We start from the raw sequence: 288,358 nt of genomic DNA, 5'->3' as shown, positions 1-288,358 counted from the left end.
AAATCTTCAATGATTAGAGGAATGACCGATAATGCACGTCATCAAGAAAATGGTCAACTCTTCAAAGAAAGCAAGGAATCTCAGATTCTCTTTTAAGTACCTGATCACAAGAAGAAACTGGTGTCCATCTCAGAAATGGAAGTCAAAGGTTTCAGGGTGGAACTCATCGATGGAAAGGTACGTGTTTGAAAATAGATTTTTCAAATATGTTTTTGAGTTCAGGGTTGTATCATGTCCACTGGGGACCATGTCCATTGACTCAACACCGGAGGTCTGTGAGTTAGATGGTGACCAGGATGCTTGAATTCAAAAAGAGCATGAAGGTACATGTCTGAGATGTACCGAAGGAAAAAATTACAAGGGGATCATTCCCCTCATGTAGCAGGGCCACAGATTTGAAAAACCCATGGAGTTTGAGATTCATGATCAGGAATCTCATGTATGCAAGTGGTAGAAAGCCCTTTGTGGCTTGAAGCAAAACACCCCGGGCATAGTATGAGAGAATCAACAGTTGTTTGATGAAGCTAAGATTCACTAGGTGTAAAATCGATCCAAACCATCTGAAGGTTGTGAATGATAGACCTCTCATATCGGCACCTATGTCTGACAGGTGCAGACCCTCTCATTTGTAGAAGACAGAGGGAGTTGAATTCCAAATGTGGAAAGATAAACTGCAAGCTTGTGACTACCTCAAGGATCTTAACTTTCATGAAGTTATATGGTAGTGATGTTGGACCAGATTTGGGAAATGCCTCTAAGTTTCATAAATTCATTTGCGTTGATGTTCTTGGAGAACCTCCGTTCGGACATATGTGTTGCAGTTAGCATGGTGAGATCATATTTGGTTGAGCCTCACTGGATTGGAGCCAAGAATCTTTTGAGATATCGTTGGGGCACAATCTCTCATGGATTGAGATACACTGCTAGAAATTTGAAAACTGCATGATTATTCAAATGAAAACTGGTCAGTGAGTACACATGGTGAATACCACTGTGATTCTTTGTGACAACCAGAGGTGGGATTCGATTATTGAGGAATCCCGTATTTGACGATTGCTCCAGCAGATAGACATCAGATATTGCCTTATCTGGGATATGGTAAGTCGATGAGCAAGGAAGATCCATCGCATTAAGATGATGTACAGGTCGATACACTTTGTCAGAGCCTTGGGGAAAGATCAAATTTGTGATTTTCCTGAATGACCTGGAGTCGTCGAGAGACCCTTGTACAAGGGTCCTGCATGTTGCATACATTGAGCTTTGGGAGCTCTGGGGGCTTGTGGTTCTTACTGGAGCAACATACGACCACAGGGCGACTCACCCTCCCCTAGTGGCGCGCATTGGGACAAGACGATTCACTCTCTTGTGGGACAGGATGATTCACTCTCCTGTGGACAGGATGATTCACTCTCCTGTGGACATGATGATTCACTCTCCTATGAAACAAGATGACTCGCTCTCTTGTGGGACAAGATGATTCGCTCTCTTGTGGATAAGATGATTCACTTTTTTATAATCTGAACTCGGATAATCCACAGTTTTCATTTTTATTTGTCGACGTTTCGAGTCTAGACCAAGACTCATCATCAGGACTTGATTTACAAAGGAGAGAGAGAAATGTGTAAAGTGAAGATCTGACTCTTTCCTTTGTAATTTAACCCTCATCTTTTCGAGATTACGTATCTAAGTTCAGATTATAAAAAACCGAACCACAAAAATCTGCAATCCATTATGATTCACTTTCCTGTGTAGTAGGATGATTAGTTCTCCTATGAGGCCTGTATGATATGTTCTCCATGACGATTATGTAGCAGGATGATTAGTTCTTCTGTGAGGTTTGGATGACGTGTTCTCCATGATGATTATGTAGCAGGATGATTAGCTCTCCTATGAGGCCTGGATGATGTGTTCTCCATGGAGATTGTGTAGCAAGATGATTAGTTCTCCTGTGAGGATAGGATTGATTAAGTTCTCCTATCGAGGCATCCTACCCATGCAGTTTGGGACTCATGGGAAGTACCTCATCTAATAAATGAGAAGGGAAATGAGGATAGGGACCATAGTAGTTTCGATGGACGCATCGATGTATCTACCATACTCCCTATGCTAGGATGACCTTCATTGATCTGGGATCAATGATATTGGTTTGGGCCCAGTTGTAGGAGTTGTACTACTATGATGCTGACTTCGGGTCGGTTTGGACTGGTCTGGGACCAGTGGTACATACTCTGAGACTGACTTCGGGTTAGTGCAGGACTGGTCTAGGACCAATGAGAGTGGTACATACTATGATGCTGACTCCGGGTCGGTTGAGACTGGTCTGGGACTAGTGGTACATACTATGAGACTAGCCTTGGGTCAGTGCAGGACTGGTTTGGGACTAGTGAGAGTGGTACATACTATGACGCTGACTCCGGGTTGGTTGAGACTGGTCTGGGACCAGTACTACACTCTTTGAGACAGATGATACTAGTCTGGGACCAGTGGTAGGAGTGGCACCTACTATGACGGTGACTTTGGGTCGGTTGAGACTGGTCTAGGACCAGTGGTACACACTCTGAGACTAACTTCGGGTCAATGGAGAATGGTATGAGACATTCTCGATCAATTCTTCTTCTTCATAGTTCACTAGAGCTAAGCTGAGCATAACCAACAAAGACAACTAAGCTGAGTAGAGCTAGTAGAGCTGAGCAGAGCCAGCAGAGCCAATAGAGCTGAGTAGAGCCATAGAGCCAACAGAGTTGAGCAGAGCAAAACAGAGTCAATAGAGCAGAGTAGAGCCAGCAGAGTTGAGCAGAGCCAACAGAGCTGAGAAGAGCTAGGCTGAGCAGTGCAGGGAACTGATGGAAGAGATAGTATAGTTGGTCATATGGATTAGCGGATGGAGTTCTCCCTATTTGAGAGGGAGTGTTAAAATTGACAACTAGGGCCAAACTCCATGTGGGTCAGCTTATTTATGGCAACTGATATTTTTATTGGATCCCTCTCATCGAGAGGTGTAGGATTGATCTAAAGATCATCCGATTCCGATAAGTATTTATGGAGATATGAATTTATTTTGATTATGGAATTATTATCAAGTTGACCAACACTTATATAGGCTTAAGAAGCCCAAACGTCATGTCTATTCAACCTATACATTTTTGGTATAAATAGAAGAGGATTTGATGTCATTTGCAACACACATTCTTGAGGTGGTATCCTCCTCTCCACGTCTTTGGTTTTTGGAGAAGGAGTGAGACACCGAGAGTAATATGCTGGCTTAAAGGTGATGCCCTAGCCACAAGTCGATCTACGCAACAAATAGAGACACCTATATGTTGTCTAAAGAGATTCATACGCTGTCCAAAGTTGCAGTCTAGGAGGGTTCCTTATGTAGCTAAAGGAGGCTCTTACATGCAGTAAAGGGGAGGCCTTTTCCATAGTCCTAAGTGCCCTAACTATAGGCTTGACCTGCTGCTCTTGAAGATCCCTCATCTGCAGTCCAACAAGGAGTATTCTAGCCACAGTCAAGCCATGCCCTAGCTGCAGTCAAGGGAGATCCTATACTCTGTCAACGTGGTTAAGGAGAGGCCAAATACACGTTGTCAAGAAACCTTATGAACTGGCCCTAATACGCTGTTCAAGAATCCTTATGAATAGGCCCTAACATGCTATACAGAAGTCTTATGGACAAGCCCTAACACACTGTATAGAAGCCTTATACACTACGCTATCCAGAAGTAAAACACAATCAAAGGAGACATGTAGCACTTGGCCTCCAAGTATAGTAGCCCCAGTCAAGAAGTGAATTGAACTCAGGTACAGGGACCAACATTCAAGGGTGATAGAGAACAACAAGGTCAAATAGACAATCTTAGCATAGAGATGTCTCTTAGGTACAGTCGTAACTAGGAGGCATAAATGATGAACAACAGTGATAGAATGGAATACCTGTAGCAACCCTATCACAATGAACAGCAGTGATAGAATGCCATCTGTTAGGACAACAACATGATGATGATGTACATTAGTATGGGCAACATGATGATGGATAAGAACATGGACATGGGCAACATGAAGTTGAATGAGATCATGGACATGAAGGGCAGCATGATGATGGATAAGATCATGGACATGGGCAGCATGATGATAATCATGATTAGTGCAGCATGGTGCAGTATGCAGTGGTACAACAAGAGAACCAGATGCATCATGATGATAGGTGAAGGAGTCACCTTGGAGAATTAGTTGAAGCATAATGTCTTCAACTGATCTCATCGTTATATGAAATGATCTATGCTAGATCTAGATAAGTCAAAGTGTTGACTTCTATTGTAAATGTACTCTCTTTCTCTCTCTCTTTCTCTGCTGAACTTTGAAGAAAATAAAAGAAGAATTGATTAAGAGTTTCCCCACATTGTGGGCTTTTTCCCTAGCTAGCGCCACATCTTGTGTCCTCTTGTCTTGGCTTGTCTTCCGAGATTTATATTTATGTTCTATCTGCAATTTATCTTAATGCTAATGTGATTTCTAACTGTCAAAATTTAAATAATTGCTCTAGCATAGAACATACCTAAACTTAACAATGCCCTACCATATCCTCAATGAGTATCAGAATTAATCTGCTTACCTAATCCTTCATTCTTTTTTCATAACATGAAGACAAGAATGATGTGTCCATCTCACGACTTTCACTAAGACTTACAACTGTTAGTCATGGTCTAGTGCACGAAACATGAAGTAGAGAACCATATATGTAACTCTCTCTCAACGAAGGAGGATCTAATCATTCTTATACAAGGAATATACCCAAGCTCCCTCTTACCTAGGGACTTGTTACCAACAATAGCTATATGCTCTTCAGTGGAGATCATGGTACTATCAACTACTTGTAAGGCTCCTCCTTTTGGCATCATGTCATGAAATTCAACTTCTTCATCATGGAGCCTTCTTCTCACAAAAATTATTTGTAGGACATTGACCATATTTTCTGTCACTTCCCTTCAACGAAACATAATGTTGAACCAATAGTCATGTCATCATTTCCTTCATCGGATCCTATATTACCTATGGTTTTGTGCATGGATTTCGCACATGGTTTTGGGCACGATGGTTTTCGGTCCATGGTATTATGTAGATGGGTAAAGGGAACTACGATTATGTTCTAATCCAGGGTTAATGGATTAGGGTTTGTGGATGCTTCAACATGTATATATATGTATTGTAACATTGAAAGGAACATAATGATAAATCAATCCGGTAGTCATGGTTTTGGGATCCAGGGAAAATCTCTGTGTATATTTGTTTTATACGTTATGCTCTCGCCTTTGTTTATTTTCTGTTTATTAAAATTTGTATGCAGGTAATTTCTGTACGGGGTTAAAACCTACATTTGTTATCAGAGCCGTTTTAGCTTCAAGGGACCACCTTTGATGCTAAGGGGTTTCGCTCGGGCCTGTGGTAGACCCTATTCAGTGGGAGCTCTATGGGATCGATTCTTATGGTGAAAGAATATGGTGAGTAGTGGAAATATAGAGATCGAGAAATTTAACGGTCAGAGTTTTGAGTTGTGGAAACTCAAGATGGAGGATCTGCTAGTGGATAAAGATCAGTGGATCACCGTAGATCCAAGTAATAAACCAATGGGAGTGTCCGATGAAGAATGGAAGAGTTTGGATCAGAAGGAAAAGAGCACAATACGATTGTGTGTCTCAAATTCATTATTATTGAATGTATTAGGGGAAGCTACAGGAAGGCTTTGTGAGACAAGTTAGGGACTTTGTACCAATCTAAGTCTATGGTGAATAAATTGTTCCTACATAAGATGTTGTATAACCTGAGGATGAAAGATGGAGACTCGATGACAGAGCATCTAAATGCATTTAATACCATGGTAAGATAATTATTGTCTGTTGATATTAAAATTTTAGATGAAGATAAGTGCATTAGTTTGTTGTGTTCTCTACCAGATTCGTGGGATAGTCTGGTTGTTGTAATAGGTAGCAATGCAACTACCTTTTAGTTTGATGAAATAGTCTCATCCTTGCTGACGGAGGAGATGAGATGGAAAAATATGGAGAGCCAAGAATGGTGATGCTTTGTCTGTACGGGGACGGTCCTATAACATAAACAAAAATAAGTTATCGAGTGGGAGATCTAAATCTAGAGGAAGATCTAAATCTATAGGAAAATTTGTAAAGGTGTGTTGGAAATGTGAAAAGGAAGGGCACTACAAAAGGGACTGTAAATCTAAATCTCCTGATAAAGGAAATGGATTTGATGATTCTCCTTCTGTAGAGGAAAAAACCACATCGAATGAAGGTGGTGATGTGTACTTGGCTTCTTCTTCAAGTACACATGTAGATCATGAGGCATGGTTGATTGACTTAGGTGCATCTTTTCACTTCACTCCCCATAGAGAGTGGTTCTGTGAGTATGAGAAATATGATGGTGGTGATTTCTTCTTGGGGGATGATAGGAAGGCTAGAATCATTGGTCACAGAAAAGTTAAGTTGAAGTTGCAAGGTGGAAGGATTAGAATACTTCCGGGTGTTCTGCATATTTCTGCATTAGCCAGAAATCTGATTTCTGTAAGCAAGCTAGATGATGTAGGCGTAAAAACAATGTTTGAGAAAGATACCTGCAAGATGGTTCGGGGAGCACTAGTATTGATGCAGGGAGTTCAGATTGGAACTCTATACAAGCTGCAACGTAGCACTGTTATTGATGGGTGCAACAGTTTTGTGATTCCTGAAAGTGGAGCAGAAAATCTAGTGGTCTCCAGAGAAAAGACCATGCCTTGGCATAAAAGGCTTTGACATACTGGAGAGAAGGGCCTTCGAATGCTTCATGGTAAAGGTATGGTAGAAGGTATGACTAATAGCTCTGTAGATTTTTATTTCTGTGAAAATTGTGTATATGGGAAGCAAAATCGGGTGATTTTCCTCTCTGGTGGTAAGAGGGCGAAATAGATGTTAGAGCTTGTGCACAATGATGTGTTTGGACCTATGAAGGTTCCATCACTGGGTAAGTTTGTTTTCTATGTATCATTTATAGATGACTTCTCAAGGAATACATGGATATATTTCCTCAAGGCGAAATCTGAAGTCTTTGACAAGTTTAAAGAATTTAAGGCCCCGGTGGAAAACCAGACAAAGAAGAAGATAAAGGTGTTGATGATAGATAATGGTGGAGAGTTTTGCAAGAAGGGATTTGAAGAATTCTATAAGAAGTGTGGTATAGCACGACAAAATACTACTCCATACACACCTCAGCAAAATGGAGTTGCAGAAAGAATGAACAAGGCGTTGATGGAAAGGGAAAGAAGCATGCTCAGTGGTGCCGGGTTAGGATAGGAATTATGGGCAGAGGCGGTGGCGACTGCATGTTACTTGGTCAACAAATCACCTTCATCAATATTGGAGGATAAGAATCCACAAGTGGTATGGACTGGTAAGAAGCCTTCTCTTTCACATATGAGGGTATTTGGATGTGATGCATATGTATATGTTCCAAAGGAGAAAATAACAAAGTTGGATAGTAAATTTGAAAAGTGCATCTTTATTGGGTATAAGGATGGTTTAAAGGATTATAATATTTGGAACCCAGTAACAAAGAAGGTTGTGTACAACCAAGATGTGGTGTTCAGAGAGGTTAAAGATGTTATTAAATATGAATTCCAACCAAAGGAACCTGAGACAATAGAGTTTGAGCTTAAGGAGGAAGGATCAGACTCTATAGAAAAAGATGAATCAGAAGATGAAGATCCACAAATTTCGGTTGTGAGAAGATCAGTTCGTGAAAGAAGGCAACCAGAAAGGTATAATCCATCTGATTTCTATTCAAATTTTGCTTTATCTATTACTGATGATGATCCCAGAACTATGAAGGAAGAAGTAGATTCAGAGGATGGAAAACTTTGGAAAGAGGCCATGGTTGATGAAATGGAATATTTGCACAAAAATGAGGCTTGGGATTTGGTGGAGTTGCCAAATGGAAGGAAACCCGTTGGAAGCAAATGGGTATTCAAGAAGAAGATGAATGCAGAAGGAAAGGCGGAGAAATACAAAGCTCGGTTGGTAGCAAAAGGTTATTCCCAGGTGTCAGGAATTGATTTTAGTGATATTTTTTCTCCTGTTGCCAAGGTAGCTTCTTCTATTAGATTAATTTTATCTGTTGCTACTGCTTTTGATTTTGAGGTAGAATAGATGGATGTGAAGACATCATTTCTTCATGGGGGTTTGGAAGAGGAGATCTACATGAAGTAACCTGAAGGCTTTGTGGTGAAGAGTAATAAAGAACTGATATGCAAGTTAAAAAAGTCTTTGTATGGGTTAAAACAGTCACCAAGGATGTGGTATCAGAAATTTGATACATTTATACGGGGACTTGGCTTCACTAGAAGCAAAGCAGATCACTATGTGTATTTTAAATTAATTGGTGACCGTGTTATTTATCTGGTCTTGTATGTGGATGATATGTTGTTGGTTGGAAATGATAAAGAAATTATCCAAGATTTGAAGACCCAATTGTCCTCCAAATCCAACATGAAAGATCTTGGTGCTACAAACTATATTTTGGGCATAGAAATTAAAAGAGATCAGGCAAAGAGGAAGCTCTAGTTAAACAAGAGTAAGTATGTCGAGACAATACTACAGAGGTTTAATATGCAAGATAGTAAATCGGTAAAGGTTCCTATTCATGTAGGTGTAAAGTTATCTGTTGAACATTGTCTCAAGACACAAGAAGAGGAAGAGGACATGTCCCGTGTTCCATATGCAAGTGCAGTCGGTAGTATGATGTATGTGATGGTCTGCACTAGACAAGACATTGCACAAGTAGTGGGAGTATTGAGTAGGTTTATGTCAAAACCAGGGAAGGAGCATTGGATAACAATGAAGCGAGTTTTCAGGTATTTGCGTGGTACTAGTGATTATGGTTTGTGCTACGAAGGAAGACCAATATTGGATAGAGTTTTGGATGTCTATGAATTTGTTGATGTAGACTGGGCCAAAGATCTGGATAAGATAAGATCTACAAGTGGGTATGTGTTTAACCTATTTGGAGGTGCAGTCAGTTGGATGAGTAAGAAACAATCTGTAGTGGCACTATCAACTACAGAGGCAGAATACATGGAAGCCACTCATGCAAGAAAGGAAGAAATTTGGTTGCAAAGATTGTGTTCAAGTATGTGGTTAGTACAAGGATCTATAAGGATAGATTGTGACAACCAAAGTGCAATTTTCTTGGCAAAGAACCCTGCTTAGCATTCAAAGACACAACACATTGATGTTCAATATCACTTTGTGAGGGATATGACATAAGACAAAAATGTGTTGCTGGTAAAGGTGGACACTTTGAAGAATACTGCAGATGCATTGACAAAATCTGTGAGCTCTAAGAAGTTCTCTTGGTGTAGAGAAACAATGGGTGTTGCAGGGCTGGATAAATAACTAAGCTCTCATGTGGAAAGGAAAAACAAGTGGGATAATGTTGGGTTATGTTATATTCTTTCCACAACTAGTGGGGGGGTCACAGGAGGGGCGGAAGCTCCCTTGTCAGGGGGTATGCAGGGGTCTCCCCTGCACGGGGTCCAAGGGGCAACGGCTTGGGATTTTTTTTTTCTTTTTATTTATTTTTTATTTTTTTCCCGACCCTATATTATCTAGGGTTTTGTGAATGGATTTCACACATGGTTTTAGGCATGATGGTTTTTGGTTCATGGTATTATGTAGATCCGGTCAAGGGAACTAGGGTTATGTTCTAATTTAGGGTTAATGGATTAGGGTTTATGGATGCTTCAGAATGTATATATATTTATTGTAACATTGAAAGGAACATAATGAAAAATCAATCTGGTAGTCCTAGTTTTAGGATCCAGGGGAAAATATATGTGTATATTTGTTTTATGTGTTATGCTCTCGCCTTTGTTTATTTTTTGTTTCTTAGAATTCGTATGCAGGTAATTTCTGCACGGGGTTAAAACCTACACATCCAACACCTTAGATCCATTTACATTACCTTTTCTGGTTACCTTTCTTATGTCCATACCGCCACCATCCATTTACCATGCTGGACCCAACCAGTCCAATCAACTGTCATAGTTTTACCTTCCATTGTGCTTACTCATGCACCGAGCTTCATCTGGGTCTTACATCATCTGTTGGGTACCACACATATCTCCTAGAGCTCCATTAACTTCCGCCTTTCACAACCAATTCCAAAGATTCAAAACATAAAAGGAAATATCAAGAAACAAACAAGAAGCAAAACCATGAAAACCAATAACAACACAACACTGCAAGAAAGTAGCATAGCTATGCATCAAACATACAGAAAATCACACATCAAGCGCAACAATCGCAAAAGAACAAAAGCACAATACTAACAACAGACACCATGACTCAATCCCCATGCTTCCAAAGGAAATATCAACCTGATCCTTCTTCAAGGTTTCATGGCAACCTCTCTTGCCATGCAACTCCCTGCATCATGTTGTCATTAACAAATAACTGTTAGTAAATAAACTTAGCAATACACTGGTTACCTTACCTTGTTGTGCCAAGTATGTTGCCTTGCAATTGAACACATCCACACCATATCTCAAGGGACTCCAATTCCCTTGACAGATCCACCTGTAACTAGAGACTAGTTAATACACATGTCAAGTACATGTTCATGAATCTAGCACATATCCACATAATGTCAGAAAAAATCAAGGTTAAGAAGACTTCCTATATGCAAAGAACTCATTCACTTAGAGTTAGAGTTTCCAAACATAGCCAAAGGAATTATTGTCCAATTCCTTTCCTTTACCATTTATCTTGCTGAAATTAAGTCTTATTACATGATATCACATCATCCAACTGTTAGTTATATAACCACATCAACTATTATCTTGTCATGTTATTACCAAGCATGTTACCCTGAAATTGCTCACACATGTCAACCACATGTTACAAATATCAAGACAATGATATCTATCAATTTGAAATTAATTTTTACAAACAATTATGTCATAATCCACAGTCAACTCATAGTCATTAGACATAATGCTACAACTGCCAACTACATTCAAGTACATATCAACTGTCTCAACACATATGTGTTAGTACAATCATCTTAAAACAAGATCATTGGAGCACATACTCATATTATGAAATCCATTAAACATTCAACCAACTTGCAAACATATCGTGTTAAATAAATCAACTAGACACCAAACACTCAAACACCAATAGATGTTATAATCAAATAGTCAAGCACAAGGTAGATGACATAAACAAGTTCATACCTTAATGTCTCTCAGGGGAGGCAATCTTGTCTGCACAACCAATCTAGTTAGCATGATATAACTTAATGAGATATTAACTCAAACATAAATAATATCATGATATTAGATATCATTTTTGGGATTCAACTGCGTTACGTAAGTCATTCAAACGTATGACCATTTCCATGAGAGGTAGTCGTAACTGACTAATTTCTCATGATTTTTGAATAGTTCACTTAGCACTCATTGCATCGGGTGATGCTCACAGGGGTGAAGAAGTGGGATTGAAACTAGTGAAATGTGGAGAACGAATCACATAGCATCAATCATCACTTCCGGGGCTTGCACCCGGTAACCAGGACTTCCCAGGAGGTCACCCATCCCAGAACTCCTCTGGCTCAAGCGCGCTTAACTGTGGAGTTTTTCCCCACAATCAAGCCCACTTAGCTTGCTACCCCATTTGCAAAACCTTAGCAAGTATTGTGCCTCATGAACCATTCAAGTAGAGATCCCTTGACTCTTTTTGAATTTAAGTATGGGGGATTTACGCAGTGCATTATATTAGATATCATTTTTGGGATTCAACTGCGTTAAGTAAGTCATTCAAACGTATGACCATTTCCATGAGAGGTAGTCGTAACTGACTAATTTCTCATGATTTTTGAATAGTTCACTTAGCACTCATTGCATCGGGTGATGCTCAGAGGGGTGAAGAAGTGGGATTGAAACTAGTGAAATGTGGAGAACGAATCACATAGCATCAATCATCACTTCCGGGGCTTGCACCCGGTAACCAGGACTTCCCAGGAGGTCACCCATCCCAGAACTCCTCTGGCTCAAGCGCGCTTAACTGTGGAGTTTTTCCCCACAATCAAGCCCACTTAGCTTGCTACCCCATTTGCAAAACCTTAGCAAGTATTGTGCCTCATGAACCATTCAAGTAGAGATCCCTTGACTCTTTTTGAATTTAAGTATGGGGGATTTACGCAGTGCATTATATTAGATATCATTTTTGGGATTCAACTGCGTTAAGTAAGTCATTCAAACGTATGACCATTTCCATGAGAGGTAGTCGTAACTGACTAATTTCTCATGATTTTTGAATAGTTCACTTAGCACTCATTGCATCGGGTGATGCTCACAGGGGTGAAGAAGTGGGATTGAAACTAGTGAAATGTGGAGAACGAATCACATAGCATCAATCATCACTTCCGGGGCTTGCACCCGGTAACCAGGACTTCCCAGGAGGTCACCCATCCCAGAACTCCTCTGGCTCAAGCGCGCTTAACTGTGGAGTTTTTCCCCACAATCAAGCCCACTTAGCTTGCTACCCCATTTGCAAAACCTTAGCAAGTATTGTGCCTCATGAACCATTCAAGTAGAGATCCCTTGACTCTTTTTGAATTTAAGTATGGGGGATTTACGCAGTGCATTATATTAGATATCATTTTTGGGATTCAACTGCGTTAAGTAAGTCATTCAAACGTATGACCATTTCCATGAGAGGTAGTCGTAACTGACTAATTTCTCATGATTTTTGAATAGTTCACCAAATGGGGTAGCAAGCTAAGTGGGCTTGATTGTGGGGAAAAACTCCACAGTTAAGCGCGCTTGAGCCAGAGGAGTTCTGGGATGGGTGACCTCCTGGGAAGTCCTGGTTACCGGGTGCAAGCCCCGGAAGTGATGATTGATGCTATGTGATTCGTTCTCCACATTTCACTAGTTTCAATCCCACTTCTTCACCCCTGTGAGCATCACCCGATGCAATGAGTGCTAAGTGAACTATTCAAAAATCATGAGAAATTAGTCAGTTACGACTACCTCTCATGGAAATGGTCATACGTTTGAATGACTTACTTAACGCAGTTGAATCCCAAAAATGATATCTAATATAATGCACTGCGTAAATCCCCCATACTTAAATTCAAAAAGAGTCAAGGGATCTCTACTTGAATGGTTCATGGTGAACTATTCAAAAATCATGAGAAATTAGTCAGTTACGACTACCTCTCATGGAAATGGTCATACGTTTGAATGACTTACTTAACGCAGTTGAATCCCAAAAATGATATCTAATATAATGCACTGCGTAAATCCCCCATACTTAAATTCAAAAAGAGTCAAGGGATCTCTACTTGAATGGTTCATGAGGCACAATACTTGCTAAGGTTTTGCAAATGGGGTAGCAAGCTAAGTGGGCTTGATTGTGGGGAAAAACTCCACAGTTAAGCGCGCTTGAGCCAGAGGAGTTCTGGGATGGGTGACCTCCTGGGAAGTCCTGGTTACCGGGTGCAAGCCCCGGAAGTGATGATTGATGCTATGTGATTCGTTCTCCACATTTCACTAGTTTCAATCCCACTTCTTCACCCCTCTGAGCATCACCCGATGCAATGAGTGCTAAGTGAACTATTCAAAAATCATGAGAAATTAGTCAGTTACGACTACCTCTCATGGAAATGGTCATACGTTTGAATGACTTACTTAACGCAGTTGAATCCCAAAAATGATATCTAATATAATGCACTGCGTAAATCCCCCATACTTAAATTCAAAAAGAGTCAAGGGATCTCTACTTGAATGGTTCATGAGGCACAATACTTGCTAAGGTTTTGCAAATGGGGTAGCAAGCTAAGTGGGCTTGATTGTGGGGAAAAACTCCACAGTTAAGCGCGCTTGAGCCAGAGGAGTTCTGGGATGGGTGACCTCCTAGGAAGTCCTGGTTACCGGGTGCAAGCCCCGGAAGTGATGATTGATGCTATGTGATTCGTTCTCCACATTTCACTAGTTTCAATCCCACTTCTTCACCCCTCTGAGCATCACCCGATGCAATGAGTGCTAAGTGAACTATTCAAAAATCATGAGAAATTAGTCAGTTACGACTACCTCTCATGGAAATGGTCATACGTTTGAATGACTTACTTAACGCAGTTGAATCCCAAAAATGATATCTAATATAATGCACTGCGTAAATCCCCCATACTTAAATATCATGATACCCAAAATAATCACTAGCTAACATGTTTACATCATAACTCATACACAATTATCATTTATGCATAGCAAAGTCAATCTAGATTAGTACAACACCATATCACAAATATTTCAGTTCATACCTAAATATCGTAACCATAACCATCTGTATAGTCCAATCCAATTTAGCATGATACATATAACATCAAGATATTAATGTTATAACCCTAATCATCAAATTAACTAACATATAGCAACTATAATTTAACATATAACATGCTCATCAACAACATATGACCTAATCATCAAGCTAACTATCATATAAAAACAAGAAGTTAACCTATAGCATACTCATCAACAACATATAACATGGCCATCAAGTTATCTAACATAAAACAAAAATATCAATGCATACAACCACATGTTATTATCATTCATGACTATCCGACACATGTGCATGTGACTATACTAATCAACTATCATCTATCATGTATGTAACCATAACATCAAAAACATGTACATAAACCTAATGTATATAAACCTAATGCATATGACAATCCTTAACTTACATACCTGCATGCCAAACATACAATACCTATATGACAATCTGCTCTTGCCTCGAGGTCCAATGCTGCAACTTCACTTTAATGATCTGCATCTCCTGTTCTATCTCAGCCAACACATTAGCATCATAACAACCAATAGCACCATGATGACCTAAATTTTCATACAATGACTTCACAAGGCATTTTTGACCTACTATTCATGCATAACTATAACCAAGACTATACATGCATAACAACTACATATAGACATATAACACATGAGTGAAAAACCATATACACACCATTCTAGCTAAAGTCCAATCATCAGTGCATGACCATATCAACTTCAAAAACCATGACCTCATGATGAAAACAATGATTACTTCATTGTGCACATTGCCACATGCAACCATCAACATGCATAAGAGCCTAATCAACTACACATATTCATGAACACATGTAGTCAAGTAGAAGCGATCAATTCATGTAACTAACCTACAAGACTGATACATGTAATCAAACATACAAGAATGAAACCTAATCATACAAGGATGTAATCAAGTGACATATAACAACATGTAAGCGAAATATAACAATATGTAACCAATCATATACTCATGATGATGCATTCCACAAAATCAACATCAAGTTCCTCATGACAACCTTACTTCAACCATGATCAACATCATGCAATGCAATAAGCACATGAAATGCAAGTGTAAGAGACACACATGCAACTGAAATCCATGCATGACCAACACACACAGCCCCTCTAGTCTGAGGGGTGAACCATGCTCTGATACCAATCTGTAAAACCCTCTCTTCCCAGGTCCACCCAAGCAACAAGCCAGCTGGGGTAAAATGCGACGAGAGAGGCTACTATAGGGATTCAACTTCCTTGGTGACCTTAAGGAAATGGAACAAACAAAACACCTTAAACAAATCTATCCACATAAACCACAACACCCTCATGAGACATGCCAGCTACTCAGACATCCTTTCCTTGAGTCCCATTGATATTTTAAGCCTTTTAACCCCTAGTCGCTCTCATTCTATAGGCAAGACAACGTCTAGAATCCAAAGTAGCTCTCACAAGCCTATGTTCCAGTGTCCCTGGACTCTTTTCAACAGACATGTGTTAGCATCCCCGAGATTTGAGCCACTTTTATAGCCCAGAATCCCAGCCTCTGAAATCTATCAAAGACACGATGACAATATAAACAAATCAAAAATCAACCTCAAGACTAGGCCTGAGCATCCCCAACTGGGACTGGCATTCTGTCAAACACTTGCACCGATGCAACATATAGGTTTAGGATACAAGTAGGGGCATAAATAACTGAAAGAACTTATGAAACATAACGAGAAGGATCATCGCCTTCCCCATTGAACTGTTATATCATTAATTAAGTCTTGCATCCATATATTTAACAATTACAAGTAAATACATTAAATAACCATGACATGAACGAGTCATATAACCATGCTTATAACCATCATAAAACCATATAAATATCAGAGATATGAAAACTATCAAATTCATATAGAAACAAGTGCAAAAGTAAGAAAACTTAACTTTTATTAATCATAGGCAAATTCGATTAGGTTTGAGACTTCCACGTACCCATTAGGGGAATTTTGAGGTCTAGAATGGGGCTCCTAAGAAAAATGCACAACCAAAATAAAATTTATAAGAACCAATAGGATTCAAGATGATTATATCAACCATGGGGGATGATTCACCATTTTTGGAGTAAAAAAGTAAAAATATTAAAAAATAATAAAATAATAAAACTACTTTTTCAACTTATCTCCCTAAGGCTTTACTCAAATTTCGAGCCGGAGTAGTAGTTAGATGAAAAATTTAATTCCTTATCCAAGGAGTACCCATGTTGCATACTTTTGATGGACATTGCTACATGAAAAATGAGAAATACATGAAAAAATGTGATTGCAATCACGTTTTTCATGTACTTCTCATTTTTTGTGTAGTAGGGTCCATCAAAAGTATTCAAAATGGGTACTCCTTGGATGGGGAATCAAATTTTGCATCCAACGAGTGTTGCCACTCGAAATTTGAGTGAACTCGTAGGGAGATAAGTTGAAAATACAAGTTGAAAAAATATTTTTTTATTTTTCCCTCTAAAATTTGATGATATAATGTAATCTTATTTTATTATTTCGAATGTTATTTTATAATTTCCTTAGGAGGTCTGTTTTAGACTTCAAAATTCCCCTAATGCACCTGACCATAGACATGGCTAAACAAAATCTCTCTTTCAGCAAGTCACCCCCTTGCCATATTCCAAGCATGAATGTGGGATCTCATTGAACAACCAATACATGAACAACCAAGGGAATCTAGAGGTTAAACCACCTCCACCCTCATCAAACTGTGATCACACCAAAATTGATGCTCCAATCACAAACGAACCAAACTTGGAATGCCATCCATAATCCATCACTATCCTTGAGGAATTTTCCGTCTCCTTGTCTCTACCACAACCCACAACCCACAACCCACCCACCAAATTTTGTAAGAGAACAAAATCTCTCTTACAACATTATCTTGACGCTTGCGTCAGCTTTCTGTAATCTAGTTGTTGTGAGTATTGAGGGAAATATTATTGGAACATGTATCAATAGACTACGAAATGCATGAGAATCAACTCGATTTGTTTAAAATTGTGTGCGTGTTCTTGTTATTTCCACCAATTCGTTCCTTCGTGTTTCACTTCATGCTACATGCTACTTGAGATAATTAAAATGTAGTTGAAATTTTCAGGGCATTTATGAACAGAGCAGTGTGGTGAGCAGTGTGGTCAACAATATGAGTAGAGCAGTGTGGACAGCAGTGAGAGCATTGAGAGAAGCGAGCAGTGAACATCGAGTAGTGTGAGAGCAGGGAGTTTTTATGTAGAAAAAGTATCGAGCAGCGAGCAAGTAGCAACAAATGCATTCAAACATGAAAAAGGAACCATAAATTTTAGAACATGTGGAGACAAATGATTTAGGACAAGTGAAAATTTCCTCATTTGCCAAAGCTGGGAAGTGGGTTTGGGTCAATGCAAAACAATATCGAGGAATTTTAAAATGAAGAATAGCCCATCTAAAATGGGAGAAAACAAGGAATAAATAATCTAGAAAGAAAAGTAATTGAGCCCTTTGCAAAAAGCACTCAAACAAGTCTCCTCCACAAGCACGTGGCAACAAGAAGTCCAAAGGAAAATTCATTGATGATTCTGCCTTATATAGTCCCACATCCACACCTCTCACCTAGTCATCTGATCTTTATGTGAAAGAATTGTTAAATGAAAAACAAAGGTTGGAGGTTTTAGAAGCTAAAGGGTAGGAAAGAGATCATAAAATTCATATAATAACAACTGAGAACAAGGTGTTAGCAGAGAGAAATAAAATTTTAAAAGAACAAGTGGCATTTCTACAGGAATCTCTCTTGACAGGGAAGACAGAATGGAAACGCATGAAAGCAGATGTGAAAAACATAAAGAAATATGTAGTGGAAAGTACAAAGGTGGTGAATGTGAAATCATCACAGGATAAAGGGAAAATTATTGCCCAAATAAACAACAATGAAGAGAACGCAAGAGAAGAAACACAAGAAGATTCCACCAAAGTTTCAAAAACTTGGGCTCAAGTTATTAGCAATTCTGCTAATAAGGAAGGAGAAACAAATATTCAGGTTGACAACATGCAAGATAATAATGCAAGCAAAGAGAAAATAAGGCAACAAACATAATTATTAAAGAGGTGAAATATTATGGGAAAAATGAATGTACTCTTGACCTTGCAAGAGACTTCTTGAAAGACAAGTTGCTATGAAAAGGACAAATATGCCAAGCATGGAGGGTGGGTAAGTTTAATTTGGAGAGCTAGGCCCATAAAAGTAATTATTCCTAGATTGCATGATAAATATATTATTCTAAGCAAGAAAAATCTCTTAAGGGGTTCTCGTTTTTTCCTAGAAGAAGATTTAACTGTAAAACAATAGGAGGAAAGAAGGGAGGACATTTTAAAGGTTAGGGCAGCAAGAGATGAAGGAAAGAGAGAATGGATTTATAAAGGCAAAGTTGTGATAGTGCAATTTGGATCTCCTTCCAAAATAGAGCAGCAATATGATAATAAAGAAGAGGAAACAAACTCTTCAACAAGAAATCAGAAAGCAATGTCGGTATGGGAAAATAGGGACAAAGACTCAAATGCGAGTCTTGCATGTCAAAATAAATAGCAATCAAGTCATACCCAGGTTTCCTTAAGATTATTTTGTTGGAACTGCGGAGGTTACCCATGGAGATGAGGACCTGGGTAAGGGTCTATTGCTGAAAATAGAGATATAATTTGTCTCATAGAAACACATGAGCATGAAGGGTGCAAGTCACCTTTGTTTGAAGGATACTGGAAGATGGCAGTGTGGAACAAGGCAACAAGGAATGGCAAAGGGCACGGGGGTATCATGGTTTTAGTAAGGGAGAAAGAAGGTCATCTCATTCAGTTAGAAAAAGAAGACTCAAATAAGCAATTCATTTGGTTTAAAATATCAGAAAATGGAAACCACATCAGAATTGCAGCATGCTATTTTGTGCCATAGGTTTCAAAAATCTACAAAGGTAGAGGGCTTGACCACAAATATCCATTTGCAGCTTTAAAAGTGGATATTGAAACATATTCGCAGCTAGGTGAAGACCTTATAGTGGGTGATTTCAATGCTAGGACTGCAAGTGAGCAAGCGAGAATTTTTTGTTGTAAAGATGATTTTGATCCTATTTGGCTTATAGAAGAAAGTAATCATCAGTGGGAAAGAATTTCGGAGGACAAGCACTGCAATCTCTTTGGTGAAAAATTGCTTACTTTATGTGGGGCCTTTGATTTAGTCATTTGTAATGGCTTGACTTGATGGGCAAAGTACGGTAATTTCACTTGCAATACTTACAATGGAGCAAGTGTGGTAGATTATGTAATTTTCTCGCATGGCTTGTGTGAGAAAATGGAAGAATTTTTGGTTGGAGATCAGCTGTGGGATTTGAAATCAGATCACAAGCCAATTTATTTATGTTTCTCTTGGATTGGAAAGAAACAATTGGAGTAAAAAATTCAGCATGTCCAACAATATCTCCCACGGGGAATAATTCTTTTGACCCCAGAAAATTGTAATACCTTCAAAATTATGCTAGAGAGGCTCTTTAAGAAGGAAGAAATTACAATTCATAGCCTTCATAGTCATGAATTAACACATTTAATTCAATGCACACTTGCAAAGTGCAAAAGAAAAAAAATTAAGAAGTCTGAAACAAATTGCTTTCTAGTTAATGCTTGGTTTGACGAGGAATGCAAAAAGGCAAGGAGAATGTGGAAAGAGTCAAACAAGGATAACATAAAGTTCAAATCTTACAAGAAGTTGAAGAGAGATTCCATACAGGCTTGAAGAGTATTTAATTAATGGAAAAACCTGTGAGCAATTTTGAAACCAACGTTTCGGACTAGCTAGGTGAGTCCATCATCAGGGTAATGAGATCTGCATTTTGAGAAAGAGAGAGTCAAGAAAATGAGAACCTATTAATAGAAGGATGAGGTTTTCATCTCTGCATTGCTTTAGAAATATGAGATTGGATAGGATTCTGGCTCTTGACATTCTCATTTTCTCAAAATTAAGAGCATTGTTCTGCATGTCCCTTCCATGGTGGGACTTAATGGTGTTGAAGAGAGATTCCATACAGGCTTGAAGAGTATTTAATTAATGGAAAAACCTGTGAGCAATTTTGAAACCAACGTTTCGGACTAGCTAGGTGAGTCCATCATCAGGGTACTCACCTAGCTAGTCCGAAACGTTGGTTTCAAAATTGCTCACAGGTTTTTCCATTAATTAAATACTCTTCAAGCCTGTATGGAATCTCTCTTCAACACCATTAAGTCCCACCATGGAAGGGACATGCAGAACAATGCTCTTAATTTTGAGAAAATGAGAATGTCAAGAGCCAGAATCCTATCCAATCTCATATTTCTAAAGCAATGCAGAGATGAAAACCTCATCCTTCTATTAATAGGTTCTCATTTTCTTGACTCTCTCTTTCTCAAAATGCAGATCTCATTACCCTGATGATGGACTCACCTAGCTAGTCCGAAACGTTGGTTTCAAAATTGCTCACAGGTTTTTCCATTAATTAAATACTCTTCCAGCCTGTATGGAATCTCTCTTCAACACCATTAAGTCCCACCATGGAAGGGACATGCAGAACAATGCTCTTAATTTTGAGAAAATGAGAATGTCAAGAGCCAGAATCCTATCCAATCTCATATTTCTAAAGCAATGCAGAGATGAAAACCTCATCCTTCTATTAATAGGTTCTCATTTTCTTGACTCTCTCTTTCTCAAAATGCAGATCTCATTACCCTGATGATGGACTCACCTAGCTAGTCCGAAACGTTGGTTTCAAAATTGCTCACAGGTTTTTCCATTAATTAAATACTTACAAGAAGTTATTAAGCAAGAAAAAGGTTGATTTCATGGTTTCGAGGAGGGAAGAATTAATATTCCTTGGGAAAAATAATCCCAAATTATTTTGGAAGGAGCTCTAACCGAAAAAGATACAAATTGGAAATAATATTACAGCTTCTAAATGGTTTGATTATGCAAGACAACTCTATGAGCAGGTTCCCAAGGTTGACCCTCCCCCATTGGTCAACAATGATACTAAACTCTTCACGGTACAAGAGGTAGAGATGGGTATCAAGAAGTTGGGTATCTTCACGGTAAAGTGCGGCTCAAATATTCTTGCACCTCACATTACAAAAATCTTCAACAACATCATACAACAAGGGCTCCCCATAGATTGGACAACTAGTCTGGAAATACCTCTTTTCAAGAGCGGTGACGTCAATAATCCCTCCAATTATAGAACCATCATGATAAACCCTTTGTTTGCAAAGCTATTTGGAAGCATGCTAGAAAAAAAATTAGCAAGTGGGCAGAAGAAAGAGATAAGCATGCTAAAGGGAAAGCAGGTTTTAGACCTAAGCATTCCACAGTTGATCATTGCATAACTTTAAGGCACATCATTGAAAAATTTTGGGAGAAAAAGGAAGAAGTCTTTTGTTGCTTTGTTGATTTTAGAAAAGCGTTTGACTCGGTTCCTAGGGATAAACTTTGGCAGAGAATGGAGGAACTTGGGGTTCCTAAACATTTGAGAGCAGCTGTGCATAGGCTGTATGAAGAGGTGAAACTCAAAATGAGAACTTCAATGGGCATTTCTGAAAGTTTTAGAAGTGATATCGGGGTCAAGCAAGGTTGCCCACTGTCTCCTACCCTTTTTGGTTTATATATCGACAAGATTGAGGATTGGTTAAATTCGCAAGGGGGTGATAGTATCTATTTGTGCAAGTTTGTTATAAGGCTTATTTTGTATGCAGATGACCTTATTCTGATTACTAAATTGGCTCTTGGTTTGCAAGTGCACTTACTATCCCTTGAGAATTTTTGTAGAAGTGTGGGGATGCAAGTCAATATCAGCATAATGAAAGTAGTGGTCTTCTCTAAGAAAAGAAAACATAACCAGCATAAGTTCTACTTTGAAGGAAACATTCAGGAAGAAGTTGCGAATTACAAATACCTCGGAAATCACTTCAACAAAAATCCAAGTTGGAATGGTTGTAGAAAGAAAAGAACTTTGGGGGGCTTGGACATAATTTCATGCTTTTCAAAATAGATGTAGAGAGTCAGAGTTATGGGACTGGAAGACCACTCAAAGTCTTTTTGGGTTTCTAGTGATTCTGGTGATTGTCTATAGTTGTGAACTATGGGCTAGTAGTACCTCCGACATGCAATGGAGAAAAATTGAGAAAATCCAGAAGCATTTGATTACAAACAAATTTAAGATTAAAAGTGCAGTTCCTTATGATATCTTGTTAAGTGAAACAGGGACTGCTCCTATTGAAGCAATTGCTATGGTGCGAGTCATAAGGGATTTAAAAAAAATTGAGCAAATGGAAGAGGGTAGACGGCCTAAGGTTGTCTTTAATGATAGATTGTGCAAGAGAAAAAAAAAACTTGGATGCAACGAAATAAAAAATGGTTTAGTAAATGGAGTATTTGCTTGAACGCGTGTCCCATAAACAACAAAGAGATAAAAACTTTTGTTATGGAAAAGTTCCACAAATGTACTTGGGATAAGAAGCTAGGAAGAAAGAAGAATTACTATATTGAAGTGTTTAATCCCACTCATAATCATCAACCAAAAGCATACATAGAGGCCAATATCTCTTAGAGAGCCAAAATTCATATTGCTCAGTTAAGGACTAATTCTTATCAACTTTGTTGTGAAACAGGGTGTTGGAAAAGGCCAAAGGAAGTGTGGGGGAAAGGGTATGCATTTTTTGTTCTTATGAAAAAGTGGAAATAGAAAAACATTTCATTTTATAATGTGAGGCCTTCAAAGACAACAGGGAAAGTTATGTAGATATGCTGGAAGATAGCTCTTGGGATAGTTTATTTAGCGAGGGGTTTGTCGAGAAGCTGGGAGCATTTATTGTGAAGCTTCATAGAAAAAGGGTCGAATACATCACACAGATGAAGAAGAAATCTGTCCCATAGGCTATCTTTAGCCTCGTGGATGTTAAAATAATTTCTTTCTTTCTTTCTAAGGCTTTATCGCAATCCAATCTCGGATCACTAGGCCCTAAACTAAGACCAGACTCTCAGGCTTTATCGCAATCCAAACCCGAATCACTAGGCCCTAAACCGAGACTTCTCCCTTAGGCTTTACCATGTATCCCACCAAAACCAGTCAAGGGATTCCTAGGCCTTTGGGAATGAACCGTGAGACCACTTCTGCCTTAGATTCTGAAATTCATCCCGTAAACCAAAGGTCAAAACTGAGATAAACATCCCAATATACTATGACATCTAGAAAAAAGCACGGCTAGGATGAAAACCACTGTCATAAACCGACAAAACCATGCCACCGAAAATAAGAGAACCAACATTAACATGCAAAGCCATGCATGTCCAAACCAGCTAGGAAATCACACATGCAAAAGGTTACCCACAAGTATTCCTGTTGAAGTTGCTTGAACCTTGTTTTCCTTCCTTGACCCTTACTTTTGTTACTTTCCCTTTTCTTTCTTTTCCTTCCTCGATCTAGAGCTAGAGTGCTCCAAGAAAACTCTAAGTGACCAAGAGTGAGAGAGAGATAGAGAATAATTAGAGAGCTCCAAACTTCAATTGACCAAGAGCCTTATTGGAAATACTGAGAGGTGGGTGAATCAATATTCCTTAGCAATTAGCACTTTTAAATCTTTTTAGAGAATTAGTTAAACTTCAATTATTATTAATGTTTATGCAGTGATAACAGTAAATAAAAGAACACAATAGGCACAAAAATTTTAGGTGGAAAACCCCCTCCGGGTCAAAAACCACTGAACACTTTTCTAATAAATTCCTTAATCTTCAGCCCCAATTGAAATGAAAGAAACAACTCTATAGAATTCTACAAAATCATTATTATCCAGCTCCCACTAGAAGGATGCCCCAACGCCCTGGTTTCTTCAGTGACCAATTGAATGGATGCCCCAACACCCTAGTGAGCCTCAACTTGCCCTAGCACCACCTTACCACCCTGAAGTGTTTACAGGCTCCAACCTGTAGATGACTTCATTCACCTACCTAACAACACCCTACCAACCTGTAAAGACAAAAATTAAATACAAAAGTGTGGACTCCTGTACCAGGGGCAATGTTCCATGATAAAATATGATTTACAATTATTTTGACCAAACACCCAATCACACTATGACCTGCAACCCAACCATGACATAATACCAACAGAGACTCCTATGCCTCCCAATAATTCCTTTTCGACTCTAGGAATAATGATTCTTTTACAATAATGACTCTTCCAATGATGACACTTTTACAACTTTACAATGATGACTCTTGGCCTTGACACTTCTTCACAATATACAAATGGCTATCACGTCTTCAAAGTATGTACCGCTGCAATGCTTCCTTTGATTTGATACTTTTTCTCTTGAATTCTTTCTTGAAGTTTTACTTGAATCTTCTTCTACCTGCATGCAAAATTTGCTTGTCAAAACCAATCCCAAAACAAAACAAAATACCCTTCAACTTACCTCTGCTCGCAAAACACATGTAAGTGCACAATAATGAATAAATACAAATTAAAATTACAATGCATACCAGAAGTGTTTTTGTCACTTTTGTTGTTGACTTGTTGCAACACTAGACAAAGACTCCCATTCTTGATATAAGCCTGGAATCTATGCAAGACTATATCCAAAACTGACCTAAAGATATATACAATAGAAACTGATGACAAACCCTAGACTTGCGATGAACCAAGTTCTAAGTACAACAATAGAGACCATTCTATCAACTATGAAAAGACAAGTAACATGAAATTGCAACATCATATATATTTAGCAGACTTGGTGTAGCATCAAATGTGTAGTATCAAGAATAGAACATCTGAAATGTGGTATCAAAACTAACTATGACATATAGAGACATAGAGATATAACCAAGACCCTATATATACTTATGTTGTCCTGCAAAAACATATGTCAGAGATGATACTCAAAATTAAAATGTAAACACTAATCATACATACCTTGCTGTAGGAGACTTACCCTTGACTGTTGATGTGTGGTCCTTACTGCAGTGATCCTTGAATGCATGCTTTTTCTTGCCTTCTAGGAGCTCAATATTGAATATTTTGTATCTATGTAATTTTGGATCTCTAGGGTATGAAATTTTGTCCTGTGGTAGCCCTATGAGTCCTCTTTCCAACCCCATATGTCTGATCAATATTGCATTCTTCAAGAAAGATTTCTGCCCAATCTCCCACAACGACTAGATTATAGACTAGTTTTGTAGAGTGAACTTGTATGAAGTGTCATGTGTCACCATTACGACCTTCGACCGTGAAAATGCCACTCAAAAAAAAAAATTCCATCCTCATTCTGTGACCATTTACGAAATTTAAATCCAATGCTCAGAGATAAAGTTATGATGATTTTCCCAATGTCACCTGTTTTCCATGGAATTTGGGACCTTGCAAAAACCCTAACTTCCCCATATCATATCTCTGAAAATATAACGAAACAAGATCTGAAATTCGGTCACAAGGTTCATCAAGATTTTGACTCAAATCGGTTTTAATTCAGCTTCCGAAGCGTCTCAGAAAACAAGTTATTGCGAAAATTTCATGATGACCTGTTTGAAGCCACAAAATCCCTACTAGAGGAGGATATGAGGGTCATTATTTATATGAATGTCTTGTTTTGAGAGGGTCCTCAACAAGTGAACATTGGAGATATTTTAGGAGGTTTTATTATTATTACTAATTATTTACTATTCAATGACCACAACCAATTATGAGTGCCATGCCACAACTCCATAGGGTTTTAGCCCACTAACCGGGGTTACTAACTTCAAACATGAATATCTCTCAACTGTGAAGAATTACTTGGCATGCCATTTATCAACGGAAACATATTGACGAGTACAATCCATATAAAATATCCTTGACTTGTAACATATTAAGTTGTCAAGTCAAAATTCCCATGCAAGATTGGGGTAGCCCCTGGTTCTGCTTGGGTTGACATCAATGACAACCACTGATCAACAGAACCTAACTCTAACTAAGCTTGAGCCAAGAGATTAACACTGACTAAGAGCTTGCCAACTGATCCTCAAAATCTTTTTATGAAAGAGGTCTATGTTTTCTTCATTTTTCATTATTCTCTTTCAATTTCCTCCTCACATGGAACATGTGACCTTTCACCTTCCTTTTCTCCTATTTCATTTATTTTCATAAATAAATGTGCCAAAATTTCCTTTTTGTCTTTTAATGCCTTTGCCTTAGCAAAAACACACATCCAGTGATGCCCACTAAGATATCTTTTCCCAACATTCAACTTGGAATACACATCCCTTACTCGTGGTCTTATTTTGCCTTTATTAACTTTTATTAAATGAACTTTTCACCAGGGCTGTTACATATACATAGTTCCTTCATCATAGGAACCATGAATTCCAACCACCTTATATTCTCCATGAGTTCATATTACGTGAATATGCAGAAGATTTCAAGGCATATTGTCTACATGCTTTCGTGTATCTTTTTAAAGGAAGACTTTCTTCTTATTTTATCTTGCTTATGAGATAGAGAATTCCACCCATTTTATCTGCAACCATATGATGACACGACTTTACCTATCTATCAAATATATACATACCTCTTCCTTCATGTGGCCATCTAGGGTTCCTTCGGGTAGCTTCCTTTCCTTGCTTGAAGATGAAAGTACTTCAACCAACTTGTCATGTTGCACACCTTGTCATCATACCATCATATTTTTAACCTGTACATCCCACATAAGGTCGAATGTAGACCATCCGCGAGACACTTTCTTCTCCTTAAGTAGAGGTGAATCTTCTAAAAAATATTCCAATGGAGGATCTTAATGATCCTTATTCTGTAATTGCTCCTTTCTAATGATGATGATGTATGATGATCTCTTTATATTATATTTTGCTAGATGAATTTGTCCAACCATGTATATGCTATTTTGGTTATCCTTGTATGATTTCAAAGAAAATTCCATGAGCTACTTTCTCTTCATCACGATGTCAATTTCAATTATATGAACTTCTACTTCAGCTATCCTTCCATGTCTTTATGATGATGTCATATCTATATTATCTATAATGCATCCTATCATACTTGTGATACATTCCACCATGACAAATACCTTTTTATAAACTTGAAAAGAACTAAATGTAGGGGGTTATCTCAGTCATAGTAGAGATCTTTCACTTCCTCCTTCTTTGATTTTTTTTTTTTATTCTTCCACTTCTTCAGTAACATGGGATTGATTTATTTCCTTTCTCTTCTTGTTGTCCTTCTTAAGTTTGGGGCAATTCCTTTTAAATTTCCCATATTCATTACACTCATAGCATTGCATCTTTGACATATCAAACTTCTTTTTTTTCGAGGATCAATCTTTCCTTTTCTTCGAGCCATAGCAGCATATGGTTGAACTTGTTCATTTGATCCAACATTGCTCTTTGCCTTCAACCCGGTTTCTTCAATCTTATATAATGACAAAATTTCACTGAATGGAGTGGCTTCCTTCTTTCTATAAATACTTGATACACAATTGCCCCATTCATAAGGTAGTGCATTGAGCACAATGGTGGTCATCCCTTTATCGTACATTATTTTTCCTAATTCTTGTAGTTGATCTCTTATTTGTGATACTATCAAAAGGTATGAGGTTACCCCTTATTCCTTTGATACCTTCATCTTATATAGTTCGGTTCTCAGTGATATAACTTCTCTTGTAGTGCTTACATAAAGTAATTCTACCAAATTATTATAGATTTCTTTTGATTTCTCCAACTTTTCTACAAAATGGATGAGGGAGTCCTTGATTGATTCTATGAGGATTATTTGAGTACTTATTTCCCCTTTCATATACTTTTATAGTGCTTGAAATTTATATTGTGATGGTTTGGATAGTGAACCCTTAACATATTCAATAAGTTCATTCTCTATGAGTATCAAATCTATCTTCTTCTTCCATGCAAGGAAATTTGATGACAAAACCAGTTTGTTGCTTTCCTTGCAGAATGAAGTCACATTGATAGTAGATTCAAACATAAATATAAAGATACTTACTTTACAAGTGAAGATGCTTCCTTGTAGAATGAAGTCACATTGATAGTAGATTCAAACATAAATATAAAGATACTTACTTGACAAGTGAAGATGCTCCTAGATGATGATATATTCAACTTGATGCCTTCCTCATGATGTTGCTTCCTTGATAATATTCTTAAAGGATGTTTGAAATGTGATCTATGCTTCAATGTGAGGGAGATCACCTTGATTTATTTGAAGATGATGGAAATGCTTCTTTTTCCTTCCTTGGATGATAATGTATAATGTGGGGGCTTCCCAAGGGCCATGATAATGTAAAATGTAGAGTCCTTATTTCAATGGAGGTAAGGTCCTTGAGGTCTTATTCTCCTTGTGATGATGTGATCCTTGAGATGATTACTCCTCCTTGGTGCTTCTGTTGATCAGTGGTTGTCATTGATGACAACCCAAGTAGCACCAAGGGCTACCCTGATATTGCATGGGTAATTTGACTTGACAAATTACTCTATTTTAAGTCAAGTATCCTCTAGATCGATTCTACTCATCGAGATGTTTCCATTGATATATGGCACGCCAAGTAATTCTTCACGGTTTGAGAGATATTAATGTTTGAAGTTAGTAACCCTAGTTAGTGGGATAAACCCTATGGGGTTGTGGCATGACACTCATAATTGGTTGTGGTCATTGAATAGTCAATAATTAATAACAATTTTTTTTTTTCCTAAAATCACTCCAACATTCATTTGTTGAGGGCCCTCTTAAATCAATACATTCATATACATAATGACCCTCATATCCTCTAGTAGGGATTTTGTGGCTTCAAACACGTCATCGTGGAATTTTAGCTATAACATTATTTTATTTTATTTATTTATTTATTATTATTATTATTATTATTATTTTGTGCGAAGCTTTAGAATTTTAAATTAAAACCCATTTGATCCAAAATCTTGATGAACCTTGTGAATGCGTTTTAGATCTTGGTTCACTATATTTTCAGAGATATGATCTGAGGACAATAGGGTTTTTGCAGGCTCCTGAATTCCATGTCAAACAGGTGACATTGGGAAAATTGTCATAACTTTCTCTCTGAGCATTGGATTCCAACTTTTTAAATAGTCAAAGAAATAGGACATAATGTGGTTTGTTGAGTAGCATTTTCAGGGTCGAAGGTCGTAACAATGACATGTGGCACTTCGTACAAGTTTTCTCTACTGAACCGTTCTATAATCAGGTCATCATGGGAGATTGGGAATAACTATTTATTGAAGAATCCAATCTTGATTAGACCTACGGGGTTGGAAACAGGACTCGAAGGGCTATCACGGGATGAAATTTTAGACCATGGAGATCCGAATTTCATAGATAACATATTTAATATCGAGCTCCTATAAGGAAAGAAAAAGCATGCATTCAAGGATCACTGCAGTAAGGACCACACATCAACAGTCAATAGTATCCTACAACAAGATATGTATGATTAGTGTTTACATTTGAAATATGAGTATCATCTCTGACATATGTTTTTGTAGGACAACGTAAGTACATACAAGGTCTCGGTTATATCTCTGTCTCTATATGTCACAGTTAGTTTTGATACCACATTTCAGATGTCCTATTCTTGATACTACACATTTGATGCTACACAAAGTATGCTAAATCTATATGATGTTGTAAGTTCATGTTACTTTTCTTGTCATAGTTGATAGAATGGTCTTTGTTGTTGTACTTAGAACTTGGTCCATCACAAGTCTAGGGTACATCATCAGTTTTTATTGTATATATCTTTAGGTTAGTTTTGGATATAGTCTTGCATAGATTCCAGGCCTATACCAAGAGTGGGAATCTTTGTATACTACCGCAACAAGTCAACAACAAAAGTGACAAGCACACTTCAGGTACACATTGTAATTTTAATTTGTATTTATTCATTATTATGCACTTACATGTGTTTTGTAGGCAGAGGTAAGCTGAAGGGTGTTTTGTTTTTTTTGGGATTGGTTTCTTCGAAAAATTTTGCATGCTAGTAGAAGAAGATTCAAGTACAACTTCAAGAAAGAATTCAAGAGCATAAGTATCGAATCAAATGAAGCATGGCAACGAGAAATTCTTTAAATACATGACAACCATCCGCATATTATGAAGAAGTGTCAAGGCCAAGAGTCATCTGTAAAGTTGCAAAAGAGTCATTTGTAAAAGTGTCATCATTGGAAGAGTCATTATCGTAAAAGAGTCAATCTTCCTAGAGTTGAAAAGGCATTATTGGGAGGTATAAGAGTCTCTATTTGGATGATTTCATGGTTTGGTTGCAGGTCATAGTGTGATTGGGTGTTCGGTCAAAATCATTGTAAATCATACTTTATTGTTGATCATTGTCCCTGGTACAAGAATCCACACTCTTGTCTCATTTCAGTCATTATAGGGTGGCAAGGAGGTGCTAGGCTGGTGCATGAAGTCGTCTACAAGTTGGAGCCTGTGAACAATTCAGGGTGGTAGGTTGGTCTAGGATGTTGGGGCATCCATTCAGTTGACTACTGAAGGAACCAGGGCATTGGGGCATCCTTCCAGTGGAAGCTGGAGAAGAATTCTTTTTCTAGAATTTGAGGAACTTGTTGCTTTAATTTTAGTTGGGGCTGAAGATTAAAGAATTTATTAAAAAAGTATTTGATGGTTTTTGACTCAGAGGGGGTTTTCCACCTAAAATTATTGTGTCTAATGTGTTCTTGTATTTACTATTATTATTGCATAAACATTAATAATAATTGAAGATTAACTAATGCTCTAAAAATATTTAAAAGTGGTAATTGCTAAGGAACACTGATTCAACCCCCCTCTTAGTGTTTCCAAGAATTGGTATCAGAGTTTGGTTCCTTCAGTAATAGCTTAATAGTTTGGAATACTAATTTCAAAGGAAGGTACATGTACAACACAATTTGAAGAAAGTGAGTATTGTGTATCAACCCCTGATTTTGATGCAAATAATTACTGGATATGGGAATCCAGGATGGAAGTACATTCGCAGGCACGTGGAGTATGGGAATCAATTGTTTGTGGAGGCACATCTACCGACGAAGCTAAAAGGTACAATTCAAAGGTCATGAATGTTATTTTGAATGTATTGCCGAATTCCGTGAAAACAAAAGTTGGTCAATGTTCAAGAGTTAAATCTCTTTGGGAAAAACTTCATAATCTCTATTCAACAAAGCAATGAAGTCAAGATGTTATTGAAAATTCGGATCCTTCTGATTATGATGAAGAAATGGGAGAAATGAGTAAAACAGATTTTCAAAATCAAGTGATCAAGGTGATAAAGGAACTCAAAAGTCAAAAGTAAAAGACAAGACTATTGGAAGCAGAATTGAAGACAACAAAATAACTCATCAAAGAAAATGAAGATTCAGAGAAGATGATTAGCAAGATTAGAACTCAATTGGAATAAATCAAGAATACAACAACACGAGACATCAAGAGAGAATTCCAACAGAAGCAACAAGAAATCGACATAATGTTTGCAGAGATTAGCAGGATGACACAACAGATGCAGGAATCATAAATTGAAAGGAAGGAATTTGATCAAAGATACATATCCGTTGTTGACCAAAAGCAAAAGGAATTAGAAACATCTTTAGTAGAAATAAGCAGGCTCAGGATTGGAAATGAGAAACAGAAGGAACATATACAGGTTCTCAACGGAGAAGTAGAGAAGACCACTCTTCTCAAGCTACAAGTTGAGGAGGCAGGAAAAATAAGGAAGATCTTGAAAAAATGGTTTCAAGAAGATCTTGCTCAAAAGCAAGAAGAACTTGACGCAACTCATGATGAGATCAACAAACTCAAGGGATCGCAAAAATAACACTTACAAGATAAGACAAATGAAGAAGCAAAAATAAAGGCAATTAAAGATGGTAAAGCTCTAATTGATGAAGGTACAAGCTCCACATCTTCGCAAGATGATTCTAAGAAGGAAGTTGATCAAAGTGAAAAGCGAAAGAAGGATGTTGCAACTCCAAAGAACAAGACCAAAGCAATCGAGAACAAAGGACCACAACAAACTACAACACTGCCTCCAAAGAAGAATGAAAAATCTTCTAGATATATTCATTTATTTAATGGTTATTTTTTTTCATGTGCTAACTATGGACATATGGACAAGGATTGTAAATTTATTGACAGGTACAACTATCAAGGACTATCGCATTCGAATGAACCATTCAAGTATGCACATTTATTTGATATTTATTTCTTTTTATGTGCTAACTATGGACATATGGCTAGGGATTGTGAAATTTTTGACAGGTACAATCATTATCCACAAAACCCTAGAATCAAGTTTGCAAGATCACGAGACAGGTTCCACGATGATTTTGTCAAAGGAGAATAAGTGCTAGATGGGCCGAACATTGAATGTTTCAAATACCATAATTATGGCCATAGCGCTCGCGGTTGCAAATATAAGATGGAATCACCTATGGAAAACATTGAATGCTTCAAGTGTCATTACTATGGGCACATGGCTTGAGATAGCAAGAATAAGAAGGTCTAGAAAAGGAAATAGGTACAGGAAGACAAAGCAGATAACGAGGTTTCAGCAGTTATGCTTTCAGTATTTGTAAAAGCAAAAGGTCACGAGGAATTAACAGTTGCTTCAGAAAACAACTCAAGTCAAGATGGCCTGTTAGGTGACTTACTATTTTGCACAATCTGGCTTGTTGAATCCTTAATGTTTGTAGAGGAGGAGTCTATGTAGCAGTATATGGAACAAGTCTATGATTGACAGGAAGGTAGTTTGAACAAGATGACAATTTCATTACAGGTTCATGGTGAGCAAAACAGTGGAAGGATTACAGGTTACGAGGAACAAGGCAAGATTAGTTTGCAAAGGATATGCACAGGTTGAAGGAATCGATTTTGAAGAAACATTTGCTCCCGTTGCCAGAATGGAAGCTATCAAGATGTTTCTTGCTTATGCTCTCTCGAGAAAAATCAAGGTTTACCAAATGGATGTTAAGTTAGCTTTTGTAAATGGTGAACTAGAGGAAGAAGTTTACATTGAACAACCCGAAGGTTTTCTGCTCTTTGACAAACAAGACTACATATACAATTAAAGAAGGCTCTATATGGTCTCAAGCAAGCTCCTAGGGCTTGGTATGCTCGTCTTGATGAATATCTACATCAACAAGGATTCAAGAAAGGAAGTGCTGACAACAATATTTATGTGAAAGTGGATCGAGATAACCTAACAATTATCAAAGTATATGTGGATGATATAATCTTTGGAAGCAGTGATGACAAATTAAGAAAAGACTTTGCCACAAAAATGCAAAGTGAGTTTGACATGTCTATGATTGGCGAACTGACATACTTTTTAGGGCTTTAGATTTCTCAACAGGATAAAGGAATATTCATATATCAAACCAAGTACATCAAAGAAATGTTCAAGAAATTCTAGATGGAAGATTGCAATCCAATCCTTACCCGCATGGTAACATGTTGCAAATTAAGCTTCGAAAATTTGTCAAAGGATGTGGACCAAAGGTTGTATAGATCCATGATTGGTAGTCTCTTATATGTGATAACCTCCTAGCCTGATGTGATGTAGGCAGTTGGACAAGTAGCAAGATTCCAAGAAACACCAAAAGAATCTCATATTATTGCCGTTAAAAGAATTCTTTGGTATCTTAAGTGCACAACAGAATATGGTCTATGGTATCCCAAAGGAAATGATTTGGTCATCCAAGCTTATACAAATGCAGATTGGGCAGGAAGTGTTGATGATCATAAGAGTACTAATGGAGCAACATTCTATCTAGGTGGTTGTCTTATTTCATGGTTAAGTAAAAAGCAGTCTTCAATCTCGTTATCCAAAAAAAAAAGAATAGTGTCACCGCATCAACTTGTACTCAAGTTATTTGGATGAAGAAAACTTTTCAAGGTCTTCAAGTCAAGTTCGATGAGACTATTCCCATATTTTTCAATAACACCAGCGCCATCAGTATCTCCAAGAATCCTGTGATGCATTCCAAAATGAAGCACATTCCGATTAAATATCATTTCATTAGAGAGCAGGTCACTGAAAAGAATCTCAAGCTTGAATATGTTGGCACAAAGGAACAAATTGTTGACATATTTACCAAACCATTACCTCATGAAGCATTTGAGTATCTTCGCCAAAAGATTGGGATTCTCCCAATTTTTCATTAGACTCTGTCTCTTATCTACTCGAGTAGAAACGGGGAGTGGAGGTGTGTACAGGTTTGCAGGATGGCTATTTATCAGGGGGCGTTACTCTTTTCCATTGATGACAAAGGGGGAGATAAGGAAGTAGGAGGAGGTGTCATGATCACAAGGGGAGTACTTGTGTTGCCATTAATGCCAAAGGAGGAGATTGTTGATCAATGGTTATCATTGATGTCAACCCAAGTAGCACCAGGGGCTACCTTGATCTTGCATGGGTATTTTGAATTAGAAACTTACACTATTCTGAGGCAATGATCTTCTATATCGATTCTAACCATCTAAATGTTTCCATTGATATATGGCACGCCAAGTAATTCTTCACGGTTTGAGAGATATTCATGTTTGAAGTTAGTAACCCCAGTTAGTGGGCTAAACCCTATGGGTCGTGGCATGAAACTCATAATTGGTAGTGGTCATTGAATAGTAAATAATAAATAAAATAAAAATTTATCCTAAATCCCTCCAACATTCACTTGTTGAGGACCCTCTCAACTCAAGACATTTATATAAATAATGACCCTCATATCCTCCTCTAGTAGAGATTTTGTGGCTTCAAACAGGTCATCGTGGAATTTTTGTTATAAAATTTGTTCTGTGAAGCTTTAGAAGCTGAAATTAAAACCCATTTGAGCCAAAATATTTATGAACCTCATGACCGAATTTAAGATCTTGGTTCACTATATTTTCAGAGATATGATCTGAGGAAGTTAGAGTTTTTGCAGGCTCCCAAATTCCATGTCAAAAAGTTAACGTTGGGAAAATAGTCATAACTTTATCTCTGAGCATTGGCTTCAAATTTAGTAAATATTCATAGAAATATGACGGACAGTAGTTTGTAGAGTAGCATTTTCAGGGCCGAAGGTCGCAATAGTGACATGTGGCACTTCATACAATTTCGATCTAATGAACCAGTCTATAATCAGGTCATCGTGGGAGATTGGTCATAACTCTTTCTTAAAGAATCAAATCTTGATCATACCTGTGGGGTTGGAAAGAGGACTTAGAGGGCTAGCACATGAAAAAACTTAAGACCTCAGAGATCCGAAATTACATAGATACAACAGATTCAATATCGAGCTCCTAGAAGGCAAGAAAAAGCATGCATTCAAGGATCATTGCAGTAAGGACCACACATCAACAGTAAAGGGTAAGTCTCCTACAAAAAGGTATGTATGATTAGTGTTTACATTTGAAATATGAGTATCATCTCTGACATATGTTTTTTCAAGACAACATAAGTACATACAGGGTCTTAGTTATATCTCTATGTCTCTATATGTCACAATTAGTTTTAATACCACATTTCGGATTTCCTATTCTTGATACTACACATTTGATGCTACATATTCTTGATGCTACACCAAGTCTGCTAAATCTATATGATGTTGTAAGTTCATGTTGCTTCTCTTGTCATAGTTGATAGAATGGTCTTTGTTTTTGTACTTAGAACTTGGTCCATCACAAGTCTAGGGTCTGTCATCAGTTTTTATTGTATATATCTTTAGGTTAGTTTTGGATATAGTATTGCAGAGTCCAGGCCTATATCAAGAGTGGGAGTCTTTGTCTACTGCTGCAAAAAGTCAAAAACAAAAGTGACAAGCACACTTCAGGTACACATTGCAATTTTAATTTGCATTTATTCATTATTATGCACTTACATGTGTTTTGCAGGCAGAAGTAAGTTGAAGGGTATTTTGTTTTGTTTTGGGATTGGTTTTGCCAGGCAAATTTTGCATGTAAGTAGAATAAGATTCAAGTACAACTTCAAGCAAGAATTCAAGATCAGAAGTATCGAATCAAAGGAAACATTGCAGTGGAACATCCTTTGAAGACATGACAACTATTTGTATATTATGAAGAAGTGTCAAGGCCAAGAGTCATCATTATAAAGTTGTAAAAGAGTCATTTGTAAAGTGTCATCATTGGAAGAGTCATTATTGTAAAAGAGTCAATTTGCCTAGAGTCGAAAAGGAATTATTGGGAGGTATACAAGTCTCTGTTGGGATGATGTCCTGGTTGGGTTGCAGGTCATAGTGTGATTGGGTGTTCTGTCAAAATCATTGTAAATCATATTGTATCATGGATCATTGTGCCTGGTATGTGAATCCACACTCTTGTCTCATTTCAGTCATTATAGGGTGGCAGGGAGGTGCTAGGATGGTGAATGAAGTCGCTTAAAGGTTGAAGCATGTGAACACTTCAGGGTGGTAGGTTGCTCTAGGATGTTGGGGCATCCATTCAGTTGACTACTGAAGAAACTAGGTCATTGGGGCGTCCTTCCAGTGGGAGCTGACGAAGAATGCTTTTGTAGAATTCTAGGATGTTGTTGCTTTCATTTCGGTTGGGGATGAAGATTAAAGAATTTATTAGAAAAGCGTTTGGTGGTCTTTGACCCGGAGGGGGTTTTCCACCTAAAATTCTTGTGTCTACTGTGTTCTTTAATTTAGTGTTATTACTTCATAAACATTAATAATAATTGCATATTAACTAATACTCTGAAGAGATTTAAGAGTGCTAATTGCTAAGGAATACTGATTCACCCCCCTTCTCAGTATTTCCAACAACTTCTTAGTAATCCTTAATGATTTCTTTGTGCTTGACCCTTATGTCCTTCTTCAATGATGTGATCTTCAAGCCACCTCTTCTTCTTGTTGTAGTTACCTTAGCTTTGACATCATGTTGAGAAATCAAGGGGTAGCTAGATTAGGTTATTTCTCTTACTTTGATAATTGCTTGTGATGTATTTTTACTTAACTTGATTAACTTCTTCTTTCACTTGATTATTATTATGTGCTTATTATCAAACATCTACCAAACTATGAAGATAAAATAAACAAGAGGACACAAAATGTAGGCTACAAGTTAGGGCCAAAACCTCTCCTCTTGAGAGGAAAACCCACAAGAATTCTTCTTCTTCTTATAGAATGTTTAGATGACAAATTCTAAGATCTAAGACCCTTGTTAAAGACCCCTCCAAGACAGGTTAAAATTCTTTTTCTTGATGATATTTTCTAGTTACTTTTGACCTAGCACCTTCCAAAAATTTCGATCCAACAACTTCGACCCAACAAATTCCAACAACTTCGACCCAACAACTTTCAAAAACTTCAACCCAAAAACTTCTAACAACTTCGACCTAGCAACTTCCAACAAATTTTGCCTAACAACTTCTAATAACTTCGACCCAAAAAATTCCAACAACTTCGACCCAACAACTTTGAACAACTTCGACCTAGCAACTTAGACCCAAAAACTTCCAACAAATTTGACCTTCCAATAATTTTGACCTAGCAACAACTTTGAATTTATAGCAACTTTCGACTTCCCCATAAACTTCTTTTGCAAATTCAACTTTCCCAACAGTCTCTTTTGTAACTTCGAGTTCCCCAACAACTTCTGCAATTTCAGTCTAAGAGCTACTTTGGAAACCCTAACATGAGAGAGATAGGTCCTAAACTTATATCTTGTTTCTCTTTCTTCTTTTCCATGAATTTTGTCCTTTTCTAGCTTCTTTCTTAAGGATATCAAACTTTCTTTCTTTCTTGAATAAATGTATCTAAATGAGGTCGAGGTTCCCTTATATATAACCTTCTTATGAAGTCAAATTGTAGAAATTCCTTGTAGATTCGAACTGCTAATTGTAATTTACTAAAACAATAGACTTGAATCTACTCTACTCATCAGTGGAAACAATTAAACAATTGCGAAATCATGAAGCATACAAGAGGAATAATTCAATCAACACATTACACAATAATTTTCTGGGAAAGCCACAGCTAAAAACCCTTGCTATCTGTGTATTTCATTAATAAGAAAATATGAGAATATTACAATGCTTTTCTCAAGCCCGATCAACCTTTGCACTATCTCTATCTGTCTCACACAATTTCCTAAACAAGCCTAGGCCAATACTTCACCAATTTTTTGCTTTCCCAAGTCGCTATTTCCTTGCGATGTTTCCTTGGGAATTAGCCTGGTATTAATTAGGGAAATTCCTCAAAGGAATTGCATAATCCAACATAGGTCATCCTTTGACTGCATGCACAACATGTACAATTCATATGACTATACAATTGATAGTACATTGTCCATGAACTCCAATATCAACTGGGTAACTCTCATATTTGACATGCATGAGTTATTTACGAGTGAATCGTTAGTTAATTGGTTGATCACTGCAGGCATCACCACACTACTAGACACCCCACTAGTTCCTCCAATAGTTGGAACTAGTTTAACTAACTTTAACTCAGTTAAACTAAATTAATTAATTAAAAATCAAAATAAACTCAAGTAGGGCTCCTATAATGTAGGAGACACTCTACATGACTCAAATTAGACCCTGAAATTGAATTAACTGAGCCAAATAAGTCAAACTAACTTAGTTAACTAATACAAGTTTTCATGAGATGTGGAATTACAATTTTATTCCCAATTTAATTCAAGGACATAATTAAATTAGGATTTTCTAATTGTATTTTCAACACGAATGGCTACCCATGAGGCTGACTTGATCCTTGTTGTAGGCCAAATTGTTTGAAAAGGTCTTGGAGGGTATTTATGACACTTTTGACTTTACAAGATACAACATTCCCAAAGGGGTCTTACATGTATGACAATGACTCTTTTGACTTCATAACTTTATGAAAAACCTGGAAGCACTCAATGGATTCTTTGACCTATAAATAAATTTATCTTGAGCATGAAACCCATGCATCAAGAATGACAATAATAAATTTCTTCTCTTTAATATCAAATATCTAAAATCATGATTACAATAGACATTATGAAGACCGAACCTAGTTACACATTTGAACACATCCTACATCACCTTGCTTACAAATCAAAGGAAAACTACATGTCAATGCCAATCCATTCTACATGGTGTCACCTAAGATAGCTTTTGTAAATACAATTTGACCTTTTTCTTCCCCTGGTTAATAATCTAAGAAACAATGTCTATAGTTATTGAGATTTATCTTTCTAAAGTATCAACTCTTGAAGATAAAGAAATATATGTGAATAATCTCATCAAGGCCCAATAATTTGTGTGGGCTTTGTTGTTGGTGATGCAGACCGATTACATGGGTGTTGCATTGGGCCATTTCATGGGTGGAGCTATGGAGGCCAATTTTGGAAGCTTGAATACTTCTAACACTTTCTAGAATAAATAAAATATTATTATTTTTGCAACAAGTTGAGGTAGAGGTTCTATTTAAAGGGAAGCTCCCTCGGTGTTATGTATAGTTGAATTTGGAAGTACTTCCTCTCTTGGAGCTTAATCGAAAAAACCTTGGATGTGCTTGGAGAACCAACAACCTCATGTGGGCGAGGATGTTTGTATATCTTTTATTATTGTTCCTTTTGTTGTTGATATGGTTGGAAATCTATTTCAGGTTTTGGAGTTGATATATGAATGAAATCTTCAATTATCTTGTTATTATTAGAACTTGGTTGATAATTATGTTTATTCTTTACTAATGGATTGAAACTTATCATATGGTTCTTAATAGTTGTAATACCTTCAACTATTGGATGTTTTCTACATATGCAATACTCTTGGTTCTATTTATGCAATACATAACACTAATAAAGGTAAACTTTCAACTTGTACTTTTAAGATATATTGTCCCTTTACCAACATCCTCCTATTTAAACCTTGTTATCACTGATTTCTGTTACTCCCATCGACTTATTTTTGCAAATTTTTCAAACTTGTTTTGTTGGAAAGTACCCTTCACATCACCTTGCACTTCATAGCTTTAATTTCCAACAACCCTAATTAGGGAACCCTCCCTTAAGCTAGAGAGGAGTTGGCTTGAAAGGTAGAGGAGGGTTAGCAGTGTCACAATAGCCAACCTCCTAGTTACCCAAATCTATCATCTCATTACTTTGGGCTTCCACACATTTAGGATGAAAAATTGCGCAATAAGTAGTGTTAGCCTAGTTGGAGTAACTTGGAAGGCTAGGAATCCTATGCTCTTTAACTCCTATTGCAAAACTTTTCCTCTTGCTTTCATGTTTTGCTAGCAACATTCCAATAAGAGTTTCGTAAGTTTTGTTTCAATAACCACAACTTCAACCTTTATTTAGTGTTTTACATTGCCTTCAACCATTAATTGTTCGATGTTTTATTATAGATCAACTTTAGATCATATACCAAATGGGTGTTTTATTATCAAGTGAACTCAATTATCATTTTTGATAGTCTTTTAGATCATTGCTAGCGAAAATGGTGTTCGCGTTTGTGACCCGCCTTTCTTGAAAAATAATGTAAACAAATGGTGATTACATTTGTGACCCACCCTTTTTTGAGAAGCAATGTAAATTCCATTTAGGGTAAACTCAAACATCAAGCCATCATACTATGCAATTATTGTTCTTAGAGCCCAAGCATTGAATAACCACTTTAAGCAAGTTGCACATTCTATCAAAACAATATTCACCCATTGAATATAATGATATTTGGAAACATTAATTAATCATAAATAAAACTTATAGCATAAACCATCTTTTAGATATCTATAACATCTATGTAACCTCAATGCTACAACCATTTGGCTATTGCATAGCCCATTAGCTTATAGGTTATCTCTCCAACAACTCATATCTATGGATACATATAACAAATCTCATGTGATAATCCATATTATGTATTGAGATTCAAATAAACAAAACATGCATTTACACTATGCATCACCTCTATTAGAGATTCATAAGGTAATTTTGACCTAGTATCCACATAACAAAATCTTACATTTTAATTTGCATGTTTAAAATGAAAAACATAGTTGTTACCACAATAAACATAAAATTGTAAAAATCATATGCCACGAGCACACGTCCAAATGTCCACATAACATTAGTCTTATAAATATCACTAAGTCTAACAAATATTAAACAAGTTAAATATTAAGATGAGCCATAATATATTTCTAGCCATCTAAACAGAGAATGTGAAATGTTACATTATAAGAGGTGCATGATCTAATAACGATTATAGATGAGAAGGTATAAACAATATAGAAATTATAATGATAAAGTACTTAGTAGAAGGGCTCCATAAGACTCATTTTTAATAGGTAGTTACTATCTATTTTGATAAATAATATGCCAATTAGAGCGAGGTAAAAAATAAGCCTCAAAACAAAAATGCATAGCCAAAATAAACTTTATAAGAACCAATAGTATTCAAGATGATGATGCCAACCATGGAGGATGATTCACCATTTTTGGAGTAAAAAGGTAAAAAGACTAAAGAATAAATAAATAAATAAACCATTTTTTCAGCTTGTATTTTCAATTGATCTCCCTATGGTTTTACTCAAATTTCGAGCAAGAGCACTCGTTGGATGTGGAATTTAATTCTTCATCCAAGGGGTACCCCTGTTGCATACTTTCTATGGACCCTGCTACATGAAAAATGAGCAATACATGAAAAACATGACTGCAATAACGTTTTTTCCATTTTTTTTTGTGTAGTAGGGTCTATAAAAAGTATGCAACATGGGTACTCCTTGTTGAGAAATCTAGGGGCAAATAGATTAGTTGATTTATTTTCTTTGATAACTGCTCATGATGTAATTTTACTTAACTTGATTAACTTTTCCTTTCATTTCATTATAATTAGTGTTCTTATCATCAAACAACTACTAAACAATAAAGAACAATGAGACATGAGGACACATGATATTAGCTATCAGGTAAGACCAAAACCTCTCCTCTTGAGAGGAAAATCCACAAGAGCTATTTTGTTCTTATATAACTTCAAATGACGAATTCCAAGACCTTGACCCTTGACCAAGACTCCTCGAAGACCAAGTCAAAATGGTTCTTGATGAACCTTCTTCAATCTAAGTCAAACTTGCCTCACAATCAATATAATTTCTCTTGTGACCAGTATTTCAGACCTATAACTTCTTGACTGCAATTCAGCCTTGCTACAAAAACCCTAGGCCACTCGTGTGAGTAAGAATATGTTGAATTCTTCCTCGTTTTACCTTGCTGAGATAAGTTCTATTTCCTTGGAAATTCGACTTGTATATTAGACTGATGTGACATCAAAATTTAGCTTCTTTTAGAGACTACAATTCGACATGCCTGCAATAGATTGATGACCTTAACCTTTTTGCACGTGTGAAAGGAATTAAATTTAGGAACAATCCTAGACAATTCAGTTTCTTTCTCTTTTCCTTCTTAAATGCTCAGTTTCTATATTAGGTCCTCTTGGTACCTTAATACGAATTCTTGTGACAACACAAAGGATGCCCTAATTTCAGTGAGCACGTGTGAGAGAGTAGCCGAGAAAACAATTCCAAAACTTCAATTTTTTCTCCTTGGATCTTCTCCTTCTTCTTTTGATGTTCTTCGTGCTTTTATTGAACTTCTTGACACTACTTCGATTGTCTCAAATGTGGTCAACATCCCCTTATATATAGGTTTCTAAGATGCCCTTAATAGACCAACATGTCAACTTAAGGAGGTTGACTTGATGCTTGCACGTTGACAAGGTCTTGGAGGGTCTTTGACTCTAAATTTGACTCAAACAAATTTTCTTTACAATATGTAACATGCCCAAAAGGGTCTTTTGTACATGAAAATGATTCTTATGACTTGTTGACTCAGACAAGCCATAGAAGCACTCAATGGGTGCTTGACCTATAAATCAAATAACCTTGAGCATGAAACCCATGCCTTAAGAATAACGATAATAATTTTATTTTTCTCTTTACATCATATACATATAATCATGATTACATATGTCATTATGAAGACCAGACCTAGTTATATATTTCAACATTCCCTCTTAACTAGGGAGGTATTCATAATCCATACATGGTACTTGGACATTCTCAAACTGAAGAATTCTCATAAGAAGAGTCAGATTGGTAAGCCATCTCATAAGCTATCTTATTAGCTTATCCCAAGCATCTCATCATACCAACCAACATTGTCACATAACAAGGCCTTGAATAACCACTCTATCTCTCCACAATATTAGAGCACAACGCTGGCGAGACCAATGATTGGTAGACACCATCATCATTGTCTCTCAAGGCACATACCCCACCCTAGTGTTCATAGGGCATGTCCTTTTAGTACAATTCCTCTCTTGGAATAACACATCCTCAAGGAATTTCCTCTTCGACTAATATTGCTTATTGGATGCCCTACCACATCCTCAAAGAGTATCAGAATCAATCTCATATGCTTACCCAGTCCTCCATTATTTCTTCCTAACATGAAGACAAGAATGATGTGTCTATCTCTCCCTCTCAACTACGGAGGATATAGTTGTTGTTGGTAACAACAACAACTATCTACTCTTTGGTGGAGATCATGATACTATCAACTTCTTGTAGGGATCCTCCTTTTGGTGTCATGAACTTCATTTTCTTCATTATGGAGCCTTCATCTTCTAGATTTTTCTTTGTAAGGCATCGACCATTCATCACTTTCCTTCAACGAACCATAGGGTTGAACCACCAGTCATGTCATCCTTCTCTTCAACAGAAAGTGATCTTCTACTCCACATCTGCCTTTTCTTCATATATCTACCTCTTCCAAGTCACGTTTCTTTTAGGATCTTCCATCCATGCCCATGAGTATGAGTTGTAGGTGAAATTTTCCACTCGCTTTTGGTAGCCTCGTTTCAACCCAACCAGATGTTCAAAAATCAAAATGAAAATCAAATCAAAATTACCTTCTATGATGGCCCTTCATCATGACATTTTCTTCTTGCAACATCAACATCCTACACATTCATAAACACATCTCCAAGACATTCAATGTCAAGGGTGTCCTTCCTTTACAAACTTTATCAAAGGTTATCATACCTCTCCATGGAGATGTCATAGCTAATTCTCCTAGTTATCGGATTTTGATCACTTATCTTATCTTATGTGACTATAGTTGCATCTTTTACGAACTCTTCTTCCTTTCTTCACATATTGTTCCCCAGGAAAAGTTCTATACATAGTTCCTTCATATTTTCAACCACCTCATATCCCATATGAGGTCATATTATGTTGATTTCATCTTATCAATATGTGAACTAGTTCAAGGTATATGCCCTCATGCACCTTTCTAAGGAAGAGATCCTTCTTTGATCATGCTCATAAGATAGAGCATTCAACCATGCTATCAACAACTTTATGATGACATGACTTAAGATATCAAATGTATACATACCTCTTTTATTATTTTGGTCATCTAGACTTCCTTCGGAAATAACTTCAACCATCTTGTCGTGTTTGACTCCTTCGTTGTCATAATGTATTTATGGATTCCACACAAGGTGGACCGTGTAGACTATCAGCGAGACATTTTCTTTTTCCAGGTAGAGGTGAATGTTCTAATGAAGATTCCAATGGAGGATCTTGATTATCCTCATCCTGCAAACGATCCTTCCTAATGATGATTTCTTCATCTTCTATCAAGCTAGATGACTTTCTTTCAACCATACATACTACTGCTATGGTTATCCTTGAATGCTTCTAATGGAGATTCCATGACTTATTTTATTTTTATGATGACATCTACTACCATGTAGACTTTCTACTTCAATTATACTTCCATGCTTTTATCATCTCTATTTCAACTCTAATGCATCCTATCATTCTCATGGTGCTTCATATCATGATAGTTATCTTTTAAAAAACTAAAAAGAACCAAGTGAAGGAAATTATCTCAATCATAGTAGAGATCTTTCACTTCCTCCTTTGATTTCTTCTTTTCAAGTTCTTCCACTTCTTTGGTAATATGGGCCTCATTCCTTTTCTTGACGTCCTTCTTAAATTTAGGACAATATCTCTTGAAATGCCCATATTCTTGACATCCATAACATTGGATTTTTGACATATAGATCTTCTTCTTTTTATGACGACCAAACTTTATTTTTCTCTTAGCCATGGTAGCAAATGCTTGCACTTGTTTGTTTGATCCAACATTGCTCTTTGACTTCAATCTAGTTTCTTTAATCTCACATAATGACCAAAGTTTGCTAAATGGAGCGGCTTCCTTCTTTCCATAGATACTTGATACAAAGTTTCCCAATTCATCAGGTAGTGCATTGAGCACAACGATGGCCATTTCTTTGTTGGACGTTATTTCCCCGAACTCTTTTAGTTGGTCTCTTATTTGTGACACCCTCATAAGATATGAGGCTACCCTTCTTCATTTGATACTTTCATCTTATATAACTTGGTTCTCAAAGATAGAACTTCTCCTGCAATGCTTACGAAGAATAATTCTATCAACTTATCATAGATTTCCTTTGAATTTTCCAACTTTGCTACATAATGATGAGGGAATCCTTGATTGATTCTATAATGATTCTTTGAGCCCTTCTTTCATATATTTTAATATAACTTGAGCTTATTCTTTAGGTGGTTTGATAGTTGAAACATTAACGTTTCCAATAACTTCATTTTCTATGAGGATCAAATCTATCCTCTTCTTCCATGAAAGGGAATTTCATGACCCAACTAGTCTGTTGCTCTCCTTGCAAAATGAAGTCATGTTAATTGTAGATTCAAACATAGATATAAAGGTACTTACTTGTCAAGTGAAGATTCTTCTTTTATGATGATATCTTCAACTTGATGCCTTCTTGATTTTGATGATGATTGATGACTTCAATATGATTCTAATGTAAAGTCCTTATTTGGAGATAGGGTCCTTCTGGAAGGTAGAGCCTTTGTGGCCTTCTTCTTGATGTTGCTTCTAGATGGTATGATCCTTGTGATGAGATGGGTAGTCTTCCTTGATGTTGCTTCGATCCTTTCTTCAAGATGATGTGAAGACTAGTCCTTCTTAATGGTTCGGTGTCCTCTTTGATGTTTTAACTTTCTTGATATTCCTTTTGATGGTCCGTATTCAAGCCAAATTTCCTTGTCTTGCCACCTTAGCTCTAATACCATGTTGAGAAATCTAGGGGCAACTAGATTAGGCGATTTCTCTTCTTTGATAACTGCTTGTGATGTAGTTTTACTTAACTTGATTAACTATTTCATTCATTTGATTATAATTAGTGTTCTTATCATCAAGCAACTACCAAAAAATAAAGAACAATGAGACAAGAGGACACAAGATATAAGTTATCATCCAGGGCAAAAGCCTCTCATCTTGAGAGGAAAACCCACAAGAACTCTTCTCTTCTTATAAAACTTCAAATGACAAATTCCAAGACCTTGACCCTTGACCAAGACTCCTCCAAGACAAAGTCAAACTACTTGATGAACTTTCTTCAATCCAAGTCAAACTTGCTCATAGTCAATATAATTTCCCTTTTGACCAATATTTCAAACCTGCAACTTCTTGACTGCAATTCAACCTTGTTGTAGAAACCCTATGCCACACATGTGAGTAAGAATATGGTGAGTTCTTCCTCCTTTTAGCTTCATTGACATAAGTTCTCTTTCCTTGGAAATTCGACTTGTATACTAGATTGACGTGACATCAAAATTTAGCTTCTTGTAGAGACTGCAATTCCTCTTGCATGCAACAAATTGATGCCCTTAACCTTTTTGCACGTGTGAAAGGAATTAACCTCAGAAACAATCCTAGACAATTTCATTTCTTTCTATTTTCTTTCTTGAATGCTCAGTTTCTATATTAGGTCATCTTGGCACCTTAATTCGGCTTCTTGTGACAACAAAGAGGATGCCCTAATTTCAGTTAGCACATGTGAGAGATTAGCCCATAAAACAGTTCCAAAACTTTGATATTTTCTCCTTGGATCTTCTCCTTCTTTTGATCTTCTTCTTGTTTTTATCGAACTTCTTGAGAGCTACTTCGATTGTCTCAAATGTGGTCAACATCCCCTTATATATAGGATTCTAAGATGTCCTTAATAGGTCAACATGTCAACTTAAGGAGGCCGACTTGATGCTTGCACGTTGACAAGGTCTTGGAGGGTCTTTGACTCTAATTTTGACTCCAATAAATTTTCTTTACAATATGTAACATGCCCAAAAGGGTCTTCTATACATGTCAATGACTCTTATGACTTGTTGACTCAAAGACAAGGCTTAGAAGCACTCTATGGGTGCTTTACCTATAAATCAAATAACCTTGAGCATGAAACCCATGCCTCATGAATAACAATAATAATTTTATTTTTCTTCTTACATCAAATACATAAAATCATGATTAGATATGTCATTATGAAGACCAAACCTAGCTACATATTTCAACACTCCTTAACTAGGGAGGTATTCATAATCCATACATGGTACTTGGACATTCTCAAGCTGAAGAATTCTCATAAGAAGAGTCAGATTGGTAAGCCATCTCATAAGCTATCTTATCAGCTTATACCAGAGCATCTCATCATTCCAACCATCATTATCACATAACAAGGCCTTGTCTAACAACTCTATCTCTCCATAATATTAGAGTGTTGATTTTGGGTAGCATTGGATGTGCTCTAGCTCCAAAATTTTGTGTGGGGACTATAATACATGAGATATCCAAAACCCAGAAATAATTTGGAGAAATTCCATCCAGATGAGGAGTTATTAAAATAATAAATATTTTTAATGGGTGTCTAATTTTGAACTTAGGAAAATAAAACCATTAATGGGTATTAATAAAGATAAGGGTGAAAATCTTCTAAGAGACGAGGATTAAGTCTATTTTAATCTTAGTCGTTGATTAGAGACTTAATCTCGACCATTGATTCATCAACAGGAAAAGTATAAGAGAAGACTTAAATATCATTTGGAGTCACACCAACAGATACTTAGTATCTCAAGGAAAATCAATTCTCAAAGAGAAGGAGATCGATTTTAAAGAAAGAGTTGCAGGTTGGTGGAAGAGGAGGGCATCAACAATCGTCAGTGACTAAAGAGGATGTAAAGCAGGGGTATTAAGAGACAACACAGAGGGAATAAGTAGTCCAAGAGACGCAACCCTCACACACGCTGACATATGACAAGAATTCGAGAATGTTTTTCAGATTATCAAGAAGAAAGGATGAATTTTCAGATCACCATGGGAAATAAGGAAAAGTGTACCCCCGTAGGAAGACCACATGTAGTCTTTCAAACTGAAGCAGGAGAGCAGCTTCGACCAACCAATGTGTTGCATGCCAAGATTGGGGATGAACTTACTCTCCGTATCTCAACTTCAAAACAAGGGCTATGACGTTTTCTTCTTTAAGGAGAAAGTATATGTCAAACATCCAAGTTGGAAAAGAAAGGCCCAGATTGGAATCAAAAGTAACAGGTTGTATAGATTACAGCTAGAATCTCCAATGGCACTGATAGGCAACAATGGAGATAAATATTTGAATGAACTATGGCACAGGAGGATGGGACACTTACACCATGGGGCTCTGAGAATATCGGGAAAACAGTGTCAAGAGTTCTAGAATTAAGTACTGAATGAGATGATGTATGAAGAGGGTGCGCTCTAGGCAAGTATGCCAAATCAACGTTTTCCAGAAGTAACAATAGGGCTCGGAGTGTTCTAGGATTGATACACTTAGACATATACGGACCTATGTCCACAAAAGCTCTTAGTGGTGTCGAATACTTCGTCACCTTCATCGATGACCATTCTAGGAAGACTTGGATCTACTTTTTGAAAACCAAAAATGAGGCTTTTGGTCGATTCAAAGAGTTCAAGTCTCTAATAGAGAATCTGACAGGAAAGAAGATAAAACTGTTGCGCTCAGACAATGGTGGAGAGTACGTTGACAAGGACTTCACCGATTTTTGCGCTAGGGAAGGCATCAGAAGAGAGTGGAAAACTCCCTATAATCTGGAGCAGAATGGAGTAGTAGAAAGGAAAAACAGGACTATTGTGGAAGTAGCTAGGGTGATGCTGTATGATCAGGATATGCCCAAATTCTTGTGGGCAGAAGCATGAAACACGACAGTTTATGTCCAGAACAAGAATCCTCACAGGGAATTGGGCAAGATCACTTCGGAAAGTGTCTTCACCCAGAAGACACCTGAATTCAGTCATTTCAGGATATTTGGGAGTTTGGCGTATTGTCGTATTCCCGAAGAAAAGAGAAGGAAACTTGATCAAAAAATTGAGAAAGGATATCTTGTGGGATATAACGAGAATGCTAAGGAATATAGAGTCTATCTTCTAGGGAGTAGGAAGGTAGTAGTTCAACGAGATGTAAAGTTCATGAAGGACAGAGCTTTCAGGAAATCCCGAGAAGTGCCTTCCGAGGAGCAGCCAAAAGACGATCTGTTGGTCCAACCACTTCGACCAACAAAAACTAGTACCAACAATTCTCCTAAAGGCAAAGATTAAGAACATGAGGAAACTCAGGAAGAGGAAGAGCTAATAGATGTACTCACTACCCATGGAAGAACGAGCTAGGAACACCGACAGATTCTACGAGATACAAAGGACTTCATTGGTGCACCTAGGAATGATAAAAGGGAGCGAAGACAACTAGACAGATACCAAGCCCTAGTAGTTCAAGTTGGGGAACCCTATAGTTTTCAGGAGGCCGTTTAGCATCAAGTATGGGTACAAGCTATGGTGGAGGAATACAATTCTATAATGGTCAATGATGTCTGGGAAGTGGTACCTAGACATCAGGACATGTCAGTGGTAGGTTCAAGATGGATCTACAAAGTCAAATATGCTGCAGAAAATAGTATAGAGAAATACAAAGCCAAGTTTGTGGCTAAGGGGTATGCTTAGAAGGAAGGGATAAACTACGAAGAAACCTTCACCCCAGTAGCCAGGTATACTTCTATTAGAACCCTGATATCCCTTGTAGCACACATGGGGTGGGAGATCCCCCAGATGGATGCTAAGACAACGTTCTTGAATGGGGTGATAGAAGAAGAAGTATACATTGAACAACTAGAGGGTTTTAAGACACATGAGAAGAGATCTCATGTATGCAGGTTAAAGAAAGCCTTGTATAGGCTTAAACAAACACCTAGAGCATGGTACGATCGAATTGATGGCTACTTACAGAAGCTGGGGTTCGTCAAGAGTGACGCAGATCCTAATCTCTACTATCTTGTCGTAGAGAATGAGCCTCTAATCCTGGTGTTGTATGTGGATGATATTTTCCTGACAGGATCATCCAGGCTCATCAAAGACTGCAAGAAGAACCTAGCCACAAAATTCGACATGAAGGATTTGGGACAAATGCACTGTTTCCTGGGGTTGGAAGTTTGGCAATAGAAGGGTGAGATCTTCCTTGGACAAGGGAGATATGCTACAAAGATCTTGAAGAGATTCATGATGCAAGACTGTAGACCCATGGCTACTCCAATGATCACCAACTAGAAGAAGATTAATGTATCAGAAGATAAAGATGTTGATCCCACCTTGTACAGGCAACTTACAAGGTCCCTGATGTATCTGGTCAATACCAGGCCAGACATTTGTTACGCTGTCAACAACCTCAATCATTTCATGGTGGAACCCAAGAGGGTGCATTAGGCAACAACCAAACATGTTCTCAGGTATATACAAGGAATAGTCGAGCATGGACTATTGTACACCCAAGGCAATGACATCTAGGTGAATGGGTTCACTGATGCAGATTGGGTTGGAAGTTTAGTAGATCAGAAAAGTACAACTGGGTACTGTTTCAACATTGGATCAGGAATGACCCCCTGATGTAGTAGAAAACAAAAATTCGTGGCTCTGAGCTCAACTAAAGTAGAATATATGGCAGCTACACAACTTTGTGCGAAGCCATATGGCTTAGGAAAATGCTTGTGAATCTATTCAGAAAAGGATGGAAGTGACCAGGATTTTGTGTGATAATTAGAGTTGCATCAAGCTCTCTGAGAATCCAGTGTTTCATGATCAGTCGAAACACATTGATATCAGGTATCACTTTGTCAGAGACTATGTCCAACGAGGGGCAATATAGTTGAGGTACACTCTTATAAGAGAACATGTGGGAGACATCCTCACCAATGCTATAGGAAGAACAAAGTTTGTTTATTTCAAGGAGAAGATGGGGATGGTGAAGAATCCCACCAACGCTATAGGAAGAACAAAGTTTGTTTATTTCAAGGAGAAGATGGGGATGGTGACGAATCCATTTCAATAACAGAAATGGATAAGTATCGGGAGTTGCAATGCAATAGTTAGCAATGGCAGTGCTATGGGCAACATGATGTAGCAGGATGCAACATATTCAGAGAGAGTTGCAGTACATATGTAGCAGTGACAGTGGCAGTGTCACGGACAATAGTACAGGTTGCAGCAGCGTAGTAGATGAGAGGCAAAATACTGATGCCATGGATAAGTGTGGTGCTTATATTGGGAAACAATGCTAAAGCACATTCCTCACTAAGAGGGAGTATTGATTTTGGGTAGCATCGGATGTGTTCTAAATCCAAAATTTTGTGGAGGGGCTAGAACACATGAGATCTCCAAAACCTAGAAATTATTTGGAGAAATTCCACCCGGCTGAGGAGTTATTAAAATAATTAATATTTTTAATGGGTTCCTAAGTCTAAACTTACGAAAATAAAAATATTAATGGATATTAATAAAGATAAGGGTGAGAAGCTTCTAAGAGGCGAGGATCAAGTCTGTTTTAATCTTAGTCGTTGATTAGAGACTTAATCTCGACCGTTGATTCATCAATAGGAAAAGTATAAGAGAAGACTTGAGGATCATTTGGAGTCACACCAACAGATACTCAGTATCTCAAGGAAAATCAATTCTCAAATAAAAGGAGATCGATTTTAGAGGGATAGTTGCAAGGTGGAGGAAGAGGAAGGCATCAACAACCGCTAATGATTAAGGAGGAGGTGACGCAGGGGATGGAGACATCACAAAGGGAAGACACAATCCTCACGCAGGTTGATGCAGAGGGACACAAAACCACACAAAGTAATGCAGAAGTGACACAAAAGTGGGAGAAGGGTCTCCAGGGTGTCAAAAAGTTTTCAGGAAAGGGATGAGCCTTGTCTCAGGTGTTTTCTCTCAGTAGTGTCTCAGCTTCTATGTAAAATCATTCCTTGTAAAGCGATGATTGTTGAAGGTTAATAAAACCCTCATCTGCTGCACCAATTTTCGCACAATGGGTTTTTCCGAGGACAATTGTCCAAAAACAGCTGTGTTGATGTGATTGACTCTTGTGCTTGTTATTTTCTCTATGTAATTATGTGATAACTGCAGTAGAATTTATTTTAATGTTTGTTGAAGGAATTTCGTAAATAACTTATTATGAGAAATAAGTAGATGAAATAAATCAGTTACTGCAGTAGAATTTTGGGTTAGAAATTTTCACATAGAGCACAATGCTGGTGAGACCAATGGCTAACATACATCATCGTCACTGTCTCTCAAGGCACATACCCCACCCAGGTGTTCATAGGGTATGTCCATTTAGGACAATTCCTCTCTTGGAATAACATATCCTCAAGTTATTTCCTCCTTGACTACTCTTGCCTATTGGATGCCCTACCACATCCTCAAAGAGTATCAAAATCAATCTTAGATGCTTACCCAATCCTCCATTGTTTTTTCGTAACATGAAAACAAGAATAATGTGTCTTTCTCTCCCCCTTAGCTAGGGAGGATAAACTCATTCCTATAAAAGGAATATACCCAAGCTCCCTCTTAACTAGGGACTTGTTACCAACAACAACTATCTGCTCTGGTGGAGATCATGGTACTATCGGCTGCTTGTAGGCTCCTCCTTTCGATGTCATGAACTTCATCTTCTTCATTATGGAGCCTTCATCTTCTAGATTTTTCTTTGTAGGGCATTGACCATCCATTACTATCGTTCAACGAACCATAGAGTTGAACCACTAGTCATGTCATCCTTCTCTTCCTCAAAAAGTGATCTTCTAGTCCACATCTGACTTTTCTTCATATAACTACCCTTCCAAGTCATGTTTCTTTAAGGATCTTCCATCCATTCCCATGAGTATGAGTTGTAGGTGACATTTACCTCTCTTTCGATAACCCCGTTTCAACCCAACTAGATGTTGAAAAATCAAAATGACCTCTGCTTCTTGCAACATCAACATCCTGCAGATTCATAAACACATCTCCAAGACATTCAATGTCAAGTGTCTCCTTCCTTTACAAACTTTATCAAGGTTATCATACCTTCTCCATGGAGATTTCATGGCTAATTCTTCTCGTTATCAAATGCTAATCACTTATCTTATCTTATGTGACTATAGTTGCATCTTACACAAACTCTTCTTCCTTTCTTCACATATTGTTCCACAAGAACTTCTATGCATATTTTCTTCATCTTGTCACCCACCTCATATTCCATATGAGGTCATATTATGTTGATTTCATCTTATCAATATGTGAACTAGTTCAAGATATATGCCTTCATGCACCTTTCTAAGGAAGAGATCTTTCTTCTTTGATCATGCCCATGAGATAAAGCATTCAACCATGCTATCAACAATTATATGATGACATGACTTTAACTATCAAATGTATGTACCTCTTTTCTTTTTTTGGTCATCTAGACTTCCTTTGCCAACTCCCTTTCCTTGCTTGAAAGAAATTCAACCATCTTGACATGCTGCACTCCTTCATCATCAAACCTTACTTGTGTATTCCACACAAGGTGCACTGTAGACTATTGGTGAGACGTTTGCTTTTCCCAAGTAGAGGTGAACCTTCTAATGAAGATTTCGATGGAGGATCTTGATTATCCTCATCTTGCAAATGCTCCTTCCTAATGATGGTGTATGATGATTTTTTCATCTTCTATTATGCTAGATGACTTTCTTTTAACCATGCAAACTGCTGCTATAGTTATCCTTGTATGCTTCTAATGGAGATGCCATGAATTATTTTCTTTCTATGAAACCATTAAATTTTATTATTGCAGCTAAGATAAGGTAGAAATCACATGTGCGACATATATTAATAAACAAGGTTAGATGCAAGGGTTATGAGCAAGACAACTCATAGGGTGATTGTAAATGCCAATCTAAGTTAGATTTGAGGATTAGATACTTCTCAATTGTGGCATCCCATCCGTAACCCTCAATTAAAAAAAGAAACAAAAAGAAGAAAACAAGCATCATACCAACTAGACCGTCCAAAAATAAGAAACACACAACATACCTTCTAGACCATCCAAAAGAAGAAAACAAACAACACACCCTCTAGACCATCCAATTAGATTTCATGACATCCGATTCTTCCCAAAAAAAAATAAATCAATTCTAAATGGACCTTCTTACCTTCCCAAAAAAAATTCACATATACTCAACAACATACATGCATGTCACATACTATAGTGAATGTAAACCAAGTTTATAATTTTGAGACTAAGTTGTACATATACATATAGGGGAACGGCCATGGCAAATTTTTGGAAATTCAATTTGCAGTGAGTGCTAATTTTTTTTTTGACAACAAATAGTTATTTAGCTCAATGGATTACCTTAAATTAGTTCAAATGTGTTTCAAAGTGGAGTTCATTGTGAGCTCCCTAGTTCTAGTCCCAACAAATCTTGTTGGATTATGAGTTATGATTGTTTTTAGCGATTGAGTCACCCTAAGGAAGAATGAAAAGGAAAAGAAGAAAATAAACATCATCCTCACTGGACTATTCAAAGAAAAAAACAAACCAACCTCCTTTAGACCATCCAATTAAATTTTGACACCACTATTCGGACCTTATAAAAAAACAAAATCACATGGATGCTTATTTTCAATGAAACGTTTAAGATATCTACTCAATAACATAAATGCATGTCCCATATTACAAAGAATGTAGACCAAGTTTATGCTTTTAAGGTTAAGTTGCTCAAATAGAAATATAACAAATTTCTAAATATAGAGTGAAATTATTTCTTCTGAAAAACAATTATTTAACATAGTGAATTATTTTAATTGGTTCAAATTGCTTTAAAGTGAAATTGACTCTCTCATTCTAGTATAACCAAATCTTCATGGGAATATAAAATATTATTATTTCTTCTTGCTTACCATTAAACCACCCTTTGATGCTTGCCATTGAACCACCCTCCATCCAAATAGTCCATATAAGAAGGCAATAAGAAGCACGAAGACTTTCAAATAAAAATAAAAATTATTCAAATGAAAATTTCATCGAGAAACTCCACCTTCGTTGCATTTCAGTACAAAAATCAATGTAAAATTATTTACAATGATTATAACACCTAATCTCCTACGTAAATTGCATGAGATATAATAGAAGAACTAGACCCGACAATGATGCTCAAACCACTCAACTACTCGAATAAAGCAACTAAATTATACATTTAGTTATCTAATTGGTAAGTACTGTACATAAATTTCAAATTTGAATAATACTAAAGTTATAATTAAAACAGACCCAAGCCCCTAATCTAAAACTTGATTGTTATGAAATTAGTCAACTGACATTTTTACAATAAGAAAAATCAAAGTTTTTTTCTCGTTTTAGTAAATGAAACGACCAATCCATCAGCCAAAATGGCTAACATGAAAACAGAAATGGCCCATACAGCGCTTCAAAATTTTGAAATGCCATAAAATGTTCAATGGTGTTTCCTACAATGAAACGTTTCAAAAACGCTAAAACACATTTCGGTCACTTCCGTGTGGAGTTTTCACTAATATAGCTGATATGTGCACATCACGTGTGTTACCAATTGCAGCGACGAGTGTCCTGTCTCATTCTACAGGCTACATGAAGCTGCATATATAATAAACTAACGAGCTGCCAACCTCAAAGATACGGCATTGACAAATAGAGGGCATTTGAGATCGAAATCCTAATATATTGCATCAAGCATGTGACACTTGAATATCACAGCAAAAGTGTCACATAGTGAAAGGCAAACCAAGATAAGGACAATATTGATAAGGGCAATAGCTTCAGTGTTTATTTGTATGTAGTAAACATCAAAGTACAGCTACCTGGTCATCATATAGATAACATATGAAACGAGTAAAACATATGAATGTAGTAATGAATCTCTCCATATTCTAGGCAACATGATTTATCTCTTACTATAGTAATAGGCAATAATCAAATGTTAAACCCGATCATATTGTTCCGACAGTATAACAAAGGTTTTGCATTTGCAACAAGGTTTTGTCAAAGTGCCAGTTCATTCTAACATAAAAGTATTGAATAAATGAACAGATCAATGGCAAGCATCTATATCATTATTAAGAAAGACTAACCAAGTCTATATGGAGACAATACCAGCTACCTGTTAAATAACATCATGTGCAAGTTCTTGCACATGATAAGATGGTAGACATCAGGTTCAAAAAACTAAAACCAGCATGCTACTAATAAAATATGCAGGCATCAGAAGCCAGCAATCCCAGAACAATTTAATATGGAGACCACAGAAGCCAGTAGTTTGAACTTTCAAGATGGAAAGCTAGTCACTTGTACAATACTCCCATGGACCAAATTGTGCATTGAAGCTATCCCCTCCCCTCTCATATACATATTGAGCAACTACATTGCGAGCACATTTATCCCAAGTTCTCGCTAGAGTCTCCAATGTCATCGGCTCTGGCAGATTACGAACAGATACATCAAACATAGCTTTTGCTTTAGAAGAAAGGCCTTCGTACTCCTTGCTGTCAGCATTCACATTATTGCATAATTAGATCTCTATATTTCCCTGTATATAAGCAAACCTGTAAAAATTGAAACGAATTTCTAGCGAGATACTACTTACATTGTTTCAACTGGAGGTCTGTCTAGAACTACAGGAGAACACTTTGGGTAGCTCAAAGGAATCAACAGCCACAATGGTGAAATTGGTGACTGCAAGACAGGACAATGTATCACGAGAGTTAACAATAAGCCTTTCTTTCGGTGCCATACAATAAGAATGATACATAATATGAAATCCAAATCAAAATTATGTTTAATCCATTTTCTTTCTTTCCATAATAATTATAGACTTGATATCCGTGAACGATAGTTATCTTTGTTAACAATTTTAAACGAGGGTGACGTAATTCCGATGTGTCACTGCCTAGTTGCGAACCGTCAAGGAAATAAGAATCATATTATTGTTTCTAAATATATTGTCGTTTGAGGCGTCATAATTTGGCATCTTATTTTACTTAAGAGGCTTTAAACTCAAAAATTTACAAAATTACAAGCAATCTAGATATTCTATAAACCATTATTTCATACCAGTAATAGCAGTAATAGCCCTAATAACACTGCCTGTTTGTTAAGTTCAACTTTTTGGTTGAATGACATTTAATTGCCAACCTTATCTCTGTTATTGAGTGTTCGAACAACGTCGATCATCTCAACGGTTCTCCACCAATTGTGCAAATAATAACTGTATCAGAACTCGTCCGTTACATGCTTCCCTAAAAGGGAAAATAAATTTTCCATTAAAGACGAAAGGTTAAACTCCGCAGCTCGTATCATAATGGGGATGACGAGGAGTAAGTGGATGAGTGTCACTGCTAAGAACCATAATAACCATTCCAATAGTGAGAGTAATCATCCCAAACACTCAATTCAATATTATGCGTGGGATGCACATGAGGGTACAGGGGACAAGGAAGTGGCTTGCCCTGAAGCTGCACCATCCTGGGAGGTGTGTTTGATGAGCACAACAAGCAGAGGCTCTGAAATCGTTTGTAACTCAACAAATATTTCGACTCCAAGATCCAAGCAAACGGAATCGGAACAATCACGGAACAATATAGGCTAAGCATGGACAGGCTCGCGTAGGACTCAATAAGTGCAGGACATGTTGACTAACTTGTTCCCACTGTTGATGGTGTGCATCACTAGATTCTATAAGCGGGGAAGTCAATACAAAGGAATGCAATATGGAACCTTACAGAACCAATGTCTAAAGAAACAATGAGATTTAAGCAATGGAACCGGTGTTTAATGCACATAGATACCAAATCAATACTCAACTACGATAACATAAACACTAAATCAATACTCAAGTACAATAAATAAATAATCAACACATACACAGTAATGCACAGTGCACACTAAACTACAAAGAAGGTAAACCATTACACGAACTCAAGATGTCTGAAACGCAACTCATAAGATTAATATAGATATAGTGTTGGTTTTTTGATGGCCAGAATAATCTGTTATTGTCTCACCCTACTGTCCTAAACAATACAATTACAACCTATTTATAAAGTTCCATCAAGTTAGCTTACACTATATGGGTGCACAGGTGGACTCAGATCAATGAACATTACATACAATCTACTAAATAAATCCATTTGAAGGGGTGCTAAGGGATTTCAGGCCGAACGCCAATCCAGGTTCAATATATGGCTATGAGATTTAGGTAAATGGATCGTGCGATTCCTTGTAATTATGGATTAAAGATTCCTTTATCTTGATCAGAGATGATAAATTTATTAATGTGAAATGAATTACCATAAAAGTAAGTCAGTCGATGAGAATAAAAAAATATAAGTACATAAACAACTCCCATTACTACGTTCACAGATATTGGAAAATATCTTAGAAAAAGAGGTAACTCAATGAGAATCAGAAAAAGGTACAACCAATGTAACACAAAGCGGAGGTACATTAACAACTCTGCCTATATATTATACAGACTCATTTTAATGAGTTGTTAGAATACGGTTTAAATGTTCACAGTTCTGTGAAATGTACGGCAAGGGTCTGGGTCTGCTACTCATGTTCATGCTCATGGGACATTCATATACTTTTGGTACAACCATGACCAATGTTACTTGGGAGCAGAAGCGAAAACGGGAGTGGGAGCGACATTTTCAGAAGCTCCTAGTTTGGGAGCAAAACCCGGAGCAATTTTTTAAATATATATCTATATATATATATATATATATATATATATATTTTGATACATATATGTCAACAAAAACATGTAGAATGATGAATTAGATATAAAAAACATAAAAAAAACATAGATTGATCATTGAACCATATCACATCAATCATCTAGAAGTTATAATCTTCATCAACCACGTCCACAAGTTAGTAAGATACATATTACAACATATTGAGTCTCGTGAATCATGATTCATCAAATTCAATCTTAAAGTTTCAACTTCAAGCTTTCAAAATTGAAAATTCAATATATAACATTTATCATCATTGATCACCAAAGTTGTACTTGTAAGCTAAGTTTAACCATTACAAGAAATAATATCTACGTTTCTAACTGTTAACATGAAATGAAATGTTATAAAATGAATTATGAAATGAAATAAACATCTTTAGTCTTTCACGAAGCGTCATATTCATAATTTCGAATCATTACTAATGAGTTATAATTTCCAACTTCAAACTTCAAACTTTCATTGTCACAGTCATATATTGCTTACAAAAAATATCATTATGATATGAAAGAGTCAAGAGTCAAGGACTCAAGACTCAACAGTTATGAAACTAATAGAAACTAGAAAAGACAAGTAAATTGTAAATCTATTATCTACTACTGCATGAGGCCCTTGCCACGAGAGTCTACTGTATGAGCAGGTCATGGTGGTCTTCTAGGAGTCTCCTGCATAGACCGACGACCAAAACTAGAAGGCACATGCCCTCCACGTGAGGGTGTAGATGGAGGTGGCGATAGCAAAGGAACAAGACTCGGAACTCGAGCATTGCTACTGGATGGTGGAGGGGGCCTGGCTGCTGCTTCATCTTCCTCCTTTATAAGTTCCTCTTCCAGTTCTTCAAGATGTATAGTACCATCCTCCAAATTGTCATCCTCTGGGTGGTTGTCCCAAATTTTATACGTTGGATCCTCATAAGCCCGATCACAGTAATGACTCAACAACCTCAAGTTGTAGTGCACATAAGCCAAGCTTTCTACCCGGTTTTCATTGAGTTTGTTTCTTTTCACATTATGTATAAAGTTGTAGGTGTTCCAACACCTCTTTGCAGAAGAAGTATTTACAACCTGTGATAGAACTTTTTCTGCCAATTTTGGCAGAAGTCCATGGCCGCCATATGCTTCCCACCATGTGAGAGCATCAAATCTGTCTTTTTCTTCCACTACATGGAAGGTACCAAACAAACCAGTGCCACTAAAGTATCTGCCTATTTCAAGGCGCACACTAGCACATTCCTCCTGGTCAGGTGTCAACTTTTCTAATGCATCCAATACGCCGCATCCTCATCAAAGGTAACATCCCAGCTGATCTCAACCTGTCATTGTCTTGGAACCTTTGATGTCTCAGTGTATCCAACAAATGTTCCCTTCTTCCCATAAGGATTCAAATTCATCCTCTTCTCCTTAGATACATGAATGTAGACAAGACCAACAAAAATCCTCAAATGCTCAACCTTCGGTTTCGCATCTGTTAAAGCCTCTTCAAGAGTCTTATTCCCCAAGTTTGGTGAGGACTTCTATTTTGAACATAAAATGTTGTTTTGGATGCCTCTCTCCATCAAAACTTGGGTAGATCTTGATCATGAATCATTGTTTTAGTAGCCTCCATAATGGACCTGTTCTTCCTTTCGCCAACCCCATTTTTCCAATGGTTGTATGGAACTATTAGCTCCCTCTTAATCCTTGCTTCCTTGCAGAAGGAAATGAGGTCCTTGGAAGTATTCTCTCCATTATTTGACCTCAAAAACTTTGATCTTCTTCCTTGTCAAGTTCTCTACCTAAGCCTTCAACTCCTGGACCCTGATGAAGACCTCATCCTTGGTCTTCATTAAGTAGATCCATGTTTTTTGGGAGAAACCACCCAAAGATGATACTATCATTAGTCTGCATACATCTGAATGTATTAGATCCAAGATCCCCTTGGACATATTATGACTGCTCAAAAAAGATACCTTGTCATTCTTGCCAAGCGCACAACCCTTGCAAATTTCTTCATGCTCTATGCAGAGCTTTGGAAGACCTGTAACCATCTTTCTCAATGTTGACAAAGCCTTGTAGTGTATGTGAGCAAATCTTTGATGCCATAACTCACATAGATTGGTGTTATCATGTACCAATGCTTGAGCTAATTGTCCCAGGATTTTGTACAAGCCACCCTCTCGAACACCAATTACCTTTGCAGAATCTATGCTTGAACCCTTATTCCATACAAGAACTTGTCAATCAACAAATGCAACTCTATACCCTTTGTTTTCCAAGGATGAAGTAGAGATTAGGTTCTTTTTCAAACCTGGTACATATAACACATCATTTATAAGAATATTTTCTCTTGACTCCACCTGGAAAGATGTTGACCCAACACCTTTGACTACATATTTGGTATTGTCACCAAGTTCCACTTTCCTCTACCAATTTTGTGGGACGATCATAGTTACTTGTCATATGTTTGGAGGCACCATTGTCCACTAACCAAATATCATTGTGATTTGCAACAGTGCTTGTAAGAGCAGAAAAGAAAAAATAATTTGTATCATCTGTACTATCATTCCTAGATCTCTTATGATGTGGATGCTCATCATCATCAATATTTTCTCTTGAAGCATGTTGCTTGCCCTTCCTCTTCCTATCATTCTTCCCTTCAAGACACTTCTTTTTATAGTGACCAAACTTGTGACAACCAAAACACTGAATCTTTGACATATCCTTCTTCTGATCCTGAACGGGAGCATGTCTTCTACGTATATTGCTTTTATGAAATTTTCAAAAACTTCTTCCTTTACCATTATTCATATGAGCTGCAAATGCTTGGGACTCACCATCTTGAGGTCTCTGAATCTTCCCCTTTCATACTAGCCTAGACTCCTCTTGGGTACATGAATCCCATAGCTGATCAAATTTTGAAACTTATGTTTTGCCACAAACGCTTGATACAAATGAATCCCATGAATCTGGAAACCCATTAAGGGTCACAATCACAAGTTCTGATTCATCAATATTTTCTCCAATGACCTTGAGTTGATCTCTCAATTGAGAGAATCTCATCAAGTAGGAAGCCACAATATCTGCTCTAGACATCTGAACTTCACGAAGTTGATTCCTCAAAGCCATCTTCTAACCAATGTTGTTGACTGTATACAACCCTACTAGTGCATCATATATTTGCTTTGAAGTCTTTAACATAGCAACAAATGGAATCAAATAGTCTTTGATGTATTCAACATGAATCCTCTTGCCCTTAGTTTCCATCTTCTTTTGATTGGCCTTTCCCTCATTATCTTGAGGTTCAACAATATTGCCTTCCACATATTCCATGACATCATTCTCTTAAAGAATGAGATCCATTTTGGTCCTCCAAGCCCTAAAATTTGTTGCACCTTCCAACCTATCTTTAGGCTTGATAGAGGGAGCCATTTGGTCAAGGATTTGGTCACAGATCAGATTGCAAAATAGTTGTCTTGAAGGGGTGATATCAGTGGCCTTTCTTCACCAAAGCTCTAATTCCAAGTTGATTTTCTAGTGCTAATTAGATAAGCACAATTTTTTGCATTTGATAATTACTTCCAATGAGATATGATATTATTATAGCACACCCTAGAATATCATTAAGCAATTACACTTAGAAAATTAAACTATAAATGCAACAAAAATAGTAGAAATCATAGTAGAATAGCCATGCATAGTAAACACCAATGCCTCGAGAAACCTAAACTTGGGAGAAAACCCAACAATCCTTTCTAGGAGAAATTGTTCCATTCGACAAAAGTACAAACTAATATTCACAAGTCAAACATGGTCAACCCAAACCAAAATCACAACACTATTCAAACTGCCCAGAAATGCTTAGTCAAACAGTCTAACAATGTGGCCCACACATGCAAGATCAAACTCAATCAAGCACAGGTCAAATGGATCACAGAGAAGCTTGGTCAATGCAAGTCAAACATACCTTAGAAAAATCGATCAAAACCGGTCAAAACAAATCTTAGAATGTCTTAGTCAACACTAGTCAAATGCTTGTCAAACTTCATAAATTCGGCTCCGTAGAACAAATGATTTCTTCGTGATTTCCTTTATTAAGTTAAAATTTATTTAGATCATAGAACAAAATGCACACCTTAGTATCTTTAACTAGCAACATACAATTTCAGTGTAAGCAAATAAAAGCAATTTCCACAACACATCAAAATTATTTTAGCCCTTCAAATCACCTTCTCATCAAATAACATCAAAGCTTACAAAGGCTCCCTTGTTATGAAAATGGCCCACAAAAAAAACACAAGTTACGAAAAATCCCTGAAATTATTTGGGCACATGTACAACTTATACGAGCCTTCAAAAATTTTGAATCACCCAGTCAACCTACTGCTGGCTCTCGACATACTGTACAAACCTGTGCAACTACTGTATGATTGTATGACCACATGACTATTGTATGGTCGCACTATATGACTGTTGTAGAGTTGTGCAACTTGCAAATTGTTGATGACAGTAGCTCAAGCTGGTACTTTTGTACAATTTTAAGTATCTAAACGTGTAGAAGTCAACCCTTAGCCTTAGTAATTACTTCAGTGATTAAAGTAATTGACTTTTATAACATAAATTCAGTTAATCTAATGAAATGCAAAGGTTATTTGTATCAGTGAATTAGATGAATCTCAACTATTGATCTCAAGTGATGTTCAAATCTAATCTCAATTGTTAATCACTTTGGAGATTAGGATTGTAGATTCGGTCAATAAATCAAGCTCATAAAAGGAAGGCTATGATAAGGGAGAAGGGACATCTAACGAGCACCATATATAGTGAGAGTGAGATCTCAGTGATTGGGTGAGAGAGTTTCATATAAGTGTGCAGGGGTCGAGGAAGAATGCAAGTGATGACAAGGGAGAAGGATCCTAATCAAAGAAGCAATATCTACAAGGGATTTCATCAACTAGATAATTTTGAGGTGTTTGTTGTATTTTTGTTTTTCCTCAAAGGGCCATTATCCTAGGAAGAGAGCCCTTGTATGTATGAAATGTTCTTAAATGCGCCTACTGAAGTTTATTCTTCTAATTGATTAGCATTTTATTTGTTTGTGGAAAATAACGAATAAATCATTGATGCATTCTTCACAATAAAAATACGTTGTGGAATATAAAATCAAGAACTGAGAAATAGATCCACACACATAAAAAAAAATAGATGCCAATGTTTTTGGACTAAAAGTCCCAAGAAAAACCTCAAAGGGAAAATTGGCACAGTAGATGAGGGTTTATTTTATTACACAACAATTTGGAAATAATTACAATCTGGATGCCCAACTAGCAATCCTCCAGCAATATACTGTCAAAATAGTTTGGATATCCCAGATCTCCTCTGCTAATAAACTCGGCCTCCTATGGCCTACTCGAACCCCACACTAGCTACTCACACTGCAACCTAGAACTCGCATTGTTGGCTCTAGATAATTCGCATTGCTTGGAAACTGGATCTAATTGAGCCGACCTACTTCCCTTTGCCTCTGAAAGTGACTCACTTTGCCCCCTGGAAGTTGATTTCGCCTTTGGCAACTAAATCAACCCTCTTCCAACAACTCACACTAGGGTTTCTGGTAATATGCATTGCTTGTACAACTTCCCTACAGATGAATTTCGGCTTCCCCTTTCTTGCCACTCCAGCATTGGAAAATCACTAAGAATTTCTCCAGAATCTTGTTCCCAAATTTTCTGCTTCTCCCTCTCTCTAATGCTCTCCCTTTGGCTCGAACTGCATCCTCATTGAATTTGCGAACTAGGTAGCTCGATCTGCCACAATGATCAACTAATGCTCAATGCATCACTCTCCATCCCTTCAATCTGCTCTTATAATTTCTTGTTGAATCTTCAACGACCATGATTAAATCTCCATCAATGACTAAGATCAATTAGACTTCATCAATAGGAGTCTATAGAGCAATCTCGAACATCCTTAATTAGTTAACATTAATTTACCACTTTTCCTAAGTTAGACTTAGGAAATGGTTTAATTATGGCAAATTAATTTAATTAAGGTGTTTCCCAAGCTTATATCGCAGAACTCTTTATGGGTTTTGGAGATCCTGTGTTCCTTAGCCTCTCAGCATCATTTGAGACTTGAACACCTGTCCAATGCTACCATAAACTAACACTCCCTTTTAGAGAGGAAGGTGTTCGCCACTATACACATATGTTCTCTAAATACATGAACTTAGCCCTCCCTAGAGCTTTCGTGAGTATATCTGCGACCTTCTACTTTGTGGGAACATGTTTTATATAGACTGCTCCACACCATTGATGTCTGAATTTTGTTGTACCTCCTTTCTTCACATCTCAACTGATTGACTCCCTGTCATTGGAAATCATCGTGAAGAAGTCAACTGGCAAACACTGTCCCTTGAGTCCTTTGACTGCAACTAGCTCTACATTGTCTACTCAACACTTGACTGTGCCCAATTGGCTTTGTTATTATCGCTCACGCATCTGACTGCAACTAGCTCTACAACTGCCCCTCGAGATTTGAGTATGCCTTGTTGACATCTCAACCCTCCTGCTACTTTGTATTGTGAGCTCTAGTAGCAAAGGAATAGATCCATGTGAACAACAACTAGATCTGATCTAGAGTTCTTGTTGCTCACCTATAGACCTTGCCCATACTGGTTGCTAAAGCATCATGCTCCTCCTCCATCTGGAGGTATTGCTACTATTAATGCGAATTCCTCCAATATAGAGGCCAACTCGTTGATCTTTGTCGAAATTGTTGTATGTTGTTGCCCCCTCTTGTCCTTCTTTCTCTTGGGACATTGGGTGATGTAGTGATCAAATTCACCACATGTGAAGCACTTGAACTTCGACATATCCTTCTTCTTCTCTCCTCCTTTTGAGCTTGTCCCTGTCCTCTTCCTTTTCCACCTTCAGTCCCATGATATTACTGTTGATGGTACCTTCTACGAGGCTGATCCTTAGCACCTCCTGGGTGAAGTCACTCCATAAGCACTGCCATCCTGGAAGTGTATCTTGCCTAGAAATGACTTGGACGAACGTGCAACACTCCTTGGAGAACCCACAGAGGGTTGTTTGCACTAGCTTGTTGTCTGCTGGTTTCTCTCCTACAGCTGCAAGTTCGTCTTTGATTCCTTGAATCCTAGTGAGGTAGGATGTGACATCCTCTCCCTTCTACATTTTAATGTTCCTCAATTTCACCTTGAGAATAATTTTTCGATTCTTCGATGGATCCTGATACAACTTCACGATGGCATCCCACATGTCCTTTGTCGTATTCTTGTCTGCAATATATAGGACAAGGACCACCCTCTTAGTCTTGGCCATCTCTTTCTTGAAGGTTTCTAGCTATTGTGGATCTGCTAGTTCTGCCATGACATTTGTCACAAACTACTTGAAGCCATGCTCATCCCTTAAGAATTGCATTATGGCTTTCCAGATGCCAAAATTAGAGGCTCCGTCAAGTCTGTCATGATCTCTAAGTCTTGTTGTGGCCATCTCTGTGAAACTCAAATAAAATGGAGAATTGTTTGCTGGAAATCCCTTTCTCTTTCCAGCAACTCAACCTTCTCTCTGCTACTCGCACTCCCTTTGGAAATGCGCAAATATGCTCTTGTATTTGCCTTCGATGTCCTTCCTAGAACTCGCATTGCCTGCTGCTCCTGTTGGGTAACTCACTCTACCTCTCGAAAGTCCTCTAGAATCCAACACACGCATTGTTAACCCTGAAACTCATACTAGCTCGACTGACAAGTCTACTGCGACCTTCTGCTGTTGGAAATCACGACCTCCTTTCTTGCATTGCAAAATTGGAAACCCTCTAAGAATTTCTGAAAAATCCCACTTAGTATGCTTTTTCTTCTTGCCCTGTGCAAATCTTCAACTGCAAACCCTTGCTTGCAAATTTTTGTGCCCAAATCCACTCTGCAAATCAACTAATTTTCTCACCAGAACCCTCTTTCGACAAATCCACTGCATGTTGCTATTGCTTCTAGACAAATCCAACTTTTTCTTCTCTCTAGTACTAGAAATCAATTTTTTTGAAACTGCACAACCTCTCTTCCTTTCATCTTTGAGCCTTTGATCTAATCAACAATGCTCTGATCCCATGTGAAATTTCCTTAAATGAACCAACTAGAGTTTATTCTTCTAACGGATTAACAATTTATTTGTTTACAACAAAATAATGAATAAATAGTTGATGGTTCATTCTTCACAATAAAAAATACATTGCAAAATATACGATCAAGAACTGAGAAATAGATGCACACATAGAAAAATTGACACCAATATTTTTGGACTAAAAGTTCCTGGAAAAACATTGAAGGGAAAACCCATGCAGCAGATGAGGGTTTATTTTATTATGCAGCAATTTGGAAATAATTACAATCTGGATGCCCAATTGGACAAATACTCTGTAGATCCAAGATCTCCTCTGCTAATAAATTGTACCTCCTTTGGCCTGCGTGAACCCTACACTAGCTACTTGCACTGCAGCTTGGGACTCACATTGCTAGGTCTGGATAACTCAAACTGCCTGGAAACTAGCTCTAACTAAGATGTCTTGCCTCCCTTTGCCTTTAGAAGTGACTTGCTTTGCCTCTTGGAAACCGATCTCGCCTTCAACAACTGAATCAACACTCTTCCGAGAACTCGCACAGGAGGTTTTGGCAGTTCACACTGCTTGTACAACCTCCTTGGAGATGAATTTCAGCCTCCTTTTTCCTGCCACTCTGGCACTGGAAAATCACTAGGAAATTCTCTGTAATCCTCTTCCCAAATTTTTTACTGCTACCTCTCTCTGATGCTCTCCCTCTGGCTCAAATTGCGCCCCAACTACATCTGCGAACTAAGTAGCTCAATTTGCCACAATCAAGTGATACTCGATGTGTCTCTCTCCATCCCTTAGATCTTCTCTTGTAATCTCTCGTTGAGTCTTCAATGACCATGATTAAATCTCCATCAATGACTAAGATCAATTAGACTTCATCAATAGAAGTCTCTAGAGCAATCTCGAACATCCTTAATTAATTAACTTTAATTTACCACTTTTCCTAAGTTAGACTTGGGAAATAATTTAATTATGGAAAATTAATTTAATTAAGGTGTTTCCCAAGCTTATCTCACGGAACCTTTTCTGGGTTTTGGAGATCTTGTGTTCCTTAGTTTCTCAACATCATCTGAGACTAGAACATTTATCTGATGCTACCATAAGCTAACAGTACGTTGTAGAGTATTGTTAATGAAACAATATATTTTGAAGGACAAAAATTGTGTGTATGTGTTTGAGATTGGTTAATTTTTTCTTCCTTTGTTATCTATTTTATTTGTGTGAAAAATTGTCATGCATTTTATTAAGTAGATCTACATAATAATTAAATTTACAACAAGAAATATGTTATGAAATAATTGGCCAGGTTGTTGGGGTTAAAAATTAACACAAATTTGCTCCTTGCAAAGTCGTTGCTCTATACGACCTGCCTATGGGTTGGTCTCTCCATTGCAAATTTTGTTTATTGTCTTCTTCAGACCTGATAACTAGATGAAAGTCCTTTATCACCCTTCGTTGAGATTACTCAATATATATCTCTTGTGTCTTTCTACTTCACTTAGTCTTTCTTTTATACTCGAGTTATTGAATGAATCAATTAACCAATGATGACTAATTCTCCGTAACCATAATCTCTCAGTGAGATTGATAGTTGAGATTAAGTTTCGATCAATAATAAAGATTCATCTCACTAGTCTGAAAAAACCTTTACATTTCACTAGATTAAACTCACTTCTATGAAAAAAACTTCCCTATAATAATTCTTTTAATTAAAGTGAATTTTCTCTTAGACGAATTCCACACATCTTGACACTTAGATCTGTGTAGAACTACCTATCTGAGCTACAAGCACCAACATGATGTCCTCCAAGGAGTAACCACACTAATAAGGCATACTAGTATGATCCTAGAGGGATCCCAAGTGTTAGAGCCACTTAGTCTCTTAACATTTCACATTAAGGAAAATAAGGTCTTGATGGATAGTTGGCTACTCTAAATGGGGGGTGCCTAGCTCTCTAATGTCAATAATTGCCCTGTTACTAAGGCTTTTTGGAGCCAATCTATCTACTACTGGGTGATCTAGGGAAAACATGTAATCTGTGAAACACTGAGTGACAACTCAAGGATCTTGAGGATATCGGTGTACTAGGAGAGGGAAGTTGACCCTTGAGCAAAAGCCTCATTAATGAATACCTTGACAGGTCATCTGGAGGATGTTGGGTTGTAATATTCTTAAGAAGAAATTAACAATGAAAAACAAGCAAAAACATCACATGCAACACAAAAATTTACACATGCAATTAGACACCCATAAATTCACCAAAACTGCACCAAGCTAAGCCATTTTATTATAAATCAAGGAGAGTACAATATAAGCATGGAGTAGGTGCACTTGGGCTTGCAAAAGCAAGCTAGACAAGTTCCAGGTGAGAAAACAAGCACCTCAAATACTACCAAGTACTTCTTCTTCAACCCCTGCACTGGCCCTGGAATTTTGTCATTGTTGGCTGGGAAGGGATACGTGTTTTACCCCTCTAGAGTGCCCAAAAAATTCTATAAAATTAATCGTGCGCTCTCCTCACCAAACCCATAAAGACCCATTAAGGAATAGGCCTTGTTCCAACCTCCCCAAATTGCCCCCAAATAGTGTGAGTTCCTCCTCTAGCTAGGTATTTGCACCACATGTGTCGCTGCTGCCAAATGAGCCCCCAAATGCTGAGAATTTACCCCAAAATTTCCCTTATGCCTCTTAGAGAATCTCAGCCCCAAATCCCCAGTCAATCCTCCCACAACAAGATCACCCCACAAGGAACTACACAGACCCAATGAAGCTACCTCTGCACATGCCCTGGAGGAAGAATTTTGGCCTAAGGAATGGCCACCAAGTTAGTCCTCCAAACTCCTGCAAAATGCCAATGTAGTGTGCCCCCAAAGGTCTAGAGCCAACACTGCTTTGAAGCTCCCTCTCCTCAAGAGTGTGTATTCCCATCTGTGCCCCTAGGGTGGCACTCGTGGTCCACTGAAGATGGAGGTGAGATCTCTCCTTGAAAATCTCTTGTGCTGAACAACACTATGTAGACTTGGCTCAACAGCTTAAGCGTACAAGAGAGTTCTAATGTCAAATGATCAAAAAGCCCCAAATGAAAGTTCTCTCTTTATACTTATACTTGTTGGCCCCACCTTCCTTCTCTCTCCTCCAATTCGCTTTGCCTCCCTTTTCTTCTCCTTCCACAAGTGTGTACTAGCTTAAGGGGTATGAATTCCCCCTCTTTGGGTGGTCCCCACTTCCCACTAGCACTTTAATCTTTCCCTTTTTCTAATATTTAACTATGCTTCTCCGACAAAATGAAATTATTCTCCCTTTACCACCCCCACTTATGCTAGGTTAGGCCAAAATTATTATAACATACACAAAATTGCAAAATTGGTGTAGTTGCTAGGTGAATTTAGGTAGAGGGGACATCACTGTCCTCCCCTCCCAAATGTTGTTTGTCCCCAAACAATTGTAACGCGGGGTGTCGTAGAATATGCTCATCCTTCCATGTGGCATCCTCATCTAGCAAGTTCCTCCATCGCACCAAATACTCCTTGATAGTCCTGCTCCTCAATCTCCTCTCCCTGGTCTCCAAAATAGCTTCAGGCTCAAGACCAAATGCCCCTCTTCATCCAACAATGGTAGCTCAGTAGTTTCTGTCACATGTTGTCCCAATACCTTCTTGAGGCATGAGACATGAAAGACATTGTGTACCTTGCTTCCAGGTGGAAGCTCCAGCTCATATGCCACCTCACCAATCCTCCTGATCACCCTGTAAGGCCCATAGAAACGTGGTTGTAGCTTCTCGACCCCCTTCTGCTTCAGCGTAGACTATTTGTATGGTTGGAGACGTAAGAAAACCAAGTCTCCCACCTCAAAATGCCTCTCAACTTGATGCCTGTTTGCATACATTCTTTGCTGATTTTGGTGGTCTGTAGATTGTTTTTGAGAGCCTTAAGGATGTCTTGGCTCTCCTGTATCCATTCTTTAGTCCTTGGGGCCTTGCTGTCTCCAAAAACAAGGTTAGAAAAAGATAAAGCATCATAACCATATAAAGCACGGAAAGGTGACATACCAATAGACATATGGTAGGTAGTATTGTAGCAAGACTCCCGCAGGTGCAACCATGTCAACCAAGCTTACAGCCACCCTTTCACATTGTTCTGCAAGTATCCCCCCAACCACTTATTAACTATCATGGTTCACCCATCTGTCTTAGGGTGGTAGCTGGTACTAGGAGTAAGATTTCTGCCCACCAACCTGAAGAGCTCCTGCCAAAATTCCCCCATGAAGCCACTGTCCCTATCACTGACTATGGTCTTGGGGAGACCCACACAAACTTAAAATCTCTCTGAAGAATAGCTCTGCAACTTATGAAGCAGTGTACCTAGTGGGGATAACAAAGAAGTGGGCATTCTTCGTCAATTGGTCCATCATTATATATATACAATCACGACCCTACACCATAGGAAGTCTCGTGATGAAGTCTATTGAAATACTCTCCCACTTCCCCTCAGGAATCAGAAGCGGCTAAAGTAACCTAGTGGGATGAGTCAACTCCCCTTTGTTCCTCTGGCAGACCTCACACTCCTGCACATGCCTCAATACATCCCACATGAGGCCCCTCCAAGTGAAGCACTCCCTAATTTGCCCTGTAAGTCTTCAAGAACCCCTGATATCCTAATAGTGGCGAATCATGTGCTACATGGAGAATCTTCCTCCCCTCCCCCCCCCCAATTGTGAACTAGGTACTAGATATATGTGCACCTTGTAGTAAATGACATCATCTATCACCCAATAATGCTCATCCCCATGAGTACCATCTAAGATCTCACACACCTATCGATCCTTGGAGTACTCCACCAAAAGCTGCACCTTCTAGTCATGGCAGATGCTCATGAGTGAAAGTGTCATGAGCTTCCTAGATAGGGCATCTGCCACTATGTTTTGCTTGCCCTTGACATACTCTATATCAAAATCGTAGGCCTGAATCCTACTGACCCACTTCTACTGCCTCTCATTGAGGCCCTTCTACTCCAAAAAGTGGCAAAGATTGTTATGATCAATCTTCACTCTGAACCTATTGCCCACCAAGTACTGTCAGAATTTGGCCAATGCATGCATAATGGCCAACATCTCCTTGCCATAGGTACAACCTCTCATGACTAAGGAGCTTCCGAAACTCAAAATCTATTGGGTGGCCTCCCTGTGACAATACTGCACCAATGCCCTCACCTAATGCATCACACTCTAAGGTGAATGGTTGTGTAAAATTTGGCAAAGCCAACACTGGACTACTGGTCATCACCTTCTTGAGGTGCTCAAATGTTGCATGTGCCCTATCCGTCCATGCAAATGCTCCCTTCTTAGTCAAATCTGTGAAGGGTGCCGCTAGTTGTGAGAAGGCCTTTACAAAGTTCCTGTAATATGTGCAAAAGCCGACAAATCCCCTCAGCTCGTTCACATTCCAAGGAACTGGCCAATCCCAGATGGCCCTAATCTTCTCCTCATGCGCCCGCACTCCATCCTTTCCAATAATGTGCCCTAGGTAGAGCATCTTAATCAACCCAAACTCACACTTGGACAACTTTGCATAAAACTATTGACCCTCCAAAATACGAGCACCTCCTCTATATGTTGTAGGTGCTCCTCCCATGTCCTGCTATAAATCAATATGTCATCAAAGAACACTAGCACGAACTTGTGCAACTGCTTGCGGAACACGTGGTTCATGCAAGACTGGAAAGTAGTAGGTGTGTTGGTCAACCTAAAGGGCATAACCAAAAACTCAAAGTGGTTGTAGTGACACTTGAAAGTTGTCTTAGGGATATCTCGATCCCTCACCTGAATCTGATGGTACCCTGAACGTAAGCCTATCTTAGATAAGTACTTGGCTCCTCTAAGCTCATCCATAAGCTCATCAATGCAAGGAATGGGGTATCGATTCTTCAAAGTCTTCTTATTTAAGAGCTCTATAGTCAATGCACATCTGTAACATACCATTCTCCTTCTTCACCAAAACACATGATGAAGCGAAGGGACTAGAGTTGGGCCAAATGTGCCCCAATGCCAGCAACTCCTAAATAGCTCGCTTAATTTCATTCCGATAGACCTTGGGATGTTTGTATGGGGTTTTGATGTCTGTCTGTACCCCTGGATCTAACTCAATAGTGTGCTCAAACCCCTTGTCAAGTGGTTGCCCTCGTGGGATGTCCCTAAATACTGCAAAGTACCTGTCTAGAATGCTTGAACGTCGGGGTGTGGTGGTTTGGGCCCACCCCCTGCATCAGATATCCTAAGCTCCACAAGTCACTCTATATCCCCATGTCTCAAGTTTTCCTCCATCTTGTGTGCTAACACTATCTGTGGGGGATATGAGTGCATGCCTCTCAACAAGACCAACTTCCCATCTGGCCCTGCGAACTCCACCCAATTTATGCCAATTAGTGGTGACACGCCCAAGAGAATAGAGCCACTAAACACCAAGCACCACATTGTTGTCTAGAAAATCAACCACAAAGAAATGGTCTTCCATTGAATAGTTCCCTATCACCATTGTCATCGTGGGAGCATATCTAGTACACTGCATGGTACAGTCTCCTGGCACCAAGACGGAGAAGCCCTCAAAAGACTCTGTTTGTATGCCTCTCCTCTCCACCCTTTGGGCATCTACGAAATTGTGGGTTTCCCCAAAGTCCACTAGCGCCAAAACATGTTATACCTGCACCATGCCCTTGATCCTCATAGTAAGATACTTCAACACTCCCTGAAGTGAAGCGATAACTCTTGCTGTAGGCAAGAAAGGAGCTCCTCCTAGTGGGGGTGGTGGGCCTCCTCCTCCTCTTGTTAGTTGTGGCTCATCATCACCAACACCTATTTCCTACTCTGCATCATCCTCTGTCTCACTATCAGAAAACTCCTCTATAAAGTGTGCCTTGCCCTTGATACACTTGTGCCCTAGTGCTTATGGCTCCTAAGAAGTGAAGCACAACTTCCTCCTATGGAGGTATCTTCGGGTCTCATCATCCAACTGCCCATGCCCTGGGGCCTAGTATCTTTGCCCCTTTGCTAGAATATGGGTCTGGTGGGTACTTGCGCTCTGGCCCTAGGAAGCACATCCTACAAATCTCGGGCTCTGCCTACTGCATCTTGCAAAGTGGTGGGCTTGTTGGCTCCACAAACAAAAAATCTCTCCCGGCCTACGATAAATATGGCACCATCATTGATAACCTCAAAAACTCAGAGATATATGTCTCAACACTACCCGTCTGCTTGAGCCGTGTCAGCTCTCCGAAGTGCTCCTCAGGGTCTCTCCTCTCAAAGCGCCCCAACAAACTCCACGTGAACTCCTCGTAGGCAGTAATACCTGCATGCCCCAAAAGTAGCCAGTCTGTGGAAGCACCAATCATGAGCCTCTCCATCCAAGTGCAAAGTGGCAATCTTGATTGCCTCCATCTCTGTCATTTGGTTAAGCTGAAAATAGACATCCAGCTTCTCAACCCAAACCTTGGATGAGCTCTTAGGAGAGCCATCAAAAGTTGGAAGGAACAACCTCTTACCCTTGTTGCCCTCCAGCACCAGATGTTAGAAACATAGGTATAGTCGACCTCGATAGTGCGCTATAGACGTGAGACGTGTTGTGCGGGTTTGTGGCCTGGTGGTGTGAGGTCCCTGAATCCTCTCCCAAATGGATGTCTCCTTGGCTACTCTTACCCTTGTTAATATTGTTGCTCTGCTATCTCAATTTATCAATACCTTTGGATAAATTGTTGATAGCCTTCAAGAGGCTTTGAGCAAATTCCTCCTCTCTCTTCTCTTTGTCATTATGATTCCCCCATGTCTAATTTCTCAACCTCTTGCTCAAGGGTTTTTGGGTCAAAGGTAATCTATAGCTCTCTTTCCTTGCTTTTGTACCTCTATCTCTTGTATGTGATATTCTGCTTGTCTTCTAGTGTCATAGAATGAAGAGTTTCCCATAGGTTGAGCCAAGATTATTGCTTTGATACCACTATAATATTCTTAAGAGGAAATTAACAGTGATAAATAAGTAAAAAGCATCACATGCAACACAAAAATTTACACATGCAATTAGACACCTAGAAATTCACCAAAACTGCGCCAAGCTTAGCCATTTTATTATAAATCAAGGAGAGTACAATATAAGCATGGAGCAGGCGCACCTGGGCTTGCAAAAGGAAGCTAGACAAGTCCCAGGTGAGAAAAGATGATGCCCAAATGCTATCAAGTATCTCTTCTTCAACCCCTGTGCTGGCCCTGGAATTCTACTATTGTTGGTTGGGAAGGGACTAGTGTTACACCCCTCTAGAGTGCTCAAAATTCTATAAAATTAACTGTGGGCTCTCCTCACCAAACCCACAAAGACCCATAAAGGAATAGGCCTTGTTCCAACCTCCCGAAATTGCCCCCAAATAGAGTGAGCTCCTCCTCTAGTTAGGTATTCACACCACCTGTGTCTTTGTTGCCAAATGAGCCCCCAAATGTTTAGAGATTTCCACAAAATTTCCCTTATGCCTACTGGAGAATCTTAGGTCAATCCTCCCTCAACAAGATCACTCCACAAGGAACTACAAAACCCAATGAAGCTACCTTTGCACATGCCCGGGAGGAAGAATTTCGGCCTGAGGAATGGACACAAGTCAACCCTCCAAACTCCTGCAAAATCGCTGCAAAATGCCAATGTAGTGTGCCCCCAAAGGCCCAGAGCCAATACTGGTTTGAAGCTCCCTCTCCTCAGGAGTGCATATTCCCTTTTGTGCCCAGTCTGCTCCAAGAACTCGAAATCACCTGAAGAATTCTCCTAGATCAGCTCCCAAGTGTAGCAATAGCTACCCTAGGGTGGCACTCGTGGTCCACCGAAGATGGAGGTGAGATCTCCCCTTATAAATCTCTTGTGTTGACCAACACTGTGTAGACTTGGCTCAACAGCTCAACTGTACAAGAGAGTTTTAATGTCAAATGATCAAAAAGCCCCAAATGAAGGTTCTCTCCTCATACTTATACTTGTTGGCCCCACCCTCCTTCTCTCTCCTCCAATTTGCTTTGCCTGCCTTTTCTTCTCCATCCACCAGTGCATATTAGCTTAAGGGGTATGAATTCCTCCTTTTTGGGTGGTCCCTACTTCCCACTAGCACTTTAATCTTTCCCTTTTTCTAATGTTTAGCTATGCTTCTCAAGTTCTCCCACAAAATGAAGTGATTCTCCCTTTATCACCCACTTATGCTAGGTTGAGCCAAAATTATTATAACTTAGACAAAATTGCAAAATTGTTATAGCTGCTAGGTGAATTTAGGTAGAGGGGACATCACATGGATATTCTCCCTACTGCTTGTGGCCCTATTCCATTGGGAAAAATAGGAAGGATGAGCTAATCTACTCAAAAGCCTTTCCTCTGGGAATGGCGTATACAATGTTATGCTCTAAAACCTCCCTCGCGAAGACAACAAGGCATCACTAGTTGATTCACTAGAAGAATGTGGACATGGACCTCCCAGAGTCCCAAAAAAGACAATAAAATCTCCCTTTGAATTGCAGTAGAAAGGGAATGCAAGTCTTGGGCATTTGTAATTGACATCGCTGACATGGTCTATCTAGCCAAAGAACGCAAATGTTTTAATTCAGAGTTTGTTTGAGAACACAGAACCATCTAAGAGGGGATCCTAGGGGTGCCCTGCCAATGCAAGAGAGATGGCCACACATTTAAGTAACCCAAAGGCCTTTGTAAACCAAGAACAAGCCTACCCATAAGAACCTACAAAGGCAACAATCGAGGAGAAGCAGAGCAATTGGTGGGATGTTGAGCCCTCCCCCAAGGAATATTCAGCAAGTTCAAACTCTTTGAAAGAACAATACAAGTTTGAATATGGCCTCAAGTTAGAGGGAATATGCTTTGAACTCCACCTAGATGATGGAATGAGGGATCACTTGTGGTTCATACTTTCTTCACCAAAGCAAAGGAAGCCTCCAAATCTCAAAACAATAAAGGACCATGGGTTTGATGATGTGTTCAAGAGGGGTATCTTGGATGTGATGTCTTGGAAGTGACTTTGGAAACATTCTCTCCAAAAGGGCAACAAAGCAAAATGTCATACAAAAACATATGTGCCAAGAGGATGGTTCCACAAGTCATGATCGTAGTAGAGTTCAAGGCTTGAACTCTACTTCAACCATACTCCATATGGTAGTTATGCTTCACATATTACGTTGGATCATAGATATATCAAGATTATGTGACATATGTAGACATGTCCTTATCGTTTTCTTAGTCTTCCTAGATATTAGCCATCTACTTCAACCATACTCCCTATGGTAGGTATGTTTCAAATATTACATTGGATCAAAGACATATCAAGATTATGTGACACATGCAGACATATCCTTATCTTTTTCTTAGTCTCCTAGATATTAGCCATTTAAGGGTTTGAATAGAATTAGTGTGCCAAAGAAATGACTCTACTTAGCACCTTGAATTTGGACATTGGAAATCCCCTACCTACCACATTTCCTTATCAACATTCCCACACTACGAAGATTAGAGATGTTTTTTCCTTTTCATCTAAGAGATAACCAAGTAATGGAAAAGATTCCTTAGCAATATCTACTCACAAATCTCATAGCTAGTTCAACACAAGCTTTTTATAATCCACGAGAGACTCCAATAAGAAACACTTTGATAAACAAATGCACTATAATCAATTAGTCTGCCTATCTACCCCACCAAAATTGTTTCCACTGCCAAAATGTTTCCAAATGCCCCAAAAAAAAGCCAAAAACATTTTGGATGGCCTTTCAGGATATGGAAATGACGCTTAAATTATAGGCCCATATTTTGGCCCCATGTCACATGATTCGATTTTGAGTTTGAGTTTGACAACTATGAAGTTTGATTCCAATTTGAATTTGGCAATGAGGTTTGAATGAGGTGCACCACTTGGTTCGTTTATATACATATTTCAAATTCTCAATATATATATAAAATATATAATTAATAAATTTATAATTTTATTATAAATATAAGTTATATTAATTTATAATATATAATATAAGTGAAATTTTAGACCCATAACCCAGATTTGTAACTAGTGTGTGATTTTAGACCTGTAACTTGTAACGGTGACCTAGAAAGGGTATGTTCAGACCCACAATTTCACTTAAATAGTTCACCAAGAACTCCAAAAAACACCCACACAAAAAGGAGAAAATAAATTCTGAGAATTTTAATTAATTTCCAATCTTAAATATCAACACTAATTAAACCCATTAGGCCACACACGAAAAAAATAAAAATTGGGGTGCTTTTTCAAATTTTATCACACCCAACAAATCTTTCAACATTTTACTATATATTCGAAACAAGACCTCGAATCCCTTCCTCTTACACCCCTTGAGCTGGGAATTGGATGATTCAAAGACTAAAACCTTGAAGCGAGCAGGGTACTCAATGGTCTGACCTATTTGAAATCCATATGTTTCCAAACGGCGCCAATTAATCCAATTAATGCCAGTCATGGACACTATTTCAAGGGAAGCAGCAATAAAGCTGATCTCTAAGTGCATGTTATTTTTGATGTAGTCAAAAGCTAAGTGTTTTTTTCTTTTGAAATGCTGCATATGCTCAGTGAAGATGAAAAACATTCAATCTATCATTTATGAAAACCCGTTTACAAGTAGAATTTTACAATGAAAATGTTTAGCTTAACACTACAATTCAATGCATCATTATTTTCAGTGGATGTCTTTCCCTTGAACCACTCCATTCCAGTTAACACATTTTGATAGAATAAGAGGGATACAGCAGGAAATATTAAGTTCTACCGAAAGACTTAGCATCATATAGTTGAAAATTATGAGGATATATTGCCCAAACACCCCATTTCTAGGTTAGAGAATACCTTATCGGCGTGTTTGTCTCTACCAAATGACATTGGATTATAAGAAAATTTGACAACAATTCCATCTCTCCCTTCACAAGAAGCTGCATCAATATCATTGTCACTTACATCCACCACAGTTTCAAACAATTGTTCATTCACATTCTGAATTTCAGGCTGTAAAACACGATCAAGCTGCAGAACATGTACATAAAGTTATAAACTTACCAAGAAAGTAAAATGCAAGAAAACAATAAATAGGATACATGTATTCATCATCCTTTCATCCAATGTCTATAGTTACCAATGTTTCTAAGCATCCAACTTTCTAACAAATTCCTTTATCCACCTTACCGTTTACAGTCTGTTAAATGTCCATAGTTCCCATCAGATGATTATTTATCCAAGACATGAGTGGAAAGACAAGAAGTAAAATTTAAATACAATTCTAAACAGTTTCATTGACGTACTGTCCTAAATTGTTTTAATTCTAAGCTCACAAAACATGAAAGCTTGATAAGACTTGCATAATCAGTGAATATAATTGTCTGTTATGAATACAATATATATAAAATAATACAAATAATGTAATCAATAATAATAATAATAAATAATGATTGACACATGATTGATTGCTCTGAACCTGCCGAGGAGTTCTGGTCTGCGGTGCAGGTCGCGGCCGTCTTCGCCTTGGCTGGGCCTTCCCAAGGTCGCCCACCTTCATGGAGGTGCTGGGTTCTCCTCAGGGGCCACCCATCTCTCCTCCTCCACCTTCTTCCTTTGAAGCATTCAGATCTCTGTTGGCTTCCTTGCCTAAGAAGAAGAAAGTCGAAGCTGCAAAGTTTGTGAAGACGTTGGATGACATTCCCGAGATTTCTCTCCCGCCAGAAGGGCCGATCCAAGTGGCTCTGTCTCTAGCAGATCAAGCCTTCGTTGGCCAGTTCATAGGGCTCTGGCCTTCCCCAAAATCCACAGAGAACTGGGTTGCCAAGCACTGGGCACCCTTGATAAAAGACAAAGTAACCTCATACTTTCTCGGGAGAGGCTACTTTCTGTTTGAGTTCACTGCAAAAGAGGACAAGGATCTGATTTTCCAAAATGGACCTTACTTCATGGGCCCTCAAGGATTGTATTTGAATAAATGGATGCCAGATTTCGATCTGGCAGTGGATGTGCCCACAGTGGTCCCGGTGTGGGTGAGACTCCCCAACCTACCAATGCACTGTTGGAATTGGGATTCTCTAAAGCACATAGGCAACACCCTAGGCAAATTTATAGACCGAGCTAACAACAAAAACCAGTATGACTATGCCAGAATCTGCGTGGAGGTAGATCTAGAGGTCGGGCTACCGGAAGCCATCAAAATTATCGTAGGTCCCTAGACTCATGTGCAAAAACTCGACTATGAGCAACTGCCCTTAAAATGTCGAAAATGCCACATCTATGGTCACTTTGCCAGAGGATGTCTGTCCAATGGGGCGGAAGAAAAAGGGAAAGAAGAAGGCTGGAACCAGGTCAAGCGCACCCAGACAACTGCAAATGCAAATGTTAAAGCCTCGCAGATGGGTCTTGCTCAGAAACCAACCATGGAAGGACAAGGGAACAAATTCGAGCTCCTAAGATCTGAAATCATGACCTCCCAAGAGGTCGAGATTCGAAAGGAAACTTCTCCCGCCAAAGCTTCCCCCTCCGTCTCGATCAAAGGTGTTAGTGCAGCAGAGAGATCCAAAGGGAAGCTCTCAGAAGAGGAGGAAAAAGTCCAAGAATCTGAGGAATCGGAAGAAGAAGGAGAAATAGGAGACCCTCAATCCTCTCCCAAAAGATCCACAAGAGGACGCAAGTCTGCAAGGGAAAAAAGAGAACAAGAAACCTACAAGGACAAGCTTCAGGGCAGCCAGCCAACACTAGAGAAGTTACTGGCAAAAACCCCAAAGATGATGAGGAATCAACCCCAGGGCTCCAAGGGAGCCCATCACAACAAAAATAAATGATGAAGATAGTCTCCTGGAATTGTAGGGGTGTGGGCACCAGAGCCAAGGAAGAAGCAATGAAAAGTTTAACAAGATTGGAAGCCCCAGATATCCTCCTCATCCAGGAGACCAAAATGGAGGACACAGCGTTTCTCCAAGCGAGTAAACAATTTTGGAATAAAAGCGGGGTGCAAGCTGTCTCTGCTCATGGAGCCCTGGGAGGGCTTGGATCGCTCTGGAACCCTAACAAGTTCTCAATAATATCTGAGACTCTGAATACTCATTGGATTTTCTTAAAAATGCAGCATCTAGTAACCAAGGAGACCATTTGTCTATTCAATGTGTATGTTCCTAATAATGTAGGTGAGAAAAAGAGTTGTTGGGATTCCATAAAAACTCTGGCAGATCTGGAGAATCTGGAAAATATCATCATAGTTGGAGACCTCAATCTCATCCTTCTCTCGTCAGAAAAAAGAGGAGGCAGCATTGTAAGGGATCCAGCAAGGGAATGGGCAAAGGATCTCATGCAGGATTGGGACCTGCTAGACATCAAGCCTGTTACTAGTAAGTTTACTTTGGTCAAATAAGAGAGTTGGTCCTGGTCATATAGCTGCAAGACTAGACAGATTTTTTGTTCAAAGCTCCTTCCTTCTTCTCGGTCTAGAGGCTATAATGCACATCCTTCATAGCAGTGTTTTGGATCACAAGCCCGTAAGACTTGAGCTACTGGCTCCCAAGGACATGGGCCCTATCCCTTTCAAATTCAGTTCTCTATGGACCAAAGAGGCAAATTTCATGCAAAAGGTTAGAGACTGTTGGAAAGACCTAGTCAAGGGTTCCCCTTTTTTTGTTTGGGAAGAAAAACTTAGAAGAGTAAAAGCAATTCTAAAAAGCTGGGCCAAGACCTTTCCCAATCTTGCAACTGAAAGGAAAAAACTTCAAAGCTCCTTAGAAATGCACCATCTTCACCAAGAAGCAATTGAAATCACAAAAGAAGATCTGGACAAGGAGACGCAGCTTCAGCAGAAACTACACAAGGCTTGCTTGGCCGAGGAAGAATTTTGGAGGCTCAAATCTAGGAGCCTTTGGCTCAACGCAGGAGATAGAAACTCCTTTTTTCATAAGCAAGCTCAAGCCAGGGAAAGCTGTAACTCCATCTCTGAAATCAAAGAAGAAAACTGCACATTAAATGACTTTACCAGCATCAAAAAGGAAGCTTCCGAACATTTTAAGAAGTTGTATAGTGAGGAAATGGAGGTAGGCCAAAGCTCTAAACTCCTGGATGCAGTTCCCCTCCTTATCACTGCTAGAATGAATCAACTGTTAGAAGCCAAAATCAACAAAAATGAAGTCAGGGACGCCCTCTTTGATATGGACCCCGACAAAGCTCCGGGACCAAATGGTTTCACAACCAGATTTCTCCAGACTTGTTGGCAGATTGTGGAGAAGGAGTTCTTTAAAATGATTCAAAAATCCCAAGATTGCCAGAAAATTGGAGGTTGCACAAATTCAACATTCCTCGCCCTTATCCCCAAGGAAAAAGGAGCAACCTCCTTCAATAGATTCCGCTCGATCTTCTTATGTAACATTGGATACAAAGTGATAACCAAGGTTGTAGCAAACAGGCTAAGAAATATTCTCCCCAAAATCATCCCGGAGAATCAAGGAGGATTCATTCATGGCAGACAGCTAGTGGACAACTTCATTTTGGTCCAAGAGGCAATCCATTCCAGCCTACATTGAAAAGAAAAAGGTATGGTCATCAAACTCGATCTAGCAAATGCATTTGACCGAGTTAGGCATAGTTTTTTGATAGATGTTCTGCACAAGATGGGGTTTGGACAAAATATTATAAACTGGATTCAGGCTTGTATCTCGGAGCCCTAGATTGCTCCCCTGGTAAATGGTAGGGCTACAGATTTCTTCAAAGCCACTAGAGGGCTGAGACAGGGGTGTCCCCTCTCACCCCTCCTTTTTGTGCTGCAGGCTTTTGTCCTCGGCCTTTATCTAGATAAGAAACAACAAGATCAAGAAATAGCTGACCTTAGCATAGCAAGAGGGGTAAAAAACATCAACCACACCCTCTTCACTCACAACACCTTGCTGCTGGGGGCTGCAACTTCACTTTCAGCTGCTAGATTTAAAGAAGTGTTGGACGATTTCTGTGAAGTCTCGGGCAGCAAATTAAATAATGGCAAACACCATATTTACTGCTGGAATATCTCTCCCTCGTCCGCAAACCCCATTGCCAAATGTCTAGTCTTTGCAGCCTCTTCAAATTGGACCTCTTTCAAATATCTTGGCCTTCCCATCTTCCTTAAGAGGGCCTTGAGAAAAGATTGGAACCCTCAGCTTGAGAAATTCAAATAAAAAATGCAGGCCTGGGGATCCTCCTAGCTCAAAATCGTTGTCAAAACAGTTCTCATCAAAGCAATTCTCAGTAGCCTTCCTCTATTCCAATTTTCTGTCCTCTTAGCACCTATGGGTATTCTTAAGGAGATGGAGGATCTAATTAAAAAAAAAATCTGGAAGGGAGGAAAGCAAAACGAAAAGAAAATCCCTCTTGTCAACTGGGAAATTGTTACCAAGCCACTTCAGGAGGGAGACTGAATTTCGAAAATCTATGTGCTCAAAACTTATCCATGGGAGCAAAGCTGATTTGGAGAATTATAGCTCCCAATCCATGTTGAGCGCATTTAGCATTATGGAAAAAATATTTCAGAGGACGGCGACTCCGCTGCCTGGATAAGCCCAAATCCCATCTCAGATCCCCTGTCAGCATGCTTAACAACAAAGCAGCTCCTCTGGTGAATGCGCAAGCCTTCTGGATACCTGGGAATGGCCAATATATCAACCTGTGGGAAGATTACATCATGAACAGGCTCCCGTTGGCTGAAACGAACCCCTTGCACGTGCTGAGGAAGTGGATGACAGACGCCCATATCATCTCGTTGTGGGATATATTGTGCTGGAGCGGTGATTGCTAGTCAAGCTGGAAGCAGCTCCTGTCCCTCCTGCTCTCCAAAACGATTGTGCAACTCTCCTTAACCTCCTGCATGGGTTGGCTCCCATCCACGCTCGAAGGAAAGATGTCTGAGGTTGGGGTCTGCATCGTGAAGGTTACACGGTGGCACTAGGGTACTCTAAGTGCGTGGAAAGGCCTTACGTCCAGCCAGACCCAGCTCCTTGGATTGGGATATGGAAATTCCCCACCATCCCGAAAATTGACCACTTCTGTTGGCTGCTTTGTCATAAAAAAATTCTTACAGATGACAGGTTGCAGAAGAGGGGTTTTCTTGGTCCTTCAAGATGCATGTTATGCAAAGAAAAGCCTGAAACTGCCCTTCATATCATGCTGGAGTGCAAATTCGCAACCCTTATTTGGCAAGAGCTCCTTGGAGCTTGGAATCTTAACTTCATCTTCCCCTATTCCATCCTGGATCTGTTTGCTGGATGGCTGGCTAGATACCCAGGTCCAAACCCAAAAAATAAACTAATCATAGCAGCTTAGACTGCTATTCCCAAATTCATCAACTAGAAAATTTGGTTAGAGAGGAATAGAAGGATATTCAGAAATAAAGAGCAGGATTTCAAACTTGTTGCAAACACAGTGAAATGTCAGCTAAATGAATGTCTGAGAGACAAAATGGATGATACAAATCTATGCCAGCAAGATATTGAGTTGGGTGCTGCACTCAATCTCCAATTCCAAAAATCGATCATCATCCCCATTTCTCCCAAAGAATGGCAAATCAGAAAAAATGAAGAGGAATTTCAGTCCTAGATTTCCAAGCAAACAATTCCTTCTCTCTTCTTTGACGGGGCAACCAAGGGAAATCCAGGAATTGCTGGCGCAGGAGGGCTCATAATAAACACCGAAGAAACTCCTACTCACAGATATGCATGGGAACTGGGTCACTCCTCTAGCATGCAAGCTGAAGCGCTAGCCCTTCTTCAAGGGATCAAACTACTTAAAGAGTTGGGACTCAAGGAAACAAATGTTTTTGGCGATTCGCAAGTCATCATCAAAATAATGGTGACAAACTCTAACCCAACAGATTTGTGTCTTGTAAGGATGATCACAAGAATCAAAGATATGGCAAAGCCCTTGAAATTGAAATTCTTCCATGTGCTAAGAATAAACAACAAAGAAGTAGACATTAAGGCAAATAAGGCAATCCAGTTATCTGCTGGGACTATTCTCAGAGACAAAGAAACTTCATGGGATCCAATTCCTCAATCTTCCATGTTTTACTACATTTTATTGAAGCAATTTGTATGCATTCATAAGCTCGGGAAAATAACAGAAATAGATCTCATTGTAAAATGTAAGAAGAGGCGATTCATAAGCGTATGCGCTTTGATCCTCTTGTTGGAGAGGTGCTCAAAAACTAGCTCCATTATCTATAATCTGAATTGTGGCTTTATGCCAAAAATCTAATGAAATCCCATAACCGTTTCTATAAAAAAATAATAATAATAAGTAATGATTAATTAACTAGTAACTAGCTAATGAAGAGGTATGTCCCTAAGGACATGACCATTGGTAAAGAGGTATCTACCTATATAAGCAGGGCCTCACCCTCATCGTAATCATCCTCATCAATTCTTTTATATAATATTCAATATACAATTACTTGTCCTACAATGGATGTTCTTGTCTTCGAAGTATTCTGAAGATTATTTCGTATACGGACTTTGTTCGTTACATTGGTATAAAAGTTGTTCAATCCTTTGGCTGCTCAACCACTGCACAGAGCCAGTCTAATCCGGCCTTTGGCCATCAATCCTTTGTCAACCTTGTCGTTGCAACTGAAGCGTTTCGCTACACAAATTAGAATTTCTCCATTTTCACCAATTAGCCCTTGGCCATAAAAGAAAAAAATAATAAAAAAATGGAAAATATATATATATATATATATATATATATATATATATATATATATATATAAAGAGCAAAAAAAGAGTTATATAAAAATATATATAATTCAAAAAAAAAATACATATATAAGGAAGAAAAAAAAAAACTATTTAAAAAAAAAAATTATATAGAAAAAATCATTGTCCCTATCACTGGCTATAGTCTTAGGGAGTCCGTGTAGACGAAAGACCTCCCTTAAGAACAACTCTGCCACCTATGAGGTTGAATATCATGTCGTATAGCAAAGAAGTGTGCAAACTTGGTCAGTCGATCGACCACCACAAAAATACAATCCTTCCCTTGCACCGAGGGAAGTCCAGTGATGAAATCCATAGAGATGCTCTCCCATTTCCCCTTTAGGATGGGAAGAGGCGGCAACAATCATGTTGGATGGGTCAACTCTGCTTTGTTCCTCTGGCAAGCTTCGCACTCCTACACATGCCTCAACACATCTCCCTTGAGGCCCTTCCAAGTGAAGTGCTCTCTTGATGCCATATAAGTCTTCTTAAACCCTTGGTGCCCAAACAAAGGAGAATCATGAGCTGCTCGAAGGACGCACTCTCTCAATAATGGTCACGAAACGAAAAATATACGCCCCTTATAATAAATAACCTCATCCATCACCCTATACCGCTCATCTGCATAGCTGCCCTCCAAGATCTCGCACGCCCAACGAACCTTGGAGTACTCTACCAATAACTGAGCCTTCTAGTCATGACAAATGCTATGAGTGAAAGCCTGGTTGGTCTCCTGGACAGTGCATTTGCCACTACGTTGTGCTTCCCTCACACATAATATCAAAATCGTAGGCCTACACTTTCTTGACCCATATCTGTTGTCTGTCACTGAGGCCTTGCTGCCCCATGAAATGGCGAAGATTGTTGTCATCCATCTTAACCTGAAATCAATTCCCCACCAAGTACAGTCTAAATTTGGTCAATGCATGCATTATGGCCAACATCTCCTTGTCATAAATGGAATACGACATCTCATGAGAATGAAACTTCTGGCTCTTGAAAGCAATGGGGTGCCTTCCTTGGGACAAGACTGCCCCAATCCCTACACCTGATACATCGCACTCCAATATGAAAGGCTGAGTAAAATCTGGGAGTGTCGATATCGAGCAACAACTCATCACCTCCTTGAGGCGATCAAATGTTGCCCGAGCTCCCTCTATCCATGCAAACGCCCCCTTCTTAGTCAGATCAGTGAGGGGTGCTGCCAAATGTGAAGAGCCTTCACGAACTTCTGATAACAGGTACAGATGCAAAAAAAATCCTCTCAACGTTGTCACATATCAGGATTCTGGCCAATCCCAAATGGCTCGAATTTTCTCCTTGTGCACCTTGACCCCATCTGCACCTATGATGTGTCCCAAGTACAGCATCTCTGTCAACCCAAACTCGCACTTGGACATCTTAGTGTAGAACTCTTGCTCCTCCAATATACGCAAGACTGTCTCTAAGTGTTGTAGGTGCTCCTCCCATGTCCTATTGTATACCAATATATCATTAAGAATACTAGTACAAACCTCCTCAACTGACCTCGGAACACATGGTTCATGCATGACTGAAAAGTAGCCGGTGCATTGGTCAACCCAAAAGGAATAACCCGGAACTTGAAATGCCCATAGTGACACCGAAAAGTTGTCTTCGAGATGTCCTGCTCTCACCCAGAGCTGATGATACCCGGACCGCAAATCTATCTTAGAGAAGTACTTGGCTCCTCTAAGCTCATCCATCAACTCATCAATGCACAAAATGGGGTACCAGTTCTTTAGCGTCTTCTTGTTAAGCGCCTTGTAGTCAATACACATGTAGAGAGTCTCGTCCTTCTTATTCACCAACAAAACTGAAGAAGCAAATGGACTGGAACTCGATCTGATGTGTCCCAATGCCAATAACTCCCTAATTGCCCTCTCGATCTTTTCCTTATAGGCCTTGGGATGCCTATAGGGTGTAGTGATGACTGTTTGCACACCAGGCTCCAACTCTATAGTATGCTCGAATCCCTAGTAAGGAGGTTGTCCCGGCGGTATATCTCCAAAGACTACCGAATATCTATCCAACACTACCTATATGTCTGGATGTGGTGGCACGGTCTTTCCCCCAGCCTCTGAAACCATCAGCTCTATAGTGAGGGGCAAGGATAGGTTTGGTTGGAGACTTCTCCTGATTCGAGAATACTTAGCAAAGCAAGCAGAGAGAGATCCGGGAGAGGCAACGCAGAGCCAGAATAGGCTGATCCAGAGCCACACACGACCACGCAGGGGCAGTGCAGAAGACTTGAGGAGATCCAAAATTTGCTAAGGGGATCGATTTTTGTAGCTGAAAGCCGGGGTGTGAGACAGGGAGAGCAAAAGCCAGAATCTCAGAGGCAAAGCGATCAGTTGGGAGGGGTGACACAAACCCTAGACAGTGTGATGTTCGGCTAACGCAGAGGCAATATATTCAATGGCTAGATCACCCAGGATTTCTAGTGATAGTGTGAGGTAATCTTACTCATCTCTCTATCAGTGATATTCTCTGTATTGAATAACCAACAAGGCATCCAAAGATTGTATTCAGAAAAACTATTTTATAATAATAAAACCCTCAGTTGATGCACTAGTTTTCCCAAATTAGGTTTTTCCGAGGACATTTGTCCAAAAAAAACTGTGTAGATGTGTTGTGTATTTCTTTCTTGTTCAGTTTCTTATTTCCACATTTTATTTAAATGTTGAAGGCTGTTTTGTATTTCTTTATTGTTTAGTTTCTTGTTTCCACATTTTATTTAAATGGTGAACACTGCAGTGTATTAGTTTTGGTGTTGACTTTAGGAAACAATAAATAATTTTGTTCAGTAATTAACAAATAGAAGAAATGTAATCAGTTGCTGCAGTAGAAATTTGGGTATCCAAATTTTCACATGGTATCAGAGCCAGGTTAAACAAGAGAGCAGTGTCGGAAGAGCCCAGTGCTGAAAGAAGAAGGGAGTTCGAAATTCTTGCAAAGGAAGCAATTCGAATCCCAAGAAGGATTGCGCAGTTCAGCCCAGGAGGGCAAGATTTTCGTGGTAAATATTTCTCCGAGTGAGTCGATAGAGAGATAGGATTTCTAGATCGAGATTTGTCAGCGGTAGAGGGAGCAACGCAGCTTCAGCGAAGGGGGGTTTCTAGTGCGATGCAAATTTCTGCAAGAAATTGCTATTGAATTTTCTAAGTCTATCCGTTAGAAAATTAATCTATATTCTGCTGGTTTATTTCTTCTACTTGTTTAAAAATTGAACAAGTTATTTAATACATTAAATACTGAAATAAACACAATACAGTCAACATCTACAGGTCATCAACTGAAAGAAAACAAGCACACAAGTGACACCGATATTTTTGGACCAATGTCCCCAGAAAAACCCAATGCGAGAAAACCGATGCAACTATTTAGAGGGTTATATTATTATGTAGTCTATCTGAGTACAACTGGGTGCCTAATCCGGCTCACCTGACAGAGAAAAATACACGACAACAACACCTATATATCCGGAAAAAAGTATTAAGAAAACCTGTCCCACGAAACCCTCTCCAGCACAACTAAATCTCAGCATTGGCCCTTTTGGCCCCTACACCAACCCTCTAAGGAACTGTGCAGCCTCTGGGAGCCTCTGCATCACTACCTTTGCCCTCTGCGTGGATGACGTAGTCTCTCTGGGCTCTGCGGTGCCTCTGCTAGGCTCTGCATAGCCTGGATTAATTGTTGCTCTCGCTCTCTCTACTTCTGTGCTAGTCTCACAGTATTGTCCTTACCGCTCTGCCTCATACTCACTGCCCCTCACTGTTGATCACTGATTCAACTTTGCTTAGCAACCCCACTCTAGCAAAATGAATGATTAATCACTCTGGTGTGTTCTCCAACTGACCCTCAAGCCTCTTCTTATAATTTTCTCGTTGGTCCATCAATGGCCGAGATTAAATCTCTAATCAACGGCTAAGATTAGATTTGGCTTGATCCATGACCTTTGGACCCTTTTAACCTAGTTTTATATTAATACCCATTAATATTTTATTTTTCCTAAGTTTAGACTTAGGAACTCCATTAAAAATAATAATTATTTTAATCTCTCCCAGACCAAGTACAATATGTCCAAACCATTTATGGGTCTTGGAGATCTCATGTGCTTGAGCCTCTCCACCAATTTCCATGGCTAGAGCACATCCAATGCTACCCCAAACCAACACTCCCTCTTAGCGAGGATTGTGCTCTTGTAATACTCATCACAGAGCATTACCCTCATCATCCAGCATCGGTCCCTATGTTGATGCTAGGCCTCCCCGCCCAACATCCTCTGCACTGTTGCATCCTATACTGCTGCCCATGGCCCTGCCACTGCCACTGCTACATCTTTACAGTAGCTCCTTCTGCATCTATGTTGTAGCTTGTCCATTCTCCCAGCACTGCATCCCCCTCTCATCATTCTGCATCGTGCTACTGCACTGCAACTCAGTTATTGAGAAGTAAGTAACTGATCCACCCAACTCTAACATCCTTATCAGGCTAGAAACACTCCCGATGTTGAAGCTCCCTCCACCGCTAACAAGTGCTCCCTCTACTGACCTCTGCGTTGCTGCAACAACTCCCTGCATCTCGCACCGTTGCACATCTCTTTGTACCATCCTGCATTGTTGCAACACTCTCGTTCCTCTCGCACTATTGCAGCCTGCTAGCCTTGCATTGCCTCGAGACTCCTGCACTGTAGCACTCTCTGTCACTTCATCTGCATCCGTTTCAACCAATATCCTCCAATCCTGCTACTCCTCTTCGGGGCTCCCGTAACAAGGTATAATCCAAGAGGTTGGGTACCTCAAGGATCCCGACCCTTCATCGCCTATAGTCCTCCTAACTACAGCTCGATGTCTACCCACTTCTTCTCAAGTGACACATGAGCACTCATGGCACAATCATTATCCTCCTCGACTTCTTTCTCCGCCCTCACTGGCGCTGCCTTGGACTCAGAGGCCTCTCCCTTGTCCTTTTTCCTCAGACACTGGTTCGCAAAATGACCCAATTCCCCACAATGGAAGCACTTTACCTTGGAGAGGTCCTTCTTCTTCCTCTTCTCTTGCTTTCCCGCAAATGCTAGAGTTGTATCATTTTTCCTCCTTCTTGATCCTGACCCCTTTGCCGCTACTCCCCACCTTGGTCAGTCGTCTGATCTCTTCTTAACAAAGAACCGCCCATAGTTCTTCCCAATCCGAAAGCTTCGTCCTGCCTAGTATGCTCTGAACAAATTCCTCCCAATCCTTGAAGACTGTGTTAAGCGCGGTCCTCACCATCAATTCCTCATCCAGAGTGGCCCCTATGGAAGTTAGCTCGTCACGGATCTCCTTCAACCGACCGAGGAAGACATCTATCTACTCTACCTTTTGCATCTGGTATGCCCTTAGCTAATTCTCCAGGAGCATCTTCTGTAAAATTTTCTGTTTCCCACCCCGGTTTTCAGTTTCACCTTATTTCTCCCATATAGTTAAATGCCCATTCCCATAGCCATACATTTAACAGACTGAAAAAATAAATATTGCTGAAAACACAAATTCTGGAAATTTTTCAGAGTGCTGGAAATTGCAGAAATAAAAAATCAGCAATTAAAACAGCCATAAAAACACATTTAAACTCAGTGATTTTTGGTCAACTTGACCCTGGAAAAACCCCCTACAACTCTTGGGGAAAACCAGTTTGAGAGCTCTTCTTTATTTCTGGAAAATGCCTTTTACAGAGAAAATATTTTTCAGCAAAAATCAGCAAAAACAGAAATTTTCCAGCAAGCAAACTTATCTGTTTTTTCAGCTAACAGACAGTCTGAAAATGGCTGTACGGACTGTACGGACGTACGGACCGTACGGACTGTACGGACTGTACGGACGGCCGTACGGACTTGTACGGACAGACCTCGAAATTCGTGCAGAAAATCGCCTCCTCGATATTCGTGCTGAAAATCAATTTTTTCACTGTTTTGCTCACTAAATCTGCCTTTTTCTGCTTGTTCTTTATGCTGTTCAGATTTGCTGAAATGCTGCCTTGGTGTGTGTGCCAAACTGCTGCCTCTTTCTCCTCCTTGTCCAGAAATCTCCCTTGCTCTCTTGCTCTCCTTCTCCCAATCTGCTCATGAAAGAATGAATGATCTTTTTCCCCCTTTTCCTCCCTTAACCCAACCCTAAATGACTTTTGGGTGATCCCTAAATCCAATGGCTGAAATAGATTTAGATCAATGGCTGAGATTAAATGCTCATTTAAATCTCACTTTCTATTTTTTAATTCACCCCACTTTAATAAAGACCCACTTAGTCATTTATTTCCAAAGTCACTTTTCCTTTCTAATTTTTCATTGACTTTATAAAGTCACTTTAAAATTAGACTTAGTAACTTTATCACTTAAAGTCACTTTCAAATTAGATTTAACTTTATAAAAATTATAAAGTTACTTTAGGAGAAAAATTAAATTCTTTTGGACACTTTTCCCTAGGCCAAAGATCAAAGCCTAAGGGAACCACCTGTCCTCCGGTACCAAATTTCAACACTCCCTCTTACCGAGGAAGGTGTTCCTCACCACACCCATCTTGTCTCTGAAGTAGACATGCTTGCCCCGTGGTAAGGCTTTGGTAAGAATATCTGCAACCTGCTCATCAGTGGAAATATACTCAAGCTTCACAGCTCCCTTCTGAACATGGTCTCTGATGAAATGATATCTGATCCCGATATGCTTTGACCTGTTATGAAATACTGGATTCTCCGTGAGTTTAATGCAACTCTGATTATCACAGTAAATCACTGAAGGTCTCAACGGCTGACCAAATAAGCCAAACAACATCTTGCGAAGCCAGATGGCCTCACAACTAGCTAGACTGGCTGCCATATACTCTGCTTCCGCTGAACTCAGTGCTACTGACTGCTGCTTCCGGCTGAACCATGACACTACTGCTGAACCCAACCCAAAACAACACCCTGAAGTGCTCTTCCTATCAGAAGCACAACCTGCCCAATCAGAATCAGTGTATCCTGCCAATCTCACTCCATCTCCCTGCCTGTAGTCCAGACCATAATCCACTGTCCCCTGCAAGTACCGCAAAATGTGTTTTGTAGCCACCCAGTGAACCTTCCTAGGCTCACACATAAACTGACTCATCGTGTTGACTGCAAAACAGATATCTGGTCTGGTGTTGACCAAATACATCAAGGAACCAATCAGCTGCCTGTACAATGTGGGATCCACCAACTCGGAATCCGAAGCATGAAGCTTCTTCCAGTTGGTGATCATCGGTGTCGACATGGGTCTACAATCCTCCATGTGGAATCTGCTAAGGATGTCCACAATATACTTCCCCTGCCCCAGGAAGAAATGCCCCTCCTCCTGCCACACCTCCAAACCCAAAAAGTAATGCATCAAGCCGATGTCCTTCATCTCAAACTCCGCTGCAAGATCTCTCTTGCAGTGCTCTATGAGTCTCTCTGCACCTGTAATGATCAAGTCATCCACATACAGCACCAGAATGAGAGGCTCCTCACCAATCACAATAAAGTAAAGGTTCGGATCTGCCTCACTCTTTGTGAAACCCATCCCCTGCAAGTATGCATCTATCCTGGAGTACCAAGCTCTGGGAGCTTGCTTCAGGCCATAAAGGGCCTTCTTCAATCTGCACACATGGGACTCCTTCCCATGCACCTCAAAGCCCTGTGGCTGCTCAATGTACACCTCCTCCTGTATGAAGCCATTGAGAAATGCGGTCTTCACATCCATCTGGTGGATCTTCCAACCCATCTCTGCTGCTATCGATATAATGGAGCGGATCGAAGTATATCGAGCCACGGGAGCGAAGGTCTCCTCATAATCAACTCCCTCTACCTGTGAGAACCCTCTAGCCACAAACCTTGCTTTGAATTTCTCAATGCTGCCATCTGCAGCATGCTTTACCTTGTAAAGCCATCTGGAAGTAACCACGGATTTGCCCTCAGGCCTCGGCACCACCTCCCAAACATCATTCTTCATGATAGAAGAATACTCCTCCTGCATGGCCTCTCTCCAGACCTGCTGGCTAGCTGCCTCCTCATAGCTAGAAGGCTCAGAGTCAAGGATGCTGGTAACCATCGCCATATAGCTACAAAATCTCTCAGGTGGTCTACTCTCTCTGACCGGCCTCTTCGGCTCAGCAACAGATGTGGCATCTCTCAAGGTGTCCTGAAGCCACTTGGGCTTCCTCTTCCCTGAGCATGCTTCTCCCATAGGAGAATGAAACTCCTCCTCCTCATCCCCATCAGTAGCCTGAACTCCTGACTGTCTGTCTGCTGTCCTCCTGCCTGCACCTGAACCTGTAGAAGCTGAGGTACCGTGTGAACTGTCCATCAGTGGACTCCCTAGTGAACTGCTCTGCATGCTGCCCGGAGCACCACCCCTCTGGCTCGGCGAGCCACTGCTCACTGATGGACCTGACATCCTCATAGATGTACCTCCGGATCCTCCTGATCCCTGCCCACTGGATCCCTGCGACTGACTCAACTGCTGCTGAGGGTCTGGCTGATCCAGATACTCTAACTCCCGTGACCTCCTAAAGGCCCTGTCCTCCTCGAACTTCACATCCCGTCTGACAACAACTTTCCTCTGTGCAGGAATGTAAATCCGAAAGGCCTTTGAGGTCTCACTGTAGCCCACAAAGATACCCTTCTCTGCGGTGGGCTCTAGTTTGGTCCTCTCCTCCTTGGGTATATAGGAGTATGTAATGCATCCAAGGATATGAAGATGACCAAGATCAGGCTTCTTCCCAAAGAAGGCCTCCTCCGGAGTCATGTGCCCCAAGGCACGATGCGGACTCCTGTTCTGCAAGTAAACAGCTGTGTTGCAGGCCTCTGCCCACAAGAACAATGGCAACCCCTGATCATGTAACATGGCTTTGGCAGCCCCTATGATGGATCTGTTCTTCCTCTCCGCAACCCCGTTCTGCTGGGGGTTGTAAGGAACAGTGAACTCCCTCCTAATGCCTGCCTCTGCACAATAGTCAACAAACTCTCCAAGGGTGTACTCTCCTCCATTGTCCGACCTCAGGGACTTGATCTTTCGACCTGTCTGAGTCTCCACAAGAGCTCTGAACTCCTGAAACCGCTTGAAGACCTCACTCTTGGTCTTCAAGAAATAAATCCAGGTACTCTTGGAGTGATCATCAATGAATAAGACATAGTACTCATATCCACTCAAGGAAACATGAGACATCCGACCGCTCACATCGGAATGAATCAAATCAAGTATCCCCGTCGCTCTGCTGTCACTGCTGGGAAAAGGGGATTTGGCAAACTTGCCCATCGCACAACCTCTGCAAGTATCATGGTGATCAGTACTGAAATCTGGCACACCTGTAGTGATCTCCCGCAATGTCCTCAAGGCTCCATGAGACATGTGCCCCATCCTGCGGTGCCAAATCTCACATAGCTCAGAACTGCTAGCTCTGCTGTCGGTACTACAGCTCAATGCCAAAGGGGGCTGGAATGCAAACTTGTACACCTTTGCATGGCGTACACCTATCACTCTAGCTGAATCAGCTGGAGAGCCCCTGGGATACATCAACACCTGTCCTTCCCTGAACAGTACCTCATATCCTCTGTCCTCCAACGCTGAGACGGATATGAGGTTCTTCCTCATCCCTGGCACATAAAGAACCTCTGACACCTTCAAGGGAGGTTTGGACTCCCTCTGAAATGTCACTGTCCCCACCCCGACTGCTCTAACAACTCTGTCATCACCGAGTACTACCTCAATATCAGTGCCACTCTCTGAAAGCTCAGAGAAGTACTCCCGGACTCCTGTCATGTGACGTGAAGCCCCACTGTCCACATACCAGATACCTGTAGATGCTCCGCTAATCGAGGGAAAAGCATGCTCCCTCTGAACCTGTGTGGCAGGTGATCCTGCACTAGAGGACTCACATGTAGTGAACGCAAACTCCCGGTCAAAACGGCCTGCAAAGTCCTCAATCTCAGCTGACGCTGCCACATCCTGGGTCTTCCCCTTCTTCTTCTTCTTCTCCGGACACACAACTGCATAGTGTCCCATCTTCTGACAATTCCAACACTTCACTTTGGAATAGTCCTTTTGTGAGTTACCCTGTTTACCTTTACCTTTGCCTTTGCCTCCACCACCGCTTGTGGAAGCCTGCTTCTTCCCTTTGCCTTTCTTGCCTCCTGCCATCAGTGCTACGTCCTCATCCTGCTCAACTGGCTTGGCTGCCCCAAGCTGTCCTTTCCTGATCTCTGTCTGTATACAATCATCCCAAAACCTCTCCCATGTGGGAAGGGTCTCACGTGCACAAACCCCATCAGCAAAGTTCAACCATGAACGGGGGAGGCCATTCACTGCAATACGCACCAACTCAGTGGATGGAATGGCCTCTCCAATCACTGCCAATTCATCTCTCACATTGGTAATCTTTGTGAGATATCCAGCTGCACTATCATTCCCCATCTTAATGTTCTTCAGCTTCTCCTTCAGGACCATCTTCCGGTTCTCATTGGTACTCTGGTAGAGATTGGACAATGCTGTCCACATCTCATGGGCATTGCTCTTTCCTCTCACATGAGGAATGCAATGGTCTTTGATTCCGTCTAGAATCAGCCTCTTACCCTTGTTGTTCTTTCTATTATAAGCTGCCAACTGAGTAGCATCAGTAGGCACAACAACAGGGTGCTGTGCTGTATGCACCATGATATCCCAGACTTCTGCCTCCTCAAAGATACTCTGCATTCTCTCCTTCCAAACGCTGTAATTTGTATGCCCATCCAACCTATCCTCCACCCTCAATCCCAATGACATCTTGCTGTCCTAAAACTGAAAAATAGCACTGCTGTGGTAAAGATAAAACTGCTGTTTATGAAAAATCAGCTTGCTGGAATTTTCTGAGTGAAAAAATCAGCAGCTGTATTTTTTTTCTTTTGCTGTCCCAAACTGCCCTTCAGCGCTCAAGCTCTGATACCATGTAAAATTTTCTGTTTCCCACCCCGGTTTTCAGTTTCACCTTATTTCTCCCATATAGTTAAATGCCCATTCCCATAGCCATACATTTAACAGACTGAAAAAATAAATATTGCTGAAAACACAAATTCTGGAAATTTTTCAGAGTGCTGGAAATTGCAGAAATAAAAAATCAGCAATTAAAACAGCCATAAAAACACATTTAAACTCAGTGATTTTTGGTCAACTTGACCCTGGAAAAACCCCCTACAACTCTTGGGGAAAACCAGTTTGAGAGCTCTTCTTTATTTCTGGAAAATGCCTTTTACAGAGAAAATATTTTTCAGCAAAAATCAGCAAAAACAGAAATTTTCCAGCAAGCAAACTTATCTGTTTTTTCAGCTAACAGACAGTCTGAAAATGGCTGTACGGACTGTACGGACGTACGGACCGTACGGACTGTACGGACGGCCGTACGGACTTGTACGGACAGACCTCGAAATTCGTGCAGAAAATCGCCTCCTCGATATTCGTGCTGAAAATCAATTTTTTCACTGTTTTGCTCACTAAATCTGCCTTTTTCTGCTTGTTCTTTATGCTGTTCAGATTTGCTGAAATGCTGCCTTGGTGTGTGTGCCAAACTGCTGCCTCTTTCTCCTCCTTGTCCAGAAATCTCCCTTGCTCTCTTGCTCTCCTTCTCCCAATCTGCTCATGAAAGAATGAATGATCTTTTTCCCCCTTTTCCTCCCTTAACCCAACCCTAAATGACTTTTGGGTGATCCCTAAATCCAATGGCTGAAATAGATTTAGATCAATGGCTGAGATTAAATGCTCATTTAAATCTCACTTTCTATTTTTTAATTCACCCCACTTTAATAAAGACCCACTTAGTCATTTATTTCCAAAGTCACTTTTCCTTTCTAATTTTTCATTGACTTTATAAAGTCACTTTAAAATTAGACTTAGTAACTTTATCACTTAAAGTCACTTTCAAATTAGATTTAACTTTATAAAAATTATAAAGTTACTTTAGGAGAAAAATTAAATTCTTTTGGACACTTTTCCCTAGGCCAAAGATCAAAGCCTAAGGGAACCACCTGTCCTCCGGTACCAAATTTCAACATCTTCCTCTGCACAGAATTATGTTGGTACAATGTCTTCAAAGTATCCCACATCTCCTTTGTCATTTCCTTCTCGGCAATATGTGGTACCACATGATCCTTGACCCCATCAAGGATGATGCACGTTGCCTTAGCCATTGCCTCCTCGTACCTATCACTAGCTACCGGGTCAACTGGGATAGCCATCATTCTCAAGGCGAAGCCCTTGATGCAATGTCTGTCTAGAATGGACAAGATCCTAGCCTTCCAGACCACAAAGTTGGACGCTCTGTTCAGCCTGTCCTGATCTTTCAGCCCATTCACGGCCATCTCACTGCTCTTCTGTCGAATCCTCCGAGTCCCTCTACTTCCCTCCTAGAAGTCCTTTGTTCAACTCCTGCTGAGTCTCTCTACTTTCCATCTAGAAGTTCTCGGTTCGAATCCTGCTAAGTCTATCTACTTCCCATCTAGAAGTTCTCAGTTCAACTCCTGCTAAGTCTCTCTACTTCTCGTCTAGAAGTTCTCTTTTGGACTCCCTCTGAGTCCTGATTTCCCTCCTGGAAATCCTTTTGCGAACGTCGAGTTGCCCCACTCCGATCGTATGTGAAACTGCACCACTGATCCAGATTCCTTCGCTAGAAATCCGCTTGGGCAGCAACTCCCTCCACCTTGGTCTTGCCCTGTTAGTTACCATTCTGACCACAATACCCCACCAACTTTGCTCCCAAATTTACCCATAGCCTCCTATGCCCCCCATCAATTGAAGGATTGAACAACTTGGCTCTGCGCAATCCCGACACTGGCAAATTAGCTCCCTCAGCCAATTGTGTCAGACCTCCTGGCCTCTGCGTGAGCCTGATTTTGCCTCCCTTAGCGTCTGTGTTGGCCTCTCTCTGGCCCAAACTAATGATGCAGTCCCTCTGCATCACTCATTCTTCTGTCGCCTTCTGCAAGGATCAACTTTGTCACTCGGGATTTGTTGAATCTGCTGCAAATGCTCTGATCAGCTGATGCCTTCAGTTTTCCTGTGATCTGCAACCACGCTCTGATACCATGTTGAATTTTCTAAGCCTATCCATTAGAAAATTAATCTATATTCTGTTGGTTTATTTCTTCTACTTGTTTAAAAATCAAACAAGTTATTTAATTCATTAGATACCGAAATAAATACAATACAGTCACAATATCTATAGATCATCAACTAAAAGAAACCAAGCACACAAGTGACACCGTTATTTTTGGACCAATGTCCCCAGAAAAACCCAATGCGAGAAAACCGATGGAGATATTCAGAGGGTTATATTATTATGCAATCTATATGAGTACAACTGGGTGTCTAATCCATCTCACCCGACAGAGAAAAATACATGGCAGCAATACCTCTATATCCGAAAATAGGGATTCAGAAATCCTGTCCCACAAAACCCTCTCCAACACAATTGAAGCTCAGTGTTGGCCCATCTGGCCTCTGCGTCAGCCTCCTGCTGACTTGCGCAGCCCCAGGAAACTCTGCATCAGCCCTCTGAAGCACTGTGCAGCCTCTGGGAGCCTCTGCGTCACTTCCTCTGCCCTCTACGTGGATGTCGCAGTCTCTCTAGACTCTACGTTGCCTCTACTGGGCTCTACATAGCCTGGATTGACTGTTGCTCTCACTCTCTCTGCTTTTGTGTTGGTCTCCCAGTATTGTCCTTGCCTCTTTGCCTTGCACTCACTGCCCCTCGTTGTTGATCACTGATTCAATTTTGCTTAGCAACCCCGCTCTAGCAAAATGAATGACTGATCACTCTGGTGTGTTCTCCAACTAACCCTCAAGCCTCTTCTTATACTTTTCTCGTTGGTCCATCAACAGCCGAAATTAAATCTCTAATCAACGACTAAGATTAAATTTGGCTTGATCCATGACTTTTGGAACCTTCTAACCCAATTTTACATTGATACCCATTAATATTTTAATTTTCCTAAGTTTAGACTTAGGAACTCCATTAAAAATATTAATTATTTTAATATCTCCCTAACCAGATACAATCTGTCCAAACCATTTCTGGGTCTTGGAAATCTCATGTGCTTTAGCCTCTCGACCAATTTTCATGGCTAGAGCACATCCGATGCTACCCCAAATCAACCGTTGCTGGGCAAAAAGACGTCAGAAGAAAGAAGAGACACTTGAGGGAATTTCTTCCTTAGAGAATTCCTAGCTAGAGAATTCGAATTCTCATTTGTTGAGCAACAACAAGAGAGAAGAGGTCATTCGACATTTTCGATTGGCAGAGATGGAAGCGAGTGGGTTGAGAGATCAAGATCAGTTGGATGGTGCATCCAACTATGTGATCTGGAAGGCAAGGATGTCATGCCTTCTAGGTGAACATTTTCTCAAGACCTATGTCGACAATGTGGTAGTTGTGTTTGAGGATCCAGATCTTCTCAAAAAGTACAAGGAAGAGACGGCAAAGACAAAGAGAATGATCCTCGATGGAGTGAAGGATCATGTGGTCAGTCACATCGATGGCAGAGGGATAGCCAAGAAGATGTATCAAGGATCTTTCGAGCAGCGAAAGATGTACTTAGAGCAAAAGATGAGGTCCACGCAGATGCAGAAGGGGGAACGCATTGACCCATTCCTTGCAAAGCTTCAAGAGACCCGAGATGAGCTAGCAACTGTGGGGTCTACACCTCAGTCTTCTGGGATGGTAAGATTGACCCTAAATTTGGTTTCAGAAGAGTGGTGGGTATTTGTCCAGAGCATCCTAGGCAGGGAGAACTTGTCGGACTGGGAAGGAATGTGGGCAGCTCTTAAGCAAGAGGAGCTAAGGAGAGACCTTGACAGAAGCAACAACAGTGGGTCGAAGCCCAAGGAGGAGGAAGAGAATGCATCCCTCGCATCCAAGGGGCAACAAGAAACGCGGAGGCAGAAGAAAGATGTCTCAAAGATTAAATGCTTCATGCCGATTTTGAGTAACATCAGATGTGCTCTAGCTCAAAAATTTTGTGGAGGGGCTAGAATACATGAGATCTCCAAGACCCAAAAATCGTTTGGAGAAATTTCACCTGGATAAGGAGTTATTAAAATAATTAATATTTTTGATGGGTTCCTAAGTCTAAACTTAGGAAAATAAAAATATCAATGAGTATTAAGAAAGATAAGGTTGAGAAGCTTCTGAGAGATGAGGATCAAGTCTGTTTTGATCTTACCCATTGGTTAGAGACTTAATCTCCGTCGTTGATTCATCAACACAAAAAGTATAAGAGAAAACTTGAGGATCATTTGGAGATACACCCAGTAGATACTCAGTATCCCAAGGAAAATTGATTGTCAAAGAGAAGGAGATCGATTTCAGAGGGAGAGTTGCAGGGTGGAGGAAGAGGAGGGCATCAATAGCAGTCAGTGACTGAGGAGGTGACGCAAGGGTATTGAGAGACAATGCAGAGGGAAGATGCAGTCTAGGAGACACAATCCTCAAGCAAACTGACGCAGAAGGACACAGAACCACGCAGAGTCACACAAAGGTGACACAAAAATGGGAGAAGGGTCTCCAGGGTGTCAGAAAGTTTCCAAGAAAGGGATGAACCTTGTTTCAGGTGTTTTCTCTTAGTAGTGTCTCAGTTTATCTGTAGAATCATTCCTTGTAAAGTGATTATCACTGAAGCTTAATAAAACCCTCATCATAAAACCTTCATCTGATGTACCAATTTTCCCACATTGGCTTTTTCCAAGGACAATTGTCCAAAAACAACTGTGTTGATGTGATTGGTTCTTGTGCTTGTTATTTCTCTATGTAATTATGTGATAACTGTAGTAGAATTTATTTTAATGTTTGCTAAAGAGATTTCGTAATTAACTTATTGTGAGAAATAAGTAAGTGAAATAAATCAGTTACTGCAGTAGAATTTCAGGTTAGATCGATTTCAGAGGGAGAGTTGCAGGGTGGAGGAAGAGGAGGGCATCAATAGCAGTCAGTGACTGAGGAGGTGACGCAAGGGCATTGAGAGACAATGCAGAGGGAAGATGCAGTCCAGGAGACACAATCCTCAAGCAAACTGACGCAGAAGGACACAGAACCACGTAGAGTCACACAAAGGTGACACAAAAATGGGAGAAGGGTCTCCAGGGTGTCAGAAAGTTTCCAAGAAAGGGATGAACCTTGTTTTAGGTGTTTTCTCTTAGTAGTGTCTCAGTTTCTCTGTAGAATCATTCATTGTAAAGCGATTATCACTGAAGCTTAATAAAACCCTCATCATAAAACCTTCATCTGATGTACCAATTTTCCCACATTGGCTTTTTCCAAGGACAATTGTCCAAAAACAACTATGTTGATGTGATTGGTTCTTGTGCTTGTTATTTCTCTATGTAATTATGTGATAACTGTAGTAGAATTTATTTTAATGTTTGCTAAAGAGATTTCGTAATTAACTCATTGTGAGAAATAAGTAAGTGAAATAAATCAGTTACTGCAGTAGAATTTCATGTTAGAATTTTTCACACTTTAGGTGTGATGAATTTGGTCACTACGCAACATAATGTCCTCTTAGAAAGAAGGACAAATATAAGAAGCATGATCTGAAGGTTACACCCACGAAGATCAAGGAGGAGTTTTCCATGACAACCCAGAGACCTCCAGGAGGGAGGTGGGGTGATCTAGAGTTGTAGTTCGAAAGGACTACAGACGGGCAAGATCCTTGAGGAGCGCACATCTCGAATCAATTCCTTGCTACGGGAGACGAGATCAGAATTAGCAAGATGGACCAGTGTCAATTGATGCAGAGGAGTGCTAGGAGAGACACTTGCAGTGGCTAAAAGCGCCAGAGACTGAGCAACGTAGAGGAGAGTTGGCAGCAGTGCAGTTGGCACAGAGTAGAGGTCAGCAGCAACGCAAAGGCTTGAGAGGGTCAACGTAGAGAATAGCAACAGTCATACTCCAGCAACGAGATGCATCATACTGAACACTTGTTTAGTAATTTGGGATGCTTTTCCATTGCTGATGCAATCGCAGCAGCAGTTGGAGAAGGGTGGAGTGCAGATGCAGTAGCAACAGCAGTTGGAGAAGGGTGGACTGCAGATGCAATAGCAACAGCAGTTGGAGAAGGGTGGAGTGCAGATGCAGTGTTGGCAGTGGCAGTACCACCAACAGCACAAGTGCAAAATTTGAGAGGGAGTTGCAATACAAATGCAGTGTTGGCAGTGGCAGGGCCAACAGCAGTACAGATGCAACATTTGTGCAGTAGTTGGTGGGCAGTGAGGTTAGACATCAGCAACGCAGAAGGAGATGTTACTGTTAAATTTGGACAACTAGGTCCAAACTCCATGTTCTGATGCTCAGATTAAGAGGCTAATATTTTTGTTGGATTCCTCTTTCTGAGAGGTGTAAAATCCATATAAAAATAGTCTTAATCCGATGAGCAGAACTTATATTTTGAATTTATTATTCTTAATAAATTATATGTGCAAAGGTCAGCCAGTTTTGTAAGGTAGGCTCACATGCCCAACAGATGTGTCACACACCCTCATTGATGGATATATATATACAGGAAAAGTTGGAGAGAATTTGATCACAACACAACTCACATCTTCCTCTCTCATCCTAAAAAGTACGAGCTACCTGGAGGACGAATTTCAGCCACACGTGGGAAGGACGAAGAGGATTTTTCTGCTGCTAGGGTTTCTGCTGCTAGGGTTTCGCAGAAGTTTGACCAGCGTTGACTTTGGTCAACGCTTGGTCCAAACAAGCTGAAAACTTGTGGGAGGTTCGATTTTTGAAGGCCATACTACCTGGCACAAAAATCGAGGTCAAAGGGTTGACCGTTTTGCTGCTGCGTTGACTTTTAGCTTGCTGCCCCTGCGTTGACTTTTGTAGAACTGACTTGGGTTGACTCATCTACTGGTTGGAGGGTTGTTGTGACACATGCTGGGCTGGCTGACCAAAGGAGACTTTGCTGGTTGAAGCATCCTGTTGACCGCCGAAACAAACACATACATTTTTCTTGTTTCTGATTTGTCTTCTGTAAGATCTGCTTATATGTTCTATCTGCATTTTGCTTATCTACTTGTATGATTGCTGTGAGAAAAGTGAAATTGCTCTTAGCATAGAACATCTACAAAACTTTACATGGTATCAGAGCTGAGGTGAAGACAAACTCTATCTATAGCAATCATCATCGAAGGAAATGGATTCCTCTAAGCTTGAATTCAGGGAGAATGACAAGCTGACTGGAAGTGATGACTTCCATGACTGGAAGATGTTATTAGATCTCAAATTAGAAGATCATGATCTCCTAGATCATGTGACAGGGAAGATTCAAGAACCTCCATCAAATGCCTCTGCGGCTGTTAAACACAAGTATAAGAAGGGAGAAATCAGAGCAAAACTGCTGATCAGGGAATCCATAAATAAGAGTCTGGTTGCCTACATATCTGAACTAGGCACATCCAAGGAGATGTATGACAAACTGATACTTATGTTCCAAGTAAACAATGTGAACCAAGTGCTATTCCTCAAGAACAAGTTGAAGAATATGAAGAAGGGTCGAGACGAGTCTATTCAAACTTTCTTTATGAAGTTGACCGAAACCAGGAACAATCTGCTAGCTATTGGGGAGACAATAGCTGATCGTGAGATGGTTCTCACCGCACTTGGAGGACTTCCATATGAATGGCAAGTATTCACAACTACCATTCTCAACAATAATACCATCCCTAACTTTGATGAGCTTCTGTCTAGATGTATGCAAGAAGAAACAAGGATGAAGGAATTTGATAATGAAAGAAATGCTGCCTATGTTGCTCATTCCCGAAAGAAGAACTCTGGTGGTTCCAAGGACAAAGGAAGGACTAAGACTCAAAAGAAGAAGGGTAAATGTTTCACCTGCCATAGGACTGGACACTATGCTAGAGAATGCCCCTTCCAGAAGAATTCTCCCGATAGTGACGACAACAACAACAACCGAAGGAATGGGAATCAAAGAAATGACAAATCCAAAGGAAAGAGGAAGGCTCACTTTGAAGGAAACCATCCACCTTCTAAAAGGACCAGAAATACCAGGTATGAGGAGTCTAATGTTGTTGATAAAAGAAATGAGTATATTCTAATATCTGCTCTCTCAGCTGCATCTCCGCCCGACACTATGGATGTCTGGCTAATCGATAGTGGTGCCTCAAGACACATCACCGGATTCAAGGAAGCACTTTCTGACATGGTTGAAAGGGATACTAATCTAGAAATTATCCTTGGGGATAATGCCACTTATCTTGTGAAAGGGACCGGGACTGTGACCCTCCACTTGTCTCAAGGACAAGTCCTCCATCTACAAGATGTACTCTATGTACCCAAATTGAAGAAGAACCTTGTGTCTGTATCTGCCATGGAAGACAAAGGATTCAATGTAACTTTCTCTGATGTAAAGGTACTCATGTGGAAGAAGAGCTTCAAGGAATTCCTCGCTAAGAGGGAGTGTTCATTTCTGATATCATCGAATGTGCTTAGCAGGTTGCATTGCTAGAGCACATTCCTCGCTAAGAGGGAGTGTTCATTTCTGATATCATCGAATGTGCTTAGACACATGCATTCTCCAATGCCCAACAATCGTTTCGGGAAATTCCACCCGAAGGCAGTTTTATTAAAATAATTAATTATTTTTAATGGGTGCCTAAGTCTAAACTTAGGAAATTAAAATAATTAAAGGGTATTAATCTAACTGTGGGTGAAACTTTTAAAAGAAGACGAAGATTGAGTCCAAATGATCTGAGCCATTGATTAGAATCTAATCTGGGTCGTTGGTTCTCCACTGGAGGGTTATAAGAAGGACATCGATGGGCACTTGGAGAACACATCGAGTGAAGATCAAAAGATCAATTTTCTGAAGAAGAGCAGCTACCGAAAAGAATTTCAAAGTGATCTTTTGCAATGAGGGACAGGGATAGTTCCAGTTAGAGATTTCTCCTAATCCGGGAATACTCAGTAGAGGAGGCAGAGAGAGATTTGCGAGAGGCAGCGCAGAGCTAGAAGACGTTGACGCAGGGTCACGCAGAAGCAGCCTAGGTTGACGCAGAGGCCACGGAAAAGCCTTGAGGAGATCTGAAATTTGTTGAGGAGATTGATTTCTGTAGCTGGAAGCCGGGGTGTGAGACCGGGAGAGCAGAAGTCAGAATCTCAGAGGCCAATGATCAACCAAGAGGAGTGACACACACCCCAAACAGTGTGACATTGGGCTAACACAGTGACTGCGCAGAGACAACACTGAGGTAGCCAGGGGCAGTCCATTCAGTGGTTGGATCAACCAAGATTTCCAACGATAGTGTGAGGTAATCTCACTAATCTTTTTGTCAGTGATATTCTCTGTATTGAATAGCCAGCAGGGCATGCAAAGATTGTATTTAGAAAAACCACTGCATAATAATAAAACCCTCAATTGTTGCATCGGTTTTCCCAAATTGGGTTTTTCAGGGGACATTTGTCCAAAAATAATTGTGTAGATGTGTTGTGTATTTCTTTCTTGTTTCCACATTTTATCTAAATGGTGAAGATTGTAGTGTATTAGTGTTGGTGTTGACTGTAGGAAACAGTAAATAATTTTGTTCAGTAATTAACAAATAGAAGAAATTTAATCAGTTGTTGCATTAGAAATTTGGGTATCCAAATTTTCACATGGTATCAGAGACAGGTTAAACAAGAGAGCAGTGTTGGAAGAGCCCAGTGCTGAAGGAAGAAGGGAGTTCGAAATTCCTACAGAGGCAACAATTCGAATCCCCAAAGGGATTGTGCAATTCAAGCCAAGAAGGCAAGATTTTCGTGGTAAATCTCTCTCTAAGAGAGTTGATAGAGGTAGGATTTCTCGATCGAGATAGCCAGCAGGGCATTTAGAGATTGTATTCAGAAAAAACTACTGCATAAAACCCTCGACTGCTGCACCGGTTTTCCCAAATTGGGTTTTTCCAGGGACATTTGTCCAAAAATAGTTGTGTAGATGTGTTTTGCATTTCTTTCTTATTCAATTTCTTGTTTTCGCATTTTATTTAAATGGTGAAGGCTGCAGTGTATTAGTTTCGGTGTTTACTATAGGAAACAGTAAATAATTTTGTTCAGTAATTAACAAATAGAAGAAATGTAATCAGCTGCTGCAGTAGAAATTTGGATATCCAAATTTTCACACCCTGAAGTCTCTCCAACTACAAACTCAAGGTGAGTGCTCCGCTCCTGGTTCTGCATTTTGATCTCATCTAGCATTTCCTTCTGCCCTTTTGCCAAATTGCTCAAAGCCTTCAAGAGACTGTTGAAGGCCATCTCCTCCCTACTCTTTGGCTCACCCATATCTTTTGCTGCGACAATCTTCCCACAATCCTGTTGAATTTTCTAAGTCTATCCGTTATAAAATTAATCCGTATTCTGCTGGCTTATTTCTTCTACTCGTAAATTTTGAACAAGTTATTTAGAACATTTAAATACCGAAATAAACACAATACAGTCACAACATCTACAGATCAACAGCTGAAAGAAAACAAACACACAAGTGACACCGTTATTTTTGGACAAATGTCCCCAAAAAAACCCAATTCGGGAAAATCGGTGCAGCTATTCTAAGGGTATATTATTATGCAGTATTTCCTTGAGTACAACTGGGTGCCTAACTGGCTCACCCGACAAAGAAAAATACATGACAACAATACCTCTATATTCGGAAACAGGTATTCAGAAAACCTATCCCACGAAACCCTCTCTTGCAACTTTGAAGCTCAGCATTGGTCCTTCTGGCCTCTGTGTCAACCCCAAGACCCTCTGCGTCAACCCTCTAAGGCACTGTACAGCCTTTGGGACCCTCTGCGTCACTCATACAATCTTCTTATAAAGAAACACTTCTTATAGAATCTCTTTGGCTAAGTTGTTGCATTATGAAGGGCATATCTATGCCCTCAAAGTCAACTAGGACTTGCACCTGGAATTATCTACACCCCTTGGTAGGTTTTGAACCCAAGTCTTTGCATTAATACAACCTCAGTCACCTTGTTGCTTATGGCTAGTCCACGTGTGTTATCAAAGAAAATAATTAATAATTAATAGTTAAACAATGATTAGTGTACCGAGGAGGCATGTCTCAAAAGACATGATTGTTCATGAAAGGGCACCTACCTAATTATATAAGCGGACCCTCATTTGTAACAATCATATCTCATATCTCTTATATTCAAACATGTCTATATAAATACTACTTGTCTTATAATGGATACTTTTATATTTCGAATATTGAAAATATTATGCTGCATATATGAACTTTCTTCGTAACAATTTGGTATCAGAGTTGTTCGATCCTTTGGTTGCTTACCCGCTGCACAGAGCCAGTCTAATTCGGCCTCTGGCCAGCAACCCTTCATCAACTTTGTTCTCATCACAATTGAAACGTTTCACTACACAAAATTTGGAGCTTCTCCATGTTGCAAGTTTCATCGTCAAGCCTTTGGCCATTATGTTGAAAAAACAAAAGAATATATAATATTAAGGGGACAAAAAAGGAAAAAAATAAATAATATAGATATATATATATAAGCCCCAAAGGTTAGCTCAACTGGTCAAGTCCCTATTGTTAAGTACCTCGCCGATTGCGAGGTCACAGGGTAAATTCTCCTTTACGCCCTTGGGGTTAGGCCCTGCTAGTCTAGTTGATGGGCTTTAAAAGATTCCCTTCAGGGTCGATCTGCCCAGATTTTCTATGGATGTAGCGGCCACCCATGAACCACCTCTAAAATATATATATATATATATATATATATAACACAATTAAAGAAATAAAAAAAAAATCAAATATATATTTATATATAAAAAGAGTATTAAAATTTAAAAAATTGACCCCTCTTATTATTTTTTTCGTTGCGCTGCACTGCGCATCCCATGACCTAGACAGCGCCGCCACATAGACCTCTTCACAGGTTTGCAGCTCCAATGGAGGCCGACGGGGGTGTCAATCCCTCCCCTCCCTTGCCTGAACTCCTCGCATTCAAGAAGCTCATTGCCGGATCTCTCAAGAGACCATTGTCCGAGACTCAACAGAAATTCGTCAAAAAGTTGGACTGCATCCCAATCATGGAATTGCCAATTGCAAAAACATGCAAATCAGCAATCAATCTTGCAGACAGAGGGCTCATAGGACAGTTTACCGGGCTTTGGCCTTCTCCCAAATCCATTGAAGCTTGGGTGCAGAGGAATTGGACACCGCTCATATCAGAAGGAATCAAGAGCCACTTTGTAGGAAAAGGATTCTATGTATTCGTGTTCGAAAGCTCTGAGGATAAAAATCTGATCTTCAGAAACGGCCCATACTTCATGGGGCCTAAGGGTTTATACCTGAACAAATGGACCCCTAATTTCGACCCAGCCCAGGATGTGCCGTCTGTCGTTCCAGTTTGGGTCCACCTACCTCATCTTCCTTTACATTGTTGGAATCAAAAATCACTACAAGCTATCGGGAACTCGCTTGGAAGGTATATTGATCAAGCAGTGCAAAAGGATCAGTACTCATGCGCACAAATCTGCAGGAGGTTGATCTGGAAGTAGGGCTGCCAAAGGCAATTAAACTTACTACAGCAGACTGGACGCACGTCCAGGAGCTAGACTACGAGCAATTACCCTTAAAATGCTGGCACTGTCACGGCTACAGCCATTTCGCAAGACATTGCAAAAAAAAGGAAGCAGAAGAGAGAGCGAAATCAGAACAATGGACCACAGTGCAAAAAGCAGGGACAACAAAACCTAGAAGCAAAGGAATAACAAAGGAAAAACACCTTGGGCCAACGGGGCAGGAACAAAAAGATGGGAACTCCAACCCCATGTCGAAATCAGGATATCAAAATGCAAAGCCCAGTAAGGCCGCAGAAGAGTTGGAAGTAAATAAGGACTGCAGTGAACAACCCAAATCCCCTCCTAACGGGAAAGGAACAGAGGAGCAAGGGCAAAATGCGAGAACCCCTGAAGTAGTCCCCTCCCCCTCTTATGCCGACATAGCAAGAAAGAAAGTACATGAATCACCAAGCTCATCGGAGGATGAGATCTTAGAAAGGCCTGCCAAAAGAGCAGGAAGAAAGTCCCGCAGAGAAGCAAGGGAGGAAGAAGCTAAAAGGCAAAAGACTCAAGGAAGTCAACCCACTATAGAAATGTCAATCGGTAGAAGTACAAGGGCAAGGCCGCCAAAAGGAGGAGGCCCAACCACCCCTGGGCCCTAATAGTAAGTAATGAAAATAATCTCTTGGAACTGCAGAGGGCTAGGGAACCTGATGAAAATTGAAGCGGTCAAAGATCTATTGAAAGTGGAACCAGAAAACATCTTAATGCTCCAAGAGACAAAGATAGAAGGGGAGGTCCTTCTAGAGATCAGCAAAAAGAAATGGCAAAAGAACGGAGGAAGAGCAATAGGCGCAAGAGGCTCTTCTGGTGGAATAGCAACCCTGTGGAAGGGAGACCAATTCAAGCTTGTCAACTCCCACAACACACAACACTGGAGCTTCACAGAGTTGAAGCACATAGCAAGTAAGTTAACCATTGCATTATTCAATTTATATGTACCGGTATTGTATTCTGAAAAGAAAGACTGTTGGAAAACATTAAATGAGTTTTTGGAACTGAATACCCCAAACAACATAATCATAGCTAGAGATCTAAATCTAGTGATGAATGAAAAAGAAAAGAGAGGGGGCAGGACCAGCAAGGATCAGATGATCTATGTAGTAGAAGACATGATACAACAATGGGACCTACTGGATTTTAAACCAAGAAAAGGGCTCTACACCTGGACCAATAACAGGACAAGGGAAGACCACATATCCGCCAGATTGGACAGGTTCTTGGTTCAAAGCACAATGTTGATGGAAAGGAGGCTAATCTCATCAGCCATTCTTCCCAAGCTTACCTCGGATCACAAACCCATCTGGCTAATGTTAGAGGAGGAAGAAAATCTGGGCCCAATCCCTTTTAGATTTAGCCCATTGTGGAATGGAAAGAGTGGCTTTGTAGAAACGGTCCGACTAGCATGGTCCACCTCAATCAATGGCTCCCCCAATTATGTATGGGAACAAAAATTAAAAATAACAAAAAAGGCCCTCAAGGAATGGAGTAAACTCCCATCAAATACTCCCAAAGATCAAAGAATGGAGTCAATGCAGCACCTAGAAAAGCTACAAAGTGAAGTGGATACAATAGATATAACTAAAACAGAGCTAGAAAAGGAGCAAGAAGCCCAATGCAAAACATTTTGCTCCTTCAGAAATGAAGAAGAATATTGGAGATTAAAGTCCCAGAGCCTTTGGCTAGAAGCCGGAGATAGAAACACAACATATTTCCATCGACAATGTAGAGCCCGTCTCTCCAGGAATCACATTACAGAGATCACCACCTCCGATGGGAGGTCATGCAAAGGAATAGATCAAATAAAATCTGTTGCTACATTACATTTCCACCATCTTTACAGTAAATGGAATGATGACTGTGAAGAAGACAACACATAATTCCTAAAGAACATTCCAGCGCTAGTCACTAAAGAGGAAAATGTAGCATTGTTGAAGCAAACCAATGAAGAAGAAATCAGAAAAATTATCTGGTCCATGAATCCAGATAAAGCACCTAGGCCAGATGGGTTCACCATTCACTTCTACAGGACATGTTGGGACATAATCAAAACAGACCTTATTCGAATGATAAAAGGATTCCTTCAGAAAGCAACACTTGGTGGCAGCACCAACTCAACATTCCTTGCTTTAATACCGAAAGAGTCAAACCCTGCTTCCTTTAACAGGTTTAGGCCAATCTCTTTATGCAATGCTTCATACAAAATAATTGCAAAACTCCTTGCAAACAAAATAAAGCCACTGCTAAACAAACTCATATCAGATTCGCAAGGAGGCTTCGTCAATGGGAGACACATTCTGGATAAGGTAATTCAAGTTAAGGAAGCCATGCACTCCAGCAACCTTAGAAATGAGAAAGGCATGCTAATCAAGTTAGACATGGCCAATGGATTCAATAGAGTAAAGTTGTCCTTCCTTTATCAAGTTCTACTTTCCTTCAAATTCGACCAAGAATTTGTCAAACTGATCCAATCTTGTACCATAAGTCCTTGGATTGCGCCTTTGGTAAATGGGAGGCTAGTTGATTTCTTCCAAGCCATGAGGGGGCTGAGGCAAGGATGCCCTCTTTCTCCATTTCTTTACATTTTAATGGCGGATACATTGAGCAGAAAGTTGGAGCAAGACATGATAGCAGGAGCTGCGCCCCAAGTTTGAAAATAACTAAGGATCTCAAAGCAATAAATCACGCCCAGTTCGTGGATGATTCCCTCATGCTGGTTGGAGCTTCAAACAAAATAGCCTCTGCATTCAAAAATACTCTCCAAGCCTACTACAAAGCAACTGGAGCACTAATCAGTGAAAGAAAAAGTGCAGTCTATAGTTGGAATGCAGAAGAGGAAGAAACTCAAAACATAGCTCGCAATTTGGGGTTCAACGGATACTCAAAATGGGACAAAATCAATTATCTTGGACTGCCATTAACACTGGGCACAAACAGAGTCAATCTGTGGGAAGGAGTAATAACAAAAATCAAAGGAAAAATCGTTGCATGGGGAGGTCAATGGCTAACTCATGGTGGCAAATTAACTCTAATAAAATCTGTTCTTTCATCTTTGCCAATATATCAAGTGTCCTACCTCATGGCACCAAAGTCGATTTCAAGGCAAATTAATAAAATCAAGAGAGATTTTTTGTGGCATGGAGGCAAAGGAAATCAGAACAAATTCCATTTGGTTAAATGGGAGACAACAAAGAGAACCATGAGAGAAGACGACTTTCAAATTCGTGATCTGGACCTCGCCAATACAGCGTTGGGATGCAAGATACTATGGAATCTCCACAACGACCCCAATCACCCTGTCAGCAAAACATTAAGGCATAAATATATACCAAATGCAAAACTCAGAAACCTGCAAAACGCAAATAGCAAAAGGAGCACGTTGCTATGGAAACTGTGTAACAAAGGATTGCGATTCTTCTCCCAAAATTTGTATCGTATCCCTAGGAATGGTAAGCACGTCAAGTTGAGAACAGATCACATAATGGGGCAGTCGCCCTTAGCATCAAATGATAGCTTGCAAGAAATTTGCGAGCTTCTTGAAAGCAGAGGAGATAAGACAATATATGATATCTCAAAATGGGACGAATCCGGGCTCTGGATTGATTGGAACTTTAGTAACATACCAAATCACTTATCACAACAAACAGAAACGCTAAAAGAAGAACTTCGTGAAGCAGCTCCGGTGCATAAGACAGAAAAAGATAAATAGGGTTGGGGACCTATAAGAGTATACTCCTCAACTAAAGGTTACGAGTTGTTGCAATCACACAGAGATAGATTTCTCCCTACAAGGTTTTGGATGGAGGTATGGGATCCATTAGCACTGCCCAAGGTTAACTTCTTATGGATATTAATGCACAAAAAGATTTTGACTGGTGAAAACTTATTGAAAAGGAAAATAGCAGGTCCGCATAGATGCTCACTATGCAAAGAGGCCATGGAAACCATGGATCACCTGTTTGTAGACTACTCATTTGCAAACATAGTTTGGACACTCATACTCCAGGGACTCAAGGCGAAAATCCCCACTAAAATTTCAGTAGTGGACTTATTTTTATCATGGAAAGATCGTTATCCTTTGTCCTCCCTCAACTCCTCATGGGCCAGAATCTGGATCACCATTCCCAAATTTGTGTGTTGGAAGCTATGGTTAGCTAGAAATGAGCAGATATTCAACAATGTAGCCTAGACACCCAACATGGTAGCAGCAAAAGCAAAAGGCCTTCTCCTAGAAACTTTGAACTCCCAAAAACTCAAAGATGACTCTTCGGTGCAGCAGGAGGAAAAGAGTTGGCTTGGAACCCTTGCATTAACCCAACGGATCCACAGTATTGGAAAACCCCAACTCAATCCTGAGTGGAGGCTAAGAGATAAGGACGAAATATTTCAGAGTTGGTGGAGGCAGCAAGGAATAACTACAGTCTTCTTTGATGGTGCCTCAAAAGGGAACCCTGGGATAGCGGGAGCTGGAGGACTCATATACTCTTCTGACGGAAGCACCAAAGAAACCTTTTGTTGGGGACTAGGACAACGATCCAACAACCAAGCAGAAATCCTGAGCTTGAAAAAAGCATGTAAAATAGCTAAAGAAAGAGGACACTGAGAGTTGCAAGCATTTGGTGATTCAGAAATCCTGATCAAAATGATACATTCGAAAGGTCAATTTAATGATGTCAGCTTAAATAAGAATCTGCAAAGGCTGAGATATATCCTACAAGACTTCACTTCCTTTAAATGCTACCATATTCTCAGAGAATCAAATAAAGAAGCGAACTATTATGCCAATAAAGTATGTCTTTTGAGCCAAGGAGACCTCAGCATAAACGAGAGAGAACCAGAAAAAATTTGCATCCCATGAAAAAGACATCAACTTGTAACAGGAAAATTTAAAAGTCCTACACTGAAGATTGTAAGGCTTCGACCATTTGGAGCTCTTTATTAATAAAAATCCATATTCATTTCAGTTAAAAAAAAAAGAGTATTTAAAATTATTATTAAAAAAAATAAAAATAAAAATAAAACTCCAGCTGCCATTTCTTTCTGGCATATGCCCCTACTCTGCGCGAGTCTATCACTCTATCGATTGTTTCCATACCACCATAGTTGTACATCTGCCATCATATAGTAATGAATTTCTACCACCATCTCACTGCACAACCATTGTCCAAGCCTTAATTTGCTACCATCTCCACACCAATGTATGCAACCAACAACACTTGCTCCATACTCCATAACCATTAGGCTTACTAAAAGGGTTGTGGAATAATCTTAGGAACGCATCACTGAGGGGTCAAATTGGGTGAAATTTCTATTACTTTCGAAATTTAGGAATTGTCTCCAGTTAGTACCACTGCATTTAATTCATTCTCAGCCATTAACAACGATTACGCTATGCATACATAAATTGGGTATCTACGTAAAGTATTAGCAAAGTGAAAGTCGCGACAGTTGACATCATGTGTGATTCCATTTCTATCTTTAGTGGTGTGATTTATTTATCTTATTGAATGGTTGCAACATTTCAAAATAATTAAAAAATAAAATAAAATTTTTGAATTACCAATTTTAAGTCAAAAGGAAATAAAATATTATACCCCTAAGGTTCATAAAAGAGGGTGTTTTTGGAGTAAGAAACACACGCACACACACACACACACACACACATATATATATATATATATATTTGATAGCTTCAACAGATATATAAAAGGTTACTCATTTAAAGAATTATCAAGGAATATTTGAGGAGTTGAACAACCAACATCATTCCTACAAGACAATGTAATCCAGTGTAGCGAGAAATTGTAGTTGGAAGATCAAGAGATTTCACATATTAAAAATTTACAAGACAAAATAGGCAAATTTCCATCTGCGCAGTCCTTCCAAGTGTCTGCGTGGCCCCATTTCTGCGTGGTCCTTTGGCCCCCTTGGCTCCCCTTTAAGTCACAACATTGTGCTACTAGGAAGTGACTTTTATTCTAAAAGTGAGTTATGTCCCCTTTTCCTCACCTTTTTATTTACAAACAACTATAGAAGGCAAAATTGAGCAAAATCGAATATTCTAATTATCCATGGCTAATTAAGAATATTACAATTCCTCGGAGAGATCTTTCCAACGGGCTATCATGCATGTCAAACGGAGATAATATGATCAAGTCTCGACCCCGAGAAATTGGTTGTCCAACTCACCCCAACGAGGCCCATAAACTCTTGGTGTTACATCTCCTCGAGTTAGGGTTTTGGTTGTTTAGGGTTTGCTCTTATTGTTCAATAATAAAAAGGCCCTTGAGCCTCATTGTAAGACAGTTCAGAGGCATGTAGCTACCACATCTCTTCTCAGAGATAAGCTACCATCGCCCTAGCTGGTTTATTTCCATTCCTATTTGTAAGCATATTTCAGTATTTTACATTAATGAAATGAAGTATTATTTCCGCTGCATCTTTGTGTTTACGGTTATCTCTATAATTTGTTGTGTCCCTGTTTAAATCCGGATCATCTGCCCCACGAAAATCTTCTAGCATTGCCTCTTGGCCCTGCGACAGCTCTGTTATCCCCTGCACATTTACTGAAGCCTTTGCATCAGCCCCTTGGCTCTCTACGTCAGCCCTCAGACTCTCTGCCTCACCCACGCTGGCCCCTTCAGCCTCTACGTAGCTCCCAGCTACCTCTACGTCAACCTCTTCAAGCTTTGCACTATCTCTATGGCACTATCTCTACCTCTCTACTATGTATTCTCGGCCTCGTGCCGAACTGCCCCTCGCTGTAACAGATCACTTGTTCGATTCTCTCAGCAAACCCCGCTCCAAAAAATCGAACTGGCTTATCAATTTGGTGTGTTTCCAACTGACCCTCAAGCCTCCTCTTACACTTTTCCTGTTGAGTCTTCAATGGCCGAGATTAAGTCCCTAATCAACGACTAAGATTAGATTTAGCTTGATCCATGTCATTTAGAACATTTTCACCCAATTTTATATTAATACCCATTAATATTTTAATTTTCCTATGTTCTGACTTAGGAACCCCATTAAAAATATTAATTATTTTAATATCTCTCCAACCGGGTGGAATTTCCCCAAACCATTTCTGGCTCTTGGAGACCTTATGTGCCTTAACCTCTCCACCAATTTTCATGGCTAGAGCACATCTGATGCTACCACAAATAAACAAAAGGGACGCAGAGCCTCCTTCCAGCGAGATCAGGGTCAGATTCTTCCAATGGCAAGGTGAGATCATCTCACTATTTGTTTTGTCCAGTTTCTCTTTGTATTGGATAGTCAATTGCACTTCCAACGAATTGTACTCAAAATTTACTACTGCATAATAATAAAACCCTCAAAGCTGTTGCACCGGTTTTCTCACATTGGGTTTTTCCGGGGACATTTGTCCAAAAATAACTGTGTCATCGTGTTGTATCTTCTTTCTGTTCAGTTTCTTGTTTCTGCATATTATTTTTTAATAGAGAATGTTGCAGTTGTATTTACTTCAATATTTACCGTAGAACACAGTAAATAACTTGTATGGATTAACAAGTAGAAGTAACATCAATTCACTGCAGTAGGGATTCCGGGTTTAGGAATTTTCACAGTACCGAGGAGGCATGTCTCAAACGACATGACCATTCATGAAAGGGCACCTGCCTAGGTATATAAGCAGACCCTCATTTGTAACAATAATATCTCATATCTCTTGTATTCAAATATTTATATATAAATACTACTTGTCCTATAATGGATATTTCTATATTTCAGATATTATTAATATTCTGCTGCTTATACAAACTTTGTTTGTAACAACACTCATGTGAGTACTTATTAAAATAATTAGATATACTACATTACACATTATATAACCTTATATTCATTACAGACGAAAATAAATATCAGAAGTTCACACCCAATCCAATCTCTTGTTCATTTTTAAAATTAACTTTAAATTTAATTCATCAATGCCACTAAAACTGACATTTTGACAGACATATTATTTTGGTACATACGTGAAAATTGCATTTTTGCATATGGATAAACATGAATGCATCCCAGCAATTAATGTACTTGTCATACCTCAAGCCTAGGCCTTTTAGCAGTCGCTGTTCCTGTTGAAAGCATTTTTGAAGACTCGAAATCTGTAATACAATGAGGACTATAATCCAAACTTCCATCTGAAGATGCAACAATGACAGGCAATGAATTCATGCAACGCTTCACTTTCTTTGCAGCAGGACCGCTATCCAGCGACATGAGATTATTTTCCTGCAAATGAAACCTTGTCATATCAACAAGGTCCTCCCCAAGAGTGGACTTGGACCTTCCAGCCAGTGCAGAATCCGCCATGCTGTCTGACAAATTGACTATTGCACCAAAATCACTCGCTGCAGTTTTAAAGTTCTCCGGGGACATCAAATGAATCTGTAAAAAATTCGAAGTTAGAAAATATATCCATGACTCTAGCGTCTATACTTCACATTATTTTTTGAAACAGAACCATAAATCTAGAACATATTTGTGTAACATTTAGTAACAGGAAACCTGAAGCACAAAACCAAAGTAAAGATCTGCTGGTATTGATCTGGGCTCACTATTTAAGATGAATAAACTTAAAGCAGTGCATAACTTTTGTTTCGTGGGGCAACAGAGTTAAAGACTGCCAGTTTTCTTGTACACAGAACCTATCCCTACTACAAACTCTGTGAAGATCATATTCCATTATGAAACTTCATAACCAGCATATGATCATGGTCTGACCAACAGCAAAGCGAGTACACATGCTGTATACAAGCCCGACAATTTGCACCCACGAATAGGTATTCTCCTACAAGTATTGGACTCTAACCAGGTAATTGCTTACATAAACATGTAGAAGTGTTGGACTATAACCAGGTATTTGCTTACATAAATAGGTGTCTTCTTCAACGTAGATGTATCAAAGCCTAAGCATTAGTAGGTCACATGCACAAGCAGGTAGTTTCTCAACTGTAATGAGGTGTAATGCTACACAACAAACCATAGTCAAATCGTCATAAGTTGATTGAAACTATAGTGGCAATGCTACAGATCACTGGTACAATTTGATCAGTATGACTTTGGATATCTATTACTGAGGACGTATTAGCTCAAATGGAAACACTAGCTAGCTCTTGTGAACCGATTGTAGCCACTTGTCAAGAGAAAGTCCTCTTATTTGGCAACAGAAAATAGTAGAAGCCACTATGTTGGATACCACATTGGCAAGGAGGGATTAAACAGGGGGCACATGACAAAGAGCTTATAATGGCCACTGCATGTTGATCATGGACCACCTAAATGCTCTTCCTTTTCCTTCATTTCATATCCATTCATTAAATGTGCATTTTGAGCAATCATTGCACCTTACAGAGGAATTTCTCCCATGCAAGAACCATGAAAGCAGATGTTTCATCCTCGTTTTCTTCATTCTTACTGCATTATGAGGCTATGAACTCACCCAGGCAACCATCCAATCTTAAGCATCTCATTTCATATTCCATACAACAGTCTAAAGGGGACCTGTCTATCCATAATTTACGTTGCGTCTGCAGGTAATGAAAATACCAGTCATTATTTATGGCATATGATTGATGGCATTTTTCCATCCACAATAACTGTTCCTGTAATCTCACCGTCACTGGTTTATGTAGTTTTTCTGTCTATAACACATGCACCTAAAAACTTCATCTCATGGACACAATATGCTTCATGACATTATTCCACTGCTTTATGGCATCTTACAGTGTGTGCAGGATGAACTTGTGTGTTGTTTCAGCAAACTTCTACACACAAGTGTAGGCAACATCTGTTAACCTGGTGCTTCTCATGGTTGTGGTCAATATCTGTTCATCTAACATTTCTAAGGAGCATGGAACACATTTATTCATCTAACATATTAGCTACAACCTACAAATCCCTCTCAGTGTGTTGCCTGTCACGGTCAAAGATTTCATGTTGCATTATCATCTCTTACAATCAGGATTTCTTTCCCTCAACAGTCAGGACCACACAAACAAAGATCTCTCACATACAAACTCATCTACCAATACAAAGTCTAGATATCAATGATCTGATACAAAATCAGTTTTTTAATGATGCATGCAGCTACAAAAGGAACATGTAAAACAATGTTATAGCTGTCAATGTCAAAATGTGTATCTTGGATATCTATAGGATTAAAAAATTTGTTCTCCTCCAATATGGTAAACCTCTCCGTTGTTCATAACTCTCAAATTTAACTTATATGCCTTTCCATTATTTCACAGCATAACAGTTTTTAAAAGAATTTGCCTGAAATACCAGTTGAAACATCTTATAATTCTTGACAATTTGCATTAGCAAACTAGTCTAAATTTTGTACCAACGAATGTACAAAGCGAATCAATGTCTATTAGATGCAGAAATTCCTGTAGTAATCTCATTCTTTTCTATCATATCCAAAGGCTATAAATTTTTCTCCTAAAAAAATCTGCAAGTGTGATCTGAGTCATTTCCCTAGCATAAAATGCCCACGATCATCTGAACTCAAATTTTCTTAGAGTTGAAAAAGACGAGATAAGAAAGGACATAATTTTATTGATGTCCAGCAAATGCCCAAAAAGTAGAGAAATGGAAGTGAAGTACAACCAAGATGAAACCAAGGCAGTGTGCTAAGTTATTCCAGATGCAAAAAAAAAATTAAAAAAAAAAAATAGATACCAGGTAGAATCTGTGAAAAAGGTCCTAGACTAAAGAATGGATAGACACACAGAATTTAAGAAGCTCTAGACACCGTAAATAGGTCAAGTTGAAACAGAGAGTTAGTAGGAATACGCCACTGTCACTGCCACTGAAAAGCCACCAATATATTGCCTTATGAAGTTGTTGATAGAAATTCTAGAAAAAATCACAGATTTTGTAGTAACTTCATCAGTAAGGAAACCAATTGAATAGTAAGAAAGTTGTGATAAATCTTGCTAAGTAACCTGTTACCAAAAAACCTAGCAGGCCTTGGAGAGGCAAAACCCTACAAGAAAAAAAGCTAGACTAAGGGCTAACAATGGGGCAATGGCCCACTGTCACCACAGCCAAGGCCCCCTGCTCTTTACAGGCTTTTACCGATGGGAGGAGTCCCAATAGGAGGGAGATCACCTAAAATAGATATGCAAGATACAAGGCATGACGTGATCAAGCAAGAGTTCATTCAAGAGAGAGTTCAACAATGGTTCAAGGCTTCAGAAAAGAAAAATGCTCCTGAACAAAAGCCCTATAAAACAATGCTCAAGACCTAGGGTTTTGAGATTTTCGATGAAAACAAGTGTTCACAAGGTCAAGACCAAAGAGAGTGTTTCTTGTAATGATAATCATCTAAGTAACCAGATTCATTATAAAGGGGCCACGTGTTAGAATCCTGCGAATCGGACACGATTTGCTGGGGATTCGAATCCCCTAAATTGAAACCCGTGCGCATAAGAAAGGCGTTGTTCCTTATGTTTTTTACCATATTTCTCTTTCAGTTTTGCATACTTTGAGCAGTTAGCCATGAGGCTTCTCTCTCAGGTGACTTCATCCTCTTGTTGCGAGAGGAATTGGAGCACATATGGGAATTTGTATAGTGTGAAGAAGAGCAAGCTTGAGCAGTCCAGGGTAGAGATAATGGTGTATGTGCACACCAACCTTCATCTTATTTACAGGCAGAGGAAAGAGTGGTTGAGGGGAAAGACAAAGATAAGGGATGTCTTTTCTGATGATATGGGTCTAGACAACAGTGTTGAGTTGGCATTGGCCAACATGGATCTCAATGATCCAGTGCTAGAGCCTGTTAGATTTGATGACGGTGATATTTTAGAGGGGTCGTCCTCCACACCAACAGATGCAGAGGCAATTATGGATACAGGGGAGGAGGAGGTTGCACAGGAGAGCAGTGGTGACCATTATGATTAGGACATTGATGTTGATTCTGCTGATGACTATGAGGATTAATGACTCATGAGTCATGGGCTACCTATTGCCTTGAGGCTTGTATACCTGTAGTTGTTTTATATTTTCTATTTCTATTTGCCATTAGCATTGCACCAACACTACCTATGTAACACATTTTGATTTTATGACTTAATGATAAAACTACAGTAGTCAGAGTCTTTACCTTACTATCTTGTAGTTGTAAGTTGTCTTTCATTTATAAATCATGATTTATGTGACCACTGACATGTATTTGAATTTTGTATGTACTATGCATGCTATAGATGAAGATCTATGTTTGAAATCAATGAATTTGTATCATTAATTAGAATGTGTAAGAAATATCTAATTTTTAATATATATATATATAACAAATCCTACGTGTCCTGTTCCAGGGGGTCAACGTGTCCGAATCCGACACTCAAATCCCCGTATCCTACGAATCCCGAATCCCCGTGTCAAGTGACTTAGATAATCATCTATTCCAAGGCTCATGAAACCCTCAAGAAAGTCCTCAAGTGGAGGGAAAAGAAACTAGGGTTTCCCTCTTATGGCTATACATAGGGAAAGAGATTTTATGGATGAAATTTGAGTGGATGCCCACCAAATTGCTATGTTAGGTAACCTAGACCTATATCTTGTTGTTTACACTCTCAAATCACCAAAAAGCCTCCTCCCTAAAATTTCGCTCCAAGCACTAGTTTTCCTCCCTAGCCTTAAAAGGATAGCATTTGAGAAGAGAAATTTATGGAGAAAATCTAGGGTTGATCACCAAGTGATAGGACAAGTGCCTTGTCCTATAAGGATATGCAATCTAGGATGTTTATAATAAGTCAAATTCCTTCTAAGGCGGTTGCAATTTGATGCCGTAGCTATCAAAATTTCAACAATTATCCACTTAATGAAATAACGGATATTGATGGAAAATAACAAGTACTCCATTAGGAATATTCATTACATGTTAAAATGAGTAATTCATACAACATTCATCTAGATATTTGTCAATAAATTGATCTTCAGCAATTTAGGGCACATCATTTCAACCTAGAATCAATAGTTCCATGAATTAGACATTAAAGAAAAAGATATTCAACAAAGGATTCCACTTACTAGATAACATGCAATATGTCCTTCCATTAGACCAAGAAATATCTCCAAAGAATGTTAAAATTAGCTTCCATATATCAAAATGCATCCAAGTATCTCCAAAATCACCCACAAGAAGCAAGTGTGAATTCTCTAAGAGGTCCAAAATTCACAAGTTTGATGATGATTGATCACAAAAAGTGATCTCTTATTTATACATGTCCTACTAACTCGAATTAGAGCAAGAAGCCCCTCCTAAGTCATAAAGTAATGTGAAAAATCACTCTAGGTCACATGCCGACCTAGTAGCCAATGTGTAAACATAAGAATTAACCCACAAAGGGGCTGAAATGTTGATGTCATGCATGCATAGGCCCTTCTATGGAAAGCATTGACCTCCTCCAATGCCAAAGTGAGTGAAGAAGGCTCCAAAAATAAAGATCTAGGGGTTGGCTCCTAAATCTCCATGTAAATCTTCCTGTGGACTCCAATCTTGTGTTTGGGGCACAAAATAGGTCTCATGGGTCTCCTGGTGAAAGAATAGCTTGATTCTGCTCCAATATTGAGAGCTTTGAGGATGGTGCTAGCGCTCCCATGTCTCAGGGGGGAGACAAACTTCATTTAGGCCTTGGAACAGCGACAAAACCACATGTACACTGCTAAGTCAATTGCAGCATGCTAGTCCAAATGCATCATCTCATGAATAATGTGGGGCAAAGTGCAGGCTGTTGGGGGTGTTGTAGGTGCCCATGGAATGGAACGATGCTCTACAAGTGAAAGGAGTCCCACAACTCTCAACGCTTCACCAAAAGTGGGCTTGGGCTCCAATTAGTTGCCTATCCCATGATGAAAATCATCTGTCAATCACACACAATGTCTAGTGCTACATCTTCACCATTAGGTACAATTATTATTAATGCATCTAAGTGGACCAAACATGTTAGTCAAGGGAAAATTGACACTTCATACTGGGATTCTCTTCAAAATTTGGGGCTTTGATCACGCAATTGTGTTACCTTCCTAGGTAGGAGTGGTTAACGGGCAGTCCTATTAGTTATTCCCAACCCCTAAGGAGAAAGACAAGTCCTTGTAGGTCCCTAGTACATCCTTCAATTAATAGGTGCCATGTGAATAATGATGCAACAAATGGGACAAGGGGTCTTATCGTCATATGCCATGGTTAAAGGGGTAGAAATGATGAGGAAATCTACGTTTCGGGCATACAAATGTGAGCAATGAGCAATCATGGATGCATGAGTTACCTCGGCCTTTGTTTTTCCAACCCTCTTATTTGCATTTTTCCTTTTCTCGATATTTTTCTTTGTATTACTACTCGAAGATCTAAGAAATGACAACATGCTATGAATGATGTGTAGCAATGCATTACCCCATTAAAGGTGGGGCAGTTCATTGCCCACTAGGGGTTGAGACATGCAAGGGTTCCTTTTATGATGTGGCAAGGCAACATTGGCCCTAGGAACTGGGTGATGGCCATAATCATAAGGGGTAGAGCTCATGCATGGTTTTTTCCTTCTTGCTAATGTTAATGTCTCAACCATCTTTTGCATTTTATAATCTTCTTTTTCTTTCGTTTCGCGCTTGTGGCCACGATATGCTTTTTACTTTTCTTGTAGTTGTGTCAACCTCTCAAGGTAGTATAGGGCTCATAATGCACAAAGGGAAGTGATAAGTAGAAAATGGGACCACACTATCTCAATCAGGGTTTCCCAAGTAGTGCCCTTCCTAAAGCCATGAGACATTAGGTGAGGTCCCACTTGACTGGGATTGAAGATTAACCCCCCATTTAACTTGAGGGAACAAAACCACGATCACAACCCTTCCCTTTTCTAAGTCACCCAATAATCCATGTCAAATGCCCAAGTGAAAAACAAGCATAAGCACCTAATTGCATAATGAATAACATACCTTTTGGATCGAGTTGCCCACCTTCTAACATGCTCTCTTGACAAATGGGTGAGGAAACATATGGATGATGCAGGTGGCAGAGATAAAATGGCACGTCACATCGGCTAAAAGGTGTATATCAAGGGTTGTTGGTTACCGACTGGACGAAGATGATTAGGAGAAACATTCTCCTAGGGGTACCCACTTTTGGTGGGTTACATAACCAACAGTAATATGGAATTTACATCTCACATCCAATCCTTGATGGCTACAGTGAATTAAATGCCAATCATGTAATAAATATCACTTTCTAACAATCATAAATAGCAATTATAATGGTTAGTCAATTCTTAAAATTTCAAATCAATAGATTTTTTCTTTCAAACTTCCCCAATAGAGATTATGATTTTATAATCTCCATGACATTTACGTCATAAATATTGAATGCATGCAATCAGGTGGCCCTGCAATGGTAGTTACAAAATAAAGTTCATGCAACATGAATTTGTGACCTTATAACGACATCTCATAAGCTTCATAATGGATACTGATATCTTTGCATATCCGCCACAAGCTATTGTGGTCTTGCAATCATTCATGCTCATTTTGCAACACAAATACCCATCAAAATTGTCATAGTACATTTAAATTACTTGCAACCCTCTAACTGCAGCTTATTTCAATCTCTGCATCTTACAATAGTCAAAGAACGAAACAAGAAAATGCCTTACATGCGAAAAAAGTGTGAAATTGGAAAAGAAGGACAATTATTGGGAAAGACAAAATCGAGTTTTTGGGCTATCTCTCTCTCACATGTGTGATTTACTGGGCTACTCCTAGAGTCAAAATTATGGATTTTGTTGTTGGGTCAAAGTTTTGTTGCTAGAGGGGTCGAAACTATGTTGCTACAAGATCGAAGTGTTAGGTCGAAGTTGTTGTGGAAGGTCATCATCCACAGAACTAAGGAAGGGTTGACTTGGTGATTAGGAGAAGTTTGTGTCTAGGTCAAGGAGTCTTCGATCATCTCATGAAACTAATAAAGGAAGAGTTGTTGATTAGGTTTTCACCTAGATAAGGGGTTTTCCCTAGCTATCCGCCTACTTCTGGTGTCTTTGATCTTCGTGTTATGGTTTTGGTAATTACTCGATGAACTAAGTTAAAAGAAGAACATAAGAAAGTTAATAAGAACATAAGAATATCACAAGTAATTATCAACATAAATAAAAATCTTTCTGCCTTTCTGATTTTCCAACACTTCATATGCCTCTTCCAAATAGTATTCTATCCAGAGTTGTCCTTGTTACCTACCAAAAGTGGGTGACCCCATAGGGAAATTTTTTCCGCTAAATATCTCTTCAACTGGAAGCCAGTAGCCCTTGGCAACCACCGATGTAGCCGATATGTTGTGCCATTTGATCTCCGCCCCCTGCATCAAACGTTGTCCCCTCACCAATCTATCAAGAGCATATGTTAGAAGGTGGGCAATCCAACCCAAAAGGTATGTTTTTCATTGTGAAATCGGATGTTTGTGCTTGTTTTTCTTGGGCATCTTGGGCATGGATTATTGGGTGACTTGGAAAAGGGAAGGGTTTTGAACGTGGTTTTGTTCCCTCACCTTAAATTGGGGGTTAATCCTCGATCCTAGTCCCGTGCGATCTCCACTACTAACCTATGGTTTCAGGAAAGTCAAGAAAAGCATTATTTGGGAAACCCCAATTTTGGTAGCTTGGTCCCATTTTCCCATTCCACATTTTTCACTCCCCCCCGCACATTACAAGCCCTATTTCATCATTTTCCTTTTTTGTTTTCCATCTCTAGGTCCACAAGGCACTAGCACTCCCCCTTCCCTTGTCCATATATCGAGGTCAGGCCTAGAAATGTTGCCCCAAAGGTTGATGCAACTAAAAGAAAGATAAAAGCATATCATGGCCACAAGCAAGAAACAAAAGAAAAAGAATATCATAAAATGCAAAAGATGGTCAAGACATTTACTATAGCACGTGGGCAGAAGCCAAACATAAACTCTACCCCTTATCCTAGCCATCACCCCAGTTCCTTGGGCCCCATGAGTGCCCCCACATCATTAAGGAACCCATGCACGTCTGAAGCCCTGGTGGGCAACGAACTACCCCACCTTAAGAGGGTAATAACTGCTTTATATCATACAACCACGCTTTAATTTATATGCACCCCGAGCAATAATACGAAGAAAAATCAAGAAAACGCAAAAGGAAAATAAAGAGGGGTGGAAAAACAAAGGTCGGAGTAACTCATGTATCCATGATTACCCCCTCCTACATTTATACACCCAATAAGTGGACATCCCTCATTATTTCTATCCTTGTACCTAGGGAGTTAACACTATTATGAGATTAACGCCCCAATTTGGAAGGGAAGCCCAACATGAAGTCTCAATGTGCCCTTAGTTAACAAGCTTGGTTCACCTACATGCACTAATGAATTATTGTACCTAATGGTGAGGATGCAGCACTGGACATTATATGTAATTGGTAGGTGGTTTCATCATGGGTTGGAACTTGGGCAACTTAATTGGGGCCCAATTCCACCAGAGGATCATTTTGACACCCCCAGGTGAAGTGTAGAGAGCCATGGGACTCGTATCATGTGCAGAGCATCATTTCATGCAATGGGCACCTTCAACGCCTTCAATAATATGCTCATTGTGTTGATTTCTGGTAGCATCAAATGTGCTCTAAGCCTCAAAATTTTGAGGGAGGCTAGGATACATGCATTCCAGAATGCCCAGAAAACATTTTGGGAAATTCCACCTAAAGAAGGTTTTATTAAAATAATTAATTATTTTTAATGGAGGCCAAAGTCTAAACTTAGGAAATGAAAATAATTAAAGGGTAATTAAACTAGGGGTGTAACTTCTAGAACAAGACGAGGATCAAGCCAAAATAATCTGACCCATTGATTTGAATCTAATCTTGGTCGTTGGTTACTCAACAAGAAGATTATAAGAAGAGGTTTGATGGGCATTTGGAAAAAACATCGAGTGAGAGATCAAGAGATCAATTTCTAAAGAGAGCAACACAACAATTGTCGGAGAAGTGATCGAGATGATTTCTTGCAGTGAGGGGGAGAGATAATTTTCGGAGGAAGTTTTCTTGATCCGGAGTGTGCAAGGCAGAGAGGACAGAAAAATGTCCAGAGAGGTTGACGCAGGGCGATGCAGAGCTATACTCTGGCAATGCAAAGCTTCAAAGGGAGTCTAAAATTCTGTTGAGAAACAGTGGGGATCAAGTGTCACAGCTGGGGTGTGAGACCGTGAGGATAGAGGGCCGAAGTTTCCAACCAGCAAAGGATCAGAGGAGGTGCATCACAGTCCTAGCAGCAATGACTGCGTGCGTGTGACGCAGTACTACACAGAGGCTGACCTCCAACACAGATCAGGGTCAGGGTTTCTAGTGTCATGGTGAGATCATTTCACTATCTTTTTGTCCAGTTAGATCTCTATATAGGATTGCCATTTTGGGCATCCGAAGAATTGCACTCAAAAATTAGTGCTTAAAAATACAAACCCTCAGTTGTCGCACGGATTTTCCCACATTGGGTTTTTCCAGGGACATTGGTCCAAAAATAATGGTGTCACTTGTGTGTGCTATTTCTTTCTTGCTCAGATTCTTGTTTCCACATATTATTTAAAGTTGTGAAGGCAACAGTTGTATTTACTTCGATATTTACAGTAGAACACAGTTTGTTGCAATAGTGATTTGGGTGCGTTGACCACTCTGTGACCCCATAGCAGTACACCCCCTTTTTTGCAAAAGGGATATCACCTGATCGATGTGTCTGTGTCGTCCAGCTATCATCATCAGCCTAATCATCATGTTATAATGTAAATCCATTCTACATGTATATGATATAAATAATCTCCGTAAAATCGTATCATGTATGTAACAACTTAGGTAAATCTACCTTTATAATGACAATCTCCATTCTGGGAGGTTTTTTATCTCACCAATCCATTCTCGGATGGTCGACAGAGTTTTTCCCTCCAGTCTTACCCCAAAGCTAGAATGGATTTTGTCGCTAGGATCTTAGGCAAGTCCTAGTGTTCTAGATTGAGTCTATGTAACTATGTTGCAAGAAACGTGGGGTAGGAGGGCGTTTCCATATGGAAACGAGTATGAAACGCTGAAACGCATTTGGTACGGCCCTGAAACGCGTTTCAGGCCGTACTGCCACGTTTCACGGAACTGAAACGTGGCCAGTACGGCCTGAAACGCATTTCAGGGCCGTACGACCCACGTTTCAGCGTTTACTTGTGTTTTTTTTAATTTTTTTTATTATTATTTGTTTTCTAATCTATTCTTACGTTAGCCTAGTGACTTCTAGTTGCTTCCAAATGCCTGTCTAAAGTTATAAAAGTGAACTTTTGCCCTAGTGTTGATATGCAGTTCATGGTAATGTTAAATTCTTAAAGTAAAAGTGATATTCTCCTTTATTTTTCATTTTCATCCTTTTACTTAAATTTTTAACATTACCATGAAATGACTCAGGATGTTTGAGAGTGGTTTCGCCCTCATTGGATTTCATATGGAGAAAGTAGAATTTTAGATCTCACTCAAAATCCAGCAGACTTATCTGTTTTTCAGGATTTCAGGATTGGGGGGATTGCAATGTTTCCATTGGATTTTATCATGTACTAGGGTATGGAACTTGTATTTAATCGAGAGAACAAAGCCCTCTATGCAAGGGAGACTCCCAATAATCAAGAGAATGTAGGGTACTAGGGTATGAAACTTATATTTAATCAAGAGCACTAAGGTCATTTGACTATGTAGGAGGAGACTCCCAATCAAGCACGAGACAAAAAATTAGACATTTCTCGTGGCTGATTTTGTATATTTCTATTTTCATTATGTGATTATTCATGAGTAAATGTGATGTAAATTTAGATACTTATAGTTTATGCATTGACAATTGACAATTTTATCATAATCTAATAAATTAGAATGTATCATATATGCTTTATGATTGCACATATTTCTTAAATTCCTAATATATATATATATATATATATATATATATATATATATATATATATTCGCGTTTCCCCGTTTCCAAAATTTGGGGAGGTCACGTTTCGTATCGCTTCCCGTTTCGGAAACTCGTACCCGTTTCCCCGTTTCATGCAACCTTGTGTAAAAGTAATTTGGGAATAATCCTAACTATTTGGTTAAGTTATTTTATTACAAATTGCACGGTCTGCTGGATTATATTTGTGTTGTAGAAGTGGGTAGTCTATGAGAGTCTACTACAAATGGGTTTTCCCCCTTATGATGTAAAAAATATGAAAATAATGATGCAAAGTGTTTTGAAGGTTGGAAAAATAATTTATCCCCTCATAGGTTAATTAATTAAATTTTCTAGCCCAAAATTAATTAAAATTCTAAGCCAAAAATTTAATTAATTCTAGGTCCTAGTTAAATTTAAATTCTCTAAAGGCAAAATTTGTCGGTCCAAAAAAAATTAAATTTTAAGAGGTCCAGGGACTAAGGTAAATTAATTATTTTGATAAATTTTAAACCTTTGATCCCTGGGGTTAAGTCAAAGTCAATTTTTTGGGGAAATTAACTCAAAAAAATAATTTTTGAGTTAATTAAAATGCATTTAAATGAAAATTTCGAATTTCCTCAAAAATTAAATATTTCGACGGATGAGATTAAAAGAAATTTTGATCTTCATCAACGGTCGAGATTACTTTGACGAGGATCACTCAAACTAACCGTTGGAGGATTTATCTTTAAATAGGAGGTCATTTGTCAGCCAATTCATCCGATCTTTGAGTCGTGTGCTAAGCAAGAAGCTCTAATGTAATCTTTTTTCTGGATAATAAAGAAAGACTTTGGGTTAAATTTTGTTGGTGTTACTCTTCATGGGAATACTGTAAGATGTTTTATTTTATGCATAATTTTTTCTAAAGCCATTGATGATAGCTTCTGAAGAGTGATTTGAGTACAGGTATCTTGCTCAGTCGTTGGAGTTTGAATAATAATTTAAATTTTGAACGTAATAGCAGGTATCTCTATTTGTCTAAGTTTTATTATTATTTTCTCGCTCTATTTTTAATGGTTGGATCGAGTTTTGCAGGGAAATCTTGATTTAGATCATCGGGCGTTAGGGGAAGTTTTCAGTTGGACCAGCCAACTCCCGATCTGTGTTTCCTGAAGAACCCAACTAAATTAGCTCCGGGCTTATCATAATATTTTTGTTTTGTGATGCATGAAGGTTTCGAGTTAGCACCTCCTTTTAAAATTTAAAAAAGAAAATTTAATTTATGTGCGGCATAATGATAGATCTAGCTACTTAGAGCCTTCAGCTTGTAATTATTATATTTCTCTAACGTGGGTTTTTTGGGTTTTTCAATTTTATTTGTATATCTAGTTTTTGGGTGTTTTGTTTTGGTCATTGCAGGTACAGATATAAACGGTAAATTTTATTTGAAGCCAAATCCAAGCCATGGAGGGTAAGATCTGACCTCAATATCATTTTGCAAGAACACTTTTTTCAGAAAATTTTACAGTCCGAGGGTTTTAAAATTTAAATCTGGAGATTTAATAAGTGTTTCAAGGACAAATCTGAAGCAAAAGATTATCACTTTAATTAAAAATTTCTCAAATTTTTTTAAAGGGTTTGAGCTACCAACTTTTTGCTGTGTTTCTCTTTGGAAAATTTCAAAATTTATTTTGTTGCCTAGGGTTTTCAATCTGCTGAAAGTTTCGACTTTTTTTGCCTAAACCCCTGTCTGCAGCTCCCTATCTTTGTTGTCGAAACTTCTACCTCGTTGCCCTTTCTTCATCTTGTTGCCTGTGTTTTTCTTTACCCTGCAGCTTTTCCTTCCCTCACTGCTCCACGAATCTGCCAAACAGAGTCGCTTCTTGCTCGATGTCCATCCACAACTCCCTTTTCTCTTCTACCCCCATCTCCTTAGCTTTGGTCCACACTCCTCATCCCCTCACAGAATCCTTCAATCGTCTCACTGCTCCTTCGCGTAGGCTTCATCCCTCCTCTCAACCTACGTTGTGGCCATTGCCCAAGCTCAAAGCTTTTGTCGTTGCCACACCTGCACACACTCAAACAATTCGATTTCTTTTTCTTTGTTTTTTTTATTTTGTGTATGCATGAGGGTTAGTGCATTTTCATTTTCTTTTTATTTGATTTTTTACCTTTGTTAGTTTGGTTAGATTCATTTTAAATGCGATTTTTTGTTTTGGTTGTGGCTTCTCGATTTCCTTTTTATTTTTGTTTTGATTTTGTTTTTTGTTTTAATTTTTCAATTATAATTCATGACTTTGATTTTTACATTTTGATTTCTTTTTTTTATTTTGATTTTGTTTTAAAAATTAAAAAACTAAACGAAAACAAACAAACAAACAAAATTAGTGACTTCGAAATTTCAAATGAATTAAATCAAAAGATCTTACGCTTTCACATTAAAAAAAAATAGATTTTTATGTAGCCTATGGCCCATTAAAAATTTTAATTTATTAAAGCCCTCTGATTTTTATTATTTTTGTCACATTAAAATTTTATTTTATTAAACATTTGCCACATTAAGTTTCTCATAAAACTTAGCACATAAAAACAAATTGCCTAAGGAAAGCATTAAAAATTTTAATCTAAAGTTCATGCTTGGGTTTCTATTCATGCTAAGGGTTTTTGACTTTGAATATTGAAAAGGGGAAAATTTTATGATCAAACACACTTAAATCATATTTAAAGATTGACTATAGGAAAATTAACAAATTTCCTAGATCTGTGTCATTAAAAAAAAATCATTTTAATTCTAGGATTGTGAATTGCTTAGCATTTGAATTTCATGGTTCTTCATGGTATTTAATTTTTTTCGAAATTTAATTGCTAGAATATTTTTGCATGCTAAGGTTTTGATCTAATTGTTCATGATCGTCACTTCTATTACATTTACAAATTTATCTAAATAACTTGTTTTCATTTGGTTTATGATTAACTGAATATTAAGGCACTGGACTAAAATCATTTCTATCTTGTGGTTGTGTCTTATTTGTCTTAATTGTTTGATCTATCCATCGTTGTTAACCAGGACTTGTTTTACATTCTTCAAGTTATTCATCTTTAAGCTTCCTAGAGCTCGTGTTCCATAGGCTACCCTCATTTATTCACCCTAGGGACTACCTCCCTTGACTTGTCTAGGAGAGAGTCTAAACAGAGTGAGTAAAGATTAGAGTGACAGCCCTTACTCTGAGCGTTTTCGCGGTGCCTAGACACTTTGTGCGACAACAGAATGGATTTTCGAATTTTCACATGGTATCAAAGCATAGGTGAAGCAAGAGAGCAAACTAGAAGAGTCCAACATTGAAGAGAATGAGGGAGATCAAAGTGTTGCATAGGCAGTAGATCGAATCCCCAGAGGGATTGCGCAGTCCAAGCCAGGAGGGCAAGATTCTCGAGGAAAATATCTCTATGAGTGAGTTGACAGAGAGGTATGATTTCCAGATCAAGATTTGTCAGCAACAGAGGGAGCAATGCAACAGAAGCTTCAGCGTAGAGCAGTCTTCAGGTGAAAGCTTTTTGCATCAATCGCTAGGGCAGAAAAACATCAGAGGAAGGAAGGAGACACTTTTCGAGGGAATTTCTTCCTCAGAGAATTCCTGGACAGGGAATTTGATTTCTCAATTGCTGAGAGCAGTAGAGAGGAGCAGATCTACCAACTCCAGTAGGGAGTGCGTAGGATAGCCTAGCAACAATGCAGAGGAGAGAGGAGGCAGTTCGACATTTTGTTGGCAGAGATGGCAACTAACGGGCTGAGAGATCAAGATCGGTTGGATGGAGCATCCAACTATGTGATCTGGAAGGCTAGGATCTCAAGCCTTCTGGATGAGCATGATCTCCAGATGTATGTCGATAGTGTGGTAGTTGTACTCGGTGATGTAGATCCACTCAAAAAGTACAAGGTTGATATGGTGAAGGCCAAGCAGTTGATCCTCAATGGAGTGAGGGATCACATTGTATGTCACATCGCTGGCAAACGGACAGCCAAAGAGATGTGGGATGCCTTGGCTACACTATATCAAGGATCTTCCAAGCAGCGGAAGATGCACTTGGAGGAGAAGCTAAGATCAGCAAGGATGGAGAAAGCAGAACACATTGATCCGTTGCTATCAAAGCTTCAGGAAGTCCGAAATCAGTTGGCAGCTATAGGATTAATCATTATTGTGATTGTTATTGATAAAGATATTGTCTTACGGATTAATGACATCTTTGAATTTTCATAGACCAAAATTCAATGATGTGATTAATCAGTAAGACAATTTCTTTATCAATATGGATCTCAAAAGTCTTAGATCTAATATCATTGTTATTATTATTATTTATATTATTTTATATAAATTATGTTCATAACAGTTTGATGTTGATTTTGATATTGATGCCATGCAATAAAGAGGGGGTTGATCCCAATGCAAATCTAGTAGTGTTAGTGGAACCAGAACCAGTACCTAAATCAAGCAAATGAAAACAACCAATGGAAGGTACTAGTCATGCAACTTGACCAACTCGTGCTTCAATTAGGTCTAGCTTTGTTATTATTACTACTACTAAGGTTGCAGAGGAGTCTGAAAAGTCCTCGCACTCTGAGACAAATGATGTTTATTGAGCTCTTGTTGATGATCACATGTCCAGTAGTGGTGATGAATTTGATCACGACGAGGAGTGATCATGTTGATCATTGATATGTAGACTTGTAGGCCAGTGGCCCCATAGCTTGTAGCATTGTTTTTGGACCCTAGAGGCCATTTAGAGTCTCATTTATTATGTATTTTGTTGTTGATGTGTATTGCATTGTGTTAAAATTGGCAACTAGGGCCAAACTCCATGTGGGTCATCTTATTAATGGCAGCTGATATTTTTCTTGGATCCCTCTCATCGAGAGGTGTAGGATTGATCTAAAGATCATCCGATTCCGATAAGTATTCATGGGGATATGAATTTATTTGTGTTATGGCACAACTCGACAAGGTTGGCCAACAACCAAATAAACCCCACTCGTGCTCAACGTTTTAGTATAAATAGAGGTGGCCTTCAAGTCATTTCTACACAGACCCTTGGGATCTCTTCCTCTCTACTTGTCTTTGGGTTTTAGTAGGAGGAGAGATCCTAAGGAATAATGTTGCCCTATGCAGAAGCCTTAACACTATCCTAAGGGTGGTATGGATATACCCTAGCCACAGCAAGCCTAGAAGAGAACAATGAGGAGTTAGGAGGCTATTCCAGGAGGCTGAGGAGCTGTTGAAGAGGGCTGCAGCCCATATCTTGAGGTTGAGAGGCAGGGGGAATGTTTTGGGGTGGTTAGGTGAAGGAATATCCCTTAGAAGGGTTGCCACAGCTAAGGGACAGCTTGCTGTAGCAAGCCACAGTAGATAAGAGGAGGCCAAAGGGTGGAATAGGGGTTAGAACAGCTGAGCATTGCAACCAAGGCTTTCCTCCGCTCATAGAAAGGCAGCCGCAATTGTGGAAGGCTATTCTGGCCACATTTTGAACGTTGTTAGCACTGTTGTTAGAATGCCCTAACTAACTAGTCTAGCAATGCAGCAAACAGAAAAGCCCCAAACAGTGGTGATGATGATACATTGAAGCAGCATGATGATGAATGTTGCAGCATGATGGGTATAGTGACAAAGTGTATCATAGCATAATGAGGGGCAGCACAATGGTGAGGTGCAGCAGTATGATATAGCAAGTTCATGGTGCTGCGAGTATAGCACATTGGTACAGCAGCATGCAAGGGACAACAAACTAACATTGGGACAACTGTACGGTACTTAACAGCAAGTACCAAGCATGTAATGGTACAACAGTATGCAAGGGACAACAAACTAACATTGGGACAGTTGTATGGTACTTAGCAGCAAGTACATCAACCATGCAATGGTAAAGCAAGCAAGCAATGGGACAACAAACATGGACAACATGGTTCAACCTTGACACATGGGACAACAGTACAGCATTAGGTGCAGCAGTCATGAGGTCCAGCATTGTGATGATAGGTGCAACATGATGATGAGATGCAACACAATGATAGGTGAAGGAGTCACCTTGGAGAATCAGTTGAAACAGCATGTCTTCAACTGATCTCATGTATCACCTTCTTAGAGATGATCTATGCTCTCATCTAGATAAGTCAAAGTGTTGACTTCAGTTGTAAATGCACTCTCTCTCTCTCTACTGAAATATTGTAGAACATATAAGAAGAATTGATTAAGGGTTTCCCTACATTGGGGTTTGTCCCTGGCTAGCGCCACATCTTGTGTCCTCTTGTCTTGGCTTGTCTTTTGCGATTTATATTTATGTTCTATCTACAGTTTACTTTAACGCTGATGTGATTGCTAATCTAGAAAAGATATTGAGCTAACTGTGAAAATTGAAATAAATTCCTCTAGCATAGAACATACTTGAAATTAACATGGTATCGGAGCTGAGGTGAAGACAAAGCCCAAGCAAGAGTGAAAGAGCAATCACCGAAGACAGTTGGGAAAGGACAAAAGGATCAATGGATTCCTCATCCCTCTTCTAATTCACCAACGGTGAAGTCAAAGCAGAGAATATTATCAGAATGGTGCAGCGGAAGTTTCTAATGGCCTACCTGAACATCACTTCTATGGGAAGTCCGGATCTAAAGGTGGAAAGAAAGGCAGATGCTTTGGTTGAAATAAGTTCGGCCATTATGCGAAGGATTGTCCGACTAGCAAGGACACATCACTTGATGATGATAACAATCATTCCAGGGACATCTTCAATGATCAATGGAATGAAAGGTGATGCAGGTCATCAAGGAAACAACCAACTCTTCAAAGAAAGCAAGGAACCCCAGGTATGAAGAATCAAATGTTGTTTCTGATAAAATAAGGAAGTGTTATCTTGTATTGGCCCTCTCCTTCAGATTCTTTGGGAATCTGGCTTATTGACTGAAATACTTCAAGGCACTCCATCGGATAGAAGGGTTCTCTCTCTCTAATTTGGTAGAGATGGAAACATTCATGGGATTATACTTGGAGCCAATGCCACCTATCCTGAAAAGGGTGTTACCCCTCAATTGAATGAGGGTAACTTGATTCATTTACAAAATCTCTTTTATGTACCTAAACGCAAGAAGAACCTGGTGTCCATTTCGGCAATGGAAGTCAAAGGTTTCAAGGTGGCATTCATCGATGGAAAGGTACGTGTTTGAAAATAGAATTTGCAAAGATGCTTTTACTCATGGGTTCAGGGTTGGCAATTTATATCAAATTGTAGAAAGTCTATTGGGGACCATGTCAGTTGACACATAACACCGGAGGTCTGTGAGTCAGATGATGACAGGGATGCCTGAATTCAAAAGGAGCATGAAGGTACATGTCTGAGATGTACTGAAGGAAAATCTCACAAGGGGACCATTCCCCTCATGTAGCAAGTCCACAGGTTTGGAACAACCCAAGGAGGTTTGAGATTCATGATCAGGAATCTCATGTGTGCAAGTGGAAGAAAGTCCTCTATGGCTTGAAGCAAATCACCTCGGGTTTGATATGAAAGGATTGATAGCTATCAGATGAAGCTGCGATTCACTAAGAGTGAAGCTAATCCAAACCATTGTTTGAAGGTTGTGGATGATAGACCTCTCATACCAGCACCTTCTGAGAACGACCTATTTTTGATAGGTGCAGACCCTCTCACTTGAAGAAGTAAGAGGGAGTTAGATTCCGCATATGGAATGGTAAACTGCAAGACCGTGACTACCTCGAGGATCTTAACTTTCAGAAGTTATATGGTGGTGATGCCGGACCAGATTTTGGAAATACCTCTGAGTTTCATAAACTCATTTGCATTGATGTTCTTGGTGAACTTCCGTCCGAATATATGTTTTGCAGTTAGCATGGTGAGCTCATATTTGGTTGAGCCTCACTGGATTGGTGCCAAGAATCTTCTGAGATATCTTCGGGGCACAATCTCTCATGGATTGAGATACACTGCCGGAAATATGAAGTTGCATGATTATTTGAATGCTGACTGGGCAAGCAGTGTGGAGGATCACTAGAGCACTTCTCAGTGCTGGTTCTTTTTGGGTTTTGCTTCGATATCATGGATGAGAAAGAAGCAGAAGTCAGTTGCTATAAGCACCACCGAGACTGAATACATAGCCACGAGTATGATCTCGTATGAAGCTGCCTGGTTGTGGAAGCTCTTTAGTGAGTTGTTTATACACATGATGAATACCACCATGATCCTCTGTGATAACCCGAGGGGAATTCGATTGTTGAAGAATCTCGTATTCGATGATTGCTCCAGCAGATAGACATCAGATACTACCTTATCTAGGATATTGTAAGTCGATAAGCGAGGAGGCTCCATCACATTGAGACTAATGTACAGGTCGCAGACATTTTGTCAACGTTGCGGGGAAAGATCAAATCTGCGACTTTCCCGAACAACTTGGAATCATTGAGAGACCTTCTTATAAGGGTCCAGCATGTTGTATGCATTGAGCTCTGGGAGCTGTGGGGGGCTTGGGGTACTTACTAGAGCAACACACAACCCTAGGGCAACTCATCCTCCCCTAATGGTGTGTTGTGTACAGGGTGAATGGCTCAACCTTCCCCTGTGATACCCCATGGCGACTTTGGGACAGCATGATTAGTTCTCTTGTGGGACAGGATGATTAGTTCTCTTATCGAGGCATCCTACCCATGCAGTTTGAGACTCATGGGAAGTACCTCTCATCTGACCAATGAGTAAGGAAATGGGGTTAGGAACCATTAGTAGTACTGTCGATGGACGCATCGTTGTATCTACGGTACTCCCTATGCTAGGATGACCTCCATTAATCTGGGATCAATATGAGTGGTCTGAGACACTCTCTTGTGATATTGATCTAAGATCAATGAAACTGACTTCGGGTCAGTAAGAGTGGTATGACACACACTCTTCATATGAAATTGACTTCGGGTCAGTAGAGAATGGTATGAGACATTCTCGATCAATTCTTCTTCTTCATGGTTCAGCAGAGCAAAGTAGAGCAGTGCAAGGCATTAATGGCAGAGATAGTACAGTCGGACATATGGATTAGCGGATGGAGTTATCCTTTGTTGAGAGGGAGTGTTAAAATTGGAAACTAGGGCCAAACTCCATGTGGGTCATCTTCTTAATGGCAGCTGATATTTTTCTTGGATCCCTCTCATCGAGAGGTGTAGGATCGATCTAAAGATCATCCGATTCCGATAAGTATTCATGGAGATATGAATTTATTTGTGTTATGGAACAATTCGTCAAGGTCGGCTAGCAACCAAATAAACTCCACTTGCGCTCAACGTTTTAGTATAAATAGTGGTGGCCTTCAAGTCATTTCTACACACACACTTGGGATCTCTTCCTCTCTACTTGTCTTTGGGTTTTAGTAGGAGGAGAGATCCCAAGGAATAACGCTGCCCTATGGAGAAGCCCTAACGCTACCCTATTGAGAAGCCCTAACGTAGCCTATGAAGAATCCTATATGTTATCCTAAAGGTGGTATGGATATACCTTAGCTACAGCAAGCCTAAAAGAGAACAGCAACGACTTAGGATGCTATTCCAAGAGGTTGAGGAGCTGTTGAAGAGGACCGCAACCCACATCTTGAGGTTGAGAGGTAGGGGGATTGTTTTGGGGTGGTTAGGTGAAGGAATATCCCTTAGAAGGGCTGCCGCAGCGAAGGGGCAGCTTGTTGTAGCAAGCCACAGTAGATAAGAGGAGGTCGAAGGGTAGAATAGGGGTTGGAACAGCAGAGCATTGCAGCCAAGGCTTTCCTCCCTCTTAGAAAGGCATCCACAGTTGTGGAGGGCTATTCTGGCCACATTTTGAAGCTTGTTAGGACTACTTTGAGAATGCCCTAACCAGTCCAGCAATGCAACAAACAGAAAAGCGCCAAAACAGTGATGATGATACATTGAAGAAGCATGATGTTGATATATTGTAGAAGCATGATGATGAATGTTGCAGCATGATGGGTATAGTGACGAAGTGTATCATAGCATAATGAGGGGCAGCACAATGGTGAGGTGCAGCCGTATGATATAGCAAGTTCATGGTCCTGCAAGTATAGCACATTGGTACAGCAACATGCAAGGGACAGCAAACTAATATTGGGACAGCTGTATGGTACTTAGCAGCAAGTACACCAAGCATGCAATGGTACAGCAGCATGCAAGGGAGAGGAAACTAACATTGAGACAACTGTATTGTACTTAGCAGCAAGTACATCAAGCATGCAGTGGTACAGCAAGCAAACAATGGGACAGAAAACATGGACAACATGGTTCAACCATGACACATGGGACAGCAGTACAGCATTAGGTGCAGCAGTCATGTGGTCCAGCGTTGTGATGATGGGTGTAGCATGGTGCAGCACGGTGAGGTGCAGCATGATGACAAGATGCAGCACGATGATAGGTGAAGGAGTCATTTGGAGAATCAGTTGAAGCAGCATGCCTTCAACAAATCTCATGTATCATCTTCTTAGAGATGATCTATGCTCTCATCTAGATAAGTCAAAGTGTTGACTTCAGTGGTAAATGTACTCCCTCTCTCTCTCTCTCTCTGCTGAACTATTGAAGAATATATAAGAAGAATTGATCAAGGGTCCCCCACATTGGGGTTTGTCCCTGGCTAGCGCCGCATCTTGTGTCCTCTTGTCTTGGCTTGTCTTTTGCGATTTATATTTATGTTATATCTGTAGTTTACTTTAATGTTGATGCGATTGCTAATCTGGAAAAGATATTGAGCTAACTGTGAAAATTGAAATAAATTGCTCTAGCATAGAACATACCTAAAATTAACACACTGCCATTTCGATATATTCACCCTCACATGGTATACAGATGAGCGAACTTTTGCATATTTTGTCTCCAATGGTTTGGAATCATGGTTTCAAAATTTCCAATCTTAAAAATATTTTTTTCATAAAAAACTAATTATTTCCTGTATTTTTTTAAAGACCAGATCATTGAGATATGAACAGGCCAGCTTTTCCCGTTCCAGTTCAAAAACGCATTTAATAGATGGACCAGGTCGGTCATATCTATTCATGAGTAGGCAAACTCTGCACTGTTATCCCAGACAGTAAACATGATATTCTTCTAGTCCTTTAGAGTTTATAGTAATGCCTACTAGGGAATCTCCAACCAACACTAAAAAACTACAATATACATTGTGGTTTTTTTGGAAACAGAAATTCGGGCCAGCCTTGATCCTTGAGTAGATGAAGAAAATTCAAATATATCATATAAGGATGTTCTGCACATGCATATGTATTGTGCAATTTTCAAAGCTTAAATATTTGAACTATTCATCAATAAGGCATATGCATTTTGCTTTCTCCTTTTGATTCCTTGCTTTCTGTCAATGTTCAGCAACCCTTTTGCAGTTTGCACAGTGTTACCTTTCATCCAATTTCTACTGGAACAAGATTGGTAGAACCAAACCAAAGAAGCATAGTATAGCAGCAAGAGCGAGGTGATTGGTTTCTATAAGCAGTGACCCAGATTCAAAACCCCAAAGTGGGAGTAGATGAGCCCAGGTTTGCAAGCGTTGAGTGATTTTGACAGCAGCATCCCCCCACACCCCCCATATAGAGGAAAAAGCTAAGAGGAAAGAACAGGGTCCCCACACAGTAAACCTGTTACATACCATGTGCATTCATGGGATATTAAAGAGAACCTCTGATTTCACTAGATATTGATAAATACCTCTCAAAATCCTTTTGTTGAACTCCCCTCCCAATGCATTTTTCCAACAAACAAAATCATATTTTTACTAAACATCCCTTATTTTTAACAGAAATCCTTTTTTAAACCACCTAATACCTATAAAACCTCACTACCCTGCATCACCATCACCCCCCAGATACCTACAATATATTGACTCTATTTTTCATGTGATAAGATATTGACCAACAAGGTATAGTTCCTGCAAGGAAAAGCATCTGAACTACTGGATCATAAATAATAAAATATGCATGTAAATGATTAAAAAACACTTTTAAATGTTGCTTGAATCGACACTATTTTTCATGTGATAAGATATTGACCAACAAGGTATAGTCCCTGCAAGGAAAAGCATCTGAACTACTGGATCATAAATAATAAAATGTGCATGAAGATGATTAAAAAACACTTTTCAATGTTGTTTGAGAATAAATCAAAGGAATAAATAGAGGAAATCTAGGGAAGGCTGCTTTTCAATGGAAAGCAAACACTAAAATCCTATGACAAAAATGTATCATAAGTGCATGTGAAAATTGCATGATCATTATTTAAACTAGATGTGAATAATTGAAAATTCTCAGGCCCGTAGTCAATAAAACAGCGAGGTTCAGGAAATAAGTACCATTTTAACTAGACGGTCGATAGGACGCTCTGTAGGTTTTTTCTCGCCCATAATGAGCCCACGAGACATAGTTTGAGATCCATCCTGACTAACAGGATTTTGTGCAATGTTGGGAGAGGATGTGCCCAAAAGAGGAGAAGCAGAAATTCCTGGCGTGCCAATAGTTAGAGACTGGGTATCGGTTGATGTAGTAACAGTTAGAGACTGGGTATTGGCGGATGTAGTAACAGACTGCTGAAGACCCTGACCACTTCGAGTAGCTGAGACAGAACAAACAACAGAAGCAGACTTCGCATCAATATTCTCCAGTAGGGTCGAAGGTGTTGGAAGAGTTGAATGTGAGGACGCCACACAAGAGGAAGTGGCAGGCTGTATGGGATTTTCAATTTTGAGAAACTGTGGTGGTGATGTTTTTAGACTCTGTTTATCTATCTGGGGAGTGGAATGCTGAGAAATTTCAGGAGAAGAGACCTCAAGAAGATGAGACGAAGAGGCTGACAATGGTGATGATTGATAAAATTGCTGACGCTGCTGTTCTTGTGGCTGTTGGTGATAATTTGAGAGTTGACCCAGCTGCCGCTGTTGAACATAAGATGGTTTGAATGCACTAGTCAGTTCAGCTTTAACTTGACTACTTATATCACTCCTCGGTTGAACACGTGCAGTTTGCTGTTTGTTAATTTGTGCTCGCTGAGCAACTTGATGCTTTTTCTGTTGGTGTTGCATCGTTTGTTGCTGCTGCTGCTGCAACGAGGGATGTTGTACCTGTTCCTGCTGCTGAAATCGGGAATCTTGCATCTGTTGCTGCTGCGGCTGCAGCGAGGGATGTTGCACCTGTTGCGGCAGCTGAAATGAGGAATGTTGCATCTGTTGCTGCTGCGGCCGCAGCGAGGGATGTTGCACCTGTTGCGGCTGCTGAAATGAGTCATGTTGCATCTGCTGCTGCTGCGGCCGCAGCGAGGGATGTTGCACCTGTTGCGGCTGCTGAAATGAGTCATGTTGCATCTGCTGCTGCTGCGGCTGCAGCGAGGGATGTTGCACCTGTTGCCGCTGCTGAAATGAGTCATGTTGCATCTGCTGCTGCGGCCGCAGCGAGGGATGTTGCACCTGTTGCGGCTGCTGAAATGAGTCATGTTGCATCTGCTGCTGCTGCGGCCGCAGCGAGGGATGTTGCACCTGTTGTGGCTGCTGAAATGAGTCATGTTGCATCTGCTGCTGCTGCGGCTGCAGCGAGGGATGTTGCACCTGTTGCCGCTGCTGAAATGAGTCATGTTGCATCTGCTGCTGCTGCGGCTGCAGCGAGGGATGTTGCACCTGTTGCGGCTGCTGAAATGAGGAATGTTGCATCTTTTGCTGCTGCTGCTGAAATAAGGGATGTTGCTGTTGGCCCGGTTGTAATTCTTTTAGTTGTTTTGCTTGGACGATATGCTGAGGGTGATTTTGCATTTGCACTAGGGTCCGCTTTTGTTGTTGGAATGCACTGCTATTTGGTGGTAGTGAATTTATCCTGTTTTGCTGCAATGTTATTGATCCTGATTGCGGTAATATAGGTGCAGACTGATGCTGTATTGGCAACAAAGAAGCCTGTGATATGACCTGTTGTTGTTGAATAACATTCTTGTCTAATTGCTGAAACTGAGACGATGCTTGTTGCACAGATTGCGCTCTATTGCTACTTTGTAATTGAAGTTGCCGTTGTTCTTCATGTTGCTGTGCAGCAGGCTTTCGTGTCCTCAAACCATTTAAAGATATTATTATATGCTTCTCAAGCTGACGTATTTTGTCTTCATCGAAACCTTGTGGAAGACCCCCCTTTGTTGCATGAAGACATGCCTCGAGTTGTTGTAGTTTTTTCAAAAACTGATTGAACTTTTCCAACTGCTCAGGGGGCAAAGGCTGGGAAAACATAACCATATAAGCATTCCAAAAAATTACATTGCAAGTATTTTTATTCTTACGTGAACCATGTAGGTGTTAAACAAATGCAAACAAAACATGTCTATATCGAAAGGGCAATATTACATCTTAAACCCTTCGAGCAAGAAAACTAAATCGCATGTTGAATTCGATTATTGAAATGGTAAAAATCATGCCTCTATATCACATTATTGTTAGACGATCCAAAAATAATATTATCACAGGTTATTAAGTTAAAATAAAATAATTATTAATTCAAAATGTTAAATATTCATTATTAATCTAAAATATTTAATTATTTAATGGGGATATTTAGAATTAGTATATTGTTGTAAAAGAGAATTGTGTGGTATCTTAAGCTCTATTTTAGGAGAATTGTTAGTAAGATTATTTGAATAGTTTTTATTGTAAGTGGACACTTGTTATTGCATAATTAGAGGTAGTTAGGACATTGAACTTATAAATAGTTCATTGTAAACTCTTACAAAATTCCAGATGTAATTGTTTTTTTCTGATTAATAAAATTACATGCCTGAAGACACTTCTGCCATTACTGTGGTACCAGAGCTCCAGTAATGTTGCAATGGATGTGAGAGGGATATTCCAACTCAACGAAGTCCTGGAAAACTCCATTCAATTGACCAGCAAATGATTGTTATGAAAATTGTCCAGTTTTTTGTTCAAAATAAAAGAAATCTTATTCTTGTATTGATTTTGGATTGTTAAATCTAAAAATCAATTTTTGTATTATTATCAAAAATTGTTGTCGCTTGAATTTCTATTATTTGCCCCGCTTCAACGATTTCTCTTTGAATTCTTCCATCCGAACCCTTGACCAAAAAATAGAAGTTGGGCATTCGTATCTCACAATTAAATTAACCCCAAAATAAAATAAAAAAATGCATCGACTGTACTTTCTTAAATGCGTCGAGCCTTCATGTGAGCAAAACCGGCTCTGCAATCCATACAGTAAAACGCATGCAAAAATCGCAGGGCAGATACTAAAACGAGGCCGGTCTGTAAAAACCATTCTGCAGCTCTGTCGAGCATTCCAATATTCTCAAACAATACAATCAAATCCCTATCTCAGCTGTGCCAGAGCAAGATTCCATGCAATCTTCCCATTCGCTTCAAACCCACAAATCTGGCATTAAAATTATTTACAGTACTTGAATCAATCGCAGTTTCATGGTAGTCTTTGGGGTAGTTTAATTGATTATGGCTATAAAAATGATATGATTCAAGATTCAAATTTCTATGGCTATAAAAGTTTAAAGTTCAAATGATTGATTCAATATGACAAACTGTTGGGTCCCTATAATACTAGTGATTACCCCATTACTATTGTAGTTATACCCCTTATTTATATTGTTATGCCCCTATTACCCCCATGTTGTTATTTCTGTGCCCCATGGAATCCCTCTATTGTTATTTTTGTGGCTTTATATTATTATTGTTAGGTCGGTTGGATTATATTGTGACTCCTTAGACTCCTATATATAGAAAGGAGGTTTTGTCATTTAAATCATCCAAGAATTGTTCATTTATGTAATGTAAAGGAGGTTGCACCCTCGAAGAGGCTGAATTCTAAGGCGTTGATCTATCTTTTCTACCTTTTCTTGAGCTGGTTTCATAACATTTGGTATCAGAGCTTTGGATTCTAGGGTTTCGCTGCTCCAAACAGGTCATCGTGGCATTTTCGCTATAACTTTTTTCTATGACGTTTCAGAAGTCGCACAAAAAACCCATTTGAGAAGAAATCACGATGAACCTTGGGTCCGAATTTCAGAGCTTTTCGCGCGATATTTGCAGAGATATGATCTGAGGAAGTTGGTCTTTTTGCAGACTCCTGAATTACATTCAAAACATGTGACCTGGGGAAAATCGTCATAACTTTCTCTCTGGGGATCGGATTGAAATTTCGTAAGAAGGTGCAGAAAGAGGACGGACTATAGTTTCTTGTATGCATGTTTCAGATCCAAAGGTTGAAACAGTGACTCGTGGCACGTCGTACAAGTTCGCTCTACTGAACTAGTCTAGAAGCAAGTCACTGTGGGAGATTTCACATAACTCTTCCTTGGAGAATCCAATTTGGGTCAGACTTATGGCATTGGAAAGAGGACGCAGAAGGCTACTATAGGTCGCAATTTCAGAACTGGATGATCCGAAATTACAGAGATACATCAGACTCAATATCAGGCTTATACAAAGTGAAAAAAGGTGTGTAGTTTTTTTTAAATTTTTGCGTAAGCTTGGTTTAACGGAATTCAAAGGGCATAGTAAAGCATTATTATCGGTAATTGATGCCCCGAGGAAAGAAAATGCAAACACCTAGTAAGGAACCTGAAAGTTCTAGCATGACTTATGAAGGAGAGGAAGAAATGCTACATGATATATCAAAATTACAAGAACAAGTACAACAAATGTCACACTCACAAAAGCTAACAGAAGCTAAGATAAATGGCGTGGAATCTAACATAAATGGTGTGGAATCTAAGATAAAGGGCATGGAAGCTAAGATGGATGATTCGAAGGCAGATTTGAAGAGAGACATGGCAAATTTGAAGACAGACATGGCAGATTTGAAGACAGATTTGAAGAGAGACATGGCAAATTTGAAGACAGACATGGCAGATTTGAAGACAGATTTGACAAATTTTCTACAAGAAATACTTACTAATGGTGAAAAGGTTGTAAAGGAAACTCATGATGTGAACAAAAGTAATGTTAATCATAATTCCATAAACTCTAACGTTGGATCGAAGACCCACCATATTCCAAAAATCGATATGAGGAAGTTTGATGGCAAGGATCCCGCCACATGGATATTACAAATGGAGCAATTCTTCGATCCCAATAATGTGCAAAACACACAAAAGGTACGTATGGCAACTGTATATTTGGAACCAAATCAGTTTGTATGGTATCAATGGCTTTGCTCTCGTAAAAAATTTATCACTTGGGCAATTTTTAGGGAAGAATTGATAGCACATTATGAAGATACAAAAAGCAACACTTTTTTTAGCCAATTGATAAATCTCAAACAAAAGGGTTCAGTAATGGAGCACATTGAAGAGTTCCAAAAATTGAACATAAGGGTAAAAGATATTCCAGAGGAGCATAGGATTGATGTGTTCATAGGGTCTTTAAAGGATAATATCCAACATGATGTTTGTCTTTGGGAACCTGATTCATTAGAGAAGGCATTCAAGTTAGCAAGAAAAATGGAAAGCAAAATTATGGCAACCAGGAAGCATACCACTCACAACTATAAAGACGGAAGTGTTGTTGCCCCTAGTCTTCCAAAACCTATAAGGTTGACACCACAACAATTGGAAGAAAAAGAGCAAAAGGGCTTTGTTACAGTTGTGATAACAAATACACTAAAGGTCATAAGTGTGCTGAGAAGAAATTATTCTACATAGATTGTGAAGAGGAAGAAGAAAAGGAGCAAGAAAGGTCAAAAGAAGAAGATATACTCCATGAACAAAGCCTAGATGAAGAACAAATAAATTCGACCATATCTTGTAATGCATTGGCGGGAATTACCACTCCTCAAACCATCAAGATAGAAGGACAAATCAAGAAGAAAAAGGTAATAGTGTTGATTGATTCAGGAAGCACCCACAATTTTATTCATTGTAAGGTAGCAAAAGAATTGAATTGCTTCCTATATCCAGCACCAGAGTGTCAAGTGATGATTGCAAATGGGAGGAACAATAAATTGCTCTGGAAGGTGCCATAATATCAAACTATCCATGGGAGAATATGTATTGACTAGCCCAATGCTTTCCATTTCAATGGGAGGTGCTGATGTTGTACTAGGAGTCCAATGGTTACAATCCTTGGGTACAATAGCTTTTAATTTTCAAAAACTTTTCATCAAATTTTCTACGGAAGGAAAAGAAGTTTAATTAAGGGGTATTGCAGGGAAACCAGGAAAGATAATCAGCTCTAATGGTATGACAAAGCTTCTAAAAAAGGAGCAAAGAGGTGTAATTGCACAATTATGTTCGCTAGATGTTTCCACATCGGAATCATCTATTTCTCCAGATCCCCAAGAAGTCCTGGACAATCATTCCAAGGTATTTGAGACTCCCAAAGGTCTCCCACCTATGCGTGATCATGATCATGCTATCCATCTGATTCCAGGAAGTATTCCTCCAAACATCAGGCCGTACAGATATCCCTATGTCCAAAAAAGTGAAATTGAACGTATGGTTGCAGAAATGCTAGAGGCTAGTATAATTCAACCAAGTCAAAGTTCTTTTTCTGCTCCAGTAGTATTGGTGCACATGGATCATGGCGCATGTGTCCGGATTATAGGGAGCTCAACAAGCTCACTATTAAAGATAAGTTCCCCATTCCCGTAATGAAGAACAAATAAATCCGACCATATCTTGTAATGCATTGGCGGGAATTACCACTCCTCAAACCATCAAGATAGAAGGACAAATCAAGAAGAAAAAGGTAATAGTGTCGATTGATTCAGGAAGCACCCACAATTTTATTCATTGTAGGGTAGCAAAAGAATTGAATTGCTTCCTATATCTAGCACCAGAGTGTCAAGTGATGATTGCAAATGGGAGGAACAATAAATTGCTCTGGAAGGTGCCATAATATCAAACTATCCATGGGAGAATATGTATTGACTAGCCCAATGCTTTCCATTTCAATGGGAGGCGTTGATGTTGTACTAGGAGTCCAATGACTACAATCCTTGGGTACAATAGCTTTTAATTTTCAAAAACTTTTCATCAAATTTTCTACAGAAGGAAAAGAAGTTGAATTAAGGGGTATTGCAGGGAAACCAGAAAAGATAATCAGCTCTAATGGTATGACAAAGCTTCTAAAAAAGGAGCAAAGAGGTGTAATTGCAAAATTATGTTCGCTAGATGTTTCCACATTGGAATCATCTATTTCTCCAGATCTCCAAAAAGTCATGGACAATCATTCCAAGGTATTTGAGACTCCCAAAGGTCTCCCACCTATGCGTGATCATGATCATGCTATCCATCTGATTCCAGGAAGTGTTCCTCCAAACATCAGGCCGTACAGATATCCCTATGTCCAAAAAAGTGAAATTGAACGTATGGTTGCAGAAATGCTAGAGGCTAGTATAATTCAACCAAGTCAAAGTTCTTTTTCAGCTCAGTAGTATTGGTGCACAAGAAGGATGGATCATGACGCATGTGTCCAGATTATAGGGAGCTCAACAAGCTCACTATTAAAGATAAGTTCCCCATTCCCGTCATTGATGAATTACTGGATGAATTGCATGGATCAATTTACTTCACCAAGTTGGATCTTCGTTCGGGATATCATCAAATCAGAATGAAGATTGAAGACATTCTGAAAACGACATTTAGAACTCATGAGGGTCATTATGAATTTTTGGTCATGCCTTTTGGTCTTACCAATGCACCTTCAACATTTCAAGGTTTGATGAATTCAATTTTCAAACCATTCCTTAGAAAATTTGTGTTAGTAAATTTTGATGATATACTAATCTACAGCAAGTCTTGGAAGGATCATGTTGAACATGTTGACAAGGTGTTAGAAGAAGGGTTATTTGGAACACAATCAGCAAAGTATGATAGGAGCAGAAGTGATCTAGCAGTATGGTGGGAATTTTATGGTTCAGGGGCACCAGAATTGCAAAATTTTGCAATTCGTATCTTAAGCCAGGGATCAAGTGCATCAGCATGTGAAAGGAATTGGAGTTCCTTTGACCACATTCATTCCAAGAAAAGAAATAGATTGTTATCTGGAAGATTAGAAGATCTTGTTTATGTTCGTAGTAACTTGCAGTTGGCATTGAAGAATGTGGCTAAAGAGTCATCCAATTCCTCTACTCCGTGGATCGATCATGTTCCAAACACATCAATGGATGAAGCTGATTTGTACATTGACAGGGAATTAACTGATGAAACTAATGCTGAAGCATCTAGCGGATTCATAGCTCCCACTGCTCTTGATGATATAGAACTTTTTGATATAACAAGTGGGCCACAGGAACATCAAGAATAAAACTTTTTGCATGAACAATTTTTTAAATTTGCCAAGCTACTTTAAACTTTCGAGTTTATATATTTTGAATGCTTTTTTATCAGATTGTTTTTCAATATATGCAATCTGATATGGCTCATGGTTTTGTTGAATTTGATATGTGTGCCAAATTGCCAATGTCTATGATGAATTTCTCACCTTGTTTACTATATATGGAAGTTGGAACTTGGTTCTTTATTGGAATTTGGCACTCGCTTTCATGGTTTATAAAATTATGTCGAAATGATTTAAATCTTTGAGCAGTAATCTTATGTCTTTGCAATGTGCATTATGGACTTTGAATTTGACTTTAAATTGATTTTTTTTATATATATACATTCTTTTTTGAATTTCTATATGTCGAATTTTATGTCTAACTTTATCGGCAAAATTTTAGTTGCTGAACTTTATTCGAATTTCAAGATCGCCGAACTCGAACTCGAACACGAACCTGGTGACTTAGGCTGCAACAAGCTCCATTTTATTATGAGGTCCTTTGTTCCATTGAAAAGTGGCTAATTGAAGGTGACCTAGATAAAATGGAAATTAATAATCAGGTTGATGCTCACACGGTTAATCCACCAGTCACAGAAGACCAAGTTATAACTCATGACACCTATGAGACTGATCCATCATTCTTGACAGAGCAGATACAAAATGAAGAGAGACATGTCATGCATATCTTACATACTTCATCTAAAAGTTTTGAAACAGAATGTTCCACATAGTCAGTGATACAACCTGCCACAAAGAAAAAGTGCAAGAGAAAAAGAATGAGAAAGCGATTTGATGCATCAAATGGTTGCAAGCAGCTTGATTTTCGAATAGGAAAAAGTCCTACCGTATGCAAGATTGGACATGGCACATCCGAGAAACAACCGATAGATTTGCCTGAAAGCAGGCAAATGCTCAGTATGCACTATACTGAACACGTCGAATGCCATGGGGCATCTTTGTATTGTATTTCTAACCTTATGCCCTGTTATTTCAGTATTTCATTTTGTAGTTAGATTTGTGTTTTTCATGTTATTAGACTAGTTAATAAATGAAGAGCTTATATATTTCCTCTGCTTAATGTTACATGATGTTTTTTGGATGGACGCTACTTATGTTATGCTGTGTGTTGCGTGGATGCAGATTCTAGATTCTCACATTCCTCTGTTGTAGCAACGTGTCCCCAAGTAGAGCCAAATGTTGACCAATATGTGTCAACGACCCATAGAAGTACACCCCCTTTTTCGCAAAAGGGATAGCGTCTGATCGATGTGTTCCTGCCATCCAGCTATCATCATCAAGTTGATCATCATCTTATAATGTAAACCCAGTCTGCATATGTATAATGTAAATAATCTCAGCAGATCCGTGTCGTGTATGTAATCACCTAGGTAAACCTACTTTTCTGGTGACGATGTACATTCCGAGAGGTTTTTGTCTCACCGATCCATTCTCGGATGGTCGGCAAAGTTTCCCTTCAGCGTTAGCCCAAAGCCAGAATGGATTTTCTCACTGGGGTCTTAGAGGAGTCCTAGTGTTCTAGATCGAGTCTTTGTAAAAGTGATTTGGGAATAATCCTAACTATTTGGTTAGATTATTTTATTACAAATTACTTGATCTGCTAGATTATATTTGTGTCGCAGAACTGGATAGTCTGGGAAGGTCTTTTGCAAATGGGTTTTTCCTCTTGAGATGTAAAAAATGTAAAAATCATAATGTAAAGTGTCTTGAGGGTTAGAAAAATAATTTATCCCCTCATAGGTTAATTAATTAAATTTTCTGGCCAAAATTAATTAAAATCCTAAGCCAAAAATTTGATTAATTCTAAGTCCTAAGTGAATTTAAATGTTCCAAAGGCAAAATGCGTGGGTCCTTTAAAAGATTAAATTTTAAGAGGTCCAGGGACTAAGGTTAATTGATTATTCTGCTAAATTTTATCCTTTGGTCCCTTGGGTTGAGTCAAAGTCAAAATTTTGAGGAAATTAATTCAAAAATTTAATTTTTGAATTAATTAATTTTCATTTAATTGAAAATTTCGAATTTCCTCAATAAATTAAAATTTCGACGGATGAGATTAAAATAAATTTTAATCCTCATCAACGGTCAATATTGCTTTGACAAGGATTACTCGAACTAGTTGTTGGAGGATTTATCTTTAATTTTGTCCGTCAGAATCATCCGATGTCTGGATCGTGAACTAAGCGAAAAGCTCTCTTGTAATCTTTTTATGAGCAATAAAGAAATACTTTGGAGTTAATTTCTGTTGGTGTTACTCTTCGTGGAAACACTGTAAGATGTGTCATTTTCATGTATAGATTTCTTTTTAGCCATTGATGTAGCTTTCTGAAGAGTGATTTGAGTACAGGTATCTTGCTCAGTCGATGGGGTTTGAATGATAATTTAAGTTTTGAATATAATAGCAGGTATCTTTATTTATCTGAATTTCAGTATCGTTTTCTCGCTCTATGTTGATGGTTAAATTGATTTTTGCAGGAAATCCTTGATTATTAGATCATCGGGCGTTCAGAGAAGTTCTCGGCTGAACCAGCCAACTCCTGATCCATGTTTTCTGAAGAGCCCAGTTTAAATTTGATCCCGGGCTTATCATAATATATTTTTTATGGGTAATGCATGAAAGGTTTTGAGCTCAGTACCTCTTCTAAAATTAAAAAAAAAAAAAAAAATTCCTATGCTAAATCGATAGATCTCGTTGTTAAGAGCCTCAGATTATCAGATTTTGGAGCGGAGTTGGACTCACACTCCCTAGATCTGATAGATCTTCCACTTGGGTTTTATGGGTTTTAGTTTTTTTTTATTGAGTCATTGTATATACTGTTTGGGTGGTTCTTGTCATGTAGTTGCAGATCTGAAGCTGAAAACTGTGTAGAGTCCAGATCTAGGCCCTGGAGGGTAAGATCTGGATCTCTAGATGTCCATCAGCATCATTTTTGGCAGGGTTTCTATCCAAAGATTTTGCAATCCAAGAGTTTTTTTTTTTTAATTTGGAAATTTTATAAGGGTTTCATTGATAAATTTTAAGCTGAATCATAAGAACTTAATCTGGAAATTTCTCTTCGGTTATTGGGCTACAGTTTCTCTGCTGCTTGGGGTTTCCTAAGAACAAGATTTCGAATTTGTTTTCACTTTTGTTTTCTGGAAAATTTCGAAATTATCTTTTGAGTTTGGGCTTTGAAATTTATTTTTTTAAAAGATCTAGAGAAATTTGAGTACCTGCCTGAGTTCTCTCTTCTGTCTATCCTACTCGCAGTCCCTCCATACCCTCTAGATTCGTGCCATACATCATCGCTGCTCCATTTGCTTGCGTCCCTCACCGCTGCCTTCTCCAAAACCTCGAAACCCCTGCCATCATTGTCCCTCACGCAACCTTTCTTCCTCAACCCGCAGCTTCTCCTCCATACGATGTTTGCTTTGCCCTCAATAGAGCCCTCATAACCCTGCTCATCTCTCCCTTGCGTCCTTCTCCCTCACGCAGTTGCCCATACCTGCTCCAACCAGCAAAAAACCTTCTCCTTCACTGTTATGCTCTTAACCTGCAAAGCTATACCCAAACATAAAATTTGCGAAGAAAAGATACCGAGAACGCAGAATATGCAAAAAAATATACCCAGAGCACAAAATAGCAATGATTTTATTATTCAGAGAGAAATGTTCACAGGCCTCTTCGAGGGGGCAACCTCCAATAGAGCAGAGCTTGATTACAAAACAAGACACAATGCTCCTCGCAGGGAGTCTCTATCCTTTATATATGACTCATACATGCAATACCACGAGCCAATATCGTGGGTTTTATTAATACCATCTATCTAATACTACCGCCCATTTACCATCTAACTAATACTACCGCCCATTTGCAACTAACTGTGGTCCCGTAATTAATTGCGGGTTAACCACTTACAAATATTAATATGGGCTTTATTGACTCTTGACTATGACGTGATCCCATGACATAAATAAGGGGGTTAGGGTGGGACCCTAACATTCACATCTCTTCCATCCCCATGCAACACACAACAAACGTCCTTCTGCCTGCACGTTGCCATACCTTGCCCTCTGCGTCTTCATCGCAAGTCCAACCTATAGACATACACTGAAACCTGCACAAGCTTGCTTCTCAAACACTGCCTCTTCTTTCGACCTCCTACCCGACTCCTTTCCGCTGCATCTTCAGCTCATTTGCACCCTCCAAACCCTCATTGCTCCGAAACCCCTCATCGCTGCTGGCCCGCGTGTCCATCGTCCCTGCTCCTTGCTCACTTCCATCTCCTCCATTCGTCGAGCTTCAAACCTACGGACACACAACAACAAGAACATTCGATTTTGTTTTAATCTACTATGTATGCGTTATGTTAGACTAGGTATTTCTTTTTTCTTTTTTTCTTATTTAGTTAGTTCTTTTTATTGTTAGGGTTTAGGTTAGTGCCTTCTTATTATTAATATTTCATTTAAATCAAATTTTAGTTAGATTCATTAGAAGTTAAAAATAAAAAATAAAAAATTTGATTTTTTATTACGATTTCAATTTTTTTATTTATTTATGATTTCAATTTTACATTAAAAGTCTAAAAACATTTAAAAAGGTTAAAAAAAAATTTAAAAACATCTGAAAATATCTAAAAATAAATAAAACTTAAAAAATTCTAAAATATTTAAAATCCTAAAAATTTCAAAAAAAAAAGTCTAAAAATTTTAAATTTTGGTGTCGAATTTAAGAACGAAATAAATTAAAGGATTTGTGCTTAGACATCAAAATTTTTAATGTGACTCATGGCCCATTAAAAATTTTGATATGTTAACCCTTTGATTTGTTTTTCAAGTTCCTAAGGAATAATTAAAAAAAATTAACCTAAATTTCCTTAGTGTTATTTGGTCATTAAATGCATTTTTCATGATTTTCCTATGGTCAAGGTGCAATAAATCATAGTGATTTTTGGAAAGGGTTAATTAAGTTCTAGATCTAGGTCATTAGTGAAAATCATTTTAAATCTAGAATATCTTGTGTGATGCGGTTTTGGGCATTTATATTAATCATACTTGATTATCATTATTCGTCACATATTGAAAATCATTCTGGACAACTTCTTTTATTTACTTGATGGTTAATTCAAATATTAAAGGCACTGGTCTATAATCGTTTCTATCTTGTGGTCGTGTCTTATTTACATTGGCGGTTAATCTATTCTTTTGATATAATTGAGATTCATCAAGTTGTCTGTCATTAAAATCTCCTAGAGTCTGTTTTTTTCACAAGCTATCCTCATCCATTTACTTCAGGGACTACCCCCCTTGACTTGCCTAGGAGAGAGTCTAAACTGAGTGAGTAAGGATCAAGAGTGACTGCCCTTACTCTGAGCGTTTTCGCGGTGGCTAGACACTTTGTGCGACAACAGAACATACATCGGATGGACGTCAAGACTGCCTTCTTGCATGGTTCAATCAAAGAGGAAGTCTATGTGGAACAACCTGAGAGGTTTGAAGTTCATGATCGGGAATCTCATGTATGCAAGTTGAAGAAATCTCTCTATGGATTGAAGCAAGCACCCTGGGCTTGGTATGAGAGCATCGATAGCTATTTGATGAAGCTGGGATTCACTAGAAGTGAAGCCGATCCAAACCTTTACTTTGAGGTTGAAAATGATAAACCTCTCATTATGTTACTTTATGTGGACGACCTCTTTCTGACAGGTGCATACCCTCTCATTCACAAATGTAAGAGGGAGTTGGCTTTTGAATTTGAGATGAAGGACCTAGGACCGATGCACTATTTCTGGGGGTTGGAGGTCTGCAAAAGCCAGGGGAAATTTTCCTCTCTCAAGGAAAATATGTTGTGAACACTGAAGATATTGGAAAGATTTCGGATGATGGACTGCAAAACTATGACTACTCCGATGGAACTTTACTTTAAGAAGTTATGTGGTAGTGTTGTTGGAACTAAATTGGGAAATGCTTTTGAGTATCGTCAACTCATAGGAGCATTGATGTTCTTGGTGAACTCATGTCCGGACATATGTTTTGCAGTTAACACATTGAGCCAATACACGATTGAGCCTCATCATATACATTGGATTGCCTCCAAGAATATTCTAGATATCTTCGGGGCACAATCACTCATGGACTGAGATACATTGTCGGAAATGTGAGGTTGCATGGTTATTCTGATGTTGATTGGGCTAGCAGTGTGGTGGATCGTAAGAGCACTTCTGGATGTTGTTTTTCTTTGGATTCTGGTTCGATATACTGGATGAGCAGGAAGCAGAAATCGGTTGCCTTGAGCACCGCTAAGGCCGAATTCATAGCTGCTAGTATGGCCTCCTGTGAAGTTGTCTGGTTGAGGAATTTCTTCAGTGAGTTGTTTGGACATGTCTTGGATACCACCATGATCTTCTGCGACAACCAGAGTGGGATCCAATTATCAGAGAATTTCGTGTTTCATGATCGCTCCAAGCATATAGATATCAGGTACCACTTTATCCAAGATATGGTACAACGAGGAGCAATAAGGCTCCATCACATTGGGTCTGATGAGCAGGTCGCCGATATTCTGACAAAGCCCCTGGGGAAGGTCAAATTCTTGGCATTCCAAGAACGACTTGGAGTCGTGGAGAAACTCTCTTATGAGATGGGCATTAAGCTCTTGGAGCTCCGAGGAGCTTGGGGTACTTCTTGGAGCGGCGAGCAACCATAGAGTGAGTGGTTAAGCCTTCCCCTAGTGGTTTGTTGTGTACAGGGTGAGTGATTCATCCTTCCCCTGTGATACCCCTTGGCGACATGTGACCAAGACGAGTCGTTCCTCCTTCTCCTGCCGAGACATCCTACCCATGCAGTCTGGGACTCATGGGAAGTACCTCTCATCTGGCCAATGAGTAGGGAAATGAGGATAGGGACCATAGTACTACCGATGGATGCATCATGTACTATTGTACTCCTTATGCTAGGATGTCTGATATTGATCTCGGCTCAATGGGAACTGACCTCGAGTCATTAAGAGTGGTATGAGACACTCACTTTTGATTGGGATTGACTTCAGATTAGTAGATAATGGTATGATACATTCTCGATCACTTCTTCTTTTTCATAGTTCAACAAAGCAATGCATGAATGGAAAAGGTGGTACAAATTGGCAGATGGATTAGCGGTGGAGTTCTGCCTAATTGAGAGGGAGTGTTAAAATTGGCAACTAGGGCCAAACTCCACTTTTGGGTCATCTTATTTATGACATTTGATATTTTTACTAGATTCCTCTCTCGGAGAGGTGTAGGATTGATCTAAAGATAATCCAATTCTGACATGTACAAATGAAGATATGAATTTATTTATATTATGGACAAATTGTCAAGGTCGGCCAACAAACTCATGCAGGCTCAGAAGCCCAATAGTCATGTCTATTCATCCTCAACGCTTTCCTATAAATACATGATGCCTCATCCTCATTTGGACACACTTCACTCACTCATCTTCTCTCTCCTACTTTGATTGGGTACGAAAATATGAATCTGCTCCCCACACATGCGAAGGGAAGGAAGGGTTTTTTTGTTTCAGCGTTGACCAAATTTGACCAAAAATTTTAGAGGTTGTTTGACTGCATTGACCAAGCGTTCCCTATTTTTGGTGCGATTTTGGGTGGAGGAATTCTGTCCTAGCAGGGCGCAGATCTGGGCACAAGAACTGAGGCAATCTGACCTCTTGTTTGACCAGCGTTGACTGTATTAGGACTAGCTGTAGGGTTAACTTTTGTTGACCAATTTTCACTGGACTTTTTCAAACTATTTTGGGTTGATTAGACTTGTTGGAGGTCAAAGTTGACTAGCTTTGACCGAGCTGAATTGAGGAAGAAATCTACCCTGTTGACCAACGTTGACTTTTCTGGTTAGGGCTCTTTTGCTCCTGTTATAAATTATCAGAATTTGTAGATTGTACTATCTCTCTCTACTAAACTATTGAAGACTAAAAGAAGATCTGATCAAGGGTTTCCCCACATTGGGGTTTGTCCCTGGCATCCTCTTGTCTTGGCTTGTCTTCTATTGTTTATGTTTATGTTCTATCAGCGTTTTACTTACATGTTTATGCAATTGCTAAACTGAAATTGATATTGGGCTCTTAAAGAAATTGAAGTAAAATTGCACTAAAGCATAGAACATACCATTGTTGCCTAAAATTAACATGAATAGTTCCTTGTAACCCTATTTACTAAACCGCTTCTTTAAAATTTAATATTATGAGATTACCATGAGGATTTGTATGGACGTGACTAAGTGTTTTCACTTAGTCGTTTGAGTTGATGCGATTATGGCAAACCTTCCAGCAACGGCACAATGTAGACAATACTACAAGTGAAATTAATTTTAAGCTATTGCAAAAATCAAGTACCGATCAGTGTCAGAATGATCTTTAGCAATGTGCAATAGACCGCTATCATTGAATGAATCAGTGGAGGACAAGCAGACGACATGGGTATGTCAAAGATTACAATGGCAATGGACAAGGACCCCTGGCAAGGTGGAATAGATGAGAACGTTTGGTGGCGGTCTGTCTGGGTTGCATCAGCTCAGGTGGTTGAGGCTGTGACTTGCGATTTGTTGCAAAGCTTAGTGTCAGCGGTTGTGTGGAGTTACGGCGACGGCGTAGGACGAGCTCTAGCGGCAGCTGGGACAGCGTCAGAGAGAATCGAGGGGGGTTGGTGGCAGTGTCGGAGATCGCGATGGTTGCTATGGTTGGACAAGGGAATGGGCACAACTCTGATAGGAACGCACAAGGGACATGGTTGCCACAACATGTTTGGGAATTTGGTCAGTGGAAATTGGTTCGGCGACTATGTTTTTGGGTGTGCCGACATGTTGCAGCAGCTGCGTGCAACCTTTTTCCTTGTTATATATATGTATATAGATATATGTATGTATATATATATATATATATGAGGAATTAAAAAGAATAATTAAAAAAGGGGTAAAAAACCAAAGAGTGTGTGTATATATATATATATCCTTTTTTTTCAATTCTTTTCTTTTTGTTTTCTTTTATAATTTTTTTTTAATAATTTTTTCCTTTTTTTAGTTCTCTTCTTCTTTTCAATTTTTTTTTTTAATTATATGGCCAACGGCCTAATGGCGAAATGGAGAAGCTTCAAACTCTTGTGTAGTGAAACGCTTCAATTGCACGACAACAAAGTTGACGTACAGTTGATGCCCAAAGGTTAGATCAGACTGGTTTTATGTAGTGATTGAGCAGCCAAAGGATCGAACAACTCTAGTACCAATGTTACAAACAAAGTCGGTAAACACTCTAATACAAATGTTACAAACAAAGTTCGTAAACGCTCTGATACTAATGCTATGAACAAAGTTCGTATATGCAGCATAATTCTCAGAAGATCTGGAATATAAAAGTATCCATCATAGGATAATAAATAAATATATGAATGTTTAAATACAGAAGAGATGTGAGACAATGATTGTTACAAATGAGGGCCCTCTTATATAGCCAAGAAGGTGCCTTTTCATGAACTGTCATGTCCCTAGAGACATGCTTCTTCAATAAATAATTACTATTTAATTAACAATTATTATCATTTTTAATTTATATTATTTATATACATTTTATTCATAACACACCTTGCCATTGGGAGGTCACAGGTTCAATTCTCCTCGACACCCTCGGTGTTAGGCCCAAATTAGTTTGGTTCAGGGGTGTGGTCCCTTCGAGTGGACCTACCTAGATTTTCGGTGCAAAGAAAAAAAGAAAATAGATCAAAAAAAAGGTCGATCCGACGACTAGAAGGCCCATGCCCTCCCTTTGCAACATGACACGGCCTTTCCTACAATTCACATTGTTATTCCTACAATCTACTATGAATTCCTGCTCTTGGCCTTTTCTTGCAATTGCACTGATTTCCTGCAATTCACTCTGCAACTGGAAATCTCAAGACGCTAAATTGGCAACTCATACAACCTCTCCTGGAAATATCGTACAACCTCTCTTAGCAATCTCAACCTCTCTTGTCTACAAAATAACTCTTGGAGAATTCCTCCAGATCTCGAAAATTGGAAGAATATTAATGAAAGAAAACTCCAAAAGTATTTACTACTGCAACTATTGTTGAAACCCTCATTGGTGTCAAAACCCACGCTATCACTGCGCCCTGTTCACTGCAATGAATTGATCTCCAAGACAGCCCATCGATTTCCTTTATAATCTCTCTCATTGAGAAATCAACAGCGAAGATCTAGATCTGAAATCATCTAATCGATGGCTAAATTCACTTAGACACTGTACTAGAAGTCTCTAGAGGAAAATCGACCATGTCTCAACTATTATTAATTAATTAATCTATTTCCCTAAGTTACACCTAGGAAAATAATTAAAATTGATTAATCAATTTAATTACGACATTTTCACTTTATAAAATAAACTGAGGATGGAACCTAAATATCTAGAGCATGCTTTCAGTCTAGCAAGGAAAGTTAAAGTAAAAATATGACCACTAGAAAAATGGTCACTAATAACTATAAAGAAAATCATGCTCCCTTTCCTAAACTAACAAGGTTGACTCCTTAGCAAATTGATGAAAGAAGAGAAAAGGGACTATGTTTCAACTGTGACAACAAGTAAAGGGCATAAATGTAGTGAGAATAAATTATTCTATATAGACTATGAAGATGAAGAAGATCCATGTCAGTTAATTTATTCATTAATACACAAGTTATAACTTATAACCAATCATGACTAAATAGAAAATGTACAACATGTTCATAATGTTATGAAGTTATATTATAACAACTTCTAAGACACTCTTGAAGCTCTCAAACAAGCCATCCTCAGTTCTAATTCGGTGTTGACACCCTTCCGTATCTTCTGCACCATGGCTCTCCACTCATTAGGGACTCCCATTTCCATTAGCATGTAGCATAACTCTTCTCCAGGATATGTGTCAAGAGCCTTTTTGAAGTCTACAAAGCATCACCATAATTCCTCACCTTTGTTGCTCCACTTTTTTGCTATCATACAACATCAGGACATGAATTCTTTAACAAACACATTGCAACAATACCCGTCCAAATGGTCATGGAAAGTTTCAGTCTAAAGCCAACTTGACCTTTGGCCTTGTTATCTCTCCTCTACAACCTACTCAGTTGTTGATTTTTCTCCATGTTATCCCACCAATGAATTGGATGAATATTAATTGATGATAATGGATTTGTAGTTCTCCACATGGTTGCAATGCCCCAGGTGAACAAAACAAGTAGCTTACACATTTCAACACCATACAATGGCCTCGACTGTCAAATTCATATGAAATGTTTATGGAGAATATCTTTATGAGTGCAATAACAGATTAAATTTATATATCTCTGTTTACCTTTATTTTTCTAGTGGATCTGTACAAAGAGAATAGCAGTGTGTGCATGTCTATTATAAATAGATCGACAGATTCTAGAGTTATCTCTTTTTGAAAAGCTTCTCCTAAAAAGGAATGAAATCTCAGAAATTTTCTAGTGCTGCTACGTATTTTATCCTGCTTTTCTTGGATGTGTCTTTCACATTTCACCATTAGTTTGTGTACATTCCTAAGAGAAGCTATAGTTAATTGTGATAGCCTTCCAAAAGCATGTTTGGGTGCACGATAAATAATGGTACAGTTTCAGTAGAAATCTGTAGACTTTATCATTCTTGGATAAACTGCAAGTGGTTGAATCAATACAGTTCTGCTTTCAATATGTTAAGAAATAACGTTTTTCTATTTGTTTGTTAACAGAAGCTGAATTCATTGATTGTCTGCATATTGAAACTTGCAGCAATTTGGCAGTTCGAAATCTGAATTTTATATGTTTCCAAGCAACCTAGACTAACGTCAAATAAATACAAAGACATCAACATTAGACTATGTACTATTGTTAATATCCATGTCACTTCTCTGTTAGATTCACAGATATGGGAGTCAAAATCACTGAATAATTACAGTTGGTCATTTAAGCAAAGAATTAAATATCAGCAATATGTTTATGAATAAGGTTACAACTTTTGATTTCAAAACCATATCTTCGCAGAAGAGTTGCTAAAATAACAGCAGACGAAAAGTAAAAAGGTATAATTTTATTACTGGTCTAGCACAAACTGTGTTCCAGAAAAAACACGGGGTAAATATCAATGACTAAATGAATCAAAATTTCAAAACTATATGATGTAGCAGGAACAAGGGAACCACACCTTTTGAGAATTCTCTATAAGAAAGTTCTTTGCTTCTTTTAGTTTAGGTAGATATGTCTCCTTTAAGCTTTGTAGCTGCAAAAAACCTCCCATTCCATCAGAGACATGCCTCGGACTTAATTTATCTCACACACACACAGCCACCCACATACAGAAACATGCGCGTCAACAAAAGAAAATGTGGAACAATACTTTCAGATTTAAAAAAAGCTTATGAGAAAGACATTAGGGAACATCATCAACAGAGCATACTTCCTATAGTGTCCCACAAATACGTAAACAAGAATACCCATAAAAAGACATGTTGACCTAGAAGTAACTCTTGGCTATATATTGTGGCCATTCCCCGCAGTCTGTCATCTAATACTATGTTCTCAAGTTATACAGAATGCCCCCAAATTTCATAAGCTTTACAGAAGATAGAATGGTCTCTATACAGGCATGCCTAGGAAATAGATGGCTTCATCACAACTATTTAAACAATGGAACAGCTTCATATTTAACATGAATACAGATCTAAAACATCAAAACCTTTAACTGTGGTCAGCTAGGAAATGTTTGATCGGATAAAAACCTCATTGTTGTAGTGATCAGTTGCATTGCATCACTCTTCTGATTTCATTTTAACATCTCGCTGGAAACAACTTATGTTTGAGTTCAGTAACAAAAAATATAAAAAACACCATCTATTGTTTATAATTCAATACATGTTCACAAGTCCAGATTGTTGATGTACTTACGTTAATTTTAGGCAACAATGGTATGTTCTATGCAATGTTCCACCAAGTTTTTGGGACGAGGAGGCGAGGGAGCGGATAACATCTCACTGGAAACAACTTATGTTTGAGTTCAATAACAAAAAATATAAAAAACACCATCTATTGTTTATAATTCAATACATGTTCACAAGTCCAGATTGTTGAAGTACTTATGTTAATTTTAGGCAACAATGGTATGTTCTATGCAATGTTCCACCAATTTTCTGGGACAAGGAGGCGAGGGAGTGGATATACACAGGAGCAGCCTATGCAAAAGCTTCCAACCAATTTTTAGGAAACGTGGGGGGGCATTGGGGCCTTAAAAACTAATAAATATAAAATATAAATCGATAAATCATATAACTGAAACAAATTTAAAACGAAAAGCATGATCATTGATATCATTATCATATAAATTATAATCATACATCATACATGCAAGTTTGTAACTGTGCAGTGTAACTACTAGTCTAGTAACTTACTAACAATGCACAATGAAAATAAATTATAAGATTTTAAATGTTTAAACTTTAAACCATATTGGTGTTCCCAACTATGAACATTGAATACTGAATATTGAAATAAAATTATAAGTTTGATACATCAAGAGTCAAAAATTTTAATTTTATAGAGTCAAAATAACATAAGAACATATCAAAAGATAAATGAGCATAATCGCTCAAGGTTATCCATTCAACGAAGGAGTAGACAGAAGGCTCCTTTGCGATGGCGACATCATTCCGTTCAATAAAGGAGCAGATAGAAGGTTGCTTGGCGATGGCGGCAGTGTTTAGTTCAACGAAGGAGCAAACAAAAAATGAAACGTGAAATGAACATAATGTAAACCCTTCCTAGTCGGTCAACAAATATTAAAAATTACGATTTTTTTGTTTCATAAAAAAAAATTGCGAATTTTCTAGGTACTCAAGACCCCTTTTGCCTAGGAAATGACCCCTTTCAAGTTTCCTTGTGTACTGTGTTTTTTGGGAGCGTGGGGAAACGACCCCCTCTCGTCCCCAAGTCCCCGGAGCATGAGGGAGCTAGGAAACTAGACCCCAAGGTGGGGGGACGAGACCCCGTGGAACACTAGTTCTATGCTTTGGAGCAATTTTACTTCAATTTCTTTATGAGCCCAACATTAGTTTCAGTTTATAAACATGTAAGTAAAATGCTGATAGAACATAAACATAAACAGTACAAGAAAAGCCAAGACAAGAGGACACAAGATGTGGCACCAGCCAGGGACCAAACCCCAATGTGGGGAAACCCTTGATCAAATCCTCTTTTAGTCTTCAATAGTTCAGTAGAGAGATAGTACAATTTACAAATTCTGATAATTTATAATAGCAACAAAAGAGCACTAATCAGAAAAGTCAACGCTGGTCAACAGGGTAGAGCACTAAACAGTTGAATTCTGCCCAGTTAAGGTTTGGTCAAACAGTCAACCTGCGCTCAGCCCTAACCACAGTCAACATTAATCAAAGCTCTTTGATCTTCGTGCCCAGAGTTGTGGCTTGCTTAGAGAGAGATTCCTCACCCAAACCGAAGTCAAAACAAGTCAATGCATCAAGCCAACGCAGTCAAACAGCCTACCAGCAACTCGGTCAATGCAGAAAACAGAAACCCTAGTTCACACGTGTGGAGAGAGAGAAGACAGCCTCGGATAGTGTGCCCAATCACAAGAGGAGAGAGAGATATGTGTGATGAGGTCCCCTTTTTATATGCAACTTTGAGGATGAATTGGGGACTTGTGTCCCTGTTTTGCTTGTTGGCTGACCTTGACAATTTGTCTATAATATAAATAAATTCAATTCTTCATTTGTACATGTCAGAATCGGATGATCTTTAGACCAATCCTACACCTCTCCGAGAGAGTAATCTAATAAAAAAATCAGTTCTCATATATAAGATAACCCATGTGGAGTTTGGCCCTAGTTGCCAATTTTAACAATCCCTCTCAACTAGGGAGAACTACACCTGCTAATCCATCTGCCAATATGTACCATCTCTGCCATCCATGCATTGCTTTACACTGCTCTGCTGAACTATGAAGAAGAAGAAGTGATTGACAATGTATCATACCATTCTCTACTAACCCAAAGTCAGTCCCAATCAAAAAAGTGTCTCATACCACTCTTATTGACCTGAAGTTAGTCCCAATCAAAAGAGAGTGTCTCATACCACTCTTAATGACCCGAGGTCAGTTCCCATTGATCCCAGATCAATATCAGACATCCTAGCATAGGGAGTATGATAGTACACGATGCATCCATCGGTAGTATTATGGTCCCTATCCTCATTTCCCTACTCATTGGCCAGATGAGAGGTACTTCTCATGAGTCCTAGACTGCATGGGTAGGATGTCTCGGAAGGAGAAGGATGAACGACTCGTCTTGGTCAAATGTTGTCAAGGGATATCACAGGGGAAGGATGAACCACTCACCTTGTACACAACAAACCACTAGGGGAAGGTTGAACCACTAACCCTATGGTTGCTCACCGCTCCAAGAAATACCCCAAGCCCCCTGGAGCTCCCAGATCTCAATGTCCATCTCATACAAGACCCTCATAAGAGGGTCTCTCCACGAGTCCAAGTCATTCTCGGAAAGCCAAAAATTTGACCTTCCCCAGGGGCTTTGTCAGAATATTGACAACCTGTTCATCAATCCAATGTGATGGAGCCTTATTGCTCCTCGTTGTACCATATCCCGGATAAAGTGGTACGTGATATCTATATGCTTCGAGAGAACATGAAACACAGGATTCTCTGATAATCGGACCAAATCATAGTGGTATCCAGCACATGTCCAAACAACTCACTGAAGAGCTTCCTCAACCAGACAGCTTCACAAGAGGCCATACTAACAACTATGTATTCGGCCTCGGTGATGCTCAAGGCAACCGATTTCTGCTTCCTCCTCACCTAGGATATCGAAGCAGAACCCAAAGAAAAACAACACCCAGAAATGCTCTTGCGATCCACCACACTGCCAGCCCAATTAGCATTAGAATTGTGAAAACTCTATCACTGTAGCAACTGATTTACTTTTCCTACTTATTCCACAATAAGTTATTTATGAAATTACTTCAATAAACATTAAAATAAATATTGCTGCAGATATCACACCGTAATACATAAACAAACATATGCACAAGAATCAACACATTGACACAGATATTTTGGACAACGGTCCCCGGAAAAACCCAATGTGGGAAAACCGGTGCAACAAGGGAGGATTTTATTATTCAGCAATTCTTCTGTACAAGAGGGTGCCAAACTGGCTTACACACACAGAGAAAAATTCTCCAACACTTCTCCCAATCTCAGCATCAGCCTAGTTGACCTCTGCGTGGCTCTCGGACCCTCTGCGTCAGCCTCTGCTTGCTTGTGTTAGCGCTGGGCCTCTCTGTGTTAGCCCTGGGCCTCTTTGCGTCACCCACGCAGGCCCAGTTAGTGACTGCGCAGTCTCCCGTTGCCTCTGCGTCTGCCTGAAATGCCCTGCGTCTGCCTCTCCTGCCTCGGCGCTGATCTCCAGTGGCTAATCCTGTCTCTTTGTTCCGTACTTGCTGCTCCTGATTGCTCACCAGACCACTGGTTCAATTTCTCAGCTAACCCCGCTCCAGAAATTGCACTGACTGGTCTCCCTCAGTGTATTCTCCAAGTGACCCTCAAGCCTCCTCTTATACTTTTCTCGTTGACAAATCAACGGCCGAGATTAAGTCCCTAATCAACAACTAAGATTAGATCTGGCTTGATCCATGACTTTTGGACCATTCTAACACAGTTTTATATTAATTCACATTAATATTTTATTTTCCCTAAGTTTAGACTTAGGGGCTCCATTAAAAATATTAATTATTTTAATATCTCCCAAACTGTTTAGAATCTACCCAAACCCTTTCTAGGTATTGGAGATCTCATGTGCCTTAGCCTCTCCACCAATTTTCGTAGCTAGAGCACATCCGATGCTACTCCAAATAAACAAGAATAACCATGTAGCCTTGTTGACCACTACTGGTCAACTACCCATGCAGTACACCCCCCTTTTCTTTGCAAGAAAGGAGCAGCACCTGATCGATGTGTCCGTGCCATCCTGCCATCATCAGCAACTTGATCATTTTTTGATTGTAAACCCAGTCTGCATGTATGAATTGTAAATAATCTAAGCAGATCAGAGTCATGTATGTAAAATTGCCTAGGTGGATCTAACTTTCTATGATAATCTATGTCCCGGAAGGTTTTTCGTCTCACCGATCCATGGATCGGCAGAGTTTTCCTTCAAACCTGACCCCAAAGCCGGGATGCATTTTGTCATTAGAACTTTAGGAGAATCCTAGTGTGTTAATCTGCTAGATTATAGTTGTGTCGCAGAACTGGGTGATTGATGAGGGTCTGTGTTAAGCGGGCTTGTCCCCTTAAGATGTAAATTGTAAAAAAGTCATCATGAAATGTGTCTTGAGGGTTGAAAATGTTTTAAATCCCCTCGCGAGTCCTAAGTCCTAGGTCCTAGGTGATGTTTCCAAAGGCTTAGTTCGATGATCCATTAAAAAAAAACGAAATAAAATAAATAAAAACTAAGAAATTTAAAAATTTAAAAAAATAAAATAAAATAATAAAAAATTTAAAAATTTAAAAATTTAAAAAATAAAATAAAATAATAAATAATAAAAAAATTTAAAAATTTAAAAAAAAAATAATGAAAAATTTAAAAAATTTAAAAATTTAAAAAATAATAATAAAATAATAAATAATAAAAAAATTTAAAAATTTAAAAAAAAATGAAATAAATAAAAAATAATTAAAAAAAAATTTAAAAATTTAAAAAATAATAAAAAAAATTTAAAAATGAAATAAATAAAAAATAATAAAAAAAAAAATTTAAAAATTTAAAAAATAATAATAAAATAATAAATAATAAGAAATTTTAAAAATTTTAAAAATAATAATAATAAATTAGTTGAATAAATCGACGGATGAGATCAAGAGATGTCTTGATCTTCATCAACGGTCGAGATCATTTCTACATGGATCATTCGAACTAGCCGTTGGGATCATTTCCTTTATATAGGGTCTTAGCTGGTCATTTCAGATTCATTCGATCTGTGAGTCAGATACTGAAGAAGCTCTCTTGTAAATCTGTTTCTGGTTAATAAAGGAAGACTTTGGGGTCCATATCTTGCTGGTGTTACTCTCTTGGAATGCTATGAGATCATTTCATTTTCTGCATATGTTATTTTCAGCCATTAATAATAGCTTTTCGTAGAGTTTTATGAGCACAGGTATCTTGTTCACTTGCTGGGGTTTGGGTGCTGTTAGGGTTTCTGAAGTAATGGCAGGTATCTCCATTATTGTTTGAGATCTAGCAGCATTTTTGCCCTCTTTGTTGACGGTTGTTTTGAGCTGTGCAGAAAACATTTTCTGAAGGAAATTTGTGGGCGTTCGGGGAAGTTCTCGGCTGAACCAGCCAACTCCCGCAAGCATTTTTTTTGCTGAGCCCAATTGAACTTGATCCTGGGTCTATCATTTGGTTTATTTTTCTAAGTTTGCATGAGAGATTTTTTGAAGTTCTTCACAGTGACGATCTGAAATTTCTGTTCTTTAAAATGTTTTCCGTGCTTATTGCTGAATCTGGCTGTTAAGGGGCCAAATCTGTAAATTAATTAGCTGATCTAGGGTTTTAATTTTTTCTTTATGCAGTTTTTTATTAGGGTTTAGGGTTTTTTTTTTTGGGTTTCATTTTAGCACATTCATCTTTTCGAAGTTTTTTTTTAATCGCTGGATATCGTTTTGGTCGTGATTTAGCTGATGATAGATGGTTGCTGTCCATGGTCCATGTTCCTATATCATTTAACAAGTAATCATTTCTACATCAATCTCTTAAGGCACTGGTCTGCTCAATTAATTAAATCTTTTTAGTGCTTATCTTAATCGTGTCTCGTGTCTCCCAACCAACTGGTCGACAGTTGGCCTCATCATCTCACAGGGACTACCCCCTTAGCCGCGGGAGACAGGCTTAAACGGAGGGATCGGGGATCAGAGTGACAGCCCCCGGTCTGAGCGTTGTCGTGTCAATCCGCGCGACAACAAGCCTCACATTTCCAGCAGTGTATCTCAATCCATGAGTGATTGTGCCAGGAAGATATCTCAGAAGATTCTTGGCACCAATCCAATGTATATGATGAGGCTCAACCATGTATTGGCTCAATGTGTTAACTGCAAAACATATGTCCGGAAGGGAGTTCACGAAGAACATCAATGCTCCTATGAGTTGACAATACTCAGAAGCATTTCCCAATTCAGGTCCAACAACATTACCACATAACCTCTTAAAGTTAAGTTCCATCGGAATAGTCACAGGCTTGTAGTCCACCATCCCAAATCTTTCCAATATCTTCACAACATATTTTCCTTGAGAGAGGAAAATTTCACCTGGCTTTTGCCAAACCTCCAACCCTAGGAAATAGTGCATCGGTCCTAGGTCCTTCATCTCAAATTCAGAAGCCAACTCCCTCTTACATTTGTGAATGAGAGGGTATACACCTGTCAGAAAGAGGTCGTCCACATAAAGTACCAGAATGAGAAGTTTATCATTTTTAGCCTTAAAGTAAAGGTTTGGATCGACTTCACTTCTAGTGAATCCCAGCTTCATCAGATAGTTATCGATCCTCTCATACCAAGCCCAGGGTGCTTGCTTCAATCCATAGAGAGCTTTCTTGAACCTACATACATGAGATTCCCGATCATGAACTTCAAACCCCTCGGGTTGTTCCACATAGACTTCCTCTTTGATTTAACCATGCAAGAAGGCAGTCTTGACATCCTTCTGATGTAGGTTCCATCCTTGCGAGGTAGCAAGGGCTATGATCGAGCGGATGGTGGTGTATCGAGAAACAACTGCAAATATCTCACCGTAATCTACACCTTCCTTTTGAGAGAAGCCTCGAGCAACAAAGGGAGCCTTGAAATTTTCTGCATTTCCATGAGCTCCATGCTTGATTTTGTAGAGCCACTTAGAAGTGCAACCGATTTGTCCTGGGGTCTAGGGACCACATCCCAGACATCATTCTTCATAATTGACTCATATTCTTCATTCATAGCACCCTTCCATACTTGTTGCTTCACGGCTTCTTCGAATGATGAAGGCTCAATTTGAATGATAGTGCTCATGGCGGTCAAATATCCTTGGTACTTGTATGGCTTCTTGCTTTCACGGAAATTACCCCTTGGTGCAATATCCCTCTCAGCATCTTCGAGAGTCTCCCTGAGCCATGAAGGTCTCCTCTTGGAGGAGGAAGGCTCATGAGGGAGTGGATCAATAGGATCCATAGGTTCATCAACATCAGGCATCATTCGTCATCTTCTTCACCCTAATTTCCTGTGTCAGCTTCTTTGTCCTTCCCTAGGATAGGAAGGTTGTTGAACTTCCTGAGGGCCATATCTTCATCGAAGGTGACATCATGACTTATCTCAATTTCCTTTTGACTAGCCACATAAATTCTATATCCCTTAGAATTTTCATTATAGCCCACAAAGATTCCTTTCTTCCCAAATGCACCCAATTTGCTTCTTTTCTCTTTCGACACATGAAAATATAGGGAGCTTCCAAAAATTCGAAAATGAGAGACATCGGGTTTCTTACCAATGAACATTTCTTTGAGAGTCTTGGAGTCCAATGCTTGATGAGGGCATCGGTTTTGAACATACACGGTGATATTTGCAGCTTCACCCCATAGAAACTTCAGAAGGCCTTGATCATGAAGCATGGCATGGACAGCTTCTACAATAGAGTGACTCTTCCTTTCAACCACACCATTCTGCATGCGAGTGTTGGCGTTGTAGTCTCCCTCTTAATGTCACCTTCTCTGCAATAATCTTGGAATTCATTGGATTCATACTCGGTCCCATTATCAATCCTCAATATCTTGATTTACTTCTCAGATTGGTTTTCGATCAAGGCTTTGAAATGTCGGAACTAGGTGAACATTTCATCCTTCTTCAAGAAGTAGATCCAGGTCTTTTGAAAATAATCATCCACAAAGGTGAGATTATATAAGTATCCTCCCAAGGAGTTTACTAGCATCATACCAGATATGTCAGAGTGGATCATATGTCGGAGTGGATCAATTGCAATATGTCTGTGGTCTTGCTATTACCATAGGGGAATGCGTCCCCTTGTAAGTTTTCCTTCGGCACATCCCGGACATACACTTTCATTTTCTACTTTGAACTCAGGCATACCTGTCACTATCCTTGGGGTTTTTCTCATCAAGACCAGCAGTCTCGGGCTCAGATCATCGTGTAGGAAACTCAATGGCTTGGGCACGGTAAAGACGAGTGCACAGGCATCCAAGAACAAACATGAAAAGAGATCACAAAATAGAAATGGCACCCACTACGTGGACAATGATTGCAACAATGATGATACATGTTGTTGGATGGATCGAAGATCCTTTAACAACATCGATGAGAGGTCTATAGTGTGCATAAAATGAAACTCGGCGGAAGAAAGGCTAAAAGCTCTGCAAATTCGCTTATGGGAAAAGAGAAGGGTTGCAGACAATGGTTTTTCTTCCTTTGGGACAATCTACGAATATGCACCATGGACATGCAGTGGTTAGGAGTTGCATGCAAAGCAAAAGGACAGATCCAGCAACAAAGGGCACAATGCAATGGAACGAGAAAAGGCCGAGACGAGCACGTTCCCATACAACTTGGGGCTTCGAAACCAATCATCAAATGCAAAGCAAACCAACACGAGTTTAAACACGGGACAAAAGTCCAGAGGCGACAACAAAGGGGCAGACCCAAATCCAGAGGATTTGTATCAGATTTTTATCAAAACTATCTCTGGGAAATCAATAATGTTATGGGTCCGAAGTATGGATCAAGTGACAGATCTGAAGCAAAATGCCCAAAATATCACAAGTATTTCTGCTTCATTACAAAGTTTGATTTTTTCCAGGAAAGTGTTGCAGGAAGAGATCCCTTTGAAAGACTATGGTATTCAAAGGAACTCTACCATTATCCAGAATCTACGGCTAAAAGGAGGTGCCCCAGGAGCAAGCACATATGCTAGATCAGCACCGACAGACAAGGGTATTTGACAATTCCAGGTCCATACAAAGTAGAAAAGATGGAACAAGCTCCAGATTTGTCCATAGAATTACTAGAAGTGCGTGCTCTCTTCAATACTTTACAAGAAAAAGCTATCATTTGTCAATTTAATTGTTTCTGGCCCAAATCTGAAGAACTAAGTGAGTGGATCTATCTCAACTGGACCAGAGACTATGATATTTATCTGTGTGAAAAAGGATTTTTTGTGGTTGAGTTTGATACTCAAAAAGATTACAATCATGTCATAAATGACGAAACATGGTTCTAGGGAAGGGCGGGGCTCTTCGTAACCCCATGGTTCCCTGGTTTTGATGCAAACTCAATGGTGGTCTCAAAAATGCCAGTTTGGGTAAGGCTATATAACCTCCACCTACCTTTTTGGCACCATCTGGTCCTAGAAGGGATTGGAAATTCTTTGGGAAGGTTCCTAAAGTTGGATCGAGAAAGAATGGACAAAGGGATATTAACTTTTGCCCATATTTGTGTGGAGATAGACTTTAGCAAAGGCCTTCCGGAATGTATCCATTTGACACAAAGATTTCAAGTGGACACAGTGGTTAAATTTTGAAAACACTGCCTTTAGATGCAGGGTTTGCCACCAAACAGGGAGTTGAGCGATCTCATGTATCTAAAAGTTCTGATTCAGATAAAGAAGTTCCAAACATCTCCAGAAATAATGAACTGGCAATTGTCTCTACTACTCCATCACTTGGGGTCTGGCAAAAAGTTCAAAAGAAAAAAGGTAAAAAAGAAAAGTCCAATTTATCTGGCAATCTAGAATTTTTTTTTTGGTAGCTCTGCTACTATGTGTGTGTCCTGTATACACACGGGTCCCTCAGGACAAATTCTGAATGCTTTATGCATATACTCAATGTAACTTTTCATTTTTCTTTAATAGAAAGTTACTAATTTTTCTTTGGAAAAAAACACAATTTGGTAACAAGCCCACCAAGATAGCTCCATAATACAACAATAAGCCTCTCAAGAGGGAAAAATAATAGATACAATAGGTCAAAGGGTCGTTGAGAAGGCCTAGTGGAGTCTAATATGTGCCAAGATGAATGATGAGCTCCAAACATGGTGATAAAGGGGTTGGCCCCTTGATATCCAAGCAAATTCCCTCTGGTGCCCCCAAGTGAAGTGGCTATGGGGGCACAAAGCATCCTCATGGGTCTCCAATTGGATCGAAGAAGCATGTATCCCATCTGTAAAGGCTAAAAGAATGATGCAAGCCCTCCCATTGTCTCCTATGCCAAGACATATTCTCATCTGGGCCCTAGATCAACTGCCAATTGTGTGGTGCAAGAGTGGAGTTGGTTGGGCAAGGTGGTTCAGGTGCATTATCATCGTCTAATAGGTGGAAAACGTGCAAGCAATAAGTGGAACTCAAGGATCCCATGAAATGGCAATCTGCTCTCTGCTATGGTGGAGACCCGTGGCTCTCAACACTCACCCTACAAATGCCAATATGACCCTCTAGAGGGCTTGGACCCCGTATAGGGAGGCTGAACCCAACATGAAGACCCACTTGCAATCTTGTATAAGATCCAATGCATCCTCTCACCTTCCAGTACAACCAAACATTAGTGTAGTTGAGTAAATGAGCTTACAAATCATGGATCCACATAGACACTTCCTAGCAGCATGCCCTTCCATAATAGGTTTCGACATGTACAAGTGTCTCCAAGTTCAAGAAGGTTAAACAAGGACCCTATTAGGTGGTTTCAGCCTCTAAGGGGTTGACATGTCCATGGTAAATCCCAGTGTTGTTAAAATCGCGATAAAATCGCGATTTTATCGGAAAATCGCGATTTTTTCGCAAAACCGATTTTATCGCGATTTTTATCGATAAAAATCGGCACTTTTTTTTATACGCGATTTTTTCGAAAAAATCGCGAGTTTTTCAAAAAATCGCGATTTTTTCGAAAAAATCGCGATTTTTAAGGAAAAAATCGCAGGGCACGGGGGCAGCGGCCTTTTTATATGGAAAATCGATTTTTTTTTTATTTCATTGAGCAGTCCGCGCGGAGGAGGAGGAGAAGAAGTGAGGGAGAGGAGCTGAAGGGTTGCCGTCGGATTTGGGAGCGAATCCAAGCGTTTTTAGGAGGAATCCAAGCCAAGATCACCAATTTGTCCATAAACCAGGTATGTAGATTAATTTTTTTTTGTTTTGCTTCTATAAAAACTTTGTTTTTCATTGTTTTTAAAGAATTTTTGGAAATTTTTCATTGATTTGGGATGGGTTATTTGTTATGACTATGAGAACCAATTTTTTATTTTTATTTTCACATTTTTTTTAAACATTGTTTATTTTTTTTGAATTTTCATTGTTTTTTGGCATTTGCCATTGGCATTTGGTTGGGTAACTTGGGTTTGGAAATTGGGATTTTGGAAATAATTAACTTGTAATTTTGTAAATGCTAAATTGTAATTTGTATTATGTAATCCTAAATTCTTATTTCCTAATCCTTATTTTTCCATAGGTTTGCAAATTCAAAATTCAAAAACAAACATGCCAAGGAAATTGGATCCTTTCTGGGAATATGGTGACCCTAAAACTCTGAATGATAGACAAAACTTGTATTGCAAGTTGTGTGGAAAGGAGATATTCGGGGGGGTGTACAGGTTGAAGTTCCACCTTGCACAAATCCCTGGACGTGCTGTGGTGCCCTGTCCTAATACAAATGCTGAAATTATCCGAAAAGCCATGAGAGCATTGGGAGAATTAGAGCACTCTAAAGAGGCCAAAGAAGAACTCAAAAGGCAACTAAAAAGGTCAGCTGAAGGAAGTGGGCCAAGTGGCACTGGTTCTACTGCAGCGTCAGTCAATCCGGTAGTTGCATCATCCTTTTTTGTTCCTCGAACCACACCTGGTGCACAACCAACTATCGGTTCAATGATGAAAAGAACTGAAAAAGAACAAGCTGACAAGTTGATGACAAAATTTCTCCTCTGGAGTGATATTCCTTTCAGCATTGTAAGGAATAATCCATTTTTCCAACCTACTGTTGATGCTATTTCCAGTGTTGGCTCGGGGTACAAAATCCCTTCTCTTCATGATTTCAGAGGCCGGCTTCTTCAAGATGAAAAGCGTGACTGCACCCAAAGATTGGAGGATTTTAGGGAATCCTGGGCACAAACAGGATGCACTGTTATGTCAGATGGTTGGACTGACCAAAAGGGGAGAACCCTTATAAACTTCTTGGTTAGTTGTCCCAGGGGGACTATGTTTATCAAATCTATTGATGCAACTCATCAAATCAAAGATGCAAAAAATTTATGTGATTTGCTGGATGTGTTTATTTTGGAGGTGGGTGCAGAAAATGTTGTCCAAGTCATAACGGACAACGCTGCAAATTATGTTGCTGCTGGTAGAATGCTTATGGACAGGCATCCCACTTTATTTTGGACACCTTGTGCTGCCCATTGTATTGATTTGATGTTAGAGGACATAGGGAAAATTCCCTTTGTCAAAGAGACTGTTGACTCATCAAAAAGCATCACAAAATTTATTTACAATCACACATCTGTGCTTAGCTTGATGAGAAAATGCACCAACAACAAAGAGTTGGTGTGCCCCGCCATTACACGGTTTGCGACGAGTTTCATATCTCTTCAATCCCTCTTGAAATCTATGTGGGATTTGAAGAGAATGTTTGTTTCAGAGGAGTGGCGTTCTTCGCCAATGAGCCGCAAACCAGAAGGAGAGGCCGTCTGCAGACTTGTTTCATACCAAGAAGACTTCTAGGCGGGAGTGCAGGAGGTGTGCGCTGTCACTGAACCTTTGGTAAAGGTTCTTCGGTTGGTAGATGGTGAGAAGCCCGCAATGGGCTATTTGTATGAAGCCATGGACAGGGCCAAAGAAGCCATTCGGTCCTACTATGATGACAAGGGAGATGATGGGTTCCAGAGACAACTCCTTCTATGGAACGTCATTGATGAGCGATGGAACAACACACTCCATCGTCCCATTCATGCTGCTGGGTTTTTCCTGAACCCTACATTTTCTTATGCATGTGGGTTTGATTTTGATGCTGAGATCATGGATGGATTATTAACCTGTGTCCAGAAGATGGTGAGAACTCCAGAACAACGTATGGAGATCTCTAAACAAATTGAGACGTATAAGATGTCAGGTGGCACATTTGGCTTTGATATGGCTATCTTTGATAGGACGGCCAAAATGCCAGGGATTTTTTAGTTTGTAACTTTGTTTCAAATTTCATTGTCTCTTCAAATTCCATTTTTTTCTTATGTTTATTTGTAATTTTGTTGTAGCCGCATGGTGGAAGATGTATGGTGGCAGAGTACCCCTTTTGCAAAAGCTTGCCATACGCATCCTCAGCCAAACATGCAGCTCCTCGGGATGTGAGCGCAATTGGAGTGTATTTGAAAAAATACACAACAAGAAGCGCAATAGGTTAACAACTTAACACTTAAACATTTAAAATATTGCAAATTTCCAAATAAATTTTTGAATTCATTAAACAATATTTTTTTTTATAATATTAATTATTAATTATTATTTCATGAACTTTGTACAGGTTGGAGTCCCGTAGACTTAATGACATGGTCTATGTCTACTACAATCTTCGATTGTGGGTGAGGCAACTAGACAAGACACCTGATATGGAAGCCATCTCATTGGATGAGATTGACACCACTGCTGAATGGAGGGTTGAGACCGAGAGGCCTCTCATGGATCCCACTGAGGATTGGTTAGTGCAGGATGAGGGGGAGGAGGAGGAGGAGGAGGAGGAGGAGGAGGAGCAGGAGCAGGAGCAGGAGGAGGAGGAGTTGGAGGAGCAGGAGGAGGAGGTGACACCGCCTACCCGGGCTACCACTAGAGGACGTGGTCTCTGTCTACCTACAGTAGCTGCTACTTCTACAACTACTTCTTCAGCTTCTAGAGCACGTCAGACTCCACTGCCATTTCCACCACCACAGGCACCAGCATCTTCATCTAGGGGGAAAGGGAAAGCAGTGACATTTTCTCGCAAGAGGGGCAGAGGAAATCAATAGGATTAGAGTCTTAGACTTTCATTTTATTGTATATGACATTATGACATGATGAGATACATTATCATATTTTTTGTTGATATTTTGAGGCTGAGTTGGGACTCAGGACTTACTATTCAGGACATGATTCAATGTTATGTGTGATTTTAGCGCTAGAAATGATATTAAACATCTTATATATTAGTTTTTTTATCATATTTATGTGTCAATGTATTTATTTTATGTTGTAGATGGTTTAGATATTAAAAAAATTGAAAAAAAATGAATATTTTTGTGCCAAACGATTTTTTCCCGATTTTTTCCGATTTTTTCCCGATTTTAACGATTTTTTCCGCTTTTTTCCCGGCGCCGATTAAATCCCGATCGCGCTTTTAACAACATTGGTAAATCCATCAAATAGCAGGTGGCATGTGAAATAATGATGGAACGGATTGGGGCACAAGGGGAAGGCTCCAAGCCACATGCCACAACACAAGGGTAGCTAAATAAGGGAAGCCCATATTTGGGTATATGAATGTAGGAGGGAGCAATCGTGGCACATGAGTTACCCCAACCATTATTTTTCACCCTTCTTCATATGCCTTTTTCCTTTTATAGTTTTTTCTTTTGTAATTGCTTGGGGCTCCAAGGGATGAGAGCATGATATGTAAGATATTGCATTGAATACTCTCTTAAGGTGGGGCAGTTAATCGCCCACCAGGGGTAGGGACAATCATGGGTTCCTTAATGATGAAAGGGATCGACATGAGGGGCCCTAGGAACCAAGGTGATGGCCATAATGATAAGGGTAAAGTTCATGTTGGATTTTGCCCACGTGCTAAATTTGTATGTCCCAACTATCTTTTGCATGTTATGGTACATTTGAGTGACCAAATTATGCTTTTTCTTTTCTCTTTAGCTACATCAACCTCCGGGGCATCATTCCAGGCCCGACCCAAGGTGTGGACAAGGGGAGGGGGAGGTTAACTCCTTGTGGACTCGAATGGGAAATATGGTGAATTGGGTTATAATGAGCGGAGGGGAGTGATGTACATGGTTTCAGGAAGTGGGACCACACAACCAAAATTGGGGTTTCCCATGTAGTGCCATCCCTAAAGCTAGTAGCCAATAAAGGAGATGCCATGGGACTAGGATACAAGGTTAACCATCAAATTGGACAAATGAGACAAGAGTACAAACCAAGCCCACTTTTTCCACCGAATCCCCCCACTAATCTAGGCCCAAAAGTGTCCATGATAAGTAAACAAAAATACCCAACTACACAATGAAAAGCCATACCTTTAGGATTGGAAGGCCCACCTTCAAACATATGATCATAATAGATGGGAGAGCGAGCATATGGCTAGCTGAAGTCGGGAAGATAGTGGCACATCAAACTATCTGGTGGCTACAAGGGGCTGCTAGCTACCAATTGACGACCATTTAGGAGAAAAAAATTCTCCTATGCATAGTACCCACAGTGGTTGGTAACAGATTCTACTACAAGTTGTCCTTCACTATTCAATGTAGGAAGTGTTGGTTGTGGTGTTTGATGTTTTCCCGACATCTTTTTTAAACAGGAAACATGGAAAACATTATGGACGTAACTTGTTTCCAATATTTTCAAACCGTAAGCTACTTGACTGATTTTCTTGATTATTTGATATGACCCATAGAACTTAGGAGCTAGATCGTTTTATCCTTCTTGTTTACTGCTAGTTGTTTGTAAGCTGTGAGTTTGACATGAACCCAATCTCCTTTACTAAACCCTCTTTCTGATCTATGTTGGTCAACTTGTTTCATATGATTCCTTGCAATATTGAGATTATCTTTTAGCATTTGAACGATTTTTTGGTTCTCCTCTAGTTGATCTTTTACTGCTGAATTTTTTATAACATTTATGGCTAATTCCTTCCATTTTGGAGGCTCATAACGATAGAGAGTTTGAAATGGCATCATTTTTGCTAAAATGTGATAAGTGGAGTTGTACAACAGTTCTGCCAGATGTAACTAGTTAGACTATTTGTTTTGCTTGCCTATTACAAAACAACGAAGGTATGCTTCCAAACATTTATTAACAATTTCAGTTTTCCCATTTGTCTGGGGTGGTACATTGAGTTCATGTTAAGGGATGTCCCAAGTTGCATTTAGATTTCCTTCCAAAAGTTTCTCTTAAACTTGCCTTCTCAATCACTAACAATGATTTTTGAAAACCCATGCAATTTGTAATATTTTTGCAAAATATTTCGGCAATTGGTTTTGTTGAATCCCAACTTCTTACGCCCATGAAGTTTGCATATTTAGTGAGTCAGTCTGTAACCACAAGGATTTTATCCTTCCCATTTGACATGGTTTGCCCATCGAGGAAGTCCATTGTTATTTCTTCCCACTTATGGTTTTGGATTTGCAGGAGATGGAGCAATCTCGGTGTCAAACTCTTTTCTTTTTTGTTTCTTTGGCATTTATCGCATTCTGCCACATACTTTTGAATTTCCTTGTACATCCCCTTCCAAAATAATTATTGGCATATATTATGGTAGGTTTTGAACAATCCCATGTGCCCAGAGGTTGGTGAATCATGGCATTCCTTCAGAACTTTTGTTTTAAAGTTGAAAGTGGGACTTAAATAAATTCGTCCCTTACACCAAAGGATGTCATTCTTCCATTTGAGTTTTGAGTTTTGAATAGGATTATTGCTTAAGTTACATGTACTTGGATTCTTCGTGTATTCACTTCGAATTTTACCTAACCATTTTGGGACTATAGTTGAAATTTCAAGTAATGATGGTCCTTTTGTTGTTCTGCCAAACGTGTTTTTTGTTGTAAAAGGTATTGTGGGCTTGTTGTAGCGGCTACAAGCACCCTCCAAAATTTTGCCTATGCTTCATTTTGGAGCCTCCCTTCTAAACCACAGCAGCTCATCTTGCATTGATCTTGTGCTTTGATTGAGCCTCATCCTTTGCATCTTGGCTTGTGTTTTCTTACTTGGTTTACTTTCTAACCCACAATCTGGTCTCTTGACTTAGTCTTTCACAGTTTCAAGCTTGCCTTAGAGAACTGCACAATTCTTAAGGGCAACTGGCCTTTCTCTTGGGAATTGCGCAGTCCTGACTGCCACCGGGCCTTGAGCTGAGGAATTACGCAGCACTGGATGGCAGTTAGCCTTGAGCTAGGAAATTGCGCAGACATGAGAGGCAACCTAGAGCCACTCCACCTAGAAATTGCGAAGAACCCACTGTGCTCAGAAACTACTCAGTGCATGAAACGTAGAGTTGCCCCGTCCTTCCCAGAACTGCACAATCTTTCCGAGCAATGCATTGCAGCTTTTCCCGAAAAGCAAAAAAAGCAAAAAAAAAACATCCCTAAAAATAGGGATCTATTTTTAGTAGTCTGAAGGAGGCACTTGAGTTATTTTGGAAACTACTGCCAAGTGTCAATTTTTCCTTGAATTTTGGCATTCGTGTCATAAATCCTAACTTGACCAAATCTATTTAATCGATGTTGCTAGAGCTCATTTGCACATTCGATCTTGGAGATCTGGCATTCCTGAGGAGATTAAGGAACCTTTGGTGCGATTGTCGTCGCTTTTCCAGGTGAGTTTTGCTTTTCTAGTCTTTTGCTGCTTTTTCTGTCACTTTTTGTTGTTTAGCTTGTGAGAGTGTTGTTTCACTTGTTTCTTTGAACAATTGTTGGTGTTTTAACTTGTTTTAGCTTGTAGAAGTGTTGTTTCAAGTTTTAGATTGCCTTTCCCAAGTGTCTCATGTGTTTTCTTGTTTTTGCACCAATAGTCACAGTTGCAGTGACTCTCTTCACATGCTTCGTTTTCCTTTAGTTTAATTGATTCATGCACTTGTTTCACATGCATGCATCAACACTTAGTCAAATCTGCACTCAACATCACACCATCTTTCAGATCTTCTTGTTTGTACACTCCCCATGGGAAGATCTGGGCTCCCCTTGCCAGGATCTCACATGTCACTGAATGCACTGCACAATCTGGGAACACAAGGCCTCTGCCTTGGCTTCTGGAATTGTGCAGAGTCTGTCCTGGCCTAGTTCCAACTGTGCACTGCATAGTTCCAGGACCCAGCCTCCCAACTTGGCCACTGAGACTGCGTAATGTGCAGCCTCTCCGGGCCTTTGCCCAGACTAAATTGCGCATTCCGCAGTTCCAGTCAGCAAGCTTCCCGACTAACTGTTGGGACTGCGCAAAACGCAATTCCCACAGTCAGCCAGTGACCTCTGCTAACCATAATTACGTAATCCTTCCCATCATGAGCCTTGCTTGTTGCTTGATATTGTCTTGAAATTGCTTTGGTTTTTAAGCTGACATCTGCTTGCCATGAGTGTCATTTTTGTCCCACAGGTACAGTAGTTGTTGAGCACCTCTCAAGCAGTTACAGTTAATATGGCATCCAAGAGAGTTGCATCAAAGGAAACTGTCAAGAGCAGTACTAGGAAAGCAATTAAGGAGATATCAGTTGATCTACCAGTTTATGCAAATACTCAGTTGTTCATCGAGAAGGGTACAAAGTTAACATGGCAACAAATCAAAGACAGTTTTGCAAAGGACTTCAAGGAAGACTTAGAGGACTGGCAGGTGTATATCAATATCTAGCGGTCAGGCTTATACAAGATTGCAAGCAGGTACCCCGCCTTCCCATGTGCGGCCATTATCAGCTAGATTGTCTCATACACAAATGAACAGATCATGACATTGAGTAGTGCCAATAGGATAGAGCTTGCCACCTTCCAGGTGAAGAACTTTCAGCAGATGTATCATTTACCCCAGCCAGTGAAGAGCATCGACTCATTTTTCTATGCCACCCATAGCTTTGCGAACACTAGAGATATCGTCAAGTGCTCGGTGAAATAGCCGTCAAAGTTTAGACACACCCAATCATGTTTACAAGACAAAGTCTCTCAGGAAGGCTTATCAATTCTTGATCATCTTGTCTGTCAAATATGCGGTCAAGAGAACGCAAAAACCTTTCTTGAAGGTTGGGTAGTTGTACTAGACCAATTGGCGAGTGATGGGAAGCCATTCAACTGGTCAGATTTGTTGGCTCATCAGTTGAAGATCCTTGTGACTAGCTCTCAGAATCTGACCAAGAATGAGAAATCAAGGTTTTACATGTCCGCATACTTACTGCATGCAGTCTGTGCCCAGCTACAGTTTCTTGGCATGAGTTGGACATGGACACTATTGAAATTTCTAAGTCTGACACGTCAGAAATCCCTACTGCATTATCTGGTTTATTTTCTCCTACTTGTTCTTTTCATTAACAAGTTATTTATAAATATAAATACTGAAAATAAACACAAATGCAGCCTTAACACATATACAGATCAACAACTGAAATAACTGAGACAAACACACAAGGGACACTGTTATTTTTGGACAATCGTCCCCGGAAAAACCCAATGCGGGAAAATTAGTGCAGCAGATATGAGGGTTTTATTATTATGCAGTTTCTGAATACAACTAGGGTGCTAGAAATGGCTCACCCAACAGAGAATGCCTTCGACAGAAGTACCTCTCCTCGGAAACAAATACTCCGGCTGATCAGTCATCGGATGATTAGCCCCACAACAATTACGGCAGCTCCTTAGCTGAACAACGAAAGTTGCTCCATGCTTCTCCACTGCTCTGGAGTCTGCATCACCCTTCCTAGCTCACCAACGCTCAGTCTGTCCCATGAAAATCACCCAGCACTACCTCTTGGCCTTGCATTAGCTCTGCTAGCCTCTGCGCAGCTACTGATGACTTTGTGGCAGCCTCTTGTCTCTCTGCGTCAGACCTCTGGCTCTCTAAGTCACCCACGCTGTCCTCCTCAACCTCTGCATAGCTCCCTGATGCCTCTGCATCAGCCTTTTCAAGCTCTGCACTGTCTCTTTGGCACTATCTCTGCCTCTTTGTTATCTATTCTGGGCCTCGTGCCGAACTGCCCATTACTGCAACAGATCACTCCTTCGATTCTCTCAACAAACCCCACCCCAGAAAATCAAACTCACTGATCAATATGGTGTATCTCCAACTGACCCTCAAGCCTCCTCTTATACTTTTCCTGCTGACGATTCAATGGCCGAGATTAAGTCCCTAATCTGCAGCTAAGAATAGATTTGGCTTGATCCATGTCATTTAGAATATTCTCACCCAGTTTTATATTAATACCCATTAATATTTTAATTTTCCTAAGTTTAGACTTAGGAACCCCATTAAAAATATTAATTATTTTAATATCTCTCCAACCAGATGGAATTTCCCCAAACCATTTTTGGGTCTTGGAGATCTTATGTGCCTTAGCCTCTCCACCAATTTTCATGAATAAAGCACATCCGATGCTACCACAAATCAACACTCCCTCTTAGTAAGCAATGTGCTCTAGTAATGCTTCACCATGGAGACATCACACTGATCCTTTGCACCAGTACCTGTGATGATGCTTGGCCTGCTGCCTCACATCATCTGCACTGTTGCTTCCTGTACTACTGCCCATGACACTGCCACTACCACTGCTACATCTGTACTGCGGCTCCCTCTTAATATGTTGCCCATGTTGCCCCTAACACTGCCACTGCTAACTGGTGCACTGCAACTCGGTTACCGAGAAGTAGGTAACTGACTTCTCCCAAACACTGAAATCCCAGTCAGTCTGGATGCTTCGTGAAACTAAAGTTGCCTCTGCTGCCATATTGTGCTCCCTCTGCTGTCATTACGCTGCTGCATACACCTTCATGCCTCTCGCACTGCTGCAACCTCCACTGCACTACCTCAGATTTCTGCACCCAAGCACTGCCTTGCTGCTCCACTACACTTTGCTCCATCCAAACTCTGTCATCCTGCTACTGTCGTTAAGGGCTCCTGTAGCCGGATATGATCCAAGAGTTTGGGCACCTCAAAGATCCAGACCCTACTGTGTAGTCCTCCTAACTACAGCTCGATGTCTCCCCACCTCTTCTCTAGAGTTGCATGAGCACTCATGGCACAGTCGTCATCAGTCTTGACCTCTTTCTCCATCTTAGCTGAAGATGCCTTTGAATCGGAAGCCTCTCCTTTCTTTTTCTTCTTGGGACACTGGGATGCATAATGTCCCAGCTCCCCGCAATGAAAACACTTCACCTTGGAGACGTCCTTCTTCTCCCTCTTCCCTTGTTGTTCCATAGATGCTACAGCCGCATCCTCCTCCTCCTCTTTCTTAATTTGACCTCCCTTCCCACTACTCCCCGCCTTGGTCATCCACCTGATCTCTTCTTGGCGAAGAGTTGCCCACATCTCCTCCCATCCTGGAAGAGTGGCTCTACCCAAAATACTTTGGGCAAATGTCTCCCACTCCTTGGAGACTGCATTCAGGGCAGTCCTAACCATAAATTATGGATCCGGTGTAGACCCCACGGAAGTGAGTTGGTCGCGAATATCCTGCAACCTGAAAAGGAATGGAACTATCTGCTCTCCCTTCTGCATCTAATACGACCACAATTGATTCTCCAATAGCATCTCCCATTATACAAAAGTGCCCTGACACAAGGTCTTCAAAGTATCCCACATCTCCTTTGTTGTGTTCTTTTCAACAATACGTGGTACGACATGATCTTTGACCCCGTCTAGGATCACGCACTTCGCCCTCACCATTGCATCCTCATACTTCTCATTCTCAGCTGGGTCGATCAGGTTAGCCATGGTTCTAAAGGCAAAGTCCTTGATGCGATGTCGATCCAAGATTGCCAGGATCTTGGCCTTCCAGATGACAAAGTTGGAAGCCCCGTCCAACCTGTCCTGATCCCTCAGTCCGTTCACTGCCATTTCAGCTCCTCTTCTGGACTCCCTCTGAGTTTCAACTTCCCTCCTAGAAATATCCCTCTAAGTCCTGATTTCCCTCCTAGAAATCCTCTGTCCAACTGTCGAACCACTCCTCTCCAATCCTCCTTGCAACTGCAACTTGGATCTGGATTTCTTGGCTAGAAATCCATCAAGGTAGCAACTCCCTCTACCTTGGTTCTGTCCCCTTAGGTATTGTTCTGCACCGACAAAAACAACACCCCACCAGCTTCTCAATCACAATCTATCCATAGCTCCCCAAGCCCCGGCAACTGAATAAACTGAACCTTTTAGGCTCTACGCAATCCTAGCAATGGCAGAATTTGCTCCTCCTGGCTACAACATCGATCCTTCCTGGCTGTGAAAGATGATCGAACACTACGTAGGTTTGATCTGCCCCTCTTTGCTTTTGCTCTAACCCTCCTCCTGGCTCGAAATGATGACGCAGGCCCTCTGCATCACTTCTTCTCTGTTACTTCTGCTCTAGAATAGCATTGTCTCTTGGGACAACTGCTACTACTACAAATTCTTCAGATTACGGTCTTCAATTCTACTGTGATCTACAATGCTCTGATACCATGTTGAAATTTCTAGGTCTGACACGTCAGAAATCCCTACTGCATTATCTGGTTTATTTTCTCCAACATGTTCTTTTCATTAACAAGTTATTTATAAATATAGATACCGAAAATAAACACAAACGCAGCCTTAACACATATACAGTTAAGCAACTGAAATAATTGAGACAAACACACAAGGGACACTGTTATTTTTGGACAATCGTCCCCGGAAAAACCCAATGCAGGAAAACCAGTGCAACAAATATGAGGGTTTTATTATTATGCAGTTTCTGAATACAACTAGGGTGCCAGAAATGGCTCACCCAACAGAGAATGCCCTCAGCAGAAGTACCTCTCCTCGGAGACAGATACCCTGGTTGATCAGTCACTGGATGATCAGCCCCACAGCAACTACGACAGCTCCTTAGTTGGACAGGGAAAGTTGCTCCATGCTTCTCTACTGCTCTGCGTCACTCTACAGGGACTGTATCACCCTTCCCAGCTCACCAGCACTCAGTCTGCCCCGCGAAAATCACCCAGCGCCACCTCTTGGCCATGCGTCAGCTATGCTAGCCTTTGTGCAGCTATTGATGCCTCTGCATCAACCTCTTGGCTCTCTGCGTCAACCCTCTAGCCCTCTACGTCACCCACACTGGCCTCCTCAGCCTCTGTGTAGCTCCCAGTTGCCTTTGCGTCAACCTGCCCAAGCTCTGTGCTGTCTCTCTAGCACTATCTCTGCCTCTCTGCTATGTATTCTTGGCCTCGTGCCGAACTGCCCCTCACTGCAACAGATCACTGGTTTGATTCTCTTAGCAAACCCCACTCTAGAAAATCGAACTGACAGATCAATTTGGTGCATCTCCAACTAACCCTCAAGCCTCCTCTTATACTTTTCTTGTTCACGTTTCAACGACCGAGGTTAAGTCCCTAATCAACGGCTAAGATTAGATTTGGCTTAATCCATGTCATTTAGAACATTCTCACCCAGTTTTATATTAATACCCATTAATATTTTAATTTTCCCAAGTTTAGACTTAGTAACCCCATTAAAAATATTAATTATTTTAATGTCTCTCCAACCGGGATGAATTTCCCCAAACCATTGCTGGGTCATGGAGATCTTATGTGCCTTAGCCTCTCCACCAATTTTCATGGCTAGAGCACATCTGATGCTACCACAAATCAACAGACACCAAAAGAGATTGTCGTCAACATCTATTGCAAGTTGTTTTCCGACTGCAGCTATTGAGGAGTGATGGCAAGGCTAACTGACCATTTTATCATCCCGTTATACAAGCTTATCTTTGAGCAGGATCCACCTTGCATGTCCCGAGAAGCAATGGAGGTAATAGTAAATATTGCAGATTGGTATGCCTCACCAGGTGGCACCTTCATCAGAGTGTTTGGCGGAGAGAAGCCTCTGCATGTTCTACCAAGGTATGTCACTAACAAGTTGATCATGCAAGAGGTTTCATATCACCTCTCCACAAGGTTGTCAGCAGGACTGCATAGGAAGAAGAAAGTGCCATGGCCCGCTCTTCCTTTGCAGATCAGATTATACGAGATTAAGAGCTTGAAAGATGCAGATGCCAAAGCTAAGGAGATAGTGAGATTCGAATTCAACACCAAATACTTTAATCTGTATGATCCCCACGGTATTTGCAAGGACCATTGTGCGAAGGTGTATTATCCATGGATCCACGGGACATTTCACTGGCACGAGGAGGACCCTTGGAGGTACTATTACAATGCCTCCAAGCTCCACGAGTCGGTCAGTATAGCAACAGCTTGGAAAGTTGCTCTACAAACAGCAGCAACACAAGAAGCAACAACAACAACAGCGATAAGCAGCAATCCAGTGCAGGACAAGGGAAATAGGAACACTGTTGAGAACCCAAAGGTAGAACAAAGCTGCAAGATGAAAGCAGATCCTCTCTTGGAGAAAGCGGCTTTGGCAACAAAAGCAAAGAGGAAGCAAAGGTATGGATGTTAATCCAGAACTATGCGCTGCTCACCCCATTCATCCGTAGCATATAGGCCTCATATGCACGATTGTACAACAGTTTGGATGTCATGGTGAAAATGCACAGGATCCCATCAATCAGTTCCCTCACCGAGGTGAAACCCAAGAACCAAGTCCAACTAGAGATCGCTGAGTACATGAAGCAGCTAAGACGAGAGGCCACCAGGGAAGACTTGGAACTAAGCACACATAACATGCAGAAGTACATTTGTGGTCTTGTCATTGTCAACACTATGCTACACACACTTCAAAACGCGTTGGATATAGGTTCCAAGACCATATACCGGGATGCCATGGAGGAAAGAGTCTGCTTTGAGAAAGTCAACATCAAACAGTTTGGGGACACCATCATGCAGTACCAAGCTTAGCATCAATATGTGACCGAGAAGCACCAAGTGGAGGTTGCCGAGTTGGTCTTTCCCCAAACTTCAGAGTCATAGCGTTTTGCCTTGTCAGGCTATCTCTAGCCTTTTTTGTCTCACATTGGTACATGTGGAAAGTATAATATTATTTGTAGATATGTTGTAAGTGAAATTCCAAGTGTCATTAGTGGAATGTGAAACGTCATCATGTTATGTAATGAGTTACTTGTAAAGGAGTTAAAGAGCCATGAGGAAATCAAAGAGTCACAAAGGGCAATGTCAAGGGTCACCCCACCCTTTGTTATAAATAGAACCTCATAACTGATAAAACAGGCTTTTGGGAGTCAAGCATTTGGCTAGGCTTAGACTTAGAAAAGGCTTGGGAGTATTGTGATGAGCCTTGGCTTCTCCAAAGTGTAGAGCAAGTATACTTGTTTGGGGGAGCAGGTGTTCTTGACAGTAATGTTCCGCTATTGGGACTAGTGGTCATCAATGGTGTATGTATGGATGGAACTTTCACTTATAATAATAATATCAGAGCCAGCACATTTTCATGCATATGTTGTTATTGTAGTTGGACTATTTTGGTTGCTTTAACAATGTATGTTGTTTAACTTATGCATTTTCTTATGAACTACTTTGTATGCAATTGTACGAATATTGTTGAATGTGTGTTGTTGGATTAACTCATCACTTTAATTTGTGGACTATTCCACATTTTAGCTTGTGATGTCATTCCGCTCATGTGTTCCTTTCAAGCTGCGTACTATTACAGGCTTCTAAGGGGCACACTTCCTTTTCCCCTTTGTGTGTTAGAACCTTCATGCATCGCACTTGACTCTCCGCAGGGTCACACACTTGCTCTCACCCAAAGTTATCATACTTACCTTTGTGCGCTACCACGGTCAAGGCATTACATTACCACCCACTGCTGGGACTCCTACTCCAAACAGTTTGAGGTCTAGTTGGCACTTCATATCCGGGAGATCCCCTTAACGTTGGCAAATCTAGCAACGCCAACAGGGCTATTGTTATCCATACATATCAAACATTTGCAACCTAGAAGATATTGTCGCCATTTGATTAGGGTATGCATGATAGCAAGCATGTCTTTATCATATGTTGATTTCAAATTCTCCCTCTTATTTAAATTTCTTCTTTCAAAAGTTATAGGGTGGTCATCTTGCATTAATACAGCTCCTAATCCAAACCTAGAAGCATTGCATTCAATTATAAAAGGTTTTGAAAAATCAAGAGTTGATAACATCAGTGTTGAAGACATGACTTCCTTTAATATTTCAAAACATTGTTCTGCTTGATCATCCCATATGAACGATTTTTTCTTTAAAAGATTCGTCAAAGGAGCGGTTATGTTGGCATAATTTCGAATAAATCGTCAATAGTATCCAATCAATCCTAAAAATCCTCTTAATTTGGAGATGTTAATAGGTTTAGGCCATTCTTTAATTGCCTTGATCTTGTTAGGGTCTACCTTTACTCCTTTGGATATTATGTGTCCAAGGTACTCTACTTCTTTTCCAAAAGTGCATTTGGACATCTTTGCATAAAACTAATTCTCTTCTAGTATAGTGAGAACTTGTTCTAGGTGTTGTAGATGCTTCTTCCATGTTTTACTATAGACTAGAATATCATCAAAGAAAACTAGTACAAACTTCCTTAAGTATGGTCGAAATACCTCATTCATGGTGGCCTGGAAGGTTGTTGGAGCATTAGTTAACCCAAAAGGCATTACCTTAAACTCGTAATGACCTTCATGAGTTCAAAAGACAGTCTTCATGATGTCTTCTAATCTTATTCTAATTTGGTAGCATCCAGATCTCAAGTCCAATTTTGAAAAATATTTGGCTCCATGAAGTTCATCCAAAATTTCATCTATGAAGGGAATAGGGAACTTGTTCTTAATCGTTATTTTGTTCAATCCTCTATAATCTATGCACAGTCTAAATGATCCATCCTTCTTTTTGACTAGAATCACTAGAGCAGTGTAAGGGCTTCTACTTTTTGTGATGATACCACATTTTAAGAGATCCTGGACTATTCTTTCGATTTCAGTCTTTTGATGATGTGGATATCTATATGGCTTGATGTTGACAGGGTTTGATCCTAACTTAACTTCGATTATGTGCTCAATTTCTCTTTTAGGAGGCATCTACAGCAGAAGATCTTGGAATACCTTCTGGTGTTTTTGAATTAACGCCTAAATCTCAGGGTGTTCTTCTTCAGTTAATTTTGAAGCCATCATTTCCATCTATTGACATTGTACCATATATGTTGGAGCTCCTTTTTGGATCATTTTCACCATTTGATGGGATGACACAATCTGATTTTTGGGTGGTTGAAAACCATATAGCTTATACTTTTGTCCTTCCCATCTAAACTTTATAAATTGTTTTTAATGGTTGGCAGAGTAAGTGCCTAGGGTTTGTAGCCATTGGACACCTAGAACCACATCCACTCCTCCAAACGGCGTAGTGTAAGACAGTGATTCTAAATTGTAATCTTGAATTTGCAATTTAACCTTATGGCATTTTCCCACTCCTTCAATTTTCTTTCCATCTGCTACCATCACCTTCTTATTAGACATTGGATATCTGAAGATGTTGAGCCATTTTGAAAGACTTGAATCCAAAAAATTGTGAGTGCTTCCTGTATCAATTAGAACCATTACATTGGTCTTTCTGATATGCCCTTTTAACTTCAAGGTTTGGGGCTAGGCTATTCCTATCATCGCTGACAGTGATACTTGAGAAACATTTTCGTTGTCCAATTCTAGGGGAAATTGTTGACAATCCTCAACTTCTTTTGTATCTTATTCTTCACTATCTAAATCTTGAGTTGCTTCATACTTATATAAATTCTTGGTATCTTTTACTTTAAAACATTTGTGTCTGGGATCCCATTTTTCGCCACAATGTTTGCATTTACTCTCTTTTATTCTTTGCACCTCTGTATTAGATTTTCCTCCTTCGTGTAGATGTGGTGGAACATACCTTGTATTCTCCATGTTAGAAGATTGGGGAAACCTTCGTCTTGAAAATACTTTTTCAACCTTTGGCAGCGGTATTCTTTCAAATTTCTTCTCTACAACTTTGGCTTTTTGTCTTGCTTCTTCTATAGATCTAATGTCATGAAGCTTAAGTTCATTTTGGAGATATGGTTTAAGTCCAGTGAGGTATGATTGAATAAGGTGTTTTCCTGATAATCTGGGTACTCAAGTGGCTAGTGTTTCCCATTCTCTAGTAAACTCATCCACATTTCTTTTTTGTTGTAGTCTGGTGAGATTTGTGAAGAATTCTTCTTCCTTGATACCTCGGAACCGTTTAAAGAAAAAATCCTTTAATTTACTCCAACAAATCATATATGTCAGTTTTTTCCACCACGTATGCCAATTATACACTTCGCCTTCAAGTTGCATGGATGCATACTTGATTTTTTCATTGTCATTGTCAATATTGTAAATCTCGAAATACTCCTCTGCCTTATTGAACCATGCTACATTGTGTTTCTCATTACCGTCAAATTTTGACAACTCAAGTTTTGTTCTTCGTTGATATGTGACAATTAGTGGATTGAAGGAGGGAATTTGGGTTGAGATCATCATATTTTGAAAATTTGGTATATTGTTTTGTGGATCAAGTATGGAAGATGCATGTAGAGACTCGGGAGTGTGATGTGAGTCTGACAGATTTGATGTATTTGAAGAGTCTGGTTGTTGAGTGGCTTCATTATTTTGATGTTGTAGAGTAGTTGCATTATTCTTTCCTTGAAAGATCAGGTTTAGCATCCCCATCACTTGAGTGTGATTATGATTAACCTAGTTTCGCAGGTCTTCGTGGTCCTTCAAAAGGCCATCATAATTTTGTTGGAGTTGATTCTCTATACTCTTTGTTTTATCCTGGAATTTCTTAACATTTACATCACACTCAGTAAGCCTCTTCTCGAAGTCTTCCAGTGTTTTACTTAATTCATTCTTCATCATTGTTGAAGTGAATGGTGGTGTACGATGTTCCAGCTTGACTTGATTCTCTTCTTCTTCTTCTTCTTCTTTAATTATTTATTAATTATATATTTTAATTATTTATTAAATATATATAATTAATAATTAATTAATAACTATATAGTAATTATAATTTATAGCTAATTATTTAAGTAATTATATTATTATTGATAAATAAATATATTTAATAATTAATTAAATACTATATAATTATAATTAATATATAATGTTTAATAATTATATAATTAATAATTAATTTGTGTTATGAAGGGGTTGGCGGGACAAGACAAGACGTCAAGGGATGTGACAATCAAAGGTTGTGGATGAAACATCGGAGAGTGTTGACTGTGATGTCGAGAATATAAGGCGGTGGGAGCATAGGGTCTATCAGCAGGGAAACTGGATTGTTGTGGGAATAGTTGATGGAGTCGGGTGAATGGCGGCGAGGAATCCAGAACTGGATGTGGGTGACAAGGGAACACTGGAATTCAACACTTGAAGGTTGACGCAACGGAAGGAAGCAAGGGCAAAGCACTATGACATTTATGAAGAGGCAGCAACTTTGTCGGGATGTACGGCTATAATTATTGAAAACTGTGTAACTAGGTTCGGTCTTCGTAAGTATGAAATCTATTTTTTATTCTTGTAAATTATGAAATAAACGAAAATTTATTATTATTGTTTTTGGAGCATGGGCTTCATGTTCAAGGTCTTTTATTTTATAGGTCAAGCACCCATTGAGTACTTCTAGGGTTTTTCCTAGGTCAAGAAGTCAAAAGAGACATTGTCATAAGTTGAAGACCCCACTAGACACATTGTAACTTGTAAAGAAAACTATTTTTGTCTTTAAAAGTGTCAGAATACCCTCCAAGGCAAAGTCGACTTGGAAACTGGCAAGTCGGCCTAAAGGAAGAGCCACGTCCACCCTTGAGGAAGCCTATATATAGAAGAGGACTCGACCTCCTTCAAGACACTCACTCATCTCTCATTCTAGCGAAGAATGAAGAAGGAATAGGTAGCAAAGGAGAAGAAGGACAATGAGGTTTTTTGTTTGGGCTATCTTTCTCTCTCACAGGTGCTAGAGAAGACTAGGGTTTTTGTGCTGACCTAGGGCATCCTTCTACAAGTTTGATTTTTGTGGAAAGGAGGCAAAGAGGTCAAGCAAAGGCTACCAAGGGTCTCCCTCAAGCTCCAAAAGTTAGGGAAAGGAAAGAGAAGGTCAGAGGAGGGCTCTAGGAAATGAAAAGCCTTTATATATATATATATATATGAGAGAGAGAGACTAAGAGACTTGTTGATTTTTTGGTAGCATCAGATGTGCTCTAAGTCTCAAATTTTGCAAGGAGGCTTGGACACATGTATTCCACAATACCCAAAAATCGTATTGGGAAATTCCACTTAGAGATAGTTTTATTAAAATAATTAATTATTTTTAATGGGACCCTAAGTCTAAACTTAGGAAATTAAAATAATTAAAAATTATTAATCTAACTATGGGTGAAACTTCTAGAAGAAGACAAAGATCGAGTCCAAATGATCTGATCCATTGATTGGAATCTAATCTGGGCCATTGGTTCTCCACTGGAGGATTATAAGGACTTTGATGCGCATTTGGAAGACACACCAAGAAGATACTCAGTTACCCGAGTAAAATCGATTTTCTCACTGGTCAAAGTTCAGCAAGAGGAAATCAATTCAGAGGGAGAGTTGCAAGTGAGGAGGAGAGAGAGGGTAGCAGCATCAATCGGGAGTGCAAGAGTAGAAGATGCAGAGCAGAGAAGGGACAGCACAAAGGTTATGACGTAGAGGGACAGCACAGAGGCTGACGCTGGGACTGTGCAATCCTCACGCAATGAGATGCAAAGGGACAACACAGAGGCTGGCGCTGGGACTGTGCAATCCTCACGCAATGAGACGCAGAGGGGGCAGCAAGTCCTCTCCTGGATCAAAATCTCACCGGGAAGTGTGAGAGAACTGTCAGTAAATTTCTCACAGAGATTCCTCTTCTATTCTACTGGTTGTATCTTGTACATGAGATTTTTGCTGAAGATTAATAAAGAAACCCTCATTTGCTGCATCGGTTTTCCCGCATTAGGTTTTTCCGAGGACAATTGTCCAAAAATAATTGTCATTATGATTATACTTGTGCTAGTATTTTTCCTTGCATTTACTTTCCACAGTATTTTAATTGTGAAGGTTGCAGTAGAATTTATTTCGATATTTGTTGTAGAAACACTATAAATAACTTATTTCTGAATTAATAAGTAGAAGAAATAATATCAGTCACTGCAGTTGGATTTCTATCTAGAAATTTTCACATGGTATCAGAGCACAGATCGTAAGCAGAAGAGCTCAGAAGCAGAGAGGAAAAGGATTTCGAAATTACTGCAGAGGCAACACAGTTCGAAGGCCAAGGAGGACGAAGTTTTAAGGAGAAACTGATTTCTCTTAGTGAGTCGACAGAAAAATTGATCTCCAGTCGAAGCTTACCAGAGGCAAGAGGGAGCAGCATATTTTTCCTTGCAGAGCATATCTTCCGTTGGGACGCAGATATTTTGCAACAGTTGTTGGGGCAGAAAAGCGTTAGAAATCGATAGGAAAATAACACAAAGAAGGATGGAAAATCAAGATGTCTCTGGATTATCTTCTAGATTAGAAGAAGAATTCGCATGCTTGGCAAGTTTAGCATCAGAAGATGTTTGGTACATTGATAGTGGAGCTTCAGCCCATATGAATGGAATACGAGAATATTTCTATAGTCAATAGATATTCATTTAGCCCAACAGCAACAGGTGCAGCAAGGGGGACAAGCAGGAGGATAGACACTTGGAACTAGCACAGTAACCAGTACCATTATTTCCTCAGAAGAAGGAAATCCAAGTACTTCTCAGTAGGTGGAACGGTAGGAACAGGAGGGGGATTTGATCAAGCCTCCCTGCACCAGTGGCAGAACCAGTAAAGAAGTACAACAAACATTGAGGGACGCAAAGGAGTTTGTTAAAGCTCCTAGAACCGAGAAGAGGCTACTTAGACAGCCTGATAGGTACCAAGCCTTGGTAGCATAGGTTCAAGAACCCTCTAGCTTTCAGGGAGTCGTACAACACCAAGTATGGGTGGATGCCATGGTAGAAGAGTATAGTTCTATCATGACGAATGATGTCTGGGAAGTGGTACCTAGGCTAGAGGATAGATCAGTTGTAGGATCAAGATGGATCTACAAGATCAAGTATGTTGCAGATGGCAGTATAGAGAAGTACAAGGCTAGGTTCGTAGCAAAGGGGTACACACAAAAAGAAGGAATAGACTATGAAGAGACCTTCGCCCCAGTAGCCAGATATACCTCTATTAGATCCATTATATCTCTACCAGCTCAAATGGGATGGGAGATTCACAAGATGGATATCAAGACAACATTATTGAACGGGGTGATAGAAGAAGAGGTGTATATAGAACAACCCGAAGGCTTTGAAACTCATGAGAAGAGAACTCATGTATGTAGGTTAAAGAAATCCCTATATGGGCTCAAGCAGGCACCCAGAACATGGTATGGTCAGATTGATAGTTACTTGCAGCAGTTGGGATTCGTCAGGAGTGATGTTGATCCTAATCTCTACTATCTAATGGTGGAGAATGAGCCATTTATTCTGGTATTATATGCAGATGACTTGTTTCTAACAGGATCATCTAGGCTCATAAAGGACTGCAAGAAGAATCTTGAAGCAAAATTTAACATGAAGGATATGGGGTTGATGCATTATTTTCTAGGGTTGGAAGTGTGGCAGAAGGATGGGGACATCTTCCTTGGACAAGGAAGATATTCTACAGAGATTCTGAAGAGATTCAAAATGCAAGAATGTCGACCCATGACTACGCCCATGATCACCAACTGGAAGAAAATAGATGCATCAGGAGGCAAGGACGTGGACCCCAAATTTTATAGACAACTCATTGGGTCGCTCATGTATCTGGTCAACACTAGGCCAGACATCTGCTTTGTTGTCAAGACCCTTAGTCAGTTCATGGCGGAAGCGAAAAGAGTGCATTGGGCAGCAGCTAGGCACATTCTTAGATATGTGCATGGAACAGTCAGATATGGGTTGAAATACACCCGAGAAGATGACATCAGATTGAATGGATTCACAGATGCAGATTAGGCAGGTAGTTCAGTAGACTGGAAAAGTACCTTCGGGTATTGCTTCAGTGTTGGATCAGGAATGATCTCTTGGTGCAATAGGAAGCAGAAGTCAGTAGCTCTGAGCTCAAGAGAAGGAGAATATATGGCGGCCAGCACAGTTACGTGCGAAGTTATATGGCTTAGAAAATTGTTTATGATTTTGTTTAGGAAATGGATGGAGGCAACCAGTATTTTTTGCGATAATCAGAGTTGTATTAAAATCTCTGAGAATCCAGTATTTCATGATTGATCGAAACACATTGATATCAGATGTCACATTATCAAAGACTCTGTTCAGCGTGGGGCAGTACAGTTGCAATATATCTCCACAAGAAATCAGGTAGCAGACGTACTCACAAAAGCTCTAAGAAAAGCTAAGTTTATCCAGTTCAAGGAGCATATGGGTATGGTAGAGAATATGTTTCAATAGCAAAAACAGATGGTTTCTCAGTTGCAGTGGCAGAAAGCTGCAATGCAAATGCAATGCTGGTAGTGGCAAGGTCAACAACAGTACGGATGCAATATTTGCACAGTAGTTGGTGGGTAGTGATGTTAGTCATCAGTAGCGCAGAGGGAGATGTTACAAAACAGGGTGATGCTTCAGCATGATGCATTGTTAGAGCACATTTTTCACTAACAGGGAGTGTTGATTTCTGATAGCATCAGATGTGCTCTAAGTCTCAAAATTTGCAGGGAGGCTTGGACACATGTATTCCATAATACCCAGAAATCGTTTTGGGAAATTCCACTCAGAGACAGTCCTATTAAAATAATTAATTATTATTAATGGGACTTGTTGACCACTAGAGTGGCACCTGATGATTATACAAAGACTCTACGCCCAAGGACTCCACGCCCAAGGATGATACAGAAGACACTTGTACCATCATATTTCATCAGTCAATAGAGTTTTTAACACTACTTCTATCTTCTCATCATCTTTTTGTACCCAGATTCCACACCCTACAAGGAATTGTACTAAGTGATACTAGTAATGATGAGTTTTTGAGTCTATAACAGGCCTAGGATGTTGGGACTCGATCAACAAATGAATACACCTTGGAGTGTTTTTTTATTCGGCTAATTATCCCTCCTTTTTCAGATTCAGATAATTTTCTGAGTTTTTTCACTCACCTTTTACCCCAAAGCCGGGGTGACGGCTTGAAGGTTGAGCCCCTAACACATCTTAGTGTCTAGAGTCAATGTATATTACCATACTAGATCCCACAAAAAATTTCGTGGAATTTGGCTAGGTCTAAGTAGGATGTTTTAATAATTAAAATTTTCCCGCAATATGGAAATTTTTAAATAATTTTTATGTAATGATGTAAAAAAGTGGCCTTAGGAAATGTCTAGGGTGTATGACTACTCGAAATTCATCTTCAGAAGCCCAAATTATTTTAGGACCCACTTTGAGGGTCAAAAAATGACTTATACTCCCTCCAAAGTTGATTTTCCTAATATCAGTGGAAAAAATAAAATTCAATATTTGGAAAAACTCGTAAATTTTTCCAAAGTCAAAATAATTTAACTTATATATGTTTATAAAGTTTAATTATATTTATAAAACTTAACATATTTATTATTTAAATTTCATCATATTTGTTTTATTATAAAGTTTAAAACTTTATATAATGGATCAATTTAGATGGGTCGTTACAATCAAAATCAAATGATTCCAAAGGCAAGGCCAAGGAAGAGACTACGCATGATCCTATTAAATAATTAATTCAACTCATCAAGAGCATAGAAGAAAATGACATTAAAGAAATGCAAGCCACACAAAATAGGTTGGTGGCCATGGAGAGATCACAAGTCCAAAGATTCCAACCTAGGCCAAATGATAGATGGAAAAAGAATGAAGGCCCTCAACAGGAGTATAGGCCACCAAATCCATTGGAATCCACCAACATGGTAGGTCAGATTCCCCCCTTTTGTAGGCCATGTAATGAGTTCCATGAAGAAACCACATGCCCATATGTGAAGAGAATCATGGAAAGTGGCATGTTAGGAGATGAACATGTAAGGATAGCTGGTCAAATCAATATGTTCTCCATGGAAGATCAGATATACACCATTGAGAGAAATCAAGAGATTGACCATAGGCCTAATAATCTTGGGGTTTTAAATATGATTGCAAATTTTGATGAAGTCACTAAGATTTTTGGGGAAAAACCTACATCTGAACAAGGGATGACTTATCAAAGAAGGGATATCCAAGACCGAAGTAATCACAGAAATTTTTCTCCTCCTACTTCAGCATTGAATTTTGACTTGGGCAATTGGGTGAATAATGCAAAGGTTTCTATTCCAGTGACAGTCCTTTTAAAGATAACATCTCAAAGGGCCATGTTACTAAGTGCCATTGAACTTACTCAAAGGGAAGAAAAGCCTAGTGACGAACCAGAAGATGAGGACATTGTATCGAAAAGTATGATTTTTTATGTGGGGAATGAAGATCATCTACCATTTTATGTTTCTTTGCTACTGAATGATCGTATTTTACATAACTGCATGCATGATTCAGGGGCTTCATCAAATGTCATGATCAAGAAAGTCATGGAACAACTGAATTTAAGGGTATCTAGGCCCTATCACAACATATGTTCAATGGATTCTAAAAGAATTGAAGTGTGTGGGATAATTAAAGATTTACAGGTTTTTTACACGAATCCGGAAAAATGGGACCCGCGCAGCCATAAAAGGGCGAAAATTCCTTTCATTTGCATCATTTTTTGTCATTTCTTTTGCAATAGGTGAGTTGTGGGTTTGTTGTGAGGAGTTTGGAGCAAGGAGCAAAGGGTGTGGAGTGTTTTCAAGGAGATTCAAGCAACAGGTAAGTGCATTTCCTCTCTATTTTTTTGCATTTGTATTACAGCAATTTGTATATGCATTTCTTTTACAAATTTGTGCATGTTTTTTTTATTTTTTTATAGTATTCGTGGCTCAATCAAGGGCAGCAGGTAAGGGGCAAAGGAAGGGGAAGAATGTCCCCATTGGAGATGCCCCTCCTCCCCCAATTTCATCAAATTCCATTGCAAGTATTCCCTCTATTGCAAGTAATGTTAAGGGAAGACTTCCTTCTAAAGGTAACGTTGAGAAATATCCCTTGTGGAAATATGTCACAAGAGAGGATGGGCCAAGCAACAAGGTGAAGGCAGGAGGAAATGTGAATTGGAGATGCAACTTTTGCCACAGCAATTTCACAAGCACATATTATCGTGTGAAAGGCCATTTGTTGGCTTTACCAGGTTGTGGAGTTGGAGCTTGTACACAAGTTCCTTTACAAAAGAGGAAAGAAATGGAAAAAGAGTTCACTATTGGTATGGCAAATGTGGCTACAAAAAATGAAAAAAAACCAAGAATGATGACCCCCTTCCATTTTTGAGGAAAGGCATCAACAAATTCCCATTTAAGAGTTTTATTGGGGGACAAGCAGCAAAAAGAAAGGAAATTTCACTTGGTCCTGTGAAAATTCTATCACAACAACATTTGATTTACTTTTCCTACTTATTTTTCAATAAGTTATTTATGAAATTCCTTCACTAAACATTAAAACAAATTCTGCTGCAGATATCACATTGTAAAACAGTAAAAAAAAAAAAAAACACATGCACAAGGATCAATACATTGACATAGATATTTTGGACAACAGTCCCCGAAAAAAACCCAATGTGGGAAAATCGGTGGAGCAAGGGAGGGTTTTATTATTTAGTAATTCTTCAATACAATAGCGTGCCAAACTGGCTTACCCACAGAGAGAAAAAATCTCCATCACTTCCCCCAGTCCCAACATCAGCTTGGCTGACCTTTGTGTGGCTCCGAGACACTCTGCATCGGCCCTGGGCCTCTCTGCGTCATCCACGCAGGCCCTCTAGTGACTGCACAGTCTCCTGCTGCCTCTGCATCTGCCTGAAATGCCCTGCGTCTGCTTCTCATGTCTCAACGTTGGTCTCCTGTGGCTAATCTCGTCTCTCTGTTCCCTACTTGCTGCCTCCTGACTGCTCACCACACCACTAGTTCGAATTTCTCAGCTAACCCCGCTCCAAAAATTGAACTGACAGGTCTCCCTCAGTGTGCTCTCCAAGTGACCCTCAAGCCTCCTCTTATACTTTTCTCATTGACAAATCAACGACCGAGATTAAGTCCCTAATCAACAGTTAAGATTAACTCTGGCTTGATCCATGACTTTTGGACCTTTCTAACATAGTTTTATATTAATTCAATTTAATATTTTATTTTCCCTAAATTGAGACTTAGGGACTCCATTAAAAATATTAATTATTTTAATATCTCCCAAACTGTTTAGAATATGCCCAAACCATTTATGGGTATTGGAGATCTCATGTGGTTTACCCTCTCCACCAATTTTCATGGCTAAAGCACATCTGATGCTACCCCAAATCAACACTCCCTCTTAGCGAGGACTGTGCTCTAGTAATACTCCTCACTAAGTATCACCCTGATCATCCGGCATCGGTCCCTGTGCTGAAGCTAAGCCTTGCTGCCCAACATCCTCTACACTGTTGCATCCTGTATTGTTGCACATGGCTCTGTTACTGCCACTACTGCATCTGTACGACAACTCCCTCTGCATCTGTGCTGTTGCCGGTCCTTTCTTCCAATACTGCATTTGCACTGCAACTCCCTCTGCATCCATGCTGTTACAACTCCTGTTTCTGCTACTGAAACGGGTTCTTTACCATCCCCATCTTTTCCCTAAGGTAGTCAAACTTTGTCCTTCCAAGGGCCTTGGTGAGGATGTCCGCCACCTGTTCTCCTGTAGGTGTGTAGCTCAACTGTACAGCTCCTCATTAGACATAGTCTCTGACAAAGTGACACTGGATATCAATATGCTTCGACCTATCATGAAACACTAGATTTTCAAAGAGCTTGATGCAACTCTGATTATTGAACATGATCGTGGTTGCCTCCATATTCCTTCTGAATAGGTTCACAAGCAGTTTTCTAAGCCATATGGCCTCGCACAAAGGTGTGCTTGCTGCCATATATTCTGCCTCAAATGAGCTCAGAGCCACGGACTTCTATTTCCTACTGCACCAAGAGGTCATTCCTGATCTAATGTTGAAACAGTACCTAGACGTACTTTTCCAATCCACTGAACTTCCTGCCCAATATGCATCAGTAAATCCACTCAAACTAATATCCTTACCTTTGGTGTACAAGAGTCCAGAATCGACTGTTCCCTGTAAATACCTGAGAACGTGTTTCCCTGTTGGCCAGTGTGCCCTCTTCGGTTCCACCATGAACTGACTGAGGGTGTTGACAGCGTACCAAATGTCTAGTATGCTATTGACCAGATACATCAGGGACCCTATGAGCTGCTTGTATAGGGTGGGATCAACATCCTTGTCTTCTAATGTATCAATCTTCTTCCAGTTGGTGATCATTGGAATAGCCATGGGTCTACAGTCCTCCATCCCGAATCTTTTCAAGATTTCTGCAGCATACCTCCCTTGCCCAAGGAAGATTTCTCCCTTCTGTTGCCAAAATTCCAACCCTAGGAAGTAACGCATTCGTCCCAAATCCTTCATATTGAATTTTGTGGCTAGATTTTTCTTGCAGTCCCCAATGAGCTTGGATGATCCTATCAGAAAGAGATCATCCACATACAATACTAAGATTAGCGGTTCGTTCTCTACAACCAAATAGTAGAGATTCGGATCTGCGTCACTCTTGACAAATCCCATCTTCTGCAAGTAGCCATCTATTTGAACATACCATGCTCTAGGTGTCTGTTTCAAGCCATACAAGGCTTTCTTCAATTTGCATACATGAGACTTCTTCTAACGTGTCTCAAAGCCCTCTAGTTGTTTAATGTATACCTCTTCTTCTATTACCACGTTCAAAAAAGTCGTTTTGACATCCATCTAATGAATCTGCCATCCCATCTGAGCTGCAAGAGATATCACAATCTTAATAGACGTATACCTAGCTACCGGGGCGAAGGTCTCCTCGTAGTCAATTCCTTCCTTTTGAGCATACCCCTTAGCCACAAACCTGGCCTTGTATTTCTCGACAGTGTCATCTGCAACGTATTTGATCATGTAGATCCATCTTGATCCTACCACTGATCTATCTTGAGGCCTTGACATGACCCCCCAAACATCGTTCACCATTATGGAGTTGTACTCCTCTACCATCGCGTCTAGCCAAACTTGATGTTGAGTTGCCATCTATTCGACCATACCATGCTCTAGGTGCCTGTTTTAGCCAATACAAGGCTTTTTTCAATCTGCATACATGAGACTTCTCCTCATGTGTCTCAAAGCCCTCTGGTTGTTCAATGTATACCTCTTCTTCTATTACCCGTTCAGAAAAGTCACTTTGACATCCATCTGATGAATCTGCCATCCCATCTGAGCTATAAGAGATATCACAATCTTAATAGACATATACCTGACTACCGGGGTGAAGGTCTCCTCGTAGTCAATTCCTTCCTTTTGAGAATACCCCTTAGCCACAAACTAGGCCTTGTATATCTCGACACTATCGTCGGCAACATATTTGATCTTATAGATCCATCTTGATCATACCATTGATCTATCTTGAGGCCTTGGCACTACCTCCCAGACATCGTTCACCATTATGGAGTTGTACTCCTCTACCATCGCGTCTAGCCAAACCTGATGTTGAGCTGCCTCCTTGAAACTGGCAGGCTCCCCATCCTGAGCTACTAATGCCTAATATCTATCTAGTTATTTTCGCTCCCTCTTATTGTTTCTTGGCGCACCGATGAAGTCCTTTGCATCTCACAGAATCTGACAAAGTTCCCTGCTAGTTCTTCCTCTGCCAGCAGGTGCTTCTGTTAGCTCCTCCTCCTCATCCTATGAATCTTCTTGACCCAAGGAAGAATTCTTTACTTCCGTTGGTTGAAGAGGCTTAACTAGCGACTCCTCTTTTGACTGCTCCTTAGAAGGAATCTCATGAGATTTTTTGAAATCCCTGTCCTCCATGAACTTTACATCTCGTCGAACAACTACCTTCCTACTCCCTGGAAGTCAGATTTTGTATACCTTAGCAGTCTTGCTAGATCCCACCAGATATCCCTTTTCCACAGTTTGATCCAACTTCTTCCTCTTTTCCTCGAGTATGCAGCAATATGCTAAACTCCCAAATATCCTGAAATGACTGACTTCAGGTGTCTTCCCTGTGAAAACTTTCTCTGGAGTGATCTTGCCCAACGCTCGATGAGGAGTCTTGTTCTGAACATAGACTATTGTGTTGCATGCTTCCGCCCATAGGAATTTTGGCATATCCTGATCATACATCATGGCCCTAGCTGCTTCTACAATAATCTTGTTATTTCTCTCTACTACTCCATTCTGCTACGGATTATAGGGAGTTGTCCACTTTCTTCGATGCCCTCCTTAGCGCAAAAATCAGTGAAGTCCTTATTGACATACTCTCCACCATTATCTGAGCGCAAAACTTTTATTTTCTTCCCAGTCAGATTCTCCACCAGAACCTTGAACTCTTTAAATCGACAGAAAACCTCGTCCTTGGTTTTCAGAAAATAAATCCAAGTTTTCCTTGAGTGGTCATCAATGAAGATAAGGAAATACTCGGCACCACTGAGAGCTTTGACGGACATAGGTCCACTGATATCTGAGTGTATCAACCCTAGTACACTCTGGGCCTTGTGTTTACTCCTAGCAAATGTTGCCTTGGCATACTTTCCTAGAGCGCATCCTTTGCATACATCATCTCGTTCCGTACTTAGATCCGGAACTCCTGTTACAGTGCTCCTGAGAATTCTCAGAGCTCCATGGTGCAAATGACCCATTCTTTTGTGCCATAGTTCATTCAAGTCCTTGTCTCCATGATTGCCTATTAGTGCCATTAGTGATTCTAGTTGTAATCTATACAACCCATTACTTTTGATCCCAATCTGCACTTTCTTTTTCCACCTCGAGTGCTTGACGTGTACCTTCTCCTTGATGAAGTAAACGTCATAGCCCTTGCCTTGAATTTGTGATACGGAAAGTAAGTTCATCCCCAATCCTGGTACATGCAGCACATTTGTAGCACGGAAACGTTATCTTAAGAAATTTCAACCCCCACTCGGTTATCAGTTTTCCTTATCACTCCATGCATTTAGTTTTAAATCCAAGCATGATAAGAAGTCTAAAATCTGGAACTGATAATATTTTTCTGAAAACACAAATTTAGAGATTTCACAACTGCTGAAATCGTGGAAATAAAACACAGCAAAATTATGACACCCACGCACAGAAAATAGCCCAGTGATTTTTGGTCAATGTGACCCTAAAAAAACCCCCTACAACTCTTGGGGAAAACCAGTTTGAGAGCTCTTCTTTATTTCTGAAAATGCTTTTACAGAAAAACTAAAATACACAGTAAAAATTCTAGCAACCACAAATTACAACTTATCTCGATTTCTGTGCCTGAAATCCACCTCAAAAATCATGCCAATCAGCAAACAACCAAAACAGATTTTTTTACAATAATAAAACAGAATTAAATGTTGTACAGCCAACCTCAAAAAACGTGCCCAGAACTTGATGTCCCTCTTCCTCAATTTTTGTGCCTTTCTCCTGTTGTACGGTTTTTCCTTGGGATGTGTGCCAAATTGCCAATAAATGTTGCTGCCTAGATCTGCTGAAATGTCTTCTTCCTACTCTCCTTCACTGCTCATAAATTTTCTCCTTGCTATCTCTTCTCTTTCCCTCAAATGCTCATGAAAGAATGAATTGATCTTTTCCTCCTTTCTTCTCCTTTTATTCTCTAAATGACCTTTTGGGTTACCCTAAGATCTAATGGCTGAGATTCATTTAGATCTAGGGATGAGAATAAATGTGCATTTAATTCTCACTTTCTATTTTTTAACTCACCCACTTAAATAAATACCCACTTAGCCTTTTATTTCCATAGTCACTTTTTCACTTTTTAATTCTTCATTCACTTTAATAAAGTCGTCTTTAAATTAGAATGTAACTTTACCACTTATAAAGTCACTTTTAAATTAAATTGACTTTACCACTTATAAAGTCACTTTAGGCGAAAAGTAAAAAATAAATTTGGACACTTTTCCGTAGGGCAAAGATCAAAGCCTTAGGGAACCATTTGTCCTCTAGTACCCAAATTTTAACATTATCCCGATTTTGTTTCAAAAACTATGGTACCCTTCCCTACTGGAGTACACTTTGCCTTGTTCCCCATGGTGATCTGAAAGTTCATCTTGTCTTCTCGATATTCTGATAAACATTCCCTGATTCTCGTCATATGCCACGAAGCTCCACTATCTATATACCACACTTCTGATGATGTAAAACTAGTCATATAGGCCACTTCCTCTTCCAGCCTGGAAGCCAACATAGAGAAATCGAAATCTCTTCCTTTCGTGCAATCTTCTGAAAATCTGTGCGAGTCCCCTGACGTGGATGCCTCTGCATCGTGGTCTCGACCCATAACTGATTTTCCCTTCCTATCTCTGATTACTCGCTCTGATACCATGTGAAAAATCTATCACTGCAACATTTGATTTACTTTTCCTACTTATTCTTCAATAAGTTATTTATGAAATTCCTTCACTAAACATTAAAATAAAGTATGTTGCAGATATCACACCGTAATATAGAAACAGACACATGCACAAGAATCAACACATTGACACAGATATTTTGGACAACAGTCCTCGGAAAAACCCAATGTGGGAAAACCGGTGAAGCACGGGAGGGTTTTATTATTCAGCAATTCTTTAGTACAACAGGGTGCCAAACTGGCTTACCCACAAAGAGAAAAAATCTTCAACACTTCCCCTAGTACCAGAATTAGCTTGGCTGACCTCTGCGTGGCTCCCAGACACTCTGCGTCTCCATGTAGGCCCTCTAGTGACTGCACAGTCTCTTATTGCCTCTACGTCTACTTGAAATGCCATGCGTCTGCCTCTCGTGCCTCAACGTTGGTCTCCTGTGGCTGATCCCATCTCCTTGTTCTGTACTTGCTGCCTCCTGATTGCTCACCAGACCACTAGTTCAAATTTCTCAACTAACCCCGCTCCAGAAATTGAACTAACTAGTCTCCTTCAGTGTGTTCTCCAAGTGACCCTCAAGCCTCCTCTTATACTTTTCTCGTTGACAATTCAACGGCCGAGATTAAGTCCCTAATCAACGACTAAGATTAACTCTGCCTTGATCCATGACTTTTGGACCCTTTTAACACATTTTTATATTAATTCACATTAATATTTTATTTTCCTTAAGTTTAGACTTTGAGACCCCATTAAAAATATTAATTATTTTAATATCTCCCAAACTATTTAGAATATGCCCAAACCATTTATGGGTATTGGAGATCTCATGTGATCTAGCCTCTCCACCAATTTTCATGGCTAGAGCACATCTGATGCTACCCCAAATCAACAAGTCCAATGGACAAGATTTTTCAAAAGGAGAAACAGGAAGAGCTTGATCTCACCATTGCCTTTTTTTCTATCAAAACTAATCCTTTAATGTTGCATGCTCACCTGTATTTATTGAGGCGTGCCAAGCTCTAAATCACAGGGCTCCATCATAGTATGTGCCTCCTGGTTCAGAGAAGCTTAGAACCACATTGTTGACGAAGGTAAAAAAAGAGGTGCAAAAAATGCTTGAGCCTATGAAAGCATTATGGACAACATCTGGGGTTAGCATTGTTTCTTATGGATGGACAGATTCAGCACGAAAACCAATCATCAACTTCATGGTGTCTTCCTTGAATGGTCCAGTTTTCTCGAAAGCAATAGATACACTTGGAGAATACAAGGATGCACAATATATGGGTGAGTTGCTTATTAAATTTATTGAAGATGTAGGTGTTGACTCTTGTGTGCAAATCATTATAGATAATGCATCTGTTTGCAAGGCTACTGGCATGGTTGTGGAAGCTAAATATTCACAGGTGTTTTGGACACCTTGCATTGTCCATTCATTGAACATAGCACTGAAATCCATTGCTTCTGATGTGCTTTGGATTGGTAACATTATTGAGGATGCACGACATATCTGTAACTTTGTACAAAGCCATACAAATGCCCTCACTATCTACAAGGAGTATAGCAATCTATCATTGTTGAAGAGTGTGGATACACGGTTTGCCTCTTCATTCATCATGTTGAAGAGGTTGAGGGAAGTCAAGACCGCTCTTGGGGCCATGGTTATTTCACAGTTTTGGTCTTTTTGGAGAAAAACAGATCAAGTAGCCTCTAAAAGAGTGAAGGACACAGTGCTAAATGATGCTTGGTGGGAGAGGGTAGATCTAATTATTCAGATCATGGACCCTATCATTTCTTTGCTTTGATTTGCACATACAGACAAACCCATCCTAGGAGAGGTTTATGAGGGATTGGATTCCATGATTGAGTCTGTGAGGAGCATTATTCTACAAAGTGAGTGCCCCGAGTATGAGACATCACCGAAGGCATGCTATGGTACTATACAAAATATTCTTGTCAGCACATGGGACAAGAATGGCACACCTTTACATTGTTTGGCTCACTCATTGAACCCAAAATACTACAGCCATGAGTGGCTGAATGGTGGACCTTCCCGCAGATTCCCTGCGCACACAAGGAGAGAGTGGTCAAGACCGCTCTTGGGGCCATGGTTATTTTACAGTTTTGGTATTTTTGGAGAAAGACAAATCAAGTAGCCTCTAAAAGAGTGAAGGACACAATGCTAAATGATGCTTGGTGGGAGAGGGTAGATCTAATTATTCAGATCATGGACCCTATCATTTCTTTGCTTCGATTTGCATATACAGAAAAACCCATCTTAGGAGAGGTTTATGAGGGATGGGATTCCATGATTGAGTCTGTGAGGAGCATTATTCTACAGAGTGAGTACCCCGAGTATGAGACATTACCAGAGGCCTTCTGTGGTACTATACAAGATATTCTTGTCAACAGATGGGACAAGAATTGCACACCTTTACATTGTTTGGCTCACTCATTGAACCCAAAATACTACAGCCATGAGTGGCTAAATGGTGGACCTTCCTGCAAATTCCCACTTCACATGGATGGTGAAATCTCACAGGGGAGGAAAGATACATTCATGCGGGTTTTTCAGGATAGAGCATTGCCTGATGAGGTGGAGGATGCATTTGCAAAGTTTTCCACTGGCACTGGTCGATTTGCAGGATATGATGTGATTAGAGACAGGGGGCTAAGAAGCCCTATTCTTGGTGGGAAAATCATGGTGCAACAAGCCCTCCTCTACAACAGTTAGCCATGAGGCTCCTCTCTCAGGTGACTTCATCCTCTTGTTGCGAGAGGAATTGGAGCACATATGGGAATTTGTATAGTGTTAGGAAAAGCAGGCTTGAGCAGTCTAGAGAAAAGACAATGGTATATGTGCACACCAACATTCGTCTTATTTACAGGAAGAGGGAAGAGTGGTTGAAGGGAAAGACAAAGATGTGGGATGTATTTCTTGATGATATGAGTCTGGACAACAATGTTGAGTTGGCATTGGTCAACATGGATCTCAATGATCCAGTGCTAGGGCCTGTTAGATTTGATGATGATGATATTGTAGAGGGGTCATCCTCCACACCAACAGATGCAGAGGCGACTTTGGATACAAGGGAGGAGGATGCAGTAGAGGAGAGCAGTGGTGACCATGATGATGAGGACAGTGATGCTGATTTTGATGATGACTATGAGGATTGATGACTCATGAGTCATGAGCTACCTACTGCCTTGAGGCTTGTATACTTGTAGTTGTTTTGTATTTTCTATTTCTATTTTCCATTGGCATTGCACTACCTATGTAACACATTTTGATTTTGATGACTTAATGAGAAAACTATAGCTGTCAGTGTCTTTATCTTACTATCTTGTCTTTCTCCTATTGGATCGTTGATGAATTGAATATGTATTACGATTTATCATTTATGAATTTAGAATTTATGATTCATTGATTTATCATTTATGTGACATGTATTTGAATTTTGTATGTACTATGGATGATATAATGTTACTAACTTACTTTGCAAACAATGAAATTTACATCTAGATGAAGATCTATGTTTGAAATCAATGAATTTGTATCATTAATGAGAATTTGTGTAAGAAATATCTAATTTTTAATATATAGATATATATTTTTAATAAAATAATATATAACATATCTGAATGTGTCCTGTTTCAGGGAGTTAACGTGTTTGAATCCAACACTCGAATCCCCGTATCCGATAAATCCCGAATCCACGTGTCAAGTTACTTAGGTTTTTGCTTATAAATCTTAAAGAGATAATCTATTTAACTCTAACAATTCTCCTAGAAACTCAGATCTTTTTTAACTTAACTTTTCATTAGGGACCACCCCCCTTAGCTAACCTAGGAGATAGCTCAAACGGAGAGAGTCAAGATTAGTTTGACAGCCCCTTCTCCGAGTTCCCTGCCACCAACCACACCTTGCGGGATTGAAGTTTTTTCTCACTAACTTGTAGGTAGGTGTAGGCGGCAAGGTCAACAGGACCCTAAGTCTAAACTTAGGAAATTAAAATAATTAAAGAGTATTAATCTAACCGTGGGTGAAACTTCTAGAAGACTAGAAGAAGACGAAGATCGAATCCAAATGATCTGAGCCATTGATTAGAATCTAATCTGGGTTGTTGGTTCTCAATTAGAGGATTATAAGAAGGACGACTTCGATGGGCATTTGGAAGACACACCAGGCAGATACTCAGTTATCCGAGTAAAATCTATTTTCTCACTGGTTGAAGTTCAGCAAGAGGAAATTGATTCAAAGGGAGAGTTGCAGGTGAGGAGGAGAGAGAGGGTAGCAGCATCAGTCGGGAGTACAAGAGCAGAAGACGCAGGACAGAAAAGAGATAGCGCAGAGGCTGTGACGCAGAGGGACAGCATAGAGGCTGACGTTGGGATTGCACAGTCCTCACGTAGAAATTGACGCAGTGAGACACAGAGGGGGCAGTAGATCCTCTCCTGGATCAGAATCTTGCTGAGAAGTGCGAGAGAACTGTCAATAAATTTCTCACAGAGATTCCTCTTCTATTCTACTGGTTGTATCTTATACATGAGATTTTTGCTGAAGATTAATAAAGAAACCCTCATCTGCTGCACCAGTGTTCCCGCATTGGGTTTTTTCGGGGACAATTGTCCAAAAATAATTGGCATTGTGATTGTACTTGTGCTAGTATTTTTCCTTACATTTATTTTCCACGGTATTTTAATTGTGAAGGTTGTAGTAGAATTTATTTCGATATTTGTCATAGAAACACTATGAATTAACTTATTTTTGAATTAATAAATAGATGAAATAATGTCAGCCACTACAGTTGGATTTCTAAGTAGAAATTTTCACAAGACTGAGAGTTTCCAATATTATATCATTTTTATTCCATTCATGGCCAACATTGATCCTTGTCAGGGGGTAATAACAAACTGCCTATTAAACTACCCACTTGTGCTTGACAGAGATCACAAATGACAAAATCACAAGACAATCAAAAGTTCTCACGATAACATAATCGGTGCTTACTTTTTCATTGTACATTTTGGGTGTAAAATGAATGGCGTTCTACAATGACAAAACATGGCAATCTTTACAAATGCAGATGAAAATATGCATTCCGGTCCAAAAGGGAATGGATGAATATCCTGCAAATAATAACTAACATAAATGACAAAACGCTGGTAATTGCCCGAAAGGATGGTTGCAAACATGAGGACGGAGGAAAATAAAGATAATAATATAGTAAATAGAAGTACAAAATAAGTCAGTGCACCCTCTCACCAAAGCTTTAATGCGGCATTTTGTTTTCAAACCTAAGCCTATTGCCACATAATAACAGTATAAAGTTATAAACATGCACAACACTGTATGAACTTGATAGCCAAAGCAGATGACAGAAAACATAAGGTCCATACCATACCTTCTGATATATCATCTCTAGCTGGTCCTCAGCACCAATTGTTCGCTGTTGGACAGTTTGCACCATGGGCTGCTGTGCTGCTTGAACATGGGCAGGCAGTTGTCGATGTTGTTTCTGTTCAGGAAATGACTGTTGTGGTTGTAGCTGCTGTGGAACTGAATGCTGGAGGTGGGACAGTAGTTGAAGATTCTGCAACTGCTGTTGATATATCAAATGATGCTGAGTTTGTGTTTGTTTCTGCTGCTGCTGAGGTTGTTTTGCTTGCATCTCGTATCTCGGAGATTTTGTTAACGTATTCTGGGGAAAAACTTGTGCTGTTGAATTATTCAAGGAACTTTTGGATATCCCCGACATATTTGACATGGCAGTAGTCTGTGCACCAAGAGTAGAGATTCCAGTCTGAGATAATCCTGGCATAGTAGACAGTGCAGATGCAAAACCAGCAGAACACTCTGTAATGCTAGATTGAATATTTTCAGATAGGAGCTGTGGCCGTGCTTGAACTTGGCTTGGTTGCATGAAACTTGTACCTAAAATGTTGTGGAACAGCAACAAAAAGGTTTGTGGGAGCACTACTTTAAGAAAATTAATGTAATTTTAGACAAGAGCTGTATGAAAGAAAATGAAATGACAATTTACTATTCTCCATGTTATTCTGTTAACATGATGCTATACCAAAACTTAAAATCTTTATTACATACTTCAAACATCATGCTTTATGATTAGCTCTTACCTGAATCTAGCAACTTTTGGTCAAATCCAGTAGAGTTGGCTGGCAAAGAATTTATTACTTGTCCTGGACGTTTCATTTCTATTGATTTTAGTGTGGCTTTAATTTTCCGCATATAATCTTCCTGCGAAACACTCAGAAATAAAAAGATCATATGGGGAAACTTCCACAACAAGAAATTTATGATCATTTATTTCTATATCAACCAATATCATCTTTCAACATTTTATGGTATGAATGGCATCACAACCAATCATCAAATATGAGGCTGACCTTTACCAATCCAATGGGAACTTTCTAACAAAATTATCTAATCATATTAATTTTAACTGCCTATTGTTCATGGAATGAGTCAATAAACCAAAGGATGGATTTTTATGAATAATATTGCTATTAAATACATATTTTTTCTTCATGGCAAGATCGACTTTCTGGGACAATGGACATTTTTAACTATTAGAACTAACTACAGAAAGACAATGTCAATTGAGACAGGCAATTTCACACACATTACTATTGAGGCAGCTGTATCATATATGCATGTCAGAGGAATCCTGCATATTATGAATATTGGAACATACTTTAGAATGAGAAATTTACCAGATTTAGAACAGAACAAAAATTTCCATAGCAACCAAATATATTGCTTACATAGATACATCTCTCCTAAGTATTTCTACTTAAGCACATAATCCTTCTTTGGCCTTCCATGATCACCAATGTTCCCTTTTGCATATCAATACATCCTTACCAAGATGCACCCCATTGACACCATCATCAAAGCCACAGTTTTCTGTGAGGCTTAGATATGGGGAACGTATCTGTCCTCTATATTGGGCACTTGCCGAGATGGCAGAGTCTACTCTCCAGCACATTATCAATTGCAAATGGGTGGTCCCTCAAGCCACCATCCAAGAGAGTTTGGGGAACATCCTTTATATATGGAATTTTCATACTTGCTTTCTTCCTCCACAAGATCCATGCTGTACGGGACTTTGCTTGTATATAGAATATATATCCATATCTTTCTCTTTGCCCTTCCAAGGATAAACAAGGCTAGTTCTCAGAGCCCACTTCATTTTCCAAAGAATTGGCATTTATATAAGATCATTTATTAATGTCTGACAAATGACCACAAAAGTAGGTCAATGGGACTGAAGAGTACAACTAGTATGAATACAATGTGGGAGTGCCAGCACAACTATAAAACGCCAAAAATAATGCAAAGAAAGAAACCTATATATATATGTATAACCAGCGTTGAAAATATCGGTGAGGGTCCAGAAAACGTCTTATCGGCAATATCGGCAAATATCGGTAAGCATAAAAAATAATTTTTTCAAATTTTTAAACATAGCCGATATTTTGCCAATATTTTCAAAATATCGCGATATTTTGCCGATATTTTGAAAATATCGCGATATTTTCTCGGCGATATATTGTTTTGCCAAAAATATCGCGATATTTTTGAATATCACCGATATTATCAACAGTTTGTATAACCATGACAAAGATACCTTGATATAGAACACTAAGTGCATTTGTCCAAGACTAAAAAGGTGGACATCCCAACTCAAGAATTTTTCATGAGAGTGTGAGAGAGGTAGATCATATGATTGGGCTGATGATGTTAAGGTCTCCTGAGTCTAATGGTTGAGGGCAAGAGGGGTGAACTAAGCATTGGCTCGTCATCAGAGTCTTTTGAAACCATCGAACCTGGTTTCCTACTCCTTAACATCCATGGTCGAAAGAAGAAAATTTTGAATATAACTCTCGTTGCTCCTCTAGATCTGGGAGGTAGTCTAATGGGCAAGGCATGCTCTACTCTAAACCCGTCTAGAATTGATCTCTCTAATGCTCCGAGAACATGTGGTCTAATGTACACTCCAACATTTAGGAATCGGTCTAGATAATATTGAGAGGTCCCCCAGAGTGGGGGGTAAGGAGAAGCCCAAGGTCTCACCATCCTACTATTTGGTACACTCTAGAACTTTACCTCCCGTTTGTTTCCCCAATCTAATGGCTCAACAAAGAAGTATGAGATGATCAGTCTGGTCATCCTAGGGAAGGGCATGGTGTACAGGACTTGAGATCTACGGTTGAAAATATCCCTAATGAAAAGGGCTAAGCATCTCTAATCCTAGTATTAAAAGAAAGTAGAGAGGGATCCTCCCATGATAAGATAATTTTATTAATGTACAACGAATGACCATAAATAGGCCAATGGGACAGAAGGATACAACCAATATGAGTACAATGTAGGTGTGCAAACGCGACACTTAGAAATGCCAAAGCTAAATCTAGGATAAAATGAAGTAAACGATACAATAATAGGATAGCTTCAAACATGTATATAATTGGATCATGTAGAAAGTTAAGTGAATAAGTCTAGGGCTAGAGGTCGATGATGTAAAGGAGGTTTCCCCTTCAAAAAGGCTAATTTCTAAGGTGTTTATCTATCTTTTCTATATTTTTGTGAGCTGGTTTCATAACATTTGGTATCAGAGCTTTGGATTCTAGGGTTTTGCTGCTCCAAACAGGTCATCGTGGAATTTTTGCTAAAACTTTTTTTATGCGACGTCTCAGAAGCTAACAACAAAACCCATTTGAGAAGAAATCTTGTTGAACCTTAGGTCCGAATTTCAAATCTTGTCTCGCTATATTTTAGGATATATGATCTGAGGAAGTTAGGGTTTTGGCAAGCTCCAGAATTTCATATAAAATAGGTCATCGTGGAAGTTTTGCTATAACTTGTTCACTACAAAGTTTCAGAAGCTAAAACAAAAACCCATTTGAGAAGAAAGCGGCCTGTACCTCTGTAATATTCCTAATTAGCCATGGCTAATTAGAATATTCGATTTTGCTCAATTCTGCCTTCTATAGTTATTTATAAATAAAAGGGTGAGAAAAGGGGGACATAACTCACTTTTGAATAAAGTCACTCCCTAGTAGCACAACATTGTAACTTAAAAGGGAGCCAAGGGGGCCAAAGGACCACGTAGAGAAGAGGGCCCACGCAGACACTTGGAGGGACTGCGCAGATGGAGAGGAGCACGTGGCAAGAGAGAGGCTACGTTGGAGGAGGAGGACCTTAAGGTTTGAGAGGGGCCAACACTATAAATGAGAGAGGAGCCTCCTCAATTTGGCATTCGATTATGTTGCATTTGAGCTAGTCACTTCGACTTAGAGCACGCTGGTTGTTTAGCCTGTCTGCAGCACTGTTTGAGTGTCTTCGTTCGGAGATCTCACCCTTAGCCCCAGGGGACTTCGAGTGCCTACTCGGGCAAGGTAGTTTTCAGCAGTCTCTTGCAGGAGGATCGATCTTTGGAGTTGAGGAGGGACTGAGCACTTTGATGACTGCGTAGTCTTGAGAGAGGAGGACGCGATCACTTTGGGTAGGAGTTCCGGATTGGGTTTATGTGGAGGATTTGAGCTAGGAGATTGAGCAAGGGATCAACCCTTGCATATTGGAGGATTTTTGGCAGAGTTTCGGGCAGAGTTTTGGAGGGTTCTATTCAGTGGCAGCGCAAAGCCTTGAGGGATTGTGTAGATCCTCAAGGGGTTGATTTTCGAGGGTCAGCGATTTTAGAAAAGCTTTCCGGGTTTTTCTGGGTTTATTGAGCAGAGTCTGATTCCAGAGTTTCAGCATTTTCTGAGGGGAGAAGCCCCAAATCCTCACTTGATTCCAACAGTAGCAGCAGTACATCAGTTCTCCGGCAGCTTGGACGTAGTTCAGAGAGAGGCCATTTCCTTACCATTCTGAGTGTATTTATTCACTTGTCTTGTGCAAGTTGAGGTGCTATCTTCCTGATCACCTCCTATTTTACATATGATCAAGAAGAGCTCTTCATACATGACATTGACTCTTTGACTCAATGATAAATCCTAAGGCTCTCAATGGGAGCCACTAAAAAATAAAATCTCTTGCTCATGAAACCCATGAAGCAAGGCATACAAAAATAATTTTATTTCTTTTATTTCATCATTTACAAAGATCATGTCATTATGAAGAACGAACCTAGTTACATTTTACAACATTTTCCCCTTTGCAAAATTTAATTTAAGCCTCCATACCCCTCTTTCCTAATTTTAAACGCCAAAACATTTATCGATTGCCAAAATTGCAAAATTGTGGATTTCCCTTTAGCAAAATTAATTGTTGGGGACATGACAGTTCTCTCTTCTCAAATGTTGCTTGTCCCCAAGCAACTGTTATGTTGGGTGTTGCAAAATTTGTTCTCCCTCCCAGGTGGCATCCTCCTCAAGTAAGTCCTTCCATCTCACAAGAAACACATTGATTGCCCTACTCTTGAACTTCCTTCCCCTCCTATAAGATAACCCCCCGCTCCAAAACTAAGTGCCCCCCATCACCATTGGCGATAACTCTGAAGTAGTTGTCACCTGTTGTCGCAAGGCCTTTTTCAAGCAAGACACATGAAATATATTGTGCACCTTGCTCCCTGGTGGGAGCTCCAATTCGTATGCTACCTATCCTACCCGTCGAATCACCCTGTAAGATCCATAAAAATGGGGCTTGAGATTTTCAACTCCCTTCTACTTCAGCATGGTCTACTTGTATGGCTAGAGCCTCAGAAAAACCAAGCCCCCCACCTCAAAATGTCGCTCAACTCTACCCTATCTGCATACAACTTTCGTTGGTTTTGAGCAATTGCAAGTTATCCTTGAGGGCTCTAAGGATATCTTGGCTTTCATGTATCCAATCTGCGGCCCCTAGGGCCCACCTATCTCCAAAGATCATATCAGCAACAGTTAGTGCATCATAACAATATAAAGCACAAAAGCGTTACATGCATATGGACATATGATAAGTGGTGTTGTAGCAATGCTCCCCAAAGTGCAGCCACATAACCCATGCTCTCTACTACCTGGTCACATAGTTGTGTAGGTAGCCCTCCAGCCATTTATTTGTTGAAATATGTAACTAGGTTTGGTCTTCTAATGACAGATGTAATCATAATTTTATGTATTTAATGAAAAGAGAAAAATAAATTTATTATTGTGAGTCGTAAGGCATGGGTTTCATGCTCAAGAGAATTTATTTTTATAGGTCAGAGCACCCATTGAATGATTCTAGGTTTGTTATAAAGTCATTGAGTCATTGTCATGTATGAATGACCCTTTTGGGCATGTTACATATTATAAAGAAAATTATTTGAGTCAAATTAGAGTCAAAAGACCCTCCAAGACCAAGTCGATCATGCAAGCATCAAGTTGGCCTAATAGGAGGCACAAGGAAGCCTATATATAAGGCACTCGGCCTCATTTAGAGGACACACTCTCACTCACACAAGTTCGATCATAGAGACAAAAATAAGTGCAAAGAAGAGGAGATCGAAGAAAGGAGAAGAATTCAAAGTTTTGGGTTTTGTTTTGGGCTAATTCTCTCCATAAATGCGAAGGAATTAGGGCACATTTTGTTGTAGTGAAACTGAGTTGCAGAAGTGAAGTTAGGTCACCAAGAAAAGTTGTTTTGGAAGTCGAATTCTCTAGGAGAGAGAATCTACCTAAGCAAAGAAGAGAAGTTGCAATTTCTAGGAAATATCGAAGTTACAGTTGCAATTTCTGGTTGCAGTCAAAGTTGCAATTTTTGGGCATGTCGAAGTTGCAGTTTTTGGGCAAGTCGAAGTTGCAGTTTCTGGGTAAGTCGAAGTTGCAGTTTCTGGTCAAGTCCAAGTTGAATCTTTTCGCCAACTCGAAAGAAATTTCTGGCCAGGTTGAAGTTGCAGAATCTGGGCAAGTCGAAGTTGCAGTTTCTGGGCAAGTCGAAGTTGCAGTTTCTGGGCAGGTCGAAGTTGCGATTTCTGGGCAAGTCGAAGGTGTAGTTGCAGGATAGGTCGAAGTTGTTGGAAAGAGGAGCTACTCAAAGAAGGAGCATTGACTTGGTCTTGGAAGGGTTCTTGGTCAACGTTTCAGGTCTTGGAATTCATCAATTGAAGATTCTATAAGAAGAAGAATTCGTTGGGTTTTTCCTCTCAACCTTGGAAAGGTTTTGGCCCTAGCTGATCGCCTAAAACTTGTGTCCTTTGTCTCATTGTTCTTTATGGTTTGGTAATTGTTTGATGAAGAAGAACACATAATAGTAATCAAGTACAAGAAGAATGTAATTAAGAAAAAGTAAAAAGCCCTCACAAGCAATTATCATTACAAGAGTAATCATCTAATCTCTATGCCCTAGATTTCTCAACATGGTTCCAAAGCTAAGGTAACAAGTCAAGGAAGCGAAACTCAATAAAGGGCACTCAAGGATTAAAGTTTGAGAAAAGTATCAAGGGCATCAAAGCATCAAAAGGATTCCTTCCTCTCCAAGGCATTTCAAGGACAAGGATCACATCATCATCTTGAAGAAAGTCAAAACCCTAGTTTGATCAAAGGAGCATTCTTGGGATCCACACTCAATCATCACCTCAAAGAAGGAGATCTCAAAGACGCTATCATGTCTCAAGGAGGATAGGATTAGTCCTCAAGGAAAATGAAGTTATTGATCATGTCAATGGCAAAGTCTCCAAATCAACTAAAGGAAAAGCACTATCTAAATACATGAAAAAGGATCTAAGGGCTCAAAGGATTCTTATAGAATCCCATATGTAGTAGAGTTGGAGACATCAAAAGGGATATATGATAAACTAGTAGAACTATTCTTTGAAAGCATAACAAGAAAAATCATATCACTAAGATCTGATCTATACAAATTGAAAGCATCAAAGGATGAAGGGATATCTACATGTCTCACAAAAGCATCGCAAATAAGGAATCAACTTCAAGATATAGGAGAGGTGATATTCGATAAAGAAATGATTACCATTGTTTTAAATGCTCTAACTGATGAACAAGGAAACCTTGTATCAAAGGCCTATGAAGAGGAGAAAGCTATCGCATTCAATAATTTTTGGTCACTATGCAAGATCGAAGAAAACAAGTTGAAGGCAAAAAGTGATACTCGGTCAGATGAGCAGGGTCAAACGTTTGCTGCCATGTCAAGAAGCAACGGAAAAATTGGCAAGTTTGGTCCTGAGAAAAAGAAGAAGATCAATATGTCTCAGATCTAATGCTATGGATGTCAAGGATATGGGCACTACAAGGGAGACTATCCTAAGCTAAAGAAGGACAACAACAAACGAAGAAGGGAGAAAGCTGAAAAGAAGAAATTCAAGGAGGAAGTAAAAGATCTCTAATATTATTGAGATAAGTTTTCCTCACCTAGTTCTTCTCAAGTTTCTGTTTTTTGTTATAGAGTATAACTATCATGTTGGGAATCATTAGAAGCATGATAGGATGCATCACATTAGGAGATGGCATCATAGAAGCATACAATTGAAAGCAAGAGCTCCTGACTTCATTATAAAGAAGCATGAAAGATAGCTGAAATAGAACTCTATGGTTGTCACCTATAAAAGGATGCAGCTTTTGGTAACCTCATTAGAAGCATAAGTAGTACTTATAGGACAAACAAAGTTATCTAGCATAGAGCTCATCATATGTCATTCAAAAGGAGCATTTGCAGGATGAGGATGAACAAGATCCTCTGTTGGAATCTTCATTAGAAGGTTCACCTACTTCAAGAAGCAAGTTTCTCACCGGGAATTCCAACTTGTATGGAATTTAGGGGATGATGGTATGATGTCAAAAGAAGTGAAGCTGGTCAAGGGATTGAATTTCTTCCAATCAAGGAAGTTGTTGAAGAAAGTATAGATGGCCTAAAGGAAGAAACAAGGTATGTATGAACATATATATATATATATATATATATATATATATATATATATTAAGTCATGTCATATGGTTGCAGATATTAAGAATGCTCTACTTCGAGAGCATAATAAAAAAGAAAGTATCTCCTCCTTTGAAAGGACGCAGGAAGGCATGGGTCACACATTGACTAGATGAAATCAACATAATATGTCCTCATATGAAATATGAGGTGGTTGACAAAGATAGAGGAACTTTGATTGGAAGTTCGTGGAAGATATGAAGACTATGATATTTCCATGAAAGATATGAAGACCCCAATGAGGTTTGAAAAAGAAAGAGGTCCTAGACGATGTACATCTTTTGGAGATGTGTCAATATGTATGTAGGATGTCGATGCAAACAAAAAGATGTCATGATGAAAGACCATCACAGAGGTAATTTTGAATTAATTCTTATTTTTGAATCATATCTGGATGGGCTTATGCAAGGCTGCTAAGGGAAGAACTGTGGAAGTCTTCTACAACTGACAATCATGTGGCAGGATGAAAGGTTCTTAAGGAAACATGATATGAAGAAGGCAGCATGGCATGGAGGAAGGCCAAATGTGGTATAATGGATCATTTTCCTATGAAAATTCGTTATCTTGAATTTTACAACAGCAATTGATATTATTTCTTCTATTTGTTAAATTACTTAAACAAATTATTTGCAGTTTTCTACAACAAATATCGAAACATATACACTGCATCCTACACAAATAAGATTATGCGGAAAATAAATGCAAGGAAAAATACTAGCACATATATAACCACAATGACACAGTTATTTTTGGACAATCATCCCGGAAAAACCCAATGTGGGAAAACCGGTGCAGCAGATGAGGGTTTCTTTTATTAATCTTCAATAATAATTTCTATACAAGATACGGATAGCCAAAATAGAGGAAGAATCACTGAGAGAAATTTACTGATGAATTTCTCACACTCCACAGCGATTTTCTGACCTCAAAGAGGACCTTCTGCCCTTTCGTTGTCCTCACTGCGTCACCCTTGTGTAGTGCCTGTGTCACTCCTTTGCACTAATGAACTACGTCCCTCCTCTGTGCTACCCCTTCCAAATTTGTCCTGCACTCTCAGACTATTGCTGATGTCCTCTCTCTCCCACCTGCAACTCACTCTCTGACTCGATTTTCTCTTGCCGAACTTCAGCCACTGAGAAAATCGATCTGCTTGAGCAACTAAGTATCTACCCTAGTGTGTTCCCCATTTACCCATCGACTTCTTCCTATAATCTTTTGTTGGAGCGCCAACGGCTAAGATTTAAAACATAATCGATGACCCAGATTAATTCCCTGTCGATCTGTGTGAGCTTCTAGATGATTCTCACCACATCTCAATTAATATTGATTAACTAACCATATTCACTAAGTTTAGACTTAGGAAATAATTAAAAAAATTGATTAATAATCTAATTGAGACACTTCTAGGTGGAATTTCCAGAAACAACTTCTAGGTTTTGGAGAACTCATTCATTCTAGCCTCTCCACAAAGTTTCATGGCTAGAACGCATTCGATGTTACAAAAGCTAACATTTCCCATGAAAGAAATGATGACATGACTCATGGATGAAAGTGATGGATGGTATGTGCCCTATGAAGAAGTCCCAAAAGATGTAGACTCTATGACAAAGAAGAAATTCATGACATCAAAGGAAGAAGTTCTACAAGCATTTGGTTGTCCCATGATCTCCACCTGAAGAGTTACTGAAAGCAAGTCCTTGGTCAAGAGGGAGCTGGGTCAAGTCCCTAGTTAAGAGGGAGCTTGGGTACATTCTTGTTTATAGGAATGGGTACATTCCTTTAGTGGAATGGGCATGTCCTCCCTAAGTTGAGAGGGAGAGATAGACACATCATTATTGTCTTCACTTGGGAAGACAAAATGGAGGATTGGTTAAACATCTTGCATCCAATACTCTTTAAGGATGAGTTGGGGCATCGAAGATAACAATAATCGTAGAGGGTCGATATTCTTTGAGGATTGGGAATCCAAGATAAGAATAGTCCTGGTGGAACACATTTTGAGATCGTCGGTAGGGTGTGTTCCGAGAGAGACAATGATGAGGGTGTCTATAATCATTAGTCTCGCCAGCATTGTGCTCTGATCTTGTGGAGAGATAGAGTTGTGAGTCAAGGCCTTGCTATGTGAAAATGATGGAGGATATGACGCTATACAGATGGGTTACCAATCTGACTCTTCTTATAAGAATTCTTCAGATTGAGAATGTCCAAGTACCTTATATGGATTATGAATACCTCCCTAGTTAAGAGTGAGTGTTGAAATATGTAACTAGGTTTGGTCTTCATAATGACAAATGTAATCATGATTTTGTATTTAATGAAAATAGAAAAATAAACTTACTATTGTGAGTCTTGAGGCATGGGTTTCATGCTCAAGAGAATTCATTTTTATAGGTCAACGCACCCATTGTGTGCTTCTAGGTTTGTTATAAATTCATTGAGTCATTGTCATGTATGAATGACCCTTTTGGGCATGTTACATATTGTAAAGAAAATTATTTGAGTGAAAGAGTCAAAAGACCCTCCAAGGCCAAGTCAATCATGCAAGCATCAAGTCGGCCTAATGGAGCAACAAGTCGGCTGAAGAACATGTCAAGTCGGCCTAATAGGAGGCACAAGGAAGCATATATATAAGGCACTCGACCTCATTTAGAGGACACACTCTCATTCACACAAGTTCGATCATAGAGACAAAAAGAAGTGTGAAGAAGACGATATCGAAGAAAGAAGAAGAAGTCGAAGTTTTGGGTTTTGTTTTGGGCTACTTCTCTCCACATGTGCGAAGGAATTAGGGCACATTTTGTTGGAGTGAAGTCGATTTGCAGAAGTGAAGTTAGGTCACCAAGAAGAGTTTTTCTAGAAACTGAATTCTCTAAGAGAGAGAATCTACCTAAGTGAAGAAGAGAAGTTACAATTTCTAGAAGTTGTAGTAGCAGTTTCTGGTTGCAATCGAAGTTGCAGTTTCTGGGCAAGTCGAAGTTGCAGTTTCTGGGTAAGTCGAAGTTGCAATTTCTGGGCAAGTCGAAGTTGCAGTTGCAGGATAGGACGAAGTTGCCAGAAAGAGGAGCTACTCAAAGAAAGAGCATTGACTTGGTCTTGGAAGGGTTCTTGGTCAAGGGTCTAGGTTTTCGAATTCATCAATTGAAGATTCTTTAAGAAGAAAAATTCGTTGGGTTTTTCCTCTCAAGCTTGGAGAGGTTTTGGCCCTAGCTAATCGCCTACATCTTGTGTTCTTTGTTTCTTCTCTATGGTTTGGTACTTGTTTAATAAAGAAGAACACATAATAATAACCAAGTACAAGAAGAATCTAATTAAGAAAAAGTAAAAAGTCCTCACAAGCAGTTATCATTACAAGAGAAATCATCTAATCTCTATGCCCTAGATTTCTCAACATTATTTACTATCTTCATCTGTCTGGGGATGATAGCTCGTGCTCGGTGTAAGCTTTGTGCCCATAAGGCGAAATAGCTCTTGCCAAAATCCACCCACGAACCAGTTGTCTCGATCACTAACAATCGTCTTAGGCAACCCATGCAGCCTGAACACCTCTCAAAAAAATAACTCGGCCACCTGTGAAGCTGAGTATTTGGCTGGAATGGCGAAAAAGTGGGCGAATTTTGTCAATCTGTCAACCACCACATAGATGCAATCTAGCCCCTGAACTTCTGGCAACCCTGTAATGAAGTCCATCAATATGCTCTCCCATTTCCTCTTGGGAATAGGAAGAGGTTGTAGTAGACCAACTAGATGAGTGTGCTCCCCCTTGTTCCTTTGGCAAACATCGCACTCCCTAACATGCCTCGGGACATCCTCATTAAGACCTTGCCAAGTGAAATGCTTCCTAATGGTCTTGTACGTCTTGTAAAACCCTTGGTGTCCTGCCAATGAGGAGTCATGAGCTACAAGAAGGATCTTCTCCTTCAACTGTGACCTTAGCACTAGATAAATTCTATCCTTGTAGTAAATAACCTCATCCATCACCCGGTACCGATCATCTCCATGAGTACCATCCAAGATCTCGCATGTTTGTCGATCCTTGGAGTACTCCACTAACAATTGTGCTCTCCAGTCCTGTGAGATATCCACCAATAAGAGAGTCACAGGCCTCCGTGATAGGGTATCAGCAACCGTATTCTGCTTGCCTTTGGCATACTCAATCTCGAAATCGTATGCTTGGATGTTGTTGAGCCATTTTTGTTGCCTCTACTGAAGATTCATTTGCTTTAAGAAGAATCGAAGACTGTTGTGGTCAGTCTTCACCTTGAACTTGTTTCCCACTAGGTACAGCCAAAAATTAGCCAACGCATGCATAACTGCCAGCACCTCCTTATCATAAATGGATTACAATCTCTCATGTGGTTGTAGCTTCCAGCTCTCATACACTATCGGATGGCCACCCTGGGTTAGAACTGCCCCAATAACCTTTCCTGATGCATCACACTCCAGAACAAAGGGTCGTGAAAAATATGGTAGGGCCAAAACAGGACAGCTACTCATCACCCCCTTTAGGCACTCAAAGGCCTCCTGTGCAACATTTGTCCACTTGAATGCTCCTTTCTTTATCAGATCTGTTAGGGATTCTGCTAGTTGGGAAAACCCCTTTAGAAATCAACTGCAATACCTGCAAATGCCCAAGAATCCCCATAACTTTGTCCCGTTCATGAGTGTAGGCCAATCTAGGATGGCCCTGATTTTCTCCTAATGCACTCATACTCCATCCTCCCCAATCACATGTCCAAGATACAACATCTCCGTCAATCGAAATTCACACTATGACATCTTAGCATACAACTATTGCTCCTTCAGAACGCACAATACCTCCTCCAAGTGTTGGAGGTGCTCCTCCCATGTCCTCTTGTATATCAAAATGTCATCAAAGAATACCAAAACATATCGGCACAACTACATGTGGAACACATGGTTCATGCAAGATTGGAATGTGGCTGGCGTATTGATTATCCCAAAGGGCATCACCAAGAACTCAAAGTGTTCGTAATGGAAACAAAAAGCAGTCTTCGGGATGTCCTACTCCCTCACCTGAATTTGGTGGTATCTTGAGCACAAATCTATCTTAGAAAAGTATTTAGCTCATCTAAGCTCATCCATCTCCCCATCTATGCACAGGATCGGGTATCTGATCTTCAATGTCATCTTGTTTAGGGCCCTATAGTCTATGCACATGCAAAGGGTCCCATCCTTCTGTTGAAATTTCTAACACGTCAGAAATTCCTACTGCATTATCTAGTTTATTCCACCTACTTGTTTATTCCTTAACAAGTTATTTATCCATATAAATACTAAAAATAAACACAAGTGCAGTCTCAACTCACATACAGATCATCAACTGAAATAATAGACAAACACACAAGGGACACCATTATTTTTGGACAATCGTCCCCAGAAAAACCAAATGCACAAAAACCGGTGCAACAGTTCTATGGGTTTTATTATTATGCAGATTTTTTGAGTACAACTAGGGTGCCAAACTAGCTCACCCAATAGAGATCTCTACACGATAGTAATACCTCTTGTCGGAAGCAGATATTCATCTTCTCAGCACTAGTTTGCCCCACGAGAAATCCTTTCAGCGCTTCTCCAAGGCTCTGTGTCAGCCCTGCTAGCCTCTGGGTAGCTCTGGAACCCTCTGCATCAGCTCTCTAGCCTTCTGCGTCATCCACACAGGCCCCTCATCCTCAGCGCAGTCTCTAGCTACCTCTACGTAGCTCCTGCTACCTCTATGTAGCCTCCTCAATCATTGCGCTGGCCCACTAGCACTATCTCTGCCTCTTGCAACTCAGATTACTTGTTCGAATTTTCTCAACAAACCCCGCTGCAGAAAACTGAACACACTAATCAATCTTGGTATATCCCCAACTGACCCTCAAGCCTCCTCTTATACTTTTCCTATTGAGTCTTCAACGACCGAGATTAAGTCTCTAAATCAATGGTTAAGATTAGATTTGGCTTGTCCCATGTCATTTAGAACATTATCTCCCAGTTTTATATTAATACTTATTAATATTTTAATTTTCCTAGGTTTAGACTTAAGAACTCCATTAAAAATATAAATTTTTTTAATATCTCTATAACCAGGCGGAATTTCCCCAAACCATTTCTGGGTCTTGGAGATATCATGTGCTTTAGCCTCTCCACCAATTTTCATAGCTAGAGCACATCCAATGCTACAACAAATCAATGTGCTCTAGTAATGCCCTAACTCTGAACATCACACTGATCCTCCAGCACTGGTACCTGTGTTGATCTTGGGCCTGCTACCCTACATCCACTGCATTGCTCCCTCCTGTATTGTTGCCCATGGCTCTGCCACTACCACTGCTACATCTATACTGCAGCTCCCTCTCAACATGTTGTATCATGCTGCCCATAGCACTACCACTGCTAACTGCTGCACTGCAACTCAGTTACCGAGAAAAAAGTAACTGATCTACCCAACTACTGACATCCTTGTCAGTCTGGAAGCCCCCTAATGTTGAAGCTACCTCTGCTGCTATCCTATGCTCCCTCTATTGCCTTTGCGCTACTGCAGCCTTCTCTGCGCCTCAGCCCTTTCTGCACTGGTGCAATCACCTCTGTGCCTCTCGCACTGCTGCAACTCCCATTGCGTTGCTACAGACCCCTGCACTCTAGCACTACCTTGTCCCTCCATCCGCATCTTGCTTCTACCGACATTCGTCATCCTCCTATCACTCGGGGCTCCTATAGTCGAATATGATCCAAGAGTTTGGGTACCTCAAGGTTCCTACCCCACATCTTCTGTAGTCCTCCTGACTATAGCTCGATGTCACCCCACCTCTTCTCTAGATGTGCATGAACACTCATGGCACAGTCATCATCCGTCTCGACTTCTTTCTCCACCTTAGCCGGAGCTACCTTGGAGTCAAAAACCTCTCCCTTATTCTTCTTCCTGGAACACTGGGTTGCACAATGACCCAGCTCCCCACAATGGAAGCACTTTACCTTGGAGATGTCCCTTCTTCTTCCTCTTCCCCTACTGTCCCACAAATGCCAGAGCCGCATCCTCCTCCTGTTTCTTGATTCGACCTCCCTGGTTACTACTTCCCGCCTTGGTCAACCGTTTGATCTCTTCTTGGGGAAGACCTGCCCACGTCTCTTCCCATCCTAGAAGAATAGCTCTGCCCAAAATGCCTTGGACAAATGTCTGCCACTCCTCGGAGGCTGCATTAAGGGCAGTTCTCACCATGAACTCGTGATCTGGTGTGGCCCCTATGGAAGTAAGTTGGTCCTGAATCTCCTGCAATCTGAGGAGGTATAGATCTATCTGCCCCTCCTTCCGCATCTATTACAACCGCAATTGATTCTCCAATAGCATTTTCAGCTGCACGGAAGTGCCCTGATACAATGTCGTCAAAGTATCCCACATCTCCTTTGTCGTGTTCTTCTCGACAATATGTGCTACGACATGATCCTTGACCCCATCAAGGATTATGCACTTACCCTTCGCCATTGCATCCTCATATTTCTCATTATCAGCTCAGTCTACTGAGACAGCCACAGTTCTCAAGGCGAAGCCCTTGATGCGATGTCTATCCAGAACAAACAAGATCCTGGCCTTCCAGATAACAAAGTTGGAGGCCCCATCCAACTTATCCTGATCCCTCAATTCGTTCATTGCCATCTTCACTCCTCTTCTGGACTCCCTCTAAGTCTCGACTTCCTTACTGGAAGTTTTCTCCTAGACTCCATCTGAGTATCGACTTCCCTCCTGGAAGTTCTCTCCTAGACTCCCTTTGAGTCTCGATTTCCCTACTGGAAATCTTCCTGCTAACTGTCGATCCGATCCTCTTTGCAACTACAACTCGGATCTGGATTTCTTGGCTACAAATCCACCAAGGTAATGACTCCCTCTACCTTGGTTTTGTCCTGTTAGGTACTGCTCTGCTCCGATAGAAACAACGCCCCACCAGCTTCCCAATCCACAATCTACCCACAGCTGCCTAGGCCCCGGAAACTAAAGAACTGAGCCTCTCAACTTTGTGCAATCTCGGCAAAGGCTTAATCACTCCTCTAGCCAACTGCGTCAAGCCTACTTGACTGAGTAGGATGACGTGACTCTTCGTGAGCCTCTTCTGCCTCTCTGCTCTGCACTGGCCCTCTCTCTGGCTCGAAATGATGACGAAGGCCCTCTGTGTCACTCCTTTGTTGCTTTTTGCTTAGGAGCAGCTCTATCTCTTGGGACAGCTGCTACTGCTGCAAATACTTTTGATTAAGTTGGTGACTTCAGTCCTCTTGTGATCTGCAATGCTCTGATACCATGTTGAAATTTCTAAGCTAACACGTCAAAAATTCCTACTGCATTATTTGGTTTATTTCACCTACTTGTTTATTCCTTAACAAGATATTTATCCATATAAATACTGAAAATAAACACAAATGCAGTCTCAACTCACATACAGATCGTCAACTGAAATAATAGACAAACACATAAGGGACACCGTTATTTTTGGACAATCATCCCCAAAAAAACCCAATGTGCGAAAACCGGTGCAGCAGTTCTGAGGGTTTTATTATTATCAAGATTTCTTGAGTACAACTAGCATGCCAAACTCACTGACCCAACAGAGATTTCTACACGTCAGTAATACCTCTTCTTGGAAGCAGATATTCAACTTCTCAACACTAGTCTGCCCCACGAGAAATCCTTTCGGCCCTTCTCCAAAGCTCTCTGTCAGCCCTGCTAGCCTTTGTGTAGCTCTGGAACCCTCTACGTCAGCCTTCTGCCTCTCTGCGTCAACTCTCAGGCCTTTTACATCACCCATGCAGGCCCCTCAGCCTCTGTGCAGTCTCTAGCTGCCTCTGTGTGGCTCCTGCTAACTCTACATAGCCTCCTCAATCACTGTGCTGGCCCTCTGGCACTATCTCTGCCTCTCTGCTATGTACTCACTGCCCCTCGCTGCAACTCAGATCACTTGTTCGAATTTTCTCAGCAAACCCTGCTCCAGAAAATTGAACTCACTGATCAATCTTGGTGTATCTCCAACTGACCCTCAAGCTCCTCTTATACTTTTCATGTTGAGTCTTCAACGGCCAAGATTAAGTCCCTAATCAATGGCTAAGATTAGATTTGGCTTGATCTATGTCATTTAGAGCATTCTCACACAATTTTATATTAACAACCATTAATATTTTAATTTTCCTAAGTTTAGACTTAGGAACTCCATTAAAAATATTAATTATTTTAACATCTCTTTAACCGGGTGGAATTTCCCCAAACCATTTCAGGGTCTTGGAGATCTCATCTGCTTTAGCCTGTCCACCAATTTTCATGGCTAGAGCACATCCGATGCTACCACAAATCAACACCTTCTTCTTCACCAATACAACCGAAGAAGCGAAGGGACTATAATTGGGCCTAATATGCCCCAATATCAGCAGCTCTTGTATCTCCCTCTCAATCTCATCTTGATATGCCTTGGGATGCTTATAAGGAGTGGTAATGAGTCATTACTGCATGCATCCCCTCCTCCAACTCTATGGTGTGTTCAAATCCTCTATCCGATAGATGGCCCGAGGGAATGTCTCCAAATACCGCCTGATGCATCTCTGAGAGAGCCAATATGTCTAGATGTGTCAACTACTTTGGTGCCACTGGCTCAAACTTCCTAAACTCTACAACCCAAGCTATACCTCCAAGCCTCAAGTCGGCCTCCGTCCTGTGCGCTGACACTGTTTGTGGTGGATATCAGTGCATACCTCTCAACACCACCAGTTTCCGATCCATGCCTATGGACTCCATCTTTAACTTTTGCCAATGTATGGTGACACGCCTGAGAGAATACAGCGATTGAACTCCCATCACCACGTTGGTGTTCGGAACGTCCACCACAAAGAAGTGATCTATCATCAAGTAGTTCCCAATGGTCAAAATTATACTGGGAACATATCTTGTGCACTGCATGGCCTTGTCTCTTGATATCAATATTGAGAACCCCTCAAAGGATTCTGCCTAAATGCCTCTCCTGTTAACCAATTGTGCATCAATAAAATTGTGGGTAGCCCCACTGACCACCAAAACTGACACGCGTTGCCCTTGTGCCGCGCCCCTGATCCGTAGAGTAAAATACTTTGGAACTTGCCAAAGTGAAGCAATGACCCCTCCAATGGGTAAGAATGCTCCTGCACCAGGTGGGGGTGTTGGGCCACCTCCTCCTGTTCCCTCAGGTCCACAACCTCTTGTATCTGCCTCTTGTTCTAACTCCTCCTCTGGCTCACTGTCTAAAAATACATCTATATACTGGGCCTTGCCCTTGGTGCATCCATGCCCTGGTGCCCATCGCTCTTGGCAAGTGAAGCACAATTTCCTCCTCCAAAGGTCTCTCCTGGTCTCATCATCCAGTTGTCCACTCCTTATTAGGAGGTCTGGTGTCTTTCCCCTTCTAAGGGAAAGTGTTCTAGTAGGAGTTGAGGCCCTCATCTTCGAAATAGCATCAAGCATGTCCAGAGCCCAACTAATGGCATCCTGCAACGATATTGATCTATATGCTCGCACCTATCCACACAGTGGCTCTGCGAACCACTCAATAAACAACATGACTAGTCTCGCCTCAGAAACATTCGAGACCATTACCGCAAGTCTCAGAAACTCGACTATATAAGCATCCGCGTTGCCCGTCTGCCTCAGGTTAGCCAACTCACTGAAATGCAACTTTGGGGCATATTACCTACCACCTGTGGGTAGTGTCCATAGGAGAAAATTTTCTCCTGGCTGGTCCTTAGTCGGCAACCACCAAATAATTTGATGTGCCACAATCTCCAGAACTTGAGCCAGCCATGTGGTCCCTTGCCCATCTGTTATGATCATATGTTTGAAGGAGGGCCTCCAGACCCTGAAGGTATGGCTTTTCATTAGTATAGTTGAATAATTTTGTTTACTTATTATGGACACTTTTGGGCATGGATTGGTGGGGGGATTCGGCGGAAAGAGTGGGCTAGGTCCATACTCTTGTCTCCTCTGCCCAATTTTGTGGTTATCCTTGTATCCTAGTCTCAATCTCCTTTACTGCCTATTAGCTTTAGGGTTGGCACTACATGGCAAATCTCGATTTTCGTTGCATGGTCCTGATTCCCAAACACCATGTACATCACTCCCCTCCGCTCATTTTAACCCCATTTATCACTTTTCCCCTCCGGGTCCACATTTGTCCACTGGGTCAACAAAGGGTTAGCTTCCCCCTCACCTTGTCCACACATTGGGTCAAGCCTGGAATGATGCCCTAGAGGTTGATGCAAATAAAAAGAAAGGAAAAAGCATAATTTGACCACTCTCAACAAGAAATGTACCACAAAATGCAAAAGATGGTTGGGACATACAAATTTAGCACATGGGAAAAAGCCAAACATGAACTCAACCCCTTATCTATGGCCATCACCCTGGTTCCTAAGGGCCCTAGATGAGCCCCCCCCCCCCCACATTAAGGAACCCATGATTGTCCCAACCCCTGGTGGGCAACGAACTGCCCCACCTTAAAGGGGGTATCTACTGCTATATCCTACACACCATTTTCTCATTGCGTGGAGCCTGGAGTTGCTATGAAGAAAAATTAATCAAAGGCAAAAAGCATATGAAGAATGGCAAAAAAACAAAGGTTGGCGTAACTCATGTACCACGATTGCTCCCTCCTACACTCATATACCCAAGTGTGGGCTTCCCCTATTATAGCTACCCATGTACCATGGCATGTGGCTTGGAGCATCCCCTGGATCCCCACTCCATTCCATCATTATATCACATGCTACCTACCACTCGATGGATGTACCATGGACATGTCACCCCCTTTAAAGGTTGAAATCACCTAATAGGGTCCTTGGTTAACCCCCTTATTGAGCTTGGAGACACTTGTACATGCCAAAGCCCACTATGGAAGGACATGCCACCATGAAGTGTCCATTTGGTTCCATAATTTGTAAGCTCTTTTACATGATTACTCTAATGACTTGTTCTATTGGAGGGCAACGAGACACGTTGGATATTATACAAGATTGCAAGTGGATATCCATTTTGGGTTTGGTCTCCCTATACGGGGTCCAATCCCTCTAGAGAGTCACATTGGCACTTGTAGGGTGAGCGTAGAGAGCCATGGGCCTCCACCATAGCAGAGAGCACTTCATGGATCCCCAACACTATTCAGTGATTGTTCGTGTTCCACCTTTTGGATGAGGTTGATGCACCTGGATAACCATGTCTAGTCGGCTCCACACTTGTACCACACACATGGCAGAGGTTCCAGGGTCCAAATGAGGATGTGTCTCATCGTGGGAGACAAAGGGAGGGCTTATGTCATCATGCTAGCCCTTGTAGATAGTGTACAGGCATTATCGATCCACTTAGAGACCCGTGAGGATGTCATTATGCCCCCACACCCACTTGGGGACACCACATGTGACTTGCTTGGATATCAAGGGGCCAACTCCTTATTCACTATGTTTGGAGTACATTCTCTCACCTTATGATGTTCCATTTTTTGGTGTTACTTATGGATGGATTTTCTAGGTTGGAGGCAAATTGGTCACCGGTGCAGGTTTACTTCATCAGCAGGCCTAGTGTCTTTTGGAGATGTTTCATGGGGTTTTGAGGAGTTTCTGTGGGATTTGATGGCATTCGCTTGGCATATTCCATCATCTATACAACTTGTCTTTCATTCTGTTGCATTCCGACAACTTTCGAGAAACGAGGTTATTATTGGGCCTAATTCAATTAATTACGCTTAAGGTGGCATTCCGAGAGGAATACTTGACAGAACACCTTAGTGTAATAACTCGTTGGAACAAAACGAAGAGATCTACATGATGGGATGGTTAAAAGGGAATTCCAGTGACCTGATGAGGCATGGTGGTCAATTTACCATTTTCCCACATTAAAAAGAATATTTAAATAAGAGAGAATGTGCTCAATGATTAAAATAATAATAAAATAGAAGGCTCTAGAGGGGTGCATCAGATTTATAAAAAAAAGAGGAGGAGGCCATTGGGGGACATCAAAGGTTGAGAACTCGGTTCTCTACTTCATTAGTATCCCCAGGACAGAAACCCTCAGGTGATTCAGTGAGATTGGGCGAGTGCCCATCTCCCCTTGGTGAATTCATCCAGAATTCACAGGAGAGCTCAGTAGTGACATTTTAGTTCAATTTTGGAGGGCCAGCACAGCATTGGAGCAGATTCTTGAGGCCATTTATCCATCTCAGTTATTTTATTGTATGAGCATGTAAACACCAATTTCTATTATAATAAAAGTTGAGATTGTTTCTGATCATCGTATTATTGAATTGCATGCACTATATTTGTTATATTTTACATGGCAATTTTCTGTTAATTGAATGATAATTTTATGGCGAAATTTTGGTTGAGTTAGATTTCTACAAAATTAGCCAAACATCCTGTTTGGGATATTACAGTGGTATCGCAGTTGTGCACCCTGCTAGCCTGAGGGTTTATTGTAGAATAACCTCGGAGAAAATCAAGGGTTTTAGGTTTTTGGAAAAAAATTCTGGTGTTGAAGATGGAACAAAATTGTTGAGGATTTCCTCCCTTAAGAATCCGACAATTTGTTTCAAATTGTTGAATTAATAATAGTTGGCAGAGAGTCTAATTTTGGTCGTCGCATTATTGGAAGGGCAGAGAGTCTAATTTTGGCCGTCGCATTATTGGAAGGCCGAAATATTTTATTTTAAAAGGGAGCTGAATTTCAATTTAGAGTTGTGAATTAAATTTCCTAAGGACACAAGGGCCAATTATTATGTCGTGGCGCATTCTTTACTTTAAAGAGGGGCAAGGATTAATTTTATAAAGCTCAAATGTTTATTATAGGGGGAGAATTTTATTTAAAAGGAAGTCGTATATTCATTTCCATGAGCGAATTTTATTAAATGTTAGTTGATCTAAGGGCCACATTGGAAATTAATTTTTGAAGGGGGTCGATTATTTGTAGAGGGTCGCATTAAAAGTTTCAAGTGCAATGCAGAAGCTCGAGCTCCCAAGAGAAATGCAGTGGTTGGCCGACTTGGTGAAAAGAGAGGACGAGTTGATTTCACACCTAAAATAGCAGTTCTGAGCTTTATTGTGTTTTTAGTCTATGTTAGGCAAAATCATCATCCTTGTACATTGCCAGTTAGCATACTCACAAGGAACTCTGCATTTATTGTGGTGAGTTGAGGATTGGTGGTTCATTCTAGAGCACAAGTTTCATCTTCAAGGAGGATAGAGGCTACGCATTTGAATGGCAGTGAAGTGACTAAAGTCCTGTACCATATCTCAGTTCTGGGTTGAGTTTCTTCTTATATATCTGGTCATGGGTGTTCCTCTGAAGGGGTCGAGGTTTCTCTTCACCTTTGGTCGTGTTGACCTCAGATAAGGGGCACATATTCCTTTTATTCAGCATTTTGAGTATGTTCCCTTGAGGAATTGCGAGCAGGAATTATAAAAAAATCGAAGTCTCGTATAAAACCTGAGTTGTAAAGGAATGCATAGCTATTGTGCAAGGAGATTGAGCTCCTACTACAGTGCCTAACCAAGCTGTCAAGGAACATTATTCCTCACTGGCAGGGACATGAGACAAGGCTGAAGTTGTCATTTCTATCAGACTTTGTATGTTTCTAGACACTATATGTGAATGACCCCACTGTGTACTAGATCGAACTTGGAGGGGCAGCCTTTGGTCATTATTGTAAACAAGATCGATCTGCAGCTTGATAGAGGAGTGCACATTATTTATCTTGTACAATTTGGTACGTGCAGAGATGAGATTCTCGTCGTGGTTGTTCGGGTATTGTTAGCAGAGATAGAGAGTATCATCCTCAAATTTTGAAGTGTTCCTGTGTGTCAAAAAGGGGGTGACGTAAACTCCAGGTTCCTCTATTTGCATGATATAATTATCTTTATAAACTCAGAAATTTTGTGTGTACATTGCTTGCATTCCTGAATTATTACCTGGTGATCAGATATATTTTTTGTGGTTGCTTTAATGTATATGAGATTATTGAGTATAAAATACCTTTGTTTAAGGAATGATTCAATACATCACTAGGTGTCACTACCTCTCTGAAATTTATTTAAAGGGACACCTACAGTGACTTATGTTGATTTTTGTAGCATCAAATGTGTTCTAGACACGAAATTTTGTGGAGAGGCCAGAATACATGTATTCTCCAAAACTCAAAAATCATTTCTGGAAATTCCATCTAGAGACGACCTACTTAATATAATTAATTTTTTTTTAATGGTTCATAAGTCTAAGCTTAGGAAATTTGGTTCATTAAAAGGTATTAATTAAGTCTTGGTGAGATTCTTCTAGAAGAAGACATGGATTGATTTCTAATTAATCTTAGCCATCGATTATGTTTTAATCTTGACCATTGAAGCCTCAACGAGAGATTATAAGAAGAAATTTGATGGGGGTTGGAGAACACAATTGAGGAGCAAGGAATTCAGTATTGCTGGGAAATCGAACTCTAGAGTAGCAGTTGTGTGTTGCCAGAGATGATTCAGTAGTTTCGAAGCAGTGAGAGAGGGGCAGGGATAGTAAGGCTAGAAGGAAGTTTTTCCAGTCCAGTGAGTGCATAGCAAAGAGACAGCGTACTCCACAGAGAGGCTGACGTAGTGCAGAGAGGCAATGCAGAGCTTCAAAGGAAGATCCGTATTTGCTGAGGAGAAGTCAAGATTCAGAGGCAGGAGCCGGAGTGGGAGCCCGGAGACCAGAAGATTGAGTTTTCAGAGCAACAGAGTGAGAGAGATGTTGGTCCCAGTAGGCTAACGCAGATCTACATAGGGTGACGCAAAGGCAGCTAGGTGCAACTCATCTTGAGCTAAGGTCAGTGTCGAATCACCGATGGAAGTGAGATTTCTCACTAGACGTTTGTCAGTCATGTTCTCTGTATGGAAAGCTAGATTTGAGCTTCCATAGATTTGCACACACATTACTAATGTATAATAATAAAACCCTCAACTGCTGCACGGGTTTTCCCAAGTTGGGTTTTTCCGAAGACATTGGTCTAAAAATAATAGTGTATATGTGTGTGTGCATCTATTCTTCAGCATTTTAATTCTTCTGCAGTATTTTTAATTTGTGAAGGCTGCAATGTATGTATTTTGATGTTTGTCGTAGAAAACAACAAATAATTTGTTGAGTAAATTTAACAAATAGGAGAAGTATTGTCAGTTGTTGTAGTAAGATTCGGGATCACCGAATTTTCACAACTTCCCATTAAACCATTCCTCAGTAAGAAAAACCTCCACCAAGTGAAAAAACACAAGTGCTCTTTCGGTTAATTCTAAGTGGGAATCCATCATAATTCCCATCTATGTCTATAAGGAAAAGGGGACCAGATTATTGAAGTGTCTAGTAATTTTCTTGAAAGAGGCCAAGTAGCAATAGTTGGAGGACATTGCTACCAGAAATCGAACTACAATCATGAGGTGGTTTGTATTCCAGATCCAAGTTTCCTTGAATCCATTCCTCCTATACCTGTAGCAGTGTGTCAAGAAGGGATCAGAGTCATCTTTCCTTAGCTGTAGTAGCTTATCTCACTATACTTATTCAAATCATAACCTCCTATTTTGAAGCAAACAATTCCTAGATCTGTGACAAAGAGGAGAGGTAATGGAGCTGATTCTAATCACTAGAGATCATTTTGTTGAAGTTGACTGTTAGTTGGAGCTCTCTGGGCAGTGTATATACTAGAAACTTGAGTAAGTTGTTATATATGTCTTGTCTAATCTGAGATCGATGCGCAGAATTGTCATTAAATCCATAACTACCATATATGACAACACTATTATATTAACTCCATAGCCTTGTATATGTTGTTGAATAATGGAGTTCTTAAAATGTCTCATGAACCCGAAAGTCAATACCTCCATGGGCGGCAATATAGACCAGAAAACAAAACTGACTAGCAGATCATTCTCAAAAGGGATCCACACCCTTCTCCACCAAGAATCGCCTAAAGATTGGCAGAAGGGGGAGGAATTACGACACAATATTTTTGCATTGGGGGTAATCTTCAAGCACATGAAGGTTACATTAAAAACCTTTCCCAAATTAGAAGAACAAGACACACTCCTTTCTGAGATAAACCAATTAGGGGGGAAAAGGTTGATGTGGGCTTTCAAACCCACCATGCTAGCTTTGATACAGTCCAAGTTTTTAAAGTATCCTTGTGAAGGGATCACTCTTCCAATTGCCTCTTGTCTCAGCAGTATCATGATGTTGTCGACACCTATACCTCCTTACAATGACGACATAATGAAGAGAGTCTTCAGACTGATGGTAGACACCCTGTGAGATTTGGATAATAATGAGGGTCCTACATTTGGGAAGAAGATTCAGGTTTTGGAAATTATGGCCATGACTAGGACTTATGAAATCATGTTTGATCTTGAGTGTGATGATTTGATCCTGCAAATGTTCCAATGTTTCTTCAGCATTAGAAGATATCATTATGATTCAATCAAAACACACATGCAGTCCATCTTTTCATCATGTATGAGAGGCCATGATGCCATTTGCTGGGAGTTGCAATCTTGGTTGATGTATGTTTGGGGGAGAGAATAGTTGGTCTCACCTACTGCCTATGAACTAGCCGAAGGGTTGGTTGAGCAGAACATTGGGTTTGTTCAAAATACAGTTGACCAAGGAGGAGTTACTCAGGTTTGGTGGATCATGCAGCAAGAATGAGCTGAGGAGGAAGGGTCTTTGCTTCAACTGCAAGGAACCTTAGGGACCTAATCACTCATGCATGGGTGACACTGAGGAGACCACAGGGAGAGATCAAAAGGAGATTCCTTCTAACTTTTAGGATGAGGGTCCTTCTTCTATAGTTGAGTCCATGGACACCTCTGAGGAGCATGAGCAGTCAGGGGGGGTTGTTGACAGCAGCTTAGAGATGCAACCATGTTTAGTAGAGGAGATTGATGAGCAAAAGCTTGTTCCCATTCAACATGAGGAGCACATAGTGGAGCGCAGTGCGCACGATGGGCCATCTTTAGAGTGTCAGTCGGTGGCTCATGTTGAGTCCATGATAGAGGAGGATGAGCAGACATGCTTGGGGCCAGCCATTGATGAGAAGCAGGCACAAATGTACAAACGGCCACCAAGGAGGTAGTATTTGTAGACATGGGTCATCAGGAGGCGATGGGGCCTAACAAGACAATTTTGCAAGTGAAGAGTGGACCAGTGGAGCATGGAGTTTTTGGTCAAATGAGGGAGGCTCTTTTGGAGACAGTGGTGCATCCATCTTTGGGTCTACCCACTAACGAGGTGCAGTGGCAGCTAGCGAAGCTGCAATATTTCCAGGCAGCATCCCTATCCAAGAGTACATAGACAAGGCATATAGCATGGGTTGCCCACTTATAGGGAGAGGGGTAGGGATGAATAGACATATCCAATTGATTGGTTAGGCAGAGTTGCATGAGTTGAACATGGTGCAACACTGTGAACTCATGCCATATACATGTGCACATCCATCTGATCCTTCCCACGAGATGGATTGGAGGGAGATTACGAGTTGGTATCCTGTTGGTGGCACGATATTCTCAGTCAGGTGCATAGTGTAACAGGGACCGTTAGACATGAGGAGTACCACATGCTCCAGTTGGCGGTGGGAGGTAGGCCAACATCTTTCCAGCACTTCAGGGCTGCATCTACATAGTGGAACTTGTTGATTTGGGGTAGCATTGGATGTGCTCTAGCCATGAAAATTGGTGGAGAGGCCAAAGCACATGAGATCTCCAAGACCCAAAAATGGTTTGGGGAAATTCTACCCGGTGAAGGAGATATTAAAATAATTAATATTCTTAGCGGGTTCCTAAGTCTAAACTTAGGAAAATAAAAATATTAATGGGTATTAATATAAAACTGGGTTAGAAGGTTCTAAAGGACATGGATCAAGCCAAATCTAATCATAACCGTTGATTATAGATGTAATCTTGGTCGTTGAAGACTCAACAGAAAAAGTATAAGAGGAGGCTTGAGGGTCAGTTGGAGGATACACTAGAGTGACAAGTCATTCGATTTTCTAGAGCAAGGTTTGCTAAGAGAAATCGAATCAATGATCAGTTGCAGTGAAGGGCAATGAATACGACGCAAAGAGGCGGAGATAGTGCCGAAAGACTAGCGTAGAAGCAGAGAGGCAGATGCAAAACGAGAGGGACCCACGCAGAGGCTAGCAGGGACTGCGCAGAGGCCAGAAGGGCTTGCGTCATCCACGCAGAGACTGTAGGAGTGATGCAGAGGGCCAGAGAGGTTGCGCAAAGCCTTAGAGGGCTGACGCTGCATGCAGAGGCCAAAAGGGTTGACGTAGTGCTTCAGATTGTGTTGGAGAGAGTTTCATGGGGCAGACTTTAAGAATATCTGCTTCTGAAGAGAGGTATTACCGCTAGATCTTTATCTCTGTCGGGTGAGCTAGTTTTGCACCCAGTGTACTCAGAAAAGCTACTTAATAATAAAAACCCTCAGAACTGTTGCACCGATTTTCCCAAGTTGGGTTTTTCCAGGGACGTTTTCCAAAAATAACAGTGTCCCTTGTGTGTTTGTCTATTTCTTTCACTTGTTGATCTGTAGATGATTGAGACTGTATTATGTTTATTTCAGTGTTTGTATGGTTAAATAACTTGTTAGTAATTAAACAAGTAGGCGAAATAAACCAGAGAATATAGATAAAATTTCTAATAGATAATACTTAGAAATTTCAACATGGTATCAGAGCGAATCAGATCATAGGAGAGTTGAAGGCACCAATTGAATCAAAGAATTTGCAGCAAAAACAACTGTCCCGAGTGACAGAAGTTGTTCCTAGGCAGAAGAGCTAGAGAGAGGTCAACGCAGAGGTAGAAGAAGGCAAAAGAGGCTCACGAAGAGCCACGCAGAGACTAGGAGGGTTGACGCAGTTGGCCAAGGGAGCAAATCAGCCTTCCCGGGATTGCGCAGAGCCTAGAGGCTCAGTCCTTCAGTTGTTGGGGCATAGGAAGTTGTGGGTAGATTGCGGGGAGTGAAGCTGGTGGGGTGTTGTTGCTGCCGAGACAAAACAGTACCTAATGGGGCAAAACCAAGGTAGAGGGAGTCGCTACCTAGGCGGATTTCTAGCTAAGAAATCCAAATCAACGTTGCAAGTGCATAGGAGATCGGAGAGGTGGGACTCGACGGTTGGCAGGCAGGTTTCCAAGAGGGAAATCGAGACTCAAAGGGAGTCTAGCAGAGAACTTCCAGGAGGGAAGTAGCGACTCAGAGGGAGTTGAAGAGAGAACTTCCAGGAGGGAAGTAGAGACTCAGAGGAGTCGAAAGGAAGAGCAGAGAGATGGCCATGAATGGACTGAGGGATCAGGACAGGCTGGACGGGGTGTCCAACTTTGTCATCTGAAAGGCCAGGAACCTATCTGTTCTAGATAAACATCGCATCAAGGACTTTGCCTTGAGAACCGTGGCTATCCCAGTCGACCAAGCTGACAATGAAAGGTATGAGGATGCGATGGCCAAGGCGAATGTGGTCCAGCATATCGCCGAGAAGGAGACGACAAAGGAAATGTGGGATACCTTGAAGACATTGTGTCAAGGCACTTCTATGCAAAGGAAGATGCTATTGGAGCATCAGTTGTGGTCGTACCAAAAGCAGAAGGGGGAGCAGGTAAATCACTTCCTCAGCAAGTTGCAGGAGATCCGAGACCAACTGACTTCCATAGGGGCCACGTCGGATCAGGAGTTGATGGTGAGGACCGCCCTAAACGCAGTCTCCGAGGAGTGGGAGACATTCGTCTAAAGTATTTTGGGCAGAGAGAATCTTCCAAATTGGGAAGAATTGTGGGCAGCTCTTCACCAAGAAGAGATTGGACAACTGACCAAGATAGAAAGTAGAAGCAAAGGAGCCCGGGTCAAGAAAGAGGAGGAAGAGGTTGTAGCTCTGGCATCTGCGGGGAAGCAAGAGAAGAGGAAGAAAAAGGACCTCTCCTCGAGACATCGAGCTGTAGTTAGGAAAACTACAAGCGATGAGGGGCAGGATCTTTGAGGTACCCAAACTCTTGGATTATACCTAGCTACAGGAGCCCTGAAGTGAGAGTAGCAGGATGGTGGATGTCGGTAAAAGTGGATGCGGATGAAGCGGCAGAGAGTGCTAGAGTGCAGTAGTCCTTGCCAGCGCAAAGAGGCTTGCAGCAATGCAAGAGGCACGAAGGAGGTTGCGGCAGTGCAGGATGGCACAAAGAGGTTTGCAGCGGTGCAAGAGGCACAGAGTTGTTGCAGCGGCGCAGAGGCAGCAGAGGGAGCACAGGATAGCAGCAGAGAGAGCTTCAGCATCGGGAGGGTTTCTAGCCTGACAAGGATGTCAGTAGTTGGGTGGATCAGTTACTTACTTCTCAGTAACTGAGTTGCAATGCAATAGCAGTAGCAGTAGCATGATGCAACATGATGAGAGAGAACTGCAGTGCAGATGCAATGTTGGGAGAAAGGACCAGCAACAGCACAGATGCAGAGGGAGCTGTCGTACGGATGTAGCAGTGGCAGTGGCAAAGCCATGGGCAACAGTATAGGATGCAGCAATGCAGAGGATGTTGGGCGGGGAGGCCTAGCATCAACGCAGGTACAGGTGTTGTATAATCAGGGTGATGCTCAATGTGGAGTATTACTAAAGCACAATCCTCGCTAAGAGGGAGTGTTGATTTGGGGTAGCATCAGATGTTCTCTAGCCATGAAAATTGGTGGAAAGACTAAAGCACATGAGATCTCCAAGACCCATAAATAGTTTGGGGAAATTCTGCCTGGTGAAGGAGATATTAAAATAATTAATATTTTTAATGGGTTCCTAAGTCTAAACTTAGGAAAATAAAAATATTAACGGGTATTAATATAAAACTGGGTTAGAAGGTTCTAAATGACATGGATCAAGCCAAAACTAACTTAGCCATTGATTAGAGATGTAATCTCGACCGTTGAAGACTCAACGAAAAAAGTATAAGAGGAGGCTTGAGAGTCAGTTGGAGGATACACCAGAGTGATCAGTCATTCAATTTTCTAGAGCGAGGTTTGCTAAGAGAAATCGAATCAGTGATCAGTTGCAGTGAGGGGCAATGAGTACGAGGCAGAGATAGTGTCAGAAGACCAACGCAGAAGCAGAGAGGCAGACTCAGAGCCAGAGGGAGCCACGCAAAGGATAGCAGGGATTGCGCAGAGGCCAGAAGGGCCTGCGTCATCCACGCAGAGGCTGCAGGAGTGAAGCAAAGGGCCAGAGAGGCTGCGCAGAACCTCAGAGGGCTAACACAAAGGGTTCCAAGCTGACGCAGAGGCAAGGAGGGTTGACGCAATGCTTCAAATTGTGCTGGAGAGGGTTTCGTGGGGCAGACTTTCAGAATATCTGCTTCTGAAGAGACCTATTACTACCAGATTTTTATCTCTGTCGGGTGAGCCAGTCTGGCACCCAGTGTACTCAGAAAAGATACTTAATAATAAAAACCCTCAAAACTGCTGCACTGGTTTTCCCAAGTTGGGTTTTTCCAAGGACGTTTGTCCAAAAATAATGGTGCTCCTTGTGTGTGTATTTCTTTCAGTTGTTGATCTATAGATGGTTGAGACTATATTGCGTTTTTTTTGGTGTGGTTCACAGACACCCTAGTCATTGGGTGGCCACTATGTCCACGGAAATATCTGGGTTGATAAACCCCGAAGGGAATCGAGCCCCGCGACCAATAACTAGGCCTAACCCCAAGGGCTTCGGGGAGAATTAACCTTGTGACCTCCTGATGGGCGAGGCACTGATTTGACTGGTTGAGCTAACCCTTGGGACTGAGACCGTATTGTGTTTATTTCAGTGTTTTTATGGTTAGATAACTTGTTAGTAATTAAACAAGTAGGCAAAATAAACCAGAGAATATAGATAAAATTTCTAACAGGTAATACTTAGAAATTTCAACAGGACTGACCTTGGCCTATGCCAAGGGTTGGACTGGAGAGAGGTGATGAGTTGTTACGTGGTTAATAGAATAGCATTCATAGCCAGAGCTATAGCACAGCAAGAGCCATGGAGCATTGATGCTTGTCCTTGGTGGCACTAATATCCGGAGGATTTGTTGATGACAGGTTAAATTAGAGGGGTCTAATCATGGTGGGTTGACACAGAGGCATAGCATCACCCAGTCATTTGTATGGGATCCAGTCATTGGGTCTCAGTTGCATTGGGCCACCAGACTGGTCCACAAGTTTGGATTGCTTGAGGGCAAGCAATCTTGGGGCAGGAGGATTTGAGATGTTCCTTTTTCTAGTGTTCCTTATGGATGGATTTTCATTGTTGGAGTTAGATTGGTCACAGGTGCAAGCTTACTTCATCAGCGGGCTCAGGGGCTTTTGGAGATGTTTCATGTGGTTTTGAGGAGTTTCTATGGGATTCGATGGCATTCGCTTGGCATATTCCATCATCCACACAACTTGCCTTTTGTTTCGTTGCATTCTGACAACTTTCGAGAAACAGGGTTATTATTCGGCCTAACTCAATTAATTACGGTTAAGGTGGCATTCCGAGAGGAATACTTGACAAAACACCTTAGTGTAATAGCTTGTTGGAACCAGAACGAGGAGATATATAGGATGGGATGGTTAGAAGGGATTTCCAATGACCTAATTAGGCACGGTGGCCAATTTACCATTTTCCCACTTTAAAAAGAATATTTTAATAAAAGAGGGAAACATGCTCAATGATTAAAATAACAATAAAATAAGAGGTTCTAAAGGGGTCCATCATATTTATAAAAATAAGAGGAGGCCACTGGGGAACATCTTGGATTTGATCTTCTTCATGTATGAGAGGTTAAGAACCCGGCTCTCTACTTCATTAGTAGCCCTATGACAAAAACTCTCGGGTGAATCAATGAGATTGGGCAAGTTCCCATCTCCCCTTGGTGAATTCATCCAGAATTCATAGGAGAGCTCAGCAGTGACATTTCAGTTCAATTTTGGAGGGCCAACACAGCATTGGAGCAGATTCTTGAGGTCAGTTTCCATCTTAGCTATTTTATTGTATCAGCATGTAAACCCCAGTTTCTATTACAATAAAAGTTGAGAATATTTCTACTCATCATATTATTGAATTGCAAGCACTCTATTTGTCATATTTTACATGGCAATCTTTTGCTAATTCAATGGTAATTTTATGGAGAAATTTTGGTTGAGTTAGATTTCTGCAAAATTAGCCAAATATCCCGTTTGGAATATTACACACCTTGCCACACTTTGGACTCTAGTAGGCCTTCTCAACAGCCCAACGACTCATCATGTTTACTATTTTTCCCTCTTGAAAGGCTTATCTTTCTATTTTGGAGATATCTTGGTGGGCTTGTCACCAAGGGATGTTATTATGGCACATTATTTTATTATTTGGGGCTTAATTAGGCCTAATTAGGAAAATCAAACCCTTTAGGAAGGATATAAATAGATGATAGACTCATTCATTCCTCTCATCATCACTTGGATTAGATTAGTATCACTTGAGCAATTTTCGCACTTGTTTTTGGGACAAAATTTTTGGAGTTTCTTGATGCACTATGATGTTTGAATTTTCGCTATTGTGATTGGAGCTTCTTTCTAATGCGAAGTTAATGAATGGATATACTCTCTCTCTCTCTCATGTCAGTGAAATTTAATGCTATTCTTGTTATTTTACTTGCCTAATGCATGGTATTATTATCATTATTCTTGTATGGGTTAAAAATAATGCAAAATTCTTTTGGAAACCTTGAATAAGTGATTTAATGCATGTGTTGCTCTTTGAGGGAGTGGGTGAATGTTCCTAGAGGCACCTCATAGGTTGAAAGACCTCAAAACTTCATCTCCTTTGCAAATTTGAAGTATAAAATCCTAATAACCTAGTTGTTACACTTGGAAAGGCCAGCAAAGGCTAATTATGGATCCTTAGCATAAGAAATGTGAAAATTCCAAAAATTGGAATCCTATTGCAGCAACTGATATTATTTCTCCTAATTGTTAATCAATTAATAATTTATCTGCTATGGCAAATATCGAAATAAATACATAGCAACCTTCACAAATAAAATTTTGCAGAAAAATAAAATGTTGGAAGCTAAGAAATGCTAGCACACACATAAAAGTAACACAATTATTTTTGGATAAAAGTCCCCGGAAAACCCCAACTTGGGAAAATTGGTGCAGCAGCTGAGGGTTTTATTATTATGCAGCAGTGAGAAATTTTGAGTATAACTGGATGTCGAAATCTGGCAATCTTACAGAGAAAAATACTGGCAAAAATCTAGTGTGGAATTTTCCCCACCCCACAGGCAATCTTCCAACACGACTTGCCTTCAAAAATTCGACCCTATGACCCTCTGCACAACCTGCTTGACATCTAGCCTCAGACTGGTCTATGATTAGGTCGTTCTGCCTTCTGATGACTGGAAAGATGTTGCTTCAGCACTCTAGGACTCCTTCCCAAGCCCTGGAACTAAAGACGTCTCTCCCTCTCAGCAAATCAATCTTGCCTCTAGAGGTTGTTGCGCTGCCCTTGCATCGACCTCTCTGTGGCTCTTCTGACTCTGCAAATGCACTCGCTGGATCTGGAATGCCTCCTCCAACCTCACTATCTCTGCCCCTCTCTCACTACTTCAATCTCTAGCTCTCTCTCTGACCACTGACTACTACTACTCTAGAAATCGATCTGCTCATAAATTGAACTGCTGAAGTGTATTCTCCATCACCACATCGACCTCCTCTTATAATCCTTTGCTGGAGCACCAACGGCCAATATTAAAACATAATCGATGACTAGGATCATCTCTAGATCAATCCGTGTGAGTTTCTAGAATATTCTCACCTTATCTCAAATAATATTGATTAATTAACCATATTCCCTAAGTTCAAACTTAGGAAATATTTAAAAAACGGTTAAAAATCTAATTGAGACACTTCTAGGCGGAATTTCCATAAACAATTTCTGGGTTTTGTAGATCTCATGTATTCTAGCCTCTCCACCAAATTTCATGTCTAGAACACATTCGATGCTACAAAAAGTAATAAGAAAATCTTTGATCTAGGTGTATTTTGACTCCATTAAACGCAAGAAGCAAGGCACTGATCCTCGCATCCTTTTGGTGGTCAAATTCACCTTTCTTTTCTTGATCTCTGCCAATTCTAGGCCTAACCCTAGGTCTCCTAGGGTATCAAGCAAAATCTTTTGTAGCCATCCAAAACCCTTGAAAATTGGTCCACAATTGCGTTGGCGTCTTCTCAAGGAGTCCAAGTTTGAGCTCAATCCGACAAAGGAATCCCAAGATATTGCAAGCCCTAGCTCAAGGATCATTCCTCTCCCTAGGTTGCTTTGGGTTAGTGTCCCCATTTGGATCGTTGCATTTTAATTACAAAAGAAAATTATTCCTTTGATTCTATTCTCCTCCCTAACTTGGTCAAGCCCCTCTATTGTTGATCTACTCCACACCCTTGACCTAGTTGGGTCCACTTGGGTTCTTTGTGGTCCCACAATTTTGTGACTCACATTACACAAGGATTGCATAGAAATCATTTCCAATTCAACAATGTTTTCTACACATTTACAAAACAACAAACTCATGCATAATCTTCTGCCATCTCATCATTTAAATAAAATACCTAGTTTTGTACATGTCCATCCAAAGAACACCCTTCAGCATTAGCTCTTCACTATCACCTATCTTACATGCAGCCTGATAATGGCAAGTAAAGCACAAGCAGCCATGTCCAAGAGCGTTTACCTAAATCTGATCACCATAAACCAGGAATGGATATAAAGGTTTTCATTCGCCACTAGTAGTAGATGTATGTAAGTAACATATGTAATAGCGCTTTCTTGAAGGAAGGTAGGCAACGCAATTGCAAACTTATTACTATGCACCAAAAAACCATTACAGATACAAGTATAAAAAGATGAATAAACAGCAATGCTGGAAATAGATGGATAAAACTCCTCAAAATGGATAATCACTAGGTTTGGTCATGAAAATTAGTTAGCAGAAAGTGATAACAAATGTGAAGGACACATATATCCTGTACCTTACTATTGGCAGCAGAGTGAATATTAGCTTCAACCGTATATGCCATATTCTTCAGTCTATTCATGTCCTTAGTGTTAATTGCTTCCTTGGGGTTACCTGAGAGCTTCGCCTGTAGGGTGCTTATTCTGCACAAAGTAATTTATCACAGAAAATGTTAACATTGTACCTGTCAAAAGATCAGCCAATTAGAAGAATTCTGTTGTGGCTAAACCCACTAAACAAGGACATCCAACAAATGTAACAATAATCGTAATGTCATCTTGAAGAAAAGAACCTCAAATGATTTAATATTTACAATACTTGATTTGAGGACCTTTATAGTATTTTGCAAATAGGTAACCTAGTAGTGCCATTGTTGATACCAAGATCCACATTACACTTGGAAATTAACATATTGAAAGAGATGGAATTAGAACTCACTGTTGTACTTGCATATACTCTGCGAAGAAATAGCAACACTACAGATTGATAACAGAATTGTACAAGACAAAAACCAGCAATTGATTCCACTTTTAGCTAAGGAACTGACTGATAATTATCAGAAAACCTCACTCAACTTCTTTATTTTGGATATGGGAAATTGGGCATATGATATGTAATTATGTGATGCATATGAGTATGTTTTTCTTCAGTACTGAATCAAGGGTCCCACCACCTTGATGTAAATGTGATATGTTTTGTGTGCCTATGTAGAATTCCTAATAAGGGCCCAAGGGAAAGAGACTGATAGTGAATCCACAAAGTGATGAAAATATTATTCTAGGTTTACCTAAGTGAGGCTTAAAAACAATGATCTATATGCATGTTACTGGCAGCTTGAGTAAATGCAAGGCACTGAATGGCCAAGGGGAACAAGAGGAGGGGCTTTGAGCTCACACAAGACCGAGAGAGGGGAAGATAGATAAGAGAAGACAGTCAGATAAGATAATTTTATTGTTGTCCAACAATAGACCACAAAAGTAGGTGAAAAGGACTTAAAGATACATCTAATGTAAATAGCATGTTGTAGTGCAAAAGGAACTCCTATAACAATACAAAAAGAAAGAAGCTAAAGTAGGTAAAATAACTGAGCATCTAGCCAAAAGCTATAAACTAGTAGTCCAACAAACAGATAAGGTGATGAAGATGTCATGATCTTAACTGTACAAGAAAGGGAGAGATGATATGTAACCTTATTGGTCCTAATATTCAAGGGCAAGGGAAGGGATCAAGATACAAGGTTGGTGTCAAAGATGTATATCACTATAAATGGGCCAATGCAACAAAGGATGATATCCCATAAGGAGTGGCCAGCATTGGAGGGATCCAATAGTATGCTCCTCGAAGGTAAAAGAACAGAGAGGAAGCGTTATTCTCCAGCCATCCAAGATCAAAGAAAAAAAAAATCCTATTAGAATACTAGCTACTCAGTTGATGCAATGGCGTACTCTAACAGCCAAGAAGACCTTGACATTGGTCCTATCTCAATTTGGCCTATTTATATATCTAGTGATGTATGACCTCTGTCTTGGAGAAAAATCTATGTGGTCCTGAAGATGTAGGTCTATCCCTCAGGGAGGAGATCAAGATGATGATACTCGAGAAAGGACCCAAGCTTTCACTAATCTAATGACTAAAGTGTCTTAGACCTCTACCTATGGATTGTTGCCCTGTTCTGACAAGGCAACCTATAAGTATGAGTGATCTTCCTAAGAGTGATCAATCAAAGCGAGGAATTCAAGGACTAAGATATATATGAGCACCTTTCCCACAAAGATTGTTAGGTACATGTAATCGAAGTAGAAAAAGGTAGAGGGGAGTCCCTTGAGTCTTGATAGAGGCAACAGTAACAATCTGTAATCTCATATTAGAGAAAGCATTTGGAGATAAAAATGGATTTTGTCTCTAGTTCCAATAAGTGACAATGTTAGTGGTTTCCTTATAATCATGGTATATGGTGATAAATCTCTATCCAAAGTCTATTATATCCCACCCAAAATTGTTCTAAGGGGATCCTAATAGAATGCATCTGGTGTCTCCACATATAGGGGACAAGCAATGATTTCTTTCTGCAACTCCAAGTGTTCCAAATAGAGGGCCATCTTCAAGCCAAGGCTCTTTGAGAGACTATATATAGAAGTCCTCACAAATGGCTCAACCCAATTCCATCTTAGCTAACAAGGCACATCTAACAAATAACTAAAAGGGGGTAGATGGTCTTGGCATATAAGCACTAACTAAAGAAGCCAACATGCCTCTTGATACAAGACTAGTGCGGAATCCCCAAGCAATTATTTGAGGTGATAAGCTTTGAAGAGCACAATACTATGTAGCCATACTTATCTCTCTCAGAGGTAGAATCTTGAAACCTTGAAACCCTATGCAAAAAGAAACCAAATGGAAGATGACATTGAGGCGAAAAGGGTCAGATTCAAACTCAACCTCAACAATGGGCTAAGGAACCGTACATTCGCAATGGATAATGCACCTAAGGAGAAGGGTTTTGACTCTCAATCTTAGCCCAATCACTCTAGACAAACTTGGGCTCCAAATCTCTGACCCGTAAAGGAAAATAGGCCTAATGATCGTATCCATGAGACGTAGCTTGGACAAAAAGTTTGGGAACCAATACTAGAAACACTATATATAAAGGAGGGCAAGAGAGTCATACCCCTTTTTGAGGTAGGTGGGATCGAAAGAATACGCCTTTGCACATGGCAGCATATGCACTCAACCCAAAATGGTATGTGGCAAGGACTAGTAGAATTCTTCCCATTGAAGATCCAAAGGTCAAAAAGAGATTTCGAGCTACCATTACAAAGATGTATAGTTTAGAAGAAGGGAGAACAATTAGGAGACAGTGGACGCAATTTGCAAGTCTCAATGGTCCCTTCAACAAGCCCGATGCAAGGGAAGATTGTAATGATTTAGGGCAAACTTACCCCATTGGTTGGTGGACCATGCATGTGGATGATGCTCCAGAGATCCAACAACTTGCTATCGCTTATTATCTCAGATTGTTAGTTCCTCTGTAGCAAAGAGGAATTGGTCCACATATAGCTTCATCCACTCTATCAAGAGGCATAGACTTTCCTCTAGGAGAGCAGAGAAGCTAGTTGCAATGCGCAGTTCTCTATGTCTTGCACCAAGGAAGACAACGGAGTATTGGAAGGGACCGGCAACACGATGGGATGTAGATCCATAGGATAGCACACAGATAGAGATGAGGATGGACCAGATGAGCTGCAGCATGGTTTGGTTGGAGTTCCGTTGGTTACTCAAGGGAGTGACTCTGACTCAGACACTGGCATTCCCATTGATGGTCCCGATGACTTCATGCAACAAATGGATGTAGAGGACCAATCATTGAGATTGAGTCCTTGATGTTGATTTTATTTTCAGTGCTCATTATCCATTTTTATTTTTCAATTTTAACTTTTGAGTTGTGACACTAGATATTGATGACCTCAGATTGGTTCTTGACTCTTCACTTTTAACTATTTTGAGTTTGAAACTTTGAACAATATAAATTTAGTGTTCAAACTCCAGTATCTAGTATATAGTATATAGTATATAGTAATATACTGGTATGTTTTGCTTCCAATTTAGATTCTAGAATGATGAATTTAATTTTTAAATCAATGTAGATTGTAGAATGATGAATGATGAATGATGAATGATATCGATCAATGCATTTGAATATTTCATTATTGAATCTCATGGTATGGATGAATAATGAGTATGTCATACGAATGATGTATGTATCAAAATGAATGATGAAGATGGATCAATGTATGTCATTATTTAATTCAATTATGATTTTAAATTTTATGTGGATCAAATTTCAATTTTCAATGTATTGGTATCCATATTACTATTAGTCTATTTAATATTTATGCCTTCATTATTGAACTATGAATATGAACTTGAATTTTATATATATATATATATATATATATATATATATATATATATAATCCGACGTCCCCCCGTACCCCCTAAATTTCCCTAAAATTTGAGGGTACTCCCACACATCCCCCCTGTGCGTCTCCCCACACCCGCATCTCCACACACCAGAGTCTTGGTGGAACATTGCTTTTACTTTGTAGCTATAGTAGTGTGAATCCTCCATTCCTCCTTTTTCTTCAAATCCTTAAGTCTTTGTGATTCCTTAGTAGCCGACTTTGATATATTCACTGATATATCCACTAACAACTCTATAACTTTAGAAAATGTCTTAGCCATATGATTCTCCAGCGCATATTTTGCATAGTTAGAATCAGTGTTGAAAATAACAGTATCGGCAAAATATCAGCGAGGGTCCTGAAAACATCTTATCGGCAATATCAGCGAAAATATCGACAAGGGTCCTGAAAACATCTTATCGGCAATATCGGCGAAAATATCGTAAAATATCGGCAAACATAAAAAATCATTTTTTTCATATTTTTAAGCATAGCCAATATTTTCAAAATATGGCAATAGTTAACTGATATTTTCAAAATATCGTGATACTTTGTCGATATTTTGAAAATATCACGATATTTACTTGGCGATATATCGTTTTGCCAAAAATATCACGATATTTTCACATATCACTGATATATCAACATTGTTACTTAGAACATCCCAACAATTGTGTCATTTCATGCTTTAATTGGACCAATTATTCAAGGTTCTTTGTATTCTTCGTCAAGTTCCGTAAGGCATAAAGCAAGGTATCACTATGTGTGCATATAGTATTCCTTAATGCATAAAGCAGCGTTCCAATATGGCTAATAAAGCAGTGTTCCAATATATATCATGAAAGAAATACATATATCAATAAATCCTTCCAATATATCGTTCCAATAAATGCTACCAATATATACCATTCCAACAGCCACACCAGTGTTACACTATAGCAGCCACACTAGCGTAACATCATATTTATCATCCCATCTTGTCGTTCCAATACATATCGTGAAAGGAATACATCGTTCCATTATCCTTGCATTTTTAGAAGTCTTCGAAGCAATCTCGGCTGCAGTAATAGGTTGGTGAGTAGCATTTGCAGTGATCAAAAACATAGCATTGGCCACTGTATTTGATGCAGCATGGAAGCTAGTGGACCTTATCTGTTAAATCGACAATGAACCCATCAAAATTGTGAATGGTTCCAACGACTCCCGTTGAAGAAGTAGAACCACAACATGTATTTCTTGTTCTTGGAGTTAGGGCACAAAACCCTAACTCATAAAAAGCACCCGTGATAAGCCGTCGTGAAATAAACAAGGTTTTTTATTTCCAAACTTAAGACTGAGAACAGCGGCATTCAAGCCAATAAAGTGCAATAATGAGTGAGCGTTGATCTAGTTATTCCAAGATAATGAGTGGACGCTGATCTTGAAGGTTGTTCTTGAACACTGCAATGTAGAGCTACGTTGTTCTTGAACGTTGCCCATTTCACTTCAGGAATGACATTAATAAAATATGGAATTATATAACGTAACGCTTGCCATGAATGTTATAACGTTGCTCCAATGTAAATATCCCTTGCATTGTATGCAAACTCTCCACAGTACCTTGCATTGTATTCCAGCATTCCATTGGAATATATACCAATGTTCTATTGGAATTAACGAGCATTCTATTGGAATATATACCAACATTCTATTGTTATATAATAAACCAGTGTTATATTGGAATATGTACCAGTGTTCTATTGGAATATGTACCAGTGTTTTATTGGAGTATATACTTTTGTTGGAAAGAGTCAAACAAGGATAACATAAAGCTCAAATCATACAAGCAGTTATTAAGCAAGAAAAAGGTTGATTTCATAGTTTCAAGAAGGGAATAACTAATCTTCCTTGGGAAAAATAATCCCAAATTATTTTGGAAGGAGCTCCAACCAAAAAAGATACAAATTGGAAATAATATTACAGCTTCTAAATGGTTTGACTATACAAGACAACTCTATGAGCAGGTTCCCAAGGTTGACCCTCCCCCCTTGGTCAACACTGATACTGAACTCTTCACAGTACAAGAGGTAGAGATGGGTATCAAGAAGTTGGGAGTTGGAAAAGCAAAAGACTTAGCTGAACTCAAAGATTCTTGCACCTCACATTACAAAAATCTTCAACAACATCATACAACAAGGGTTCCCCACAGATTGATCAACTAGTCTGGAAATACCTCTTTTCAAGAGTGGTGACGTCAATAATCCCTCCAATTATAGGGCCATCATGATAAACCCTTTGTTTGCAAAGTTATTTGGAAGCATGCTAGAAAACAAAATTAGCAAGTGGGCAGAAGAAAGAGATAAGCGTGCTAAAGGGCAAGCAGGTTTTAGACCTAAACATTCCATAGTTGATCATTGCATAACTTTAAGGCACGTCATTGAAAAAGTTTGGGAGAAAAAGGAAGAAGTCTTTTGTTGCTTTGTTGATTTCAGAAAAGCATTTGACTCGGTTCATAAGGATAAATTTTGGCAGAGAATGGAGGAACTTGGGGTTCCTAAACATTTGAGAACAGTTGTGCATAGGTTGTATGAATATGTAAAAGTCAAAATTAGAACTTCAGCAAGCATTTCTGAAAGTTTTAGAAGCGATATCGGGGTCAAGCAAGGTTGCCCACTGTCTCCTACCCTTTTTGGTTTATATATTGACAAGCTTGAGGAGTGGTTAAATTTGCAAGGGGGTGATGGTATCTATTTGTGCAAGTTTGTTATAAGGCTTCTTTTGTATGCAGATGAGCTTATTATGATTGCTAAATCGGCTCTTGGTTTGCAAGAGCACTTACTATCCCTTGAGCATTTTTGTAGAAGTGTGGGGATGCAAGTCGATATCAGCAAAGCGAAAGTAGTGGTCTTCTATAAGAAAAGAAAACATAACCAGCATCAGTTCTACTTTGAAGGCAACATTCTGGAAGAAGTTGCGGATTACAATACCTCGAATTGACTTCAACAAAAATCTAAGCTGGAATGGTTGTAGAAAGAAAAGAACTTTGCGGGGTTGGAAAGCATTTTATGCTTTTCAAAATAGGTGTAGAGAGGCAGAGTTATGGGACTGGAAGACCACTCAAACTCTTTTTGGGCTTCTAGTGATTCCGGTGATTCTCTATGGTTGTGAACTATGGGCTAGCAGTACCTCAGACACGCAGTGGAGACAAATTGAGAAAATTCAGAAGCGTTTGATTACAAACAAATTTAAGATGAAAATTGCAGTTCCATATGATATCTTGTTAAGTGAAACAGGGACTGCTCCTATTGAAGCAATTGCTATGGTGCGAGCCATAAGGTATTTAAAAAAAAATTAGCAAATGGAAGATGGTAAATGGCCTAAGGTTGTCTTTAACGATATATTGTACAAGAGCAAAAAAACTTGGATGCAGCAAAATAACAAATGGTTTAGTAAATGGGGTATTTGCTTGAACGCGTGTCCCATAAACAACAAAGAGGTAAAAGCTTTTGTTATGGAAAAGTTCCACAAACATACTTGGGATAAGGAGCTAGGAAGAAAGAAAAATTACTATATTGAAGTGTTTAATCCCACTCATAATCATCAACCAAAAGCATACATAGAGTCAAATATCTCTTGGAGAGCCAAAATTCTCATTGCTCAGTTAAAGACGAATTCTCATCAACTCCGTTGTGAAACAGGGCGTTGGAAAAGGCCAGAAGAAGTGTGGGAGGAAAGGGTATGCATTTTTTGTTCTTCCAGAAAAGTGGAAACAGAAAAACATTTCATTTTAGAATGTGAGGCCTTCAAAGACAACAGGGAAAGTTTTGCAGATATGCTAGCAGCGAGCTCTTGGGATAATCTATTTAGTGAGGGGTTTGTCGAGAAGCTGGGAGCATTTATTGTGAATCTTCACAGAAAAAGGGCCGAATACATCAAGCAGATGAAGAAGCAATCTGTCCCATAGGCTATCTTTAGCCTCGTGGACGTTAAAATAAGTTCTCTTTCTTTCTTCTTTGTAGAACCAGTGATATATATAAACCAAAGTTGTACTATTCATTCCATATTCGTTGCATGGCATTATGCAGCACTAGTTTTTGACATACCTGTTCCATTATTCGATCCACTTACCCATGTGCGTTCCATCATTCGTTCCATAACCATGGATTATATGTGCTATGTAGATTTTTCGTTCCATACCCATAGAATTCATATATACCCATGGATTATATGTGCTATGTATATTTTTCATTCCATACCCATAGAATTCATAGCGTTATGCAGCATTAGTTCTTGACATAGCATTATCGTTCCATATAACATATTGTTTGCAGTGTTTATCGACCATATTGTATGTTGTTTGCAACATATATTGTATATTGTATCCAATATAACGCTATCGATACAACAATATTAATGCTCTCCACAAGAGCATACATTAACGCTCTCCACAAAAAGCATATATTAATGCTCTCCACAGACATACATTAACGCTCCATATAACAATATTAACACTCCATAAACTTAATGTTGCCCAACCTATTATAATGTCAACGCTGCCCAACTTGAAAGAAGGTATGAAAGGTATGCTCCAAACTATTTATCGTGTTGCATTAAGATGATTAAAGGCATGACCGCTCCAAAAGATAATGAACGTTGTTGTCAATGTTGGCAAATGAAAGCGTTGGCATATGAAAGCTACTTCATAATATAAGTCTCCACGTCAAACCAACCAAGATATATTATATTAACTGTCAACGCTCTCCAACAAATTCTCAACGCTTTCCTACGGATTTGTACTGCAAAAAATAAACTGCATAAAACCAAACCATATCCGCACATTGTATTAAAGCACTGCAAATATCGTCCTTTTTGATGCTAGTATCACCAATACAGCAGCTATTAACCAACGCGCAGCTATTAACCAACGCATATATTGCACATCACCATGGATTGTATACCAATCTTGTACAATGCTAGCCGCTGCCACGATATGACGTTGAAATATATTTCAATGTATGGAAATGCAACATACCCGATGCTAGCATAATGTTAACGCTGCAATGGTAAAGGATCTTGGCATAAAAACTACGAATTGGCATTGGCTTAAAACCACGATAATATTAACGCTCAAAGCTCTCCAAAACTGCCATAAAAACGCTACTCCAATTATCTCTGCATAAATCTAATTCATGATCGCTGCATGCATGTATGTATATCCCTGGTTCAATCATATCGTTGCATATAATGCTATCAACCAGCATTAATATCAACGCTTGCAAAATTTTCTGGCAGTGGTTATTGTGAGGAATTCTTTATGAGATATGAAATGCAATGGGGCTGCTTTCATACACAACAATGGAGAATAAAAGTCGTTGCACTGGTAAACCTCACATGAAATAGATAGAAGGCAAGCTCACTGCGAATATAACTGCTCTGTGATTTGCTTATCGAACCACGCCATCTTGTAACTGAAAGGGAACATCATGCAACACCGATAAATAATGACCATTTTACCACGACCAAACAGTTTGACTGCGGATTTTTAAATGCACTTTTGAGCCTCGATTTGTATTCATCAATGCTCATATATTTACAACGCAACATCAATGCATTGTAATAAAATTCATTCTGAGAACATTATATATATTAAAAATGCCATTTATATTTCCAATATAACTCCACAATAATTCGTAATATATATTTGTTGCCATCACCAATAACCCTAGGAGACTAAGGCGCCATGCAATATTTACAACCTTATAATAACTCGTATGCCAATGTTTTGATTCACTGTCTTTCAATACCTCTATCAACTCATTTTGTATGGTTGTTGGGCCATCACAAAAGCTTGAAGGTACAGCTTGTTTAAATTAGCTAAACGACAACTTGCTTTTATTTATTTAAATATTGTTGCCATTTTCATCTTGTTGCCATTTTTATTTAAATATTGTTGTCAGCACCAAACGTCCTGATTATATTACATTAATCCACCAGGGCACTGTAAATTTTCAATATATAACACACCATATCAATGTATGCAATATTAGGCAGCACCATATATCGCAGCATCAAGTGAAACATACACACCAAGGAATATATAATGCAGCAGCAATGAATATATATGCACCATGAAATAACGTAGGGCCATTAGTGTAGGATGCAATAATGCATATATACTTCTTTAATTTGAATGTGAGTACGCACCTTATATGATCATAGATTAACGCACATTATGTATATTGCCGTTGAAAATGTTAAAATTGGCAGCCAAGGCAAAACTTCATGTGGGTCATCTTATTCATGGCTAATAATATTTTTATTAGATTCCTCTCGTCGAGAGGTGTAAGATTGATATAAAGATCATCCGATTCCGATAAGTATTCATGGAGATATGAATTTATTTTGATTATGGAATTATTATCAAGCCGACCTACAACTCATGTAGGCTCAAAAGCCCAACAGTCGCATTTATTCACCCACCAACGTTGTGTATAAATATAAGAGGACTTTTCCTCATTTGGACTCACTCACATCTCTCTCTCTACTGCGCAGATATGAATCTCTTCTCTACTGCGCTGAAATGGGTCTCTCTCTCTCACACATGTGAAGCCGGAAGCTGTTGAATTTGAAGCTACAACTGCAGAAGTAAAGATTGACTTGCGTGGCCTAGAAGATCTCCTCTTTGGAACTGCACTGTAGGTTCATCTGAACCTCCTTTAAAAGCCGCAACTTTTGGTGGTGGAATGAAGTCAATCCGACAAACGGTTTGCAAGATATCGACTGCCCTAGTTTGAAGCCGAAAACTGCTGAAACTGAAGCTGCAACTGCAGAAGTAAAGATTGACTTGCGTGGCCTAGAAGATCTCCTCATCTGAACTGCATTGTAGGTTCATCTGAACCTCCTCTGGAAGCCGAAACTTTTGGTGGTGGAATGAAGTCAATCCGACTGTCGGTTTGTGAGATATGGTCTGCCCTAATTTGATAATGAAGCCGCTAATGTTGATGCTACTGATCTAGGGTTTGCTACTGTTGATATGAATCAGATTTATTGTACTATTTCTCTCTGCTGAATTATTGAAGATAAAAGAAGATTTGATCAAAGGGTTTCCCCACACATTGTGGGGTTTGTCCCTGGCTAGCCGCCACATCTTGTGTCTCTTGTCTTGGCTTGTTTTCTGTCGATCGTTTAATGTTCTATCTGCACTTTACTTTATGTACATGTGATTGCTAATCGGTGGAATATTATAAGAAAAAGAAGTAAACTGTTATAAGCATAGAACATACCATAACTTAACAGAAAATAATATAATGCAAACACAATATGCCCACTGCAAACCCGAAGAAGGATGACAAGTACACCAAAGAAAAATGATGTTGCTCTACTATCCATGATAGAACCAAAAACATTTACTCAAGCAAGTAAGGATCCTCATTGGGTAAAAGCCATTGAAGAAGAAATGTCTCAAATCGAAAAGAATGATACATGGGAGCTGGTACCTCGTCCAAAGGATAAAAATATAATTGGAACCAAGTGGGTGTTCAAAGGCAAAATGAATGAAGATGGGCAAATCATCAGAAATAAGGCAAAGCTTGTTTGTAAAGGCTATTCACAAATTGAAGGAATTGACTTTGAAGAAACCTTTGCACCAGTAGCTCGTGTGGAAGCTATTAGGATGTTCTTAGCATTCTCTTGCTCAAAAGGATTTAAAATCTATCAAATCGACATAAAATCAGCATTTCTGAATGGGGAACCTAAGGAAAAAGTCTACATGGAGCAACCAGAAGAGTTTAATCTAGCAGAAGGAAAAGACTTTGTTTGTAAGTTGAAAAAGGCATTATATGGGTTGAAACAAGCTCCTAGAGCTTGGTACGCAAGATTGAATCACTATCTACAACAACAAGGCTTCAAGAAGGGGGTAGCAGGAAGTAATCTCTACATAAAGACAGATGAGGATAAGTTACTAGTGACACTTGTCTATGTTGATGATCTGATTTTTGCTAGTAATAATGATGAAATGAGCCATGAGTTTGCTCAAAATATGTCAAAAGAGTTTGAGATGTCGATGATAGGAGAGTTATCTTACTTCCTTGGACTACAAGTATCTCAAACCACGACAGGCATGTTCATATCTCAAGCCAAATATCTTAAAGACATGCTTAAAAGATATGGAATGGAAGACTGTGCACCCATGAGCACACCTATGACCACAAATTGCAAATTAAGCAAAGATGATGACTCTCCTCCGGTAGATGCAACTCATTACAGGTCAACAATTGGAGCCCTTCTATACTTAACAGCTACGAGACCCGACATTATGCAAGCAGTAGGAATGGTGGGAAGGTTTCAATCAGCCCCTAAACAATCCCATTTGATGGCTGTAAAAAGAATTCTTAGATACTTGAAAGGAACTCCTGATTTCGGTCTTTGGTACCCTAAGAGCTCAACTCTTACTGTGACTGCATACACCGATGCTGATTGGGCCGGAAGTGTCGATGATCGAAAAAGTACTAGTGGAAATGCATTCTTCCTGGGAGATTGTCTAGTATCTTGGCTCAGCAAAAAACAGACATCCATATCACTATCTACAGCTGAAGCCGAGTATATAGCTGCCGCAGATTGTTGTACTCAAATATTATGGATGAAGGAAGCTCTGAAAGATGTCAACATAGGTACAAATCAACCAATCACCATCTATTGTGATAACACAAGTGCTATCAACCTCAGCAAAAATCCAATGATGCACTCAAAGACCAAACATATACCAATCAAGTATCATTTCCTTCGTGAACAAGTAGCTGAACAAAACATCATCTTGGAATATATCAATACTAAGGAGCAGATAGTTGATATTTTCACAAAACCTCTTCCTCGAGAAGCATTTGAAGATCTTTGTCAAAAGATGGAGATTATTTCTTTAGCATCACTTTAAGTTGATTCATAAAGATGTTGCATGACAGGGGGAGCAGTTCGACAAGGGGAGTCCTTGTGCATTCCTTTACCATCAATAACAATCTAGATCAACAATCTCCCCCTTTGTTATTGATGGCAATATTCTTCTTCTTGGTATCAGAGGGGGAGAGAAGAAGAATATTGCCATCAATAACAAAGGGGGAGATTGTTGATCTAGATTGTCATTGATGTCAATATGGCAATATTCTAGATACTAAATAATGATATGAAGCCAAGGAGAAGCAGAGAAGATCCGTGAAGAAACTGGAACAAGAAGCCAAGGAGCGAAGCCAAGCCATGAGTAAGAGTCTGTTACAATTTGTTCTTATTAAGATATCGCATGAAATATCGGAGGAGCCAACTTATCAAAGGAGTTAACATCGAAGGAGCCATATCGGGAGTATCGCATGTAATATATGCCCAAGAAGTCCATGGTGAACTAATTCTTATCTCAAGCTAATTCGATATCTCAAGAGAAGTTGGAGAAGTGCAAAGTAGGTCAAAGTGGGTATAAGGAAGCTAGAGGAAGTGCGAGTTAGGTAGAGTCTAAGGAGAAGAAGAAAATCAAACTTTTGGTGCCTCTCTCTCTCTCTGTTTTGTGCCCTAGTTTTGAAGATCAAAGTCTTCGAGGTTTCACTGATGCTGGAACTTGTTGCATGGTCAAAGTTGCTGGAAAAGAGGTCAAAGATATGGGAGGATGACTTGGTGTGGAGGGAAGGTTTGGTCTTTGTCTAGGGTGAAGAGTCTCAAAGAATACTTTTGAAAGGAAACAAAAATTATTGGGTTTTCTCCTCAAGAAGTGTTTTTCCCTTGCATAGTGCCTATATCTTGTGTCTCTTGTTTTGTGATCTTCATACACACAAAATATGGTAATTTCTTAATGAAAGATAAGATAATAAAGAAGTAAACGAAGCCAACACAACTCACAAGTAATTATCAAGAAAGGAGAATCAAACCCTAATCTATTTACATTGATTTTCCAACAGAAGATGATGAAGAAGTGGGTAGTGGTGGATTTGAAACCCCTGGAGAGGAGGAGTACCTTGGTGAGGAGAAAGAGGAGAGTGGATATGAGGGCACAAAAATGAAAGCAAACCAAACCCCATTGTGGAAATATGTTTCTAGGCCTAAAGCAAGGAAAGGGGGTGGAACCACTAAATTTATATGCCTCCATTGCAAAAGAAATTACATAGGTTCATACACTCATGTCAAAAAGCACCTCTGTGGGACAAGGCCATGGGATGGAGGTAAACAAATAGGAATCAAAACTTGTGTAAGTGTGACAACACAACAAAGAGCCAAATACATAAGGGAAGAGGAGGAAGCCCAATATAAATCTAACATGATAGCCCACAATCACAAAGACAAAGAACTCCATCAACATCCTCCAATGGCAGTGGATATGGAGGCATAGAAACAAACAACCTTTTAAGGTTTACAACCATATCAAATTTCCTTGCCGAAGGGTGTAGGAATGATGTGGATTAAAAAAAAATTGGTTTCTCTATGCATGTGGAATACCATTCAACACCTTATTGGCATGAAATGGTTTCCACCATTAATGATGCCCCCAAAGGATACAAGAGGCATAGGCACGACAGTGCTATAACTGTGGGACTTGATCATGAAAAAGCAAAAATAACACATGCTTTGGGTCAAATGACAAGTTCCTAGAAAGAGCATGGGGTATCCATTGTATCTGATGGATGGACAAATGTAAAAGGCAAGCCATTGATAAGTATTCTTGTTGTGTCTAAAGGTGGTGCAATCTTCCTTTCAACATATGATTACTTAGAAAAGTTCAAGACCGCCATCAACATTGCAGAACCATTACTTCAAACAATTGAATGTATTGGCCCATACAATGTCATCCAAGTCATCATTGATAATGCTTCTAATTGTAAGGTAGCAGGAGAAATTATTGAGAATAGATAACCCAAAATATTTTGGTCTGGGTGTTCGGTTCACACAATGAACCTTTTGATGCATGATATTATTAAGAACAAAAACCCTCAATACAAATGGATTGATTATTTGTACAAGAGAGGCAAAAAAATGATAAAATTTATTACAAATCATAGCAATAGTCATGGGATTTTCCGCAGTCACTCAAGTTTGGAGCTATTGAAGATTGCGAAGACTAGATTTGCTAGCTATTACCTCACCTTCAGGGGCCTTTTGAAGGTAAGAGAGTCAATGGCTAGCATGGTATCAAGTCAACAATGGCAGGTATTAAAGGACAGGGCTCCAACCACAATTGACAAGAACGATTTTGAATAAGTGGAGGACACTGCTCTTGATGGTCTGTTTTGGGGATGTATGAGGGATGTTTTGCAATTCACCAAGTGCATTTATAACATGATTCATTTTTCAAATATAGATGCACCAGTGATTGGAGAGGTGTATGAGCAGATGGATAACATGTTGGGGCAAATAAAAGATATTGTTCAGGAAAAAGATCCCAATTTGTATGATATTATTCACAAGTGTGTGTGTACATGGTGGAATAAACGTAATGTTCCACTAGATGCCTTCACATATATCCTTATGCCAAAATACTACTCTCCATATTGGTTGGGAAAAACTGCACCTGGGGGTGGGTTAATACCAAACCCCATACAGATCCAGAGGTACAACAGGGATATATGAAAGCATTAGACAAGTTGTTCCCTGACAGGGAGGAGTGTGCTAAATTGCTAATCTGTGTCTTGAATTATGAAAATACTTCACTAGCACTGGAGTGTTTGGTTCTTTGCATGCAATTGAAGATAGGTACAAATTTGATGCTATCAGATGGTGGGACGCATATGGCGAGCAGGGACTTTTGCCAAAATTGGGAAAAAAAGTGCTCTCACAGGTTGTAAATACTTCTTCTGCAGAGAGGTGTTGAAGCACCTACAGCTTCATCCATAATGTGAGAAGAAAAAACTCAGTGAAAATTGGGCAAAAGGCTTGGTTTATGTGCACTACAACTTGAGGTTGTTGAGTCATTATTGTGATCGGGCTCGTGAGGATACGTCATATAAAACTTGGGACAACAATCTAGAGGAAGATAATTTGGAGGATGGTGCTCTACATATAGAAGAACTGCAAATATAACTTCCAAGAGATGATGATGAAGCAACATCAGCCATGCCACCCCCACCATCCAGTAACAATATGTATTAAAACAAGCTCCAAGACCTTGGTATGCTAGACTTGATCATTATCTTCAATAACAAGGATTCAAGAACGCAATTGCAAGAAGCAACCTTTACATGAAGATGGACAAAGACAATCTACTAATCACACTAGTATACGTGGATGAGTTTGTTTTTTGGGAGCAACAATGATGAAATGAGGCACATATTTGCCCAAGGCATGTCAAAAGAATTTGAAATGTCAATGATTGGATAGTTGTCTCACTTTCTTGGACTTCAAGTAACTCAAACCAAAGCAAGACTATTCATATCACAAGCAAAATATCTCAAGGATATGCTTAAGCGATTTGGGATGGAAGAATGTGCTATTATAAGCACACCTATGACTACAGATTGCAAGCTAAGTAAGGATGACAAATCTCCTATGGTGGATGCAACTCATTACAAATCAATGATTGGAGGTCTCTTATATTTGACAGCTTCACGACCAAGCATCATGTAGGGAGTAGGAATGGTAGGAAGATTCCAATCAGCTCTTAAAGAATCTCACATGCTAGTTGGAAAAAAAATACTCAAATACCTGATGCACTCTTGATTTTGGACTACAGTACCTTAAGAACACAAATGTTACCTTACCAACATATACTGATGCAGACTAGGCAAGAAGCATTAATGATTGAAAAGTACCAGTGGGAATGCATTCTTCGTAGGAGACTATCTAGTATCTTAATTAAGTAAGAAACAAATATCTATATCTCTCTCCACAACTGAAGCCAAGTATATAGCAGCAGCAAATTGTTGTACACAAATCCTATGGATGAAGGAAGCCTTGAAGGATGTCAATATAGAAACAAATCAACCTATCACCATCTACTATGACAATACCAGTGCAATCAGCCTCTCAAAAAATCTAGTCATGCATTCAAAAACAAAACATATCCCAATCAAGTACCACTTTCTCCAAGAACAAGTTGCAAAGCAAAACATCAAAATGGAATATGTCAACACTAAGGAACAGATTGCAAACATCTTCACAAAACCCCTACCTCGAGAAGCATTTGAATATCTTCGTCAAAAGATGGGGGTCATCTCTCTTGCATCCCATTAGAGCATCCCTTTGCTATTGATGTCAAAGGGGGAGAATATGACAAGGGGAGCAGCATCATAACAAGATGAGTAGCACAATGACAGGGGGGACAACACAATGACAAGGGGAGTAGCATATGAGGAGAATGTTGCCATCAATAACAAAGGGGGATATTGTTGGGAAAATATTTGTTATTGATGTCAAAGGAATGTTCAACTCAAGAAGAAAATTACATAGGCTTGTAGAGGACTTTAATCCCTTTCCAACAAGCATTTGCATGCCTCCTAATTCCTCCTCGTTAAAGAGAAATGAATTTTTCAAGAAAAACCAAATTTTGCCTCCCAAGACAATTCGGCTTCCACATGATCAAGTCAGCCCTCTTATGGTCAAATTCATGTGACAGGACCAGTATAAATAAGGGTCTAGAGAAATAGCTCTTTTAGATGGTTCATCATCAAGACAAAGAGATGAAGAGAAACTGATCCAACAACTTATCAGATTCTCTTCATCTTTCTGTCCTGACGATGAACCACATTGGTTGGTTCGAAACACATCGACCACAAAATGTGCATGAGATTGATACAGAAGAGCTATTTCTCTAAACATTACAAATCACAAAAGCTTGAGTTCAGAGATAAATTAGGGTCTATTCGACCTCATTTGACCATTAGTCCAAGAAAGCAGAAAACAAGAAACATAGAGGCAATTCAGTTCATATCTCATGAACCCTAGGACAAGTTGAAGAAGGTTTTTGCTTGCTGGTTACAGTTCTTGGTTTATGGTTTTCTTGGTGATTTTTTAATCAAGAATTTGGAACAGAAATTTGGAGCAAAACTCGTCCTCTTGTTTGCAAAAACTCGGCCTATTCTCTGCCTGTAATTCGGCCTGTGGAAGAGGGATAAACTCAGCCTGAGGTAGCAACAAACCCTGGCCTGTCATTAGTGCAGACTTGGCCCTATCTGAGGAAATCTCAACCCTGCAATTTGAATATTTCTGAGGTCTAATACGGGCCTGCAGATCAGCCCCTTGAAGATATAATTTTGGCCCCCTATTTGCCTCAGGTTTCAAGCATATTTTGGAGACATTCGAGGACACATTTTGGAGGGATTCTAGAGCATTCAATGGAGACCCCTTTGAGTTATTTTGAATGCATTTCTTAACAGACCTGGGCGACTTTTGAGCAGCCTTCCTAGAGCTTCCTTGAAGACAATTTGGAGCAGATCTGTATCAGACCTTGAAGTCTTTTTGAAACATACCATAGATCAGATTTCAAGTGACATTTGAAGCAGGATCGGAGATCTCCCTAAGCATACTTGAAGAGCTTCTTGGAATATATTTGAAGACTTTTTGAGTGGCCTCTTGAAGCAAATATGGAGCAGATATTTTAGTCCTTCTTGAGGCAGACTTTGAAGACCAATTGGAGCATACTTTGGAGACCAATTGGAGCAGCTCGTAAAGTATCTTTGGAGCAGATCTTAGAGAGCATCTTGGAGCCACTATGATGACATATTGAAGCAGTGTTTTTGGTAAAAGTTTGAAAAAACATTTGTTCAAGGTTGGACTTGAAGAGCTTCTTGGAAAACATTTGAAGACTTTTTGAGCAGCCTCTTGAAGCAAATATGGAGCAGATATTGTAGTCCTTCTTGAAGCAGACTTTGAAGAACAATTGGAGCAACTCGTAAAGTATCTTTGGAGCAGAATTTATATTTGAGGATTGGAGTCCTCATTCAAGGTCAGAGCCTTGAAAAGGTTGGAGATTTTGTTGTACAGGTTGGAGCCTGAATTATTTTTGGAAAAAAGGATTGGAGTCTTCACTATCTTTACTAATAAAATTAGTTTTTTTCTTCTATTTCTTATATTTCTAATTCAACTTGTGATAAAATATTAACTGTAATTGAACACTTAAAAAAAATATTGATTCCCCATCTCTCAGTATTTTCAACAGAACATGGATAAGCATGGTGACAATTTCAATTTCCGTTCAGTATTAGATTGCCCTGCCTTCGCTGATTTGGATTCTGCACACCAAAATAACAGCAGAAATTGCTTTAACATGTGATGCAAAAGGGATGCATATCAGTTTCCCTTCAATAATGCACATAACAGGATACATCATTACAAAATCCCATTAATGCACATAACAGGATACATCATTACAAAATCACAAGCAGGGAATGGGAAGCGAAATGTGAGCTTCCTCTCCCAAAAGGTCGATGAAAGCCAACCTGTATGTTCTCACGCCCATTGTAAGAGATAACAACGAACGTAGTATTCTAGCATCTTCATTCAAAGTTTGCCCAACAGCTATAATTGATGACAATTCAATGTGCATGATCGGAGAGTTATTTCAAGATGGATAATCGGACATGCAACTACACATTGAGGGTGTTCATACCATCCAAGTCTGCTAGCAGATGACAGAAGAACAATTTGGTGCTATAGGATTATACCCCAATAAGAAAAAGCATAAAAGCTCCCATGTTTCAGATATTAACAGTAAACACATTGAGGGTGTTCATACCATCCAAGTCTGCTAGCAGATGACAGAAGAACAATTTGGTGCTAGAGGATTATACCCCAATAAGAAAAAGCATAAAAGCTCCCATGTTTCAGATATTAACAGTAAAAACATTGAGGGTGTTCATACCATCCAAGTCTGCTAGCAGATGACAGAAGAACAATTTGGTGCTAGAGGATTATACCCCAATAAGAAAAAGCATAAAAGCTCCCATGTTTCAGATATTAACAGTAAACCTTTTTTAATTCTTTTCTAGTTGTTTCTTGAAATTTATAAATTATTGAACTGAAATTTTTATTAGCCTCCACCAAAGCCAAAATGTATTTTAATTTTACAAACAATATTGCAGTTAAAGACCGGAAAAAGAAATCGAACAAACGCGAGACAGAGGCATTGGCATGGTAAAACTTCAAAAAAACACTAACCATTTAAACTAATAGCAATTACTACCACCCCCCACAAGACTATTCTATTGAAATTAATAGGCTTATTCGCATTTTTTTTCGTTTGAGCATTAGCCTTAATCTGCAGCACATATAAATTGAATGCATACTCATTTTTTTGTTTGAGCATTAACCTTAATCTGCAGCACATTAAAATTGAATGCATACACATACATCTTATCGATGATCTTCACGCGGGAGTTCTCGGGAAAACTTATTCTCCAATTAGGAACGACCTCCATTCCACTGTTGTTCATGGCAGAGCCGCCGCTATCTATCGAGGTAGTAGGCCTCCAATTGTTGCTACCGCTGCTGTTGTCGTTGTTGAGTTTGCCTTCCATTGATGAATTAGCGAATGAACAGAGTCTAATGAATTAGCGAATGAACAGAGTGTATCTCGTGTAAAGGTAGAAAAAATCAGTACCTCTTTAAAGCCTCACGGAATTACCCTTTTTAATTCTCAAACGCATGCCTTTATAGTTTTTGTAGGGAACGTAAACGTCAAATTAAAAAAATATTTAACTTTGTTATATTCCTCAAGTTGGGATTTCGGGGACGTCGCCATCAAATAAAATATATATAATTATAATATATCCATTAAATGAGGAATATATATTTATATTATATTCCTTAAATTGTGGTTTTGGGGACGTCGCCATCAAATAAAATATAAAATTAATTAATATTGTATTCCTTAAAAATATATTAAAGGTCAAAGTTGGTAAAAAAGGTCACCTGATGCGAATTCATATCGCATTTAAAAGTCGTATTTGAATTTTTTTCGGCACCATTTGTATTTTGCAATGAATAATTCAATTTTTTCCCGCTGGAAAAGAATTTATTTTGCATCGAAAAAATAGCATTATATAATATATTTTAATCGAATTGTTTTTAATGAGATTTTTTAGAAGTTTTAGAGGTGGGTTTTTCCGATCTAATTTTTCTAAAATCCAGAAAGAATTTATTGAAATCGCAAGTTTGATGGGGTAACCTTGCACAATCAAAGTGCCATAGGCTTTTTCACGGTGTTGAATCCATATATACAGTAAAAAAAAAACCAATTTAAATAACACAAATCAAAATTTCACCTCAAATTCTAGAAAGTCCAAAAAGTCACACTAAAGACAACTCCTATTTTAATTTTTAATTGTATTTTGTATTGAATAATTAAATTTTGAATTTTTTTGAGCTTTTTTCTTTTGTTTTAACTAGATTGAGTTTAGGTTGGCATTAGTTCTATGTTGTATAGAAGATTAAGATTGTGGAGAGTTAATCTAGTCTAGATGTCATGTGGAATATTTTTTATCTCTCATATGTGGCTCTATCTCCAAATCCTCTACATGGGATTTGAACTAGTGATTTAATGGGGATTAAACCCACACAAACCAACTAGTCTACATCTCACACGTCAATTTCAAATTTTGATTGGTATAGAAAGTTGATAAATAGTCACCCATGAGGTATAGTCTAGTTGGTTTCTATGGGGTTTAGTCCCTATTAGGTTTTAGACTCAAACCTCATGGAGAGGGGGCTAAGGGTAGGATCCACCTATAGGGGAAATATGTATCTCAAGAGGTGTCCAAGCTCGACTAAGTTTCACGTAATCACGGTGTCAACATCTCATTGGTGGGCAAACAAGTTTTGTTGTAATTATACACTTTTTTTCAAATAAAACCATAACCATTAAAATTACATTATCATAAATATGCATATGGGGTGTAATAGCAAACCAAAATTACATCAAAATTGCCAAGCAGCGATGTTTATTTAGAGAGACTAGGAGTCTAGTTTTTATATATAATAATTGTCTAGATGATTCATCCTCCTTATGATTTATAGATTTATACCAAATAAAAAACTTCCAAAATTTTACAAACTTTTGACTTGCGTGCATTCTAATTGGGAGAATTGTTGATCCAACCTAGAGAAAGTTTTGGCTAGGGAGAGTTATTCAAATCCAAAACTCGTGGAGAAGCATTGTCTTAGTTTGCAAAGGAGTCTTAGAGTTGTGTCAATTGCATTAGAAGCCTTAAGTCTTCAATTTAAGCTCTAAGGGCCTAAATTTCATCCTTCATTTTCTATATTTTTTGCCCGTGGGAGATTAAAATCTCCATTGCAGTTGTCAAACTAGAGGAGATATATCCTTGTTAAATTTGCAATTGAATTATTTCATGTTGTTTTCCTTCAGTCTCCTCCCTTTGAGATAGAAAACTATCTTGGGCATTACTCTTGAATGATTGTGCCATCATGAGGATTAGATGTTGAATTTTAAATGTCGATTTATGGAAACTATAGAAAAATTTTAAAAGTGATTAAGGACATGCCCATGAGCACATCAAGTGGTGATATAAGACATTGATGAAATGTTTTGATTCTGTCGCAGGCCCAATGGTGAGAAAAGATAATATAGCTCGACAAACTACATGCAACAAAGTGGTGAATAACATGAACCCAATAGCTACCCATGAATTAATAGAGTATCATGCCAAATTAACCCATCTTGAAACCATCCCCTTGCATTGCTTTCAGATAGGACTTACTAGTATGTGATATGTACAAGCAGGAGAGTGGAGAGGTTTACCAAGAGGAAGTGATATTACAAATGTATTATGAGCCTGTGTGGGACTTAAATTGCAACACAACCTCATGAATGAACCCCATTTGTCATGCCATTGGTTGAGTCTTTGTGAGTTAGAATTTAACCATGGTTAGCAAATGGATACATAAGCATCCTAAACATTGGTTAAAGAAGTTATAATTGGGTGACATATTGCCCAATTTTCCAATTGGTTTTCTCTTTTCTTACTTTGACAAAGGACATGGATCCCTTTGATTTCCCAAAGGTTCTTAAGAGCATGATTGATTCTCATGAATATGTTTGTAATTTGGCATTGCTTGATAGAGCATGGTAATATAGATTTATGATGATTAAAGAGGAGTCCCCGGTAATTTTTAGTTGTTGAAGCTTTGGTACTCTTGCCTACTTGATGTCCTAGAGTATGACATGCGCTTCTACGTGGTTGTCAGAGGCTCCACAAGTATGCAAATTCTTATATTCCATTGGGCCCTAATAAATGACCCGCTCCCCCCGTAGCTTGCAACCATAGGTTGTTCTTCGAAACACCATCAAAGAAGAGGAAGTCGGCGCTTTCTCGGGAATTAAATTAAGGGAGGAGAACCATATGTGTTCTAGTATATCCAAGCTTTGTGGAAGATCAAATGAGACGCCTTTAGTATTAAGATATTCCACCAAGAGAGATATTACCTTTTAAACAACAATATTTGTGCAAGAGGAAGTTTCCTAAAAGCTACTTGTGTTTCAAGCCAACTAGATTTTCCAACATATCTACCTAGGGAGGGATTGCCATATTCTTTTGAGAAGGGATTTACTAGTGAAAAGGCCCTACATAAGCCTCGTTCTAGCTAATAAATATGTTGGTATTTGAGTAGGCCATATAAATCTTTGGGATAGATCCTTTAAAGTTGCATACCTGCTTTGTAAACCTGCAAGATCAGAAGAGGTGAGAAATAGTTGGATTGCTTTCTTTGCATAGGGTGCATATTGAAGGACCTTGGATTCCATGTTTAAAAATTTCATCAGTGAGTAATTTTTGTGAACCAAAGTCCTATTGATTTTCTTAGTGCAATTAGGGTTAGCATAATATTTTTGAAATTATGATAATTACTTTTGATGTATATCATCTTTTAACTTATTTGAATATAATATTCAACAATTATACTTCATAAATTCAACCATAAAGAATAGTCGAACAGTAGAGATCACAACACATAAAACAAAATAATATTTACCTTGGGAAAACTCACAAAGGGGAAAAACCCAACAAACTTTTTCAATAAGAAATTATTCTTGTTCAATGAGAGACACGCCTAAACCTATGGTCAAACTTGGTCTTTTCCTCATATTCAAATCATCCGAACTAATCTTGCATTTCGTTTTGCATGTCTGACCCAAAATTTCAGCCTTCCTACAATAGCGAGTTATTGGAGAATGTAATATGGCAACAAATAATTCAACTTCTCCTTATTCCTTAATATATTATTGTGAACTTTATTTATCTTCTTGTGTTTATTTATTATATATTTTCATCAAACAAGTATCAAGAGGAAAATATAAAGATAATGGACACAAAAATTAGGCTCCAAGGCAAGGCAAGGCAAAACCCCTCCTACGGGAAAACCTAGAAACTCTCTTTTCTTATAGAATCTACTTCAAATGAGACAACCAAGACCCAAACCACAAGACCAAAGCCTCGTCCTTGCACAAAGTCAACCCTCCAAAAAGACCCTCTAATTAGATCAAAGACAAACCAAGTCAACGAGAGAGAAATCCTTCCACAACTGCACTAAACTCATAATTTCAGCCCCCAGAAACAAGATTTCATATATGCAATTTGTCTTACAACTTTAGCCTCCTACAACAACACAATTACTTCACACGTGTGAAAGAAAGCTAGGGAAAAACTTCAATTTTCCTCCCTTGCAACTTTTGTTTGCATCTTCCTTGCATTTCTTGGCCTTCTTCTTGATCTTCGCACTTCATATCAATCTCCTTCATTACAGATCAGATTGGTGAGAAAATGAGGTCGAACAACTTCTATTTATACTCTTCTAGTTGGGTTGAATACCCCTCTTTGGGGCGACTTGTCTTTGGCAAGGCCGACTTGTGCTAAGAGTATTATTTTAACTTATTTGACTCAAAATAAATTATTTTACTAGGTACATATTGCCCAAATGGGTATTATAATCACATGTTGACTCTCTAAATTCATGACAGCAAATCCTATGACCTAACAAACCATAGAATCATGGAGAACATGCTTTTACCTAGCATATCATCAACAAGAAGTATGAAACCCATGCTCTAAAATAATAATTTTTCTTTCTTATTTTTTTTGTTACATAAGATATACATATTGACATGAGTACAATAACAATTATGAAGACCAAAACTAGTTACATTTTCCAACACCAATTGCCCCATAGTTTTGGCCTATCAATAGTTGCCCTAGTTGCCCAAAATTTTCAGCCCCTTGCAACAATTTCCCAAGAAAATTGTGAACCATAGAGAGAGATCAATCCACATGTGCAAATTTCTAGAGATAGAAAGAGAAGGGAGAAATCCAAGCCTTCTTCTTTGTCCTACTTTGTCCTTCGCTTGTTTGCCCAGAAACTGTCTTGTATGTGAGAATGTGAATCCCAAATAGAGGAGGTCGAGTTGCCTTTATATATTAGTTTGTTTAGAGTGAACGGACTTGTCTCTTGGCCAAGGTTGACTTGACATGGAAGGAAGTCGACTTGTCATTTTTGGAGCCAAAATTTACATTTCAAAAATTCAAATTTTCATCTTTAAAAAGTCGCAATGGGACTTTGACTCAAAATAAATTTTCCTTTAACTCAGCCATTTATAAATATGTTTTACAATGATAAATACAATTAAATCAACTGACCAAATGTACATTTTGAGATCAACCATAGTTACAAATTCAACACTCCTGCTCAACTAGGAAGATTTTCATAATCATTGTCATAGATGTTCTCAAATTAAACAAATTTCTCTAGAGAAAAAGGTTATCCATCATTACCATCATCATCTTATACTATCAACATCCACTAGTGGCCATATGTGAGGTGGTACCAAACCCATGGCAATGTAATCAGCATATCAGGACTCACTCCTCTAGAGTCCTTCTAGTCCTTCGCTTGCTTGCCCAGAAACTGTCTTATGTGTGAGAATGTGAATCCCAAATAGAGGAGGTCAAGTTTCCTTTATATAGTACTCTGTCTAGAGTGAATTGACGTGTCTCTTAGCCAAGGCCGACTTGACTTGGAGGGAATTCAACTTGTAACTTTTGGAGCCAAAATCTACATTTCAAAAAACTTTCATCTTTAAAAAGTCGCAATGGAACTTGGAATCAAAATAAAATTTCCTTTGACTCAAGCACTTATAAATATGCTTTACAATGATAAATATAATTACATCAAATGATGAAAAGTACAATATGAATACCAACCATACTTAAAAATTCAACACCCCCTCTTAATTAGGAAGGTATTTATAATCACTATCATAGATGTTCTCAAATTAAACAAATTTATCTAAAGAAAAAGGTTATCCATCATTACCAGCATCATTATCTATTATCAGCGTCTGCTAGTGGCCATATTTGGGGTGGTACCACACCCATGGCAATGTCATCAGCATATCTAAACTCACTCTTTTAGAGTGATTGGTCCTTGAATCCCATGGCCTCTACCTAGGCCAAAATGACGAGACCCTCAACTATTAAGCACTCAATCACCCTTCCTAGTGAGCACTCTGGGCCAACACCTCACTCAATCCCTTCCTAGTTGGTGATCGGCTCTAGATACTAGAAGGACCTCACTCCACCCTACCTAGTGTATAATCAGGGTATTGTACCTCACTCCACCTTTTTAGTGTGTGATCAGGGTCCAAATTCTATATGACCTCATCCCACCATTCCTAGTGTGTGATCAGGGTCTAGGACCTCACTCCACCATCCCAGTGTGTGATCAAGGTCCTCCTCCAAGAGATAGATTTAACACATCCAATTGATCCCTCTTAGTCTCTTGGATCTGTTCTCCCTTTTGAGAGAATGTCCATCCATATTGTAGATATATCAACACTCCCTCTCAATGAGAGGGATAAACTCCACAAGCCCAACTTTTCTCTGAAGTACATGAACTTATCTCTCAACAACGAATTCGTCAGAACATCAGTTGTCTGCTCATCGGTGGAGATGTACTCGAGCCTTATTGCTCCCCTATACACCATGTCATGAATGTAGTGGTACTTAATCTCAATATGCTTCGACCTATCATGGAACACAAGATTCTTTAAAAGTTTCACACAACTTTGATTATCACAATGTATCACCATCGATTCCAACTCTTGGCTAAACAATCTTGCAAACAACTTTTGGAGCCATACTGCTTCGATACAAACCTCATTAGTTTTGATGTACTCTACTTCAATAGTGTTGAGTGCAATTGACCTCTACTTCCTACTTATCCATGATATCATAACGAATCCCAAACTAAAGCATACTCCTGAGGTACTCTTCCTATCCTCAACACTCCCTACTTAATCAACATCTGTGTATCCCTGAAGTTGTACATCCTTGTTTGCAACAAATCTCAAGCCATAATTCAATGTATTGCGCAAGTGTGTTTACAACAAAGCATATTTCCTCCTTGGTGTTAACCAAATACATCAACGAACCAATCAGTCATTAGTAAAAAGATGCATCTACCAATATGGACTTGGAGCCTCTTGACTTCTTCAAGTTAGTCACCATGAGATTCCCCATGGATTTGCAATCCATCATACCAAATATCTAAAGGATATCTAACTCATATTTTCCTTGACCAAGGAAGACTTCACCAAGTTTCTTTCATACTTCTAATTACAAGTAGTAGTGCATCAACCCAAAATCCTCCATATCGAACTCAGACGCCAACTGCTTCTTGCACTAAATGATAAGAGGATTGGCACTTGTTCAAAACAAGTCATAAACATATGACAATATTATGATCAAAGGTGCGTCCTTCACAACTTTAAAGTAAAGGTTTGGATCGGCTTCGCTCTTGGTAAATACCAATCTCGTCATATAATTGCCAATATAAGCATACCAAGCTCTTGGAGCCTGCTTGAGTCCATACAAGGCCTTCTTCAACCTACAAACATGAGATTCCTTTCCATATACCTCAAATCCTTGAGGTTGATTCTATGTACACCTATTCCAAAATCACACCAATGAGGAATGTGGTCTTTACATCCATCTGGTGCAATTTCCATACCAACAAGGTAATAAGAGAAATGATGGATCTAATAGAGGTGTATCTCATAACTAGAGCAAAGGTATCATCAAAGTCTTATCCCTCTTTCTGGGAGAATCCTCTAGACACAAACTGCGCGTTGTATTTGCCAATACTACCATCAGCAACATGCTTAATCTTGTATATTCACTTGGAATTCAGAACTAACTTCCCTTCAAGCCTTAGCACAATCTCCCAAACATCATTTTTCATGATCGATTGGTACTCTTCATCCATTGCTTCATTCCAAACTTGTTGGCTAGTTTCTTCTTCATTTGTGGAATGTTATTCATCAATGAGTTTTGTCATGAGAGCTACATAGCTAGAGAACCTCTTAGGTTTCTTCACCTCTCTAGATATGCTATCAGGAGTTGCTTGTACTTTTACCTCTTCTAGTGTGAATCTAAGCCATACTGGTCTTTTCGTAATCTTTGGAACTATGACTGGTTTTGTTGCATCTGAATGACCTTTTGGGCTTCCAATACTGATCTAGGTGGATATTGGTGGCCACCAACCTATTCCACTTGGACCCCCACTATTATTTCTTTCAATTTTCTTCATTGTAGCACAATTTACTATTTTTGGCAGTTTTTCGGGTCCTGAACATCTGTAGCCATTTTTAGGCTCTAAACGACGTTTTTTTTAGAAAATAAGCAAACCCAAGTTTTTACCAAGGGTTTGCAGTCAAAATGTGTAGTCCTCGGATAAATATTTCTACCAGGGGATTGTACATGTCAAACGGAGATTGTATGACAAAGTTACAACCTCGAGAAGTTGATATACCAATTTATCCCAACGTGGCCCACAAACTTTTGGCACTTAATCTCCTAGGTTTACGTTTTTGGATGTTTAGGGATTTCCATTATTTCTCAATAATAAATAGTCCTTTGATCCTCATCGTAACATAGTTTAGAAGGCATTTAGCCACCACATCTCTTCTCAGAGATAAGCTACCATCACCTGAGATAGTCTATTTCCATTCTGCATGTAAACAATTTTTCGGTACTTTGTTATTAATGAATTGGAGTTTTGTTTTTGTTGTATCTTTGAATTTGTATTTATATCTGTATTTAATTTCCTTCCTTCATAAATTTGGATCAGTGGTATTACAGCGAAATGCTCTTTCTCTATTTTTCTATACATTTCCCCAACAAAGTTGGGATATAAGTGATTAAGGATAGGCCTATGAGCACAACAAGTGGTGGAATGTTTTGATTTTGTTGCAGGCCCAATGGTGAGCAAGTATAATAGAAGCTCTACAAATTACATGCAACAGAGTGGTGAATAACATGAACCCAATAACTGGCAATGAATTAATAGAGGAGCATGCCAAATTAAGCCATGTTGACATCATCCCACTACGTTGATTTCAGACAAGGCTTACTTGTTTGTGATATGTCCAAGTAGGGGAGTGGAGAGATCTACCAAGAGAAAGTTAGATTACAAATGTATTTTGAGTCTTTGTGGGACTTAAATTGCAATAAAACATCATGAATGAACCCACTTTTCATGCCACTGACTGAGTCTTTGTGGGTTAGAAGTTAACCGTGGCTAGAAAATGGGTGTATAATGACCCTAAACATTAGTTAAAGAAGTTATAACTGGGTGACATATTGCCTAATTTGCCAATAGATTTTCTCTTTTGTTACTTTAACAGAGGAAATGGGTCACTTTGATTTCCCAATGGTTCTTAAGAGTGTGATTGATTCTCATGAATATGTTTTTCAATTTTTCATTGCTTGGTAGAGCATGGTAATATAGATTCATGATTATCAAAGAGGTGTCCCTAGTAATTGTTATTTATTGAAGATCCGGTACTCTCGCCCACTTGATTCCATAGAGTACAACATATGCCTCTACCTAGTCATTAGAAGTTCACTCAAGTTTCACAAGTATGCAAGTTATTATATTCCTTTGGGGCCTAATACAATGAACCCTAACCCCCACAACTTGTCACCCATTGGTTGTTATTAGAAGCACCATAAAATAAAACGATATGATGATTCTAATATTGGATCCAATGTTCAAATTCTTGAGTGGGGAGATGTAACTTCCATGCATGAAAAGAAGAGGAAGCAGGTGATTTCTTGGGAATTATATTGAGGGAGGAGAGCCATATGTGTTCTAGTCTATCCAAGTTTCGTGGAATATCAAATGAGACGCCTTTAGTATTGGATGTTCCACCAAGAGATATATTACTTTTTTAGCAAGAGATTTGTGCAAGAGGAAATGTCCTAAAAAATACTTTTCTTTCAAGTCGACTAGATTTTCCAACATATGTACCTAGTGTGGATTGCCATATTCTTTTGAGAGGGGGTTTACTAGTGAAAAGGCCCTACATAAGCCTTGTTCTAGCCAAGAAATAGGTTGGTATGTCAGTAGGCCATATAAACATTTGGGATAGATAAACAGTTTCATTTCTTTCTTTGCATACGTGCATATTGAAGGACCTTGGATTCCATGTTTAAGTAAATTTCTATTAGTGAGTAATTTTTGTAAGCCAAAGTCTTCTTTATTTTCCTTGTGCAATTAGGGTTAGCATAATATTTATGAAATTATGATAATTAATTTTGATGTAGATCTTCTTTTAACTTATTCCAATATATCATTCGACAATTATAATTCATAAATTCAACCATAAAGAACATGGAACAATATATATCACAACACATAAAACAAGACAAGATTTACCTTGGGAAGACCCACAAAGGGGAAAAACCCAACAACCTTTTTCAATAGACAAATCCTTCTTTTTCAATGAGAGACACCCCTAGACCTATAGTCAAACTTGGTCTTTTCCTCCAAGTCAAGTCATCCAAACTAAACTTGCACTTTTATCTCCCTGTCTAACCCATAATCCCAACCTTCCTGCAATAGCTAGTTGTTGGAGAATGCAATATGGAAGTTATTAATTCAATTTTCCCTTTATTTTCTTGTGAACTTTATTTATCTTCTTGTTTTTTTTATTATATGTTTTCATCAAAGAAATATCAAGAGAATAATAGTAAAGACAATGGACAAAAAAATTAGGCTCCAAGCCATGGGAAAACCCATAAAATCTCTTCTCTTCTTAAAGAACCAGCTTCAAATGAGACAAAAAAGACCCAAACCATAAGACCAAATCCTCCTCCTTGCACCAAGTCAACCCTCCAAAAAGACCCTCCAATTATGTCAAAGTCAAACCAAGTCAATGAGAGACAAATCCTTCTAAAATTGCACCAAACTCAGAATTTCGGCCCCCAGCAACAAGATTTTGGACTGACAGTTTGGTCTGCAACTTCAACCCCTTGCAGTGGCATAACTACTTCGCATGTGTGAGATAAAATTAGGGAAAAAATTTGACTTTCCTCCCTTCCAGCTTTTGCTTCCTTCTTCATTTCTCTTCTTGGCCCTCTTCTTGATATTTTCACTTTAGATGCTCCTTAATTACAGATCGAAATATTTAGCAAATGAGGTCAAACAACTTCTATTTATACTATTTTGGTTGGGTAGAATACCCCTCTTTGTGCTAACTTGTAAATCCTTTTACAAGGAAAATCTTGCCCAAATGGGTCTTATAATCATGATATTAACTCTCTAAACTCATGACAATAAAATATATGACCTAACAAACCCTAGAATCATGAAGAACATGATTTTATCTAGAAGACCATCAACAAGAAGCATGAAGCCCAAGCTCTAAAATAATATTTTTTATTTCTTATTTTGTTTGTTACATAAGATATACATATTGACATGAGTACAATAACAATTATGAAAACCGAAACTAGTTACATTTTCCAACACCAATTGCCCCAAAATTTTGGCCTTGCAATAGTTGCCCCAGTTACCCAAAAGTTTTGTCCCCTACAATAGTTTCCCAAGAAAAATGTGAATCACAGAGAGAGATCAATCCACACATGTGATTTTCTAGAAAGATAGAGAGAAGGGAGAAATCCACGCCCTCTTCTTCGTCTTTCTTGTCCTTCGCTTGCTTGCCTAGAAATTGTCGTGCATGAGAATGTGAATCCCAAATAGATGAGGTTCAATCACATTTATATAATAGTTTATCTAGAGTGAATGGATGTGTCTCTTGGCCAGGGACAACTTGTCACTTTTGGAGCCAAAATTTACATTTAAAAAATTCAAATTTTCATCTTTAAAAAGTCGCAATGAAACTTTGACTCGAAATCAATTTCCTTTGACTCTAAATATGCTTTACAATGATAAATACAATTACATCAAGTGACTAGCTATACAATATGAATACTGACCATAGTTACAAATTCAAATATCCCTCTTAATTAGGGAGATATGCATAATCATTGTCATAGATGTTCTCAAATTAAACAAATTTCACTAAAGGAAAAGGTTATCCATCATTACTAGCATCATCATATATTATCAAGATATGCTAATGGCTATATTTGAGGTGGTACCAAACCCATGGAAATGTCATCAACATATCAGGACTCGCTCCTCTAGAGTTATTAGTACTTGAATCCCATGGCCTCTACCTAGGCCAAAATGTTGAGACACTCAACTAGTAAGCACTCACTCACCCTTCCTAGCAAGCACTTTGAGCCAAGACCTCACTCAACCCTTTCTTGGTTGGAAATTAGGTTTAGATACTAAAAGAACCTCACTCCACCCTAACTGGTGTGTAATCAGGGTCCAGGACCTCACTCTACCCCTTTGGTGTGTGATCAGGGTCGAGATGATAAAGTACCTCACTCCACCATGCTTGGTGTGTGATCAGGGTCTAGAACCTCACTCTACCATTCCTGACGTGTGATCAGGGTCCTCTTCCAAGAGACACATGCAACACTACCGATTAATCCCTATCAATCTATTGGACACATTCTCCCTTTTGAGATAATGTCCATCCATGGTGTAGACATATCAACACTCCCTCTCAACAAGAGGGGTAATCTCCACGAGCCCCAACTTGTCTCTAAAGTACATGAACTTGTCTCTCGGTTACAACTTCGTTAGAGCATCAGTTGTCTACTCATCGGTGGAGATGTACTCGAGCCTTATTACTCTCCTATGCATCATGTCACATATCTAGTGGTAATTGATATCAAAATGCTTTGACCTATCATGGAACATGGGATTCTGAAAGTTTCACACAACTTTGATTATCGCAATGTATCACCATCACTTCCAACTCTTGGCTAAACAATCCTGCAAACAACTTTCGGAACCATATTGCTTTGGTACAAGCCTCTTTATTTTCAATGTACTATACTTAAACAATGTTGAGTGCAATCGACCTCTATATCTATATCCTGCTCTTCCACAATGTCATAGCGGGTCCCAAACTGAAGCATACTCACGAGGTATTCTTCCTATCCTTAGCACTTCCTACTTAATCAACATCCGTGTATCCTTGAATCTATACATCCTTGTTTGCAACAAATCTCAAGCCACAATTCAATAACCATGGAAATATCTCAAAATGTGGTTTGTTGCAATCTGATATTCATGTCTTGGTTCAACCTGGAACTGGCTCAATATGTTTACAACAAAGCATATGTCTACCTTAGTGTTAACCAAATACATCAACGAACCAATCAGTTGGTGGTACATAGATGGATCTACCAATCTAGAGTTGGAGCCTCGTGACTTCTTCAAGTTAGTCACCATGGGAGTTGACATGGATTTGCAATCCATCATAACAAATCTTTGAAGGATCTCTAACACATATTTTCCTTGAACAAGGAAGACTTCACCAGGTTTCTATCATACTTCTAATTCTAGTAGTAGTGCATCAACCCAAAATCCTTCATATCGAACTCAAAAGCCAATTTCTTATTGCACTGAACGATAAGAGGCTTGGCATGTGTCAAAAACAAGTCATCAACATATAACAATAAGATAAAAGGTGCATTATTCACAACCTTAAAGTAAAGGTTTGGATTAGCTTTCCTCTTGGTAAATCCAAATCTTGTCAGATAGTTGTCAATACAAGCATACCAATCTCTTGGAGCTTGCTTCAGTCCATACAAGGCCTTATTCAACCTAAGAACATGAGATTCCTTTCCATATACCTCAAGTCCTTGAGGTTTCTTCCATGTACACCTCTTCCTCAATCACACCATTGAGGAATGCAGTCTTTACATCCATCTGGTGCAATTTCCATACCAATAAGGCAACAGGAGAAATGATGGATCTAATAGAGGTGTGCCTAACAATAGGAGCAAAGGCCTCATCATAGTATTCTCCCTCTTTCTAGGAGAATCCTGTAGCCACAAACCACACGTTGTATTTGTCAATATAGCCATCTGCAACATGCTTAATCTTGTATATCCACTTGGATTTCACCTCTGACCTCCCATAAGGCATTGGCACAATCTCCCAGACATATTTTTTCATGATCAATTAGTACTCCTCATTCATTGCTTCCTTCCAAACATGTTGGCTAGTTGCTTCTTCATATGTGGAAGGTTCTTCATCTATGAGTTTTGTCATGACAACTACATATCTATTGAACCTCTTAGGTTTATTCACCTCTCTAGATGTGATATCAGGATCTAAATGCCCTTCTTCCTCTTCTAGTGTGGATCTAATCCATGTTGGTCTCTTCTTGATCTCTGGAACTATAAATAGTTTTGTTGGATATTGAGGCCCCTCTGGCCTACCGATACATTATGTAGAACTTGAATGCTCCTCCCTTGAGGCCTCCTGCTTCACCTCATCCAAGGAATATATGGAGACTTCCTTAGACTTCTAATATGCCACTTTCTCATCAAAGTTGACATCTTGGTTGACCTCAATTCATCATTTCTCTAGAATGTATACTTCGTATTCCTTAAATGATTAACTATATCCAATAAATATGCCTTTCTTTCCTTAAGGCTCAAGCGTGTTCCTCTTATATTTAGGAATATGCATATATACAAGGCAACCTAAGATCCTCATGTGACCAATCTTTGGCTTCCTTTTAGAGAAGGCTTCTTCAGGAGTCAAACCTTCTAAAACTTTATGAGGACTTCTATTTTGAATGTACACAGTTTTATGTGATGCTTCCCCCATAAGAAAAATAGAAAGTCCAAATCACGCACCATGTCCTTGACAAATTCTTCAATGGACCTATTCTTTCGTTCTACTACGCCATTCTGTTGTGGATTATGGGGGATAATTAGCTCCCTCTTAATCCCAGCGTTCTTGTTGAAAGAAACAAGCTCCTTTGAGGTGTATTCTCATCCACTTTCAGATCTTAGTATCTTGATCTTCCTACCTATCAAGTTTTCCACTTCAACTTTGAATTCCTAGAACTTTTCAAATGCCTCATCCTTAGTTTTCAAGAGATATATCCATGTCTTATGGGAAAAGTCATCCCTAAATGTCACATAGTACAATGAACCACCAAGAGGTTTCACAAGCATCAAACCACATACATCAAAATGAATCAAGTCCAAAGCTTCCTTAGATCTGTTGTTACTATTTGGAAATGGTTTCTTGATGTCCTTCCCAAGAGCACAACCTTTGAATACACCATTGTTATTTATCAGTAGTTCAGGAACCCCTCACACTATTTAAGTTAACTCAGGAAATGCTCTAAAATGAAGATGTCCATACCTTCGGTGCCATAACCCACTTGGATTTAGTTTTTCATGTAATAGTGCCTGATCTGGTTGAATTACAAGTCTATACAATCTTCCATCACGAATCCCAATATCCCTAGCGTCATCTACACTAGAGCCCATTGACCAAACAAGTACTTTTCCATCCACAAAATCAACTCTATCTCATTTATCTTCTAAACAAGAAACAAATACAAGATTTATTTTCAAACTAGGGACATAATGAACATTGTTGAGATGTATATTGTTACTAGAATCCATCTGTATGGATGTCTTTCCAACTCCTTTGACTGCATATTTGTTATTGTCTCCTAGTTCAACCCTTTGAGATAAATTACTTTCTGTCATGCTTGAAGGATTCACAAGCTCTCCAATCATGCACCTTGATGATGCACTATCTACTAGCCACATGTCATCATCATCTACAAAGCAACCTGTCGAAGTAAAAAAGTAAAAGAAATCTTTTTCACCTTTTACCTTCTTGTGTGTCTTCAACATCTGTTTTGGAAGCATGTTGTTTCCCTCTTCTCTTCTTGTTATTATCCATGTTAGGAAAATCTCTCTTGAAATGTTGATCGAGGTGGATATTGGTGGCCACCTGCCAATTCCACTTGGACCCCCACCATTGTTTCTTGCAGTTTTTCAATTTCCTAAATTGTAGCACAATTTACTATTTTTAGCAGTTTTTCAGGTCCTAAACTTCTAGAGCCGTTTTAAGGCCCTAAACGATGTTTTTTTGGCAATATACCACCGACAATTTTTTTATTATTATCTAAAATCATCTTTTCCATCGTAGTCCTCGAGAGATCTTTCCAACGGGCTATCATGGACGTCAAACAGAGATAATATGACCAAGTTGCAACCCTGGGAAGTTGGTTGTCCAACTCACCCCAATGGGGCCCATAAACTCTTGGTGTTACATCTCCTCGGGTTAGGGTTTTGATTATTTAGGGTTTGCTCTTATTGTTCAATAATAAAAAGGCCCTTGAGCCTCATTGTAATGCATTTCATAGGCATGTAGCTGCCACATCTCTTCTTAGAGATAAGCTACCATCGCCCGAGCTAGTCTTATTTCCATTTTGTTTGTAAGCATATTCCAATATTTGATATTAATGAAGTGAAGTGTTATTTATATTTCATCTTTGTATTTATGGTTACCTATGTAATTTGTTGTGTTCATGTTTAAATTTGGATTAATGGTATCAGAGCGGTCTACTCTTTCTCTGTTTTTCTTTACATGTCCCCAACGAGGTTGGGATATAAGGCGTTAGGGCTTGAACTGGTCGAACCTTTCCAAGAATAGCCTCGCAAATCCCGACTACCTCCCATGGCGAATGAAAAGAAAGACAAGGGGGCAGGATATCCTATGAAAATCTTGCTCGAGGAATCCCTCGAGAGACAAAGGAATGTGATGATGGACAACTTTGCCCAGATCCTTCAGCGGCTACCCAGGGGCGACACATCTACTTCCGACAGCTACTCTGGAAGTGCCACACCCTTTAAAGTACAATTTAACTTTGACATTCCCATATTTGAGGGTTAGATAGATGCAGATGTTGTAGATAAATGGTTAAATATGCTAGAAGGATATTTTTCCAGCTGGAAAATATCACCTTTGCACTTCTCAAAGCAGCCCCCCACGTCAAGGACTGGTGGGAAACCTACTGTGAGCAGAAGGATGAAAGTACGAATTCACTATTTTCAGCCACACCCACTTAGAACTCATTCCAGGATGCCATCAAGGAGCAGCATTACCTTGTCAGGAGCTATAAGGATAAATACATAAAGTGGACAATGCTGCAACAAGGAAGGGACCAAGATGTGTCGGAGTTTACCAATGTTTTTCATACCCTTCGCAAGAAGTTGGGTATCAAGGATCCTAAGAAGCATTTGGTTCTCAAGTACCTCGGTTGCCTGCACAGGTACATCCAGGACAAGATGGAATTCCTGCACATCTCCTTGCTCGGCACGACATACCAATATGTGGTCAAGATTGAGTAAAAGTTTAAATAGAAGAAGCGAGACTTTGGATCTACGAATACGAAGCAAGGGAAAGGTGCCCCCAAACCGCAGAACAAAGGACAAAGCCAAGGTGGGGCAACCCAGGACAACCCGTCAAAGCTACAAGCAAAGAACAACCCCGCAAAGCTGAAGAAGGACACATGAAAGTGGTGTGAGTTCCACAAGAGCTCCACTCACACCACAAGTGAGTGTTGGGCCAAGCAGTCATTGGTGGCCGAGCTAAAGTCTTTGAAATCAGATGCATGTTATGACTCTGAGTCAGAATCCAACAAGGGGAATGACAAAGGGAAGCAGATTATTGATGCGAAGCCCAACGCCACCGTTTCAACCACGAAGATCCAGAGGAGTTGAAGCACCTCTTCCACTCCTAGATGAGGGTAAAGGGTTCCCCGCTACAATTCATTGTCGACAGCAAGAGCCAAAAGAACCTCATTTTGGAAGAGGTCGTGAAGCATCTAGGCTTACTGACCAAAACAAATCCACAACCATACACCGTTAGGGTGGCTTTACCAAGGAACGGATCTTCACGTGAGCCAGCAGTGTTGCCTTCCATACAACATCAAGCCCTTCACGGATGAGGTATTATGTGATGTTTCTCCCCTTGATGTTTGTGATGTATTATTAGGCCAACCATACTTATGGAAGCGACATGTTGTGTATGAGTCAAGGCCTCGTGTTGTTATTGTTACTTTGGGAAATAAGTTGTACAGGATACTGGAGGTAGTACCGCTTATTGCCATCTCTTTGGTTACTACAAAACAATGCAGTAAGCTCTTTTTCAAAACCGGGAAATTTGTTTTCATGATGATATGCCCTCAGGGAAAGAAGAAGACAATGGCCACGACCTCCAAGCAGGGCCCCTCCGCACGACAACAACAGATGGAGAAGGTCTTGGAGGAGTACGAGGACATTTTCACCTCCCCCACAGGGGTGCCTCTACACTGTCAGGTCAATCACTCCATCGATTTGACCCCAGGTGCATCGTTGCCCAATGGACCAATCTATCGGCTCTCTGTTTTGAAGAACGACAAAATCAAGAGGCAGATTCAGGAGTTGCTGCAGAAAGGTCAGATCCGTCTGAGTTCATCGCCCCGTGGGAGCCCAATCGTGTTGGTACAGAAGAAGGATGGGACTTGGAGACTCTGTATTGACTACTGGGCACTAAAAAAGATCAGTTTCGAGAATAGGTATTTGATCCCAGAGATTGATGAGCTTCTGAAGCAACTGAAGGGGGCAAAATATTTCAGCAAGATCGACTTGAAGTCCAGCTATCACCAAGTACTAATCGAACCCTTTGATGTGTAGAAGACTGCCTTCAAATCCAAGGAGGGCCTTTTCGAATGGTTGGTTATCCCTTTTGGGTTGAAGAATGCTCCTGCAACCTTCCTGAGGATGATGGATGACATCTTACGGCCATTCACCAACTCATTTGTAGTGGTATACTTGGATGACATCATGATCTTCAGCCAGAGTTGGGAAGGGCACCTCCACCACATCCGACAAGTTCTCCAAACACTGCGGCAACACAAGCTATATGCCAATTTGGAGAAATGCACTTTTGGCATGACCCAGGTTCAGTATATTGGATACATTATTGATGAACGAGGGGTGCATGTGGATCCAGCCAAGATCCAAGTCATTCAGGATTGGCCAACCCCAACCACTCTGACAGAGCTCCGTAGCTTTCTAGGTCTTGCCAATTTCTATCGTAGGATCATGTTGTGATTCTCTCATATCACTTGGACCTTAAGTCAAGTCACCAAGGGAGGAGTGAAAGAAAAGTTCTTTTGGTCTGAATCTCAACATAAGGCATTCACAAATTTGAAACATCGCCTCTGCTCTGCACCAGTGCTCACTTTACTAGACTTGCAACAACCATTTGAGATCGAGACAGAAGCCTCTGACTATGCCATTGGAGCAGTCCTTACCCAACAAGGGCATCGAGTTGCATATCACAGCGAGACACTTTCAAACACGGTCCGAAAGTATACCACTTATGACAAAGAGATGTATTCCATTGTGTAGGCTTACTGACAATGGAAGCATTACATTTTGGGGAAGGAAACGGTCATCCACACAGACCACCGACCCATGCAGTTCATAAAGATGCAAGGAAAGTTGCAGAATGATCACCATCAAAAGTGTCCACGTACTTGCAACAATTACATTTGAATATCAAGTATAAGAAGGATAGCACCAATAATGTTGTACAATGCCTCAGCCGACCACCGATCATGGTGTTAACCACCGTGATCAACTCTTGTGGGCACGAGACTTCTGATTGGCCACTTCTCTACAAAAGTGACCCAGAGTTCAGCCACAAATACCAGAGGCACTTGGAAGGTCAGCAAGTTACAGATTTTCACCTCTAGGATGCCCTGTTATGCCACCTGGGACACCTTTGTGTTCCTTCAAGTGAGCAAGCCAAGATGATTTGGGAAGCGGCCCACAATCGGGCTGCTCGGCATTTCAAGGTTGAGAAAATAGTGGCAGTATTGTAGAAGTATTTCTATTGGCCAAATATTCGACGGGATGTTGGGAAGTACATCAAATCCTGCACTGCCTGCGCCATTGCCAAAACGACCATCAAGAATCAAGGCCTCTATACTCCGTGACCTACCCCTAGTTAACCTTTGGAATCCATCTCCATGGATTACATGTCGGGCCTTAATTCTACTAAGCATGGCAACAGCTGTGTTTTTGTGGTTGTCGACAGATTCTCGAAGATGGCCATTATGGCACCCTGCAAGAAGAATATCATAGCAGAAACCACTGCTAAAATCTTCTTTGAACGAGTGTGGGTACACTTTGGGATCTCACAATCTATCATCTCAAATTGAGACAACAAGCTCCTCAGTACATTTTGGTCCAGTCTCTGGTCGATGATGGACACTAAGCTCACTAATTCCATAGCTTTCCATGCCCAAAATGATGGCCAAACAAAGGTCGTCAACAAGATGATCTACACATTCTACACATGTACAACTCAAAGCATCCACGCACATGGGATGAGAGCCTTCCCTATTTCCAAGACAACTATAATCAGGCTCTCCACAGCTCGAGTGGCCACAACCCTTTTCAGGTGGGCTTGAGATTCCAACCACTATGTCCCATTGATGTGGCCATACCATTTGCAGCTACCTAGGTAGATTCAGCTCATGTCCAGTCAGAAACTGATAAGGCAAAAAACTTCATTGAGAACATCCAACATATCCGCCAACAAGTCCATGAAATTCTGGAGAAATCAAATGCCAAGTACAAGCAGCGCCATGATCAACATCGGGTGCCACACAAGTTTTGAGTGGGCAACAAAGCCTGGTTGCATTTGCAGAAGGAACACCTTACTAGAGCCTATCGTAAACTCAGACCACTTCGATATGGTACTTACACCATTACCAAGGCTATGGGAGACAATGCATTTGAGCTTAGAATTCCACCATTCCTTGGTCTGCACCCAATGTTCAATGTGGACCGCCTTCAACCATACATCCCACCATTGTTGGACACATCAGACATTGCAGAACAACTCACACCTACATAGTTAAATCTAGATTGCATGGAGCAACCCACAACTGATCGGATCATGGGCATGTAGATCGAGAACACTCACCAACAGAAGATCCAATTGTATTGAGTTGTCAAAGCAGTCCAACTCCTTCACCAGGGCAAGTGACTCACCATGGACCAAGATTAGCAGAAGTTTCCTCATCTCATGGAGGAACTCAACGCAATCGGGACCATTGATTCCTAAGGTGGGAGGAATGATCCAGGTGGATATTGGTGGCCACCCGCCAATTCCACTTGGACACCCACCATTGTTTATTTCATTTTTTTAGTTTAGTTAATTGTATCACAATTTCTATTTTTAGCAGTTTTACGGGTCCTAAACTTTCGGATCCATTTTGAGGCCCTAAAAAACATTTTTTTGGCAATCTACCGCTAATGATTTACTCTCTAAATTCATATTTTTCGTTGTAGTCCTTAGAGAGATCTTTCCAATGGGTTATCATGCACGTC

General features: G+C 39.6%; 2 protein-coding genes across 2 annotated transcripts; one reads left to right on the top strand and one right to left on the bottom strand.

Annotated features, from left to right (window-relative positions):
* Positions 1-56,627: 56,627 nt before the first annotated feature.
* LOC149155587 (uncharacterized) lies at positions 56,628-267,323 on the bottom strand. Its single transcript, XM_089440763.1, has 10 exons — positions 267,069-267,323; positions 246,833-246,959; positions 212,007-212,127; positions 211,274-211,803; positions 162,525-162,599; positions 142,347-144,242; positions 118,074-118,418; positions 79,484-79,657; positions 57,344-57,432; positions 56,628-57,242 (listed from the first exon to the last, which is right to left on the bottom strand). The coding sequence occupies exons 1-10, from the start codon at positions 267,233-267,235 to the stop codon at positions 57,038-57,040; spliced, it is 3,729 nt and encodes a 1,242-aa protein (XP_089296889.1). The 5' UTR covers positions 267,236-267,323; the 3' UTR covers positions 56,628-57,037.
* Positions 176,404-177,684, top strand: LOC149155588 (uncharacterized). The gene is made up of 2 exons (XM_089445162.1): positions 176,404-176,817; positions 176,942-177,684. Exons 1-2 carry the CDS (start codon positions 176,651-176,653, stop codon positions 177,417-177,419), a joined length of 645 nt encoding a protein of 214 aa, XP_089301288.1. The 5' UTR covers positions 176,404-176,650; the 3' UTR covers positions 177,420-177,684.
* Positions 267,324-288,358: the final 21,035 nt, after the last annotated feature.

This window comes from Pinus tabuliformis, chromosome 9 (genome assembly GCF_031772625.1).
Source record: "Pinus tabuliformis cultivar Carrire ecotype Pingquan chromosome 9, CPIR1, whole genome shotgun sequence".
NCBI classification, from domain to species: domain Eukaryota; kingdom Viridiplantae; phylum Streptophyta; class Pinopsida; order Pinales; family Pinaceae; genus Pinus; species Pinus tabuliformis.
Note: the sequence above shows the minus strand (reverse complement) of the source record. Positions and strands in the feature narration are given on the sequence as shown.

What these genes read in the sequence shown, in the direction of transcription:
- LOC149155588 (XM_089445162.1), top strand. Translation starts at nt 176,651, where the DNA reads ATGTTTATTTGTAATTTTGTTGTAGCCGCATGGTGGAAGATGTATGGT. An exon ending in CACAACAAGAAGCGCAATAG is followed by an intron (nt 176,818 to 176,941) that starts GTTAACAACTTA and finishes AACTTTGTACAG; the next exon opens with GTTGGAGTCCCGTAGACTTA.
- LOC149155587 (XM_089440763.1), bottom strand. Translation starts at nt 267,235, where the DNA reads ATGGAAGGCAAACTCAACAACGACAACAGCAGCGGTAGCAACAATTGG. An exon ending in GTGAAGATCATCGATAAGAT is followed by an intron (nt 246,960 to 267,068) that starts GTATGTGTATGC and finishes TACTTTGTGCAG; the next exon opens with AATAAGCACCCTACAGGCGA. An exon ending in AGACCTCCAGTTGAAACAAT is followed by an intron (nt 57,243 to 57,343) that starts GTAAGTAGTATC and finishes GAATGCTGACAG; the next exon opens with CAAGGAGTACGAAGGCCTTT.